We start from the raw sequence: 288358 nt of genomic DNA, 5'->3' as shown, positions 1-288358 counted from the left end.
GTAGAGGTGTGTACAGGTGGCACACACCTGTAATCTCAGCTACTCGGAAGGTTGAGGCACAAGAATCGCTTGAACCCAGGAGGCGGAGGTTGCAGTGAGCCAAGATCTCACCACTACACTCCAACCTGAGAAACACAGCGAGACTCTGTCTCGAAAAGAGCAAAAAATGATTCTGTGCATCAGTAGGAATTAACAAGCTAGATGTACACACAGCAACATGGAGGGATCATGAAAACAGAGTGCAGAGTAAAGAAACGGAATGAGATTTCCAACATGCTACCATTTATATAAATTTAAAACATACCCCAAACTGTGCTATGTATTTTACAAGGATATATCTATAGATAGATACACACACACAACACACACACACACGCACACCCCTCACATATATAAACACACACATATCTAAGAACAGATATCAAATACATTGTGGTGGGTGCCTGCTGAGGAGAGGAGACTAGGGATAAAGGGGAAGAATAGAATAATACCTGACATGGAAGGGCTTTGCATGTGAACGGAGGCATGTGGTCAGCTTCCTCTTCTGCTCCTGCAGTCTAGCACAGAAGAAGACAATGCAAACCCAGCCCACCAACCTGTACAAACCCTGACTGCATGAGCATGGTGATTTCATTCCATTCTTTTCAGGGAACTTAGAAATTACTCCTACCCAATTTCTCACTTTTGGGTTAAGAAACTCAAGGCCCAGAGAGGGCAGGTGAGTTGTCCCAGTCACACGGCTCCTTGGTGGCAGGAGGAGAATGTTCTAGCCCCCAGTTGGCACTCTCTGTGTCCTGTCCTCTGCCCGATTCCATTTTCTGACTGCTTGGCCTAACATTTCCATAATGTTTGTTTAAAGGGCTTGGCTGTGTTTATCTTAGCACACGAGTGCCCAGTCTGAAGTCACGCACTGGCATTAGCTGGCCTTTTCCTATGTGAAGTTCAAGGTGAAGGCCTCCTAGGGAGCGGGAGGTTCAGGTACTACTTTATGTTTGTTGTTTAGTGTTTTTTCTCTTTCCAGGACAACCGCCTCAAACCTCAGATGAGCTCATTGACTCACCTGGGCAGGTAAGCACAGAACCTGGACGGGGCTCTAATGGGAGTGCACGCTGGCTGGAGGAAATGACGTCACTGTGGGCCTTTCCCACAGCCTTTTCAGCATTGGCTCTGAGCACAACACATCCAGAAGCCTCTGCAGAGTGTGGGTATGATGTGTTGATGTGCTGATGTCAACAGTTTTGCTGGAACCCATGGACCCATGAAGTTGCTGGCAAGGAAATTGAGCAGGGTATTAATGTGGGCAGTTGGTCAAGGGTTTATGACAGGACTTTTCTTGAAGCGAGGGTCTGAACAGTAAGTGTCAGAGTGCCTCTCAAAGAAGCAGCCTTCGAAATGGGTTTCCATCATGAATGCCCCCAAATCCTGCATGGTCCTGTTGTGTGTGTGTGTTTTTTATTAAAACACTGTATATATACATAGAAAAAATTATACATATTGTAAGGATGAAGTTTCACGAATTGCACCTGCCCAAGTAATCAGCACCCAGATCATGACACAGAACATTCCAGACCACAGAACCCCTCCCCCGACATCCCTCTTTCCCTGCCCTGTGTCTTCTTCAGGTCACCACCTGCCCTCCTGACTTCTAACAGCACAGATGAGTTTTGCATCCCTAGTTTCAGCTCCCTGGGGACCAGGGTCAGCAGACTTCAGCAGACAAGAAAACCTGTGCTACTTGATTTAGCTCCAAATGTTTGGGGTTCCAACTGACTTGGAGTCTGAAGCTCCTAGAAATTCCATCCTGACAGGGATGGGTCATGCCACCAGTTCTATTGGTTACTAGACTGAATTGGAATTGAGGGCTTGGAAAATGTCTCAGGGAGGCCAATTTATCAACCAGCAGAATGAAGAAAGAAACAACTAGGTGAACCTTTTTTCCTGATGGCTATGTTTGTACTCAGGTTTATAAATATCTGAGCATATGTTTATAAATATATGCTATAAACATATAAATATCTAAGCAATGTTATTTTGAATCTACAGCAAAATAACATTCAGAGTTAGCTCCTGGTAAGAATATTATGTGGTTAAAACCACTATTCAGTTACAATATGCCACCTGTCACTCAAGATTAAAGCCCTTTTAGAACGAGCTCCCTTGACCATACTACATTCCAGTGAGATAGGCAGGTGGCAAGTCGTCTTCCCATTCTGGGCTGCAGAGGCACAAAGAGAACAAGTGGCTTGCTTAGTCACTAAGTCCCATAATGGGTTAGCAGAAACCTGGACAATCAGCCAGGAACCCAGGCTGGCTCCCAGCTCGCCCTGCACCAGCTGATATCCATGAACAGCATCCAGCAGGTCGAAGCTCTGTGCACAGCTGCCCGAGCCACGCTGGGAGGGCCACAGGTTGGAAATGTGATAGAGGCCCCTGGGAGATGCCTGGCCCCTTCCTCCAAGAGGGCTTCATGGTGACAAGCCTTAGAGATGTGTTTCATTGTTAGAAACAGCCAAATAGTGTACCCCATGTGAGAAGCAATAGTCTGGTATGCTCAAAGTGCTCGGAGAACTTCTCTTTTTGGAAATTTCTTTGGTGCTGGCTGATAAGCCATCGTTATTTTATCTTACGGTTGCATCTCATTTGTGATGGAACAGGGGTGTAAGCCTGTTTGACTACCCACCATTTTTCTGACACGTGTTCCCATCAGGAAACAAAGCTCCAGCCATTGTCATGAAGCATACAGGACATAGTCACAGAACGGACTTCCCTAATAATTCAACTGACCATTTATTTAGCACCTCCTATGCACCACTTAAATAAGCACCCCAAAAGGTAGGCATGGTTTTTACTATTTTACAGATGAGAACCTGTGACTCCCCAAGGTAACCCAATCCATAGGTGCAAAGCTGGGATTTGAACCAGGTGTGTCTGGTTCCAAAGCTCATGCCACCACCCATCAGTATTCACAGGTTCTCAAAGAGGCCCCAGGGTTCTGGAAGGGACCACAAAGAGCAGCGAGGGGAGGGCTCTTTGAGCCCCTTCTAGGAGATGGGTGGAGGCTACGGGCGTAAGATGCGAGTACTGGAGCAGAGGGGTGGGCTGCAGTGGGGGTCAACATCCTAACACTCTTACCAAGAACTGTGCCATGAGAGTCAAAGAACTTCAACCCTGATGGGAACTTGGACACTGAGCCCACCTCCCTTGGAAGAATGAGGAAACAGACATTTAGAAAAGATGTGTGACTGCCCAGGTTCGCCCAGGACAAGGCCAGGAGGTTTCATGCCCTCCAGGCCTCTACTCTTTCCCTAACATCTTGAGGACTCCTCTTTGCTAGTGTTCCACAGTCACTGGGGCACTACATGTCTCCTCCCCTCCTGTCTTGCCTACTTCACAGCTGGGGTGACAGCGTCGATGTGGGCGGAGGACACACCAGTGCAGGTGGTGCCTGGGAAGCAGGTGATCCCAAGGTGGAGTCAGGGAAGAGAGTCCTGGGCCCCAGAGACAGAGCCTCCCTGTTCTTCCTGCTTCTGCTGGGCTTTGTTGACCTTAAGGGAGAGCTCTGGGCACAGTGTGTTCCCTCGACCTTTCCCTGAAGGGACACAGTGCCTGCTGCTATGTAGACAGCACCTTCCATTCTTATAAGTGTTGGGCAAACATTCTCCAAGAGGGAGGGATGCCAGGAGTCCTGGATGGGAGGGATTCCCCAGAAGACTTTGGCCTTGAGGATGAGATCATGGGCTTTGGAAGCAAACGCATTTTATAGATCCAATAAATTAGACACAATCTGGCTATTAATGTGCTGTCAGGTGTCATGGAACCATGCCTTGCTTTCTCCAGTGGAGGAGGAAGCAGAAATAGAGGCATAGCTGGGTTCAACGACCTACCCAAGGTCACCAAGCAGATGGGGGTGACGTCAAGGCATCATAGGTCACTGCCCTGAGTCATCAGGCTGCTGTGACTCCCCACCTGAGGCACACAGGTCTCTACAGCCATCTCTCTGGCAGGCAGAACTCCAGGAGTGCATTTCCAAATGAGAAGTTGCCATGTCTGTGCTCTGACCTAGAAGAATGATAATGGCAAACATTTGCACTGTTTCAACACATTTAGTCATTTAACTCTCTCGATTGCTCTGCGATTAGATACAGCTATTGTTCCCAAGCAGAGATGTTCAGCAATTTGCCCAAGGCCAAATAGCTAATAAAAGGCCAAGCTGGCCCCACCTAGCTGCTGGTAGAGCGCAAGCACCCAGCTTGTCCATTTCCCAATATCCCCTGGAATATGTTGAGCCCTCTGCAAACTAGGGATGTAGGACATGCCTTGAAATGCACATTGGCTGCTCCTTGCTGCTCAGTGCCTGAGGGTGTGGTGTAGAAGCGTTCAGAACAGGGGGAGGCAACTGCCTGCAGGGAGGCTATGACCACTCCAGCTCCCTCCTGACAAGCCTGAGGGTTTCTGGGATGCCATGAGTTTGCCATTCTTCTCAATGTAAAGCCTAGGTTAGGTGCCTCGGGCACTTGGTACTGTCTTTATCTTTGCTCTTGTCCCTTTTCTGGCCTCTAAGCACCCTCGTCTACCAGAAGCCCTTTCTTTGCTCCCTCTATGGGAGCTTTCAACAGAAGTCCTGGGTGCTGTCACCTTTTCCCGCCGAGGCCAACCCCAGGCAGAGGCAGAGATCTGATCTGGAGCAGGTCCCTGGGCAGTGGGTCTTGATCATGTGTTCCCCTAGGACCAGGGAGATCCCAGCATCTTCCCTTCGTGTATTCAATTCCATCAGCCTGCACATGGCGAGCACCCACTTAATGTTGGCCCTCACTGGGTCCTGGAGAGCTCTACAGATGAAAAAATATACCACCTCAACACACACACACCCTGAGAAGGTCACTGCCCAGTTCAGTGGCCAAACAGGAACAACTGTCGAGTCAGGCAGGTGGGGATCAGTGTGATGACCCCAGGTGCTCCAAGAGCCCGAGAGAGGGAAAGATCTATTCCAAGGCCATGGGTCAGAAGAAAGATGATGGACGGAAGCATTTGAGCTGGTGGATGCTTTTCATGTTGCTTCTCTGAGCTTCCATTTGTAAAATGTCATTATAAGATTCCATATTTTCTTATAATCTAATTCGTTGTGTTTGTAATCGCTAGTTTTAAGTTAGCTTTTAAAAACTGCACCATCAGTCTAGTTTGTGAACACGTGGCTCCCTTGGGGCCTCGCTACCAATGGGCTGCCTTTTGTTAATGCCGTTTTAACTTTATTTTTATTTTCTGATTTTTAAAAATTTAACTGTAATCCTCATAAGAGCCTGTGATAGGTAGAAAAAGTTCTGTGTTTTTGTTGCTTTCGTTATTGTTGTCCAGATTCTTTTCAGAATATTTTCTTTGGTTTTTGCATCTACTGATTATGAAACTAATTAGTTACTTTGCTTCTATTTTTGGTTGTTGCTATTATAATACAATATGATAATATTAGAGCAGAAATTGTTTTCATATGTATAATATACTTTTTTTTTTTTTTTTTAGATGCAGTCTCGCTCTGTCGCCCAGGCTGGAGTGCAGTAGTGCAATCTGGCTCACTGCAAGCTCTGCCTCCCAAGCTCAAGTGGTTCTCCTGCCTCAGCCTTCCGAGTGTCTGGGACTACAGGAGCACACAACCACACCCAGCTAATTCTTTTTGTATTTTTAGTAGAGACGGGGTTTCGCCGTGTTAGTCAGGCTGGTCTCAAACTCCTGATCTCAACAGATCTGCCCGCCTCGGCCTCCCAAAGTGCTGGGATTATAGGCATGAGCCATCGCTCTTGGCCTTCATTTTTATCAGGCATGGGAATGTAATGTTGCTTTATTTTTATATGCTCTAAGATTTTTTTTAAATTAAGGTTTGTATTTTTAGAAAATAGTAGACCTGGCCGGGTGCGGTGGCTCATGCTTGTAATCCTAGCACTTTGGGGCTGAGGCAGGCTGATCACCTGAGGTCGGGACTTCCAGACCAGCCTGACCAACATGGAGAAACCCCATCTCTACTAAAAATACAAAATTAGCCAGGCATGATGGCACATGCCTGTAATTCCAGCTACTTCAGAGGCTGAGGCAGGAGAATCGCTTGAACCCGGGAGGCAGAGGTTGCAGCGAGCCAAAATCACGCCATTGCACTCCAGCCTGGGCAACAAGAGCAAAACTCCATCCAAAAAAAAAAACAGAAAGAAAAGAAAAGAAAAGAAAGAAAGAGGAAGAAAGAAAGAAAGAGAAAGAAAGAAAGAAAGAAAGAAAGAAAGAAAGAAAGAAAGAAAGAAAGAAAGAAAGAAGGAAAGAAAGAAGGAAAGAAAGAAGGAAAGAAAGAAGGAAAGAAAGAAGGAAGGAAGGAAGGAAGGAAGGAAAGAAAGAAAGAAAGAAAGAAAGAAAGAAAGAAAGAAAGAAAGAAAGAAAGAAAGAAAGAAAGAAAGAGAAAAGAAAGACTATTGTAGACTTACATGCATGAAGTTGCGAGAAATACTACAGAGAGATTTTGTGTACCCTTCACCTAGTTTCCCCCAGTGGCAACATATTGCAAAACCAGAGTACAATCTTACAGTCGATATACTGGCATTGATGCGGTCAAAACATTTCCATCAATACAAGGATCCCTTGTGTTGCCCTTTTATAGCCACTACTTTGTTCTCCATTTCTATAAATTTGTCATTCTAAGAATGGCGTACAAATGGAATTACACAGTATGTAACCTCTTGCGACTGGCTTTTCTTCACTCAGCATAATTCTGTGGAAATTAACCCAGGTGTTTGCATGTATCCATAGTTCATTTCTTGCTATTGCTGAGTAGTATTCCATTATATGCATATACCACAGTTTATTTACCCATTCACTTGTTACAGGACTTCTGGATTGTTTCTTGTTATTAACTGTTATGGATAAATTTGCTGATTTGCTGTAAAAGTGTACATGTTTTTTGTTTTGTTTTGTTTTGTTTGTTTTTTTGAGACGGAGTCTCGCTCTGTCCCCCAGGCTGGAGTGCAGTGGCCGGATCTCAGCTCACTGCAAGCTCCGCCTCCCGGGTTTTACGCCATTCTCCTGCCTCAGCCTCCCAAGTAGCTGGGACTACAGGCACCCGCCACCTCGCCGGGCTAATTTTTTTGTATTCTTTAGTAGAGACGGGGTTTCACCATGTTAGCCAGGATGGTCTTGATCTCCTGACCTCGTGATCCGCCCGTCTCGGCTTCCCAAAGTGCTGGGATTACAAGCTTGAGCCCCCGTGCCCGGCCAAAAGTGTACATGCTTTTGCATGAACTTAGGTCTTCCTTTCTCTGGCATATGCCAAGTAAAATAATTGCTGGATTTTATGGTTGCATGTCAGAAATTGTCAAACTGCTGTTCAGAGGGGCTCTACCATTTTAAATTCCCACCAGTCAATGTATGAGTGATCCTGTTTTTCTGCACCTTCTCCAACATTTGATGTTGTCCCTGCTTTTTTGTTTTGGTTTCATTTGTTTTCTTTTTGAGATGCAGTCTCGCTCCGTTGCCCAGGCTGGAGTGCAGTAGCGTGATCTGGGCTCACTGCAACCTCCACTTCCCAGGTTCAAGTGCCCCTCCCACCGCAGCCTCCTGAGTAGCTGGGACTACAGTTGTGCACCACCATGCTCGGCTAATTGTTGTATTTTTGGGTAGAGATGGGTTTCACCATATTGGCCAAACTGGTCTCAAATCCCTGGACTCAAGTGATCTGCTCACCTCGGTGTCCCAAAGCATTGGGATTACAGGTATGAGCCACCTTGACCGGCCTCTCACTGTTTTTTTGTTTTAGCCATTCTGATAGATGTATGGTGCTATTGATTGTGATTTGAATCTGCATTTTCCTAATGGCTAATGATAATCAGGAGTGTCTTTTCATGTGCTTATTTGCTGTCCATATCTCCTCTTTGGTGAAATGGTGCTTCTTTACTTTTGTGTATCTTCAAATTTCTCCTCGATAAAATGTTTAAAAATGGAAAAAAAAATAAGTATTCGAGCTGGGGTGGAGGATGACTGGGATTCTGAGGAGCCATTAGACAACACAGACCTGAGCACCCCATTTCCAGAATCCCTGCAAGACTCAGTGCTTCCCGGAGTTACACACTTTTCCTAACTCCCACTGCGAATCTGTTATAAGGTGACGGTCCTCGTACTCCAGAGCTCTGCCATGTGGGTGAATCCAAGAGGAATATACAAATGCTGTTCCTCCTGAAAGGTTCCTCCTGAAAGGGAGGTTCCAGGGCTGAGGACAATGTCCAGTGACCAGGTGGACCTCATTCTGGTGCTATTGTTCCAGGAACATTGCCAATGGTAGCCACATGGAACCACTGGTTCACAACCTCCCCCTTCACAACTCCGGGAAGGAATTCCTCCACTGACAAGTGGGAATGATGTTTGACAAATGGGAATTATGTTTCACCTCCTGCTTGGTCACTAGGACAGTGGGAATGTGGTGAGTACTGTGTGCAAAGCCACGAGTTTCTTGGAAGACAAGCTCCAGCCAGAGTTCAACTCATTGTGAACTGGTTGAGAAAAGTAGAGGCTTGAGAAAGAGCTGAGAACAATTAGGCACTTTACCCCACTGCTTATCTAGTGATTCGCAGTTCTATTGTATTGGAGTCGATCTTGAACTTGGGAGTAGGAGGCCCTGTGGGGGTAGGGAAGCTGTTCTGCTGCCTCAGTCTCTCAGCAGTGGTGAAGAAGCCTGCCCTGCAGGGGAGCCCACCTCTTCCCTCCCCTCCCTAGGGATGAATCAGCTGGTGGGAACCTCTTGTGCCTTGGGAAAGAAGGAAATACAGCCAATAGGGAAGTTGACGGCTCCACTCAGCCATAGCTGAATGGAGGCACTGTTCTTTCTGCTGAGGCAGCTTCCAAAGCTGAATCATCATTTTCTTTTTTTTCTTTTCTTTTACATGGGGTCTCACTAAGTTTCCCAGGCTCGTCTTAAACTCCTGGGCTCCCAGTAGTTATGATTACAGGCATGCGCCACTGAGCCTGACTGAACCATTGTTTTCATTCAAATATAGCTCAAACCCTTCTTCAGCACTTGCCTAGACTGGCAAGATCATCCCTGAATGTAGCAAGACTGTCCAGATTCTTCCAACAAACTTCTCAGACTGATGAGCAGCCATTGACAGCATGGGAGATGGGAAATGGTCAATTATTCTATGCTGGCCACTTTGGAAAGAACCAGGCTCGGTCCTCCTTCCAGGGAGGGTTTCCACATCCTAAAACAGGGTGGGAGGCTGTCTTCCCGCGTCCCTTCTTCTGCCTGCATTCTGAGTCAGCACCCTGGAGAGCTGCACCCCACCCCCTTCCTGACCAGTGAGGTCAGTGCAGATGCCGGCCTGCCTGGCCCCAGCACAGAGCAAGAGGGAAGGAACCGCAGCTGCTAGATGGGGCTCCCAAGGCCCAAGTTGAAGTGATCCTCGTGAAGGCTGTGGAAAGCTCCAAGACCCAAGAGGTCCAGGGAACAGGGTTCCAAAGAATAGTTTTGCTGACAAATTCTTACTGTGGGTACTCAGACATGGGTGTGGCCTTGTTCAGCACTTATTAGTAAAATGCTTCACATACACTATGGCAGCCATGGCAAGATGCTAGTGAAGTGTCACTTCCAATGTTCCCCCAGGAGCCATTGTTATGGAAGCTCTAAGGTTGTGTGACTGAGAGCTCCAGACTCTCAGTGGCCATGCGTATGACTGGAAGTCCTTATGTTTTAAGATCCTCAGGCTCCTTTGAGGCAGCTCTCCTCTTAATCGGATGCTGAGTGCCGAGTAAATGCCTCTGTCTTGCTTGATCAGAGCGAAACACAACTACATTGCCTGGTCAGTGGCTCTAAGAGGGTCCCAGCATGGAGAACAGCTCATGAGCCTGCATGGGAATCCTGGCATTCTTACTAGTCTGCCTTCTTGCCTCTCTCCAGCCCAGTGGGTCTCAACAGCAGGAGGGAAAATCAATCAGTGGAAAATTTCTTAAGTGCAAATCTGGAGGCCTATTGGAAAAATTCTGGCTTGTAAGTCTGGGGTGGGACTAGGAATCACCACCCCCAAGTAATTGGGCTGTGCACAGGAGCACTCCATGCTGTGGGTGCCGCTGGATCCTCCAACACTGTCGAGTCAGGGGCACCGAGGGAAGCTCACCACCTGCAGTGATCATCCCGGCTCTCACCAAGGTGGCTCACTTCCCCAGCTACCATCTGGCCTTGGCTCATGGGTCCGTGGCCCTGGCCCTGGCCACACATAGCTGTATGCAATCCACACAGCCTCTGCCATCTTCTCATTAGTTGTCTAGCAGGCTAGGGCTGAATCCAGCCTCCCTCCCAGAAAATGAAGGCAGAGGATGTGCACCCTTCTGTTGGCCCGGGGTGCTCTCTATTAGGGAGAACAGCCAAAAGGCAATTACGGTTAGAGAAATGACCCATGTTTCCTGGAGTTAACCTGGGAGACAGAAACCCCTGTGTCTGCTTCTGCATTCAGTCCTGCCTCAGGAGCAGAGAGGTCCTTTCTTCTCCAGCAGTGGAGAGTGGACATCACTCCTCCGGGCACCAGTGCCCTGGAGCTGCAGTGCCTTCACCTCCACTTGATGGCAGGAGGTAGAAGAGAAACGTTCCTGGTGCTCCTGGCCTTTTCCCTCAGGAACACTGCCGTAAGTGAGCTTCTCTTCTGTAGAAATTTCGGTGCCACAATCTACCCACACCTGGCGTCTCAGGCTGCCTGGGCTGCCATAACAGAATACCATAGACCTAAGGTCTTACAAACAACAGCAATGTATTTTTCACAGTTCTGGAGTCTGGGAAGTTTAAGATTAGAGCACTGACAAACCCAGTGTTTGCTGAGAACCTGTTCATGGATGGTCACTTCTTGCTGTGTCCTCACATGGTGGAAGGGATGCTTGCGTGTCCTTGGGCCTTCTTTATAAGGGCATTAATCCCATTCGTGAGGGCTCCAGGCTCATGACCTAATCACTCCCCAAAAGCCCCACCTCCTAATCCTACCTCCTTGGGGTTAGGATTTCAACACCGGAATTTGAGGGGGAACAACATTCAGACCACAGGGGACAGGTTAAATATCTTTCTAATGTGCTATCCTGAAAACATACCCGTAATGCATGACGTGGTTGCTCTGGGAAAGTGCATTCTGAAATCCTCAAATCTCATTGCAAGCAAACTTGGGGAACATCCTCTGCTTGTGAGCTGGGGACTGCCTGCATGACTCAGCCCTTTAGTGTGTTTCTGAGGCGCAGGGAAAAGCCCAGGACCTGACTCCGGGTGCCTGGCACGACTCCATCGGTGAGGACCTGGAATAGGCATCCTCCCTGAAACGCCCAGGTGCCTCCCTCCATGGCTCGTAGTCAGGGACGTCAGGCTCCTGGTGGGCCCTTGGTAAAGGGTCTGTGAATGAACGACTATGAATGCTGCTTGCGGCCAGTCCAATTGTCCTATCAATCAGGAAGCCAAAAGCCCCACTGCAGAGCTCTGGCCCAGCAGACAGAAAAGCCGTTTTCTTCAACTACAACATTACTCTCGTCTTCACTTAGGAGATCCGGTGAACTGTGGGACATCCAAACTGGGAGATATTAGTGGATGAAAAGCCCCGAGGAGCGGGTGTTCTGGGTTATACTTTCAACCCTGCCACAAATTTGATCTGAGCTATGCATTCTTTCCCCACAGAGGCTGCGCAGGGTGATTTTGCAGAGACCCCGGTGCCCCAGTTTGTTTGTGCTCACAGCCCAAATAATTTTAAACAGCACTTAATGAGTGATCAGATGCAACGTCCTTTATTCAAATTTGGTTTATATATTTGATGCTTATATGTGTTTGGGGACAAGCACCAAAAAAATTCTCGGTTTTTTCTGACAGGGTTGGAGCATATAGCAAAAATATAATGATGAATTAAGTTTAAGTTTCAATGGAAAATTCCGTAAAGTCATCACTGCCATATGTGGGGAGGTAGGGGAAGGATACTGCACCCTTAGAGGCAGAAATTCACAAATGTACACACCCCTGAAGGTGAATTAATAGTTCTACCAAAGTCTTCTGGGGTCCCTCACCCTAATGCATAAATATGCAGAGTCTTGAATGAACAATTAGGAGATGGTGTTTCCTTGAATTTAATGAATTTCTTTAGGAGGATGAAACCACAGGTTCTTTATGAAAGCCACAAAATAAAAGGGAAGGAGAAACGGAAGATTACTTGAGACCCATTAGAAAAATAAAAAGCTTTCTTGGTGGTGGGGTGGGGGCGGTACATGTCAGTAATCCCTTCAACAGCAGGATTGAAGGTTTTGGGAGGAGTCTGGTGTCCCAAACTGCTTACAACACAGACAAGACCAGCTTTTAAATGTTCAGGGAGCAAGCGGCAACTCCCAACAAGAATATCATTTACTGTCATCTGCTGATTCTGACCCAGGGATGTCCCTTTAGCCCACTTCAGATAAGGCAGGAAAGTAGCAAGGACTGAAACATGACATAATCCCCACTCCTTTTCACATATGCACAATGCTGGTCATATAAAGCCATCTCTCCCTCCTCTCTGCTCATTCCTGAGTCAGCCATGAGGTGAGCTGTGATTTCCTAATGGTGTCCTGAACCAAATGCAGGAGGACACCCAGGACACCATCTAGACTTGCCAGGCCCACGGAGATGACCTAAAACTTAGCTCAGCATGGAATAACGTGAGCTGCGCACTCCAGCCTGCGTGTCAGAGGCGGGGTTGCATCCCCACGGCCTGGGGCAAGGCCCACTCCCTAAGCCCTCAATTATGAGCAGGTTCTGTGCTAGCAAGAAGACACACAGCCAACAGCCTCATTTAGGCTCTCGAGGCTTTGGAGGGCAAGTCAGCCGCATTCCAACCCTCCCTCGCCTCCTGGATCTCTGCTTCTCTCTGGGCAGGAAATTGAATACTCTCCCAGCAAGATCACACAGACACATCCATGGAAGAAGCTGAGATGAAACACGACTCTCATAAACAGGAACTTTATTAAACTACATGTTACATAAAAGAACATATAAATGGACCATTAAATACATTCAGTTTATCTTAAACAAATTTACATGGAAACTTATTTACATTTCTCCATTTGTTTTCTTAAATTATTTTTCCAAGCTTACTACCAATAAAAGGTAATAGAATGATCATCTGCTCACACAGATGCATACAGAAGTTGTCCACAGGGCTAAGCACCACTTCCCAGGAAACACAGCTTATTAGATCTTCCAGCAACAACTCATGCTGAAGGTGCTTTCTTCTGAGCAGCCCTTGGGGTGAGGCTTTTGCTTTAGAGATGCTGGGGGTTGGTTCTGAGGAGCTGATCCAGGGCAGAGATGGGTCCTTGGTGATTGACCTGACTTGGACTCATAGAGTCAGAAGGACCCGTGGAGACCATCATCAAGGCCACGGCCCCACATCTGTGATATGGGAAACAGGCTTGGGAAGAGGTGGTGACTTGCCAAAGTCACTCAGCATCCATGATAGAGAAAGGGCCTGGGAGCTCGGTACCCAGGGTTCCTCCAAGTGGTCCCGACCCCTCTGCTTTCCACAAATTCACAAACTTAGAATCACTTCATTCATTTCCCACCACCATGGACCTTATGCTTTGAACTGTTTTGTCTACCTGATTAACTATATAACTTCTTAGGCTTCTTGAAATGGTGAAAAGCAGCTCAGGATTCCCATCAGCATCTTTGTGGAGCCCCGAAAATACCTACTCAGGCCATTTTTACAAGAGGTTTTGTGGTCAGGTGCTTTACTACTTCAGTCCTAACATTTGCCTTTAAAACTCAGCTGAGTGACGGAAGCTCAGCATTTCCAATTAACTTAGATGAGAGGCAACAGTCTGCAGAATGGAGGCTCTAACATCAACCATGTGGATTCCCCACAAACGCATCATATTTGCCTAAATCCATCTACCTACCAATGTCAGATTTAAAATGACGTTTCACTAATAAGTGACCTAAAATTAAAAAACAAAAAACAAAGTTTCTTAAAAAAAAAAGTTCCAATAATTTTCCCATTTCCCAATTAGTCTCAGAGGAGTCGTGAAATGGGCCTTGGGCAGAAAAAGTCCATGTTTTGAACTCTTTCTTTCGAAAAAAGCATGATTCCCCCCTCCCTGCCCCCAAACTTTTCCTGATGATATACATTCTTCTGAAAGCAATTTCATGCTTTTGGTCTGCTTTAAAAAACTTGATTTGGTTCTTCTCAGGATTTAAAAACCACTGTACCAAGGAAGGGATGTCAATGTTAAAAACTATTAAGAGACGGAGACAAGGAGAGAGAGGGACTCTCTCCAGGCCATGTTAGAAAAGAAGGAAGTGTTGGGGGCACACAAAGGAGAAGAAAGGCTGGGAGACAGAATGGTTTGCACCTCCCTGTAACCAGAGTGAACACAGGTCATAGCAGCCTTCACTCAGTTTTATAACAGACACACGAATGGAGGAACATGGGATTGGAAAGACGTACACTGTCAAACAGCCCTCATGCCTTTCCACTAAAATATGGCACTTCTAGATTCCAGAGAAATCCAGCATGCTACCAGGGGCTGCCACCCATCTGCAGGGAAGCCTGCCCTGCAGCCATGAGGCCCCCGAGGCTCATACCCTACTGCTCACAATGTGCGCCCTGAATGCATGGAAGCATCAGATTTCTGTCTGAGTCCAACTTTCCCTCCTGTTCCTAGACAGACTCACACCCAGAGTCATGCACGGAGAAGTAGGCAAGCCAGACAATCTTCAGGGAGACACAGCCCATCACAGGATACCCAAGGCTTGTGGGGAAGTCCAGTTGCCAGCAATGGACAGTGTGTGGGCAGGTGAAACTCTGAGGCCAGAGAACACAGGAAGATAAAAATATCTTCATATTGAGGATATACTGGCCAAGTGTGGTGGCTCATGCCTGTAATCCCAGCACTTTGGGAGGCTGAGGTGAGAGGATCAATTGAGCCCAAGAGTTCGAGATCAGCCTGAGCAACATAGTGAGATCACATCTCTACAAAAGATAAATTCAAAACAAAACAAAACAAAAAAACAATTAGCCAGGCAGTTGTGCTGGTGCCTGTAGTCCCAGCTCCTAGGGAGGCTGAGGTGGGAGGATCACTTGGGTCTGGGAGGTCAAGGCTGCAGTGGGCTATGATTGTGCCACTGCACTCCAGTCTGGGAGACAGAGCAAGACCCTGTCTCAAAAACAAACAAAAAAACCCACACATATACATATATATATATATGTATGTATGTATGTATGTATTTTTTCCTGGGAAGCATTTCACTCTGCAAAAGGAACCAAAACTAAAACATTTCATTTTTGTTTTGTTTTAGACAGGGTCTCACTCTGTCACCCAGGCTGGCGTGCAGTGGTGGGGTCCTTGGTTCAAGCGATCTTCCCATCTCAGCGTTCAGAGTGGCTTGGGCCACAGGCATGTGCCACCACACTCGGCTTAATTTTGTGTTTCTGACAGAGACGGGGTTTCTCCATGTTGCCTAGGTTGGTCTCGAACTCCTAGGCTCAAGCGATCTGCCCACCTTGGCCTCCCAAAGTTCTGGATTACAGGCATGAGCCACTGCACCTAGCTAATTTTTATATTAAAAAGAAAGTCTTTGATATATAAAAACTGGCCAGAAAAAAACTTTTTTGACTTGTTTCATAAGAATGTCACCTTACACTCCTATTAAGTCTTTCTCGGGATCTGGGGTTTGGGGGAGGCTGGGGTGCATGGGGGAGGTGTGGCCCTCACAGTAGTGAACCTTTGTCCATCTGGATGCTGGACTGCAGCAGGGCTCAGCACAGCAGGCTGCAGTCCACGGGCCTCCCGGACTGTGCCATCCCGACAGTGTCACTAGCAGTGGCACCAGTGGCTGCTTTATCTGTAACAAAGACATGCTGCCTCTTTCCCCATCCTCATCCCAGAAGTCAGTCTTCGCCGTCTGAATCCCAGGAGGCAGGAGAGGACAGGCACCCATCACTTCCATAACGGATTGAGGATTCTTCCCAGCGTGGTCCGACTGGAGTCCTTCCGACGGAGGGAGGCCCTTTCCCCAGCCCCTCTGGACTTCAGAGGGGCCTCTGTGTTGGCACTGGGACCCTCCGCAGACTCTGGGCGCTTCTTGGGGGCCCGGGCACTGCTGGCTCGCCTCAATGTGCCGCTGTCCTTGGGAGTGGTATCCTCGGGGTCCCCTTTCACCCTCAGCTGCCGCTGCGACACTGTCCGAGTGATGCCAGGGGCTTTGGCCGCGGGAGGAAGATCTGTTCTCATGCTTCGAGAGGAGGAGGCCACCGTGTTCCGGGCAAAGCTCGGGACACGGGGGAGTTCATGGGGGATGCTGGGCACCGGCGGGGTCTTGGGCTCTTTGGGACTCTCGGGGCCCTCGGAGTGGGAGCGGCAGGTCTTATTTTCCTCAGGCTTCTGTCTGGGGAGGTTCCTGAGTGGTTTGGCACTGGGCTTCTTGAAAGAAGCCCTGGGCTGCAGGGGGACGTCCCTCCCCGGACGGCTGCTGCTGGAGCTGCTGCTCCCCCGCGGCAACCTCTGCTCCTCGGCGCCTGTGGAGGTCCTCCTGGGCGACGTGTCCGAGGCCCTCCGCACGGAGTTCTGGCGTGACCACACAGTATCTGTGCTGCTGGGGGGATTCTGGGAGGGCCCCCGGGATGACAGCTCTGGTCGTCTCCAGCCGGCGTCTCTGCTGGACTTGGTGATGGGCATGACCTTGCGCATGCCCTCGCTCTCCGAGGCGGTCAGGGTCCGCACGGGCTTGGCCATTGCCCCCTGGCTCCGCCGGACACTCCCAGGCTTGGAGGCCCCCGGAGACGCCTCTTTGAGGGAGCCTCTCTTTGGTGCTACAACATCCTTCCTTTTGGTGGGTTTGTCCCTGGGCAGGCCACCCTTGCAGCTGGGCTCACTATCCACAGAGACCGGGGCAGGAGCCTCCCCAGGGGGGCTGGATGTAGGGTTGGAGGAGACTTGGCTGTCCCCCATTTCTCCAACCCCAGAGGACATGGAGCCATCCCCTTCCCCGCCTTCCTCCGGGTCCCCACCTCTGGGTCTGGAGTCGGTTCCCTCCGAGCAGTCCAGGGTCAGCGAGCAGTCGGTGTCCGAGATGCAGAACAGAGGCCTAGGATCTTTGTTCTCAGGGTCGCTGCTACCCACAGATCCCAAAGCCGCACTTCCAGGCTCATCGGGGGCATCTGTGCCGTCCTCCAGGGCTGGGCTGAGACTCCCCAGGGCATCTCTGCCCATGGGTGTCAGGCTGCTGCTGCTGGCACTGAGGGACTGCGGGACCCCATGCCCCACAGACCCTGGCTCCATTGGACTGAAGTCACTCAAAGTCAGCTGGGAGGTCTCCTCCATGCCCTGGGAACCCTGGAGGTTGAACTGGGCCAGCCCTGTCACCAGTTCATGCTCCTTAATTCCCAGAGCCAATGGCGAGAGAGGAGGGGACTGTGCTGAGCCCAGGCTCACCGGCTCACTGTACCTCTTTCGGAGGACACTGACGCCCTGGTGCCGAGCTCTGCGGAAGGCAGAGGCAGGGTCCTCAGGCTGGGCGGCTGGATGCTGGTGCCCTCGTGCTGAGGGTGGGTTGGGGGCCTCCTCCTGGCCCCCCGAGGCCTGAGGTTTGTATGCAAAGCTGGAGTCCCGGTGCCTCACCTCTTCAGGCTCCAGGCAGGCTACGGTGGTCCTGGCCTGCCGGGGGCTGCTCCGGGGCAGGCTGTGGAACTTGTTGGGCTCCTCAGGGTTGCCGGTGGAGCTCTCCAAGAAGGTCAGCAGCTCCTGGTCAGCAGAGGGACCCAGGGAGAGGCGGGAGCGGCGGGTGTTTGGGGGCCGGTAGGAGGGGCTGGCGGGGCTGATGGGCCTGGGGTGCAGGAAAGGGAGAAGACCCTCTGCACCCTTCTTGGTCAGCAGCTCCACATCATTCTCACTGCTGCTCCGGCCAAATGCCCCCAGCTCCCCAGTTGCCCAGGAGCGCTGCCTCTGCTCCTGCTCCTTCAGCCTCTGCAGCTGCCTCAGCTCCTGCACCTCCCGGTCGTGGTTGTCCTGAGGGATGGAGAGAAGCCCGAAGATGCATGAGACATGTGGGACCCATGTGCAGTTCCAGAGCCACCTACACTAAGAGCCAAAGAAAGATACAGGCATGGAGGGGAGCTCTGGGTCATGTCTTACACTGAGAAAGAGGCTGTGTGTGTGTGCGTGCACGTGTGTGTGTCTGTGTGTGTCTGTGGAGGGAGGGTGAGGCTCTGCAAAGCTACCAGGGATCTGGCCAGAGAGGGTGAATGCCGTAGACCTGGCCCAACAATCTGTCTACAGTTTTTATCCGGTCCTTGGGTCCAGCTTCCAGCTTTCCAGCCAAGGCACTGTCCAGTGGAGGCTGCCCTTCCACACATGCGCACGACCTCAACTCCCAGGAAAGCCAGCTCTGTTTCTGAGCAGTGTAAGACAGAGAGGACTTCCAGGAAAGCGCTATACACGCAATAGCTGAGAGAAAAATACTGTGGGTGTATAAAGAGTGAGCCTCAAATTGTACTTCTGTGCTGCATGGATCTGTCCTATACACATTCATGTGTAGCACATTCTCCTTAACAATGATTTGGATGTTTTAATGTATAGCCATGATATTAAGAGATGCTTTGTTCAGCTCTGTTCCCTGACTGCTCTTTGGTAAAGCAATACCATACATGGCATGGTGGCTCTGCCAGCTGCAGCCTGCAGCACACGGCTCTGTCTCTCATGCCCTAGCCTGTTCCACAATCAGAGAAGAGGAAGAGGTGCAGGTGTGCTTTACGAATCCTTCAGCCCTTCACCCTGCTCCAGAGTACCCAGCCCTTCCCATCGAAACCGCACCAGAGCACGCTCACATACCAAAGCACTCTGTACCACCTGGCCGTGCACTTTAAATAGATTTGTGTCATGGAAATATGTGGATCTCACAGCCCAAATGTGTTATCGTTAGCAGTTTTACTTGACAATCAATTTCCTCCAACGATGGCCTTTCCCTTCCAAGTTTCTGTTTCTGTGGGGCTCTAGCTGGGGACTCTTGGCTCCTCCTGCAGCTCTAGCCTCAGCCTCCCATCTCGTCCCCAAGTCTCTCGGGTCTTCTTTCAAGGTTGCCTGTGGTGGTGGTGGGGCCGGTGTCTGGCTCTTAGGACAGTGGGGCTGAGAGCATCACACAGGTGGCTTCACAGGCCTGTGGAATTCTTGGGAGTGAGGGCCTCATTAAGAGCCAACTTGGCCTTGACACCCACCACTGCCTCCCACAGCTGAGCTCACTTCTTGGCCAGAGGAGAACAAACGTGGCCACAGGCTGAGCCTCCTTCTCTTAACTGGATAGAGAAAGGAGGGGTTGGGAACACAAAGCAATTCTGGGCTTGAGAGAAATCTGACCAATCCCGCAAAGAAATTCAGCTATGGACAAAGCTGCATTCCAGCTGGAGGCGGAGAGATGACTCAGAAGCTTTGCTTCCTCGTCACCACCCGGAATGAAGGGATGTGAGTGGCCGGTGTGCTGCTTTCAATTGACGGATTAAAGTTTTACTTGAAAGCCAAGCAACCCAGAGAGTTTTCTGGCTTCTACATAAAACCCAGAGATGACTGGAATTGGTGGTTGAAGGGCAAGAAATGTAGCTGTTTTGCTCAGTACGGCAGCAGGCTGTGTGGTTATTTGGGAATCTGGAAGACCGCTCTGGGGAGGACAACATGGTTGCCCTGGTGCCAATCCCACAGTGACGGCAGCGGAGCTTGGAAGAGGGGAAAGGGAGGGCCGTCCCATCATCCCACCACCACAGAAGTCTCCCTGAAAGGGGACGTTCTCTTCTGGGAGCGGGTGAGGAAGACATTCAGGATCTTCAAGAGACTTTTAAATGGTATGACTGCCGTCATGGAGGAACTTTACTAACAAAATGCTCTCAAGGCGTTAATGTGAGCATCAGGCAGCCTGTGCACCAAAGCAGCAGAGGCAGTCAGATGCCGCCCCCGATGCTACGCAAGCCCTTGGGGCTGGGATGGCAGAGCCACTTTCCAGCAATCCCAGCCGAGAGCCTGGCAATGCCACGTGGGTCAGATGTTCCTGAAACCGTGGAGATGCAAAGTGCCTTTCTGTGGTGAGCAGAGGACTAGGTCGAGAAGAAGGAAAATAAAAATCCAAGCAACCCCGAGACACAGATGCCGCCAGCCATACCTTAACTGCTTTGTTGAACCTGGTACAGAAATCTCTAAATATCTGAAAGCATTCATCCAGTTTCATGGTTTTTTTGTCTTCACAGAAAAAATCTATAAGGGTGTGGGCCTCGTCCTGGAGCTCTTGTTTCCAGCATTCCAGTTCCCTCAGCTTTTCTACGGCAAACTGCAGAAAAACAAACGAACACACACTGAGGTAACCGTGGTCAGCTGATGCGGTGCCAGGCACTGCATCGGTGCCCAGAGAAGACATGCTCTGGGGTCTTGGAAAAGGAAGGTTTATTGCAAGGCCAATGCAATCAGAGCCAAAAGGAAAAGAATTCAACTCAGACCAAACCTCGGGGAAAGCAAGGTGAACTCCCGTGTGAGACCCAGACTAAGCAACAAGATAGATTGAAGAGCTTTAACCTGCAGAACGTCACTAACAAAATGTTCACTTTTAATATCACTGAAAAAAATTACACGGGTATACAGTTGGTTTCACCAAGGAAGATCCATTTTTCATCTGTTCCTCCTCCTCTTAAAATTGAGTCTTACACGGGTCAAGAGTTTAGGGTCCCTGAAGCTACTCGCTGTACTGATGCATTATCAACTTTGCCCCACCGAGAGGGTGTCTAAACTTAATCCCAACTGAGCTCTGTGAGGGTCAGGGTCACCCCCACAGGACCAAAGCCCTCGTGCCTAACTGGGGGTGCTGATCCAAGTCAGCTGGGAAGCTTGGTAACAGGCCATGCCTGCATCCCTCCCATTCAATTTCACCAGTTTAGGGTGGATCCAACACTAATATTTTCTGAAAGCACCACCCCAGGAGATTCTGAGGGGTCCCGAGGGCTAGGCATTACTGTCCTTTACAAATCCACCCTCTTCGCTTCTTCATTTTCTCCGAATTCTTCTAGGACAAATAAGTCTCTGAGGCCCCTATGCAATCTGGTACTGCCTCAACACAGTGATGGGAAGGAAGGAAGCTTGTTTTCCTCCAATGAGTTCCAAGGCCTTCAGCATGGAATCTGCCATGTCCAAGGGTCACACACACTTCCCTCATGGCAGTTCAGTGACAACATGGGGAGCTGCATGAGGAAGCAGTATGGTGCAGAGAAAAAGGGCTCCATAGCAGCCACAGCCCATGCAGAATGAACATCTGGAATCACACTGAAGTCTTATGTTGAGACAGGGTCTCACTCCACTACCCAGACTGGAGTACAATGGTGTGATCATGGCTCACTGCAGCCTCGACCTCCTGGGCTCAAGGAGGTCAATCCTCCCACCTCGGCCTCCTGAGTAGCTGGGACTATAGCTACGCACCACCACACCCAGCTAATACTTAAATATTTTGTAAAGACAGGGTTTCCCTGTTTCCCAGGAAGGCCTCAAGCCATCCTCCTGCCTCAGCCTCCCTAAGTGCTGGGATTGCAGGGGTAAGCCACTGTGCCTAGCCTATGTTGCTTCCTTGTTTACTGGGAAATAATGGTTAGATGAAGAAGGAATGTATGAAGTATGTTACTCTATGAAATCACATGTGTCACGTTTTTAAAAAAGCTTGTATTTGAAAACATTTTTTGAGTGAAGCAGGGATGGGCTGGGAAACGGTAAAGCTGAAGTTGCCCACTTTGGAGGGGTGGAACTGCTGTTTGAACCTGCATGGAGAGCTACGGAACCTACAGGGAAATTCTGTGAAGGTGCCACCTCCTACGCACTCCAACCTACTTTCCCCCTTAAAAGCCCTTCTCTTAAACCAAACACACTCAAGAGGTAGTAGGAAACCAAAACTATGTAGGAAACCAAATACCAGAGAAAGTAACCATCTGAGTCAGTAGCCCAAGGCAGTGTGTGCATTCGTGCTGTATTTCTCTTTATGGAGGAATGGTATTAATGAAAGGATAAATCTTTGCCTGTCATTCTTCCACAGGGGGAAAGATGGATTCCAGCCAAGAACAGCTCAACTACAGAAAAATAGGCCTCTTGACAAGAATCTACATGGGAGCTCAGCTCCACCTCGTATGTTTCATCTCCAGATCCTGTGGGGATTGACAGAGTACCAGGAAGGAAAAACTTAAACACACTGAAGTCACCCTTTGGACTTGGGAAAATGGAACATTCTGAATGTGGATCTGAACAGTAACCACACTTGAAGTTACCGGCCAGGAGTTCTACATGATTAGGGCCAGAAATGGAAAAGTTCAAAGCTACACTGGCAAAGCAAGAATGACAACAGGTTAGCAGCTGTAGTGTCCAATTCAACCTTACATCTCTAACTTGCCTGCTACAAACCAAAGTTTCAAACAAGTCTACTCAGTGTTTCTTACCCCAAGGGTGAAAATGCTGAAACAGATCTGCAAAAACGTGTTCTTGTTATTTTTCTGCTTGAATCCTTGAAGAGCTCCCCACCTCTTACGGCATAGGGTTGAGTCCAGCATTCAGACTGGTGTTCAGAGACCTGTGTGGCCTGGCCCTGACCTACCTTGAAGAATTTTATCTCACCTATTCAAAAGGAAGTTGAATTTAAGAAAGAAGAGTACATAGCTGTATGAAACGTTTTACTTATAGAGATAGAAATGAGAGACTGGCTGGGCGTGGTTGCTTATGCCTATAATCCCAGCACTTTGGAAGGCAGGCAGATCACGAGGTCAGGACATCAAGACCATCCTGGCTAACATGATGAAACCCCATCACTACTAAAAATACAAAAAATTAGCCTGGTGTGGTGACACGCGCCTGTAGTCCCAGCTACTCAGGAGGCTGAGGGAGGAGAATCACTTTGACCCGGGAGGCGGAGCTTGCAGTGAGCTGAGATCACACCACTGCACCCAGCCTGGGTGACAGGGCAAGACTCTGTCTCAAAAAAAGAAAAAAAGAAAAAAATGACTGCCAGAAAGAAGTGTAAAGGGTTAAAACAAGACTGACTATGAAAAGCAGTCCAGAGGTAAGGCTAAGTCAGAGCTGTTCTTCATCCTAAGCTTCTCTGTATGAATATTGACTATGAGATGGTAATAGTTAATATGAGAACTTGGAAGAATGAAACATCCAGAATTTTAATCTTGATGTGCGATGGTCCTTATTCTTGAATTTCTGGATTTGTTTAATGCATTTGTTTACTGTTCAGTATTTTTGTGGTGGTGGTGGTGGTGTTTGTAACAAGAAAATTAATTTGGTTTTACTTGAAGGAAAATACAGAGCACGTTTAATAATAAAAATAAACTCACAGCAGAGCCAAACAAAATCAAGCATCTGCCGAAGGTCATAATATTTTGAAGGAGCTGAATTAAGAAGCGAAGGCTTCAGCTGGCACAACCTCAGGAGCATACTGTTCCCCCCCAGTGCCCAGGCAGTCCTGCCACACGATTCCACCTCACAGGTCTCAAAACACTAACAACATTTCAGATCGCACAGCCTTTCGCTGAAGACTAAAAGCATGAGATGGTGCCTTTTCTTTTTTTTTTTAATAAGGAAGATAAAAGAAGTATGTCAGACTATGTGATTAGTGAGTCACAGTGAGCTGTCACAAACATGTCCACTCTGCTGTTTTTTGTTGATGTTATTTGGAGCAGCTCCTGACACACCCTGTGGGCCCTGTATACTCCTGGTGTTGATGGGCACAGCGCTCATGTGTTCTGCTGCTCTCATTATAAAACATGCCAAAACGCTGCTTGTTTCTTCAATGTAAACAAGTGAAGAAATGACAGCCCAAGTTCTAAGGCGTCTCGATTTCTGTGGCACTTCGTTCTGTTATCCAAAAGTTTAATTGGTTTAGAAACAAAACCTGAGTTGCTAGGTATAGCCCAAGTGCAACTCCATGGCTGATACCAGTTCACCACAGTAAACTGCAATCGTGCAAACTGAGCAGTGAACAACAGGAGCCTCGCAGAAGCACTGTCCCTAAACAAATACATCAGGCTCAGGCTGGGTGCGGTGGCTCATGCCTGTAATCCCAGCACTTTGGGAGTCCCAATGAGGGCAGATCACCTGAGGTCAGGAGTTTGAGAGCAGCTTGGCCAACATGGTGAAACCCCGTCTCTACTGAAAAAATACAAAAATTAGCCAGGTATGGTGGTGCATGACTGTAGTCCCAGCTACTGTGGAGCCTGAGGCAGAAGAATTGCTTGAACCAGGGAGGCGGAGGTTGCAGTGAGCCAAGATCGCACCATTATACTCCAGCCTGGGCGACAGAACAAGACTCCATCTCCAAACAAACAAACAAATAAACAAAACAGTCAAACAAACAGAAAAACAAAAAAATATATATATGAGGCTTAGATCACATTTAACATTCTCTGCAAAGAATGGGCATGGAAATACCAAGTTCCTTTTACTAACTTGGAGAAAAAAATATGAATGGGAACTGCTGCTTCCACAAATACACCCATGCAAATTTAACCAGCCCCGGGGTGCTGCTGGGAGATGAGATTAGAGGGACTGACTTGAGTCACCTACAAACCTGAAGAAAATCTTCCATCTGCTGACAAAGTTCACCATCCCGCTGGATGTTTTCTTTTAGTGATTTTGTCCTGACAAACAATAAGTGCAGTTCTGCCTCTGTGTTCTCCAGGGATAATCTAAAAGAAGAAAGGGGAGAGTGGGCAGCTGGAACAAGGAAGCCATGTGTCATGTAGGTATATGAAATGAGACTAACTGTTGTTCAACCTTGGAAACAGAAGGGGAGAGCTACTGTGATGATATTTATGATCTATGATATTATGATGATCTAAATACCTACCCCTGTAGTATATAGATCTTTTGCATTTCCTCCCGCTTTAAGAGGTGATTTGTTTCCAAAGACATATACTGGTTGAAAGAGAACAGGCTGTAACTGTGCTCTTGATGGTGAGATCATCAAAACCATGGGACCTGTATACCTTTTCATGAACTAGCTCTGAACACCTTTATGCAATAAGCATTACAAACTAAATGCCAGCAGGATTCTGGGATTCATATGCTTTCCATGGGCCACTAAACACAAATATGAAACTAACCCACAAGAAGCAAGGCAATATATGTTGATAATTCTAACACTAAAGGTAACAGTGAGAGAACAGCAGATTCCATGTTGTTCACCACAGGTGGCCACAGCAAGCTGTTTATATTTTACAGAGAACTAAAACATAGCTAACAAATGTGCAACTTTTTTTTTTTTTGAGACAGTCTTCCTTTGTCACTCAGGCTGGATTGCAGTGGCCTGATTTTGGCTTACTGCAACCTCTGCCTTCTGGGTTCAAGCAGTTCTCATGCCTCAGCCTCCAGAGTAGCTGGGATTATAGGTGTGTGCCATCATGCCCAGCTTAATTTTTATATTTTTAGTAGAGATGAGGTTTTACCATGTTGGCCAGGCTGTTCTAAAACACCTGAGCTCAAGTAATCTGCCGGCCTCGGCCTCCCAAAGTGCTAGGATTACAGGTGTGAGCCACCAGGCCCAGCTGATTTTTATTATTATTATTATTTTATTTTTTTTAAAAGAGACATCCTCACTCTGTTGCCCAAGCTGAAGTGCAGTGGCAAGATCATGGCTGCAGTGAACCCAGTGAGACCTGTGGGTTCAGGTGATCCTCTCACCACAGTCTTTCAAGTAATTGGGATCACAGGTGTGCACCACCACACCCAGCTAATTTTTAAATTTTTTGTAGAGACAGGGTCTTACTATGTAGCCCAGCCTGGTCTCAAACTACCAGTCTCAAGCAATCTTCCTGCCTTGGCCTCCCAAAGTGCTGAGATCACAGGCATGAGCCACCACAGCCAGCCCTAATTCTGCAAATTAACGGTTGGATTGATTGCAATGCTTTTGTTATATACATCAAATCAAGATAGGCAGAATGTGGGCCTGGCACGGTAGCTCAGGCCTGTAATCCCAGCACTTTGGAAAGGTGGGGTGGGCAGATCACCTAAGGTCAGGAGTTCAAGACTAGCCTGGCCAACATGGCGAAACCCTGTCTTTACTAAAAATACAAAAAAATTAGCTGGGCATGGTGGCAGGTGCCTGTAGTCCCAGCTACTTCGGAGGCTGAGGCAGGAGAATCACTTGAACCTGGGAGGCGGAGATTGCAGTGAGCCAAGATTGCGACACTGCACTCCAGCCTGGGTAACACAGCGAGGCTCTGTCTCAAAAAATCAAAAGATAGGCAGAATGTGAATGACGGTTCTGTTACCCAGAAAATTGAGTAGGCGAAACCTAAAACGCACGTGAAATTCATAAATTAGGATGCATTCATGCTTCCACTGGCAATTCAAATTTTTCTTTGTCCAACAAAGTTTTCCACCTTCACTGGTCACCGGCACGTATCTGAGACCTGTTTGTACTTCACAAGTGTATTTCACCTTCCATTTCAAATAAACAAGCTTGCTGAATAGGATTTTTCTAAGACAATATCTAGCTCCAATCCAGCTCTGACCAGAAATGCCATTTCAAAAATATAATGCTAATTTCTATCTATATATCTCTTAGGAACATTTTTATACTAATTAGGGTAAAAATGTTCCCACATAAATTTCTTTCGGTAATTCAAAACCAGAAAGGTTCTTATCTTATAAGATGTCCACTCTTTTTGGAGAATAATCTAGAGATCTATAAACATGAATTCTGAACTGTTTACACCTTTGAACTGATAATCCACTTTGGGAAAGATATGTAATCTGTGGTTAGATGGTCATAGACTCAGTAACTTTGAGGTACAGGCCAGTGGCAGGGCTGTGAACTATGGTTCATTTATTTATATGCATATGGTTCACAGATGTCATAGCTGGATACACTCACTCAAATAATAAGTATATGCTAGGAACTGGGTTGACATATGAAGCGGTGGCTGAACCCGCTCATGAGAACCAACTGCGGGTGTCTCTTCTTAATTTGTAATCAATAACATATGTCAGCAGCTTGACATCAGCCATGGTGACAGTATTTACAACACGGAAATCAGCAAATGCTACAAATCAGGACTTTTTTCTCCAACAGCTGGTTATTGAACATTTACCGTGGGATGCGTGGATATAATATAAATTTAAAAACACATATACAAAAGTCAAAATAGTATATACACACAGAGTCTAGCCACATTGAGTTACATATCTATATTAGGATCAGAAGCAAATTAGAGTGATGTAATTAGAGCCTTATGTTTGGCAGATACTTTGTATGTGCCTTTCTCTGTGAGTGACTAATTTAAAGTAAAATTGTTTCACAGCTCTTGGTACGGTTCCAAACTCTTTTAATGCAAAGGAAAATAAATGTACCATGTTAGATTCTACAAGGAAACAGTGAAATGTGGCCATGAAAGTTTGATTGATATATACCAACTCCCAGGGAAATAGGCGGTGTTGTTTAAGCTCTGTCTCTTGGGTGTGGAGGGATCTGAAATTCTTAATCCATAGTTTTAGTACTGATGATATTCATTAGAATAGACTGAAATAGTTTCTTTAGTTTACAAATAAAGATTTTTCAGAACCCCCAAATTCCAAAGGTGCACACACATCTGTGTTAAGCAAATGAAGGACAGTCTGAACGTTCAATGAAACAAAACCTTTTAGAGTTCAAACTGGAATCTAAAAGTTTTAACTATTTATCAGTTTTCATAAAAAGGTAAAGAATCTTGAATTCTCACAATTCACTTGCTCACCTAGCAGTCTTCTGAACGTGATCCAATTTTTCTGAAAAGTTGAGAAGAATGGTGTCTTTCTTTTGGGCTTCCTGGAACAAAAGCAGAATTTCCTCTCACTATATTGATAAAGCTGGAAGGAAATAATTTTCTTAGGGCTTAAAGGAATCTTAGAATCACTGCTGCTGTTTTTAAACTTGACACATTCAAAGCATTTCACTGAGACATGAACTCTGATACTCTTAGTAAGATTCGCTAGAACTCTCCTACTCTCAAGATACATTTAACTTGCCAAAGCAACTGATCTTGACACAAAATACAATTAATGAGCATTTGGCTGCAGCTTAGCAGGGCCCCTTGTTTCTGAAAGAATCCAACATATCCTGCTTAAATACCACCCAGACCTGTGAGCATGCCTTTCAATGAACGAGATACCTTCAGCTGTTAAACCAGTTTGCAAACAGAGTTTAATCAGAAGGTACAGGAGCCATGGCAATGTTTGGATTCTTCACCTGTTCAGAAGGTGAGAGGAAGGCAGGTGGGAAGGAAGCAATGACTGACCCAGGAGGTCTCCCCACACGGACAGAGACCAAATTACCCAGAGGGTCTGGACACTTGGATTCAAGAGAGCTTTGCCCGAATATTATCCATAACCCACGCTGGGCAAGGAACACATTTTCTTCTTTTGATGCCTGAAAATTAACCTTTCAATCAAGTCCCAAGTTAAACATGGCCCTTTTTCTTCTGAAGAATATAGTAATAATAGTGTGTATGGTTATTTATGGAGAGCTCACCATAGGCCAAACATTGAGATAAGCACTTTATGGAGTCAGCTCCTTCAGCACTCTCAATTACCTAGTTTTGGGGTAAGTTACCACTACTCTCACCATTAGATGAAGAAATTGAGGGTCTTCAGGTTTAAGTAACTTGCCTGAGGAAGTACAGCTAGCAAAGGACAGTCAAAATCTCCCAGTCTTGTCCTGTTCTGAAGCTCACATTCAAAACAAGACAGCACCATGGCTTCCTCCCCAGGTTAAAGCTACGACTATGGCACTGATGTCAAAATAACTGAGTGATTCAATGGAGGAAAAGAAAATCAGTTCGATTAGTTGAGATCATTTCAAAACAGAGACAACTGTCTTTGATTTTCCACTTTGTACCTCTCTGTTTTGGTGTTATAGAGACCCAGTCAAAAAAAAAAAAAAGCAATGGCGAGAGTCAGATCCCAAACCCCAAACAGAGAAACACAGAAGTGATCTTTCCACACATAACTGGTCACAAATCTAGTCAATTCCACATCAGGAATATTTCAATCCTCCATCCTCTCTATTCTCTGTCCCTATGACCAGTACCCTCCCTCAACGCTCACCAAACAATTACAGCCAACTTCTGCAGAGGTATATTCCTATTTCTAGTTCTTTCTCTACTCTAACCCAGCCTCCATAGTGCCTTATTTGCCTAAAAACAAAAACAAAAGAGCTCCAGTCAAGCTATTACACTGTGCACAAACTCCTGTTGGTTCGCCACTGCTAAAGCATGAAATCCAAATTCCCCACCTTTGACAATTAAATCCTTCATAGCTGGCTTCACCAGCCTCTCTGCTTCACTCTCCCACTTGCCTTCGTCCTATAGCCCTGGGTGCAGTACAACTCAGGAATCTGCTAATGGTGCTTCTGCAAACAGAACTGTCTTGGAACTTGCCATGTCCTTTCCTAACCCTGCTTGACACTATCGTATGCCTGGGAAAAATTTCACTGCTTCCAAGGGGTATTCATACGCATTCTCTAAGTCCTAATCATTTCCACATACCTGTGCAACAAAGTGCAGGAGATTCATCCCAGGTTTGTTTGCTTTTGTGTCTGCCAATTTGAGCAAAGAAGACAGTTTAAATCCTATTGCATTGCCGGCATACCCTCCCTAAAGAAGACAAATCAAAAAGAAAAAATTATGTATATATTTTATATATATATATATACACACACACACACACACAGACAAACACCTTTAGATAGACAAATAAGCTTGAAAACATAACATTACAATCGTTGGATTTTACTTACTGCATTCATGATATTCCCAGCCTGGAGCACCAAGTGTAATATAGAATGTAGCTCTTCACATGACATCAGTTCTATCAAAAAGAACACATCACAGCATCTTAGAGAAGCCTTCAGCTTCAAATGCACAAAAAAGAGCTACCACATCCAAATTCAAGTGTGTCTGAAGCAAGCTGTGACCTTAAACTGTATATAAAACTGAACAAACAAAGCAATACATTCTATGGGATACCTAACACATCATTTGCTACTGGCAATCCATGTCATAGTGTTTACTTGGAAATCAAATAGGTATGATAGTTAAATAGCACAAAATAGTTCAATAATAAAAATTTTCAATTAGTGAGAAATGCAAAAGCCTAATGCAAAGCAGTATCCCATGATATAGGAGTTAACTTCCCTCTCAGCAGTTATTTAATTTTTCCTTGTATATCCACTACTCTTTGAGTATGCAGTCTCTTTGAGACTGCATTTAGGGAATATGAAAACAGCAAGCAACGTTTTGCTTAGTCAATGAGTTATGAAGAGATAAAAAAATAAACAAGCTGGGGTAACATGTAAATAACTTGCAAAGCACAAACCGCGAGGGCCCAGGCATCCAGGGAATCTTTTCATTTTATTCAAAGCCACACATTTCATTTGGATTGGCTGAAAGCTTTAGAAAGAAACTTATCATTGTAATAGATTGGTAAACTAGTTCTTTATTAACACCAAATCCTTTGTACACCCATGCAAAGAAACAAAATTAAAAATTTTTAATACATTTAGAAAAGTAAAAAGAAAACTTGATTATTAAAATTACACTATCAATAAATAATAAAACATCACTGACATTTTAAGTTAATATTCTCCATTAAGTCTGATAATACTTTCAAAAAATTACAGTTGGATCACTGCCTATGTTGTGTTATCTAAGAAGGCCAGTTTCTGAAGGGTGACCAGATAAGAAATGCTTCTCCCATGCCCACAAGTTTGCATTGCTCAATATAAAAACATATTCTTCCAGAACAAACCTTCCAAAGTTGCTGCAATAGTGTTAGTATGGAAAAAAAATGTTAAAGGCCTCTACACTGAAATTTTAAAAAATCTTTTTCCTTCTTAGTCTCCTCTCTAAAATGAAGAAAATATGATGGACCAAAGAGAAAAATTTTATCTCAAAACAGGTCAGAGCAAGTAAACGAAAAACCAAATAGGAATAAACAATTCTACAACAGTAACTAGAAATACAGAAAATGACCAAAAGGAAATCAGGCTGGCGCTGACGCATGCTGAAAAGTGTGAGTGTCAGGAAGGGCCAGAGAATACAGCCGGGAGCTGAGAAGACACCAGCTGCAACTCCGCCGGGATTCTCAGTGCCAAGATGCCAGAAACCAAAGCTCCTACCCCTACGGAAGGAGATGGCAGGGCAGCTCTGAGAAGAGGCTGTCCAAGCTGGGCAGGCAAGAATGTAAAGAGTTGTCCAATAAATGAAAATGGCCTATCTGCTCCTCTCAAATTTAAATAGCTCAGCAGAAGTTGGAGTATGGAGGAGTGGGAGATGACACCACAGAACAGAAACGTCAGGAACCCTGGCAGAAGAGTCACACGGGTGACCCCAGGAAAGGAGGTCTGCTTCTGGAAAGGCTGGGTCCCAGCCACCAACGGAGGCCATGACAGGGAGGAGAGAGGCAGCTGGGCCAGGGGCCTGGGCTTTGTGTACGTGCGTAGCCCACACCACATACCAACATATACAGAGAAAGCTCATCCAGGAGAGGAACAAGAGCAAGTGGTAACCAGCAAGGTTGACTCTGAAGCCTGAGATGAAAGCAACTCCCTTCCGTGGGAGGGTAATATGCAAATTAACATTCATTACAGGGGAAAAATGTCAATGGAAATAAACCTTAAGTGCATCCCTAATAACATCTCATTTCCATTTTAAGGGTATACCAGAAATTCAGGACTTTCCATGTCCAATTTCATTTGGCTTTTTAAAAAAAATGTTATCAAAATTAATAAAAAGAAATTCTGTGAAGGATCACATGTTGACTCACCTTTTATAGCAGTTCTTAAAACTGTGATATCTGTATATAGAGAAGAGCAAGAAGGTAGAAATTCCTTCTTTAGCACCATGGCTTCAATCCGAAGTGAATAGCTGAAAAATAAAAAAGTAAAACTGTAGAATCTGACGTCATTAGTTTAAAAATCTTACTGTGCGAAGACTAACGACCAGCGGCTGTATCCTTACTTTGGCACCTGAATTAAGCCGTACAGAAAGGAATCTGCCAGAGACAGCTTGGACACGTCGCCACTAAACGCTTTTAACTTCTTTACCTAAAAGACAAATGGAAAGGGGGGGTAGATAAAATCACTTAAATTAAAGTTTAAGATTAATTTTTAAGATTAAAATTTAAGATTATTTAAATTTCATCTTTGAATTCTTCTTAAAAAAATAGGATTTTAGTGCTAAATTCAAATTAATTTAGAAAAGACAAAAAAGGAAATCCTCCTATCTGCTATTTGGTTTTTTTAAAAGAAAAATACAAACTCACAAATTTGAAAGCAAAGAGTTAGTGTCACTTATGTAGCTACAGATATATAGTCTTGCATAAACAGGAGAGCTGGAGCCAGCAGAATCCTCAGGAAGGTTACAAAAGGGAGGGACTAAAAAGGAATCAGTTCTAAGGATGAAAATTTTCTGTAAGCAATAATCTGGAAATGAGATCATTGGGAGAAGAAATAAAAGACTGTAGAGTCATTATAATATGGTTCTTTAAGTCATAAACGGAAGAAAAAATCTTATTTTGAGTATTTTGTATATAAAATACTTAGACTGAGTAAGATCTAACACAGATTTTCTTTCTGTGGCCAAATCCCACTTCACATATAATAGCTTTAAAGGAAGAGACTACTGTATCTTCAGGTGAGTACATATCTGCTCTTCAGCAGGAAGACAAAAAGGAAAATTGCCCAAAGAATGGGAAGATCACTCTTAAGACTGCCCCCAGGGACCCTGGCAGAAGAGTCGTACTGTGCATGCCTGGAAAGGAGGTCAGCTTCTGGAAAAGCAGGGTTCCAGCCTGAAAAGACCAGGCAATAAAATAGTATGTACAGGATGCCATTTCTATAAATTTTTTAAAGAGGTAGCTATTAACCTCCAACTCTCCCATACACACACCTACATACCCAGGAAAAAGATGAAAAAGCCCCACATCTCCAGGTAGTGACTCATGCCTGTAATCTCAGCTCTTTGGGAGGCCAAGGCAGAAGGATCACTTGAGGCCAGGAGTTCAAGACTAGTCTGGGCAACATAGGGAAACTCCTCCCCCCAAAAGCCCCACATACACTAGGTGATAGGATTACAGTTGTCTGCTATTTTCCTCTGTTGCTCATTTTTATTTTCTAAGATATCTACAATGAACATGATTACTCTTTAAAAAATAAACTAAACTAAGTTTTTAAACACACAAACAATTACTCCTTCAACCGTAATACAGGAAAAAGAGAAGAGTTCTGACAATAGGTATATAGCCAAATAGCAAGTAGGTGAGAGTGGAGACGAAAGGAAAGTTTTCAAACAACATTAGATCATAAATCATGCCTTCCCCACACAGAACACTGGGCCATTCCCATGGCAAAACTACTTCTAAGTCCACTGTTAATAGAGAGTCATCCAACAAAATTCTTTATGGTAAGTAGTACCTTAATACTGTACAGCCTATCTTTGCAGCTAACTGTTGCCAGTAAGTAGCTAATACTTCGTATTATTCTTTATAAAGCTTATTCTCTTCCACTCCCCTTGGTTATGATTAATAACATGATTTTAAGTTCCCTGCAAAATAGGAAACGACAGTTCAAAAATATAAAGAAAGGAGTATTTGCAAAGATCCACAAACTGAAACAGCTACCTCAATTATTTGAAAATATAAAATGTAACACTTCGAGTTCACACCCTAGTATTAATTCTGACTCTTAAGACTATTTTCTTTATTTAAGGACAGAAAATAGCCATTTGTATAATTGCATTTCCCTTACTGGTAGAGCCTCAAAGCGAATTGACCATTTGTAGCCTTATTAAATTTAAGGGCACATGGCACTTCTGGTTTAGCTAAGCCCAAATCGGTCCCTGGCTTCTGCGCTAAGAAACCTATACGGTGAATTCTAACCCCTTCAGAACTAGAGTTTAACAATTCACTATATATGGGCAGGGGCAGAGGGAGGTTGTATAAGACCATATATGTAGCATGTGTGAAGCCTCTGAAAATCACAGCATGGTTTTCAGTCTAAAGTGTAAGAACAGGTCATGCTAAGTAAACTTGGGAACTGTTTCTATTAAACATGTGCTAAACTGTAACTGAGCAATGATTACTCTCCTTCACTTACGTAAAAAGCTAAAAAAAATTTATGGACTTCAAGAGAAGGGTGATGGAAAGACCATATTTAATTTAAATGCCATGTATACAGTTCTTTGTTCAATTTCAAAATGAGATTTATGTTCTTTAAGAGGGATTATTGTATCTTCACAGTGGCAGGGAAGTAAAAAAGAAAGGTGAACAGACCCTATAATTATTATGCATTCTCATTACCAAAAAAACATTTATTAAACATGGTTAGGCATAATTTTGTGGGCTGAGCCAAGAGACACTCATTATGGCCCTGGTTGTGCCTGGTTGCTGTCGTAACAGTGAGAGCAGGCTCCTTGAGACTCTCACACTCCAAAGGGCACGCCTCCTTCATCCTATCTAATTCCAGTCACATGGCTTGAAATGGCAGGATTTCCCACAAACATACCCACCCAACAGAAGACCCACGAGCTTCCTGTCATTCCACTCCCAGCAGCTGAGTCAACGAAGAAGGTGGGAAAGAGATACTACAAATGTCCAGCAGAGGCAATTCAAGTTGCTTCAGGAGAACAGAAAGTTTCTACTATGTCTAGCACCAGCCCACAACAGAGGAAGGGCTGGTCAGGTGCAGTGGGGGGTTCTCTGGCTTGGGAACTCTGTGCTGGACAAGAACACCCTACCAGAGTTTCATTTCTGGGCCCACCTTCTTCCTCTGCAAGTGTGAACCGCACATTAGAGGAAAGATGAACAGACGTGCCAGATAAAAGATTTGTGGTAGAGGGCAGAGAAATTCTCAACAACAAATTAACCTTGGCTTTGGTTGGCTTGTCAGCTGAGAAGGCAGGAGAAAAGGGCTGTTTCCGTTTATATCTTTCAGCATGCTGATAAGATTACAGTATTATTCAAGTGACACTTATTCACACCAGTACTTTGTGATAGCCGAGGTGATGAAAAGGCTGGCAGGCCAGCAGTGCGAGGCGGGGTTTTGACAACCTTTGCCCTTCCTTCCTCCAAGGCAGGCAGTGGTGTGCGGCAGAAAGAACCACGCCGGGCTCAGCGGAATCAGGGCTCAAGTCCACCCCACTGCTGTATCACCCAGCAATCATGTGACACCAGACAAGGTATAACCAACCTGTGTGAGCCTCAGTTCCTCATTTGTAAAACAAGGAGTGTCTTATAAGATTGCCGCAAGGATTAAATGAAAAATACACAAAAGAATCATAGCTATGATTGATTTTTTATGTGCCAGGCACTAGGCTAAGCACTTTCAAAACATTATCTCATCTCACTTCATTCTGCCCTGTCCAGTCAGTGCCCGGTACACGGGGGCACTCAATAAAGGTTCAGTCCTTAATTGCGCTAAAAATGGGCACAGAATGTTACACGTAGGCTGAGAGCCACGTGGTTACGTGTCCACTTACGAATTTCTTAGCATATTTCTGCCACATTCCTAAACCTCTCTTACTTGGCCCTGCCTCCTCCTCGGCCTCTTCCACATCCTCCAACCTCCATCCAGAGACCCAAAGACTCCAGGGTTGGCCCTGGGTCTGAGTGGTGCCAGGGGACACAAAAACAGTTTGTCCTTACAGTGGGCAGCAGTCAGGGAGTGGCTTCAGCTTTCCCCAGACCCCCTCCCGCAGCACAGATACCCCGGAGTATTTAGGAAGGGGCCCCGGCCGGCTCTGGGGACCGTCAGGGTGTTCCTGCTGAAGGAAACTCCCAGTTGAGTTTGGAGGGTGTGGTGAGCTGAAGCCCAGAGTCAGTAATGTAAACAAGGAGGCGAAGTGTGACCAAGCGTGCCAGATATTCAGACTGAGGATGGCCCTGCAGCAGGAGGCTGTGGGGAGGAACAGCTGCTGCCTGGCTCAGTGGCTGGGAAGGCATTTCAGGGTTCCAGGCCAATACTTTCATTTCGGCAGGACCCCGTCTCCCGGGTTAGCTAACTGGGGGTGACAGAGTCTCGGTGATTCAAGGCAGCGCCTGGGTGGGTTTTCATCACCTTGCCCTCAACAGTCTTCCTTTTGAATTATATCCCCCACACAACCCAAAGATACAAAATTCTTTTAAATATGAGGTTTGACAGCTTACTTGCTTCTTTGAAAAATCACTTTGCATTTTCTAATCACCTTTGAATTTTAAATGAGAAATGAAGATATTAAGAAAATTATATTCAGTTTCCCACCTCACCGCTGCGTGAAGCTGAGCTGCCAGCCTCCGTGGTGCCTAACTTTGATTTAGTTAGCAGTTTAAAGCTTTTCAGAGCACTTTCACATGCGCTGTCAAATCTGATCCTCACTTAACAACACGATGAGGTCAGTTAGGAGTGGGCCCGCAGAGAGGTCCGAAAGGAGCCTTGAGAACAGCCCAAGCAGGAATAAGGTTTGAAGAGCAAGTACATCGTTTTAAAACTCAAATTAATTAAAAACTATCTATCCTAACAAAGATTTTGGAACTCCTATCCTTCACAGAAAAGATTAAGTACTGTTCAGTATGTGCAATCCAGGGTAAGTTATGATTTAATGTACCTTTCCTTTAAGACTTCAAGACTCTACTACTAACATGAATAACTGCCACTAATTAATCTTGGCTTGGGTTAATTACACTTAATGTGCAAAGAGAAAACTTGAGGGAGAGAGAGCACCCAGGTTAATAGGAATACCTAGATATAACTACATCTCTAGTTACTCACTAAGATCCTAAATTTGGCATTGTGAGTTTGACACTAATCAATGTAAAACAAAAAATACAATTATATCTCTCTTGTTATTAATGACACTAAAGTAAAGCTACATAAATTATGTCTGGGAAGAAGAGTGGGAAAGGGGAGGGAGAAGTCAGAAGTGCCTGTGAAAAGGATAACATATTAAAAAGTCACCCTTACTTTTTACTTATAAAAGTTGGCCAGGTGCAGTGGCTCACGCCTGTAATCCCAACACTTTGGGAGGCCAAGGTGGGTGAATCACTTGAGGTCAAGAGTTCAAGACCAGCCTGAACAACATGGTGAAATCCCATCTCTAACAAAAGTTAGGCGGGGTGTGGTGGCATGCACCTGTAATCCCAGCTACTTCAGAAGCTGAGGCAGGAGAATCGCTTGAATCCGGGAGGTGGAGGTTGCAGTGAGCCGAGATCACTGCACTCTAGCCTGGGCGACAGAGCAAGACTGTCTCAAAAAAAAAAGTCATCCATTACTTTTACTTATAAAGTAAAAAACTTTGTAAGAGTCTATATTATTTAGGTATTTATAAGCATAGGCATTTGTGTAATTTCTTACTGAAATTTTTCAAGGAATTTTTTCCTTAGACATAAAGGACAATATCAAAATTTTGGAAGGTTTTATACAACTGTTTTTCTGGGGTTTTTTTTTCTATCAAGCTCCTAACCATTCAACAATGCAGTTAATTCAGTCAGTCCAAACAAAATAAATAACTTTATATAATGGTAGTATGTATTACTATCACAACAATTTCTGCCTTTGAGTTAATTATATAGACAACATTTTATTAACAGTTTACCTACCTCTCCAAAATTTTAGAGCATCTTTATTCAAAAATGATTGTTTTCATCTTATTTTTTAAAAGTATATGGATTATAAAATAACCTGGGTTTATACTATGCAAAGGTCATCTTTAGATGATAGAAAAGGAATCCTTTTCTTTGGATGATGAAAATTTATTGTGTTCCCATGCGCCAAGTGCCATGTTAGATGCATAACCAGGATTTCATCATCTTGACAATCCAATGAGGTCAGCATCATTATCCTCCCTTTACACGTGAGGAAACTAAAGTTCACAGGAGTTAAGAACCTTGCTCCATTTTCTCAATTAAGGGAACAGCTCAAATCTGAATCTAGATTCTCTGGCTCCATAAGCCATGTTCTTTCTACCAGGTCACTTTTGACTTTTATGTGAGAAAGCTCTGGCTCTGAGTTTTTTTTGAGACAGATTCTCACTCTGTCGCCCAGGCTGGAGTGCAGTGACATGATCTTGGCTCACTGCAAACTCCACCTTCCTGGTTCAGAAAATTGTCATACCCCAGCCTACTGAGTAGCTGGGATTACAAGTGCCTGCCACCACACCGGGCTAATTTTTGTATTTTTGGTAGAGACAGAGTTTCATCATGTTGGCCAGACTGGTCTCAAACTCCTGACCTCAGGTGATTCACCTGCCTCTGCCTCCCAAAGTACTGGGATAACAGGCACGAGCCACCGCTCCTGGCCTTCCATGTGAGCTTTGACATGCTTACAAATACTAAGTTTTTATGATCACTCCTAACATCTACAACTCATGCGCTGAATTTCTTACCTCTTCTGACTCTGGCAAAAACTTGAGAAATTCTCGCAAGGTCTCCGATCCATAATGCTCACTTTTTCCTTGATGAATATCTTCTACAATGGACCGAGGAGACCTTGAAACGACAACGAATCACATTCCGTTTCCTGTTTGCTAGAGTGCCAACAGAGCTGCAAGCCAGTGGAAATCAAATATCCACCCTCCTTCCCACCCACCTCCTTCCCGGTCTGGCTGGCAGTTTTGTGTGAGTGCTCAGAACAGCCCCACTGCCTCAAAACAGGGAACCCCAACACTCCGCTCAAGGGCCCTTCACCCAGACCACCATCCTCGGGCATCCCAAAAAGGCTGAAAGCATCAACAACCACGGGGAGTCTCTTCTGTTGTGAGAAAAATAATCCCCTTTGGTCTCACTGAAACCCCTGCATAACCTTCTCCTTACACTTCAGAACACAAAACTCCAACCGCTATTTGACTCATCAGCCCAACCTCCACTGAAGGGGTGACACTAAAGGTGACTCTAAAGGTGTCCCTGATGGGACAGGCTTGAATGGATGCCCTGGGGCAATTCTCCATATACTTCAAGCTACCATGTTATGTTTCCCTGAAGGAAAACAGCAGAAAGTGACAGTCACTTCCAGACTCATCAAGCCATGCTTCTAAGAAGGATTTGAAGGTGTGAGGGATTTGAATTTCAGCTCAGTCACACCCACAGACTTTGATACTGACAGCAGGGATATGACTAAAGCGTGCAAAATCTTACTTCTTAAATTGCTTAAGAAATATCCCAATGTTCATGCTCCGTTTTGCGTCCAAAATAGTAATCTGGAAAAAAAAATAAGGACACATAAGATTACTAAATTCAAATAAAAAGAGATGGAGAAAGTCGATAATTAAAACCGATCAAAATGCAACACTAATTTATCAGAGAACAATTCCCAATGTATAAATCTGGTGATTAACAGATATTCTTAACATAGTTTTACAAATATTAAAAGATTATCATCTCCCCAAGCTTTCTACAGTGATATTATATTTCCTTAAATGTAATAATAAAACATACCTATTTTAATATTATATAACTTTTAATATACAGATGGTCCCGACCTATGATGGTTCAACTTATGATTTTTCAAGTTTACTGTGGGCTTAGTGGGATATCAAATGCATTTTCTGTCTTTTTTTTTTTTTGAGACAGAGTCTCACTCTGTTGCCCAGGCTAGAGTGCAGTGACATCATCACAGCTTACTGCAACCTCTGCCTACCAGGTCCAAGTGATTCTCCTGTCTCAGCTTCCCGAGGGCAGCTGGGATTACAGGCATGCACCACCATGCCTGGCTAAATTTTGTATGTTTTGTAGAGATAGAGTTTCACCATGTTGTCTAGGTTGGTCTTGAACTATTGATCTCCAGTGATCCACCTGCCTTGGCCTCTCAAAGTGCTGAGATTACTGCCGTGGGTCACCGTGCCCAGCCACATTTTCAACTTATAACATTTTTGACTTACAATGGGTTTTTAGGATGCAGCCCCATCATAAGCTGAGAAGTATTTGTAAAGTCAGTCATCCTTTAGTACCACAGGGGATGAGTTCCAGGACCCCTGAGGATACCAAAATCTGAGGATGCTCAAGTCTCATATAAAATTGCATGTAAGTCTCATATAAAATTTTGCATATAATCTATGTACAACCTCCTGCATATTTTAAACCATCTCTAGATTACTTGTCATACCTAATACAATGTAAATTATGTTATGTAAGTGGTTGTTATACTGTATTTGTAAGTTTGTATTATTTTTTATTGTTGTATTGTTATTTTCTATTTTTTTCTGAATATTTTTGATTTGTGGTTGGTTGAATTTGAGGATGCAGAATCTGCAGTCATGGAGGGAGGACTGCAAATACGTACTTTAAATGTTTTTAATTTAGTAATTTCCTCTTAGAATAATATTGCCCACATTTAAAAGCCCCAATTTGGAAATGGATGTCTTGGCCTAACAAGAATCACGAGAGATTTGAACTGAGAAAATAAAAAACAACTCTGAAGATATGGCAGATTGAGTCCCAACCCTGATTTATGGATGTAAAAGAACCAATAAAGTCGTATTTCAGAAACATCATTAAATATTTTTTCTAAAAGAAAAATTTCATTTCATTCAAAAAGTTTACATATGTCCAGTAGATCTTTTAGGAGGGAGTAAGGTAGTGTCCCACATTTTATTTACTCAAAATTTTCAAAAGAAAAATCTTGTGCTGTATACATTTCCCCAAGGCTAAGATACTTTTTTGTTTGTTTGTTTGTTTTTGCATTTTCCTGATCTCTGGAATCAGGATGTCTTACAATACAGGGAATCTTTTTATTTAATGAAATAGGGGATAGCTATTCTGTCAAAACCAGATTTGGGCTGCAGCAGGTTTTCACTGATCAAAATTTATAATTTTAGGTGGCTTTATCGGACTAGAAATTAGAAACTTTTTTTTTTGGCTGTTAAATACAGAAGCCATTTCTATCTCTGGATGCAAACATCCAGGCTGCGTGGAGGAAAGATAACCTGAAAACTGCTGCATTTTTTTCCCATTTGTTTTTTGGTAAAGAGAGACTAGCTAAAATAGGAATGTTGTTACAATGCTCTTCCTTTCCAAATGTATGTGATTCACTGTGAACAAAAGAGAATCAGGTTTCAGACTAAATTCCTGATCTCTGGGTCTGCTTCTGAGTTTATAACCAGCAGCAAGACTGTTAACCAACGTTAATGTCACTTCCTGGCTATAAGGTTAAATTTTTACAAGAGTATGGTTGCCTTCTTTTGAAGACCAATCTTTAACAATCACATTATTTACTAACCTCGGGGTTTATTTCATGTTAACACAATCACCTGCCAGCCATAAAATAAACTCCCAAGCTGAAAGGGTAGCCTCCTTATTGGAATCCTATCTAGGGACTGCAGTTCAAGTTCAGTGTAAAGGGAGGAGAGGGGAAGAGAAAAAAGAAAGGGTGAGAATAAAATCTGTCAAACTCAACACCCTTTAAAAGCTCATGCCAAAAAAGGAATCTCAATTTATTAAGACAGAAAACTGGGTTTCCTATAATTCATAAATTAAAAGGCCATGCATAAAAATCTGTATATTGATACAGTTACACAGCACGTTCAAAGAACTTCCTCTGCATTCACCTAGGATGGATAAATGAAATGACTTGTTTCGTATTCCTTTCATAGAAGTGCCACCTTCCGCTACATTCAACCCTTGACTGCAGTGCTCTCCCACGCCCCACATGAACCAAGCCCCACACTCATCCTGTTCACTCCTCAACCCTCTGGGACTCTCTTCACTCAGTCTAGATCCAGAGACATTGCTGCTGGAAAAGTGAAGGAGAAAATTACTCTTATGATCTCTACTGGACAGGTAAGGAAAATGAGCCTCATGGACATCATTTTATGACTTTCCTAGAGCAGTGTTGAACTGATAGGCTAGCCTGGTTCTCTTTGACTCCTTTTCACTCTAGTGTCTGTGGGTTTTCATATTACTGGGCTTCCTATAGAGACGTAGCAAATGTTCCCTACCAGCATGGTGCTTGCATTGTGAGTTTTCTCCAGGAATGGGGGCAGATATGTAAGAAGCTATGTGTGCCTGGCCAAGTCCCCTGGTGACCCCAAAGCTGTATCTGAGAGATGATGGATGGGAATCATGTTCTCACTAGGCAAGAGAGCCTCCAGGGGCCTGAGCCCTGGCCCTATAGGAGCAGCCCACGGTGCCCCAACCCAGGGGCAGCCCAGCTGTAGAAGCAGGCATCTCTACAGCTCAAGCTGTGTTTCAGAAACGAAGAGAATTCGGTGATATTCCTAAGGGAAAACCTGGGCTGGCTGTGACTGAGCACCTTACAGGAAAAACAGAGCCCAGTACTTCACCCAAACAACATTAAAATGAGACAACTGATACCATTCAGGGACAGTCCCACTGGCTCCCGGCATCCTCAGATTTGCCTAGTGCCTGAGGAGTCTCTTTCTCCACTTTATCGCATTTGATCCTTCCAAAGCAGTGTTATAAGAATGACTGCTGAAGTCCTTTAAAGAGGGTTATCACTACACATGTAAATTAGCTTATCTCACTTCCCAAATGCTTGCTGTCTCAAAGCTGGGCCATTCAGAAACAAAGCCGGGTCGGATTGGGTGGTGTTTTGGAATCATTCAGAGCAGCGGAATCTGCACATGGGATCCCAGTGGGACTCACTGGCTGCACACGCTGACAAATCAGAGGCAAGAAACTGCCCAAAGAATAGGGATAAACAAACCCAGCCAATGAGCAAACTGCATCATCCCCTCCTTCCCACCAGCTCCAATCAACAGGCCACACCAGGACATGCAGGCAGGACGGCCACAGAAGTCAGTGCCACCGGTACAGTCAGCATACTGCAGAGTCCGTTAGCTCTCCCCCCAAAAGTCCTACCAAAGAGTGGCAAACAAGGCAGCTAGAAATATAAGGTAATGCGGTAATTAATGCACTCAACTCATTTCAAGGATTTCCTACTAGGATGAGAAGGGAGCCTGGGCTCTACTCACAGTTTCCCCGCAACTGCCAGGGGGCCAGGGTTGTGCTGATACCCACTGAAACAGTCAGCAGCGCTATGCCACTCAGCGAGGCGTGTGAATGGCTACACCACCACTCCTGCTAAAACCTCCAAATCAGCTCTCCTAGTTTATTCTACCACAACTTTTGTAGTTTCAATTCACTTCATCAATCCACTACGAAATCTGCCTCCCATATCCTTTGAACGAAGAAGAATTTTTTTTTCAGTTGTGGTAAAATACAAATAACAATTACCATCATAACTTTTTTTTTTTTTTTTTTTTTTTTTAAGAGACAGGGTCTTGCTCTGTCACCTAGGCTGGAGTGTGGTGGTGTGATCATAGCTCACTGCAGCCTCAAACTCCTGGGCTCAAACAATCCTTCTGCATCAGCCTCCTGAGTAGCTGGGACTATGGGTGTATGCTATGATACCTGGATAATTTTTAAGACTTTTTTTTGTGGAGATGAGGTCTCACTATGTTGCCCAGGCTAGTGTTGAATTCCTGGCCTCAAGCTATCCTCCTGTCTTGGCCTCCAGAAGTGCTGAGATTACAGGTTTGAGCCACTGTGCCTGGTCCATAACCATTTTCTTCTTATTATTCCTATTACTGAGACAAGGTTTCGCTCTGCTGCCCAGGCTGGAGTGCAGTGGCACTATCTCGGCTCACTGCAACCTCCACTACCCGGGCTCCAGCACTCCTGCATCAGCCTCCCATGTAACCGGACTATAGGCACAAGCCACCATGTCTGGCTAATTTTTAAGTTTTTTGTAGAGATGGGAGTCTCACTAAATTGCCCAGGCTCCATAACAATTTTTAAGAATACAGTTCAGTGGCATTAAATACATCCACGTTGTTGTATAACCATCACCACCATCCATCCCCAGAGCACTTCATCTTGCAAAACTGAAACTTTGTACCCACTAAACAATTAACTCTCAGCCCAGTGCGGTGGCTCACACCTGTAATCCCAGCACATTGGGATGCTAAGGTGGGCAAATCACTTGAGGTCAGGAGTTCGAGACCAGCCTGGCCAACAAGATGAAACCCTCTCTCTACTAAAAAATACAAAAAAATTAGCTGGGCATGGTGGCATGTGCATGTAGCCCCAGCTACTTAGGAGGCTGAGGCAGAAGAATTGCCAGGAGGCAGCGGTTGCAGTGAGCTGAGATCATGCCACTGCACTCCAGCCTGGGTGACAGAGGGAGACTCCATCTCAAAACAACAACAACAAAAAAGACAATTAACTCTCCATTCCCCCTCTCATTTCCTGGCAACCACCATTCTACTTTCTGTCTCTATAAATCTGGCTACTTTAGGTACTTCCTATGATGGAATCATATAGTATTTGTCCTTTGTGATTGGCTTATTTAGCATAATGTCCTCAAGGTGAAGGTAGAAACTTTTAAGCCAGTTTTGCTTTTTATATCAAAGGGGGCTTCTTTACCTACTTAAGTAACACTACATAGTGGCTATTTCCATCCCACTTCAAGTCCTGAAAAACAAAAATGTAAAGATCTTCCTCTATCCTCCAATATGGACCTAGCTTTCGGGTTTTGATGCTTTTTCATTTTCTTTTTCATGTTTAGTTGGCTGTCAATTGGAAATTGTTATTTCCCCCAACTTTGGGGGAAAAAAATGAAAACCCAGTTGAAGCACATTTTTTTCCAAATGTATTTGAAATGCTCTCTCTAGTTCTACGGTTCTGGATTGTGAGCAATCCTGAAATTCTAGAACATACTGGCATCATAACAAAAGGTGAGAATGACTGACAGCTGAATTACAGCGTGGAATAAAATATTTAATATTACTTGTCATAAATTTAGAAAAACCAGTCTTCCTTCCATCCTTCCCTTCTCTCTCTCTCTCTCCTCTGTGGTCTTCTTTTTCTAATTAGCCATTTTATTTATTTCCTAGATGGTCAATGTTATATGGCTGCAGACATCATAGTGAATGACCTCAGGTGTTTCAATATCTATGTTTTCTTTGTGAGCCCCAATTTTGAGCTGTTGATGCCTCATAAGCTGATCCCTTTGTGCTTTTGGTTCAGTTCTGTCCAGTTCAGTAACCTTTTGTTTCCTTTGGAAGATACCAAACGGCTAAGATATAGCCTTCCCTTTAAGAGCTGGTCAAACTGTAGAGGGAGACACACACCCTCAGCTAACACTGGTGGAAGGCTCCCAGGAGGCCTGAGGAATGTCAGTAATAGAGGGTCAGGAGCTACAGGGCTTCTAAGGGGATGGGATCAGCAACTCTGAGAAGAAGATGAGTTTAAGCTGAATCTCTCTGTTCTTATCCCCAGCAATATGTCTTTATTTCTAATTGCTTTATTACGGTTTAATTATTATTATACTATCATATCTACAGTCTCTTAGAGTTAATTTTTAGTTAACAAAGATACAAGGATAGTAACATTTCATAACTTCCCATACTAAATGTCTTTTTTTCTTTTTTTTCCTTTTTTTTTTTTTTGAGACAGAGTCTCGCTCTGTTGCCCAAGCTAGAGCATAGTGGCTCGATCTCCGCTCACTGCAACCTCCCCCACCCACATTCAAGCGATTCTCATCCCTCAGCTTCCTGAGGGCCTGGGATTACAGGCATGTAACATCATGCCCGGCTAATGTTTGTATTTTTAGTAGAGACAGGGTTTCACCATGTTGGCCAGGCTGGTCTCGAACTCTTGGCCTCAAGTGATCTGCCTGCCTTGGCCTCCCACAGTGCTGGGACTACAGGTGTGAGCCACCGTGCCCATCCCCATACTAAATGTTCTAACTCACTATTTAAATGTTGTTCTTTCTAAGTTCAGCCATTCTCCCATCTTCCATATCTTGCAGCAAATTTCTTGCTTGCAAGTACAATGGAACTTATTAGTAATGATGTGTAAGGCTTTAAAGTATAAACCAATCACATAATGTCAGGCTGTTTCTGTAGGAGGTTATGATATTTCAAGGGTCATAGTCTGTGCCTGGGCAAGTTTGAACCTCCAGAACTGCAGCCTGTGTTGTAATGTGGTGATGCTGTGGCTCCGGGCTCAGGAGCAGTGCTTCTGCTGAACAGGCTGCGGAGGGAATTCTGCAGTCCACACAGACAGATGGCAGGACTATTACTTTTGACCCTGGACTCCGCTTACTGCAAAGTGAGTTGGAAGATTTATTACTGATCTTTGTTAGACAATAACCCTGCTGAGTTCTAACTTCTTCAGAAGAAAATTGAAGGAAGGAAGAAAAGAGCATGTACCATATTCTTTTACTGCAAAAGAAGTATATATAATACTTCTAGCCACGCTACAGATAACATGAAAATTGAAAATAATTCTGGATAATCTCAGTTATGTGACAACATTACCTAATGCACTTAAAGGGATCATTCTCAACTATTTATCATACCCAAATACTGAAGAGTTGCAGAGTTAGATTATCTTATGATACACAGTCACGGTGATTTACTTTTTCTTTCTAATATGCTGTCTCTCAGACCAGGACCTACAAGTGTTAAAAGCAAAGATTTCTGTACACCCATGTACACAGCAGCATAGTCACAAGAGCCAAAAGGTGGAAGCGACCCAGCTGTCCATCAACAGATGAGTGGATAAACCAATGTGGTCTATACATACAATGGAATAGTATTCAGCTTTAAAATTCTGACACATGCTACAACACGGATGAACCTTGAGGACATTATGCTAAGTGAAATAAACCAGTGACAAAAAAGACAAATATGACATGATTCCACCAAAGGAGGTACCTAAAGGAGTCCAACTTATAGAAACAGAAAGTAGAATGATGGCTGCCAGGGGCTAGGGAAAGAGGGGAACCGACAGTTCTGATTGAACAGGTATGGAGTTTCAGTTCCGCAGGATGAAAAGTGTTCTGGAGAAGGAAGGTGGTGATGGTTGCACAACAATGTGGATGTACTTAATGTCAACAAACTGTTTAAAAATGGTTAGGCCAGGCGCAGTGGTTCACGCCTGTCATCCCAGCACTTTGGGAGGCCGAGGTGGGCAGATCACTTGAGGTCAGGAGTTCAAGACCAGCTGGGTCAAAATGGTGAAACCCCATGTCTACTAAAAATACAAAAAATAGCTGGGTATTGTGGCACGCCCCTGTAATCCGAGCTACTCAGGAGGCTGAGGAACGAGACTCTCCTGAACCCAGAAGGCGGAGGTTGCAGTGAGCCAAGAGTGTACCACTGCACTCCAGATTGGGTGACAGAAAGAGACTCTGTCTCAAAAAAAAAAAAAAAAAAAAAAAAACTTTTTAAAAATGGTTAAGATGCTAAATTTTTATGTTATGTTATTTCACCACAATTAAAAATAATTTTAAGACCATTTAAAAAATAATTCTTAAAAAATAAGTTAATGACAAAAGTGTAAAAATCTGCGTAGGGTGCAGGGGTGGAGGAAGGCAATTGAGACAGAGTATTTTTTTCCCTGAATTTCAGATCTGCTTTAGAAATGGACATCTCTGCTTCCATCATAGCTGAGAAAAGATGCCACACCCCTGCCACTTTCCTCTCTCTCTCTCTCTCTCTCTCTCTCTGAGTGGTTCTTAACCTCTCTTTAATTTGGGAACATAAAGCAGCAAGTTCCCCTTAGCCTCTTGAAATTTTCCCAATTCACAAACGATGCCACCTACTCCAGCCTGACAGCTGCCTCCCCGGACACGGTGAGCTAGCCCTCTTCTGTTACAGGCGCTTTGGTGAGACACAGGCCTCGTTTCCATGTGGGCCCACCCAATAGTTACTTCAGTATTCTTGAATTTCAGTAAAGAGAGCTGGGAGACAATAGTGAGAAATGACCTACTGTACAATAAAGAACCTCTGTTGGGAGCTGGGGCAAAGGCCAGGGTACTAAGGAAATGACTTCTTGCTCCTTCCAATATTAAAAGGATACTCCAGCAAATAAAAGGACTTTGCATAAAAGGAAGAGACAGGCAAGCCTGTGTTCAGCACTGATGGCACTAAGGGTTCTCATGAAGATTTCCTTCTCAGATTTATGCCACAGTTTACATATAACCCCAGTGTGTCCTGCATTTCATAAAAAATAGACTCTTCGCTATTTCAACAGGAGATCACACAATCAGCTTTAAGAGCCCCCCAGTGAATTAGTGGAGAGAAGGAGTTAACATGTTCCTGAGCCAGAAAGAGAAAAGAGGTCAATACTGTTGGCTCAAGAATTCAATAATGCATAGAGCTCCTACTCCATCCCAGGGCCCTGCCCATTCTCTTATCTAATCAGCTCCATCTCTGACCTGTTTTCTCTGCTCCTTTACGACATATTTTTAAATGATGAATTTCTGTTGTCTTTCTCTGTTTTGTTGTTGTGCTTTGTGGGGGGGGGGGGGGCAGCATTCTTTCCTTTTATTTTTATTTATATTTATCTTTTCTAGCAGGTAGAGGTTTCTTCAAGTTTCTAAATTGACAGTGTTTACAAGTGTAATTTTTGATGCAGTTTCTGTAATATATGGTGATCTGCAGCTCTGGGGTCATGCTTTCAGTTAACTTCCTGAAACTTAATAGCTTTATTTTTTCTCAAAGTAACACATTTAGTGTTAACTAGAAACATCCTTCCTATACAATCTCTCTGAAAACAGCTTTATGCTTTGTCTCTTTGGAAGCCTCTGTTCCCCAACAGCCATAATCTAGTTCAGAGATCTGAGGAATGAAGGCCATCTTGAAACACTTGTTATATACAAACTAGAGGAGAAAATAAGGGTAAAATCCTAAGGATGGACGTCAGCTGATGGTGTTATTTAACAAAAGGTAGTCTGCCCCAGTCAGCTCCAGTTCATTCCAGATAACCAATTTTAGAAACTCAGTTTTTGTTTCAACAGAGACTAACGATCCTGGACTTCAGCAGAATTCTCCAATAGGGGAACCTTCAGCAGATGTGCTAGAGATAGGGGCAGTGATCCCAAATAGCATGTTTTCTGCATGAGGTCATAATCCACCAGGGCGTCTGGGAGGATACAGCACGCACACTTCTTACACTTTCTCAATACTCAGTTCAAGCTCATCGTAAAGACTCTGCCTATCATTTCCAAGGCACATTTGCTTCTATTATCTCATTTCTTAGGGATGTCTAGCAATTGTTTCAAATGTACACACATCCCAAAACACAAAACAATGCAGTATGTGGAGGATTAGCCCTCCACCTTGCATTCTTACCTCTTCTCGAGCTTCTCTGAAGGATGAATTTGAAGTTCTTCCTCTCCTAGGAAGGGAAGACTTGGTGGTGTCTTCCTGCTGCCCAAAGAGCTCCTCAATGGTCTTTGTATCAATTTGGTAGTGATGCTCCTGCCTGGCTGCCAAGGTCCAGATGTTGGTTTTGCCCCGAACTTGCTCCTCCGGAATAGTTTTCCAAAAAAAGCTTCTCATCCGCTTTTTCTTACCAAGGTGGCTGTAGCCGTTCATATGAGTAGTTGGGGGTGGGCCTGGTGGGGGAGGTGGGATGGGAGGCTCCCCAGGAAGTGGAGGTGGTGGGGGTGGAGGAGGGGAGGAAGGACACTCTTCCCTTGAACATGAACATGGTGGAGATGGAGGGGGTGGAGGAGGAGGTGGAGGAGGTACTGGAGGCGGTGTCTGCCCAATCATGAATCCAGGTGCTGTGGCAATATTCCCATTTTCTTTATCACTGGCCAAGGAGACACAATTCATAACATGCATAGTACTGTCGCCTCCTATGGAGATAATTTCTTGGCCTTGGAGAAGACGACACAAACATCAAACCTGTGTAGCACTTTTTCACCTGCTATCTGCCGCCAGAATAAAGGGCAACTGTCCTCTTCCAAACCTACCAAGATAAAACGAATATAAAATTAGTTACAGACAAACAGTTTCACATCAGCATCTCCCTTCAGAGGCTAGATCAATCCTCTCATATGAGTTACATATGAAAATCAATGAGGGGCAACACATCCCAAGTTGCATTACAAGGAACCGATGCTTTTCTAAATGTGAATCAAATTTTACTACCTGGAAATTCTGCCAAAAATATTGCAACAAATCCAATTGGAAACCTTACATTAATCAACAAAGCACATACATATTGAGAGCCTGCTATAGGCTCAGCAAGTATTGCTCACTTTATGAATAAACTACTTGTTTACTAACTAGTTTGTTCTCTTTGGACAATGGTTGCCCAACCCCTAGGGAAACTGCCCAAATTGCTGAAGCATTAGGCATTAGTGACCCTACCTTTTCCAGTCTGGACATGTCTCCTACCAATCATGGGTCAAAAAAGGCATCTTGCACCTTGGACGGATAAGGCAGGGCATTTGGAGATAATATAATAATGGCCTAGCTCATTTTCCTAGAATCAGGGCCACCATATTTCTGCTCTACCTGGTGATGTGGCTTTCTCCCAGATAGAGAAAAGAACAGCAGATATGAAAAACGAGATTCCAGCCCTAAATCAAGCTTTACTGCTTACAGTTTTAGCCAAGTCACTTCGCCTCACTAGACTTCCATTTTCTCATTTGTAAAATTAGGAGAACACATTAAATGACCTCTATCATCTTGGATTCTAGTTAAGCCACTCTTTGGAAACCATCACCTACCTCTTCTGCTTCTGACACTTTTAGCAAAGAAGAGATATGCCCAAGGACATGCTGCCCATGTCACATCTACCCCATGTCTCTTATACACAATCACCAACTTACTTTAGTGGGTTGCATTTTTATGGAATTTCAAATGTTTGTTTTTGATGCTGGGCTGTTACTGATCTGATGTGAGAGGTCAAAACAACTAAATTTCTTCAGATATGAGAACAGGTAAGTGGGAGTGCAGAAAAGGCCCCATGCAGGCTATTGAGTGAGCACCCCAACTAGGTGGGAGTGTGGAAAGGGGACTATTTCCTGCAGATCACAAAGGGCCATACACAATGGCTTTTTACACTGCACTTCGGGATGTAATTATCTTTTTACAGCACCACTGTCAAGCCCATACTTACAAACATAACTTAATCAAATAATTTTGGACTACACAGAAGTAAACAATCTGATCTCACAGATTCAAATATTACAAAATGATTTACATAGAACCATATCCAAAAGACAGGGCTGCCTTGGGAATAAGAGTGGAGATTCTAGGAATAGACTGCTTTTTCTCAGAAAGTTCTGCTGCTTTCGAGATGTGCAACGTGAGATGAGGTCAGTAACGTCACCTACATTTCAGCATCTCATCTACAATATGAGGAAATACTTGTTCCATTGGTTTGTATAAAAATAAAGAGCTAACACATGTATGGTCCTTACCAAGATGCCTGGTACACAGTTAGCTATTATTTATAACAATAACAAGCTGTTCTCATATGTGCATATTACTTCCCTTTATTTTCACAGGTATTACATTTGCTTTAACATATGTATTGGGTTTATAGATAAAATGCCAAGTTACCCCTGGCTGCTAGGAACAAACTTGTAATATTTCCATTCTTTGCTATCGAAGTTTGTGAGATCTGTCCTTTCTCAATTCTTGCTGATCATCTATTAAATTGTCTCCATATTTCAAAAGCAAATATTTTAATGAAACATTTGAATATTGGAGTTCTGAAAACTGCCTCTATATGGGAGGAAAATGGCATTTCCAGCTATTAATTGGATACTTTAAAAAATCATTTTAACCATTTTTAAGTGTGCAATTTAGTGGCATTAAGTACATTCACAGTGTTGCACAGCCATCACCACTGAATAGTTTTTAAATAAGTAAAATGGAAAATATTTTTTCAAGCTGACATACAGCTCACTTGAGATGCAACTGGCTTCTAGAAGGAGTTTTCATAATTATCATTAGGGGCATAACTAGGCTGTTTTCATAGTTGGCACCCTTAAAGCAAATGACTCATTGTCAATTACAGTTTATAGTTATATTTGAACTCTTCTTTTTCAAGACTGTGCAGGTAATTTTGGCAGTTTATCCTTACATATTTAAAAATACTTCGGTACATAAAACATCTCATGTATAGAAGAGTGGTTAATCCTCCAATTTACCTCCAATTCCAGATATGCTGACTTATTTATAGATTATCCCTCTTAAGAATGGTGATAAGCTCAAAAAGTCTCCAATCTAGAAAGCAATAACTCATTCAGTGCTGCCTATGTACAGATGTGCCACTAAACCTCACAATGCAAATACAGAGATATTGACAAAGACTAAGGAAGACTATATACTCCAAGGTTAAGCAACCTCACTGTTTCCTAACAACAAAGCCAGAAAGGTGCACGTTTTAGTACTGTGCTTTGCACAGAGGAAGTGTCAGATAAACAATTGTCAAAGTAAAAAGTGACACTTGTTAGCTCTGTAGTGGGATGATTCTAACCAATGCCCCATGTAAAAGAATGTTATTTTTAAGTTAAAGGAAACAAAAGAAAATGTACAACACTGTCCCTGGTATGCTGTCTGATTAATTTTTTCCCAGGGTAACACACAAGGATCCTAGCCCTGCAACAGCAACAGCTTCTAATGAATAGGTTCGCCAGCAATGATTAGCCAAGACACTAATGCTTTTACTACCCTTACTCCAATAGGGTTTCCCCCTGGGCCAGGATGTCCAATGTGAAAGAGGTGGCAGGAAAAGCAGAGTACAGACAGAATTCTAACCCTTTCCACAGCCACATGGAAATTAAAATAGAGAATATACAAAAGAATGCTGGATTTGCTGCAGTACTGCCCACAGTAGAGATGCAAACACACACTCTCCAGGTACACTAGGAGAACGCAGGTGATGCCGCAGCCCTAACAGACCACACTGACTGCCTGTTTCTCACAGCTGACAATTGCCAGTAGGGACAATGGGATTAGCCCCCACTCTGGAAAATGCTAAGTAGTCCCATCAATCTGCCCCTGGGGAAGACAGAGACAGGCCTGTATGTAAGATCTCAGCTACAGGTTGGAGACCTCAGCAACAGGATGAGGATAGCTGCTAAGGCTGACAAGTGCCCAGCTCTGAGTAAAATGCAGAGCTGTCATGGCTGGGTTCTGAAGATGGGAATGTCTCTCCAAGTCCCCTAAGTGCTACTCATGACCCATCAGAGTTGTGTTTGAGTGGGACTCTCCCAAAGAGGCTGTAGCTCAGTTGAGCATCTTTTAAGTATGTGAAATTTCAATAAAGCAATGCTGTGATCATGTACTTAACTTCTAGTTAATTGGCAGGCAAAAAATCTTAGAACGTTCATTAAGGGTCTTCAAAGCTGCCCCCGGCCCCCTCCTAAGCTCTCTTGCCTAAACAGCCCGCTGTACTTTTTTCTTGGTGTCAGAAACATCCCTAGAAGTTCTAGTCTCGGCCGGGCGTGGTGGTTCACGCCTGTAATCCCAGCACTTTGGGAGACCGAGGTGGGCAAATCAGGAGATGAGGAGATCAAGACCATCCTGTCCAACATGATGAAACCCGTCTCTACTAAAACACACACACACACACATACACACACAGTAGCTGGGCGTGGTGGCGCGCGCCTGTAGTCCCAGCTACTTGGGAGGCTGAGGCAGGACAATCGCTTGAATAAGGGAGTCGCAGGTTGCAGTGAGCCGAGATCGCGCCACAGCACTCCAGAGCCAGACTCCGTCTCAACAGCAAAACAACAATAACCAAAAAAAGAAGTTCACAGCACTCCAGAGCCAGACTCGTCTCAACAACAAAACAACAACAACCAAAAAAAGAAGTTCTAGTCTCTTGAAAGGAGTCAAGAAAAAAGAGTATGTAGGTTTCATCTCACAGTGTATTTAAGGGGACAGCATGTTCCCGGACGTCAGTTTGGAGCTCAGGACTTTCTTGGACGAGGACCAGTGGGGTCTTGGTGCTCAGCTGGTCACTCACTCCTTTGGTCAACAATAATCAAAAGGAACATCAAGGAAAACCTGCCAGAAACCTTTCCCCTTGACTCCTGGCATGTGCCATAGATGAGGCGGGGGCAGGAAAGGCTGGCCCACATGCTTCTGATGACAAACCGGGGCAGAGCAAGCCGAGTTTGAAGAGCAGAGGTAGAGAAACACACCGCCCTATTTTACTGCATTTGGGAGAGAAGAAAAGGATGGGGAAAGTATGGGCAATTCTAAACTGGAATTCTTACTCTCACTCCACTAATTCGGGAAAAGGCTCCTCCACCACCACTTGTCTTTCAAAACTTTTCTTGATTATTAAACACAGAATGTCAGTCGGTACGATACAGTAGGGCCAGAGCCGGACCGTCCAACTCTTCTGTGAGTTCCGTCGTCTGTGTTCCATCTGCCTGTACTCCAGGCAGCAGTGAAAGAACCCAGGAAAACGCGTTCCCAGTCAGCGCCTTCAATCTGCAGCACAATGTAAACATTCACAGACGTCCAAGACCAACACCGGAGAGCGGAGGAAGAATGCCTGTATTTGACTGTACATTTTCAGTTTCTCTTACTGTCCCAAAACCAAGAAAAAAAAAAAAAAAAAAGTACATGCGTGCCAAAGGATGCTCTAGAGAGAGGGAAGGAAGCGCTGGCTGCTCCTTCCAGGAAGACAACTGTGGGTCAGTAGAAGGGGGTCACAGACGGCCGAACCCCGGAGATCCTTTCTGTCCACACAAGAAGTTTGAAAACCGACCATTAAGTCTGGAGGAAATTCGGCCTGGGGGGTCCTGGGTCACCACTTCTTTCAAGTTTGAATACATAGTAGTTTACTAGGTCTCCGCATTAGCCAGCGGTCCGCAGCCTCCTTCCATCCCCAACCCAGAACCCCCGTCCCTGCCCGAGCCACTCACCAACAAGCCACCAGCTGGACCGCGAAACCCCGGGAAGCCGCACTGGGGGCAGCAAACTGAACCCGAGTGGGCGGCCCCGTGGGCCGCGCGGAGCCCCAGCCGGGTCCTTATCAGCGCCGGGCAGGAGCTCGTCGCTGCACGAGGGTGGGGCGCCGGTGCGCGCGGAGATCGACGCCCACACGCGCCGCGCCGGCTCTGCGGCGGGGAGAGAGGCCGCGGCCTGCAGGGCGGAGACTGCAGGGCGGGCGCCTAGCGCCGGCGGTGCACGACCCTCGGCCTTCCGCAGCGCCGACCGCTTTTCCGTCAGGCGGCTGGAGCAACTCGGTCGGCCGCCGGACCGGATCGCCCATTCCCGGCCCCCACAACGTCGCGAGGGGGTCTGGGCGCCGCCCCCACCCCCCGAGGGGCCCCAGCTGGAGAGCTCACGCCCCCCACGCCACGCCCCCCGGGGCGCCAGCCCCTCTGCGGGGGCTTAGCACGCTGCGCCCAGAAGTGGGGTGGGAGACGGCTAAGGGAGATGTCCATGTAATTGAAACGAAAGTGGGGTGTCTTGCGGCTCGCAGACACCCGGTCTGCGGCGGCCGCGCGCTCCCACCCCACCCCGAGCCTCCGCCGCGACATCTTCCCACGTCCCCCGTACGGGTCGCAGGCGCGGGGGAAAAGCCTCACGGTCGCACTGCGGCTCTGCCAAAAGGGAGCCGGGACGAGCCGGTGAGAGAAACACGCGAGAGACTCCTGGCGTTTGAAACCGGTCAGAACCCGCTCTCCAAGAGCTGGGGACACCCCTTGTCTGGAGGCTGATCCCCAGCCCACCCGCTTCCTCCTCCTCCCCACACTCCTGCAGGCGCGGGGCGCAACTTGTAACCCGAACTTCGCGCAGCCGGAGCGAGTGTGTCGGGGCGAGAAGCGCCTAGTCCTCGGTCCGCACCACCGCACTGGGTCCCCGCCACCGCCACACCACTATCTCAGGGGCCAGGCGTGGCCCCCGGCTGGCTAGGGAGCCGAGCGCGGCGCCGCGGCTGCGCATTCTGTGCGGGATGCCGCTGTCTCCCACGGGCGGGGATAAACTAGGGGGCGGTTGATCTGAAATTCTTAGCCACGGCTAATAGTCAACCACCCAAGTGCGACCCGAGGCAGCCCGGCAATGCAGCTCGTTCTCCAGACGCGGGTCCACACCGGCGCGTCCTCGCCTCCAGGGACCGATCGCAGTCCTCCAAGGCCGGGTAAGGGCGACCGCCTAAGTTACCCGGGTGGATGTGGAGGGAGCTGGAACCTCCTTTCCAGCTTTCCCGGTGAGGCTCGGAGGAAGCCGAGACCCGGCACCCAACGGCCGCGCTTCTCGGCGCCTCAGCCTCGGGTCCCGGCCAACACCCCGACCCCGACCCTCCCGAGCTGCGGGGCTCCAGCTCCCCGTGTCCCGCGCCGCGGTCGCCCCAGCCTCGGCTGCCCGACCCGCACTCACCCGCGGCCAGCGCCCCCCGCTCCCGGCGCGCAGACCGCTGCAGCCTCCCGCCGCTGTGTCGACGCAGCGGTCTCCTCCCGGTCACTGCAGGCCCAGCAGCCCCGGAGCGCGAGGGGGCAGGGCGGGGCGGGGCGCTGCGGCGGCCTCAGGTAACAAAGCTGCGGCCCCGCTGCTCCTGGCCCGTCGCGAAGGGCAGCGCGCCCTTTCCTGCTCCGCCCCTCCCTCGCCCCCCCTTCCACCCTCCGCGCGCCACCGTCACCGCCACGCGCTCACCTTCACCTGCGTGGGGCCCCGGGGGAGACGCTTCGGGGCACACTGCTCCCCGCACCCGAAGGTTGGCGCGGGGCTAGGCCCGGGGCCAACGAGAGATGTAGGGGCGGCAGGAGATGGAGATAGCTGGGCTGCCCAGAAGAGCCAGGTGTCCTCGGGAACGGGCAAGAGGAGGCGCCAAGCTGGCTTCTGAACCGGCAAGTGCCTTTTACAAAGGAGCCTTTGCGGCAGCCTCCCGGGAACCCTCTCTTGTGCACACGGGCGCGCACACACTCTTATATACACGCGCGCGCGCGCACACACACACACACACACACACCCGCACACGCCCCCCAACGCACGCGCCCGACCACCCTCTGCCCCAACACTTTCTTCTCCCTGGAAACCTAGTAGCACTTGGGCGAACTGTCCTGTCCCAGCTCCTGCAGCTGAAACCTGGCTGGGCCAGAGCTTCCCAAAGGTCAGCTCCTCCCTGGGGCCTGCCAATCTGTAAGTTTGTTACCGTTTTTATTTTGTTTTTGTTTTTAATTCTCTATAATGATAACAGGAACCTTTAGGTTGTATTAAAGCGTAAAAAGACCCCTCAAAAATTTTTGCCAGGCCCGATCGAATGAACGCACGCTGTCTGGGAAACGCACACTCCTCACAGAAAGAAACAGGGGAATCGATTTCATCACTTTTTTTTCTTTCTTTTTTTTCCTTCAAAGTGACTTGGGCCGCCAAGCAGTGAGAAGCAAGTAGTCAAAGAAAACATCCCGGGCAAACCGGCTGACCGAAAATCCACTGCTGGGGTAGGGAGGCGCCCCCTACGGGGATGAAGTCATCGCTACCTTTGACTCTTTGATTCTAGATAATCGACCAAGACTTTTCCAGCCTCATGCCTGACGCCTTCCGCTTCCTCCACCCTGGTCCTCAGTCCCTGAACTCTCAGGACAGAATTCCTGGCCTCCATATGCAAGCCTTGGATCGAGAAAGAGAAACTATTAGTGTAAACAAACCCATCAACAAAAACCAGAACTGTGCCTGCCAATAGCCCATTTCTTGGCCATTGATCCGAGCATGAAGAGAAATGGATCCAACTAAGAGAACCTTAAAATCTTAAGGAATAAGAAAATGTAATAAAGAGAAAGACAATGTCATGCTCAGGGAGCTAATATTAATCCCAAAGCAATATTGACTGTTCAGGCTCAAGTTAAATTACAGCAGATCGAAAGTGAGGAGTGGAGTGGCATCTTCTTTTCTTTTACTGTCGACTTTGTTAAATGGGGACTCCACACTCCCTGCCTACTCTTCCCTCCTCAACCCCATGACAGTGGCATCCCCGCAACTGTATTGAGCATGCGCTCTAAAAACAGTTACTTTTTGAGAAGTCAAGTCTGGTGACCCATCCTCAGCCCCTCGTCCCTTTGATCTCCTTGGCAGCATCCTACCCTAAGGCCTTCTCTATGCTTCTCTGGCCTTCTCTGCTGACCCTTCTCTTCCTTTGAGGACAGTAACAAGGTTCTTCCAACTCTTGATCTCCCATTATCCCATAAAAATACCTTCTGATTTCAAATTGAACCCATCCAGATGTCGTGGGGCCTGAAGCTTGTATAACTCCTCCGGGAGCTTCTTAAAGGAAAGCAACAAAAACTTACAAATGTAATACTAGACATGCATCCTTGGAAGGGCCCAGGGAAAATGAGGGGCTTGGAAACTTGAGCTTCAAGGTACATCTCCGGGTTTCTCTTCAATGTCAGGGACTCTTGAATCCATATGGTCGTTGTAAAATTTCAAGTCCAAATTCAAATATCCAAAAGTCAACTCATCTTTCCCTCAAAACTAGTACTCTTCCCGCACCCATCACCTCCCCCTCTTTACCTAAGACCTGGTTTTTCTGTTTGAAATCCTAGCTTTTCCTTTGCTTCATTTTCTCTCTTAAATTCTTTAAAATTCAAGTATTTGCTAAATTTGCTGCTCTTTCCCAAGTAACCTGTCTTATTTTTTACATGCACCATCACCGCAGTAACCCTAAGTAGTGGAAGAGGGAACCAGTATTTATCTGCTGTTGGCCACATATCAGGCACCACACTTGATTCTCACCATGATCCTATAAGCATTCGGATTTGCCGGCTTAGAGAGGTTAAATTGGATACCTACATCTACTGCCTTGGTGTTCTTTCTGCTTCTCTCTTCCTAAATCCATCCCAAAACTGCTGTCAGTTCACTGTTTTTAAAAGTCTGATTTCATCACATTACCTACCTCTTCAAAACCTTCTGCAGATTCCCATGTGTTCCTCCAGGAAGAAGGCAGCATTCTTCAGTCTGACAATCTGGCAGCATCCTACGTTTATCTTCCACAATTGGATGCGTCCCATTTCACTCAAGCAGTGGGGTGTACTGCCCCTGAATATGTCATGCTTATTTTGACTTTTTTTTTTTTGTTTTTGAGACGGAGTCTCACTCTGTTGCCAGGCTGGAGTGCAGTGGAACGATCTGAGCTCACTGCAATTTCCACCTCCCGGGTTCAAGCGATTCTCTTGCCTCAGCCTCCCAAGTAGCTGGAATTACAAGTGTGCACCACCACACCCGGCTAATTTTTGTATTTTTAGTAGAGATGGGGTTTCACCATGTTGGCCAGAATGATCTCGATCTCCTGACCTTGTGATCCACCCACTTCAGCCTCCCAAAGTGCTGGGATTAATATACGTAAGCCACCGTGCCTGGCCTATTTTGACTCTTATTTTTCAAATTGTACATAGGACATGGTCAAAAAGTGCTTCAGTGAAGCATGGCACAACTCTTAAATAGGGTTCTTATCTTGATGGATTGGATCTAAAGCTGCAAGTCTAGAAGACAATTTATTCTTCGTCTACTAATATACTGATTGTCCATCTGTATCCCCAAAATGTGCCAACCAGCCTTTGAGTAAGGCTGGAAAGGCTCCTGGAGCCCAGTGTGCCCAAAGTCTGCCCAGCCACTGGCATTCGTGGCTTGGAGGTGGCACTGCTGCAACTGCAGGGCTCTTGAGCAGTGGACAGTGTGACCAGCTCTCAGTTTTCCAATGAGGCCAGACCTCCCGGAAAGTGTGTTAGATAACTCAGTGTGGCCCAGAAAATGGGTCTGTACCAGGCACTGGTACCAGGCCCTGCAGAAGAACTGCTGTGTTTTCCTGATTCCATTTGCAGCTTGCTCTTCGCTCTCCCTGGGTTGCCCTTTCCAGAATGCTGTATTTCCTACACCCAGTTTATTTTGATTCTTATGGTTTCTGCCTCCTTGGCCCAGAGGCTTTTAGTTTCTCCTACATCACGTATTTTGTATTTCAATCTGTCATTAGGAACAACTAAACAAAGGCTTCAAAATGAATCAAATTTCAGAATCCATGTAAAACAGACTTTTAGTATTTGCTTAAGGAGTAAGCCTACATGAGCTGACTTCATGGGCCCTCTAGGATACAGACTGAGATCTTTACTTAATCTTTAATCATTATTTTTCTTAAAATATATATTTGATTAGATCAGTTCAGTATTAAGATTCTTGGCTGTTTGTGCCTTTTAAAATTGGAAACTGCAGAAACAAACAAACTCTGTCCACATTATAGTTAAATAGATTTGCAGACAAATGCAAAGGCTTGCCAACCCTCTGACCTTGCTTCCTTCAAAGGGTGGCGAGTGTAAAATAAAATCAGCAGAATTGTTACTGTTACCATAAAATGCAAATTTGTATCAAATACCTTATTGGCAATTTTCCAAATAACTTTTTTTTTTTGAGATAATAGTCTCACTCTGTTGCTCAGGCTAGAGTACAGTGACACAAACATCCTCCCACCTCATCTTCCAAAGTGTCATGGTTACAGGCATGAGCCACTGTGTCTGGCCCCAAACAACTTTTGAACTGAAAAAATAATACTTTATTTCTGATTTTTAAATTTATTTTTTATTTTTTTAATAGAGACAGGGTCTCACAATGTTGCCTAGGCTATTCTGTAACTTCTGGCCTCAAGCAATCCTCCTGCCTTGGCCTCCCAAAGTGCTGGGATTTTAGATGTGAGCCACCACTCAGCCAATACTTCATTTTTGAAGGCTAACAAATTTAAATGGAAAGTTGCCTTTAAATACTGTAAGTTATGACTAGGCTCTGATCATTAAGAAGGAGAAGAGGGAGAAAGGGAGAAATATTTTTCTGAATGCTAAGTAGTGATTTTTGAAGTTTTTTTTTTTTTTTTTTTTTTTTTGAGACAGGGTCTTGCTCCATCACCCAGGCTGGAGTACAGTGGCGTGGTTACTGCTCACTGCAGCCTCAACCTCCTGGGCTCAACTGATCCTCCCACTTCAGCCTCCCAAGTAGGTGGGACCATAGCCACGTGCCACCATGCCCAGCTAACTTTTGTATTTTTTGTAAAGACTGGGTTGAAAGTTTAAAATAGAAAATGCTTCCACATGTGATGTTAGTATCTAATGTAGCATCAATGACATTTGCCTTGCCAGAAGTAAATAAGGGTATTTTGTCAACAGTAGTGCCTGATTTGTTTGAAAGTAGGAGAGATTAAAGACAACCTTTACCCAACATACAGGAATGAGGTAGTAAGATAATGTGATGACTCTCATGCCTGCCTATCTATATTGTATTTCCTTAGAGCAAATTGTCCCTTTGTTTTTCGTGTGTGTGTATGTGTGTGTGTATGTGTATGTGTGTGTGTGTTTTGGAGGCTGGAGATGGAAGAGGAGACTAAGGAAAAAAAACTGTAGACATCACCGAGCTTTTACCCAGAAAACCTCCAGCTAGAGCTCTTTTTAGTTTATAGTTGATTCGGTGCTTAGAAAACTGCTTGCTGTTTGTGTAGGGTCTGGCTGTTATAACATTCAAACCTTGAGGAGAGAAATAGCTGTAAAATATAACATCAAAACCTTTCATTTCTTTCCATTATTTATCACCAGAAAAAAGTATGTGAGTCTTAATAAGAGGAATTAAGTTAAAGAATTTGTCAGATGCCAGTTTCTTTTGCTATGGGTTCAAACTATTTTCAAATTGTTTACCCTACTAAGAAGTTAGAAGAGCAAACAGTAATTTGAAACCATAACACACACAGTTTAAGCAGTCTCCAAACAAACCCAATGAATCAACAATATTGGAGAGTGTGAGTGTGTGTGTGTGTGTGTGTTTCCCTGGGGAAGTGCTATGTGCACATCCCACGTAAGTCTTTGTAGGACATAGAAAGATGGGCAAAGGGACATGTTGGTGACTTAGCAATTGGTAAAGCCCTTTCTGTTCCCCTTGGAAATCCAGTGTGTACTTAGTTTAGTGAACTAGCTCTGGACAGTTCTTTGCACTAAGCTTCTATAATAAGAAGGTAAATACTTTGGGTATGGTAGCAAATAATAAACCAGTCCACAACAATCAGAATCTTAATATTTCTCAAGCAGATTTATAGAAATAATTAAAATGGACCATTAAAAAGCAAAGGGGGCAAGCTTTTTGTTGGAAATACCATTATTCAAGTTTTGACTGGCCTTGGACACAAAGAGGATCCCTGTCAAACACTTAGCATCATAATCAGTTTACATCTACATCTCTTTGTGGGCCTGACCTGGCTAAAATTGAAGGGGGGTCTTTTGGGGTTAAATCTAGGACTCCTTTCATCTTAACAACTAACTTGCTGGCCTCCTACTGAAAAACAAGGATCTGGCAATTAACTCAGAAGGGTTGGTATTAAATATTCAACCTTTTTTCTAGTGTTTTTGTGCCTTTGATCAACTTTTGTATGTTAGATATTAAATTGTAAATTAGATAGTAAAAAAGAAGAAAAATTATCTGTACATTACAATGTGTCCAATTGGTGGTGATTTCTCAAAACTATGCCAGAATAAGTTTACACTTAATCTGTCTTGAAATGTTGCTGATTTTCCAAGTAATACCCTAGGCTTCCTACCCCACCACTGTGCGGAAGGCACAGGTGAACAAGTTTCTGCATTTTGGGGTTTTGAATTGTGCCCTGCTTCCTGTGGGGTGATTGATGGGCAGTGTCACTGCAGGCGTCTGTTTCACACGGTTGGGGGCAGGGAGGGAGTGCAGGGCAAGCACACAGCTAAGCACAGGACAGTTTACACTGTCAAATGGACTTGTTTTCATGCTGGAAATGGCTTCACAAAAACAAGATACAATTTTTCTTTTCTGGAGAATTGAAAATGTTAAAGGACCATGGAAAAGGGAGAGAAGAGAAAATACTAGATGTCCACACATCTTTATGTCTCCCTCCATGCTTCCCATGACAGATTCGAACATATTTTCTAGCTTCACATTCCCTTCTTTACGGCATGCCTTCTTCACAGTTTATCTTATTTGATAAGGAGATTAATATCCAAGGGTGGCTACTTGCCTGCAGAGCATAATCAGGTTAAACATTGTCTATGGCAAGGGAAGAAGGCAGAGAAATTAATCCTACCCCAGCAGCTCCATTGCACAGGAACTCATAAAAAGAGGGTCTCTGGTGATCCCCCTACTCATGTACAGAGTCTACAGAAGTCCCTTGATGGTACGAAAGGATAATAAATCTCAGGACCCCCATTTCACTAAGCCAAAGAGAAAAGCAAACCTGCCTCGCATTGTTTCTAAATGAGATAGCTACAAAGATTAAAAAGCGACATATCTCCCTCACAGTTTGCACACAAGGAAATTCCTTGTGGACAAAGGACAGACAGAACTCAAAGTCATCCCTCTGCTCATGTGAGACAAATGTGTATCTGTGCTTCCTTTGCCTTTTTGTTTCACTAAGCCAGACTAAGGTATAAGTGACTATTCTTGTACGCCCCCTCACATGTAAGTTGTGTATTCAGTAAAAAGTTAATCAGAGACTCAAAAGAATGCAACCATTTCTCTCTTATCTACCTATGACCTGGAAGCCCCTCCGTGCTTCTCGTTGTTCCAGTTTTCTGGACTGAGTCAATGTACATCTTACATATATATTGATTGATGTCTCATGTCTCCCTAAAATGTATAAAACCAAGCTGTGCCCTGACCACCCTAGGCACATGTCATGTCATCATGACCTCTTGAGGCTATGTCATGGGTGTGTCCTTAACCTTGGCAAAATAAACTTTTTTTTTCTTCTAAACTTTAGAATCTTAAACTAAATCCTTTATTTCAAAAACCAACATAAAATGATTTCCCAGGCAGAGAAAAGGTTTGAGATGGAAGCATTCTTGTTAGCACTCCCTTCCTGCATAAATGGGGTTGGATAGAGAGGGGAGAGGGAATGACCAAGGGTACGGGAAGCTTTCACAATGCATGCCGAGTGTGAAGTGACACCCCTGGCAGATGAGGTTTATCATCTTTACTTAGTCACACAACATCAAGGACTGGTTAGTTCCAGGGAAGGGCTCCATTTCATCACCTGGGTCAGTTCTCTTCCCCCGCATGCTCCACAATGCAGTAGAACCAAACAACACATTTATCTACAATAGAATGTTTAAATAACACCTGTCCAATAACTGCCCTTACTTTTTTGTGCTGTTGGGGAAAAGAAAAAACCAGAAAGCAATAAATCCCAAACCCTTTGGCAAGTCGGCCAGTGCCTATTCTCCTAGGGCACTTTTAGTGGAACTTTGGCTGGGCCTTGCCCTCCTCCCAGTATCATTGAGGAAAGTGGCAGCAGGACAGGTTTGGTCATCTACACTGGAGTAGAAAGAGAAACCAAACATGATTTGGGCCACAGGTGGATTCTGGCAAATTTTTGGATTGGTTAAAAATGTCGTGTTGTGCACAGGATGCAGGAAAAGGATTTTTTTTTTTTTTTTTTTTTTTTTTTTGAGGGATGTAATGTCTGTAGGCAGCATGAACGGTCTGATCTACCCTTGGGGAGGAGCTCCCTGTGTAAGGACAGAGAAACTAGGGGGCCTCGAGGAAGGTGTTGGTTCAGAAGACGGAGGAGACAATTGTTCCGGTGGCATTGATGGTGCCTTCGCTGTCCGAGCTGGACTCGGAGTCGCTGCTCCCAGAGTAAGCACCCAGGCCTGGGAGGATGCCGATACAGACTGCAGCAGAGGGGCAGTGGATGGAGGGGCCACTCAGGGAAGTGTTTCCAAGAGACTTGCAGGATGAGGACTCCTGATTCTCGTCATCTGGCTCAGGGTCCGGTTTCAATCTTTTCACACTGTTGCCACTCTCTGAGCTCTTATGCTTCACAGCTCCTGCCAAAAGCTTCGCCTGGGAGAACTTGTTCTTGGTTTCTATGGGCTTCACAGTCAGTTTCTTTTCCACTTCCTTCTTGTTCTCTTGAGAAATTCCAACCTTCTTGAGGTTATTTCTGTATTTCTTCAGTTCTTTCAGTTCTTCTTCTCTTCGTTGCTTTTCTATTAGTTGCTGCTATCGAGGAACCCCATCAAGGAAGTTGGTCTCATCTTCATCTAAGCCTCTTACCATGTTTTTTAATTTGAACTGTTCCTCATACTCCTGCTGCTTCCTGTCCTTCTGTTCCTGTAGCCTTTCATATAGAGATCAAGAGTCACAAACCTCCTCTGGACATTCTTCTGGATCTTCAGGTTTTCGAACTTTCTCCCATTCTTCTTGCCTCCTTTTGCGCCGTTCATCTCGTTCTGTCTCAGACACGAACCTCTTTTTGATAATAAGGTTACCATCATCCCCTCCATCCATAATGAAACAACCAATCGCCACTATAGAGTCCCGGCCAAATAAACTTTCTAAGTTGACTGAGACCTGTCTCAGATATTTTGGGTTCACAATTGACAACCACAAAGGGATTCTGAGTGGAGGTTCCCCTGACCTTTGACAAATTTCTTATTGGTGCTTGGTATCAGCTTGAGCTATCTTTATGACTCAAACCAATAAGATACTTGGCTGAGGCCTGGGAACCTCCCGTTTAGAGAATCCCTGATCTCCCCAAATTTGGTCAAGATCTAAAGTTTACTTGGCTGTACAACCCTTCTTCTGGAGTTTCACTTGCTTCCAACAAGGAGGGCAAGTTTTCCTACTTCCATGACAATGGAAGGCAGGTAACTCTTTTGTGGAGTCTGAGCTGACTTCAAAACAATTTGAGATTTTTCCTGCTTCTAGGATGGTAGAGAGCAGTCTTCAGACTGAGACCCATTCTTAGGTAAGTAGCTGAATCAGGGTTCTGTCTTAGCTAAAGTTAAGATTCACAACCAGCTGGTCTTAATTTCTCCTTACCATTAGAGTACTCAGTAATCATATAAATTGTGCAACTGTTTGATTTGCTTAGCTGGTTTTGTTCTTGTTGCTTGTTTGTTTTTATTTTTATTTTATTTTATTTTTTCCCATTGGGTTTGACCAACTCTATCGGCCTTGAGGAAATCCAAAGGAAAGTCCAAATTGTGGGGAACAAGGCCTCTGAATTGGCTAAATTCCCACAACTGAAAAAGAAAAAAAGAGAAAAAGAAAAAAACAGCCAGCAAAAGGAAAAAAAGGGAAAGATTTTTTGTTTAGATTACCTAAAGGGCTTTAGTTATATAACAAGGCCACTTTTTTTTTTTTTTTCTTTCACTAGCCAAGCCAAACTAAAAGAGCAATGGCTGTCACCTCATGCTGCAGTTTGGTAACTAAGGTTATGCCCTTTTTTTTTCATCACATCAGCCTGGGTTTGGTTCCTAAATCAAGCCCTTTCTGGTTTGGTATTCGTGTTACTTTTGAAATATCAGCAATGTGTCCTAGCTAAAATATGGTAATGAGATTTAAAAGAATTTTTTTTTAAGGGAGCTTAATGGTTAAAAGTCAGCTTAATTAAAAGCTAACATCTAAGATGTGTTTGTGTGTGTTGTGTCTGTATGTGTGTGTGTCTGTATTTTAAAGGCCATCATGTTTTGTTTTGTTTTTTTCTCTCCTAGGACCTTGGTTTGTTTGTTTTTAGCAAGTTTTTTTTCTTCTCAGTGGACTGAATCTGTGTTTTCATTTGTTTCTGCTGTCTCTCCTTTTTCTTGCCACCCTCTGCTGCATGAGGAACCTAAAATAGTTTCTAACAGCCTGTCAGTTTCTAACAGGCATTCCTTAAAGAAAACAGAGAAGGTGCCAGACTGTCTTTTGGGGAGAAACCTCTGTTTTTCCTTATGGAATCCCAAGAGTGTAAACAGACAAGTTCATCTCAGGTCTTAAACTCCTTGCTTTTGTATTATGTTACTTGGTTCTTCTTCTTCTCCTCCTTCTCCTCCTCCTTCTCCTTCTCTTCCTCCTTCTCCTCCTCCTTCTCCTCCTCCTTCTCCTTCTTCTTCTTTCTTCTTCCTCTTCCTCTTCCTCTCCTTCTTTTCCTTCTCCTCCTTCTCCTCCTTTCTTCTTCCTCTTCCTCTCCTTGTCCTTCTTTTCCTTCTCCTTCTTCTTCACCTCCCCCTCCTTCTCCTTCTCCTCTCCTTTTTCTTCTTCTCCTCTCCTTCTTCTCCTTCTCCCTCTTCTCCCTCTTCTTCTTTTTCACTAAAATAGTTACTATAACAGAGGTTATGCTTGGGCATTTAAAGTAAGTAAGAGTATGGTTTAGACACTTAGGGAAATGTCTTTGTTAAAAAAAAAAAAAAAAAAAAAAAAAAAGAGGATACACCGTAAACGCATCATGTGGTCTTAGCCTTATAATAATTCTATTTTTGGAGACCCAGGATTCAGTGTGGGCTCAGTCCAGAGCTCAGAGATCCAGTTTAGAACTACCTATCTAAATAAAATTGGTCTTCTTATATAATCCTATGATAGATTTCTATAATTTTATGTTTGATTTTTTCATTTGTTTTTAATCTCCCTCAACTTTCATCAGACTGTTTCTCTCTGTACCTTTAGATGTAAATTTAACTATCTGATTTTTCACCTAAGAGTTCCTTTAATGTACAAATTTAGAGCTATCTAGCTGACAACTGCCTAGGGTAATAAAACAGGCTACCAAGAAATTGGAAGTCTAAAATAGAAGTAAAAAAAGGTCTTATGAACCTATAAGATCTACTTCTGTCTGCGTGTCTAATACATCTATGCATTTATATATCATACATGTTTCATTGCTAAAAATATATAAAAGAGGTGTAATTAATTGGCTTAAAGAAAAAAAGTTGCTTTCAATCAAATACCTTATCAGAAAAAAATAGAGACTTTAAGTCAAATGCTATTTCAAGTTCATGTAATTTAAGTAAATCTTTAATAAATAAGCTGATTTTAAAGGCATTCATGAACTAGAAATTAGAAATGGCTCCAGAATTGTCAACATACATTATTGTTTAAATTTATTGGCAAAATGATTTCATATTTATCTCTGCTAGATGTCAAAATTTGGCATGAGGGTTATAAAGCTATGAATGCAGCATGAAGGAAAATTATCTTTGCTTGTGCAAAATTTGATAAATAAGGCATTTAATATTGTTCAGTTAATGGAAACAGCTAAATTCTGAGTTATTGGCAAAAAGGAAGGAAGAGAGGGAGGAAGGGAGGGAGGGAGGGAGGAAGGAAGGAAGGAAGGAAGGAAGGAAGGAAGGAAGGAAGAAAATATTTATCTAACTGTAAGGTTCTTACTTAGGAAAACCTGAAATTCACAGACTATAAAAATGATTAACTGGGAAATAACATTAAATGATAACTGTCACAGTTTTCATAAGTAATCTGGGTAAAAATTTAAAAATTAATTAGGTAAATGTAATGAATAAATCCTTGTAAATAAACTTGTCATATAAGTTAGAATCTAAAGTTATATTAAGTTAAATAATGGATACTCATTAAATGTCTGAGTCATTTCCAATTTTTAAAAGAAATATATTATAGGAAAATATTGTTTCTAAAAAAGAAGTGTGTTCTTATTTAAAGGAAAATAATTTTTGTCTAATTCAAAGGTTATTTAAAAGTTATTTATGAAATAAGGTAAAAGTAACCAGTAAATAAAAGCAAGGTAAAGGAAGTTATAAATATAACAGGTATTTTCAGCAAGAAAGGTTAAAAGGAAAATAATTTTATATGAGAAATAATTTTATATGGTAGATTTCTGCCTTAGAATAAAATGACTGTTTGTTTAAGAAAAAAGGATGTTCAGGACAAACCAGAAAGTCCAAGCATGTCATGAATGGTCTGTGTAAGTCATAACAAGAGGATTTATGGAAAAAACTTGTATATGATCAAGTTGTTTATAATTAAGGGAAATTATTTATAATGGTCTTTCTAGAGATTGGGTTTTGATTTTTTTAAAAAAAAGACATTTATATACTAAAGAATTGGGTAGAACAATGAAATTTTCTCAAGGTGTTGATTTACAATTAATAAAATTACAAGAGATTTTAATGTTTTTAATCCAAAGTTTAAACTTTTATTGCATCTCTCTGTTTTCAGCTTTCTCCCCCCATTTGAAAGGCCTAAAATGATAACTCTATCCTTCAACTAATTTTCAGCTCCCATAAGTTTTATTTCTTTGGGTTCCAACTGTTTTTTGTGGCCTGATGCTAAAAATGTTTTATCTTAAAGGAAATGCTTCCTTCCAACCTAATATTCTGTGCTCTTGGCTTTAAATTGTTTTACAAATCAGAAAATTTTCACTATGAATTAGGAAACACTTCCTATGTCTAACTAATTCAAGTACTCTTTTCATTAGTTTTGACTTGAAGGTTATCTAAATGGACTCCCCAGAGGAACCAACATTCGCACGCACTGTAGAGGGTCTTTTCTTTTACCTTTGGGTAACTGGCCTAACGAACAGATTTTATGTTTATCAAAATAATTTTGATATCATTAAGTTTTGCTTTTCTTAGAAAAATTGAAAAATATTTTTAATTAAGGCTATTACGTTTATATCTGTCTAGCTTTCTATATGTGCTTTAAAAGTCCTTATGCCATTAAGTTACAGGGTTTTGACTCCTTGGTCTAAAAAGGACACCAAGTCCTGCTAAATCTTAAACAATGACAGCAGTTAAAGCCTCATCTTCAGACCCAGTAGAAGATGCCAATCAAAATAAATTGCATTCATGAGACACAGGGCCAGAAATGAAAGCTATTCAACTCCTCAAGGCCAGAGACTATCACAGAAGAGGCAGGCATGTGAGTAAGGGCTGATTTTGAGAGATAAAGTCAGGTGAGTTTCTCTATAAATTAACCATTAATGTCAAAGGCACACTAATGCAAGACCAGCATATCGGCCTCTGTGTCAGATTGACAAGGTTTTCTTGGTGCATTAGCTTGCTCCTTAATAAAAGGTATAAAGGTTATAAAAGGCTTGTGGAAATTATTTCTTATGGTCAAGATGGTTAAAATTATATAGGTTGTTTACAAAATTTTGAAAAACAAATTTAATTGGCCTTATGCTGTCTTTATTCGGTCTTAATGTTTGGGAAATTAAGTTTCCTCTCTCAAAGAATAAAGGTTTTAACTTTTTTTTTGTAATCTTTATCACTTTGGCTAAATGAATGACTTATTTTACAATGACCTGTGATCCTATTTTGTGATATCAAGTGTTTTAAATTTTTTATATTTGACAAACTCCAAAATCAAATTCTAACTTTGATCCTCATTAAATTTTTTATGTTAGTCCCCTGAAGTCAAAAGAGATGCATTTGGCTTATTTGATATAATAAAATCATACAAGAAGTATTGTCAAATATGAAAGTATTTAACTTTGTTTGGTTTATATTTATATAAATGTGTTATTAGTATGTATTCCAGAATTGTGTGAAATTCCTGTGATTCTGTTATGTCTTAGCATATATTATTGGTAGTAATTATGGTTATTATGTAAAGTCACTGTGTGCCACAGAAGTAACCAAATTTCTTTGTCAGTTGTGTCTTTAACTATGATTGTTCTAAGACTTTTGTCATCCACAGTTGTTTTACTTTTATTCTTTTTTAAAGTTGGTTTTATAATCAGCTATAGGACTCTGACAGGTGCTTTTGAATGCAGGTTTCTGATAACTTTGGGTATTGCAACACTAGAATAGAGGAAAACCTCCCAAGACTCTCATGGAGAGCTGAAATGTTCATGAATATCAAGCCAAACAGGAGTTAACTGCAGGACTGAACTAATAGAAGACTGAAGTAATTCTTTTATGATTTTTTGCTTAAAACATTGCTGATTCTTTGTTTTTCAGAGCCAAGAAAACTATTGAGCTTTTTATAGCTTTTAACAATTAAGTATACTCCTATAAACAAAATTTGGAGCATACTTCTAATTTCTCCAAAATTTGGAAACTAGCTGAATTCTTAACATATGACAATAGACTTATTTGCATAAGTTCAATAACAATGTTTTCTTTTGTAACAGGACACAATTGGAATCACTGGTTTTGACTGGAATGGCATGCTTTCAGATATAAACAGTCTTCTTTAAGGAATCAAAGTTGACTTATAGGGCCAATAAAAGCCCCTTGGGAAAGCTGGCCTCATACCCTGTCTACACAGTCCCTGTGGTAAGTAAAGAATGTCACTTTCAGACAGGCCCAGGAGCCCCAGGTTTTCTTGGGACCTCAAGGTGAGGAATTCACCTAATTAATACAATTTTTGCAGGCACTTAAGGCATTAAAGTTGAATCTGAGATTCCTTATGGAATAAAGTTCCAGCAAAGCCAATTAAAAAAAAAAAAAGGAGCCTATATGGCAAACAATTATCCATGCTGACTTTATGCAAATACTCCAGCCAAGTATAATAAGACTAAAACTTATTTTGTAAATGAATTTGTCTTTGATGTATCTTTAGTGAAAATGGGACTGGAGAAAGAATTACATTTCAAAATAAACTGTAGTACATCTGTTATTAGATTCTAGTCTTGCCTAATGTTTTTCCCTTTTTATTATTTTCTACAGTTTGGACTGAATTCTAAAATTTTTAATGGCTACAAGTCTCCAAAATAATGTTTTCAATTTTTTCTTTCCTTTCCTTTTGTTCCTGTTTTTCCTGATTTGAAATCACTAAAAATTAAGCTGTACTTTCTTAAAGTCATGAAAACCGAAGCTATAACTTTAGAAGAAAATAACAGTGACCTATTTACATCCATAAACCACTTTTATACCTGCTGCCTACTAATGTACAGACTTCAGAATAATATGGCCTATACTGATTTCCCAAGATCCTCATTTGTTTTTTGTTATTTTCTCCCTTCCTTCCCCTATTTTCTTTTTGTAGGATGTGAGGCTTCACAACCTGCTAAAAATGAGCTTTCCTAATAACATGGGACCTACCCATGTAGGAATGAACCATCTTAGCCATGAGAGATTAGATAAAACCTGAGACCAGAGACTAATTTTCTTCTAAAATGCTTTATCTGAAAGATTTTAAAAAGAAAAAGGGGGAAATGTGAAAGGAAAATAAAATTTGAGACCCCCAAATCACTAAGCCAAAGGGAAAAGTTGAGCTGGAAAATGTGTTGTTGTGCAAATCTGCCTCTCGTGCTATTCCTAAATGAGATAGCTACACACATTAAAAAGCTACATACCTCCCACACATTTGCACACAAGGAAATCCCTTGTGGACAAAGGACAGACAGAACTCAAAGTCATCATCCCTCTGTTCATGTGAGACAAATGCATATCTGATGGCTTCCTTTGCCCTGTTGTTTCACTAAGCCAGACTAAGGCATGTGACTATTCCTATACCCACCCTCACACATAAATTGTATATAGAGTAAGAGGCTAATCAGAGACTCAAAAGTATGCAACCATTTGTCTCTTATCTACCTATGACTTGGAAGCCCCCACTGCTTCGACTTGTCTTGCTTTTCTGGACTGAACCAATGTACATCTTACATATATTGGTGTCTCATGTCTCCCTAAAATGTATAAAACCAAGCTGTGCCCTGATCGCCTTGGACAAATGTCATCAGGAACTCCTGAGGCTGTGTCATGGGTGTGTCCTTAACCTTGGCAAAATAAGCTTCCTAAATGGACTGAGACCTGTCTCACATTTCCTGTTCACAATGATTGACAGCCCTTTGTCCTGTGCAGCACGCTGGGTAGGGGCACCATGAAGAAATCAGAGGGCTAACTCAGAAGGCTGGAGCAGGGACAGAACATAAAGGGAGAAAGGGGCCCATGGAAATTATGACTTATCCTCAGTTTTTTATTGGCATCAAGGTTTTTAACAAAAGTCATATACTATTCTACCTTTAGCTAAAGTTCTTGAGATAACCAAGGAAGACACATTTTATGTGTATGCGTGTGTATTCTCTGTCATAATCAGTCAATTTCTTCTTCATTAGATTGCAAAAATAGATGCTATAATAAGGAACTTACCAGGCTGGGTACAGTGGCTCACGCTTGTAATCCCAGCACTGTGGGAGGCCAAGGCGGGTGGATCACCTGAGGTCAGGAGTTCAAAACTAGCCTGACCATATGGTGAAACCCTGTTTCTGCTAAAATATAAAAAATTGGCTGGGCATGGTGGCGGGCACCTTGTAATCCCAGCTACTCAGGATGCTGAGACAGGAGGATTGCTTGAACCCAGGAGGCGGAGGCTGCAGTGAGCCAAGATCGTGCCACTGCACTCCAACCTGGGCAACAGAGTCTCAAAAAAAAAGAACTTGCCTTCCAGTTCCAGAATTGCCTTCCAATTCCAGAAAGCTGTTTGTAGACTCTGTCTCCCCTGGGTAACCTTGAAACACCCATGCAACCCAGTCCTTGTGTGCCTGTAGTTAGAATCCACACACTTGAACAGGTAGGCTAACTAGCTATTAATTTATTTTCCTTCTAAAAAATGGCAGTAGTTAGGCTGACCTCTAAATCAAAACTACGGTCATATAAATTGCTAAATGTTCTAGCCAACAATGACTCTAATGACCTAGAAGCTTCAGACGAATTCTGCCACTTCAACTGTCCAAATATATTCTAGTGCCACTGGGTAAAAAGGAGTCAAGCATTCTATGTTAGAATGTCTGGTGCGAGGAAAAAAGGTATTAAGATTCAAAGGCTCCACAGAAATAATATTGTACTATATTTAAGATTTATGTGAGATTTAGTTTGGCAACATGGATAGGACCATCTTCACTGACCTAGCTGCCGTGGTAGAATGGTAAAATGCCCTCTTCTCCACCCAACAAACACAAGTGCTCAGAATTAAGACATTCCATTCTGGAGCTGAAGGCTGGCTGCTTCCATCCTCAACCACTAATCGTATGTTCTCCATACTGATCCCTCCCTTCTCCTGACCATTCATTCCTTATGATTTGTAAGAACTTTCTCCCCATTAAACCCAAAAGTTTAAGGGCAAGCCTGTCTTATTCAACTTCACATCTTTGTAGTATTTATCTTCAAGGCTCGACAGCAGTTAGTAGTCAACATATTTTCACATTGCTTGTGATTTTCATCACCAGCAAATGTTACCAGTGGGCCTCCAGTCATTGAAGGCTAAGTGCCCCAGCAATGCTAATTATCATTATTGAAAACACTGAGTGACCATTATGTGCAAAGCATGAGGAGGGCTACAAACATGTTCAAAACAGTTCTTGCCCTCAAGAGGCTTCTATGGGCCGGAAGCAAATCTTCTAGATCCAAGCTCTTTGAAGCCCGATCCTCTTCAAGGTGTTAATGGAATCACGTGGCAAAAGTCAACATGGGTAAGTTGACCGGTCATTCAGTAAATACTCATGACCATTTAAACTTACATTTAAAAAATAACCTACTTGATAGTACCAGTGAGTTAAGATGCAAGAGTGCATGAAGGGAACAGCCAGGTATCATAAGATTTTAGGTGAACCCAAGAAATGTAGACTTGTACAGATCAATTAAGTGAAACCTTTCAGAAGACATGCTGATATTCGACCCAGAGCAATGTGGCTCAGTGTTGGACTGAAAAACAACTCCAGCTTTGTCATGGTTTGGGAAGAAAAGGGATGGACTGAGTTCTTTCTTCAGAAATTTGATAAAGTAATCAGGCAAAGAGGACTGAGGATCGAAGCATGTAGCTTTGATCCTCCACTTCTTTTAGGGCTACACCAAAGAGATGGGGATGCGTGCTTTTAAACAAGACTAACTATAGCCTTGATAAGACAATTACCTGGCTCTGTCACTGCTTGGGCTAAAGCGTTTCCATAAGCTAGGTGTACAGGATTCCAAAGAGGCTACTGTAAGGAAAAACAAAATCATAATAATGAAAAGTCAGCAGACTAGAAATGAAATTAATCGTTGAAGTTAGTTCACTACTAGTGAATGGGAATTCACAAAAAAAAATGAGCTAAAAGAACTAAACAGGCAGAGTTCTTCCTAGAATAAATCAAGGTCAGTGTTGAGGTCACTGGCAAGGAAGTCTGGAGTGGCTTGGACTGAAGCTACTTGTGTTTGGGGAAAAAAGACTTGTTTTCATTGCTCTAGTCATAAGCATAAATAGTGACTCCAAAAGCTTGCAAACTCGAAGACAGCACAACAGCCTCTTAGTATGTCATTGTATTTTATTTAAAAGGACAAAGGGGCAAGTTAGGGCCACAGCCTACTATGAAGCTTTAATACTTGCCTTTCCATTGTGAGTTTAGGCAAGGTCTCTTATAGACACACACACAAAATTTTGTCATTAGACATAGCTGTTCATTTGCTATTTCTAACAAATTTTTTTTTTTTCTCATTTTATGGCTGGCTTCATTGGAGAAAAATGCTAACTAAGCTTCACAGAGAAAATATGGTGAGCCTTTTCAGAGAAACAAAATTTTGAGGAGAAAGAAATTGTTAGTGCCCACTTCAGGAATCATCTGACCCTCTTCAAGGTGTTAGTGGAATCAGGTGGTGAATGAAAGTCAACACAGGCAAGCTGAGCGGTCATTCAGCAAATACTCATGACTGTTTAAACTTACATTTTTAAAAAAAAACTCACTCGATAGTACTAGTGATTATATAGTAACCATTGCCATGGTTAAAACTCAATTCTCCAAACATTGCCTGGGCTTTTTGCTACTTCTGTTATTGATACAAACTAGTCAGAAAATTTTAATCCATAGGATTTTCTTTGTTCTTATCTGAGATGGGGTGGGGGAATAGGAAAAAGAGAATTTGAGAACAATATAAATAGATATTCATTACTTATTTGAGGAATGCTTTAAAGAGTTAAGCAATTTTATTAGTTTTAGAAGTGCGAATTAGGGAAAACATGGCCATCTCATAAAATATATTTTTGGATTGGAAATAACCATTATTAAAAATTACTAATGTATAAATACTTATTTTTAAGCAGTTTTGTTATAGTAAATAAAGCTCTTAGCAGCTTCATTTAAAAAAATCTATAGTACAGATTAGTAGTATATGCTTATTTACAAGAGGGCAAAAAAACTGAGACAGTAAAAAACTATCCTTATTAGGCTAAAAGAAAGCTAGTGTTTTGTTTTTGAATTTAACTTCCCTTTAACTTTCAAATAGCTATTTAGAAAGCATTAATTTGGGGCCGGGAACAGTGGCTCATACCTGTAATCCAGCACTTTGGGAGGCTGAGGTGAGAGGATCGCTTGAGCCTAGGAGTTTGAGCCCAGCCTGGGCAACATGGCGAAACCCATCTCTACAAAAAATACAAAAATTAGTTGGGCATGGTGGCACATGCCTGTAGTAAATATAGTAAGTTTTTTGAAAAGCTTCAATTTGGAAATGGGCTGAGGAGAAAAACAAGAGAAAAAGGTCTAGTTTAGTGAATGCATGTTTTCCTATATGGAACTTTTTTACATAGTCCTATCCTAAACTATTTCTGCCTCTTCACTTGTCCTGTACTCTTTACTGACAAACTGCTCAACTTTATGCTTACTTGAATTTCTGTTTCCAAATACAAATCATCTTCCATGCTAGAGGAGAAATTCTAGTATTTCTAGGAGTGGAGCAAGTGGTGTCACTGTCTATACCAAAAAAAGCCTCTGATTGCAACCCTGGTGCAAGAGGAAAGATTTAGTGGGTCCTACTGCCTTTCTGGACCAAATATCCTTTTTTTTTAAAAAAATGCTATTATGAAAAACATTTTTAAAAAGAAAATGTAAAAGACTATTACTATGGAACCCCACGTATCTACCCACTTATCTCAACAATTGCTAACATTTTGCCATATTTTCTTTGACATCTTTCTCTCTATATGTGTGAATACATATGAATGTATTTTTGCTGAGTCATTTAAAAGTAAACTGCAGACATCATGCCACTTTGGCTTTCAGCAGTTTAGGCATGCATTCCCAATAAAGCTGTTCCCCTACATTACCACAATATAATATCATACCTAAAAAAATAAGTTCCTAGCAGTGTCAAATACACACTCAAGTGACTCAGTTGTTCCTCCAAATGTCTCATATAGCTACTTTCTTTGAATTATGATCTCAAATCTTTTGTTTTCTAACGGTATTACTATTTTTTTTTCTTTTGTGATGGACTTTTTGAAGAGACCAAGACAATTATGTTGTAGAATGTCTCAGATTCTGGATTTGTCCAGTTGATTTTTCTTGGTATCATTTAACTTATTCCTTAACCCCCTGTATCTTCTGTACACTGGAATTTAAGGTAAAATACTTGATTCACTGCAGATTGAACAATTCCAGCAGAAATATGTGATACTGTGTAATTTATATCTCACTATAACTAAGGCACAATGATTACGATTATTCATGATTTTAAATTTGATCACAATTTAGGTTGTAAGCACAAATCTCTTATTATTAATGGTACTTTTTCCCCTTTCAAATTGAGCCATTTGTAGGGTAATACTTTGGTATTATGGAAATAGTCTGTTTTCCATTAATCTCTCACCTAATGATATTGGCATCCATTGGCCATCTGTGTGAATCAATTATTTTAGTCATGGTTGCAACATGGTGATTTGTCTAATTTTAAAAACTGTTCACTCTTCTGTAAACATCCTAATGTCTTAGGTAACATCCTGACATTAATTTAGAGTAAGTTATAAGTATACTGCCTCTTTTGTAACTCATTCAAATGAAATTGCAGTGCAAGCACTGAATATTTGTCTGCATTTGAATTTTGGATCAAAACCCAAAAAATTTTTATACATGACTCCTTTGAATTAAGAACTATGCAAGGAAGCCTGGCACAGTGGCTCACGCCTGTAATCCCAGCACTTTGGGAAGCCGATACGGGCAGAACTATGTATACTGAAGGAGTTTGAGACCAGCCTGATATACATGGTGAAATCCCATCTCTACTAAACGCACAAAACTTAGCTGGGCCTGAGCAACAGAGTGAGACTCTGTCTCAAGAAAGAAAACTATGCAAGGAGTTGGGGATACAGGGTGAAGAAGACAGCCTACCCTGTGCCTTTCTTAAGAGCTGAATGTCTAGTCATAATAAGTATATATTCCTCAAAGGAAAGAATAATTATCTGCCTAAAGCCTTAGGCAGTTTTTATAAAAAGCTTCCTAACGTAGAATCAGAAATCATTTAGGAAGAGAATAACAGTAAAGTAGCATATATAAATAATTTATCTTGAGTACTTTATTCATTATTCTAAGGCTTCATAATTTAAAAACTTTTCAGGAAGGACAGCAAGATTAAAGTAACCTTTCCTCTCACTACTCTGTAATGCTTTACACTCATTTGAAAAAAAAAAAGTTTTTACAGTTTGCTGTTAATAGAAAGTCAATAATCAAAGCTCCAAGATGTAGTGAGATGTATGTGGCTTACGTTCTTCTTCCTATGTGCCCTATACCAGCTAGGTGTACATTTCACCCGTAAGTTATTTATATGAACATATACACCTGTACCAAAGGGAAAGTGATATGGAAGTCGTAAGTCATAGAAAGTTACTTTTAAAATCAACAAAATGGTATCCTGTTCCTCTTACATCTTCCTTATGAATCAACAATTCATGCAATCTTTGACAGAGTTTATGGTAAAGCTTAGCTTGGACCCAAACAAAACTGTGGTTTTGGTTCTTGTGGAACAGTTTCACTTGTTTAAAAAACCCAGAATTCTTAGTTCTGATGGCATACTAACCAACTAACTGCACAAGAGTAGAGTTATGGTATTCAGACTGGACCTACTTTCCTCATATTTCTAGTCTGCTTTTTCCCTACCAGAGCTGATACCAGACTAACTAACAGTTCTCACTTAACATACATAAACTACTAAGAGTCAAACTTTATTTCATGAAAACAAAGCTGAACTTTGTAGTTTCCTGTACATTATGGTGACCACTTGACAATTTATTATAAAGGCCCATTTATGCTGGGAAACCTGTTGAACAGGAAACCTTCAAGTGGGAACATAGAACTGAATTTAATGAAAGTCCTCAAAAAAATTGTTTGCATTGTCCTATTTTAATAGGTCCTGCTATACTGTAAAAATAGTAAAGGAACTGTGACCTTGAGAAAGCTTTGAAATAACGCAAAATACAACTGGTCTCCTGATCAGAAAATAGCCTCCTCACAACTGGATAGTCTTAGCTGATGTAAAAATTTGTAGTCTTGGCCGGGTGCGGTGGCTCACGCCTGTAATCCTAGCGCTTTGGGAGGCCGAGGGGGGCAGATCACGAGGTCAGGAGATTGAGACCATCCTGGCTAATACGGTGAAACCCCGTCTCTACTAAAAAAAATATTAAAAAAATAGCCGGGTGTGGTGGTGGGCGCCTGTAGTCCCAGCTACTTGGGAGGCTGAGGCAGGAGAATGGTGTGAACCCGGGAGGCAGAGCTTGCAGTGAGCTGAGATCGCGCCACTGCACTCCAGCCTGGGCGACAGAGCAAGACTCCCTCTAAAAAAAGAAAAAAAAAAATTTGTAGTCTTAAAGGGGAATTCGATTTTTTGAAATGCCTAAATTTGGTTAAAATTGAGTGATCAAAGATTTCAGGTAGTTTCAACTCTCCCAGGCAAACTGAAAGGTTAAAAAAGAAAAAAACAGAAAGAGCTACTGGCAAAGGATATTTAGGGCAATTGCAAGTAGTTATTTAAGTAGTACTTCACAAAATTAGCATCAATTATACTTGAATGCTGCAAGGAACTAGCAACTCAGACAATTTACTTTTCTTTTTCTCAACTACAGTCATCTCCAGTGAAAGCTAAAGGCGAACAGGCACATTCTGAGGTAGCTACATTATTCTTTTAATTAACAGTTCCATGATTAGAAGAAATTTATCTTCAGTTTTTTTCAATATATATCATTTTACTTTATATAACACTTTCCAAGCTCACCTGATTCCTTTTGCAGAATACTGCAAGTTAAAGGCCAGTGGAGAGAAAGGCAGGCATCTTGCATACTTTGCAATGTACCTAGTATGAAGCCATTTGCAGGGAGATGGATTTTTTCCCCCCAATGGGGAAGATATTTAATACACATTAACTTTAGAAGAAACTTGACACTTTTGACACACTGATTTAATTATGCAGTTGAAATGGCAGGATTTAAAGGGGAATTCAAGTATATAGTTGCAAATACTCATGTGGCATTACATTTGGAGATGGGGGTTGGCTAAGTCAGTTTAACATATTTTGAAGCCTTGATAGTTTCATCTGTAAAAAAAGTGTGTTACATAATCTCTAAGGAACCTTCTAGTTTCACACGCTATTGGATAAGCGTCAGTAACATTATCAGTGTGTTTTGAATATGGGAAAGATGCTTCTTAAAGCCTAGATTTCAGCTAAATTGCTTTTGCAAACCCAGATAGTTCCTGGACCCTAAAATTTGGAAGCTTTGGGATAAAAAGTTTAATTTCACAGACCAGTTCCTCAGTGCATTATTTTTTTCTAGAATAACAACTTCTATTTTAATGAGAGAAAAGCCAGCCATTTCCATCCACTCCCTGCTCTCACACCCAGCATCCCCAAACTCTCCAGTTGGTGACTCTTCAGCCTTTATCTTCCTTTTTTTCTCTTTTATTATTTCATTTTATATATACAGTACTGGCTTAAAAAATATACTAAACATGTGTATGCTGTTACAGGTGTAAGTTGGCACAGTCTTTCTTGAAAGCAAACAGGCAATACATTACAAAGTTTTAAAAGTGTGTATATACTTTTAAGGGCCCATTTTCACTTCTAGGAATATAACCTAAGGGACTAAGTAGGTAAAAGTGCAAAGATGTAAATGTATGTTATATTGAAGGATATTCAAAATAGAGCTTATAATATTAAAATCCAAAACTAAAATATCCAACTTCAGAGGTGTTGGGTGGTTCCATGCAGTATTTATTCACTTGGGAAGGTAGTTATCTTCTATTACTTGAAATTTTCTTCTAATTCTTTTCTATGATGAACATAAATTACATTCCTAACAAAGTAAATGTGCCATTGGCTAAATATATTGATTTGCTTTTTTCTTTTGCTCATGTGCCCACTATCACAATCATGGGTATTTTAAATTTATTCTGAAAAGAATCAATCCATGAAACTATTTAGCTCCTTAGCTACAATAACTGTTATTGAAATGTGGTTAAGAATGGACATGTTGAGCTCTCAAAAGAGATTCACACTGAAAAAAAAAAAATAGCTTACTGAGATAAAACAATTATAAGTGACAGAAGCACCATTTTTTAAGGTTCAGAAAAGACAAATCATGTGTCTTTCCAAATAGTTACTTCTTAAACTATGAAGGTCCAGAGAAACAATTTACTGCAGCAAACACTTTTAATAAGAATACAAAATTCACACCAGAGGCACATTCTGGGGAATGTAAATGAACTATCACAAGTAGTAATTCTGCTGGAAGAATAAAATAAGGCTCTCTGAGTACAAATATACAGGAAGGAATGATTTAAAATAGGTTTATGATTTACAATCACATTACATTGTATTAAGCGCTCAACACAGGCATATTAATTAAAAAGCCACCTAAAAGGCATTTGAACATATATAACAAATCTTACAGTCCACAAAGTTCATGTGTAACGGTTATTTTAGGTACTTCATTTCAACACAGAAGAAATGAACCGGCGAGGGATGCCTCTAAAAATATTAATTTATGTCTATGACAAAAACTGAAAGAGCTTTACATTGAAAATGGATTACACTACTGACAGAACCATGTAGTGGACAGGGCAACCACATGAACACAAAACCAGTAGTGCCGAGCAACTAAAACAGTACTGGCCTTTCCAATCCTCTTTCTTCCTGGCACCACTGCACTGTCCCACATTACCTCTTCATTACCCAAATCAAAGAATCCTTCTGTTTTCCCATTCCTCAAAAGGAATGATGAAAAACCAAAGAGCAAACTCAAAAGATGATTTTTACCATAAACCTCAAATGTGGCTTAACAAGTACAAAGAAACCCAACATTTATACGTAGTGCTGCTTTCCATGGAAGGAATAGACACATCAAACATTATCCAACAGGGGTTTCTTTATGGATTTTGTACATTGGTTGAACAAGAATTACTGTATCTGAGAAGGCACATATCTGTGATTTAAGGCTTAAACGGTATTGTTACATATATGGAGGTCAATAAAAGCTGTCTATGTATTCGCTTCTATCAAAATGGAATTGACCCAAAAACTAGTTTTCTAAGAACAGATTTCTACTCTAGAAACCATCAAGAATTTCCATTCCCATGTCCACCTGTCAAAAAAAAAATTCTCTTAAGCAGGTTTTGTTATGAACCAAAAGAAATTGCAAACGTTAACTGTCCAATGACTTTGGGTGAGGCAAATTCATAAACTTAAAAGCCTCACAGAAATGACAATGTGATTTCTGTGTCTTTAAAAAAAAGTCTAAACAAAATTACAATGGTACAGATTCATTTTTAAAAAGGTATTTGCCACAACTCCACAAGCTAACCATTCATTAGAGCTGCTGCCTCTGTGTGGACGCTGCAGGAACACCATATAACTTTACTCTGCAAAATAGTTTCTTTTTTCTTTAATACGTGAAAAGGAATCTCTTAAAGATGTTTAATATATTCATATATAAAATATCTGATGTTGATACAAATCATGTAAACCTCCCTTTGGAAAAGTTAGTTGGCCCTCATTTCCAGGACCAAAAACCTTGAATTTTTATCTCGTCAGTGCAAATCTATAGTAGATGTTTTCAAACTACAGAAATAGCCATCAACCCTCACAATACAAAAGGATTTCTCAAAAAGGAAAATTATTGTGTTCAGATTATAGAAACTATGTTTACATTAAAACCACCCACCTTCCCATCAAATTTAACAGTTCAATTGTTAAAGTATGAAAAAGGGAAAAATTAAAGCTGTTTGTGCAAGAATCACTACAATGCTTGTCACCCCTTCCACTTTCCCCAACTCTGCTTAATTCTTGTTAGGTTTGTTTAGAAATATAACAACATGACTTTCTTTTTATTTTCTGCTTTGATTTCACTGTTCTTCAAGCCAAGATGGGGCATCCACTCCAGGGGTTTTCAATTTGATATGGAACTGTTTAAGTGTCTGTTCAAGCTGCTTCTGATTCCCAGCAAAGTAAGCGGCGATGGCATTGTGGAAAAGGACCAGCTGATTGTGCAATACTTTAACCTGTGGACAGGGCAGAGTTACAAGACCAAGCATTAACACCAATAACAATAAAATGGAAGGTGATTTATTACCTTCCTTAATTAAATAGTGTATCTCTCTTGAAGAAAAGCTGGCTTAATAATGACCAAGTATTTCACACATACCAAGTGTACACTGCCTTGCAGGGTCACTGAGCCTTTGATGACTTTTTAATTACCCTAAACAGAACAGGTCAGTTTTAAGATGCCAAAATATATACCCTGTTAAACATTTTCAAACATTAGTGAGAGGATTAATTAAAAATATCACTAAATCCTCCTCAAACTAAGTACATCCAAAATCATGTGAGATATCAAAAAAGGGTAATTATATATAAGTTACACAATGTATGAATAGTGAATATGGACATCATTAAATCTAAGCTTTATGTAAGCCAAGTAGGCTAGATACTTTTAAATATTGACTTTCTTTGTAAAGAATCAAGCAAGTAGCAAGTGTTGCCCAGAAAATCAATTTACTTAAAACTCATATGACTCTCAATTATTTTCAACTGCTTATTACTTGTGCTGATATCAAGAGTATATTTAACCAAGTCATACTACCTCTATAAGTCTTTCTTAAAGAAACAATGCATCAAAAAGATTTATAAATTGCCTCCTGAGGTTGTTTTTGTTTTGTTTTGTTTTTTGAGACAGAGTCTTGCTCTGTCACCCAGGCTGTTATGCAGTGGCACAATCTTGGCTCACTGTAACCTCTGCCTCCAGGGTTCAAGTGATTCTCATGTCTTGGCCTCCCAAGTACTGGGATTACCAACATGCCCACCTAATTTTGGTATTTTTGTTAGAGACAGGGTTTCATCATGTTGGCCAGGCTGGTCTCAAACTCCTGACCTCAGGTGATCTGCCTGCCTCAGCCTCCCAAAGTGCTGGGATTACAGGCATAAGCCACCAAGCCTGGCCATCTGAGGTCTTATTTACAACTGCAAAATGTTCAATAAGAATTCAGATTCCCATCCAATACGATATTCATTAAAATTGAACTTTAATAATTTTAATGATGTAAAAATATTTGAAACATGATGCTAAATGAAAAAACAGAATAGAAAATTTCTGTTTCACTATATTACACACACACACACACACACACACACACACATCACATTCTCTCTAGCCATTTCTGAAAATGATTTCCAAAACTGAGCTGGTCTCAGTTGCCTCTGCCATTGTGACTGAGTTTCAGATCTCTTCTGCAGAACAGGTTGTGAGGGACAGGTCTAAGGAGCACTTCAAGGGCAATCTGCATTGACAGAGGGTGGAAAAATCACTGTATGATGTTATATAGGAAATAATTTCTTAAGTTAGGCTTAAAAAACCCATAAATTACAAAGAAAAATACTGATAATTAAACTACATTAAAATTTAGAATTTCTTTCTTTTTTCTTTTTGAGATGGAGTCTCGCTTCTGTTGCCAGGCTGGAGTGCAGTGGCACCATCTCAGCTCACTGCAACCTCCGCCTCCGGGGTTCAAGTGATTCTCCTGCCTCCACCTCCCAAGTAGCTGGGATTACAGGCATGCACCACCACACGCAGCTAATTTTTTGTATTTTAGTAGAGACGGGGTTTCACCATGTTGGCCAAGACGGTCTCGATCTCGACCTTGTAATCTGCGTGCCTCGGCCTCCCAAAGTACTGGGATTACAGGCGTGAGCCACTGCGCCCGGCCTAAAATTTAGAATTTCTATTCATCAAAAGATAGTGAAAAGATAAGCTACATACTGGGAAAAGGTATCTGCTTTATATATAACTGGCAAAGAATATGTATCTGGAATATATGAAGAACTCCCAAAAACCAAAAACAGCCCAATTAAAAAAGAGCAAATAATACAGATAAAACATTTCACAGAGGAGGAAACAGGAATGGCCAATTACATCTGAGAAGATATCCAGCCTCATTAGGAAATAGGAAAATGCAAATTAAAACTAACATGGGACACCACTTTATACCCTCCACATTAGGAAAACTAAATATTATAACAACTATATACTATTGACAGGTGTAAAAATATGTACAAATGTTTTTGAAAACAATCTGGCATGAACTAGTAAAATGAAAGATACAAATGCCCTATGGAACAGTAATTTTACCCCTAAGAATCTGCCGTAGAAAAATTTTCATGTGTGTTTCATGAAACATGTACAATTATGTTCATGGCAGCACTGTTTTTAGCATTAAAAAAGCAAGAAAACCACCACAAAGTTGTATATACAGGAGAGCAGATAGAGTGGTTTCTTAGCGCGATGGGGATACTATATAGGAGTAAACATAAATGAACTGCAGCTGCATGCATCATTATGGATGAAACTCTGGAGTATCAGGTTAAGCAAAACAACTTGGAGAATGCCTGTGGTAGGATTCCACTTACAGAGAGTTCAAAAACATACATAACTGAATGATATATTCATATGTGGCAAAACTACAAGAAAATCAATAGGAACAATAAACAAATTCAGAATAGGTTTATAGAGGGAGGAGAGCAGAGAGGATGAAGTAAGAGTAAAGCACAAAGGATGCTTCAAAAGTATTAGTATTTGTTTCTTAACTTGGGTGGTGGGAACATGGCTGCTTTTTTTGTTATTTTTGTTACTCTTTTATATTTTGTCTGTATGTTAAACATTCTTTTGTTTATTAAAAAAGGGAAAAAGATTATGAGAGCTAAAGTCTGTCTATATCAACTTTGTGAAGACTTGCACTGTTCACAATGTTCTAATGAACTACAGACATCCCATTTTATATTCAGAGGGAAAAAACCACCTAAAATGTTACTCACCTCCATTCATATAACAGATATTACAATATTGTTATGTGTCAGGCACTACTCTAGGGGCTGGGAATGCAAGCAATCAACAAAAAAGGCAAACATCTCTTCTCAAAAGAAGTTTATGTTCTATTGAGGGAAGAAAGAGAACCATCTAACACATATAATATGTTAGATGGTGATACATGTTACAGAGAAAAATAAAGCAGCAATGTGGAATGTGAGATGTATGTATGGGTGAGAGTTGCAATTAAATAGGAAGGGCTCATTGAGGAAACAGTTGAATCCAGATTTAAGGAAGTGAGAGAATAAACTTTAAGTTATCTGGAAGAAAAACATTCCAGACAGAGGAAATGGCAAGCTCAAAGGGCCTGAGGTAGACAGTGTGCTTGGTATGTTTGAGAAGCACCAACAAGGCCTGTATGACTGCAGCAGAGTGAATAAGGGCCTGGTAGATGTGGTAAGATAGATAATGGGTGGCTAGATGATGCAGGCCCTTAGATATCATTATAAAGATCTGGCTCCTTGTCTGAATGAGATGAAAAGCTACTGGTAGGTTCTAAGCAGAAAAATGACAACATTTAATTTAATAAACATGCAAAAGTAGAAGCAGAGAGACCTATTAGAATATTACAGCAATAACCTGGCTGAGATAATGGTGGCTTGGACTACAGTGGTAAAAGAGGAGATCATGAGAAGAGGTGGGATTCTGAATATAATGTGAAGATGAAGCCAATGGAATCTGACAACAGATCAAGATGGGAGGTGACAGAGAAAGAGAACACTCAAAGATGTGCCAAAAGTTTTGCCCCAAGCAACTGAAAGAATGAAGTTGCATTTACCGAAATGGCAAAGACTGTGAGAGGGGCAGGCATGGAAGAGGAGAAAAGGTGGGTATTAACAGCTTAGTTTCTGGACACGTTTGAGATATCTCTTCAAATAGCAGTTTGGGCTAGAGTAGTAATTTGGGAATCATTAATATACAGATGATATTTAAAGTCACATGACTAGATAAGCTCATAAGAGAGTGGACAGAGAAGTGATTCGAGGATTAAGCCATGAAAAATGAACCTTGACCCTTGTATCTCAAAATACATACAAAATTTAACTTGAAATGGATCATGGGTTCAAGTGTCAGGGCTAAAGCTCCAAAAACTTACAGAAAAAAATAAGAGAAAATCTTAATGATCTTTGGTTTGGCAGAGAGTTTTAAACAATATACACGAAGCATTAATTATAAATGAAAAACACCAATAAATTGGACCTCAAAAATATTTCTCTCTTCAAAAGACACTTACAAAAATGAAAAAGTAAGCCATATATTTGGAGAAAATGTTTGCAAAACAGGTATCAAAGAACTTGATTCTAGAATACATAAAGAATTCTTGGCCGGGCACGGTGGCCCACGCCTGTAATCCCAGAACTTTGGGAGGCCGAGGTGGGCGGGTCACCTGAAGTCAGGAGTTCGAGACCAGCCTGGTCAACATGATCAAATCCTGTCTCTACTAAAAATATAAAAATTAGCCGGGCGTGGTAGCGGGCACCTGTAATCCCAGCTACTCGGGAGGCTGAGGCAGGGGAATCGTTTGAAACTGGGAGGCAGAGACTGTGGTGAGCCCATATCGCACCACTGCACTCCAGTCTGGGCAACACAGTGAAACTCCATCTCAAAAAAAAAAAAAAAAAAAAGAATTCTTACAATTCAATAAGAACAACCTAACCAAAAAGCAGGTAAAAAATTTGAACAGACATTTCATCAAGGAAAACACATATGGCAAATAAGCACATAAAAAGATGCTCAACATCTTTAATTAGGAAAATCCAAATGAAAACCACAATGAGATGCTACTATACATCCACTAGAATGGCTAAAATTTAAAAGCCTGGACCACAGTTCTTATTGACCAGGATGCCGAGCAACTGAAACTATCATACACAGTTGCTGGGAATGCAGAATGGTATAAGCATCTTAGAAAAGTTTGTCAGTTTCTTAAAAACTTACATGTACCTACTGTGTAACACAATTATTCCACTCCTAGGTATTTGCCTAAGAGGAATGAAAGCAAAGACTTCTACATGAAAGTTCATAATACCTGTACTTGTAATAGCTTAAAACTGAAACAACCCAAATGTCCATCAACCATTTCATGCCAGTCAGAATGGTGATTATTAAAAAGTCAAGAAACAACAGATGCTGGGAAGGCTGTGGAAAAACAGAAACACTTTTACACTGTTGGTGGGAATGTAAATTAGTTCAACCATTGTGGAAGACAGTGTGGTGATTCCTCAAGGATCTAGAACCAGAAATACCATTTGACCCAGCAATCTCATTACTGGGTATATACCCCCCAAAATATAAATCATTCTATTATAAAGATACATGCACACATATGTTTACTGCAGCACTATTCACAATGGCGAAGACATGGAATCAACCCAAATGCCCATCAATGATAGACCAGATAAAGAAAATGTACATATACAATATACAGTCATAAAAAGGAACAAGATCATGTCCTTTAGAGGGACATGGAGGTAGCTGGAAGTCATCATCCTCAGCAAACTAACACAGGAACAAAAAACCAAACACCGCATGTTCTCACTTATAAGTGGGAGCTGAACAATGAGAACACATGGACACAAGGAGGAGAACAACACACACTGGGGCCTGTCAGGGGGTTGCCGGAGGAGGGAGAGCATCAGGATAAACAGCTAATGCATTCGGGACTAAATATTTAGGTGATGGGGCCAGGCGCAGTGGCTCACACCTGTAATCCCAGCACTTTGGGAGGCTGAGGCAGGCAGATCATGAGGTCTAGAGTTCGAGACTATCGTGGCCAACATGGTGAAACCTCTCTACTAAAAATACAAAAAATGAGCTGGGCATGGTGGCATGCGCCTGTAGTCCCAGCTACTCGGGAGGCTGAGGCAGGAGAGTTGCTTGAACCACGGAGGCAAAGGTTGTTGCAGTGAGCCGAGATCCCGCCACTGCACTCCAGCTTGGCGACAGAGCGAGACTCCGTGTCAAAAAAAAAAAAAAATGTAGGTGCTGTGTTGATAGGTGCAGCAAACCATCAGGGCACACGTTTACCTATGTAACAGACCTGCACATCCTGCAAGTGTACCCATGAACTTAAAATAAAAATAAAAATAACTTAAAAAAAAAAAAGAATTTTAACTTCCAATCTTTTAGAATTAGAGGAGAGAATAAAAGCAGAGTATGCGATTTAACTCATGTACTGGCCTTGCAGGAAGCTGCTGCTAATGGTCTAGAAAGTTAAGACAGTCAGAAAGAAAGTGGGAAGGGCATCCAAAAATTTTTAACTAGCCCTGCAAATGTCAATATAAGTCAGTTTGTTTACCCACCCCCGAGTAGCTGACTAAACACAGAGAGACAGCTCTTTTTGTAGCTGAGGAAGACTCGGCAGCCCACGAACAAAGGCTCAGGCTCAGTATATTTGTTGTATTTAAAATGGCCCCCCACCCCACAATGCAACTTAATCCATGGGAAATCAAAGATGGTGCTTTGCAGGATTGAATTCTAGTTTTCACAACAAAATGATACAATATCCATATCTACAAGAAACATTCTCCCAGTAATTGTTAGAAGATTGATGTGTCAAGCCTTTTAAAGTATACATATGCATCAGATCAATTCCCTGGTATAGAGGGGACCTTCGAGGATTCACAGCTTTGTAATTATAATGTAAAAACAAAAGAAAAAAAAACTCCAAATGGAAATGAAGCATAAAATTTCATCCTCAAATATAAGAAGCTATTTTTTTTTTTTTCTAAAAAGCTAATTGTTCTCACTCTGGCTTATAACAAAACAGATAATTTACCTCATTTTTCTATTAGTATTGATTACTGTAATCTAGTACAAGCTTAATTTTGGTAGTGTATCTTCTAAATCAGATACAAATTTACCTAAGAATAGTGTGTTGACTCATCCAATCAAAACATAATGAACAATCCTCAAGATGAATATTCTTTTTCAAGTAAATGAATTAAAAACTTAGAATATTTTCTGCCTATTTTTTATTAACTAATTTGCACTATGATATGCATTTGTATAATATCCTCAATGCCATTCTGCCTGATATGCTACAGAGAATCCTCAGAACATTTTGGTTATTAAATACATTGAAATAATTACCAATTAAAAAGGGAATAATTAAGTAGTATTAGAAAAGCAATTACAATACAACTTTTAAAATAAGAAATTTTTGCAATTTTTAGAATCGTGCTGTTACTATACAAGCAGTTTCAGTAGAACATAAAATTATTATTTCAGTTTATTTCGTTTACTTGGTTTATCAGGTTCACTTTACCAGGCAATTTGACCTTGTAAAGGTCAACCTGGGAAAGATTCTGGTTTCTCAAATACAGCTGGCTTTCAGAGAGAGACAAAGAAAGTGAGGTGATAGGAAGTTCAAATCCCACTTTTAGGAGAAAGGACAAAAAGCCAAAATGTTCCAGGACATATTTCAGGGTCTTTACCTTTTTTCAATTTACTTCTATATTTAAGCTATCAGCCCACAGGAACTGAGGAGCACAGAATGAAAGAAAGAGCAGGTATTTTTGGTAGACTATGCTTTGTTATGGTGGGGGAGCACTAACTTTTGGAAACACCTTCTATATGACACATAATGCATTACCCTTACATCTATTCTGCTTAGCCTCCCCCCGCCCCCACGCCCACAGAGACGGGGTTTCACTCTGTTGCCCAAGCTAGAGTACAGCAATACAATGATAGCTCATTGTAGCCTTGATCCCCTTGGTTCAAGTGATCCTCCTACCTCAGCCTCCTGAATAACTAGGAATAATGGTGCGCATCACCGTGCCTGGCTAACTTTTTTGTTTTCTGTAGAGACAGGGTCTCGCTATGTTGCTTAGGCTGGTCTCAAACTCTTGGCTGCAGGTGATCCTCCCACCCTGGACTACCTAAGCACTAGGATTACAGGTGTGAGCCACTACATCTGGCCTTGTACAGTCTTCAGTCCTTGATACAGTTGAAAAACAAAAAATAAAGAAAACTCAGAAAGTTAAGTAATTTGCCTAAGGTTAGACAGGTGATAGATGGACTGAGATCTGGGGAACACAGGAATGTCTTATTCCAAGAGTGATCTACGTCCTTTCACCTATTTTAATCTGCTTCTATTCATGGGCAATAAACATTTTAAAAACCTTTTAAACAAAATTTGAAATAGACAAGAAAGGGCAGCAGAGCACTTAAAGGAAAAGTGGTAGTGTAGAAAAGATACACAGCACTTTCAACTTGTTCCCAATTTTGTCTCTGGCCCTGAAGTTGTATTAAAACATCCTTGGGACAAGGACCTAACACAGGATTGGAGCAGACGAAAGAAATAAAAGTTAATTCTTGCTAAAACTATGAAGATTAATAAAACATTAAACTTTTATATAATCTTCCCATATTTACAGAGTAGGAAAAAGTCTTTATTGAACTATTTATGTCCTAAGTTAGAAATGATTTAAAATGATTTAAAATATAAAATATTAATACAACAAAAAGGCAGAGATTTAAAACAGGAGCAAAAAAAAGTTAGAGGTAACAATTATAATGGAATGGCGGCAAATCTGACAAAACCTAACATCAGAAACAATTACAGCAATTTAGAAATATACTAAATCATTGCAAACTCACTTAGGAAGAACTTTCATAAAGATCTGCCAAACAAAGAGCAAAACCACTACGGCAACATCTGTTCAGTGACCTAAACATATCATACAATACTTTAATTGTTAAAGGGCAAAACAAACTCTAACACTGACTACTAAGGCAGAAAGACAAGCTGGAGTTTTAAACAGAAACTAGGTAACTGAAATTTAAGAGCAGAACTCACAGATGATGCCAAGTGGACTACACTGAAAACTTTCTCTTGCCTACCCAGCATGTATCAATAGAATATAAATAACATTTACAAACTTACTGACTGAAAAAACTAGTGATATCACTACCTTGTCAACATCAAAATCATATAAAAGGCAGTTTATTTCTACCAAATGAACTTTTTCCAAATAAAATTTAGATCATATGACCTTCTTATTCAGGGGCACTAAATTTGTTTAAAAAAGCAATTTCCTGTTAAAATAAGTTATTAGTCTTCATTTATTTAGGGTGGTGCAAAAGTAATTGCAGGTTTTGCCACTGAAAGTAACGGCAAAAACCGCAATTACTTTTGCACCAACCTAGTATTTATGATTGTTACGTTCTTCAAAGCAGTTACTGGCTTTCCCAATAATTCTATGAAATAGGGGTTTATATTAAATGTATGAAAATATTGGGATAGTAGCTGGCTGTAGGAAAAAGGTGTATGAGAAAAAGGTGAAACAAATCATTTTTTAGTAAGAGGTCCCCAACCGCTAATATGTAAGGTATCAACTCCTTTCTTTACTCTTATTAAAAAATATACCATTCTATGCTTTCCTGCCTATCACTGAACTTTTCCCAGAAAGAGATCAGAAGAATATCAGGCAAGAAAATATACCTGCCTTGGCCTTTTATTAGGTTTGTGGGGCATACTTTTATTAGTTTGCAATGGCTTTGGAAATGCCTGTCATGTTAAAGCAACTACTGGTTGAGAAAGAGACACACTATAAAAAATACGGTTATGGCCACTGGGAATGGAGTGAGAGAAGGAAAGACAAATATGAACTACAAGTGGGGTAGAAAAATAGATTTGTACATTTTTCTGATGCATTGGGATAGGTTTCAACAAATCACTGACAAGCAGAGGGTTTAAAAAAAAGTCCTTACAGAAGGAAAAACAAAGGCAGAGTTCTGAAGATAACTGATGAAACATGACCTACAGACTCCAGTAACAGCAGGTCACAGAACAGTGGTGATGTCTTATAATTCTTTATCCAAGAATTAGATACGTTAACATTCTAAGTGCGGAGATTTTCTCACCTTTAGCAAAAAAAGTCTATTGCCTTTTTTGTTCTATAATTTTACAGGGTTATTTCCCTCTCTTCAATCCCTCCCTCCCTTCTCCCTCTCTCCTTTTCTCCTTCCTTTCCTTCCTTCCACCCTTCCTTCCTTCCAAGAGCTCCAAGTTTAGACATGATCAATACAGCTTCTGTTTTCCAAGGTTATCTTTCCATCTTCTCTCTCTGCTATCTTAACAATCTCACCTTGGGCAGCATTACAGCATTGTATTATACTTAACTAAAAGCAGGGCTGTGGAGTCAGAGAGATCTAGATTTGAATCCTGGTCTGGCTGTGAGACTTTCAACAAACTACTTAACCTCTCTGAACCCCAGCATTATCATCTGTGCACTGGTATATAATCATCTAGATCACATATTATACAGATATAGGTATTATATAAAAATCCTTATATAATCTCCATTTACAGATTATAGTACTCAAAGATTAGTGTCCATCGACTAACTCAATACTCAAATGTAGGAAGGCCGTGCTCTATAGATGCATCCATGGAGCACCTCTAGGGGCAAAAACAGACTAGCAGGCAATCACAACATAGTACGATATGTGCTTTAACTGGAGAAAGGCCTAGGCACTATGCGGAGGAGGGAGGGATGAACACACTTTCAAGTTGGCAGAGAAAACATAAAGTATCATAAATTACCATCTGATCTCCAAGTCCAAAATCAATTTAGGTACAAAAGAGTAGGTAAGGAATTGGGTATTTCATTTCATCAACGAGGTGAGAGATATAAAGTTATTTCAAAAAAGTTGGGAGATTGTTACTAACCTAACAGAGAAGTGTGACAATCATGGGCTTGACAGCATTGAATCCTTTTTACAAAACCACACAGAAGTCCATAGTTACAGAATTAGGGGTAGTGAGATCCCAGGAATAGCATGGGAGGCCATAGGGAATAGAAAGAGGAGGGGATCCCACCAATGTTTTCTTTTTTTACCCATCCTATAACTTCTCTCAGAACTTTACCCCATTCCTGATCTCAAGTTCAGAATTAGTCCCTGTACCTTGAGGTATTCACAAACTCCCTATGAAATCCAGAAAAAAGCGATAAATATATAGGCAGGTGTTGGACGGGGTGGAGGGAATCACTGAATTCCATATTTAGATAATAAGAAACAGAAAGCTCAGGTATCTAGATCTGCTGGAGCTATCTGGTAAGTGACAAAATGGTGTCAAGTCACCGCAGGGATCAGCAGACCCTGTGCTCACCAGCCTTTGGATACTGGGCAATAGGAACCAGTCAAACCAATGGCCCATCCAAAGGAAAAGCCTTATCAAAATTTGTTATGATAAAGCATTACTCTTCTTTTTAAAAAGCCTGTAAGTAGTAATAGTATGCTGTGCTTCAAGAAGGGAACAGATGATTCAACAGAAGTTTACAAATCACTTAAACATATGATCCAGGGTTTCTCCAAGAATTTTTTTTCTGACCCCTTCCTACCTATGCACGTTACCCATTCTTGTGTGGTCCCGCTCAAGTCAAACTGCCTAGCTTACCAGGTACTTTGAGCCCACACTAATATTTTTCTTCATCAAATTCTGTATTTCTTTCTCATCTTTAAGTTAGTGTTTTATATATAATTGATTTTATTTAAATTTTTCCATTAGACTGTAAGTTGCCTCTCCACAGGAAGTTTGTGATAATACCTTATATGGTTCTTTAGGATCAGGCATAATTGCACAAAACAAGCACCTTAAAATACTTAAGGTCAATTTTTAAAAAAGTATCTTTGAAAATTTAAGGGAAGAAATAAGGATAGAAAATCAGGATGTTATTAAGTTTATGAGGAATGAGGAAAAAAGTTATGAATATTTTAACAAAGTATAGGTGAGTCATGGAAAGAAATTATGGTCAACATGAAAACGCTGAGTCATTACTGAGAGAATTTCAAGAAAAAGTTAAAAAGAACATTGCAAAGTCAAATTCTTAAACACTGCTAGTGTCTTCTGAGACTTTACTCAGAAATACTAATTAAAGATTTTACTTTTAAGCAAACTGAAGGAACCATAACTACGAAGAACTAAAAAAGTATAGCAATGTCACAGCCATAAAGACCCAGTACCATCATCAACAGCACAACCAATGCAGTTATTAGTGATCTGTTCAAGTACCACATTGATCACTTAAAAAGTCACCTTTATCACAAAACCTGGCAAATCAAGTTGAATAATACCCAAGGCTGGCAAAATAAGTGAAATGTGGATCTGAAGAGCACACATGTATATCAACCATTAGAACAGATACCTCACAGCAATAATGTTTAAAAAGTAAATTTTTAAAGTGAATTCTTTTCATTCAAAGTGAAAGGAACAATTCCCTCACCTCCAACATATACAGCAGAATAAGAAACTAATCCTACTCTATAGTAAGTTGATGGCTTCTCTGTAGTAAGTTGATGACCAAAAAGGGTTATGACCAAAAAGTAAGCTTGGTCTTATCAACTCTATGGTAAGTTGATGACCAAAAAGGGTTACTACTCTATAGTAAGTTGATGACCAAAAAGGGTTAGAGAATACGTAAGTACCTTATGATTACTGAAAAAGAACCAAGTCTATAAGAACAGTAATTCATGATTATAAAGCTATCCTTCCTGGAAAGCTTTTCAATACTGAATACAAAATATCCCTCCCTTACAAAAATTGTCATGCCAGAATCTTAGCACAACTGACAACAAAAACTATATGAATTGGTTAGCTAGGTGTGCTTCTCCCCAGCACCCACTCAGGCTTTCATCCCTACTCACTCTTCAACAATTACCATTACCTTGATTTATTCCAAACAGGTATGGGTTGGATGAGTCTAGTTTAAAAATCAATGTACAACTCACAATTCTTGTTGGTTGCATGGTTTATATAAAGATAGTTAATTTTGGCCTCATTTCCAAAGAGAGAAAAAGGAGGCAATGCAAACCACAAGCAAATTTTTCCTCCTCCACGTGGGTTTAGAAAGACAAACCACTAACAGCAGCAAATGTTGCACCATATGTTAAAATATTCAAAATATTTTCCTCTATAAATGAAAGGTACGATATCGCACTATTTCTACTCTGTCATCTAAGAATGATGTTGCAACAGAACTCACATTCTAAGTTAACTTTTTCTATTCTCTCCAACACAGAATTAATCATCTAATTTTGAGCTAAGAGGAAAATTAAAGACTATATTTGGGAAATACAAGTCTATTTTAAGTCTCAATTTGGAAAAAAGATAAGGATAGTATTTAAAAAACATTTTCTAGCTAACTTATTTTCCTATCTTTTTAAAAGTATTATTTTTTTGAATACGTTAAGACATACATGTGGTTCAAAATTAAAAGGATACAAAAAGTATACAATGAGAGGTTTCATTTTCATTCCTGTTTCCATTCACCCTGTTCCCTCTATAGGTAACTGATTTTATTAATCCTTCCAGTTTTTCTTTATGCAAATATAAGAAAATGTGATTATACATTCTTTCTTTTCTTACACAAAAGATACTGTACAATAAACACTACTTTGTACTTTGCTCTTTTCATTTAATTGTCTGTCCTGAGGAGCTATCATTAGCATTCTCATTTTTTTAAATAGCTGTAAAATATTTCACTGTATAAAAAAACCAGTTTATTCAATTAGTCCTTTACTGCTGAACCATTGAGTTCTTTCTCATCTTTATAAATAACAAGTGATGCTACAATGAATAACATTGTACCTATGTCATTTCATCTTTGTGTAGGCCCTAAACTACCTCTCCAGTTTCATCCAGTGCTATTTCTTCCCTGTCCCCATTATGCTCTGGCCTCACTGACTGTCAACATATGCTGTTTCTTCTATTTAAAATCTCACTCCATCACATACCTTTACCTTACCCCTCTCTCTTTGTATCTTGGCCCTAATATCACTGCCTCAGGGAAGTCTTCCATGATACCCCAGGCCCTCCCCCACAACACACACACCTGGCCAAATTCTCTGTATACCCACATGACATTTCTATTTTCCCTTCATCACACTTACCATAGCTTGTATTTACGTAATTGTTTGGTTAATGCCTATTTCTCTTACCTGACTATAAGCTCTATGAGTGTAAGACCATTATACCTCTATCACCTAACTCAGTGACTGGCATATAAAAAGCAATCCACAAGACCTGGCATGGCAGCTCATGCCTATAATCCTAGCTCTTTGGGAGGCTGAGGCAGAACGACTGCTTGAGGCCAGGAGTTTGAAAACAGCCTGGGCAATAGAGTGAAACTCTGTCTCCACAAAAAAATAAAAAAATTATCCAGGCCTTGTGGCACATGCCTGTCATCCCATCTACTCTAAAGCCTGAGGTGGGAGGACTGCTTGAGCCTGGGAGGTACAGGCTACAGTGAGCCATGATCACACCACTGTACTCTAGCCAAGTGCAGTGTCATGTACCAGTAGTCTCAGCTACTTGGAAGGCTGAGGTAGGAGGATCATTTATGGCCAGGAGTTCAAGACTACAATAAGCTATGATTGTATCACTGTACTCTAGCCTGGGCAACACAGTGAGACCCTGTCTCAAATAACTAAATAAATAAAAATAAAAAAAGAACTCCACCAATATTTGCTGAATAAAGGAATAAAATGTCAAAGGTGCCAATTATACATCAGTCTGTCTTACTGTTTTACATGTATTTGTTTTACCTTTAAATATCTCTGAAGCTTTCAGTTCACTCCATTTCCACTATCACTACTGTAATCCAACTACCTACCATCTCCTATCTAAGCTACTATACTTACTCTTAGGCCCTACTAAGATCTATCCTCCATATTTTAGATCTATCATTTGCTAAGAAGTATTTCAAGGGCTTCCACTGATACTAAACTTTTCACTAATATGGCCTATCAGGGCTAGTCTGGCCGTCACTTACCTCTCCAGCTGTTTCTCTATGCTCTGGTCACACTGGCTCCAGTTACATTCATTCTTTCACCATACCACACCCTTTCCTGCCATAAGGCAGTTACACATGCTGGTATTTCTTCCTGGAATACTCTCTGGTTCTGTTTCTCACTTTCTCAAGTGATAGTAATGTTCAGCATCACACCCTCATGGAGGCCTTCCCCAACCACTCTTAACTGACCATGTACCTTCCCTTGAGAGCACCAGTCACAGCCAAAATTCAGTCTGGAAGTAAAGTTGCATGAATAAGAGAATGACTCACAGGATCCAAATGTAGGTGATAGTATTTGGCACAGTGTTGAAAGGCAGGTTCTTCTGTGTCCAGCACTATGAACTCCCTGGTTGCTTGTTACGCTTACAGACATCAATCCATAAATGCTTATTTTAAAATTTAGAACCAGGTACTTCTTTCACCTATATAACTTAATCTCACTTTCCCTAGGAGCACACACCAAGAAGTACTACTGTTTTTGCTTTGGAAGTAAAGGTGACATTAAGTTACTGGCATGAATATTTTTAAAGTACTCAAGAAGAAATTGGGGTTCTTTTTCTTTTGACAATAGGAAAAGAGATTTCAAGAATGTATCTCCTTGTACACATTAGGTATTAACATGCTCCTTAAATTTTGGCAACAAGTATCTTTTTTAAATTCTGAGGTTTATATTTTTTCCTCTCAAAGAGAAGTTTTAGTAAGCAAAGAATACCTCTGCCCTCAAAGTTTTCCCAAACCTTTAGTGTATTTTTACAAAAAAGTACTAGGCTTCGAGCATTTTTTCTTTTTCTTTTCTTTTTTTTTTTTTGAGACAGAGTCTCGCTCTGTCACCCAGGCTGGAGTGTAGTGGTGCCATCTCGGCTCACTGCAACCTCTGCCTCCCGGGTTCAAATGATTCTCCTTCCTCAGCCTGGGGAGTAACTGGAATTACAGGCACGTCAGGCTAATTTTTGTATTTTTAATAGAGACGAGGTTTCACCATGTTGGCCAGGCTGGTTTCAAACTCCTAACCTCAAGGGATTCGTCCACCTCGGCCTCCCAAAGTGCTGGGACTACAGGCGTGTTAAATAATATATTAGAAAAGAAATCTTAATATACAGGAATGTTATTGTATTGTGATTATATATGAAACACTGTGAGTGAAAACAACAGTTTTCATATCAATCTAAGATTAGGAATGACTATAAATTTTAAGAAATATTATTTTTTAATTAAGTAACTATATAAATCAAATATGTGTCCAGGTTGATCCCAAGTCTGGTTCATCCTTTTCTGCCTTCTCTGTCATCCTTTAAGTCACTAAAATATAACATAATAATGAAACAAACCTGCATTTAATGGTTATAGCTAATTTAACTGACATTACCTTGGGGTAGGAGTATATTTTATACTTCTTAAGAATAAAATCCAGGCCGGGCGCGGTGGCTCAAGCCTGTAATCCCAGCACTTTGGGAGGCCGAGACGGGCGGATCACGAGGTCAGGAGATCGAGACCATCCTGGCTAACACGGTGAAACTCCGTCTCTACTAAAAAATACAAAAAACTAGCTGGGCGAGGTGGCGGGCGCCTGTAGTCCCAGCTACTCGGGAGGCTGAGGCAGGAGAATGGCGGGAACCCGGGAGGCGGAGCTTGCAGTGAGCTGAGATCCGGCCACAGCACTCCAGCCTGGGCGACAGAGCAAGACTCAGTCTCAAAAAAAAAAAAAAAAGAATAAAATCCTTACTATTTATATTTATACACCAAACTGCTTTGTTGAATCTTCTGATACATTCAGATCCCACTCCCAATATATTCATAGCCCTTAAGATTTATCATTCCCAAGTTAAATTACACATTAAAGAAAAAATAAACCTTCAATTATTTTTTCACATCTTTATAGTTCCAAGCCACATAAAAAGCTATCTAAAAAAAAAAAAAATGAGTCGCTTACATTGATCTGCATTTTTTTCTTTAACTTTTTGCCTCCTCTTTCCATGCAAACAGTAAACACTGCAGAAAACAGAAGCATTTCTGAGAGACTATGCTTGCCCTCACGAAAAAAAAAGAGTGAGGTAATCAGGATTCCGCCTTTTATCCTCTCCTAGTTGACTTTCATTCACTTCCATCTCCTTCCAATTCCTGTAGTGCACCTCTAATTCTGGGAAGAAAGCAAACATGCACTTGCTGAATGAGTACTATATACCTGCACCATTGCTAGGCTTTATGAGGGCTGTAAATGAAAGCATGGTATCTACTCTCACAAAGTCTACAAAGCACCAGAAACCTCTATTATTCTTTCTCTTTACTAAAGTAGCCTATGTTTTGTTTTGAACCCTGAATGAAAGAATTAACAGGTAAACAAACTGCCTTAAGTCACAAAATAGCTCAAGTTACATTATTTAAAGGTCTCAAAAAGGAGAAATACTGATGAAAGGAGAAACATTAGAAGACTAATGAGCTATGTCTTTACTGCTACACAACGCAGTGCGGTTTAGTAAACAAAGAAGAGAATATCAGAGATGAATAAGGACTGTTTAGGTTAAAGGCAAACACAACCAAATCACGGGGTGAAGAGATGGAAAGTATGAACTATAAATAGTAGAACAACACATTTTTTTATTAAGGGTAAATGACAAATACCCTTAGGTGCACTTATCACGCACATATGCAGAAATGTGAGTATCTGATACACCTTACTTCTTTGTTTTGCCATAGGGAAGAAAGGCTAGACTAAGTACATATAAACACATCAATTTTATACCTAAGAACCTAACTCCTGATCCACCTCAAAATTTAAAAAAAGTTCTAAGAGGGAACAAACAAAAACACTAGATGCTAAAGCTTATTACTATAGTACCATACTCAAGGACTACTTGCTTTTACTTTATGCCCTATTCTCGTTATTTGGTTTTCTGGCTTCTCATTTTAGAAGAGAAGCGTTACGAAAAGATATTCCAAAAGCCATGATGTGAGAACCAAAAAAATGCCAAAAACAGAGAGAGAGAGAAAAGCTGCAAAAACAGGTGTATATACTGCAGTAGTCTTTAGGACATTATCAAATTACAGAACAGCACATTCATTGATGTTTCATTTCTTCCTGTTAAGAAATAGGACCACTAGCAGGATGTGGTGGCGTGCGCCTGTAGTCCCAAATGCTTGGGAGGCTGAGGTGGGAAAATTGCTTGAGTCCAGAAGTTCAAATCTAACCTGGCCACATAGTGAGATCCAGTATCTTTAAAAAAAAAAATCAGGGGATGGGGAGTGGTTGGGGGGAAGAAATAGGAAGAGTATACTATATTTTCTTCAAATTAAAGTGTTGGGCCTGGTGCAGTGGCTCATGCCTGTAATCCCAGCACTTTGGGAAGCAAAGGCGGGTGGATCACTTGAGGTCAGGAGTTCGAGACCAGTCTGGTCAACATGGTGAAACTCGTCTCCACTTAAAAAAAAAAAAAAAATTAGCTGGGCATGATGGCACACACCTGTAATCCCAGTTACAGGGAGGCTGAGGAAAGAGAATTGCTTGAACCCAGGAGGTGGAGGTTGCAGTAAGCTGAGATTGCATCACTGTACTCCAGCCTGGGCAACATAGCGAGACTCCGTCTCAAACAAAAACAAAAAGAAATAAATGGACAAACAAATTAAAGTGCTAAGTAGATTACCTGGCAACCATACATAAAAGAGATGTTGAGGTACAAAATCACCTACAGTTTAACAAAAGAACAAAAAACCTAGACTTGAGGCAGTTCGAATTACCAAGGAAGCAAACAGGGATGATAGACAGTTCCTAGGCTAAAAACCTGCTTTTCCTTCCTTTTTAAGTTATTAAAAATAACAGAAAAGAGTAAATGTTGCTCAACAACAACAGAAAAAACAAAGAAAAGTTTTCTCATGGATCTCTGTTTTCTTCTAAATGACAATTACTACTTAAAATAACAGTCCAACAATACTTCTTTATCATTTTGAAGAGTTAAATAAAAAACATACAAAGACCAAAGCTTCTTTATAGATTTTACTTTAGACACAGCTGATTACTCAGTTCAAATTCAAACTTGCCTTGACGACAACTGTGGAAAGCCAAAACAAAGAATATCTATGCTATCTGCTGTAGTCTGAATGTTTGTGTCCCTGTCAAATTCAAATGCTGAAATCTTCACCCCCAATGTGACGGTATTAGAAGGTACTAATCACCTTTGGGAGGTGATTAGGCCATGGAGGTACAGTCCTCATAAATGGGATTAGTGCCCCCATAATACAGGAATGGGAGGGAGCCCTCCCTGTTCCACCATGTGAGGACATAGCAAGGAGCCATTTATGAGTCAGAAGGTGGGCCCTCACCAGACATTGGTACCTTCATTGTGAACTTCCCAGACACTAGAACTGAAAGAAATAATTCTCTCTTGTTTATAAGCTACTCAGTTTATGGTATTTTGTTACAGCAGCCCAAAAAGACGAAGACATCATCTAACAATATAAAATCCTTGAGAAAAGAAGCAATTTTCTATTATTATTTAATAGTAGTAATAACATTATTCTTAAAGCAATGACTTCCAAGCCTTTATATCTGAAGCCCTGACTGTTCATCCAAACTGTAAACATGCATCATCAAATTCCTACCAATTGTTTCCACTTGAGTATTCTGTCATCATTTCTCAAACTAAACACTGGATCAAATAGAAAAAATTCCCAATCCTTTTACCCTTACCGCCTTCAGGCCACACCAGCTTCCTATTTCAATTTTCCGACCCCTGTCATGCAGCCTTAAAATCACCATATTCCTTCCTTCCTGCTGCTATTGCAAAGACCCTAGTTCAGGCTCTTAATCATTTCATTTGGCTATAAAAGATTCCTCATTAGTATGTGTGCTTCTACTTTCTTTCTTCCTTTAAGAAAGAAAGAGTCTTTCTAAATGACTTTTTCCTGCTACTCTCAACTTTAAAAATTCTTCAATATTTACAAGATAAAATTAGAAGTAAGATCCTTCTGACTGACATTTAAAATTTATAGAGATGACCTGGCTGTCTATGAAGGTGTCTCCTTCTTCCCTCCCTACTCAGTGTAAGTCCCTTCCAAGGCCACAATTCAAAGTCTGTATGTAGTCAAGGCTTGGTATAATCTGGCTTCCAATTACCATTTGATTCTCTCTTCCTTTAAATCACATGAACCTTAGGTTTCACTATGTTAGTCTACTTTTCTATCAAACATGTATATTCTTTCAGCATACCTCTTTTAGTGTTACTGTGTAGTGATGATAGGGTGGAATGTCAAAAATATTTTTATATTTAAAATATACAATGTCTATTATCTAAATATTTATATATTCACATCCATTATATATATGACTAAATATATATGACTAAAATGAATATGTATATATGACTAAAATATATAGTGTATATATACTAAAATATATAGTATATATTAGTGTGTATATACTATATAAATATATAGTGCATATATAATATATATAGTATATATACACACAAATATATTTATATATATATACACACACACATGCACACACACTAAAATAGGTATATATATGACTAAAATGAATGCAATCTTTTGTGCTCAGCTAATGAATACCAGAAGGCTGCACTGGGCTCTGTCTGAATGATGCCAGGCAATTTTTCTGACAATTCTGCTGAAGTTTCCTTTATTGCCACTATAATGTCTTGTGGTGAGTAATTTTCACCCATAGCAGCTTAAAAAATCAGTGAAAGTGCTGGACTAGGTGGATCCCAAAGAAATATATTATTTTATAGGTTTTATAGTAGCCATGAGAGTTTCTAAGGAAACATTAAAGAAAACAGTAAGATACTGACAGTTATAGTTTACTAATTTTGCCCTTTGATGTTATGGAGGAGAATATAAACATGACTGTTTCCTGAGAGAACTGATAAACAATTTTAAGAGGGTACCTTGAAGAGAGTACAGCTGAAGACCTGTCATGACTTTACAGGATGTGAAACGCACAGAAAAAAGTACCAATGTGCAATGATGAGACCCATCTTTACAGGACTGCACTACACCTATTCTGTACCATGCTCACTCATTTCCCATTTCCAGAACTGCAATCCTGCATACAAAGCTGAGTACGCAAGTAATAAAGATACGTCAAACATGAGAAGTGGTCCTTTTACTTAAACCAAAACACAGGAGCCTATTAGTATATGAATCTACTTCCTGCTGAAACCTACAGCTGGTCCAGTTCAGCCCTCATTGCTCTAGTCCTTGGATGTGTTCATATATTAAAAAAATGTGGAAAATAGATCTCTTGGCTTCCTTCTTCTAGGTTATGCTAACTGCAGCCCTAAGCTGGACCTTTTAGTTATTTTTCATTTATCAGTTACTGAGAAGAAGATAGTAGTTCTTTTCCTGAAATCTGTACCTACCATTAATAGAAAAGCTTCAAAATACTCAGAGCATAATCTATCAATATTTCACTTTTTAAAGCACTTGTTACCAATGCCAATCCAAAGATCAATGGCTGTCCATCAAATACTTTTTGCCATGTGTTATATGTGAAAGACTGGGACAGTGGCATTGATAACTTTTATCAAAGAAAGGTAAATATATTTTGTAAACTTCTAAAAACTCGAACACTGATTACAAATGGAATTCCTTCTTGCAATTGTCATACAAGAGAGTTAAGAGAAACAGAAAAACTGACTCTCTCTCTTTAGGGTGACTTTAAAGTCCGCAGAAAGACCTTAAAAGGTACAGAATTTACCTTATTTTCTTCTAGAAATTTCAGTTTGACAGAAACATCATTGCGCATTTTATCATATTTTTCCTTATGTGCTTGGAAGAGATGCTGTGACTGCTCAATCTTTGGCAGAGTGTTTGCGTCACGTGGTCCAAGATTCAGTTCTTCCAAATCAGTGCGATATGCATCATATTCAATCCTGGAAAGAAGAGAATAAGTGAAACATACTACAAAGAGAGTAAAATATGTTCAAAAGATGGGATAGAAATATACAATATTCAGTCTCATACTATACAATAATATATAAAATTCTCACACATATTCTACTTGACACTTTTGAAATCATTATTTCTTTAAAAACAAAGAGCTATTCAAATAAGAACAGGGGAAAAGCTGCTGGTTAATCTCATTAACTATTTCTCCCAAAGCACAGTATTAACTGACAAGTAAAATTTCCAAAATCTAAAAACCAGTTAAAAAAAATAAATGCAAAACAAGATCAAGGGTAGAACAAATACCCCATGTGAACTGCTTAATACTGATGAGGCAAAGCAGGTAAGGACAGTAGACTCTAGAATGGCATATTAAAACTAATAGAAGTTTAAATGGTTCTGAAAAATGTCTGGGTTAGCAATGCACAACAAAAATGTAATGTGAGCAACACATGTAATTTAAAATTTTCTAGTAGTTACAATGAAATAATAATTAATTTCACCTGTTATCAATATATTTCATTTTACTCAATATATTTAAAATATTAATCATTGTGGCATGTAATCAATATAACAGAATTATTCAAGAGGTACTTTACATTTGGAGAGTGGGCAGTGAGTCTTTGAAATCCACTGTGTATTTACACTTCTATCCCATCTCAATTCAGACTAGCCACATTTCAAGTGCTCACCAGACATATGTAGCTACTATACTTGACAACACAACTCTAGATGAATTTCTGTAACATCACTATTCAGAATGTAACAACAGTATTTGTTGTAGAGCATTTACCATCCTGTGTTCTGTGAGATGCCTCACTCTGATATTCTCCCCCCATCAACTCAAATAGTTACCCCACCACTGTCATCACTCCATGATCCTATAACCCCTCATGATAGCTCTATCACAGTGCCTGTCTAAGTATAGCACTACCTTGCTTATTAAAGAGTGATTTATCCAGCAGCCTCAACTATTCGGTACTCAGCAAAGAAGCAGCAGAGTAGCCTCTAATTTAGTCAAGATTGGAATCACAAAGCTTATACCCTAAAACTAAAGCTCTTTATTTGGAGATAATAGGAGTATAATTCACATCTCCTATTCTGGGAATTAACAATACTTTAAATAACATAATCTATATTGTATATATGACTTGAGAAAGAATATATCAGTCCTTCACACTGATCCTAATTTATTCTTAACTCATACTGAATTTAACAGTATGAGTTAAGATTTAATTTAATTGACCTCTTTCAGGGTCAAAAGAGAACAAACCATTCATTCATTCACTGATACACTGATTCATTCAACAGTTCTCAAGTGAGCACTTTCTACGTTCCAGGCACTGTGTTAGAAAGTAGAGCTATAAAAATGAACAGATACGTTTATCCTCAAGAAGCCTGTATTCTAGAGGAAGAGAACCTTGTAAACAATTACAACAAAATGAGAGAATAAGAACTACCATAAAGGAGGGTAAGGTATAATGGAACTCAAGAGGAATAATTATTTAATTAGATATCTGAAAAGGTATTGAAACTAGGCCTCATAAAACTTAAAAAATTAACACCAGGTGGCCCTGGATAGGGTCCCACCCTGCCTCGATAGGGTCCCACCCTGCCTCGATAAGGTCCCACCCTGATAGGGTCCCACCCTGCCGATTCCGGGAAACAACCTCATGGGGTCCCACCCTGCCAATTCCGGGGGTCCCACCCTGCCTCGAAGTTCCCGGAATCAACAACTCCAGGAAAGAACCTCATAAGGTCCTGCTCTAACCAATTAGAACAAGACACCTTGCTCAGGCCCCAATCATTTTGCGCCTTAAGCTTTGTTTGAATTTCGCGCCATAAGCTGTGTTTGAACTTGTGTTTGCCTATATAAACAGCCTGTAACAAGCAGTCGGGGTCCCAGGGCCAACTTAGAGCTTGGGACCCTAGCGCGCTAGTAATAAATAACTCTCTGCTGTGAATCTCGTGTCGGTGATCCTTCGCGGCGACCCCTGCCCAGGAGGGAATCGACAGTTCGGTTCCAACAGTATCTCAGACAGAATTAAAATACTATAATTAAAATTTGAAGGATGGTAAAAGCTGGCTAGGTGAATTGGGATAGGGGGTAGAATATTCTGATTCTGAAGAGAATAGCATGGACAAAGGCATAGATTTGTAAGATACAATAGACACACTTGGGAATTCAGTATGTCAGAATCTGAAGCTGGAACATGACAATGGAAAAAATTAACTTCAGACAGGCAGGCAGGATTGAAGGTAAGCAGCACTACAGGCCATGTTAAAGGGTTTAAATTTAATTCAGTAGGACAGGTGATGAGAAGCCACTGAAGAATGTTGATCTGACATAAAAATGACATGACTGTATCAGGATAGAAAGATGACTCTGGTGGTAGTGTAAGAGATGGAGGATAGAATAAACAATTAAAAAATCAGGAGCAAGGAAACCTATTAGAAGACGATGGACATATAAGAAATGAGTCACTGAATGAGGACAAAGGCATTGGAGCTAAAGAGACAAATACAAAAGATTTAGGAGGCAAGACTGACTTGGCAATAGTAACAAGTTAGTTAAATCCATGGGTTCAGGAGCCAAGGCTGAATGACCTCTCTGCTTTTTGGCTCTATCTTGCGCTAGTTATTTCATCTCTTTGTGCTCCAGTTTTTCAATCTATAAACATGAATAAAAATCTCCACAAAAACTTCATATAGATAAAGCACACAAGACACCTGGTAATAACTGATACCTTTAAAATGCTTATATTATGGCCAAATTAGAAGAGGGGTATCTAGAAGCAAGCACACTAAAAACAATAAGAAATAAAACAGAAAAATGTAGAACTAAATAAATAGTAATACATGGTGATTTAATCTAAGGACAAATATCCTTCAATAGCCTTGGAGCACATTTCTAAACAACAGTAGTTAACTTAAACATAATCAAAGTTATAATACTGACCTTATATTTCTTAATTTTACATTCAGAGTTTATAGGTGGTACCAAAGTAAAACTTTCCATAACAGCTTCTCTAACAGTGCTCATTACCACCAAGAAGAGAAGCTCACTAAGTTTTCAAAAAGCAACTTCACTTCAAGGTTGCCCATCTGAACTGAGTCCGTATCAACAAAGTTAATAATGGTTACTTTATGGCTTATGTAAAACTTCTAGAGAACAGGTGTCCATATCTGAAAACAATTTGACCACATCTTGACCACAATTGACTCCCTTGTTGGTGCTGTTGTGGAGAAGTGCTGAATGGGCTGTTACAAGATTTTCTATACATGAAGCACCAGAGGGCTAGGAAATACTTGTATACAATGCATAATAGGAAGCATTAAAAGGCCACTCGGGCATTTGCCTAAATTACCACTTTTTGTACTGATCAAATAGATGACCCTTGCCCTAAAAGTCAGTAAATTCTGGCTTTGACAGAGAAGAAAATTCAGCTACTGAAAAACTTTTAACCTTGGATTCTTTTTGACTATTATCCATCAGTAGGCAATGTTTTAGTGTTAACAACTAGCCAATTCCACAGCTACTTCATAAACAACAGAAAAGTCAAACCCCAAGCTAAGCTTAATGAATAAGATCATACATTGTAATTTGAATAAAAAAGGATATATTATGGGATGACATAAAACAAAAACAACATTGCTGTTTTTGTTTTTTAAAGTATACACAGAAGCTGTGTAAGGGTTTCCTTTAAGAAACCAGCTACCAAGTACATGTAACTTGATTTATAATTTTGTTCAAAAGTTCCAAATGAACCTATATACTGTATTTTATAATCTGAGATCTTATACCGCATTATACTTAGGGCACTAATACTCAGGTGTAAGGCCTACTGATAAAATGTGAACCACAGGGAACCAACGGGTTCTCATTTTGGCTTTGAAATTGACTACAAGTGAGCAAATCATTTAATCTCTAGAGCATTTTCTCCTCTACAAATTAATCATAAACTGTTTAGAAATAAAAGTTGAAGGGAAAGAGATTATTATTAATGAAAATATATTTCAAGATAGGTAGACAATTGCAAAGTAGAGAAACAATCTAGATTCACAAAGTTCTTAACTAGGAGGTGATGGGAGTATTTTTGGAAGAAAACAACATTCATCTTTAAAACCCATAAATGTTAAAACAATCAGAAAGACTAGAAGATAAGAAATTTAAAATGATTAGAGATAAAAGAAAGAGTATCATTATGAACAAATTAGGACATTATGAATAAGGAACAGACAAATTTAGAAAAGAATCAAATAAAACTTAAATAAATGAATTTTTAAATTCATATACATAATGAACCCTTTGAAAAATGCAATTTCCATGGAAGGATTTAAATCGAGACTGAAAAACCAATCACTGAGATTGTTATTGAAGACATTTCCACGGAAGGCTATCTTACTAACAGCTATCCTCACCCTTACACCTCCACACAACCACAGCTGTTTGACCTTCATTTTCAAGTCAATAAGAATCTCATACGTTAATACTAAATGGAAAATGACAAAATAAACATGGTATGGGACAGAAGCATCTCTTCCCGTGAAAACATCAAAAATTAACTTTTCCAAATAATTTGTGCTTTTACTTAATTGAAGTGTCAGGAAATATATATTTAATAAGCACTCAATTGCAAAAAGACTAGATGAGTTTGGAGTTTTTACAGGCATTTCTCATACCATTAAACTAGGATAAGAGGCCAAAAAGTAAAGTTATCCTTCTAATAGGTAAAGTTTACCTTCAACTATGCATAAAAAGAAAATGGAAAATAAGAATTTTGAGCGTTCAAAAGAAAAAAATCTCAAAACGGACTAGAATGATACTTAAATAAAAGCGGCAGGACATATGCAGAAAAAATTGGGCCTGGAATCAAAAGGTGAAAAGGCTATTATAGATCTGCTACATTTTAGACTCTTCAAAATATTTATTAATGTATTTATTAATATGTATTTTGTTTACCTTTAACAGGATAGTTATGAGACAGGGAAACTGTATGTATATATATATGAATATGGATATATAAAAAGCCATTAAAATAGGATGTATAAAAACACTGTATTATAAACAGCTATCAAAATACAAGTCAAATATTTAATTTATATAAAAGGTAAAATCTGAAAGGGTTTGAAGGCTTGCTATAATCTGGATAAATGGAAGATGACTGATATCCTAACAAATAAAAATCACGGAGGTGAAACAAGCTTATTATTCAATAGAAACTGAAAGTATGGGTCTGGCTATTGTGGAAGCAGTGGTAATAAGGATGAAAGGTAAATTTAGGCCAGAGTATAGAGGACCATGTAATACCTGCCTGGTAGAACACAATGCCCTGTCGTCTTCTAAAGAAGCTGGAGCTGGGAGATCCTCCATTTCCCTACTCACTAGAAGGCGCGATTTGGGCACATGACCAAAGATCAATTAGATAATCTCAAGGCAATGAAAAAAGTACTTGTGGGTATTCAGGAAATTATTTATGGTAGCTGTGGCAGCATTAAGTACTAGAGGCACCCAGCATAGGGGTTCTAATTAGATTCTTCTGAGGCTTAACTTGGCTTTGGTTCTTGGTTGTTCCCAGAATCTTGTTCTCTCCCTTTCTGCCAGTTCTGTGGAGGTATCCTATAACTTTCCAGTACATTTTCTTCCTGTCGATATTGGCCAGAGTTGGTTTCTGTTGTTTGTAACCAAGAAATTAACTGAATTATATGCCATCTGTAAAACAGACAATGTAGTAAAAATGTATACCTTACCTGGCACTTTCATACTGTTTCACAGTCATTAATGTATCTTCAATTGTTTTATTCACCAAAGTGTTCACACTAGCAATGAAAAAATTAATGGCTCCAAGAAGAGTCTCTCCATTTTTAGCCAGCAGCTTCTGGGTATCGGCATTATAGCCAAATTCCTCCTAAAACAAAGAAGTCACCTTAATTTATCCGGTAATAAATCAGTAAAAGTGACTTAAAAATCTCAAGCACTTCACCAATGGGAAAATATGTGATTTAGAGATCTAGCTGTAGCAGTTTTACTTTTTCTTTCAGTCTTTAAGAATCGAAATCACAGCTAGCTATATAATTACTGAAAAAGTCTAATAAACCAAAATTGTCATCAGCTCAGATACATAGCTAAAAGCTAAATAATTTTTATAAGTTACTTTGTAGTAGAAAGAATATTTTCATTTCTACATTTTGTTTCTATTATACTATAAGCACAGCTGTTGGAAAGAAAAATACAGCAGATTATTAATCAGAGAAACTATAACTTTCACAGCCAAATTAGGTAATAATTGGTTAAAACTTTCAGATATAAAACAAAGTGCATTTTTTTGTGTTTTGACTGAATCTCCTCAAAGTATAAATATTAAGAATACATATTTCTTTGTAAACTTGGTGACTAGTTGACTCCCAAGCTCAGCTCTATCTAGGCACACAACTGCGGAAGGATCACTCAACACCAGATTTAGTTCATTCTTTTTGAATAAACTGCATCTCGGTGCAGTAAACATTACATATGACTCCTTCAGATATGGCAAGAACTAACTCTAGCTCTGTATATTCAGCAGTGAAAGCTTTCCAGTGTTGTTTTACTAATTAACAGATTAATCAGGAATGCAGCTAACCAAATAAAAAAAGATCACATAATATTTTAAGATGTATCATTTAATTTGATAATTCTCCAGTTTGTTATAAAGTATTTTTCAATTTCAGTTGAAACAAATAATATTAAATTAACTAGAATAGTAGAAGATACAAATTTAATGCTATTGCAATAGCTATAATTACATTTTGTAGGTGACAAAGTATTCAATAATTCAGAAGATAGCAGGAAAGTAAAATTATCTTTATTATGCTAAAACCATTTTCCATTTAAGAGATGTCCATGTAACTCCACTCTGTACTCGGTCTTTGAAATATTATAGACCTTGATTTTCAAATATTGGCAGATAAAGGACCACATAAAAAGATTACCAATCAATGTATGTGAAAACTAAAATGAAAGGCAGGACAGCTTAAGATTTTTGGCACCAAATTTCCACAAGCTAAGTTACACACTTCACTGAAGTCTACATAAATGTTACTGGAAACAGAATAATAAAGAGAAAAACATTTTTACAACTTTTAGAAAAAGTTAACAGAACACATTACAACAGTAACCCTTGATATTCAGTAAGAAGTAAAAGGCAAAATAAAATATTAACAAACAGGAAGAAAAATATGAAAGATTTATATACATGCGATAATTCATAAAAAGTAAAGTTAACAGAAGTCAGTTGGGCCTTCTTAAAGTGATATGAAATATCTTAAAAGAAAATCTCAGAATTCCATTTTCATTAAGAGTTCAGTAAATCACAAATATAACAAATTACCTCTTTGAATACTTCTATTATAATTTTCTCCCACCCCTAATAGTTATTTAGAATAATCTTACATGAAGTTCTAGTGACTTCAAACTCAGGTCAGCAAATGCATCTCCAAGTTGCCTTTGGGTATGTACCATCTGGAAAAGCTGGGTCGACAATGTTTGAGCCAGTTTTAAAATATTTTCATATTTTTTCTTGTTATCCCTTAATATATCAATTTGAGCTTCAAGTTCAAGGTCCACAGTTCTTGAGCCGCGGCCTAGCTTCTCAGAGATAATCTGTCGAGTACACTAAAAGTGGAAGATGCATTTTGTTTAGAAAGAAAAAACAAAACAAAATACAAATGCTAGAGCATATGGCATACACCATTTTTTGGATTCAAACAAGCTAGCGTAATAAACTGAAAATTGTCAGCTCCCTTAGTTGATCAGGACCCAGAAAGTAAATTCACCAGACGTGTCTAATGATTATTACTAATCAAAGGAAGTTTAAAGACATATCTAGCAAACTTATATACTGCCATAAGAACTCTCACATAATTATTTTGCAAGTTTAGTACATTTGGGTAGATTATCTAAAACAGAGATATTTGGCATTAAGACTAATATAGACTGTTAATATAGGAATAATAAGAACATCAAAATACTACTCTCTTATTGCTTTCAAATGTTCTTTTACTTCTATCTTCCCCCTTAAATGACTTCTATAGATATATATGTGTGTGTATGAATGAGGAATAAAGAAAGAGGAAGGGAGGAAGGAAAGAAAGGAGGGGGAAAAGAGGAAGAGAGAGAAACTACTGAGTTACTTTTACTCAGACAGTGTGGTATTATATTATGTTATTGTATTCTGCCCCAGAAATAATAATACAGAAACCTATATATATATATATATATATTTTTTTTTGTCTGAGATGGAGTCTCGCTCTGTTGCCCAGGCTGGATGAAGTGCAGTGGTCCGATTTTGGCTCATCGCAACCTCCACTTCCCAGGTTCAAGAGATTCTCATGTGTCGGCCTCCTAGGTAGCTGAGATTACAGGTGTGCACCACCAAGCCCAGCTAATTTTTTGTATTTTTAGTAGAGATGGGGTTTTGCCATGTTGGCTAGGCTGGTCTCAAACTCCTGGGCTCAACTGATCCACCTGCCTTGGCCTCCCAAAGTGGGATTACAGGTGTGAGCCATTGTGCCCAGCCTAGAAACCTGTAATTTTTAAAAAGTATCTAATTTCAGAACACATGGAAATAAGTTTTCTAGTATTAATGTTTTACTCTCAACTTCATTCAATAATACATTTTAAGAATAACTGGGGCATTAATATATACCTCATCATTAAATGTTATCAGAAATATTCTTAAAAAGTAGTAAATAAATACTACAATTTTGTTGTTGCTGTTGTTGTTGTTTTTTGAGATGGAGTTTCGCTCCTGTTGCCCAGGCTGCAGTGCAATGGTGCAATCTCAGCTCACCACAATCTCCACCTCCCCGGTTCAAGTGATTCTTCTGCATCAGCCTCCCGAGTAGCTGGAATTACAGGCATGCAACACCACACATGGCTAATTTTGCATTTTTAGTAGAGATGGGGCTTCTCCATGTTGGTCAGGCTGGTCTCAAATTCCTGACCTCAGATGATCTGTCCCCCTTGGCCTCCCAAAGTGTTGGGATTACAGGCATGAACCACCGCACCTGGCCAGTACTACAGTTTTTAAAACTTGCTCTTTATCATGTTCTTCAAAGTTCTGGTTACAGAATTAATGTCTGTGGTAAAAATTAAAATAATGTATGAAATAAGAGGTGAATTTCCTCTTCCTTTAATCACACTGAATAGCAGAAAACTACTATTAACAGTCTGATAGGTATACTAGACTTTCCTTTAAATGTATATAATCTCATATATATATTTTTAGAGTAAACATGAGATTATGCTATATATAATACCCTGAGTATTTCTTTTCTATGAACAAAATAATCTTGAGACTTTTTCTTGTCAATATACACAAATCTGCTTACATATTTTTCTACTTCCCAACACATTTTCTATTCTCATCAACTAAGGATCCTTATAACTTTTTTTTTCTTTTTACAAAAGAGTTTTATTTTTTAAAAGTAGAGAAATTCTTAACCACAAATAACAGGACAGGTGAGAGACCAAAACCATGGAAGGGGATAAAAGTATTACTGTGGAAAACATACAAACACTTCTAGGAAATGAAAATCACAAGAGAAAGGCTGAACTGAGTATGTGATTTTAACAAGAAAACCATCAGCAAAATATAATGCCTGAAATTTTAACAAGATAAAGGAGATAGATAGGTCACTTATTCCCATATTTTTCTTCCACACCAGGGTTTTCCCTATGCAATATTATCAGAGACATTTACTCTATCCACAAGCCAAAGCATGTGGTACTTTCACAGCAACCTAGATATAATAATCCATTAAGTCAGAATTAATTGAAGGAGCATTGTTTCTTAGCACAGTGAGAGAAATGTATTCACTGCTGTCTGAGTGGCCTTTTTTTTCCCACAGAAATAACAGTTATAAGCAGGCATAGAGGTGAAGAATTAATGAGGAAATGTTTTTTGTTTCCAGGAAGCCAAAGCAGTGGGAAGAGTAAGATGATACTGATTACAAGGCAAATTAAGGTAAACTGGACACTTGAAAGAAGTTGTAAAACTAGATTTACATATATTCCAATTTGATAATTCTACACTCTTCAGCAAAACCTAAAGAATCTGGAAATGAGAGTACTACAGATTCCCTAAAGGAAGCTTTGTAAAGAAAGTTATAGTGAGAAGATATAAAGTTGCTACCCATTTCCCAAATCATCAGGATCCTAGAGGAAGTATCTTAGATGATCTCTACAGTGGATTTTTATTTAAATTGCTTTCTAGTATATACTGAAATAAAAAGTAATATTGGAGATCAGTATATATTATAAAGCAAGTATAAAACAGAGGAGAATTAAGAATCTAAATTCTTTAACCTTCCTCAGAGTCCCTGAAAATGGAGATCACTTACAATGAGCTGGTGGTCCTATTCAGTTTTCCATATGAATGAAAAATTCATTTTGAAGAATAGGACAAATGATGCTAAACTGAAGAGGCAAAAGGAAGCTAAAGTAAATTACTGACCTACGTTGATTCTCTACTTGGGGGAGCATGGGTGAAATACAGTGATAGTGTACAAAATACCATATCAGCATTATACTGGTTTATGAATTTATGCAACAGTCAACTGTGTACTCTGAGTATTTAAGTAGTGTATTAGTCCATTTTCACACTGCTGATAAAGACATACCTAAGACTGGGACTAAAAAGAAGTTTAATTGGACTTAGAGTTTCACATGGCTGGGAGGCCTCAGAATCATAGCGAGAGGCAAAAGGCACTTCTTATATGGTGGCGGCAAGAGAAAATGAGAAAGAAGCAAAATTGGAAACCCCTAATAAACCTATCAGATCTCGTGAGACTTATTCACTATCACAAGAATAGCACAGGCAAGACTGGCCCCTATGATTCAATTACCTCTCCCTGGGTCCCTCCCACAACACATGGCAATTCTGGGAGATACAATTCAAGTTGAGATTTGGGTGGGGACACAGCCAAACCATATCATTTTGCCCTTGGTCCCTTCAAATCTCAAGTCCACACATTTCAAAACCAACCATGCCTTCCCAACAGTCCCCCAAAGTCTTAACTCATTTCAGCATTAACCCAAAAGTCCACAGTCCAAAGTCTCATCTGAGAGAAGGCAAGTCCCTTCCGCATATGAGTCTGTAAAAATCAAAAGCAAGCTAGTTACTTCCTAGATACAATGGGGGTACAGGTATTGGGTAAATACAGCCATTCTAAATGGGAGAAATTGGCCAAAACAAAGGGGTTATAGGGCCCATGTAGTCCAAAATCCACCAGGGCAGTCAAATTTTAAAGCTCCAAAATGATCTCCAGGTCTCACATCCAGGTCATGCTGATGCAGGAGGTAGGTGCCCATGGTCTTGGGCAGCTCCACCCCTGTGCCTTTTCAGGGTACAGCCTTCCTCCCAGCTGCTCTCATGGGCAGGCGTTGAATGTTCTGAGGCTTTTCCAGGTACATGGTGCAAGCTGTTGGTGGATCTACCATTCAGGGGTCTGCAGGAGGGTGGCCCTCTTCTCACAGCTTCACTAGGCACTGCCCCAGTAGGGACTCTGTGGGGGGACTCTGATCCCACAATTCCCTTCCATACTGCCCTAGCAGAGGTTCTCCATGAGGGCCCCACCCCTGTAGCAAACTTTTGCCTGGGCATCCAGCCATTTCCATATCTCTTCTGAAATCTAGGCAGAGGTTCCCAAACCTCAATTTCTGACTTCTGTGCACCCGCAGGCTCAACATCATGTGAAAGCTGCCAAGGCTTGGTGCTTCCACCCTCTGAAACCCAAGCTCTACAATGGCCCCTTTCAGCCATGGCTGGAGCGGCTGGAACACAGGGCTCTAAGTCCCTAGGCTGTATACAGCACAGGGACCCTGGGCCTGGCCCATGAAACCACTTTTTCCTCCTGGGCCTCTGGATCTGTGATGCAAGGGGGCTGCCGTGAAGGTCTCTGACATGGCGTGAAGACATGTTCCCCATCGTCTTGGCAATTAACATTAGGATCCTTGCTACTTATGCAAATTTCTGCAGCTGGCTTGAATTTCTCCCCCAAAATGGATTTTTCTTTTCTACTGCATAGTCAGGCTGCAAATTCTCCAAACTTTTATGCTCTGTTTCCCTTATAAAACTGAATGCCTTTAACAGTACCCAAGTCACCGCTTGAATGCTTTGCTGCTTAGAAATTTCTTCTGCCAGACATGAACCCAGGAGGCAGAGCCTGCAGTGAGCTGAGATTGTGCCACTGCACTCCAGCCTGGGCGACAGAGCAAGACTCTGTCTCAAAAAAAAAAAAAAGAAAAGAAAGAAATTTAGAAATTTCTTCTGCCAGATACCGTAAATCATCTCTCTGAAGTTCAAGGTTCCACAAATCTCTAGGGTAGGGGCAAAATGCCACCAGTCTCTTTGCTAAAATGTAACAGGAGTCACCTTTGCTCCAGTTCCCAATAAGTTCTTCAGCCTGGATTTTATTGTCCATATTGCGATTAACATTTTGGGCAAAGCCATTTAACAAGTCTCTAGGAAGTTTCAAACATTCCCACATTTTCCTATCTTCTTCTGAGCCTTTCAAACTGTTCCAATCTCTGCCTGTTACCCAGTTCCAAAGTCACTTCCACATTTCCGGGTATCTTTTCAGCAACATCCTACTCCTGGTACCAATTTACTGTATTAGTTGGTTTTCACACTGCTGATAAAGACAGACTTGAGACTGGGAATAAAAAGAGGTTTAATTGGACTTAACAGTTCCACATGGCTGGGGAGGCCTCAGAATCATGGCAGGAGGTGAAAAGTACTTCTTATATGGTGGCAGCAAGAGAAAATGAGAAAGAAGCAAAAGCAGAAACCCCTGATAAACCCATGAGATTTTGTGAGACTTATTCACTATCACGAGAATAGCATGGGAAAGACTTGCTCCCATGATTCCATTACCTCCCCCTAGGTCCCTCCCACAACTCATGGGAATTCTGGGAGATACAATTCGAGTTGAGATTTGGGTGGGGACACAGCCAAACCATATCAAGTAGCACCAAGAGCTCTTCTGCAGTGCCAAAAAAGAGAATAAAGATATTTAAGGACAAGCAAAAGAAGAAACTTATGGCAACAACTAACAAATACAACAAGGATTATTAAGGTAAGGGACAGAGAAGGTAGCATAAAAGGAAAATGAACAGGGGAAGGAGGTCAACCAATAAATGAATGAGGCAATATGACAGGAAAAACAGGCATGAAAGTTTAAAAGATACTGGTTTAAACACATCAAACGTTAACTTGATAAGTGTGTGAATGCTAATGGCAAATTCTTAAACATTAAGGAAAAAGTTTGGGAAAGATGCCAAAATAGCTCTGAATGCTGAAACTGAGATGATTCTTCCTTTTTTTTTTTTTTTTAAAGACAAACTTCAAAAAGCACTCTATTCTAGACTAGGAAAAATAAAAATAAAAAACATAAACCACAGTTTATTATTTCAACTATTTCTGTAGATGAAAATAAATAAGAAATAGATTTTGGATTCAAATTTTGTGAATAAAATCAGGCAGATTAAAATAATATTTAAGAAGATAGGTTCAATGTCTAAACCTAAAATTGCTCCTATTACATATTTGCTTTGAATCACCATGTTGGTCTTGGGACCAAAATTAACAACCAATAAATGAAGTGCTAAATATTCCCTTTGCAGAAAAGCATTAAAGCATTTGTTAAAGAATAGAAACAGAAGAAATTACAGGTAGAAAGCAGGAAGGAGAGGACCAAAGACACAGCCAGAATCAAGTTATTCGAGAGTAAAATGGGGCCGGGCGTGGTGGCTCAACACCTGCAAATCCCTGCACTTTGGGAGGCTGAGGTGCGAGGACTGCTTGAACCCAGGAGTTCGAGACCGGCCTGAGCAACACAGGGAGACTCCGTCTCTACAAAAAATAAGAAATTAGCCAGGCGTGGTGATGCCTGCCTATAGTCCGAGCTGCTCAGGAGGCTGAGGTGAGAGGATCACTTGGGTCCAGGTGGTTACAGCTGCAGTGAGCCATGATCATACAACTGCACTTGAGCCTGGGTGACAAAGTGAGACCCTATCTACACAAACAACAAACAGTAAAATGGACAACAAGCACAGTCTTAAGTCAACCAAATCAAAATCAGTATTTGAAGCATTATACAAATGACAGTGAATGCCCAACATTAGCTAAAATTTGAGCTGAGAAGCTCAAAAAAAAGTAAGAACACAGAGAGTCATGTAGACCCCATAAGGTCATTACACTATGAACTTTTTTTGGTTGAGTGGAATATGTCGGGCTGGACACACTGGACTATTAACTCCATAGAATCATGTAAGTCAGATACTTTTTCTTTTTTGACCTAGATTAAAATATTCAAGTTAAGTTCTACTGAAAAAAACTGTCATTTAAAATTAAATAAAATAAAAAGAATTTTGTACTAAATTCTTAAATTACATGCAAAGATCAATGATAAAACGAATACTTCATTTTCTAATTGTATTTCTACCATGTTTAGATGGCATTTTCTCTTCTCTATATGCATTTAATTGCAACATAATGACTTGAATAAACATATAAAGAAAATAATGCCTCCTTCACATAGTATTATACCATATGTATAACATTTTAAAGAGCTGTCATTTTCATTAGCACAAATTTTTAATAGGCTAAATGTGCCATATTAATACGAGATAAATATGGAATCTTAATAGTGATTCAACTCAGATTATTGTAGAGATAAGAGATGCAAGACAAGAAACAGATAATAATACATAAACACATAGGAATAAATAGATAACGAAGAAGGAAAACATCAAGTAAACAACATGAGAGGAAGGGTCAAATGAACAAAAAGCTTAAACTTGCTCAGTCTAGCTTCATGCTAGAAAGGGAATTCAAAGCAGTAGGCAAATATAGCCTTATGAACAAAGTTACAGAAGTATGAGAAAGCACAGATTGTTTAGGAAGTTTCTGGGTAATTTGGTATGAATAACTTGATCCATAGATAGAAAAGAGGCAGAGACAAAGTGGGAAAGGTAGATAGAGGTCAGATTTATGCCACTCTAAAAACAGTGGGGACTCACTGAAGGATTTTAAGCAAGAGGGAACCCACGTTAGGCAGGGTGGAACATGTAATCTTAGAGAATTGGTTAAGAAGTTGTTGCAGGAATGTGAGAGAGTAATAAATATGAACTATGGCTGTGAAGGCTGGGATTGACAGCAGGGGAAAAGGTGAAAGAATATTAAGAAGGCAGAATGCATAGGACTTAATGACTGACTGGCTATGTGGAATCAGCAAGAAGATGGAATAGAAATCTGTGAATATTTTAGAAGAAGAGTTTAGTTTAAGCAGGCATCACTTTTTGAAGACTACCATTGGGATTTCTCAGATTCTACACTGACATGAGCTAAATAATTATTGGACAGAGTCATGTAACATGTTTCAGGGAGGTTTTACCATCTTAAGAAAACCTATACTTTTGAAGAAGACTTCTAGATCATATTTTTAAGGCATTAACTGAAAGAATAAATTCACTTCTGTTTTACTATTGAGAAGATGTAAGAAAGGCCTGTTCTGTATAAAATATAGACAATTCCTAACTTACCAATCACTAGACCCACAATCAGTTCACGAATATAGGGAGAATTGTGGCTAATGCTCTAACCTGCGTGCTAGGGCTTTCATCCTAACTATTCCACAAATTCTACAGTCTTGTCCCTGTTAAAATTCAAAAGGTACTAAGTGGATTTGGGGGTTGAGCTGTTTGTAATACATCAAATACAATATGGGTTAAATAATTTGCTTATTTGTTTTATGGAGGGCGTAAGAAAAATAATCACCAATTACTCTGAAGCAATGCAAGTAAGAATGTTAACAAACTTTAGAAACACAACTCACTTGCAATCCAGTGTTGCCCATATAGTTAATGCTTAGTTATTATAGTAAAATCAGAGAATTTCAAACTTTGTGGAACTAATATACCTCTCTTGACCTTCAGCTCCTATAAAGTATCAAAAGGAGGGGAAGGAGCAAATATATCTATAGTAGCAGTACATGTCTTCAATTATGTACATTATCAGTTAATAAGCATTTTAATAGCTTTACTCTTTTGTACTAAATTCTTAAATTACATGCAAAGATCAATGATACAACGAATATTTCATTTTCTAATTGTATTTCTACCGTGTTTAGATGGCATTTTCTCTTCTCTATATGCATTTAATTGCAACATAACGACTTGAATAAACATATAAATAAAAATTTTTAGAGCCATTTAGGGTGGAAACATTAAATAATTACAAACCTTATAGGTGTTTAGACTCCATTTTCTAACAAGTTCTAACTTTTCCATTGCAGGATTTTTAATTTCATCTGCTAGAATAACTGGTCCACTTTTTGTCTGTGTTCTCTGGCCACCTGCAAGGTAACAAAAGATAAAAACACAATCCAGATGAAGACAAGCAGGGAAAGAAAACAAAACCCTGACATTGTTCAAATTAAAATACTTATGCATCTAAAAAAAAGAAAAAAGGTTCCCACAAAGTAAAGAACTAGAACTTCCTGGAATCGCTGAGGATAGTTTCCTAATTACTTAAACAACACTTCTGTCCATTAAACACAAATGCCATGTGACTTATCTGTCTTCTTTAAACAAACAAACAAAAAACAAACCTGCTGCAATCAGCCTTATTTTCTATATAAGCTGTGGTTTACTTTAAGAAAAATAAAATTTCCACAACTAATCTTATACACTAATGACACTAAAAAAGAAGTATCTTGGTCAATAAAAATCTAAACGGCCACACGTATTCCCCACAGTGATCTTTCATTGTAATGTGCAGACTACAACAACAATAGAATGTTGCTATAATTTTGGAGAATTTGAAAAAAATAATTCAAATTTCATATAGTTGTTCAATTCAAATAGTCATTAAAGATATGTTATCACTAGTATGAAAGGCTGGGTTGAAACAAGATCTACATTGTACTTCTTTTTTCTCAAAAGATCACACAAAAAAGGCAAGAAAACCAAAAAGAGCCATAATGAATAAAGAAGCAGTGTAAATTCCTGACAATGTACTCTTCCAACAATTCAGAATTTTTGATATGAAAGCAACTCTACAACTATACACTTCTTAATAGTAAAATACTTTTCATAGTCAAAATATTTTTCATTTCAGTTTCGGGATGGAAAGTTTCTAATAATTTAAAAAGAATAATGAAATAAAGAGAAAACTTAGGATCGGCAAAAATTTCTTCTCTTACCTATTCCTATAACCAGACCAATCTTTCCCATAGCTTTACCAGTCCAAGAACAAGAATGGTATATAAAATAGAACACATTTAAGAATTTACAAAATTCTCACAAAACAAAATATAAATGTTAACATTTCATATAAGAAGAAACGTGGAGTTCATTTTCTCTCCCATTTTTATAGTCCAGTAACAGTAAAGTGCAGAGCAAATTGAATGTGAAGATACTGATTTTCCCAAGTATTTTTCATTGGGTATAATTGGTAAATTAATAGTATTGTGTTGCAATCTGCAAACTATTTGTAAGTTAAAGCTAAAAGTAAGAAGACAAGACCTTTTTCACTTAACCCATTCTTAAAAACAACCAACCTAATTGTTGAAGGTTGTTTTTCCTTTAACTGAAAATAGAAGGCAGAGCTGCAAAGATGAGAGTTTAGGATCAAATGGTAAACCTACATATTCCAGAGCAAAGAAAGAATGTTTTAAAGCAAATCAAATTTTATAATGTTTTAATTTTAAAACGGATTAAGTTTCAGCTATGAGATACAGCCTAATTATTCTGAAAAGCCAGAAAGATAGGATACAGTTAGAAAAATTATTTCCTTTATTGTTAATAAGACAGCCACCAAAAAAGTCAGAATAACACACACCTAAGAATATAAAGCAAGTGATTATGAAACTGAGTAAATTAGTGTAGCTTCAGCAGTAGCAAGAAGGGCTTTATCCAATCAGTGCAGTGAATACCTGCAGGAACAATTAAATCACTTCCTTGTTGAGCCAGTCGACTAGCTGCAACCCTGCTAGGAGACATAACAGATGGCAGTGGCGGTGCTGGGGAACCTGAAAAGGTAGACATTTTAACTGTGAAAATCCTTTTCCTCCTCCACATACTGTACATTTTGAATATAGGGTTACTGATATTTCCTTTAAAATATTCAAACACTAGGATTAAAAATTGGAATTAATATATTTATTTTCTTTCAGGGAAGGACTAATAATAAATGTATGCTACCAGGCTCACTTTTTATATAAACTTTTCATCAAACTATCAAAACGAAACAAAATATGTAACTATATGATGAAATCTGGTAAGATGACATCTAACTAGGATTTTAACTGGACTCTACTATTTCCAAAATCAGTTAACAGAATGTGAATACAGTCCCATAGTTGCATGATAAAGCTTCGGTAAATATTTCATAACTTGCTACTCTCATATATGAAGGAAAAGCTCTTCAAGTAAAAATTCAAAGGCATGTAAGGGATATTAAAACATGCTTTCATATCTCTTACAAGAAATGTGAATGAATTATAGCCTTCACAGGAAGTGCAGCCAAAAATTTCAAATCATAAACCAAATGTCACATAGTGTGTCTCATTGTTATTCATAATGTGGACGTAGGGGACCTTCTGCAATTCGCCTGGATGCTTGTTAGAAATGCAAAATCTCAGTCCCTGCCCCAGTCCTACTAAACCCAAGCCTGCATTTTCATAAGATTTCCCCAGGTGATTTGTATGTACTTTGAAATTTGAGAAGTGCTGATATAGAGTATTTTTTGACATTATAAGAATCACTTTCGGAGCTTTTCAAACGTACCTGGGATACTCAACAAGATCTACTGATTTTCATTGAAACAGGCATCTTTTGCAAAAGCCACTCAAGATGATTCTCAAACACAATTAAGTTTGAGAACCAGAGGAAACAACACCATTTTTGAATGAAACACAACTAAGTTTTAAATTCTAACACTGAGTTTAAAATTCTGGCTCTATCTACCACATGATATCAGGAACACCCTGGCAAATTACTAAACACCTCTGAGCCTTAATTATCTACAAAGTAAGAAATATTGACTACTGGCTGAGAGCTGTGTCTCATGCTTGTAATCCCAGCACTTTGGGAGGCAGAGGCAGGTGGATTGCTTGAGCTCAGGAGTTGAAGACCAGCCTGGGCAACATGGCAAAACACCACCTTGCTGGGCATGGTGGCACAAGCCTGTAGTCCCAGCTACTCAGAGGTTGAGATAGAAGGACTGCTTGAGCCCAGGAGGAGGAGGCTGCAGTCAGCCGAGATCGCACCATTGCACTCCAACCTAAGTGACAGAGCCAGACCCTGTCTCAACTAAAAAAAAAAAAAGAAAAAAAGAAAGAAACACTGATTACCCAACATTGTTGCTAATGTCTAGCATTAAACAAACAAAAAAAAGGAGTAATAAATTTTTAAAACTGAAAAATTATTAAAGTCCTTCCATGTTTAGCTGAGAATATTTTAATGTCTATAATGTACTTTTATTTCAACTACACTCTTCCCCAGTTCTCTGGAAAAAATATAATGCATTATGTTCATAATTAAATTTCCTAATAAGAAAGACACGTCTACTTTCTTTACTTACTATTATTACTAATTGGTCATATCCCAGTTGCACTAAATTCTGATACAGAAACAGTCATGAGTTCTAATAGTATAAAATAAACCTTAACTTGAACTGGATCTCACATTAAAATTCAAACACACAATAGACCTAAACTAAATAGATTGTTGTTAACTTTCAAAGTGAGAGATATTTGTCTCTTTAAATTTGTTAAATTATAAAATTTGAAACCAGAAGGGATAATGGAAATCAACTAAACTCTCACATTAAACGGTAAGATTAATGAAGCTCAGAAAGGTTCAAATAGTTTCTTATTAGAGAATCAGATGTTCTGAACACCATAATATCTCCATTATTAAATTCAATACAGAAATCACTAATCTACAAGTTACTTGCTGAGTTGGAAGGCATTTTAATAGGTTATCCAGTCCGATCACCATTTTAAACAAAGACTGTATCTCTATTGTCAAAGGCATAAAGGCTTCTAAATAAGAAAGTGTAAAATAAAAGAAGACTACCGTACTTCCATGTCTTGACCCCAGGAATAGGAGCTCTATTGTTCTAGTTATTACAGTTTATTAATCTTGCATAAGAAATAAACCATGGCACTACATGAGATGTGTATAACATATATAACCAATGAAATGTAACTCTCCAAAGTAAAATAGCAAATAATGTAGTGTGGCTGTAACTGGGACTTCAGCTTTTTTGATTTACCTTCAAAGGTAATTATTGCTTCTCTGTATCTTTAATACTTTAAGCTTTTAAACAACTGTTACCAAAATCATTCACCAATACCAACTAAAAAATAAATAATAATATAGGATCTCTCAATAATACAGGATCTTACTAACTGGCTAAATTTGGGGAATTAAATCTATTTCATCTCAACAACAAAAATCTAGAAGATGAATACATATGTACAAAGATTTATACCCCCATTAAAACAAAACCCTGGTACAAAGTACACTTAACTCTTACGAGCTTTGATTTATTCATGATTTCCACTATTACTGATTCTGTAACATCTTTGGTGCTAGGCAGATTTCAATATTTGTTGTTTTTAAGTTGAAGTATAACTTTTAAATCTGCACTAGATAGATGAAAAAGTAGATGGTTAATACTCTCCTTGTTAACTGTTTAAGCAAATAGTCATAATTTATCATTTAGTCATCTTTCCAGAGAGCTAACACAGTCCTAATTCCTTTAAGATTTTTTCGTAAGACCTGTTTTCCAAATGGTAATCGTTGTATGTTATTCTTTCTCATGTTCATTCCAATGTATCTACATATATCTTAAAATAATCACAACTTTCCAACAAATGCTTAACTAATTTAAGTATAGCAGCAGAATGATTATTTTCCTAATACACTGATCAACAATACAGTTTGGATTTTTAAATGTTTTATACACTCAGTTCAGAGAGACATATATTACTGCCATTATCATGAAATATATTTTCTTATTCCAATTGGAAGAATTAGGACGTATCTATAAGCAAGTGAAACTGATGGGCATTTTAATGCTCATGTATACCAGTTCATAATGGCCAACTGATTTCAATTATTGTATAATACCATTATACAATAACATTAAGGGTAAAAATGGCAGCTAAATAATTTCATTAAAAATATTTAGGCCAGGCGTGGTGGCTCACGCCTGTAATCCCAGCACTCTGGGAGGCTGAGGCGGGCGGATCATGAGGTCAGGAAATCGAGACCATCCTGGCTAACACAGTGAAACCCCGTTTCTATTAAAAAATACAAAAAATTAGCCGGGCGTAGTGGCAGGTGCCTGTAGTCCCAGCTACTCGGGAGGCTGAGGCAGGAGAATGATGTCAACCCAGGAGGCGGAGCTTGCAGTGAGCCGAGATCGCGCCACTGCACTCAAGCCTGGGCAACAGAGTAAGACACCGTCTCAAAAAAAAAAAAAAAAAAAAAAAAATTTTTTAATCTTACTGATACATCAGAAAAATTATTTTAATGAGCAAAATTAAGATCATTCAATTGTCATGTCTAATACGTAAAAGCTGAGTGACGTCTAATATAATCACAATGAGCCTGGCTATTGCGTAGTATAAACAAATCATTCACTTGCCATGTTAATAGTGAAATTAGTTTTTTATTCAATGTCAACATTTAAATTTTAGAATTGGTGATTAGTCAAAAAATGGTACCAAATTATGCAAAGTAAGCTTTATATTTTTCAGCACTCATAGTTTTAGGTACTCAGTCAGTTCTTCCAAATTCAAAGTTATCCCTGATATAAGAATGCCACAATGCTTCAGAATGACTACTAAGACATTAACATGATTGATCCCTTTATTTTTCTAAACGTAAGAATGAAAAGAGAAAAAAAATGTCAGTAGACAGTCCATTCATTTCATAGCCTAAAGTAGAGGATATACTGGATTATCCTAAATGTCTATTTCCAGGACCCATATAGCAGAGAATATACTTCAAAATCTAAATTGTTATTTAAATAAAGTATTGGCCAACTGTACAATAAAAAAATACAGAATATGGCCGGGTGCGGTGGCTCACTTTGGGAGGCTGAGGCGGGTAGATCATGAGTTCAGGAGTTCAAGACCGGCCTGGCCAACATGGTGAAACCTCATCTCTACTAAAAATACAAAAATTAGCCTGGTGTGGTGGCAGGCACCTGTAATCCCAACTACTTGGGAGGCTGAGGCAGGAGGATTGCTTGAACTAGGGGGGTGGAGGTTGCAGTGAGCCGAGATCATGCCACTGTACTCCAGCCTGGGCAACAGAGTGAGACTCTTTTTTTAAAAAAATACAGAATACTAATATCTGCAAGAGGGCTATGGTTTACAAGGCATGGACATAACTGTTTCTTCATTTTGTAAAATTTAATGCAGCATTAAAATTAATATGCGCTTAATTGAACTGAACATAAACTATAGCTACACTTCACAGTTCTGTCTAGAACATCTATTTCCCACATCTAAATGTTTACATGGCTTTACTTTCGCTTGAGTTTTAAAAAAAAAAAGTTTAAAAAAGTTATCACAAGTAAAAGCATTAAGAAAGGAGGCAATATTAAAAACAGACATAGATATGAGATGTATGCAGAAAAGAGTTAACATAGCAGGTCTAACTGCCTATCCTTAAAAAGGCTGGCATGCGGGAACTTGAATTTTGGGAGGATTCCCTCCATTGCCAGAATGATTACGAGTGCCTCACTGTGCTTAAGCTGTTTACCTGCAATGTGGCCTATGCTGCTTACCTGCTTTCCTTCTGGAAGTCTAGAATCTTGTTATGTAACAGACAGAGAAACCTATGTGATCAGCTCCCCGTAAAAATCCCAAGCATGGAGTTTCTAAATGAGCTTCCCTAGTTAGCAAAATTTCACATATGTTGTCAGTCTCATTGCTGGAGGAATTAAGCAAGTCCTGTGCGATTAAGCTGGGAGAAGATTCTTGGAAGCTTATGCCTGGTTTTCCTCAGACTTAGCTTATGCACTTTTTGCCTTTACTGATTGTGCTTGCTACTCTCATTACAATAAATCATAGCCATGAGTGTCACTATGTAAGTCCTGTGAGTTCTCCTAGCAAATTACTGATTTGGTTAAAGGAATGTTTAAAGAATAATAATTTGGCAGACATGTAAGAACAGCTTGGAAAAGTCAGAAACTGAGGCAAGATCAATCATAAGATACCACTATATCTCAGGTATTCAATAGCTACACTTTAGGATAGAGAGGTGGTCAAAAGAATGGAGAGAAGGGGTGAAATTTGGGAATAATTAAGAGTAATTAAAATACAAACTTTTAATGAGTGTGGTCTTGGAGACCTTCTATATAAGTAAAAAGTTCATTTTTCTATTTGCTTTGAAATAAGAAATCTGTATTTACGAAAATCAACACTGATTTATAAATTTCATAGTTACAAGTTAAAATAATCTATGTCTACATTTCTGATATAATTTTTGTTTTTATTTCAGTATTTTACAACCAATTCTTAAATAATAACCAGTGATATCATGCACATTGATCTGTTTATATAAAGGAGACTACTGAAATAATTCCTATAATACTTAAATTGAAGAGCAGAAGGATGACATTTATAATCAATGTTTTATCACAGAATGAAAGGCCTTCATTCTTGTGCTTTATTAATAAAGGTAGCATTTGGTGAACTTCTCCCATCCTCCACCCTAGCCATCTTTACAAATATATGGGCTCTTACCTTGAAATGCTCCTGCTTCAATAACCCCCTCTTTGGTATTGTCAAAGCCATGAGATGTAATTTGAGTTTCTGAGAGACCAAGTCCAGATGGTAATGAATGCTTCAAATCCTTAGCAAGAGTTAAATAAAATAAAAAAAACTTTGTAAAAAATCCCACATGATGTAACAGTTCAGAATAATTGTATCCTTTTAATCAAATCATAGATTATTTTTCTCTCTGCTATGCAGTATTCCCTTATGCTGTCATGGCATTCTATAATGATGTATAATCAGCAGCAAATACAGCAAGATTTGTATTAAGTGGTATTGTGTACATCACATACAATACACTTTTATCATTCTGGAATTAAGCAGCAGGCAGATATTAAAATTCAATGTAAAAATTTTAATCTTACTGATACATCAGAAAAATTATTTTAACAAGCAAAATTAAGATCATTCAATTGCCATGTCTAATATGTAAAAGCTGACTGGTGTCTAATATAATCACAATGAGCCTGTCTAATGCATAGTATAAACAAATCACTCACTTGCCATGTTAATTTCTCTTCCATTTCAAGAGGGCTTCTCTGACTTCAATCAGGGTGAGGTAAACAAAACTGTATTTAGATTTACATTGCACAATGAAAATAGTTAACCTAACTGCAAATTAGCCTGTAACAGAACCTTATTATAATAAAAATAATATTCAACACTGAGTCTTAAGAGCTTAAAAAGTATAAAAAGTCAAGAAGCAAAACGTTCTTTAAAAGGCACAATCCTAGTTAAGTATATTCTAAGTTTTTTTTTTTTCCAGAACTTTGTAAATTAAATCTCAGGGCTTAAATAATAATTAGGCAAAAAGGCCAGGTAAAACTGTATAATCACCAGGAAGTAAAGCTGAGGCTACGGTCCACTGGCTTCAAGTGATGCAACAATTATTAATATTGTAGACTTAAATCTGGCCTATCCACATGACTAGAACTTCAGAGAAATCAAACTGAAATGAAGGCATTCAATCTAAAATAAAACCACTTTTCTATTTACCTTTATTAAATTTTCATGGGAATTTCAGGGCTATGACAAGTTAAAAGTAAACACAGCTAGTAAGCTAAATTTTTAGACTGATCATAGTTTGAGATAGCAGATTTTAGATCATAAATATATATAACTAGTGTTATATATTTTTTTCTAATCCATTACACCTTGAGTGAATGGGATAAAGGCACTTTTTTTTTTTAAAACCTAGGACAAAACATACACATCTTAATCAGTAGGTGAAGGCAATATGCAATCAAAAAGGAAAGTATATAACAATTTATAATGTAGTTAAGAATTCAGAAGAGAGAATGATCAGTGTGCATTCAACAGAAGAAAAGTCTTAATGGAAGAGATGGATTCTAAGCTGCATCAATGACCAACATGGACGATATGGAATGCTGGAGGGATGGAATAGGGTTAGGAAGGGTTCATCTTCAACCTAGTAGAAAAACTTTTGGAGGACAGGGTGGGTAGCACTGGGCAGTCATTATCATATTATTGGGATAGCATGGAGGCCAGCAACTAGGCTCCCATGGCCAACGTTGCTAAATGTCTATGTTGCGAGATAGGGGTAAATGAATCAGAAAATTTTGAGTAACGGGTTTACTTGATTTGGTTAAAGGATTGCTTAAAGAATATTAATTTGGTAGACATGTAAGAACAGCTTGGAAGAGTTAGAAACTGAGGCAAGATCAATCATAAGATACCACTATATCTCAGTATTCAAACAGCTAAAGTTTAGGATAGACAGGTGACCAAAAGAATGGCCAGAAGGGATGAAATTTAGGAATAATTAAGAGTAATTAAAATACAAACTTTTAATGAAAATTCAGGGTATAGAGATATGTCAAATATAATAATAAAGTGGTATAGCTAAGATAATATATACTACTGAAATAAGAAGCCCTTTCAGAAGTTAATTCCCATAATCATGAACCGAAATGCAAAGGGATTATTAAATCACTAGCCAAGAAGATTTGATCTTAAACAATCATATCTGCTCTGCTACTGAAGTAAAAATAGTATAGGACAAGTTAAGTGATATGGTTGTATAATTTAACTTGAAAACACCCTATTTTGGAATGTTTGCTGAAGAAGTTTCCATCTGGATTCTAATGTTCTCCTAAATGTACTCCTTAAATGTACTTGATGTTTTTCTTGACCAATGTATAAGCCATCCTCAATTACCCTTTCTTCCTGAAGTTTTTCACTATTTTCAATGTAGAACTAACTAACTTACATATCGTAGAAATACAGTAAGAATGACTTGGTTCATCATCCCTGTACTTCTGAGAAAAGGTATATGCTGTAAATGAAAATAGATAGCTATAAAGAATAGAAACAAAACAGTTCCTAAAGATTAATAGAATCTTCCAGGTGCTAGGCCATAGAGTCATGCTTTTCTCTACTTTGCATCATCTTTGGAGGACTCTCTGGGACTCTATTACGGTCAGGTACCCAGGTCCAGAGTATGCTGAATCTCTATCACTAAACTTCTTTAGTTAACCATGAACATTTATTAGAATACATGATTTCAAATTAAATACATCGAATATAATTTCCATTCTGAAAGGTCGAGTTTTACATTGCTTAAAACTATTCTTACATATTTTCACTAAAACATTTTAAAAACTGAAGTATAAAAAAGCCAATTTGGTTCAATTAAATTAAAAATAGTTTTTAAAATTCCCTCCAGATTCTAACACCTAAGAACGCAAAAACAAACACCCATATACTGACCTCCTACTGTCTGTTAATAACATTTGTAGGCTGTCTATGAAATCTAAAAATCTACCTCATCATAAGTATCTTTGTTTAATTTTAGCCATTTTAGTTTCATCCATTCAATCTTAAATCTCCAATTTTGCAGCTTGGTTTCCTTTTTCTAGCTAAACAAATACCTGTCCAGTTACTGACTAATTTATTATTGGAAATAAATTAAATGGAGGGGATTGTGTCTGGGAATGGCTCCTTTATCCTGTAGTTCTCAACACTGGGATTTCATCACACTGGCAGTGAGATGTGTGTAAAGTGATTTGTTACTAATAGTAGTTGAAAGCAAAACATTTATGAACTTCAGTGTGTAAAGTATTCATATTACCGTAGGTTCAAGGTAATCTCTGTGACTCTTTCATTGCATTTTAGTATGATTTTTGGACTCAGAGATACAGGGTGGAATTTCAGACGGCAAACAAAATTGTTTAGCACTTTGGACATCAGTGAAAATGTCTGAGAACTAGCTCTGATTTCAAATGCATCCATTATTTCAAAAAATAATAACTAGCCCTCATTTGATGAGGCAGTTTGATATAACGGATGCAATGTGGGCTCTGAAGTCATCTCAGATGTACCTGAGTTTGAATCCTGGCTCCAGTCACTTAATGGCTGCATCACCCCAGGCAAGTAATCTGAATTGCTGAGTTTCTTGACTGTAAAATGATAATGTTAAGGGATAATTATTCTTACCTCATAGACAACATACAAAAAGTACACTACAACATCTGGTACTTCAAGTATTAATGTCTTTCTCTTTCATCCCAATTTTTAAATAGAACTCTTCTGGAGACTAGAAGTTGGAATGATGAAAGATTATTTTCTTATATTTAAAACTGACCATTATATCTAAGAATGTATTTTCATATCACTTAGGATTAGTGATTTTTATTTTCTGAGTGACAAAGTCATGAAATCATAAGTATTTTCACCCTTAGTATTATGCTTACAACCCCATCTTAATTATATTAGAGCATGCCTAGATGTGAAACTAACCATATAATTAACTTCTGATATCCAGTGACTTTAAACAGAGCAACTAGATAGAAGTTACAAGTCCGAGAGATCTGTTTTAAAATGTATAAAACAATATCTTTAGTAGAAATAGAGTTTCTCAGTGAGAGACCAAAAATTGTGGGAAAAAAGATATGCTTTAAAGGGGAGGTGATGAGTTTGATACAAAAAGTGAGGAATGTACAGAGTACAAACCAAAAAACGCAAGAAAAGCCTAGCTGGAAGATCATTAAAAGTAAGTACCTTCAGTAGCAAAAGGAATGTTTTCAAACTAAGAGAATTTGAAAGATATTTTGAAAGAGAAATTGAAAGATTTCTCTAAAGAGAATTTGAAAGATAAACTGGTCTTTGAAACAGTCATTGGAACACTTGTGAAAATCCTCAAGACTACAAGCTTGGGAATTCTGAAGAACATCACTCTATATTCAATAAGTGAGGCATCTGAGGAATTCTAGACCCCAAGACACATGATTGGTTACCTACTGTACATAAAATCCAAATCAAACTCTTTCTTTCAAAGAGATAAACTGGTCAGGCATGGTGGTTCACACCTGTAATCCTAGCACTTTGGGAGGTCGAGACAAGAGGATTGCTTGAGCTCAGGAATTTGAGACTAGCCTAGGCAACATGGCAAAACCCCAACTCTAAAAAAATACAAAAATTCAGCTGGGCATGGTGGCATGCGCCTGCAGTCCCAGCTACTTGGGAGGCCGAGGTGGAAGGATGGCTTGAGCCCAGGCGACGGAGGTTGCCATGAGCCAGTTCCTGTGACTGTCCTATAGACTGGACAGCAGAGCCAGACTCTGCCTCAAAAAAAACAAAAACAAAAAACAAAAAAGAGAGATAAACTAGTAAGTCTCTTATATAGGAAAATAAAAATATTGGTCTTGGGTCTCAAATGGGTCTCTCAAAACATTAGATTTCCAACTAAAAGTCTTTTTATCATCTGGTTTGGATATGAGGTTTGGATCAGAGATTTACAGGGCTTGCTCCTTTGAAGATAATCTACAACATAGCAATCCCCTCCAACCCCCACAAAAGAACTCCCTATTCCCCTTACCTTGTTCTATTTTTCTCATAGCAGTGACCACTAAGTGATATATTATGTGTATATCTGTTTATTTTTGTGACCCCTCACTATACTATAGCCGTCATGAGAGCAGGGTTGTTGTCTATTTTGTTTACTGCTATACACCCAGCACCTGAAATAGTACCTGAGATATAGGAGGATCAAATAAATATTTGAATAGATAAATAATGAATTTGTTGAATGAACTAAAGGATTTATGATTCAATGTCATGAAGATTAAGAAGCTGCAATAATAACAGGTTTATTATGAAATATAATTTAATGCATATTTGCTTATTCTTACATTAGACTTTTTGGGCAGAGAAAGAGGTAAGGTACACTCCTTGCCATCTCATTGGAGACAAGATATACATTAACATAAAAGTTGAACATGGTGCCAAAGTAAAGACACTAAGTATCAGAGGAATTCAGAATAGACTAAGTACATAAAAAACAAATAGGAAAGAAGAAAGCACTGCCTGAGCTATGGAACATAAATTATTTATTTACTTATTTTATTTTACTTTTTTGAGATAAGGTCTGGCTCTATCGCCCAGGCTGGAGGGCAGTGGTGCGATCTGGGCCCACTGTAACCTCCGCCCCCTGGGCTCAAGCCATCCTCCCACCTCAGCCTCCCAACTAGCTGGGGATTACAGACATGCACCACCACACCCGGCTAATTTTTGTATTTTTAGTAGAGACTAAAAATACAAAGAGTTTCGCCATGTTGCCCCAGCTGGTCTCAAACTCATGAACTCAAGTGATCCACCCATTTCAGCCTCCCAAAGTGCTGGAATTACAGGTATGACCCAACAGGCACGGCTTATTTATTTACTTATGTATTGAATCAACATCTAATGACCATCAACTTCATGACAGCCACTGCTCTAGACACTACAGACATGGCAGTGAAGGAAAAACAGATAAAGTCCCTGCCCACATAGACTCATGTTCTGGGGGGTGGGGACATAGGGAGGAAGGAGATTGATAGTAAACAAACATAGGTGGTAACAAGTCCTGTAATTAATAAACAAGAAAATAAGTTTTTGTTTTTGTTTTTAAAGGCAGGATAAGAGGGATAGAGAGTGACAGACAAAGGTTGCCACTTTAGATGCAGGATTCTGGGAAGGTCTCTCTGAGGAGATAAATTGTGAAGAGAGTCCTGAACAAAGTGAGGGAGTAATAAGCTGGGTTATTGAGGCACTGGTGTTATTAAACTAAACTATCCTAACTGAAATTAATGTATATTGGAAATATACAAAGCAAGAACTGTCTATATATTACGTCATTTAATCTTGACAAACACTTGAAGTACTTACAGATGAGAAAACTGGGACACAGAAGTATGTCATTTTGATAGTAACTAGCAATATGGTTAGGACTAAGCTTCCAGAAACAATATTAACTGTAATGTATTATAAATGTAAATAGCCATAGGCAATTTATTGGATACTTAGAATTTATTTTAGCTAGTATGTTTTCTAAAAGATTTACTTAAAGAAATGGCTTTAAAAAAACACTATTTCAGAACCTGCCTAGGTTTAAGCACACTAATAGGAATATGTTCTAAAGCTGTAATTTCCTATTGGTACAAAACAAATGAACTGCCTTTATCCCATTCACTCATTTCCTAATATCACTTAAAACCTCTTGTCACAGGACAACACCCTTTTCCACTAAACATTGTTTTGAAGAACACTTAGAGTCAAAAAGAAAACATTTCTTACACTCAATTTTTACTTACTTCCTATTTTTAAACCAAGTCTCCAAGTCTGTTCATTTCACTGAATAAGTGACCTTTAACTTTCTGTTAGTTTTTAATATCTAAAATCAATGGTTTCTAGTTTTAAATATTAGTATTCCTTTTATTCATATTTATATTACTAGAATCTTCCCTTTCTGAAAGACAAATATATCACTTACAAAATAAAATGCTGTCAAATCACTGAAATAATTTGTAAACTTTGCAAGTTTGGTCATTAGGTCAACTATTTTTGGAATGGCTTTCTTGAATGTTGCCTTGCTTAAGTCTTGACAGCTTTTCAGTAGCTTATGTTTTAGTGAAGATAACAGCTTTCCTTAAGGAAAAAAGTACCAAAACACCCCTCAAAATACAAGAAATGTAAAAAACAAAACAAAACAAAAAAAACCCCTAACATCTGAACACAAACAACATACAAATGGCACAGAGTTGTCCTTTGGAAGATTGGTTCCAGGATCCCTTGGATACCAAAGTACATGGATGCTCAAGTCCCTTATACAAAATGCATAATATTTGCCTATACTGTATACACATCCTCTCTGTATACTTTTAAATAATCTCTAGATTACTTACAATACCAAATACAATGTAAATGTCATGTAAATAGCTGTTATACTGTATTGCTTTTAAATCTGTGTTATTTTTAATTGTATTGTTATTTTTTATTTTATTTCATTTTCCCCAAATATTTTCAATGCAGTTGGTTGAATCTGTGGATGTGGACCCTGGGATACAGAACCTGGGATAAAGACAGCTGACTGTATAGGTCCAGAATGGTTATGTTAGATGTATCCTTGGAACTTTATCAGAAAGAACAATACTCATCTGAATCATTCTCCTGTCATAGAATATCGTATAAATTTCTGGAAAAGAGATATAATAGTAGTACTATCTGGGAGCATGGAACTAAGTAATGTGTTACTAAATAGTACACATGATAGATAGTTCTGATTACCTAACTTTTCAAGCAGTTATAGAGATACCTTTCATCTTGTCACCTATGGCCTCTTAGAAGAGACAACGTAAGAGAGAGGCTTCAAGATGGCTGATTAGAGGCATTTCGCACTCCCCTCCTCCATTAAAAAGAACCAAAAGAGTAGATAATCACACTTCGAATACATTATCCAAGACAGACCACTGGAATTCAACAGAAAAGTGACAGGAAATATCTAAAGCAAGGAAGGAGAAGGAAGCAAGGCAACCTGCTCTGGCAGGATCAGCTGGGAGGCAAAAGGAGACTTCCCTATATGGGAAAGACGTAAATGACAGACCCTCAGAAGTCTACATTCCCACTGTGAACTCTTGCAATCCTAGCTACAAGAGAGTCCCTGGACCCTCATGGGCCCTGAAACAAACATAGGCAGCTGCCAGGAGACTGTGTGATGACACTGCCCCAGAAAGGAGGCTCACTCTGGGTCCCACATGCTCTCTGAGATCGAAGCAGATATAGCAAGGTACCATTTCAGAACTCTGCTCCCAACAGACCTCATACTGTCCTGAAAAACAAGAGAAGCACGGACTGCTGGCCCTAGGACTTAGGTGCAAGTGACAGCAGACTACTGCATCCAGGACTGAGGCACAAGCACTGCAGGGGCCGAGATCTGAGGAGCATAGATGTTCCCTATCCACCAGCCTAGGCTGCCGCCAGTCACTAAAGGCAGCACCACCCTCTCTAGTGGAAGTGCAGAATCAGAGCTGTTGCCACCTCCCACCCACACATTCTGCACTCCACCCCTCCCCACCACAGCTAGCACACCTGTATACACCATGGGGGGCCTGAGGACAAGCCTACCCAACCTGGCTTCCCCACCCCCTACAGCTGTGCCAGAACACATAGTCTGGGGACCACAGCACTGCCCAGCCCAGTCCACTACCATGGGCACCTGAACACTCCTCCAGAGGACCTGAGGTTGGACCTACCCCCCCAGCTGCTACCACCTCAGTTGGCACCTACTTGCATGCACTCCCTGAGGGCCTGGAGAGTAGTCCGCCCAGCCCATCATAGCCACTGCCAACACCTGTGCACACTACTCAGGACCCAAACGGTCATCTGCTACTGCCACTGCCATTGCCCACGCTATGCTGGCTGTCTAGAGGTCCAAGAACCTGCCCACCTGCCTGGCCCACTGCTGCCACTACTGGCATCCAAGTAAGCCATCTGGAGGCCCAAAAATCCACTCGCCTGGACCCATTAACACTGGTGCCAGCATATACCATGCTGGGGCCAAAGGACAGGCATGCTCAGCCCACCACTGCTACAACTGGGGCCTGAAGACTATCTGGGGCCTGACATCTAAAGCAAAACTTCACCACAGCTTCCACTAATAACTGTATACTTAATCCACTGAGGAAAATCAGATACCACTGATGCTGTATATAGCCAAAGAAATTACACAGAGTACACTACTGCATGCACAAGAATCAAAGTCAAAGTAGCCTACTCACCCAACACCATAGATACAACTTCAGGAAAAAGTCCTCCCCTACAATAGCAAATTCAAACTAATGGAGAAACGGTTAAACCAGGTATCAACGTAAAGACACAAAAAACATGAACAAGCAAGGAAATATAATACCTCCAAAGGATCACAATGATTCTCCAGCAACAGATCCCAACCAAAAAGAAATTCAGGAAATCTTGGAAAAAGAATTCAAACTACTGATTCCCAAGATGAAGATACAAGACAATTCTGAAAAACAATAGAGGGAAATCAGAAAAACAATTCAGGATATGAATGAGAAATTTGCCAAAGAGACAAAGATCATAAAAAAGGAAACAGAAATTCTGGAATTGAAGAATTCATGGCTTGAAATACAAAATACATTCAAAAACTTCAATAATAGACTAGTTCATGCAGAATAAAGAATCTCAGAACTTGGCTGGGTCTGGTGGCTCATGCCTGTAATACCAGCACCTTGAGAGGCTAAGGCAGGTGGATCACCAGAGGTCAGGAGTTTGAGACCAACCTGGCCAACATGGTGAAACCCCATCTCTACTAAAAATACAAAAATTAGCTGAGTGTGGTGGCACGTGCCTGTAATCCCAGATGCACAGGCGGTTGAGGCAGGAGAATCGCTTGAACTCGGGAGGTGGAGGTTTCAGTGAGCCAAGATCGTGCCCCACTGCACTTCAGCCTGAGTGATAGAGTGAGACTCAGTCTCAAAAAGAAAAAAAGAAAAAAAAAAAAAAAGAGTCTCAGAACTTGAAGACAGGTCTTTTGAAAGAACCCAATCAGAAAAAAATAAAGAATAAAAAAGAATGAGGAAAGTATTCATGACATGAGACAACATAAAGTGACCAAAAACGAATGAGGAAACTATTCATGACATGAGACAACATAAAGTGACCAAATATTCATATTATTGGGGTCTCAGAGGGTGAAGAGAGAACGAAAGTGTTAGAAAACCTATTTAATAAAACAATAAATGAAAACTGTCCAAGTCTAGCAAGAGATTTAGGCGTCCAGATACAGGAGGTTCTCAGATCACCAAACTGATACAATATAAAAAGATCTTCTCCATGGCACATTATAGTCAAAATGTCCAAAGTCAACAATAGAGAATTCTAAAAACAGTAAGAAAGTGTCTAATCACCTACAAAGGAACCCCCACAAAGGAACCACTACCAGTGGATTTCTCAGGAGATAGAGGCAGGAGAGAATGGGATGATATATTTGAAGTGCAGAAAGAAAAAAAACTGCCAGCCAAGGATACTATATCCAACGAAATTACCAGGAGGAGAAATAAAGTCTTTCCTAGACAAGCAAAAGCTGAGGTAATTCCTCACCACAGACAGGCACTACAATAAATGCTCAACGGAATGCTAAACCTGGAAGCAAAAGGACATTTTACCATCAAAACACATGAACATATAAAACTCACAGGTAAAGCAAACACATAAATGACAAACAGAAAAGACTCAAATGGGACCACTACAGAAAACCACCAAACCATAATGAGAAACAATCAGGCAAAAAGAAAGGAACAAAGATTATACAAAATAACCAAAAACCAATTAACAATATGAGAAAAAAAACCATACCAATAATAATCTTAAATGCAAATGGAGACAACTGTAGCTGAGGACATTACAGTCACTCAAATCACTCCCTATTGTCTGCTGGGGTTCTTTACTAAACAAACAAAAGTTCTTCTAGAAGACAACCCTACTGTCCTATAGGTAAAACAGGTGTAAAATCTGAAAAGCACTAAGGCCTTCCTATGCCTAAGCTGCTACTAACAGAAGGAGCCTAACTGAAAACGATAAAAATAGGTTCAATTCCAATTCTGAAGAGAACTATCATTCCAACACGGTTTCACAGTTAAATGCAAAACAAAACGATATGGGCTATGTGAGAGGAATTTATGACTTGTGAGATAATACTCGGGATTTTATGAGTTTGTTGACTGTTTTCAATAAAATACTTATTCTCTAAGTAACATAGTTCACCAAAATTTTATATATGCTTTCTTTATATAACTTTTAAATTTCTTTTCCTTTTTTTTTTTTTTTTTTTGAAATGGGAGTTTCGTTCTGTCACCCAGGCTGAAGTGCAATGGTACGATCTCGGTTCACTACAACCTCCACCTCCCGGGTTCAAGCAATTCTCCTTCCTGCACACACTGCCATATCCTTCTAATTTCTTTTGTATTTTAGTAGAGATGGGGTTTCACCGTGTTGCTCAGGCTGCTCTCAAACTCCTGAACTCAATCTGCCGGCCTCAGCCTCCCAAAACGCTGGGATTACGGGCATGAGCCACTGCACCTGGCCAACCCTCAAATTTTTTAAGTGTATCAGTTTTGTAAGTCTGTGCCTAGCTTGGCAACTTTTAAAGTATCTGCTACTGAATTTACTCCTATATTTTCCAGAATATATTTCAGAGACAATGAACCCATTTATAATTAACAACGTAAAATTCCTAATTTGCATTTTTATGTTGCTGACATTCAATTCAAAGTTTAACACTTCACAAGGCCAAGCTTAACAAGTGTACAATAAAATGGCGTAAACCTGAGTTAACCTTTTATTCAAGCTTTTAGGATAATGCTGGATTATTGAACAGTTTTTAAAAATATTTTTCAAACAATTAAGCTAAAACAAAATATGCTTTTGGCAAAAGCTCCAAACACGTTTTTGTACATTTTGAGTTCTTTTAAAAGAATACAAAGTAATATCTGTAGTAATAGCTTTCATAAAGCTGTGAAAAATAATGTCTCCATTTTGTATATTTTAATAGAGGTTATTATAATTATGACATTAAAAACATAAGTTTAGAACTTTTTAGCATGGTAATACTTTTGAACTGAAGTTAGTGTAAAACCAACACGTGAAGAACACAAAACGTTCAGCAAATTTGTTTTAAAATATGTATCCTTGGCCGGGTGCGGTGGCTCAAGCCTGTAATCCCAGCACTTCGGGAGGTCAAGAGATCGAGACCATCCTGGGTAACACGGTGAAACCCCGGTTCTACTAAAAAAAAAAAAGAATACAAAAACTAGCTGGGCGAGGAGGCGGGCGCCTGTAGTCCCAGCTACTGGGGAGGCTTAGGCAGACAAATGGCGTAAACCCGGAAGGCGGAGCTTGCAGTGAACTGAGATCCGGCCACTGCACTCCAGCCTGGGCGTCAGAGCAAGACTCCGTCTCAAAAAACAAACAAAAAAAGTATCCTTGAGAATGTCCTAAGTCTCACTCCTCTTCTGCCATTGATGACTGAACTTGTTTCCCATGCCCATGCCTCTATTACTGTCAGCCCCGCAATTAATTCTTTAAACTGTAGCCAGAGACAGCTTTCTAAAATGCGAACCCAACTGAGACACACCCATTTTTATAGCATTTAGTGGCTCTCCATTGCCTTTTAGGTAAACACTAAACTCTTCGATATGGTTTTAAGGTTTTGCAGGATCTACTATCTACTTCTCTCTCTAGCCTCATTTCTCACACACCTGCCCTCACATTCTCCATTCCAACATGAATTTCCAGTTCTATGGTCTCACACTTCCTTCGGGTTGTTACAGTTGCTTCTGATGAGAATATTTTTCACCCTTTATCTGGCTAGGTCATCCTTCAGACCTCAGTTTATATAGTAATCACTCAGGTAATCTTTCCATGCTCCTACCAGTACTCAGACTATGCTATACTTGGCTTAGCATAACATTTTTCACATGGTATTAAAATTAACTCGTCTGTATTCTCTCTCCCCACTCTGAAGACCGTATGCTAAGATCAGGGAGCTTATCTATCTTGTTCACCACTTGTATTCTTGACATCTAGCACAGTGTCTATTACTTTATTCAGCAAGAAATTTTCTCAATAACATCTCATCCTTCAAAATGGACAAAACCTTCCAAAGCATCTACATAATACATTTTTTTAAAGAAACAAACTGAAAAACTTATGTTAAATGTTTGATGAATTCTGTTAATTTAAAATCTCCTTTGTTAGTTTAACAGTTAGCTGTCTATAAAAAATATTTGCCAGAAGCAAAGCTACTATTAGAACAGCCTCCACATCCCCAGTTCTGTAACATTATTAACCCTCCTTATAGTGGCCTCTCTGCTTCTCCACAATTATCTTGAGTTTTATAAAACTGATTATCTTCCAACATTCTACTTATCAACATTCTATTGTTAGGAGGCAGGGTCAGCATTTTCTAAGCTCTCTATTGGTACTTCTAAACAACCAGTTCTCAAACTTTAATTTCAGTAGGAATCACTTGAGGATCCTGTTAAAAATGCAGATTGCTCTTAGCTGCCTGTTGTGATTCTCACTGAGTTGGAATGAGAAGCCCAGAAATCCAAATTTCACAACAAGGAAATCAGGTGATTCTGATGCAGGCGATCCTTAGTCTATTTTGAGGAACTGTTGTAGAGAACTGCTTTCCATTCTTGTGCAACTCTGCCCCTATCCTACCCCCGTTTCCTGTGTGTAACCTTCCTCACTGCCCTCGTCCCCACCTCAACACTGTCATCTACCTTCTGTCCAATCAATTTCAAATATTTATTGAGGGCTTTGGCACATCTAGGGCTTCTGCTTCATCCCTAACTCTCACCATTAAACTGGGTGTTTCTAACCTCTTGCATGTTGTTGGGCACATTTTCAGGAAATGTTTATAGATGTTCAGTTAGCAATTCCTTCCAAGCTGATATATTAGCTGTCTAGGCTGAAAGTTTTCCTAGATCATTAAAAATACAGTCCACTAACGTCATGGTATATAGTAGGTTGCTATATTTTAAAATATAAATTGTAAAACACTTAAAATCTGTTCCATGAGCTTGCCTACCTATGTTGATGCAGAATGACAGGGGATAGTAACAATGATATGTAAAGGTATGTGATTTTATTTTCCCTCAGAATACTTGCAGAAATGCCTAAAATTGGTAATCTGGATCAGGTTTGGGAATCTGTCGTTGGACAACATGCCAAAAAAGTGTCAGGGCAGATAAGACATTTTAGACTTAGTATAACCCAATCTATACCTTAGTCTCAGATTTCAGTAACATCTTCAACTCTAATGCCTTTCATCTTTCATACTGCATATTCCACTCAGGCAACCTAAACTCAAATTGCCACTCTTAGACCTTGTCCTCATTTGGGAAGCAACACTTCTAGACTCTCATTTTAATAAGTTTAATAAGTCACTTTATGATCACAATATCCTCCTATATCTTATTCCATCTAATCAAGACAGTAAATCTCCTAACATTTTTATTAATATTTTTTCCATTTTACCACCAGGCACATACACACCCACCACAGACACACAATTTCAATCTTCCTTTCTCCCTCTGTCTCATTCAATCATTCAACAATATTTAACAAGAACTTACAGTACCTTTTGGTGGTTCACTGCCCACCCTCTTGGCCTCACCTACTTAGTCTAGATTCTAAGTAGTTCAGAAGCCTGAATCATGTACCAACTTGCATCAAAGAAATACTGAATTCATTCACATACTATCACTGTGGAAATATTTATATGTATCTACGTTCAAAATAACTCCTCCAAGAAATTTACGAACAACATATTCCTAATAGCTTTTGTTTATAAATAAGGACACACTCTCAGATTATAATTTAAGACAGATAAGCCTTCAACCTTTCATTATGAACTGTATTTTCAACAGGACTCTCAATCCAGAATTAATTTAATGTATATGTATATTAAAAATATACTTAAAATATTAATTTGTAGTAATAGTATTAAGAGTATAGCCTATAGCTGAAAAGCAAGCAGTATTAAAATGAATCTAGATTTGCATGGGTTAAACAATCCTTGAAAATCATTTGCCATCATCTCTAAAAGGGACCAACATACATATTAGGTCAAAACTGGCTCTCTGAAAAAGTCCCCATCAAATCATTATTGCCATTGACAGCTACCACATTTTTTAGGTGTGAGTAACGTGGAAACATTATAACGTGGAAACATTATATTGCATTCCTACATAGAATGGAGACAAACTGTCATCACATGCTATGAGAACTCTAGGGTAGGATGGCTGAAGTAGAAAAGATGTCAACTTTTAAGTCTATTAACTAGAATTCATTCTTTTATTGAGCAACTATTATGAACCATAAATTGTGCTGTGTATACACACTATCTCTGACCTAACAGTGATTGCTTTTCCAATCTCTTGGGAAAAGCAGATAAATAAGTTACAACATGTGACTGGTAAGGGTAGGAGTTGGAGGAACAGTGTTCCAACAATTTCTTGTATTTCTTTCCCAAATCTTCTCCAGATTGTAGTGTATGATATTGCAGACTGCTAAGTACAAGGGAATGAAGAAATGACTTAGTTCAACAAAATCATTAAAAATTAAAACAATAACAACAAAGACTCCACACTCACAAACCCAAATACCACATGCAGCGAAATTAAGGACACAAGATGCATCAACTGTAAGATTACAATATCTCTTCCCTGGTTTTTCAGAGAAGTCTAAAAATCTGGTTTCTAGTCCTCGTACTCGCTTACATGAATAAACATTCATTTATTCACCAAACATTTATTAAAAGGCCCTCTTTGGTAGTACATGCCAAAAACTGTTACCAAACCCTGGAAGTAAGGTAATGAAAGAGAGTGCTCTTGCACTCACTGCACTTATAGTCAAATCACATAAGCTTTTGGTACACCTATTTAATTAATACTGGGTAATTCCGTAACAACTTCAAGGGCCTTTTTCCTCCATTGTAAAATAACATAGTGAGACTCAGAGATCTCTAAGATACTTCTACTGAACGAATACTCTGTGATTTAACTTAAAACTTAGAGGTGGGAGGTTCTCAAGACTCAGGGAACCTGAGAACCCTTATGCAGGGTTCAGGGGGTCCTAAGCTCACTAAATCTGAATGCAAAATTTGGTAGGTTTGTGTATGTACGTTTTCCTAGAGAAAGCGTTCATAGGTAAAAACACCCTAAATTTGTGGATTTTTGTTTTGGGCCTTCCACAGGAAAAATTCCATTTGAACTAGGTCTAATGAGGCAACGTCTTTAAATCTACCAACTATAAATTAATTCACAAGAAGTTTCAACCATGTGGAGTTAATATGATTTGCTTCCGCTCTTAAACTCATGGTATGAGTTGCAAATTTCTAATTAATTTTGACCAGCACTATAACAGCATCCATTACAAATACTACACACAGTTTACAAATCAGAGTAACTTGAATTATTTAGATTAAATTTTACTAATCTTTTTGAAAAGACTAATTTTTAAAAGAATAAAATTATTCTTTTAAGAATAATTTTAATTTTTATTTTCTAAATAAAATGCATTTATTTAGAAGCAGAAATATTTTTGCTGTAAAAAACTGAGATAATACTAAGATAAGTATCCTCTCCACGTCTAGCCATTGCTGCCCCATCTTAATAAAAAGAGGACACCGGGCACAGTGGCTCATGCCTGTAATCCTAGCACCTTGAGGGGCCAAGGCGGGAGGATCACCTGAGGTCAAGAGATTGAGACCAGCCTGGCCAACATGGCGAAACCCCGTCTCCACTAAAAATACAAAAATTAGCCGGGCAGCCTGTGGTCCCAGCTATTTGGGAGGCTGAGGCACAAGAATCACTTGCACCCAGGAGGCAGAGGTTGCAGTGAGCCGAGATCGCACCATTGCACTCTGGCCTGGGGGCGACACAGTGAGACCCTGTCTCAAAAAAAAAAAAAAAAGGAACAAATCTAAAAACATTAACATACGAGGCAATGACTAAACTGCTAGCAAAGGGATTTCTAGGACGAAATTATCTCTACACAAATGTGAATGTTGAGTGTGAAGCTAACCAGGGCCTCTCTCAGGACAGACTAAGAAAGAAAGTAAAATGGAAAATCCAAACATCTGCAATGAGAAACACAAACAAGAACAAAAAAAAATTGTAATTTCATTGCCTGTGCCACAGTGACACCAGCTGGTCAGTCAGGTTATGACAACGTAATATGACAACGTAACATGACAACCTACCACCTTGATTTCATGCAAGACTAAACTTTTAAAAGTGTATTATGCATTAAACAAAAGACATTATAAGATTTTAAACAAGTATAAAAGAAAGATGTATATAAGTAAAGTACCTCAGAAAACTTTGGTTATGATCCAGTTTTACATATGAGATTCTCTTCACTGGTCTATAAAATATATTAATATACTTATTTTCTCTATAAATTTTATCTCTATTAAAATAGAAAAATGAATTTGGAGTTAAATGCAATTTTCCTATTTATTCTTCAGAAAAATAAATGGGGAAAAGTAAGCCAAAATTTAGGTAAACAGATGCTTAAAAGATCTTGAGGGTAATTTATTCAAAATAGTCAAATGATGTTTCTGAAATACTGTTTTCACTCATGGGTTAAGAAAGCACATGGCTGAGTTTTATTTTAATTCAAAACTATTAAATATGTAAAGGACTCATATGCTCTTTGTGTGTGTGTGTGTGTGTGTTTAATGTCACCCAGGTACTGTGCATAGTATTCAATAGTTTTTCACCCTTTGTCCCATTCTCTCCCTCCCTACTCTAGTTGTCCCCAGTTTCTGTTCTTGCCATCTTTAGGTCCATGAGTATCCAATGTTTAGCTAGCACTTATGAGTGAGAATATAAGGTATTTGGTTTTCTGTTCCTGTGTTAATTCAGCAGGAACAAAAACAGGTGGATGGCCTCCAGCTGCATCCATGTTGCTGCAAAAGACGTAATTTTGTTCTTTTTTATGGCTGCATAGTATTTAATGATGTATATCTACCACATTTTCTTTACCCAATCCACCACTGATGGGTACCTAGATTGATTCTATGCCTTTGTGATTGTCAATAGCACTCCGATGAACATACGAGTGCATGTGTCTTTTTGGTAGAATGACTTATTTTCTCTTGGATATATACCCAGTCATGGGATTGCTGGGTCTGATGGTAGTTTTAAGTTCCTTAGGAAATCTCCAAACTGCTTTCCACAGTAGTTGAACTAATTTACATTGCCATCAACAGTGTATAAGTGTTCCCTTTTTCTCTGCAGCCTTGCCAGTATGTGTTATTTTTTGTCTTTTTAATAAGAGCCATTCTGACTGGTGTGAGATGGCATCTCATTGTGGTTTTGATATTCATTTCTCTGATGATTAGTGATGAGCATTTTTTCATATGTTTGTTGGCTGCTTGTATGTGTTCTTTTGAAAAGTGTCTATTCATGTCTTTTGCCCATTTGTTCAATGGGGTTTTTTGCTTGTTCAATTGTTTAAGTTCCTCATAAGTTCTGGATATTATACCTTTGTCAGATGCAGAGTTTGCAAATATTTTCTCCCATTCTGTAGGCTGTTTACTCTGTTGGTAGTTTCTTTTGCTGTGCAGAAACTCTTTAATTAGGTCCTACTTGTCAATTTTTGTTTTTGTTGCCACTTCTTTTGAGGATTTATTCATAAATTATTTCCCAAGGTCAATGTCCAAATGGTGTTTCCTAGGTTTTCTTCTAGGATTTTTCTAGTTTGAGGTCTTATCTTTAAATCTTTAATCCATCTGAAGTTACTTTTTATATATGGTGAAAAGTTGGGGTCCAGTGTTATTCTTCTGCATATGATTATCCATTTATTCCATCACCATTTATTGAATAGAAAGTCCTTTCCTCATTGCTTATTTTTGTTGACTTTGTCAACAATCAGATGGCTGCAGGTGTGATGCTTTATTTCTGGGTTCTCTTTTCTGTTTCATTGGTCAATGTGTCTGTTTTTGTACCAGTACCATGCTGTTTTGGTTACTATAGCCTTAGAGTATAGTTTGAAGTTGCAAAATGTAATGCCTCCAGATTTGTTCTTTTTGCTTAGGATCCTTTTGGCTATTTGGACTCTTTTTTTGGTTCTACATGAATTTTAGGATAGTTTTTTCTAGTTCTGTGAAAAAAATGATACTGGCACTTTGATAGAAAAGCACTGAATCTGTAGATTGCTTTAGGCAATATGGCTATTTTAATGATATTGATTCTTCCAAACCAGAACACAGAAGGTTTTTCCATTAGTTTGTGTCATCTGATGTGTGTATTTTTAACAAGACCAGATACAAACAGAAATAATTAACTTGTATGATGTTGAATTTCTTTAAGGAGGTGAAATAGGTTATTGTTTTTATGGAGGCTTGCCCATTGATAAGGTTCATATTCAATAAGGAGAGACCTCCAACACAACCTATGTTTTCCTTTTCTGCCTTCCAATAGGAAGTAAAATAATTGCAAGGGAATCTTTAAAAAGAGAATTTAATATAAGTCAATCAGTAAATTCACAAAGGAGGAAGTTATTGGCTTTGAATAAGCAAAGAACTCATACTGGTATGTTGCAGTTTAATTCACTTTATTCTAATAAAACTTTTTATTGTAAATTTAGCTCCAGATCGACTGCAAGAACAAACCAGCAATCCTGAGAGGACCCACAGACCCCCTGAAGGAAATGGACTGCTCCCAGAGAACCAGGAAGACATCCCAAATACTGTGATTGCCCCAACTACGGAAGTGGGAAAGGGAGAGCCTCCTCTCCCAAACACGTACTCCCACTGGAGAGGCTGAAGGTCTGTTTGTGGGAGAAGTTTCTGACTTTACCTAAAGCTGAGTCAGTTTAGAGAGCCAAGAGAAATACAGGGGTAGAGGAAGCAGCGGAAAGGCCCAGGGAACTCGCTGGGTCCCCTAGCAGGCCATTCCTGCCTGGCACCACAGGGATCCATCAGGAGGGTGACCAGAGGAGCAGGGGGTAAAACTCCACAGTGAGAGGGAAATCTCCAGCTCAACTTTGTAACAATTTGAACAGCGCTAGAAGCCTCCTGGCCAGAAGTTGGGGGATGGCACAAATCCAATGTGCAGACTCCACAGGCCATGGAAGAACCAAGCCCTCTTTCGCAGCTGGAAGCCAGGTAGCCTGGGTCAAGTTTACAAGCCCATCACGCTCTCTGTCTCGGAAAAGACTCAGGGCTGTTAGGGGGGTGGCACGGTGGGAGTGAGAACAGCCCTTCAGTTTGCGTGGGAGCTGCGTGAGGCCTGTGACTGCCGGCTTTCCCCCACTTCCCTGACAACCTGCATGACTCAGCAGAGGCAACCATAATCCTCCTAGGTACACAATTCCAGTGACCTGAGAATCTCATCCCCATCCCCCACAGCAGCTGCAGCAAGACCCACCCACTGCTAGTCTGAGCTCAAACACAACTAGCCCTGCCCCCACCTTCCTACCCACCCTGGTAGCTGAAGACAAATGCATATACTCTTGGGAGTTCTAAGGCAGTGCCCACCACCAGTCCCTCTCCACATTACTACAGCTGATGCTTTCTGGAAAGCACCACCTCCTGGCAGGAGGCCAACTAGTTAGTACAAAAATACAGCATTAAACCACCAAAGCTAACGACCCTCATAGAGTCCCCATTGCACCGTCTGCCACCTCCACTGGAATAGGTGCTGGTATCCATGGCTGAGAGACCCATAGATGGTTCACATCACAGGACTCTGTAGACAACCCCCAGTACCAGCCTGGAGCCAGGTACACTCTCTGGGTGGCTAGATCCAGAAGAGAGACAAAAATCACTGCAGTTTGGTTCACAGGAAGCCACATCCATAGGAAAAGGGGGAGAGTGCTACATCAAGGGAACACCCTGTGGGACAAAAACATCTGAACGACAGCTTCAACCCTAGACCTTCCCTCTGACAAAGCCTACCCAAATGAGAAGGAACCAGGAAACCAACCCTGGTAATATGACAAAACAAGGCTCTTCAACACCATCCCCCCAAAAATCATACAAGTTCACCAGCAACAGATCCAAACCAAGAATCCTTGATTTACCTGAAAAAGAATTCAGGAGGTTAGTTATTAAGCTAACCAGGGAGGGACCAGAGAAAGGCAAAGCCCAATGCAAGGAAATTCAAAAAATGATATAAGTGAAGAGAGAAATATTCGAGGAAATAGATAGTATAAAGGAAAAACAATAAAAAATTCAGGAAACTTTTATGGACACACTTTTAGAAATCCAAAATGCTCTGGAAATTCTTAGCAACAGAATTGAACAAGCAGAAGAAAGAAATTCAGAGCTCAAAGACAAGGTCTTCGAATTAACCCAATCCAACAAAGACAAAGAAAAAAAGAATAAGAAAATATGAACAAAGCCTCCAAGAAGTCTGGGATTATGTAAAACGACCAAACCTAAGAATAATCGGTGCTCCTGAGGAAGAGGAGAATTCTAAAAGTTTGGAAAACATATAGAGGAAGAGGAATAATCAAGGAAAACTTCCCCAGCCTTGCTAGAGCTCTAGACATCCAAATACAAGAAGCACAAACAACACCTGGAAAATTCATTGCAAAAAGATCCTAGGCACAATGTCATCGGGCTATCCAAAGTTAAGACGAAGAAAGAATCTTTTTTTTCTGTAGTTGAAAGATTTAATAGAGTGAAAACAGCTCCCATACAAAGGGAGGGGACTCAAAGGGGGTTGCCACTGCCAGCTCGAAGGCCTGGGTTTATATCCCAATCATTGTCCTTCCTGCTGTGCTCTTAGGCAATAGATGATTGGCTATTTCTTTACCTCCTGTTTTTGCCTAATTAGCATTTTAGTGAGCTACTCTCTGATTGGTCGGGTGTGAGCTAAGTTGCAAGCCCCGTGTTTAAAGGTGAATGCAGTCACCTTCCCAGCTAGGCTTAGGGACTCTTAGTTGGCCTAGGAAATCCAGCTAATCCTATCTCTCAGTCCCCCTTCTCAACAGGAAAACCCAAGTGCTGCTGGGGAGGCTGGCCGACGACTGCTCTGATTCCTGCTGAATTGGGGTGTGGTAAGGGTTGTGCAGTTGAGATTTCCTTGAGAGGGGTGCCTTCGATGTCATTAATATTGGAGCATGGGCTAGCAGGCCGGTCCAGGGGTAGAAAGAATCTTAAAGAGCTATGAGACAGAAGCACCAGGTAACCTATAAAGGAAAACCTATCAGATCAGCAACAGATTTCTCAGCAGAAACTCTACAAGCTAGAATGAACTGGGGCCCTATCTTTCACCTCCTCAAACAAAACAATTATCAGCCAAGAATTTTGTATCCCAGGGAAACTAAGTATCATATATAAGGAAAGATACAGTCGTTTTCTGACAAACAAATGCTGAGAGAATCTGCCATTACCAAGCCACCACCACAAAAACTGATGGAAGGGGCTCTAAATCTTGAAACAAATCCTGGAAACACATTAAAACAGAATCTCTTTAAAGCATAAATCATACAGGACCTATAAAACAAAAATACACATTAAAAAGCAAAAACAAAAAACAAAAGTACACAGGCAACAAAGAGCACAATGAATGCAACTGTACCTCACATTTCAATACTAACATTGCATATAAATGGTCTAAATGCTCCACTTAAAAGATACAGAACTGGCCAGGCACAGTGGCTCATGCCTGTAATCCCAGCATTTTGGGAGGCCGACGGGGGTGGATCACAAGGTCAGGAGATCCAGACCATCTTGGCCAAAACAGTGAAACCCCATCTCTACTAAAAATACAAAAAATAGCTGGGCGTGGTGGTGGGTGTCTTGTAATCCTAGCTACTCGGGAGGCTGAGGCAGGAGAATCACCTGAACCCAGGAAGTGGAGGCTGCAGTGAGCCAAGATTGTGCCATTGCACTCCAGCCTGGGCAACAAGAGTGAGACAGGGTCTCAAAAAAAAAAAAAAAAAAAAAAAAGGATACAAAGCCAAAGAATGGATAAGAACTTACCAACCAAGCATTTGCTGCCTTCATGAGACTCACCTAACACATAATGACTCAGCTAAACTTAAAGAAAAGGCATGGTAAAAGGCATTTCACGCAAATGGACACCAAAAGCAAGCAGGGGTAGCTATTCTTAAATCAGACAAAACAAATTTTAAAGCAACAGCAATTAAAAGAGACAAACAGGGACATTATATAATGGTAAAAGGCCTTGTCTAGCAGGAAAATATCACAATCCTACACAAATATGCACCTAACACTGGAGCTCCCAAATTTATAAAACAATTACTAACAGACCTAAGAAATGAGATAGACAGCGACACAATAATAGTGAGGGATTTCAATACTCCACTGACAGCACTAGACAGGTCATCAAGACAGAAGGTCAGCAAAGAAACAATGGATTTAAACTATACCTTGGAACAAATGGACTTAACAGATACATACAGAACATTTCATCCAACCACCACAGAATACACATCCTATTCAATGGCGCATGGAACTTTCTCCAAGATAGACCATATGATAGGCATAAAATGAACTTCAATAAACTTAAGAAAATTGAAATTATATCAAGCACCCTCTCAGATCACAGTGGAATAAAACTGGAAATCAACTCCAAAAGGAACCTTTGATACCAAATACATGGAAATTAATAACCTGCTCCTGAATGAGCATTGGGTCAAAAATGAAAAAACAAGGTGGAAATTAACCTATCAAAACCTCTGGGAAACAGCAAGGTGGTGCTAAGAAGTGCAAAGAGGTGCTAAACGCCTACCTCAAAAAAACTGAAAGAGCACAAACTGACATTCTAAGGTCACACCTCAAGGAACTAGAGAAACAAGAACAAACCAAACCCAAACCCAGCAAAAGAAAGGAAATTACCAAGATCAGAGCAGAACTAAATGAAATTGAAACAAACAAACAAAAATGCAAACGATAAATGAAACAAAAAGGTGGTTATTTGAAAGATAAATAAAATTGACAGACCATTAGCAAGAAAAGAAGAGAGAAAATCCAAATAACCTCACAAGGAAACAAAACAGGAGATATTACAACTGACACCACTGACATACTAAAGATCATTCAAGGCTACCATGAACATGTTTACACACATAAACTAGAAAATCTAGAAGAGGTGGATAAATTTCTGGAAAAATACAACCTTCCTAGCTTAAATCAGGAAATATTTGCTACTTCGAGCAGATCAATAACAAGCAGCGAGACTGAAATGGTAATTTTAAAATTACCAACAAAAAAAGTCCAGGACCAAGAGAGATTCACAGCAGAATTACAACCAGAAATTCAACAAAGAATTGGTACCAATCCTTTTGATACGATTCCACGAGAGAGAGAAAGAAGGAACCCTCCCTAATTCATTTTATGAAGCCAGCATCACCCTAATACCAAAACCAGGAAAGGACATAATCAAAAAAGAAAACTACAGACTGATGTCCTTGATGAACATTGATGCTAAAATCCTTAACAAAATATTAGCTAATCAAATCCAACAACATGTCAAAATGATAATCCACCATGATCAAGTGGGTTTCATACCAGGGATGCAGGGGTGGTTTAACATATGCAAGTCAATGAATGTGATAAACCACATAAACAGAATTAAAAACAAAAGTTAATCATCTCAATAGATGCCAAAAAAGCATTTGACAAAATCCAGCATCACTTTATGATGATATTAACTTTATCAGATATATGGTTTACAAATATTTTCTTCCATTCCATAGGATGCCCTTTCATTTTGTTGATTGTTTCCTATGCTGTGCAGAAAGTTTTTAGTTTAGCGTAGTCCCACTTGTTTATTTTTTTGTTGCCTGTGCTTTTGATGTCATATCAAAAAATCATTGCTAAGACCAATGTCATGGAGCTTTTCCCCTGTGTTTTCTTCTAGAAGTTTTATAATTTCAGGTCTTACAGTTAGGCCTTTAATCCATTTTGAGTTAGTTTTGTGTATGGTGTAAGTTAAGGATCCAATTTAATTTTTTTTTGCATATGGCTAGAAAGAACAGTCTTTTCAATAAACAGTGCTGATCAACTGAATATTTACATGAGGGGAAGAAAAATCTTGGTCCCTACTTCACATCATACACAAAAACTAATTCAAGATGAATCACAGACCATGCTGTGAAAAACACAACAACACAACTTTTAGAAGAAACAAAGTGTCTTCAAGATACTGAAGTAGGCAAAGATTTATTAAATGGGACATAAAAATTACTACAGAAGGAAACATTGAGAAATTGGACTTCATTAAAATTAACAACTTCTGTTCATCAAAAGATGCCATTAATAGAGTACAAAAACAAGACACAGACTGGAAGAAGACACTTGCATATATACATCCAAACAAATGACATATACCCAGAATATACAAAGAACTGCTACAAAGAGATTAGAAAAAAGACACACACCCAGTAGAGAAATGGGCAAAAGTCTTGGAAAAGTACTTTATAAAAGACAATCTCCAATAGTTAATAAGAATACGAAAATGTGCTCAACATCATAGTCATCAGGGAACTGCATTTTATAACCACAATGGGATACCATTATGCCTCCATAAGAATGACTAAAATTGAAATGTATGACAATATGAAGAGCTGGTAAGGATGTGGAACAACTAGAACTCTCATTCATTGCTGGTGTTGTTAACTGGTCCAACTATTTGCCAAACATTTATATACTTGTGACTTGGCAATTTCACTCTTGGGTACGTACCCAACAGAAACAAATAATCAAGTACACCAAAAAATCTGTACAAGAATGGTCACAGCAGTTTTATTCATAATAGCCATAAACTGGAAACAACCTAGATAACCATCAGCTGAAGAATGTGGTATATTAACACACTGGAAAACTATACTACAATTTAAAACACTGAAATACTCAGGGGGTGGGGGGCAAAGGGAGGGAGAGCATTAGGACAAATACCTAATGCATGCAGGGCTTAAAACCAAGATGATGGTTTGATAGGTGAAGCGAACCACTATGGCACATGTATACCTATGTAACAAACCTGCATGTTCTGCATATGTATCCCAGAACTTAGAGTAAAAATTTAAAAAAAATTCAAAAACTGCCGGCCGGGCGTGGTGGCTCAAGCCTATAATCCCAGTACTTTGGGAGGCTGAGACGGGCGGGTCACGAGGTCAGGAGATCGAGACCATCCTGGCTAACACAGTGAAACCCTGTCTCTACTAAAAACACAAAAAAACTAGCTGGGTGTAGTGGTGGGTGCCTGTAGTCCCAGCTACTCGGGAGGCTGAGGCAGGAGAATGGCGTGAACCAGGGAGGCAGAGCTTGCAGTGAGCCAAGATTGCACCACTGCACTCCTGCCTGGGTGACAGAGCGAGACTCCGTTTCCAAAAAAAAAAAAAAAAAAAAAATTGCAATAAGCAACAACATGACTGAATCTCACGGACATAATGTTGAGTGAAAGCCAGTTGAAAAAGAGTACACACTGTATGATTCCACTGATAGGTATGATTCCACTGACAGGTAGTTCAGGAATAGCTGAAAGCAATTTATGATTATAGAGTTAGGTTAATGTGTTTATCCCAGGATGGGGTGAATTGTATTGCCTACAGGGCATAAGGAAGCCTTCTGAGGTCCTGGAAATGTTCTACATCTTTATCTGAGCGGTAGTTCTCTTGAGTGGTACACTTAACATTTGTGCTTTTTGCTGTGTAGAAGCTATACCTCAATAAAGAAGAACAGGAAGAAGAAAAACAGGCTTACGATGGCAAGTGACTTCCCTAACCATGAATGCAACATTTTCTATGTATTATTGCATTATTCTTGGATAAAGGTCCTTAGCTTTCATCAGATTGTCTTTTAAAATATCAACTACCTGATGACAGATATTTTTGTTCACTGTATATTCCCAGTACCTGGTACAGAGCAGATAGTAAATATTTGCATAGTAAGTTTGCAAAAAGAGTTGTTACCAAAAATAAGATGAAGAAATCATTAACTTGAATCTTGGCATAATTAGTATTAAAATTAATACAAGTTTATAAAGTAATTGGTATAGTCTAATGATGCTAACTTAAGTTTCTTATTATGCAGGTATGTCTTGGAAAGACTAAAATCTGAAATGAAAATTTCTTTTGTGTGCTCAGAATTTAAAAGTCTCTTGGTTCTATGAGTCACACCATGCTGGACCACAGTGCTCAGAAACCAAGTTAAAGCACTTGCCATTAAAATAAACCTTAAGCTTGAAGACATACTAGGTCCTTTCAAAAGATTGTTAATGCAAAAATAAATGAAATTCAGTTTTCTACTATCATTTAAACTGATCTATTTATAACATTTTCTACTATCATTTAAACTGATCTATTTATAACAGTGATTCTCAACCAAGGAGGAATTTCTCCCCTCTCCTGGAGACATTTAGCAATATCTGGACATTTTTGTTTGTCGTAACTGCAGGGTACTACTGGCATCTATTAAATAGTAGGAAGAGGCCAGAGATGTGCTAACCATCCTACAATGCGTAGGCCAATAGACCCCCCAACAAAATATAATTTGGCCCAAAATGTCAACAGTGCTAAGACTGAGAAATCCTGATTTAAGTTATCACCTTCTGCTAAACTAAAATATTTTATTCTTAAACATATGGAGTAAAGAGTACTATCTAAACTACACAATAATTTAAGTACATTTCAACCACTACTTTTTCAAAAATATGAAAACTCTATTTTTAAAGTTGTACACTTATATCAAATGTCATAAAAAGGAATGTTTAATGCAAGTATCTCCAGAAATAACCATCACTATCATTTCTATGACTATATTAGACATATTACTTATCTCATTTAATATTAATATCTTCATGAAAGTAAATAAGATATTCATTACAGAGATTAGAAAACAAAAATCTGAAGAGATTAAATAACTGGCACAAGGTTATACTGCTAGAAATGTGGCATAGCTGAAATTTGAACCCAGATTATCTTCAAACCCATGGTGTTCCAATTAAAATGCACTAAAATTAAATTTCAACTGACAGACAGATCAAAATTAAATGAACCCCGAATACCATTTTCCACTGAGTCAAGCATGGCACTTTAGAAAATGAACAGCAAAATCAGAAGTGGCTATTTGGAAATTATGTACTAAATGACATACATATAGAAAAGATATTAGTGCCAATTTTAAAAGGATAATCTTTTTTTACAAACAGAATTAAGTAGTCTTATAAAGTTAGATACCAAAATCATCAGACATACTCTTGTGCTGATCAATTACTGAAGATAAACCAAAACCTAATAGTTTACTGGCCTGGAGCTTAATCTTGACAAACTATTAAAATGGCCTTCCTTGTCATCCCTATATAATAACATTAGATTCCTGACTGAAGCCAATCTAAGAAAACAATCCTATATTATATTTTGTCTATTACTTTCATCTCAACATTTAAAGGCTTATCAAGATTCTTTGCATTAAGAGAAAGAAAAGTGTTCTTACCCTATTAAAGCCGTGTTCACGAGAGTCATCAACTTCTCCATTACTAGTCACTGGAATTTCTGCTGCTGAATTTTTGGGAGATTCTTGAGCCATGGTAGACTCCTAAAACAAAAGAAGAAAAAAAGCGTATAACTAATACCAAATCATAAAGACTGTATTCATGTTTATAGTACAAGCCACCGTTTTAATATTTTTTATCATTGCAACCTACCAAATACTTGTATAATAAACAGAATACATATATAATTTTAAAATTCCATCTGGCTGCTTTAACTTCACTTAACCTAAACTTCTTAATTAAAAACGAGTTACATATTTGTTATAGGTACCACAGGCACTATCCTTGCCTCTTAAATAGTGTTATGGTAGAACACCACTTATAATTGGGAAAAAAAAAAATTACAGAAAGCCAAGCTTGGTTGTTAATTCAACTATGGCAGCTCTATTTTTCCAACTGGAGGACTGCAAAGACAAAGGAGAGCACAGGGCAGAGTAGAATTAGGTTGGTAACAGATCACTAGCTTAAAAATCCACAAACTTTAGTTGACAAGTGTTATCAAAATAATTCTGTGCCTATTACCAGACTTCAAGACTAGATGGAAAGCTACAGTAATCAAGACAATGTAGTATTGGTGAAAGAACAAATAGGTCAGTGGAATAGGGAGCCCAGAAACAGACCCACATTAATGTAGTCAACTATCACTGACAAAGTGGAAAGGCAATGCAATGGTGAAAAGACTATTTTCCACAATGGTGCTGGAATACTGGTGCTGGACCTCCACATGCAAAAATAAATGAAATTCAGTGGAATTTTCTACTATCATTTAAACTGATCTATTTATAACAGTAATTCCCAACCAAGGAGGAATTTCTCCCCTCTCCTGGAGACATTTAGCAGTATCTGGACATTTCTGCAAAAAATGAATCCAGACGAAGACCTTACACTTTTCATAAAAATTAACTCAAAATGGATCACAAACGTAAGCGTAAAATGCAAAACCATAAAGCTTGTAAAGATAGCACAGGAGAAAACCTAGATGACCATGGGTATGGTGATGACTTTAATCCATGAAAGAAAACACTGATGCCATAATCCATGAAAGAAAAAACTGATAAGCTGCACTTCATTAAAATTTAAGATTTCTGCTCCACAGAAAACAATATGAAGGAATGAGAAGACAAACCATAGACTGAGAGAATGTATTTGCAAAGAACACATCTGATAAAGGACTGTTATCTAAACTGTACAAAGAATTCTTAATACTTAACATTAAGAAAACAGCCCAACTAAAAATGGGCAAAAGATCCGATGTTTTATCAAACAGATGTTTCATCAAAGACAATGTAAAGATGGCTAGTAAGCATACGAAAAGACGTTCAACATCGTATGTCATAAGGGAATTGCAAATTAAAACAACGAGATACTATAAAAAACCTATTAGAATGGCCAAATTCCATAACTCTGACAACACCAAATGCTGACAAGGATGTGAAGCAACAGGAACTCTCACTCACTGCTAGGAGGAATGCAAAATGGTACAGCCACCATGGAACACAGTGTGGCGGTTTCTTGCAAAATTAAACATACTCTTACATATGATTCACCAATTGTGCTCTTTGGTATTTGCCCAAATGAACTGAAAACTTAACCACAGAAAAATTTACACACAGATGTTTACAGCAGCCTTATTTATTTATAACAATTTATAATTGCCAAAACTTGGAAGCAATCAAGAGACCCTTCAGTGAACAGATAAAATGTGGTACCTATATAAATGGAAGATTATTTAGCACTAAAAGTAAATAAGCTATTAAGTCACAAAAAGACACAGAGGAAATTTATGCAAATTACTAAATGAAAGAACCCAGGCCAAGTGCAGTGGTTCATGTCTGTAATCCCAACACTTTGGGAGGCTGAGGCAGCGGATCGCTTGAGCCCAGGAGTTTGAGATCAGCCTGGGGAACACAGTGAAACCCTGTCTCTACAAACAACACAAAAATTAGCTGGGTGTGCTGCTGCATCCCTGTAGTCTCAACTACTTGGGAGGCTGGGGTGGGAGGATCATTTGAGCCCAGGAGTAGAGGCTGCTATGAGCCAAGATCACAACACTGTACTCCAGCCTGGGCAACAGAGCAAAATGCTGTCTCAAACAAACAAAAAAAACCAATTTGAAAAGGCTACATACTGTATAATTCCAACTATATGACGTTCTGAAAAGGGTAAAACTATAGAGGCAATAAAAAGATGAGAGGGTGCTAGAAATTAGTGAGGAAGGAAGAACAGGCTGAACACAGGGTTTTTAGGGCAGAGAAACTTTTCTGTATACTACAGTGGCAGATACATGTCATTATACATTTGTCAAAATCCATAGTGTACAACACCAAGAGTGAACCCTAAGGTAAAGTATGAACTTGGGGTGATGATGTGTCAATGTAGGGTCATCAATTGTAACAAATGTACCACTCTAGCGAGGGATGTCGACAGTTGCGCATGCATGGGAACAGGCGCTACAGGCAAACTCCCTGTGCTTTCTCCTCAATTTTGCTGTGAAAACTGCTCTTGAAAATAAAGTTGATTCATTAAAAACAGTAATAATGCTGTCTAAATCTGCTACTGCTTCTAAATTATGACCTTATGAAAGAATTGTTCCTAGATTCTTTTTAAAAATTATTGTAAAAAACACGTAACATAAAAATTACCATCTTAACCTATGTGTATAGTTCAGTACTGTTAAGTATATTCACATTGTTACGCAATCAATCTCCAAAACTTTTTCATCTAGTAAAATTGAAACACTATAACCCATTAAATTGCCCTCCATTTTCCACCTCCCCACAGCATCTGGCAACCACTATCTACTTGTTTCTATGAATTTGACTACTCTAGGTAAGTGGAATTGTACAGTATCTTTTCGTGACTGGCTATTTCATGTAACATAACGTCTTCAAGGTTTATCCATGTGGTAGCATGTGTCAAAATTTTCTTCCATTTTAAGGTTGGGTAATATTTTCTTGTATGTATATACCACATATATGTATCCATTCATCCCATGATGGATAGTTGGGTTGCTTCAAACGTTTAGCTATTGTGAACAGTGCTGCTACAAACATGGGTGTGAATGATCCTGCAAGATCCTGCTTTCAACTCTTTTGGATATATGCCCAGAAGTAGTATTACTAGATCATACTGTAATTCTAGTTTTTTAAATAAAACTTTTTATTTCAATAGCTTTAGGGGTACAAGTGGTTTTTGGTTACATGGATAAAGTAGGCAGTAGGGAAGTCTAAGGTTTTAGTGCACCCATCACCGAGTACTGTACATTGTACCCTATAGTTTTTTATCCCTCACTCTCCACCACCTTCCCCCTCTTCTGAGTCTCCAATGTCCATTATGCCACTCTGTGTGCCTTTGTGTACCCACAGCTAAGTCCCCACTTGTAAGTGAGAACATGTGGTATCTGGTTTTTGATTCCTGAGTTACTTCACTTGGAATAATGGCCTACAGTTCTATCCAAGTCGTTGCAAGGTATTATTTCATTTTTTGTTAAGTACTATTCCATGGTATATATAAACCCCATTTTCTTTATCTACTCATTGGTTGTTGGGCACTGAGGTTGACTCCATAACTTTCCAACTGCGAACTGTGCTGCAATACACCTATGTGCAGTTTTGATATAATGACTTCTTTTCCTTTGGGTAGATACCCAGTAATGGGAATGCTGGGTTAAACAGTAGACCTACTTTTACTTCTTTGAGATCTCTAGATACTGTTTTATCACCAGCAACGTATAAGCATTCCTTTTTCATCACATCCATGTCAACATCTACTGTCTTTTGACTTTTTAATCATGGCCATTCTGGGTAGGGTAAGGCGGTATCTCACTGTGGTTTTAATTTGCATTTCCCTGAAGATTAGTGCTGCTGAACATTTTTTCATGTTTGTTGGCCATTTGTATATTTCTTTTGAGAAATGTCTGTTCATGTCATTTGCCCACTTTTTAATGGAATTACTTGTTCCCTGTAGATTCTGGATATTGGTTCCTTGTCTGATGCATAATTTGCAAATATTTTCTCCCATTCTGTAGGTTGTCTGTTTATTCTGATGATTATTTCTTTTGCTGTGCAGAAGCTTTGTTTAGTTAGGTCGCATTTATTTATCTTTGTTTTTGTTGCATTTGCTTTTGGGTCTTGGTCATTGCCTAGGCCAATGTCCAGAAGAGTTTTTGCTAGGTTTTCTTCTGGAATGTTTATGGTTTCAGATCTTAAGGTCTTTAATCCATCTTGAGTTAACTGAGTATGTGGTGACAGGCAAGGGTCCAGTCTCATTCTTCTACACGTGGTTATCCAATTTCCTCAGCACCATTTATTGAATAGTGTGTCCTTTCCCTACTCTGTTTTTGCATGCGTTGTCAAAGATCAGTTGGTTGTATTTGGCTTTATTTCTGGGTTCTCTATTCTGTTCTATTATTCTATGTACCTACTTTTATGCCAGTACCACACTGTTTTGGTTTACCATAGCCTTATAGTATAGTTTGAAGTGGGGTAATGTGATGCCTCTAGATTTATTCCTTTTGCTTAGGACTTTGGCTATTTGGGCTCTTTTTTGGTTCTGTATGAATTTTAGGATTTTTTTTTTCTAATTCTGTGAAAAATGATGCTGACATTTTGATAGGAATTTCATCAAATCTTTGGGCAGTATGGTCATTTTCAGAATACAGATTCTTATGGAATGTATTTTCATTTGTTTGTGTCATCTATTATTTCTTTCAGCAGTGTTTTGTAGTTCTCCTCGTGAAGATTTTTTGCCTCCCTGGTTAAGTGTGTGCATGTATATGTATATGTGGGTGTGTATATATATACCCACGTGTGTATATATACACACCCACATATATACACACCCACATATATACACACACATATGTACACACACACATATACATACACATATATATACACACACACACACATATATACACACACACCAATTGTAAAAGGAATTGAGTTACTGAGTTGATTCTCTGCTTGGTTGTTGTTGGTGTATAGCAGTGCTACTATTTTGTGTACATTGATTTTGTAACCTGAGACTACTCAATTCATTTATCTGATTGAAGAGTCTTCTGGAAGAATCCTCAGGGTTTTCTAGGTATCCAATCATTGGCAAACGGAGATCACTGGACTTCCTCTTTTCCAATTTGGATGCCCTTTGTTTCTTTGTTTTGCCTGATTGCTCTAGCTAGGACTTCTAGTACTATAATATGTTGAATAGAAGCAGTGAAAGCGGGCATCCTTCCCTGTTCCAGTTCTTAGGGGGATTACTTTCAACTTTTCCTTGTTCAGCATGATGCTGGCTGTTGAGTGTGTCACATATGGCTTTATTTTGAGGTATGCTCCTTCTATGCCTAGTTTGTTGAGGGTTTTTATCATAAAGGGATGCTGAATTTTATCAAATGCTTTTTCTGCATATATTGAGATGATCATATGTTTTTGTTTTTAATTCTGTTCATATGACGAATCACATTTATTGACTTGCATATGCTGAACCATCTCTGCATCCCTGGAAAGAAACTCACTTGATCATGGGGAATTACCTTTTTACTTTTTTTTTTAAATAGAGTCTTGCTCTGTCGCCCAGGCTGGAGTGCAGTGGCATGATCTCGGCTCCCTGCAACCTCCACCTCCTGGGTTCAAGCGATTCTCCTGCCTCAGCCTCCCGAGTAGCTGGGATTACAGGCCTGCACCAACACTTTCAGTTAATTTTTGTATTTTTAGTAGAGAGGGGGTTTCACCATGTTGGCCAGACTGGTCTGGAACTCCTGGCCTCAAGTGATCTACCCACGTTGGCCTCCCAAAGTGCAGGGATTACAGGTGGGAGACACTGCACCTAGTCTCATGGGGAATTATTTTTTTGATGTGCTATTGGATTCAGTTTGCTAATATTCTGTTGAGAATTTTTACACCTATGTTCATCAGGTATATTGGTCTGCAGTTTTCTTTTTTGTTATGTCCTTAGGGAGCAATCCATCCCTCTCAATATTTTGGAAAAATTTCAGTAGAATTGGTACCAATTCTTTTTCTTTTTTCTTTTTTTTTTTTTTTTTTTTTTGAGATGGAGCCTTGCTGTGTTGCCCAGGCTGGAGTGCAGTGGTGTGATCTCAGCTCACTGGAGCCTCCGCCTCCTGGGTTCAAGTGATTCTCCCGCCTCAGCCTCCCAAGTAGCTGGGACTACAGGCACACGCCACACACCCAGCTAATTTTTGTATTTTTAGTAAAGACAGGGTTTCACCATGTTGGCTGGGCTGGTCTGAAACTCCTGACCTCAAGTGATCTCTGCCTTGGCCTCCCAAAGGGCTGGGATTACAGGCATAAGTCACTGTGCCCAGCCAGAATTGGTATCAATTCTTTGAATATCTGGCAGAATTCAGCTGTGTCTCCATCTGGCTGTGGGCATTTTAAAATTGGCAGTTTTATTTTACTTTTTTTAAATTACTGAATCAATCTCACTGCTTGTTCTTGATGTGTTCAGAATTTCTATTTCTTCTTGATTCAAGCTTGAAGGGTTGTATGCTTCCAGGAAAGTATCTAATCCTTCTAGATTTTCTAGTTTGTATGCATAACAGGTTTCCAAAGTAGTCTCGAATGATGTTTTGTATTTGTGTGGTAGCAGCTGTAATGTCTCCATTTTTATTTCTAATTGAGATTATCTGAATCTTCTCTGTTCTTTTCTTGGTTCATCTAGCGAGTAGTTTATCAATTTTGCTTATGTTTTCAAAGAACCAGTTTTTTGTTTCATTGATATTTTGTATTTTTTTGTTTCAATTTCATTTAATTATGCTCTGATCTCTGTTATTTTTCTTCTGCTAGCTTTGGGTTTGATTTGTTCTTGTTTCTCTAGTTCCTTGAGGTGTGATATTCGGTTGTCAATTTATAATATTTCATATTTTTTGATGTAGGTGTTTAGCACTATACATTTCCTCTTAGCACTGCTTTTGCTGTATCCCAGGAGTTTTGAAAACTTGTTTCACTGTTATCATTCACTGCAAAAAATTTTTAAATTTCCATCTTTATTTCATTGTTAACCCAGACATCATTCAAGAGCAGATTGTTAATTTCTATGTCTATGTATAGTTTTGAGGATTCTTTCTAGAATTGAGTTCTAGTTTTATTCTGCTGTGATCTGAGAAGATACCTGATATAATTCCGATTTTTAAAAAAGTATTGAGGCCGATCATGTGATCTACCTTGGAGAATGTTGTGTGTGCTGCTGAGAATCATGTTTATTCTGCGGTTCCTGGGTGGAATGTTCTATAAATATGTTAGATCTATTTGTTCTACAGTGTAGTTTAACTCCACTGTTTCTTTGTTGACTTTCTGCCTCAATGATTTGTCTACTGTCACCAGTGGAGTGTTGAAGTCCCAAACTATTTTTGTGTTGCTGTCTGTCTCTTTTCTTAGGTCTAGCAGTAATCGCTTTACAAACATGGAAGCTCCAAAGTTAGGTGCATATATGCTTAGGACTGTAACATTTTCTTGTTGAATTATATAATGACCTTCTTTGTCTTTTTTTTTTTTTTTTTTTTTTACTGCTGTTGCTTTTATAGTTTGTTTTATCTGATATAATGGCTACTTCTGCTTGCTTTTGATTTCACCTTGTGTGAAATATCTTCTTCCATCCCTTTACCTTGAGTCTGTAAGAATCTTTGTGTTATGTGTGTCTTCTAAAGACAGCAGATACTTGGTTTGCAATTTTTTATCCATTCTGCCAATCTGTATCTTTTAAACAGATCATCATATTGTTACCTAGTGACTGTTTTCTTCACTGTATTATTGTTATATGAAATCCTTGTGAAATTTATGCCTTTAGAAATTTCTATTCTGATGTGCATCAACTTTTTGTTTCAAGATTTAGAATTCCTTTTAGCATTTCTTGTAGGGCTAGTCTAGTACGGACAAATTCCCTTGGCATTTGCTTGTCTGAGAAAGACTTTATTTCTCCGTCATTTATGAAACTTAGTTTTGCTGGATGTTATTCTGTTTAATGAGACTAAAGATAGGACCCCAATCCCTTCTGGCTTGTAAGGTTTCTGCTGAGAAGTCTGCTGTTAGTCTGTTTTCCTTTACAGGTTACCTGACACTTTTGTCTAACTGCTCTAGGAATTCTTTCCTTCATGCAGACTTTAGATAGCCTGATGACTATATGCCCTGGTGATGTCCTTTTTGCAATGAACTTCCCAGGAGTTATTTAAGCTTCTTGTATTTGGATGTCTAAATCTCTAACAAGGCCAGGGAGTTTTCCTTAATTATTCCCTTAAATAAGTTTTCTTTTCTTTTTTTTTTTTTTTGCTTTTTATTCTCTCAGTAATACCTATAATTGTTAAGTCTGGCCATTTTATATAATTCCCTATTTCTGGATGACTTTGCTCATTTCTTTTAATTATTTTGTCTTAAATTTTATCTGACTGGGCTAATTCAAAAGCCTTCTCTTTGAGCTCTGAAATTCTTTTTCCTATTTGGTCTAATCTATTGTTAAAGCTTGCCACTGCATGTTGTAGTTCCCTAAATATGTCTTTCACTTTCAGAAGTTCTGGTTGGTTTTTCTTTAAAATATCAATTTAGAAAATTTTCATTCATATCCTGAATTGTTTTTTAAATTTACGTTGGTTTTCACCTTTCTGTTCTTTTGTATCTCCTTGAGTAACTTAATAATCAATCTTTTGAATTCTTTATCTGGTACGGAGTAACTTAATAATCAACCTTTTGAATTCTTTATCTGGTATTTCAAAGATCTCATCTTAATTTGGATCCACTGCTGGAGAAGTGGTGTGATCTCCTGGAGGTGACTCTCCTTGTTTTTTCATATTGCCAGAATTAGTTTTCTGGTTCCTTCTCATGTGGGCAGACTATTTCTTCTAACTCTTTTTGAATTTATTTTTTATCGTACTGGGTTCTTTTAAAAATTTCCTTTTCTCCACCTTGAGGATGTGACTTAAGTGTTTGTAGCTTACTGTCACTTAGCTTCAGCTCTGGGTGCTTTCAGTGGTGAAGACTCTGTATGAGTTCCTGGTTAGGTAGAGTCTTTGTGTGATGGCTTTGCCAGACGCTGGTTGCAGGAGAAATGTGCTGGGTGTGTGATATGGTTTGGATTTGTGTCCCTGCCCAAATCTCATGTTGAACTGTAATCCCCAATGTTGGAAGAGGAGCCTGGCGGGAGGTGATTGGATCATGGGGGCAGATTTCCCCCTTGCTGTTCTTGTGATAGTGAGTTCTCATGAAAGTTGGTTGTTTCAAAGTGTGTAGCACTTCCCCTTCATTCTCTTCCTCCTGCTCCAGCCATATAGGATATGCCTGCTTCTCCTTCACCTTCCACTACAACTGTAAGTTTCCTCAGGCCTCCCATGCCATGCTTCCTGAACAGGCTGTGGAACCATGAGCCAATTAAGCCTCTTTTCTTTATAAATTACCCAGTCTCGGGTAGTATTTTTATAGCAATGCAAGAACAAACTAATACAGTGTGTGAGAAGGTTCACTGTCCCCTGTGGGGCTGGAATGGCAGAGGTCTCATGAAGCTTATCTTGTTCCCCAGTGGTGTGCACTTTTAAAATTTTTTTTCCCCAGTATTTTATTCACTGGGTTAAACAGTTCAGGCTTCATGCCAGTAGGAGGCACCCATGGGTAAAAACTGGCTGCAGCAAAGGCAGGTGGGTAAATGCAATACTGCAATGTGGTGGGCAGAGGTCCCAGCCTTGACAGAAGTGGCTGGGGAAGCTCTCAGTGAAATGCACTGAGGTCTTCTTTGGGGGTGAGGGGGCCACCACAACTCTTCCAAGTCAGCAGGAAAGCAATCTGCCTCTCAATCACACTCTTGCCCCAGTGTTCCAGCTATTGAGATCACAAACAGGCGCATCTTTTCATCTGCAGGAATGCTGATTTTCCACATACAAAGGAGTTGTCACTCTACCTCTCATGCAAGCCTGAATCTGGAAGGCACTCCTCCTATGTGGATGTAGTCACCCTGAAATGTTCCAGAAATGTTGTCTAAACAGGCACCCGCAATGAGCTCCCTATGAGAAGCTGTAGCTATGTTTGCAGTGGTGGGCAAGAGGGAGAAGTAATCTCCTTCTCCAACACCCTTCAGGAGCACCAGGACTGCCTGACTGTTAAGGTAGAGCTGCACTTTCTCTACCAAGCCAAGAAGCCAAGAAGTGCACTTGTGCCTCTGCTGAAAGAAACTTCCCACAAGTAGAAAATTCATGGATTCAAGTCCTGCAGTCTAGTTTCCTTTGTCCCAAGGGGTACTCCCTTAATGTGGCTCACTCACTCACTCCCTTCCCCTAGGAGCAGCAGTCCCTGAGGGCCATACTGTGAATCCTGCTGCTCCGCTGGGTCTAGTTGCCCAATGAAGCTGCCATGCTCCAGGCTGGTGCTGGGGAATGTCTGCAATAGATTCAGTGATATAACCTGTCCTCTAGTCTCCCAGTAGCAGGTACCAGCAGCAGCACCGATGGGGGTGGGAGGGAAGTGACGTAGATTGAGACTTCCTCGGTTATAAAGAGCCTTAGTGTGTTGCCTTTCTCAAATGCCAGCAGTAGTAGTAATGTACTGGGTACATGAAAAGACTCAAGGCCTTCTAGTTAGCCAGGGTGATGCAGGCGATGGCAGTAGTTGAGGTCATGCCACGGTTTTCTCTTTCCTGAGTGTTGTGTTGTTGTGCTGCAGATGTTGTAATGGGCTGTGCCAGTTGTCCATCAGTCAGGAGGCAGCACTTGCAACCGCACCAGCTACAGTTCTTTGCCCATTTTAAAATTGGGTTGTTAGGGGGGTTTTTGTTGTTGTTGAGTTATACAAATCCTTTATATATTCTGGATATTTACTTCTTATCAAATATATAACTTGCGAATATTTTCTCCCATTCTATAGGCTGCCTTTTCACTCTGTTGTGTCCTTTGATGCACAGAAGTTTTTCATTTTGTAGTCCAATTTGTCTATTTTTACTTTTATTGCTTGTGCTTTGGTTTCATAACTAGGAAATCCTTGCCAAATCAGATGTCAGAAAATGTTTCCTCTGTTTTCTCCTAAGACTTTTATAGATTTAGGTCTACATTTAGGTCTTTAATTCATTCTGAGTTAATTTTTGTATATGGTGTGAGGTAAGAGTCCAACATCATTCTTTTGCATGTGGATATCCAGTTTTTCCAGCACGATTTGTTGAAGAGATTATCCTTTCTCCATTTAATGGTCTTGGCATTTTTGAAATTCCTATTTTCCCTCCTGCCACTGCATTCTCACGCTATATCTAGATTACCTGTGGCTACTGAAGTTAAGTTTCTGTTATTTACAAATAAAAGATATACACACACTAGTATTTGGACTCTAACCAGGAAGACTAAGATCCAGCTATCTAAATAATCACTACCTTTTCAAATTATGCTATTATGTTCTCACTTCATTCCTCCTAAAAACAGCTGGTGATTCAACATGTATTTACTATACGCCTACTATTATGGGCAATGTGCATGAGATAAAACAGAAATATAAATCAGTTTTTAGCCTTCTAGAAACTTAAAGTGTTTTTGGCAATAAAAAATTATAATCAGTGTTGTGAGCACAAAAAGGGAAACAATGTTGTGAGCACTAAGATGAAAAACTTAACAGAGGTAACATTTAAGCTAAATCTTGTACGATAAGATTAGGAATATAGTAAAGGAGAGTTCCTCAATAGAAGGAATAAGAAGCAGAGTGGAAAAAGAGTCATATATTCTAGAAACTGCAAGTAAAGCAACTTGGCTAGAATGGTGATTGCTCACTCACACATTCATCAATTCAACTAATTTATCAAACTCTATAATGTGCTAGGTACAATTTCAGACGTATAGTATATTTTGTGATGTTCTGTGAAGAACAAAACAGACAAAGCTCCCTGCTCTCATAGAGCTTACATTCTAGTTGGGAAAAACAAACGAATATATATGTCATATAGTCATAAATGTTCATGGTCATATATGTGTATATGTGTTCACACTTGTGCTGTTTTAGATATAGTGGTCAGGGAAAACCTCAGAAAAGGTATATTTTTGTGAGACCTGAATAAAGTGAGGGAGTAAGTCGTAAAGACAGTTACAACACTGCAGGCAGAGAGAATAGTAAGTACAAATACCAGGAGATGGTATCATGCTCAGCTTTTCAAGGAATGGCAAGAAGGTCATGTGGCTTGAGGGAAGATAGCAAGGGGGAGAAAGGTAGGAAATGGCAGAGAGGCAACCAGTGGCAAGAACATGTGTGACTTCAAAGATTATCACGAGCACTCTGGATTTTATTCTGAGTAAGATGAAAATCTACCTGAAAGTTTTGAACAGTGGGGTAAAACAATCTGACTCAGGTTTTTAAAGTACTGTTCTTTTGCTGCTGTGCTGAATTAAACAATAATCATGCACAGCCAGAAGGAGAACAATTAGGAGTCTACTGGAATAGTCTAGGCAAGAGATGATAGTAGCTTGGAGTAGGGGAACAGTAGCTGAGGATGTAGAGAAGTGGTCAGATTACAGGTATATTCTGAAGGTAAAGACAACACGAATTCCTTACAGACAGATGTGAGATAAGGAAAAATGAGAAGTCAGGGATAACTCTCAAGAGTTTCGGCCTGAATAGCTGGAAAGATGGAATTGCCATTGGACAAGATTGGGGGAGGAGCACAATGTAGGGGAAATATCAAGAGTTTAGTTTAGGACATATCAAAGTTTACAAGCCTATTATATGCAAGTGAAGAAGGTAAGTAGGTTATTGGATTTATGAGCCTGAAGTCCACACAAAAGCTTGAAGCTGGGAATAAGAAATTTAGAAGACATCAGTGTGTAAATGCACTTAAATCTCTGACTGGATGAGATCACCTAGAACAGGACTTGACAACTTTTTTCTACGAAGGGTCATATAGTAAATATCTAAAGCTCTGTGGGCCATAAGGTCTCTGTTGCAACTACTCAGTTTTGCTGTTGCAGTCCCAAAGCAACCACTGACAGTATGCAAATGAATGAGCACGGATTTGGCCTGACTCGTGCCCCAGAAAATCTGTAGAGATTTAAAAAAAAAGAATAAAGACTGCACTCTGGGATATCCCCAAATCTGAGATACAGGGAAATGAAGAGGCACTAGCAGAAAAAACTCATAAAAAATGGCTTGTAAGGTAGAACGAGAATCATAACAGATGGCTTCTGAGGACAGGTAAAAAGAACAAAGGTTCCTGCTTCTAAGACTGATGACAAAGACCCTACTGAACCTCCCCACACCTGCAAGAATGCAACTACAAAAGTGAACACAATTTAAAAAGAAATCACCTGAAAGTATTAGAAAGTAAACAGAAACTCTGGTGGGGAGGTCATGCTTACTTGCAGGACGGAAACAGGGAGCTATGCAAGTAACTTTCCGTCTCCTAGGCTTTTAGCTTTGAGCTAAGTTCTATCTATGCTGTGCATCCAGCAGTGGCCAGGGCACCCGGGGGAAAGTTGTAGTCCTTTTAAGCTGGGAAAAAGTTAAGTTGAGGAAAAATGACAGGAATAGGAAACCTTCAAAAGGAAAGATCCGGAAAGGAGATCCCAGAATGTGCCTACCCACATCTCTGACTAACCCTTAATACACTTGAGCAAAAGGAGCTCACTTATAGACAAAATATCTCAATTGAGAACAGAGCTGCCATCAAGAAACAGCTTGAAATGCAAGCCCAGCCAAGAAAATTACTTTCTAAAACAAAGGAAACAATACTTATTGGAGAAAATCAACAGAATCTGGACAGTATCTAGACAGAATCTCCACATCCCAATGTGCACAATGTTCAAAATACAATCCAAAAGTACTAAGACATACAATGAAGCAAGAAAACAAAACATTCCAAGGGGGAAAAAATCCATCTAAAAGACTCTGAGACGAACCAATGTTGCAACTAGCAGACAAGGATTTTAAAGAAGCTATTATAACTAGTCTCAAGTAAAATATTTTCAATGAATAAAAATCTTGGCCAAAAAATGGAAAATCTCAGAACAGGAATATAACCATTAAAAATGAGCCAAATGAAAATTATAGAAAAAGCATAATTTTTAAAAAATCACTGCTTAGAATTAGCATCCAGATGGAGATGACAGAGGAAAGAGTAAATGAACCTAAACTAAATCAAAACAAATTAGCCAAGCTGAAGAACAGAGAGAAAAGAAGACTGAGGAAAAAAGAGCTTTAGTGGCCTGTGAGATATTATGTGATCCAACATAAGTGTAGATGAAATACAAGAAAGGAGAAATGGAACAGAGAAAATGTTTGAAGATCTAATGGCCAAAAAGTTCCCAAATTTGATGAAAGACAAAAATTTGCAGACACAAGATGCTCAATGAACACAATGCAGAATAAACACAAAGAATTCCATGCTAAGGCACATCAAAATAAAACTATTTAAAGCCAAAGATAAAGAGCTAACCTTGAAAACAGAAAGGGAAAAACAAGTATTACTATCCTGGAACAACAATCCAATTAATAGCTGACTTCTTATTGTATTTACAAAAGCCAGAAGAGACTGCAACCTTTTTATCTTACTTTTACCTACTCTGTTACCTTTACCTTACCTTATCTTACTCTATTGTTTGAGACAGGGTATCAGTCTGTTGCCCTTGGCTAGCAGTGTGATAGGGTGATTATGAATCACTGCAGCCTTGACCGTGCAAGCTCAGGCAATCCTCCCACCTCAGTGCACCACCATGCCTGGCTAACTTTTGTTTTTTAATTTTTTGTAGAGACAAGGGTGTCATTATATTGCCCAGGCTGGTCTCAAACTCCTAGATTCAAATGATCCTCCCACCTCAGCTTTCCGAAGTGCTGAGATTATAGGCATGAACCACTGCACCTGAGCTGAAACATTTTTAAAGTGACAAAAGACGGAAACTGGCTAGGAGTGGTGGCTCACATCTATAATCCCAGCACTTTGAGGCCTGAGATCGGTGGATCGCTTGAGCCCAGAAGTTCAAGACCAGCCTGGGCAATATGACAAAACCCCGTCTCTACAAAAAATACAAAAAACATTAGCTAGGCATGGTGGTGCACACCTGTGGTCTCAGCTATTTGGGATGCTAAGGTGGGAGGAACACCTGAGCCCAGGGAGGTCGAGGCTGCAGTGAGCCACGATCATGTCCCTGCACTTCAGCCTGGGTGACAGAGTGAAATGCTGTCTCAAACAAAACAAAACAAAACAAAAGAAAGAAGAAGAAAGAAGAAGAAGAAGAAAAGAAAACTGCCCACCCAGAATTCTATATCGAATAAAGGAGAAATAGATATTTTTGGACAAAACCAAAAGAATTCATCACTTGACTTACATTACAAGAAATACTAACGAAGTTCTTCAGGCTGAAGGGAAATGAAATCAGAGAGAAAGATGGATTTTCAGAGAAGAAGGAGGAAGAAGTGAAATGGTAAATAACTTAGTAAATACAAAAAATAACTCTATTTTTTTCCTTTTGCCCTTTCCTTTCAATTTATTTATAATCCACATAAATGCTTGAAGAAAATGTTTTAAGATTATCTTCTGTGGCTTAATATGTATCAAGATATAATACATAAAATAATAATTATTATCAAAGAACAGGGGAAAGGTAAGGAAAATATGGACCTAAAAGGTTGTAGGATTTCTATATTTCAAGTGAGGCAGTGCATTATTACTTGTAAGTGGACTACAAAATTTCAGGATATATAATGTAATCCTTATGGCAACCACTAAAAGTATAATGCAAAGAAGTACAGCTAAAAAGTAATCAGAAAAATAAAAATGGAATTCGAATAAAAATATTCAAATAATCAACATTAAAAATATTCAGATTATCAAATAATAAATGAAAAGGAAGAGGAGAGGAAAAATGCAGAGGAGAGAAGTATAAAAACAAACAAAAAACTGAAAGGAATAAGAAAGCAAGAGGAGTCTGATCAATTTACAGTCATCCCTTGGTATCCGTGGGGGACTAGTTCCAGGACTCCCCAGCCCCACTCCCCATCCCATGGATACAAAATTCTACAGATGCTCAGGGCCCTTATATAAAACGATGTAGTGTTTGGATATAACCTATGCATATCCTCCTGTACACTTTAAATCATCACTAGATTATTTGTAATGCCCAATTCAATGTAAATGCTATATAAATAATTGTTGCACTGTATTCCTTTTTATTGTTTTTCCTCCTCAAATATTTTCAATCCAAGGTTGGTTGAATCCATGGATTAGAACTCATGGATAGGGAGGGCTGACAGTATTTTAAACAGCCTGGTAGGAGGCTAGACTAAAGGAAAACATCACAGACTGAAGACAAAAAAGCTATCTGAAAGACTATTTTACAATATAGTTAATAGATCATAACAACTGGAATCAAAGTTATGGGAATGAAAAAAGGTGGATTCAACAGATATTAAGGAAGCAGAAATAAGAGACTTACAGAGTAACTGGACTGTGGAAATGAAAAAGGAGGAGGAATCTAGAATGACCTACCTCTTCTCACCATCCTCCAATTTATGGCTTGGGCAACTGGAAAGATATACATGTCACTCACCAAAATAAGGAAAGCAAGAGGTGTATTTGGCTTGGAAAGGCCAGAGATTGAGTCTAGTTGTAGACATTCTGAATTTGAGAATGTTTGTGAGGTATCCAAGTCCACCGGTTCATTGGGAATTTCAAAATGCAAGTCCAGAGTTCCAGGTTGAAGACATAAACCTGGAAATTATCACTGTAGGGATGTGGACGGCATTAACTGTTAAGAATGACAAAAGAACTCAAGAGAAGAATCCTGTGGAACACTAGAAGGCAGAGAAGGCCAGGTGGGGCGGCTCACACCTACAATCCCAGCACTTTGGGAGGCCAGGTGGGAGAAAGGCCTGAGCCCAGGAGTTTGAGACCAGCCTGGGCAACACAGGGAGACCCTGTCTGTACATTTTTTGTTTGTTTGTTTTAATTAGCCTGGCTTGGTGGCATGTGCCTGTGGTCCCACCTACTCAGGAGGCTGAGGTGGAAGGATTGCTTAACCCAGGGAGGTCAAGGTTGCTGCGAGCTGTGATCGTGCCACTGCACTCCCGCCTGGCTGATGGAGCAAGACCTCATCTCAAAACAACAACAACAAAAGGCAGAAGATACTGCAAAAAAGATTCTGGGGGTAAGGGGAGTAAATGGTTCATGATGCCAATATAGCAGCGAAAATTACAGCAATGGAACTATGTACTGTTCCGGGTCTGTGACTTTAAATAAAAAAAACAGATATTCTGAAAATGAGAAATACAATGATAAACCAATACTACTTTATGCCATAAAGTAGGTAATAAGAATACTCATTTGCCAAAAGATATGCAAACATTACAACTATTATCTATTCATTTTCTTCCCTACAAAGAATGACCCATTTTGGGGAACACCATTTACTAACCATTAATTATAGTACTGAAAATTAACAGCCAAAATACAAATCAGTAGAATAAGACCCCAAACCAAAAGCTCCATGTTATCTCCCTGGACAAAAAATATCCATGATACCTCACTCATGCTTAAAATTGAAATAGAATTTAAATTCAAATCAGACAACCAAAATAATTATACAGAAGGCTTTGGGAAATAATTATGTCCTTTAGGAATAAAAACAGAATCTCTCTTGTTCTAAGGTTCATGCTATTTAAGGTCTTTCACAATAGATTCCAATCAACCTTGCGGGCTTTACTTCTTTTAACTTTACTCTTCTAGATATCCTCTATTACTGAATCTACTACTTATCATTTCTGGAACATGAAATGTACTTTGACATCTATAAACATTTGCTGAAATTGTTCACAATGTCTGAAATATTCTTCCAACTTCAATATCTAGTAAGATCCTGCCCATAACTTAGGGCTCAACTCAAATGCTCTTTCTCCTATAAAACTTATTCCAAAGCCTCAGAGAGACCACACACTATAAAGAGAAGGATAAGGACTTTGGAATACAAGAGACTTGGGTTAAAATCCCAGCTGTACAATATAACAGCTGCTTTCTGATCCTCATTACTTAATCTTATTTTTCTCATCTATAATATTAAGAAACATATTGGATACTTGAGGAAATTAAGTAAAGGTTTTTTCAAAGCACTAATGAAAGGTAGCCAGCACACAGTAGGCATTCACTGAATAAAGAACGATGTCTCCAGTGGTGTGCTAGTAAATGTTTAACAACCAGTTTTCCAAACTAAAAAAAAAAAGAAAAAAAGGCTTAACCTTAGTGTGTGGCTGTTGTCCATTTCCATGGTGCCAATACTCCTACAGTGGCCAATTTCAAACTTCAAACATGACCTCACTGAATCCAGAGGCAGGAAAAAGAGATATGCAATAGCACACCATCATACAGTAGAAAGAGATATGCAGCAGCACACTATCATATAGCAGAGATATGCACAGCACACCATCATACAGTAGGAAGAGATATGCAGCAGCACAATGTCATATAGCAGAGATATGCACAGCACACCATCATACAGTAGGAAGAGATATGCAGCAGCACAATGTCATATAGCAGAGATATGCACAGCACACCATCATACAGTAGGAAGAGATATGCAGCAGCACAATGTCATATAGCAGAGATATGCACAGCACACCATCATACAGTAGGAAGAGATATGCAGCAGCACAATGTCATATAGCAGAGATATGCACAGCACACCATCATACAGTAGGAAGAGATATGCAGCAGCACAATGTCATATAGCAGAGATATGCACAGCACACCATCATACAGTAGGAAGAGATATGCAGCAGCACAATGTCATATAGCAGAGATATGCACAGCACACCATCATACAGTAGGAAGAGATATGCAGCAGCACAATGTCATATAGCAGAGATATGCACAGCACACTACCATACAGTAGGAAGAGATATGCAGCAGCACACTATCATATAGTAGGAAGAGATATGGAATAGTATCTTTTTTTTTTTTTGAGACAGAGTCTCACTTTGCAGCCCAGGCTGGAGTGCAGTGGCGCAATCTCGGCTCACTGCAAGCTCTGCCTCCCGGGTTCACGCCATTCTCCTGCCTCAGCCTCCCAAGTAGCTGGGACTACAGGTGCCCGCCACCAAGCCCGGCTAATTTTTTTTTTTTTTTTTTTGTATTTTTAGTAGAGATGGGGTTTCACCGTGTTAGCTAGGATGGTCTCGATCTGACCTCGTGATCCACCCACCTTGGCCTCCCAAAGTGCTGGGATTACAGGTGTGAGCCAACGCACCCGGCCAGCACACCATCTTACAGTAGAAAGAGATATACAGCAGCACAACATCATATTGTATTTCTACCATGGAAACACCACAGGCATAACTTTAAGAGCACAGATAATAGTAAAAGACAGTAATATATTTAGGAACTAGTAAGTTTGATGTATTACTTTTATTTTTAATGTATGTATTTAATAATAACTTTACATAATTTTTAAAATAATGGCTGTGTTTAACAGTTGGCTTACAAATTCTTGAAAATTTACTATCAGTTTTTGCAGGCAGTACAAGCCAGCTTTAGCCACCACTGAATTATTTCCAAGTTAGAAAAGTATTAGGCACACACTTTGTACAGCTGAATCTTTGGAAACAATCTTTAAAAATCCAATATATATGGATGTCACATTCCAGTTATGATGTTACTTTTTTGGAGATGATCTAAAAGCATCGTCATATACCAAACCTGTATACTAACAGAAGGTTAGATTCATTCACTATTATATTCATAAACAAAAAGCTGAACACATTTTATTCATTGTTTATTTTATAAAGCCTCAATCAAATCACGTGCCTTTTTTGGTGTTGTTCCTTGTTACGTTCAAGTACATTCTAAATCCACAATCATGTTAGAGAAGATCAAAGCTGAGCAAACACTCTTACGTGACCATGACTACTGCTCTAGTGCTAACAGAAAGAGTGCATTTATAATAGGTGATTTTCTGGAGTTGTACATAGAATATACTTTAAAAGCAGAATTAGCCTTGTAACATGAAGAGTAATGCAAAGTAAAAAATATGAGCATAGAACTTACCTAGAGAGCTAGTATACTGTACAACCAAAAAAGGGAAGGCTGGGAACTAGCTTCTTGAAATGGTCAAAGTTGGGGATAAATTAACACGACACATATCTAATAAAGATTTTATAGTTGGTGCTTCATTCCTAAAGGGTACAGCAAGCCCTCTTGAGAAGCAACTGAATATTTCATTTGTATATGCCAATGATTATCAACCCTCTGCATCTTAGAACTACCAGGGGAGCTTTCTGCCTCTCCACAGATATCATAATTTTAATCTTTTGAATTAATCAAGAGTTGTTGCATGCATCAGTAGTTCATTCCTTTTGTATTGCTGAGGAATATTTCATTGTATGTATATACCACAATTTCTTTATTCATTAACCTAATGATGGACTTTTTTAGTTTTGGGTTCTTATAAGTAAAGCTGCTATGAATACAAATCTACAAGTCAGGACCCATATAGATGGCCAGTATGCTTTTAAAATAGTTTTAAAAGCTCACCAGGTGATTCTAATGTGCAACCAGGTAGAACCAGTGCTATAAGCATGCCCTATACAAGAGAGGAAGGTTAATACAGCAAAATTAGCTATACAAATATCTGCTGTATTTATACAAAAACCCAAGAACACCTACTATTACTTAAGGACCTGTGTTTACATGCTACAACCCTTGCCCCCCACTTTTTTTTTTTTTTTTTTTTGAGACAGGGTCTTCCTCTGTCACCCAGGCTGGAGTGCAGTGGTACATTCTCTGCTCACTAAAATCTCCACCTCCCAGGTTCAAGCAATTCTCCTGCCTCAGCCTCCTGAGAAGCTGGGATTACAGGCACACACCACCACAGCCCGGCTAATTTTTGTATTTTTAGTAGAGACCAGGTTTCACCATATTGGTCAGGTTGGTCTTGAACTCCCAACCTCAGGTGATTCTGCCTGCCTCGGCCTCCCAAAGTGCTGGGATTACAGGCATGAGCCCACCATGCCCAGCCCCACTTTGTAAAACACACAGAAAACCTTAGTATTGGGAAGGAGCTACAAAGTCATTCAGCTCAACTTGTCCTGCAGATTAAAACCACAAGATACCATTATATACCCATTAGAATGGCCAAAACTAGAAAGACTGACAAAACCAAGTAGTAGTCAGTATGTAGAGCAACTAGACTCTTATACGTTGCTGGTACAAGTAAAAGTTGGTAAAAATCACTTTGGAAAACTATTTGGCAGTACTATTTGAGCTAACCATACAACTATCCTATAACCCAGCAATTCCACTCCTGGGAAATATACCCAAGAAATATAAATGCACATGTTCATTAAAAGGCAAGTACAAGAATATTCATAGCAGTTTTACTTATAACGGCCAAAACCTGGAAACAATCCAAATGTCTATCAAATAAACTGTGGTAGAGTCATACAATGAACTACCACACAGCAATAAAACATAACAAACCACCACTACAAAAAAAAAAAAAGGAAAAAACTTCAGACATAATGTTCAGCAAATAAAACCAGAACCAAAGAGTACATACTGTATGATCCAAATCAGAAAGAAAACTAGTAATGTTGATGATATAGGCAGAACAGTGGTTATCTTGGGGAGGAATAGTACTGAGTCATGACTGTGGGTAAGCAAAATTTCTTAGACACAAAAAGCAAAAACAAGGAAAGAAAAATGCTGATAATCTGGACCTCATTAAAATTAAAAACCTCTTTTCAAAAGACACCATCAAAAAAACCGAAAAGGTGAACCACAGACTAGGAGAAAATCAGTTACAGTATCTATATGTGACAAATGACTGATAGTAAAGATATATAAATAACTCTTGCAATTCAATAGTAAGAAAACACAAATGAAAAAAAGGCCAAAGCTTAACAGAACACTTCACAAATGAAAGTATAAGAATGGTGAATAAGTACATTAAAAGATGCTCAACATCATTAGTCATCAAGGAAATGAAAATTAAAACCACAATAAGATACCACTACATAACCACTATAACGGCTCAAGTAAAGATGACTATAATACCAAATGTTAGTGAAGGGCAACTGGAACTTGCATACATGAATGTAGGAAATGTAAAAAAGTACTTCACTTTGGACAACTGTTTAGCAATTTCTTGTAAAGGTAAATATATACTTGACTATAAGACTTAGCCATTCTATACAAAAACACTCACCAAAGAGAAATTAAAATAAATGTCCTGACTTGTAGATATGTACTCCTAACAGCTTTACTTATAAGAACCGAAAACTAGAAAAAAAAAAAAAAAAAAAGGTCCATCACTAGGTTAATGAATAAACAAATTGTGGTATATCCATACAATGAAATATTCCTCAGCAATACAAAAGGAATGAACTACTGACGCATGCAACAACTCTTGATTAACTTCAAAACATGAGTTTGACATAAAACTAGGCAACACAGCGAGATGCTCTCTAAAAAAAAATTTTTGTATTAGCCTGGTGTGGCGGTACATGCCTGTTAGTCCTAGCTACTCAGCAGGTTGAGATGGGAGGACTACTTGAGCCTGAGAGTTCAAGGTTACAGTGAGCTATGATTCTGCCACTGCATTCTAGCATGGGTGTCAGAGTGAGACCCTGCCTGCCAAAAAAAAAAAAGCCAGGCACAAAAAGAATACATACTGCTATGATTCCAGGTATATAGAATTTTAGAACATACAGAACTAATTTGTTATGAGAGATCAGTGGTTGCCTGTGAGACGAGTAATGAAGGGGAGAACTGACTGAAAAGGGACACAAGAAACTAACTCTACGGTGATGGAAACATTCTGTATTTTGATTGTGACTGTGGGGTTTTCCAAGTTTACGTATGTGTCAACATTCATGAGACCACACATTTTAAACGAATACACTTATAGGTAAATTTTACCTCAATAAACTGTTGATTTTGAAAAAAAGGTAAAAATTACATTTTATCATCTCTAATGGCAGAGGACCTATTTTTCCTGCAGGCCCCCAATCCACCCAGAGAGCAACCATACCATAGCAGTCTGGTGGGGGGAGGTGTGTGTGACCCTGACCATAGTGCCCACCTACAAAGAGGAACTAATCAGTTCCACAACCCAGCAGCAAAAGAAGTTTGTCCTTTTCCAAAATGTGTCCTGCCCACAAAAAATAAAGTACACCAATACTCTCTCACTAGAAAAATGACTGCATGGTTCTAAGTGTCATTTACAAACCTATTTTCCCGGTTTGATCCAGAGTCTGAAAATTAGAAGTACTGCCTCAAGGAGAATATCTAAAGAAAGGCAAGTATCTGAAGAGTGGCAGAACATAAAATGCAATCATGAAGAAAAAAAATCCCTCTGTTCCTCATTTTAGATCATTTAAAATAGCAATAAAGGCATAACTGGTTTGCCAAGTCAGACTTTAGCCAAGTAGACGTATATTTCCTTATTTTTGGCTGCCCAGCCCCAGGCCCCAACCAAAGTTGGGGAAAGCCTCCACATTGTGAGGCTTGGGAAAGGGCAGAGCCTGCCTTGGATTACATAAAAGCTCAAAATACCAGACATTCAAGCAAATATCTGAAGCCAGATTGTTTGTGTTCAATTCATGGTTCCTCCACTAGCTGTGAACGGTAGGCAAGTTCCTAAGGCACTCTTTCTTATTCTGTAAGATGGTAATAGTACCTACCTCACTGCATTGTTGTGGCATAAAATAAAAACATACAGTATTTAGAAGAATGCTTGACATGAGTGCTATATTCAGTTACATTAATACTATTCTTTCCCAAGCTCTAGGGCACTGCCATCAGGACCTAGGCTCTGCCAAATCAAAGCCCACTTGCCCCAGACTTAGAATCAGAAACTAGGGTTAAGAAGAAAGATATCAAAGAACTCATTAGGGGGCAACAATAACCAGCAAGATCAAATTTCTAGGTCAGAAGTGACCATAGTGGCAGCATTCAGTCACCAGAGCTAGAGGTACTGGCAGTGCCAAATCCAGTGTTAAGCAATGGTGTCGACACTGGACCACCATTATTTAGATCAATATTCCTAGATATGTGGGCCTGGATTCTGGTTTTCCAATGCTCCAAACAATTCTTTACACTACCTCATAGCCTCTTGGCAAATCCCTTTTCTGAGTAAATGAGCTGGAACTGGTTTCATGTGCTTACAACGTAAGACCTTGACATCAGATTTACAATCAGGAAGTGGATAAATGGAAAATGGTCTTCCAATATCTTTATGAATGCTCTTGAGTATGAGGTGGTAACTCTGAAATGGTCTAGCAAGTTTTTAGAATGTCAGAATGCTATAAAATTTGTTTGATACCTTCATAGTTCCCTACTCTAATCCTAACGCTAATCACTAAAAATCTGGCCTTTATTGAGAGTTTCCTACATGCTAGGCACTGTGCTAAGCACATTACATAAATCATTTCATTTAGCCTTCACAACTATCCTGGTGAGGTAAATATGATGTTCCCAATTTTACAGATGAGGAGACTGCAGCCTAAAAAGGTTAAGGAAATTAACTAATTTAAATAATGTATCCACTTGCAAATGAAGCTCTACAACAGTAAGAGCTAGCGTTTAATGGGTACTCACCATATATCAGGAACTATTCTATGTTTTTCACATTAATTTCACATATTAACTGATTTAATTCTACTCACTTTATGTGCATTATCTCATTTAATCTCACAACAAATCTCTGACCTAGGTACCATAATTATTCCTATTTCACACCAATACTCTTCACATGTAAGAAAACAGAAAGATTAGGAAATTTGCTTAATGACACACAGCAAGCAAGTGATGATCTGGGGATTCAAACCCGGCAACGTGGTTTGAGTTTTTAATCTGTATATCACACTGCCTCTCCTAGAGTGACTGAAATACACGAACGGGCCTTCCCAACCTATATATATACACACACACATTCAGACCTTTATAGGAATCTTACACACTGCTTTCTTGATATTGACAACTTGTACTGTTGTTTCTTTTATCTCCATATTATCATGAGCAGTTAAGAGTAGCACCCATCTTAATTTACTCTGACCCTTTACTTGCAACAACTGCAGAATGATGCATTAACCTCCATTTATATCATTAGGGCTGTCTTCTGCTAATACCAGAGCCTTAGAGACAGCTGCATCCAGGAACCTCCTACTCCTACCAGTTGGCAGTTGCAGAATTAAACTAGGACACCTGGAAATCAGGAGTTCCAGGATAACAAGTGTGTTGTTGAAAATGGCATCAACTGCCTCAAAATATGCACATGTTATCATTGATCCTGACAACTCAGTGGTTTTCAAATTGGGGAGGTGGGGGGTAGATTTTGATACCACCTCCCCACCACCCAAAAATTAGCAATGTCTGGTTGTTATAGCTGGGAATGGTGCCCTGCTGGCATTTTGAAGGCAGAGGCCAAAGATGCTGGAAAACACTGTACAATGCTGTTTAAGACAATTCCCCAAAATAAAAAAATTACCCAAATATGTCAATTGTGTCAAGGGTGAGAAATTCTGTAAATTGCCTGATGCTATAAATTGCCTCTTAGATTGGCAGGCCAGGGTCTTTTATTATTCATTCACCTCAGTGTCATAAATGTAACCTATTTCAACTGCACTGGGGGAGAATAGCTTTCCCCCTGCATTCCTTTGGTGGAACAAATAGCACTCCAGCAAACTTTCTCAGTACTGCAATCGTGGTAACATGGCTCATAAAACTGCTTACAGTCTGACCTCTACCTACTTCTCTAGCTGCTTCTCATACCATACTGTCCCCCTCCTTTCTTCATACTGGCCAATTTGGACAGTGGACAAATCTCCACTAACTTCATCTTTACCCTGAGGATACACAGTAAGTCTCCTCCCTGACAATTCAACCCCTAGTCTAGAGCCCTTTCTGTAGCTGCCCAAGACTTAGGGCTAAAATTTGAAAGTTAATGTACTTTTTTTTCTCATGCTACTTACGTTTTTCAAATCCTGAAAATACACTTTGACACTAACATAAACAGCTTTACATTTGACAATTTGGCATTTATAGGCTAATACCAAAAGGAAAATAAGAGTCATCCAAAGACTAAAACACTATCTTGATAATGCAAAAGAAAGGCACACTAGAAATAAGTTTCATGCTATTCAATTCATTATATTATTCATAGTAAAACATAATTTCTAAAATGCTTAGAAACAACATAGAAACTTTCTAGAAAGGATCTAAAATAATTTGCCTTAGCCTTAGTTAAATTTGTGGAACTACATAAGACATTATATTTTCTAAAACACATTTACATTGGTCTTTAATCCAGTTTACCACTGAGCAAACAAAAACAAAGTAGTATAATAATTAAAGTTTTTCTAGCTATTTCTTAAATCTACTATTTCTTAAAGTTATTTGAAAATGCAATAACAAGTACTGTTAAATATTTCCAATGTTCAGATTATTAATTACATATATCAAGTAACTATTTTGTTCTGTTATCAAGTAGTTATATTTTCTTCCTATTTAAAGGATCAAATTCTTAAGTTCAGTCAATTCTAGGCAAAGCAATGAAGAAAGTAAAGAAAGTGAAAGAAGAAAAGACGGACACAAAGCTAATTCAATTCTAACTGCTTTAGTTATGGCTTCAGACAATGAAGGCTGCAGTGCTTAGTGGACTAATTATGCATCTCGAGAGAGACCATATTTTGTTCTAATACCAAAAAGCACAAATGCCTTCTGTGTCAGATGAAATTATTCAGATTTTTGCCTGTGAAAAAGAAAGTAATTATATTAAATTCATAATTCAAATAGTTTTTGGAATTTCCTTCTGTATTAGTAAAAATATAGCCTTTGAAAAGTGGTTAATGTATTTATTACAAAGTGGTAATTCAACATGGTTCAAAACTGTTAGGTGAATAAGCCTACTTCATGAAATTGCAGAACCAACCAACTTATTAAGAGACATGGACTTAAAGTCCAGCTCTGTCTCTTTTTATCCTTTGCATCTCACTTTACTTCTGTAACTTTGTTTCCTCGTTTATAAAATGAGATTTTTAACCTCATCTGTATATAACACAGCTGTTGTGAAAATCAAACGTAAAATTATAGTACACTGATTTCACCTCAAGACTAACAGAACAAATGTTGAAGTAGTTCCAATAACACTAGTATTTACCAGCACAGTTACTCTTTGTAACTTTGTCACTATGGGTACCCTAAGTGTACTTTTCTACAACAGACCACAATCAAGACAGATTTGAAATATGATTACAAAGGTTACTATCTGCAGCCTTGGTGTTTTTTTCTTTCTTCTATCTATCTTGGCAATTTCACGGCCTCAGTAGGAAGGTGATTCTCAAACCTATTATTATAAATGAATGAATAAGGCAAATACGGTGAAATCCGGATAATTACTGAACATAGATGAGTATACAGAAATTCATTTACTCTAGGGAAAACCAACCTAGCTGCTAGCTACTTCTTGAACCACATTCCTTTTCATCTTTCCTGACAGGCAGTTCTACCCACAGAGCCCTCTCCACTGTTCCTCAAACACACCAATCTTACCAGTATTTTTGCTCTTGCTCTTTGCTCTGTCTGGAAAGGTCTTACTCCTGGATTTTCACATGATTCTCTTCCTCACCTCATTTAGGTTTCTGCTCAAACATCAACTCCACAGAAGGGCTATCATTGACCAATCTATGTCAATTAGCACTCTTCATCGCTCTAGCCCCTTATGCTTTACAGCAGTAAACACTAGTTTACATTACATTATAAAATAAGTTACGTATATCTTTAATATGGTGTGTCTCCCTCCCCGACGTGTCTACAATATAAAAGCCGACTCCTCAGCTTGACACTCAGAATCCTTCCTATGGTCTGACCTGTTTTCTTTCTGCCAATCATGCTTCTTCAGATACCCTATGAAATCAAACTTACTCTTCTCCATACATATTTCTCAATGTTCTTTGTGCTTTTGCTCAAGTAGTTCAAATTCTACCCATGCGATAAGACTTCAGAATAAACGGCACCTTCACTGATATTCCTGGCTGCTACTCCTCTGAACTGCCACAATGCTTGACTTGTACCACTCTAAAGGAATTATTATTCTGCACTTTATTTCATTTAAATGTCCTCTACTAAACAATACGACCTTGGATGCAGGATCTGTACTCAATTCACTTTTCAGATGTCTGAGTTACACAAAAGAAAAGTGCAAATATCTGTATATTTTCCTCAAATATTCGAAATAGGTATATGTTTTAGTGTTACTATATTGAAGGGCAGAGAGAAAAGAAGAATGAAGACTACAATCTCAGGATAAACTAATAAATACCTAATGCAATTTCTTTGCTTCTTTAGTCACTGTTATAAAAATATACCTAATTTGCTTGTTTCCCCAATTTCTTGCTTCCATTTTTAAATAGTTTTTTTCTATACAGTTTCCTAAATTTACTCATCTTTTCTTTCATTTAGGCTCAAATCATAGCTCTGCTCCTTAAGAGCTATGTTGACCTTTCCAAGTCTTAGTTGTCTAATCTATAAAATGGGAGAAAACATCAACAGGGTTATTATAGCATTAAATGAGATGACATATGTAAAACCTAGTACAATGCCTGACACTTAATAGGCCCTCAATGAATGTTGCCTATTAGGCTACTGTTCTTCTTGTAAACAAATCTGACCCGTAAGTTTTAAAGACACAGGTTTAAATTAGCAGAATACTAATGAGTCGGGAATTTTAAAGTCATAAAATATTCCTAAACTGTATTTTTGTTAACTGTAAACTCAATGCTTTTAAATTGGAGGATAAATTCAGCTTATACTCACGTACCTGTTCTGTTTTTAAATTTAATAAGAATATTCCCTATGAAAGCTGCACATGTGGATATGGCTAAAAACACAAGGAATGCATAACATGGATTTTAATGTTAATTTCCAGACAAATTTGAACAATGAATTGCTTGGCAGTAGTTTCCTTCAGATCACTGTCATCCAGACTAACTTCCTATTGAGCAGGAAATTTCTAGTTTAGCATCTAACAGAGTAACAATTACAAAGACAAAACTCACAATGGTAAACCACAAACAGAATACTTTCATTTATTTTTATGAATCCCATCATTGGCTAGGCTGTTAATCTTTCCTAGAACACACATGCACAGTCTTCCCCGGATCATCTCTCAGCAGGATAGATTCAGAGATCTGATCCTAAAAAATCAAATCCATGAACTAAGATATGTACAGTATACACAATTCTCTAGCTTCTCACGATTACCTGTAACTACAACACTGCTTTGCCAAATGTTAAACACTCAAGCTATTTTAAATCATAAGGAATCCTGAATCCCCCGCAAGGAATACTTATTGTGCAAAGAATTCGTCTTTGATTTTTGGACTAAACATAAATAATCCAGCTCTAAATCCCACATTAAAACTTATCACACTGAATCACAGTAGCTTGGCTTAGTTGAAGAAACACTGTGCCTAGTACTGTGTCACATAAACAGATGGCAGATTGGCACAGAAACACTGCAACTGGAGTCATAAAACCCCATGTTGTGCTCCAGTCTTACTAATTCCTCTAAATCAGTCACCATCTCTCTGAAGGTTAAATTTGTCCAACTAAAAAAACGGGGAAAATAATAACTAATTTATTTGTATTCATAATTTGCTTTTCAATACTATCTACAATCATATGTATATCTATTCATTACAACAGGCAAACCATTCTAAAGACAAATAAAAATTCAGAAAAATTATCTGGCAAAATGTAAAAATGCACACTGCAAAAAGCAAAAATCAATTTCATAAGATCATTCAGATATGAAACAGATTTTTAAAGATCAGACCATCAACTTGATTTGACAGATGAAAAAACTGTGATGTCTGATGCCAAAATGTTAGTTTTTGTGACCTAAGTAAAACAAAGTTCCAGACCGGAACTCAGATCTCCCCACCTTCATGTGGTGGTAGTGCTCTTCAGGACTGATGTGACTGTTCGCTATCTAAGTGAAACATGATATTCAAATTTCATTCAAGAAAAGTTTAATGTGCTATTTCTGCTTCTATTTTTATTCAGTAAAATTTAGATAATACTAACTACATATGACGAATTCTGCTAGGCACTAAGGGTAATAAAAAGTAAACTCTAGTTCCAGTTCTAAAAGCACTCTGAATCCAATCACAGAGACAAATACACACACAAATAAGTACCAAGACACCATTTTAGCTACAACAATGCAAAGAAACAAATTTTTACTCTAGAAATACAATGGAGGGAACGATTTTACTGTTTGCTAACAGAATGTAATAATTAAGAAAATAATACAACATGACCAAATGGGATTTATCCTAGAGGTAAAGGATTGGTTCAATTAGGAAATCTATTAGTACATACCGTATTCATAAATCTAAGGCAGGTAGCAAACATACAATTTTCTCCATACCACTGAGATGGAGTGTATGTGACAAAATTCAACACCCATTTGAAACCCAACACTCAAGGAAACAAGAATTAAGAGGTAATTTCTCAAAATGATAAAATATATACATTTTAGTCCTACCACCATTAAATTATTTAATAAAGAAATAACAAAAGCATTTCCACTAAGATTAGGAAAAAGGCAAAGATGCCCACCATTTCTACTACTATTATTGTTTTCTGAGACGGTGTCTCACTCTGTCGCCCAGGCTGGAGTGCAGTGGCGCGATCTTGGCTCACTGCAACCTCCACCTCCCAGGTTCAAGCGATTCTCCTGCCTCAGCACCCGCCCCCAACCACCCAGAGTAGCTGGAATTACAGGTGCCTGCCACCACGCCCAGCTAATTTTTTGTAGAGACAGGGTTTCACCATGTTGGCCAGGCTGGTCTTAAACTCCTGACTTCAGGTGATCCACTTGCCTCAGCCTCCCAAAGTGCTAGGATTACAGGCGTGAGCCACCACACCCAGCCATTTCTACTACTATTCAACATCATACTAGAGGTATTAGCCAAATCAACTAGTTAAGAAAAATCAATCAGATAAATAATAGGTAAGGAGAAAGTAAAACTATCTTTATTTGCAGATGATATAATAGTAGCCTAAAAACCCTTGAAGAATCAATAATAAAATTAACTCAAAAATAAGATTCAATGAAGTAGCAAGATAATAAATTAACATACAAAAAATAGTTCTCCTATACAAAAACAATAATCAGGGAAAATAATGGCAGAGAAAATCCCATTTATAGTAGCAACAAAAAGATTAAATACTTAGGAATAAACTAAACAACGTGTAAAAACCACACAAGGAAAATTTCAGCACCACTGAAAGACACTGAAGAACACCTGAGCAAACAGAAAGACATCCCCATTCTTAGACAGGATGACAACATTATAAAGATGACATTTCTCCCTTACTTTATAAATTCGAGAAAATACAATGAAAATACTAACAAGCTATTCTGTAAAGTTTGGAAAGTTGATGTTCAAGTTGATATGGAAAATCAAACATGCAAGAATAGGTAGGAAAACATTGAAAAAGGAAAACCACAAGTAGACCACCTTTACAAACACTACAACACCAAAAATCATCTATAATTAAAGCAGTGTGGGACTAGACATAAATAGACCAGTGGAATTTAAAAAGTCTAGAATTAGACCCAAACATACCCAGAAATTTAGTAAATAACAAAGGTGGCATCTCAAATCACTAAAGTACAGATGGACTTTTCTATAAATGGTGCCAGGAAAACTAGGTATCCATTTGGAAAATATAAAACTTGATCTCTATCTCATATCATACTCCAGAATAAACTCCAAATAGATTAGGAATCTAGATATAAAACATGAAACCAGAGAAAGTACTAAAAAAAAAAAAAGGATGAATTCTGCTTAAAGTTGGTATAGGGAAAGGAGAATCCAGAAACAATAAAAGAAAATATTGACTACATAAAATTTTTTAATTGGACAACACACACAGTACATGGAAAGCAAACTAAGATGAAATATTCACAATATACACCATAAAAGGCTAATATATAAAGAACTCTTAAAAACAAAGGGAAAGGAGAGCATTTTTGCACCCCAGGGGCCACTTCTGGTCACTCTGCAGCCGTCACCATGCCACAGAATGAATATACTGAATTACACTGTAAACACTGCAGATAACATTTGGATTACCATGAGACAAAGAGAAAGAAGGAAAGTCGAGAGGCTCATGAATGTTCAAAGAAGGCAAAGAAAATGATTGGTCTGAAGGCTAAGCTTAATTATAAACAGCGCCATGCTGAGAAAATACAAATAAAAAAGACTATCAAGATGCATGAAAAGAGAAACACCAAACAAAAGAATGATGAAAAGACTCCACAGGGAGCAGAACCTGCCTATCGGCTAGACAGAGAGACAATCTCGAGCTAAAGTACTTTCCAATATGATTAAAAAGAAACAAAAAGAAAATGAGGGAAAATGGGAAGTCCCTCTGCCTAAAGTATGTGCCCAGAGAGAAACAGAAGTATTAAGTTATTCAAACAGGAAAGAGAAAGAAGAAGGCATGGAAGAGGATGGTTACTGAAGTCTGCTTTGCTGGAGATGGCTTTACAAAAAAACCACCTAAATATGAAAGATTCATCAGGCCAATGGGCTTGCGTTTCAAGAAAGCCCATGTAACACATCCTGAACTGAAAGCCACCTTTTGCCTACCAATACCTGGCATAAAGAAGAATCCCTCATCCCCACTGTATACAACTTTGGGTGTTATTACAAAGACTGTCATTGAGGTAAATGTGAGCAAATTGGGCCTTGTGACGCAAGGAGGCAAAGTTATTTGGGGAAATATGCCCAGGTTATCAACAATCCTGAAAATGATGGATGCATAAATGCAGTCTTACTGGTTTGACAGCAATTTCATATATAATTGTTGAGCGCTACACACCAATTGAAAAAACTATCATTACTATAATGTTTCTGAATACTATCAAACAGCCATACCTGTCTGCAATCATCAAGAGATTATTACGTTGTAAACATTAAAATGGGAAACAAACAAACGAACAAAAAACAAAGGAAAAAGGACCAAAAATCAGATACAGGATAAAAGACACAGTCAATTCACCAAAAAAAAAAAAAAAAAAAAAAAGGAACCCAGAAAAAAAAAAAATTCAATAAACCAAAAAAAAAAAAAAAAAAAAAAATTAAAAGGGACCTCAGATATATAACAATTGCTCAAATTCACTCGAAATTAGAGAAATGCCAATTAAAACAACACTGAGATACAATTTCTCATCTATTACACTCGCAGAAATTTTAAAATATGACAAAACATTCCATTAGTGAGGATGTAAGGAAAACAGGCACTTACATACATTGCTGACGGGAATACAAATTGGTACAACCATTCTGAAGGGAGTGTTGGTAATGTGTAACAAAATCGCGTATACACTTACCTTTGGTCCCAACAATTCCACTTCAAGGAATCTACCCTGGGAATATACCTCCAAATATACAAAGACAAATACACACTGCAGCATTCTTTGTAATTGTAAAATATTGGAAACTTGGATGTGCCATATTCAATTACCTTCCTATGGTAGGAATATGGCACATAGGAAAGTGACTGAACAAACCATGGTACATCCAAGTTATGCAACTGTGGGGAGAAATAAAGAATGAGGAAAATCTCTATAATATGAAATGATTTCCAGGACACAGTGTTAGCTAAAAAAGCAAAGTCTGAAAAAAGCAAAAAAATACCTATAGTATGTTATGTTCATGTAAGAATGAAGGGGGATATAAGAAAATACACGTTTCTACTGAAAAAGCAAAAGGAACCCAAAACACCAGAAGGATAAACCAGAAACTGAAGAGACAGGATACCTACCCCAGGCAGGTGAGAAAGGAAAAAGGCATGGGAACAGTGTAGCAAGGCTAAGGATGGCGTGATACTTCTCTGGATACACGATATATTTTGTAATAATTCTGACTCTAAGAACCATAGTAATTTCCACATGCTGACATGGTGTTGGAAAATAAAGAAAACTTCAAAAACAGATGGGGGTTTGTTGAAAGAACACAGGAGCCAACCTGAAGGAGCCCATAATGGCCAATGCTGGAACAAATATAGCAACAAAATAAATGATAGTACTAGATTAAAAACAAGGAGTAAAATATTAATGAGTCCATACTGATATAAACAATCTGATAAGTAAATGGAGGAAAAGAGACAACTCTTCTTCCCAATAGACTACAATAAGTAAATTAACACAGGAAGCAAAGTGGGAAACAATCAATATCAGGCAAATATCACAAACACTGCAGACAATATCCTCTTGATAGATGCTAAAGTTAGAGAGCAATAGTTTGAGGAGAAACAGGATTTACACAGTCTCCATGTAGCTCCAACAAGATACTTAGCAACTAAAAAGGGAAAGATAGTAACTTCATAGTGTAAAAACAGCACACTCAACCAAGTGATCAAGTAATCATAAGTAGTAAGACATATATCATAAACTCCTCAATACAATGCACTAGGAAAGACACAACATCACTTTTGTGGTATTCTTGCCAAAAATGCATAGGCTCATTCCAGTCATGAGAAAATATCAGACAAACCCAAACTGCGAGATATTCTAAAAATAACTGATCAGTACTCTTCAAAAGTGTCACAGTCATAAAAGAAAAGCAAAATATCAGAAACTTTAAAAGGGACTACGGAGAAATGGCTAAATTCAATGTGGGCTCCTATATAGGACCCTGGGACTGAAAACGGACAGTAGTTGAAAATTTGGTTTCACTCTAATAAGAGCTATAGTTTAATTAGTAATACTATACCAATGTTAATTTCCTACTTGTAATAATTATATTACAGTTATGTAAGATGTTAGCATTAGGGGAAATGGGGTGAGGAATGTAAAGGAACTCTGTACTATATTTGCAGCTCTTACACAAGTCTAAAATTAGATTAAAAGTTTTTTTAAAAACAATAAGAAATTCTGAACAAAGGTAGAGGAATTACCCTTTAAATAAAAGGAGAAAATCTCTTCCAGTGAGGCCAGAATAAAGGAAGAAGGAACCTGTAGAGACAGTGAAGAGTAACATGGAAAAATGGAAGGTTAAGGCAGTTCATTTTTGCTATCTTTTACTTTCTTGCGAAATAGGAGTTATCATTTGACCCCTTGTATAAAACAGCACCAATGAGGAAAATATAGTAGGTCCTCCCTTTATCCATGTTTTAGCTTTCCACAGTTTGTTATCAACTGTCAACCATGGTCTGAAAATAAACCTCTCTTCTTTATAAATTACTCAGCCTCAGGTACTCCTTTATAGCAACTCAAACAGACTAAGAAAATATGTTATAATTGCTCTATTTTATTATTACTGTTGTTAATCTCTTATTGTGCCTAATTTACAAATTAAACTTTATCGTAGGTATGTATGTATAGGAGAAAACTTAGTATATATAGAGTTTGGGACTATCCACAGTTTCAGGTATGTGGGCTTTGGAACACCTCCCCCAAGACTATGGGAAGACTACTGTACATCATTATCATTCAGCTCTGGAAAAGACCAAATAACTCAAGGCAGACAGAGAAACATAAATCAAATGTCTGTGAATTACAGAGATAGGTACTAAATATGATATAAATATATATATATATATATATATATATATTTTTTTTTTTTTTTTTGAGATGCAGTTTTGTTCTTGTTGCCCAGGTTGGAGTACAATGGCGCTATCTCAGCTCATTCTTTAAGTGCTCTGATCCACTTCATATTTATTTCTTAAAGGTCTTCTTGTTTATAACTTTGATAACAAAATACATGGGAGTAACAAGACTTAAGAAGTTAATGACCTACAATTTGTGCTGTTTAGCTTATACATTTTCTAATTTTTGTATGAATTCACTTATCTTTGCAAGCTGTCTTTAAAACAGAGTGATAAATTACTACTACAAAACCACCACTGATGTTCAGCCCTCACAGGCCAGTTATATTGGAGGCCAAAATGTCATAAGTCATCTCTGGGGGTTCTACTATAAATGAGCCAGAGGTATTTGCTAACAAAAGAGTGTAAGAACCAAAGACCTACAAAGTGAATTATTAATTAGAATTTGTCACCTCAAGTTTAAAATCCATCCAACTCTTTGTAGTTGCTTTGATTTTACTATAAAAATCATATTTTTATATGTACATACTGAATAGACCAAATCTATACAGAGGGAAACCTTATAAGATCCTTTCCCAAATTTTAGTGAGGGAGAGTTTTATATTCTACCACTCTTAAATGCATTTAAGGTCTTCTTAGCCCCCAGGAAAGAGAGGGCAGGAGGTATTAGATTTGCCAGGATCCCTAAAACCCCTTCAGAGTCTCCATGACAACACTGAGTTTAAAGATTCAGAAGTCTAATGATAAAGGATTTATGGCAGGAGTGTTGTTGAACACAAATCATAATGTGAGCTTTTCAAATTCAGTTACTCATATAACAGGTGGTCTGAAGGGGTATGCCCAAGACACAGGAGGGCAGATATAACCACAGCAGACAAGATAAACATGGCACATTACACTGGAATATGAATTTACATTCTTTTTCACTAAAATACATATGATGGAATCCAAAGCAAAATTCACTTGAATAAAACAACACACATAAGTCTTCAAAGAAATTTACTGAATTTTTATGATAAAATACGAGTCTTCAAAGAAATGTCTGAAGAGTTATTACTCTTTCTAAAGGTACTTTAGTAAAAAAAAAAAAAATTTGAAAAGTACTATGAATAATGATATACAGCATCAAGAACTTCTGACTGGTGAGTCAAGGACAATAAAAGAGGTAAATAGAAAACTGAGAGCAAAAACTAGCAAAACTTGGGCTTGCTTTGAAGTGATTTTGCTTAGTTTCTTTAGACTTGATATTCCAGAGATCAGTTATTATTCTAAAGATTTTTTTAAGTGGCTCTATTTCTTTCACTTTTGATGAAATCTACTGGAATATGCCCATCTTTTCTCATTCACAGATAAATAGGAAGAGAATGGTAAGATCAGTTTTTTCTTTACCATGAGAATATATTTTGCAAGTTATTTTTAATTCTTTAGCCACAATTTCCACACATTTTTATATTACCACAACTTTTAAAAATACTTTCTACACATCAGATACAGAACTTGTTCGAGGTTAAAAAGGAAAAACATATTCTTTCTGTTGAATAATATCACATTATATTTAACCTAAAGACTATCAACCTTTTGAATAGCAAGAATGGAAGCATCTGGAGGTCATACTTAGTTGTAGGTCCCAAAACAGGCCTGAGGTCCTAGAGGAAAATATCTTTTATAAACCACAACAAAATTCTCACCTCAAAATAAAGTACTACGAAATTTGCACAATTATATCTATATTCACATCTTTACAATATCCAGAAACCTACTGGATTTTTAGAAATTACAATGAAAACAGGTTTATATTCAGAAAACAGAGTTTATACCAAGATGACACTGCTTGAAACCTGGAAAAGACTTGTTTTGATTTCATAACTGAATATTAATTTTCAAGTTGAACTGACTTGTTTACAATAAAATTGAGTTACAATACATGACTCCATTTTAAAACTATATGTTCAGAGTTGAAAATATCCAGTGGACAAAACTGATGAACATTATCTCAAGCCAAGTAGTCAAGGTTAATATCAATGGTACTGTCACATTAATAGTTTGTATTCTTGGCTGGGTACAGTGGCTCACACCTGTAATCCCAACACTTTGGGAGGCTGAAGTGCGTGGATCACCTGAGGTCGGGAGGTTCAAGACCAGCCTGGCTAACACGGTGAAACCTCTCTCTACTAAAAATACAAAAATTAGCCTGGCATGGTGGCATGTGCCTGTGGCACTCCCAGCGACTCAGGAGGCTGAGACAGGAGAATCACTTGAACCCGGGAGGCAGAGGTTGCAGTGAGCCAAGATTGCGTTACTGCACTCCAGCCTGGGCAACAGAGTGAGACTCTACCTCAAACAAACAAACAAACAAACAAAAAGGCTGTATTATTGATATGATGCGATGGGAATGGCACTTTATTTCCGTGATCTTCCTCCTAGAAACATATCACCCAGTCAAATTATGAGAAAAACAGCAGACAAGTCCCAACTGAGGGACAGTCTACAAAATACCTGACCAGGCAGTAATCTTCAAAACTATCAACTTGTCATGAAAAACAAGGAAATCTGAGAAACTGTCAAAACGAGAGGATATGTGACCACTAAAGGTAATATGCTATCCTGGATGGGATCCTTGAACAGAAAAAAAAAAAAAAAAAAAAAAAAAAGACACTGGGGAAAAGTGAGGCAATCTGAATAAAACATGGACTTTAATAATTATGTGTCAATATTGGTTCATTGTGACAAATGTACTATGCTAATGTAGTATGTTTTTGTTTTTGAGATAGAGTCTCACTCTGTCATCCAGGATGGAGTACCATGGCATGATCTCTGCTCACTGCAACCTCCGCCTCCTGGGCTCAAGTGATCCTCTCACCTCAGCCTCCCAAGTAGTTGAGACCACAGATGAGCACCACCATGCCTGGCTAATTTTTTGTATTTTTGGTAGAGACAGGGTTTCACCATGTTGCCCAGGCTGGTCTTCAACTCCTGAGCTCAAGCAATCCACCCACCTTGACCTTCCAAAGTGCTAGGATTACCAGCATGAGCCACCACACACAGCCTAATATCTTATAATAGGTGAAAGTGGGTATGGGAAGCTCTATTCTATCTTCACAGTAATTCTGTAAAACTAAAACCATCCAAAAATAAAAGGGTCTATTACAAAATAATCTAAGAATACTGTGCTATATTTTATATAACTACTAATAACACTTTTTTTTTTGGATACGGAGTCTTGCTGTGTCACCCAGGCTGGAGTGCAGAGGCATGATCTCGGCTCACTGCAACCTCTGCCTCCCGGGTTCAAACGATCTTCCACCTCAAACTCCCAAGTAGCTGGGATTACAGGAGCAGGCCACCACACCCAGCTAATCTGTATATGTATATTTTTTAGTAGAGACAGGGTTTCACCATGTTGGTCAGGCTGGTCTTGAACTCCCAACCTCAAGTGATTCACTCACCTCAGCCACCCAAAGTGCTGGGATTACAGGCGTGAGCCACTGTGCCCGGCCTAATAATTTATTTCCATACACTTGAAAGAAATAGTCTAAATGAAAAATTAATTACAGGTTGATTATCCCTTTTCCAAAGTAGAAGTGTTTTGGATTTCAGATTTTTTTGGCATTTGGAATATTTGCATATGCATAATGAGGTATCTCCAGGAAGGGACCCGAGTGTAAACACAAAATTCATTTATGTTTCATATACACCTTATACACATAGCCTGTGTATTTTATGTAATACTTTTAATAACTTTTTGCATGAAACAAAGTTTGTATACACTGTACCATCCAAAAGCAAAGGTGTCACTATCTCAGTCACTCATGTGGACAGTCTGTGGTTGTTTGACATCACCATCATTCCTGTCTCTGAATTTATATGCTACTAATAACCAATCATTTCTTATACATACACATGGCATTGTATTGCCCTTTGTGGGCATGCTTGCGTAGGTGTATCTGGGTGTATGAGGAAAAGATATATGGAGCTGAAGGGGGCAGGCAGGTCTTTTTTCTCTTGGGGAAACTGTTGTACACCTGCATTCTGACTTCGATTCATCACATAAAGTTGGGTGTGGAATTATGTACTTGTAGCATCATGTTGGGCTCAAAAAAAGTTTTGAATTTTGTAGCATTTTGGATTTCAAGATTTTGGATTAGGAATGCTCAAACTGTATTACTATTTTAACACTATTTTGATAAAAATTCACATTCAAATTCTTGTATTACAAAACTCGATGAACTGAAATCCTTAATACCATTAACTTGGAAATTTAATGAGTCAAATTTACGTGTCAGGCACTGAGCTAGGTCCTACGGATTCAACAATGAGCCAAAAAAGAAAATAAGAAATAGACCTTACCTTCATGAAGTTTATAGGCCACTGAACAGAAAGACAATCTTACAGTCACATGAATAAATGTAAATTGCAAAGTGTGGGAAATGTATGATGCTATTACCTTAATGTGGGAGGTTAGCATATTCTCTAAGGATGCAAAACTTCGGCTGAGGTATGAGGGATGACTAGGCACTACCAAGTGAAATGAAATGAAAGTAAAGAAAGAATGGTCCAGACAGAGAGAAAAGCATGTACAACAGCCTTGCAAAAAAGGCAGGGAGCAAGGTACATACAAAGGACTAAAGAAGGCCAGCATGGTTGAACTGGAAACTTATGCATAACATGGTACAAGATGAGTTTGGAGAGCTAAACGTTGTTAAGCAGTTTTATTTTGATACTAGAAGCAATGGAAAGCCATAAAAGCACTGGGGGAGGAAGAAGGAGAGTGACAATCAAATGCGTGTTTCAAAATAAATCACTGTGCCTTCAGGATGGGTAATGAATTAGAGAGGGGCCAAAGCAGAAGTGGATAGATAAGAATGGGGGCTACTGTAAAAGTTTCAGGCAAGATGAAATGGCAGTAGTGGAAACAGGAAGAAATAGAAAAATTCAAGAGTCATGTAGAAAGTAAGATTTTAAAAACTTGTTGATCATTGGATCTATCAGGGAGAGGGAATTAAGGATCACTTCTAGTTTTCTGGATTTTACAATGAAAAGATAATTGTGTCACTCACTGAAAAAACGAACAAAGAACCAACGTTGTACAGTTCTGTAGGGAGGGAAGGAGAAATCAGTTTTATTTTAGACATACTGGATTTGAGATACCTTTAAGATATTCAAGAGAGGATGTCAACAAGATAACAAGACATACAGATCTACAGCTCAAAGAAGACAGAAAACACTCATGCCCTTAATGAAGCTGACATCTTTATCCTAGAAAAGCAGCTAACTATAATCCCCAAACATCCAAGAAAAACATTAAACTTAGACTTTGACCATCTGGATTTAGTTAAAACAAAAAGCTGAGAGAGAACATGGCAATAACATTTCATCAGCTGAAACAAAAACTGCTAGGCACCATGGGTAACAGATTTTTAAACTCATGGCTCAACAACATGGGAATTATGTATCATATCATACCATGTCGCATTTTAAAGTTTTATCAGGGCTGGCCAATGTTGTTGGAAATGTTCTGAATTTGCACTGTCCAATAAAGTAGCCACTAGCCACATACGATACTGACACTGAAATATGGCTGGTACAACTGAGGAACTGAATCTTTTATTTGTATTTAATTTTAACTAACTTAAATAGCCACATGTGGCTAGTGTCCCTGGCATTAGACAGTGCAGGTTTATAGCTTCCTCATATATTTCATCTGATTCCCCAATACCTACTTTTCAAATTAACTGGGAGAGAGGTGCGGTGGGTCGAGAGATTAGAGGAATAGAAAAAACATCCTTTCCATTTTCTGCTTATTACTTGAATCTTTATTCAAAGAATTCATAATACTTAGGCTAGATGCATTGGCTCACACCTGTTATCCCAGCACTTTGGGAGGCCAAGGCGGAAAGATCGCTTGAGCCCAGGAGTTCAAGACCAGCCTGGGCAATATTTAGCACTGAAATAAAACAGATAAGGTCCTGGCCATTTTAGAGATTACAGATCACAGGTTTATATCCAGGGTCTCTTTCCACTGGGGGTGTAAATTCTTGATCCATCCCTTTGTAGGTGTGTGTGTAACCCTGGACAAAGCACTTTACCTAAATCTCAATTTTTTAATTTCTAACATGGTGATGTTATCTGCTCTACCTATTTGGAATGGCCGGAGTAAAAATAAAATGAGGATATATGTGAAAGTGCTTTGTAAATTATTACATGCTAAACAAACAGAAGGTATTAAACAAAGTAACATATTCCTTTTCTCTAGGGCAAAGATTTCCAACCAGTGTGCCAAGAATGGATTACAGATGTGCTGAAATTGTGACCCATTCCCTCGCGCCACAGCTTCTAGGGAACCAGGGAGGGCCTGGCTCTAGTCTGCCGTACAATTATAATCATTTTTTATGTGTGCCATGATGACTATCTCAGGCTAGTAGAAACTGGAGTTGGTGAACTGACTCCCTCCTCTGGATGATTTAGGGCTTACCACTAACTCTGCTGCTTTTATGATCCTGTTCCAAAGGCAGTATGCCACTGTTCCCCAGGGACCAATGAGACTAAAGGTTGAAAATCAATGAGCTGCTAGTCCAATGCTATCACAGATATACAAAAATAAAATATAAATTCTTATCTTAGGTGAGAACATGGCAAAGACACTGCCATATTTTCATAAAAGATTTGAGCAATTGCCTGTTCTGCAACTACCTTCAGATCCCCAAATCTCTGTCTTTCAAGACAGGATGTGATTTTTTTCCAAATACCCAAAGTTATTCAGATTCTAGTGACTGAGGTCATGAAGTGATGATGCCAGGCAAGAACTTTTCATTTTTGTATGTCTCAGTCTGAACTGACAGTAATACTAGAAGATTTCAAAGCAGATTGCCTACTCTGAAGAACAGCATTCACTTAAGTATGTTCATTAAGGGGAAAAAGTGTATTTCATAACGAGACTTTATATTCCTTTTTCAGGAACAACTAAAGGTTTAAGCAACACCTGCCTATGCTCATCCTAAGACACAGGCTTAGAAGGAATGGAGGAGAATGGAATGAGAGGTGGGAGAAAGGAGAACAGGAATAAAGGAAAGAGAAAAAGAAAATAAATACTTTTGTCTCATAAAGAATATCTGTTAATGTGCAAGAGCCATTCGGTGGCCTCCATGACTGCCAAAAGCTAGTCGAGATCAAGGAAAACAAAATTATTTTCAGACCAATAGTCTTTTTCATACATCCAGAAGTAGTGCCACATATCTGACTTTTAGTTTGTCATGGTCCTAAGTCACCAACTTCCATATTAAGTGGAACAACTCACTTTCCATTCTGTACAAATATTTTAGTTTTTCATCCATAGCCATATTAAAGTTTCCTGTTTAATTTACTCCTTCTTCCATTCTGAATTGATTCTTTCCTCCATCATAAATTTATTATTCTAAAATTTATACTTCCAGACTCTTACAATGCCCAGTTTATTACTTATAATCTTCGTTTTCACATTTTCCACTCCTCATATACACACACACCATCTGTTTATTATTTGAATCTTCATTTCAAGAATTTATACTTACAATTCTTTATTTCAAGTAGGTGTAGGTGTTCTGACATCCACACAGAGACTTATATCCATCCCCATAGGAAACCCCCACCAACTGCCTCCTCCAAATTCACTTATTTTTGTCAAACTTCTCAGTATGATATTCAACCAGATGTTCATCCACTGAAGATTAAGAAAGGAAACAACCTTTTCTTAACACCTGATAGAAGATCTGGTGATATATCTCCAACTCATTTCAAAAAGGACATAATGGACACATGGTAGAAGTTGTCTACAGTAGTAGTCTGGAGTCAGACAACCTAGGTTCAAATCCTGGCTCCACCAGTGCAATTCTGAGCAGACTACTTTAGCTTCAGTTAATCATTCAGCTTTATTTTCTTCACCTATAGAAAGAGGACTTTAGCCACTTTATAAAGTTATCAGATGAGATAATAATGTAAAGCACTTAGCTTAATGCACATAAGCAAATAAATGTAATTGTTACAGTATTAGATATAAACTATCTGCCGAATCTGTCATTACCTTAAAAGGAAACTAATTTAGCATAAGCTAGTCTGTTGTTGTTGTTGTTGTTTTTGAGGCGGAGTCTCACTCTGTTGCCTAGGCTGGCGTGAAGTGGTGGGATTTTGGCTCACTGCAGCCTTCGCCTCCTGGGTTCAAGTGATTCTCCTGCCTCGGCCTCCCAAGTAGCTGGGACTACAGGCATGCACCACCATACCCGGCTAATTTTTGTATTTTTAGTACAGATGGGGTTTTACCATGTTGGCCAGGCTGGTCTTGAACTCCTGCCATCAAGGGATCCACCGGCCACAGCCTCCCAAAGTGTTGGGATTACAAGCGTGAGGCACTGTGCCCAGCCTAGCATAAACTATTGTCTAAAAACTTATGTTGACTGCTCCCCCAAATGAGGTTGCTAGACAGAGGAAAGCTTATTTCATTTTGTGAGCAGAAGAAACTGGTTACTCAAGGTAGGCTATGATGAGCTGTATAGGTCTCTTCAAGTTAACATTCTTAAAAAAAAAAAAAAGTATCAGACTTTTAGCATTGCAACCCTCAATCAACAAATAATTCACAACCAAATTGGTAAGTTCAAACATGTACTCTAAAACTTACATTAAGCTTGGAAGCATACTAACTTATTCACAAGAGAGAAACAATCATTTAAATATCTCATACACAACAGAGGGAAAGGGGATGTCAAGATAAGCAACAACATTCCAAAGGACCACACCACTGAAACATCTTGTTTGTTCTTCCTAGCAAAGCCAAATCAAATCCTAAGGTACATGCCTCAAGCAAAAACAATTAAGAAAATGAAAGCAAAATGCAACTAGAATTTAAATTTTTTACTCTGAACTGTGCCCAGTAGCTTGGTGATATTTAATACATATTAAAGATAAGCACATCAGTTTGTAAATCCACTGGATCTCCAGAGCACTGACCACAAACAGCTATCCCTAAAAAGAAACCTCGAAACCACAAATCAGGAAATGAAGTGGGCAGCCTCATTTCCTTCTGTAAGCCTAGGAAGGAATTTAGAAACACTAACGTTTTAAAGTAGAGATTTCAATATCAAACTAGAAGAATCCCTGCATTCTCGTTTCCTTGGTCCCAAAGCAAACAATTTACAGTTTGGGAAAACACACAAAACACACACACACACACACACACACACACACCTGTTTTCACTAACTTCAACAAGACACTGCCTAAGTAGTGGTTTTAATCTATCAAAAGGCTATATATCTCCTTTGAACAGTTTCGGAAAACACACACACACACACAACACACACACACACGTTTTCACTAACTTCAACAAGACACTGCCTAAGTGGAAAACAAACGCGCGCGTGCGCGCACACACACACCTGTTTTCACTAACTTCAACTAGACACTGCCTAAGTGATGGTTTTAATCTATGAAGAGGCTGTATATCTCCTTTGAGAATTTGATAAAAAGAATGGACACTTTCCCCAGGGGCGAAAAAATTCACTCAAACAAAACTGCATATAATTTCAGGGGTGGGAATGAGGAAGACCCCTGAAAGTTGTCGACCCTTAGGCCATGAACCCCAAGTCATCATCCAGGATTAAGGCAAATCATAATCCAGGGTAAACCAATTTATCAATTTGAATAGAAACTAAAGTAACTTAGGTAGGGATTTAATCCAGAAAATACATTAGAAATCTTTTCTGTTTTCTCAGATAAAAGTGTGTTAGACTTGGTAGTTGGGAGAAGACGTGGGTCATGCTAAGCAAGGAAAACAAAACAAAAAACACCACAGGACAAACGAAAGAAAAGTAGAATCAGAACAGTAGTAAAATATAGTCATCTGTAGCCGCTCTGAGAGAACAGCAATGAAATGGCCAATTAGGCCGGGCGCGGAGGCTCACTTCTGTAATCCCAACACTTTGGGAGGCCGAGGCGGGCAGATCATTTGAGGTCAGGAGTTCGAGATCAGGCTGGCCAACACGGTGAAAGCCCGTCTCTACTAAAAATACAAACATTAGCCAGGCGGTAGTGGCGCCTACCCGTAATCCCAGCTACTCGGAAGGCTGAGAAGAATCGCTTGAGCCTGGGAGATGGAGGTTGCGGTGAGCCGAGTTCACGCCAAAGCACTCCAGCCTGGGCGACAGAGTGAGACCCTGTCTCAAAAAAAAAAAAAAAGAAAAGAAAAGAAAAGAAAAAAGGCCAATTCCCGAAGCCTTAACAGACAGCTGACTTAAGGTAACCATTTCTAGTGCACATTTCTATGCCAATTAAGTTAATTAAATGGCAAACGTGAACACACCCTTACAGGTGAAAGTATGAAAGCAAAAGTTTATGAGAAGTTCTGGATCTCTTCCGGCTTTTCCTTATCAAATAAGAACGGAGTTAGATGAATTTTATACTTTAGGAGAAAACAGGGTAGGGGCGGGGGACAGAAATCCTAAGAGTGGCTAAAGGATCTGCAGGATGTGTAAAGTGTAAACTTTTTGAAATCAAAGGGCTCAAGAGGAAGGTAAGAACAAAACGAAGTAATAACAAAATAAAGTAAAAGGGAAAAACGTCTAGCGTCTAAAAACTTTTTTAAAAATTCTCTCCTTTTCCTAGACACGTAAACAGTAGTAACTTGGCAAACAGTAACGGAGCAGAAGACAACCGCACAACTCCCTTTCCAAAACTCCAGCATTTCTTGAACGTCCTCAGACGCACAGTCAGGCTCGGACATTTCACAGGCAAGACTCCTCCCTGCACCACTGCCAGAAGAACCTCTCAGAGGGACTATCACTCCCTCCCTTCCTCCTACTGCCGGAGAGAGGAAGTTGGGGATGCAGGGAGAGGAGGGGAGAAATGAGGGTTGGAAACTAAGCCTGAAGGAGGCCCACTCCGACACTTTGTCAAGAAACGTCCGGATTCCGGATCCTGCAACCCCTTTTCCCACCCAATGTATGCAAAGCCAAGAGAGTGCCTCCCTGCAAGGGCCGGTCCTACACCTTCACTCGACTGTTTCGGGGGCACACTCAGAGGGGCAGAAGGAATGAAGGAACAGAAACCAAAGGCATAACACTTGGGCAGATAAGGCACAGACTAAGGAGAGGTGTGCCCTGTAAAAGTCCGGAATGGCGAACCCGGAGGCAACGTGTCCGCCCCACCAACCACCTCAAACCATCTTTCCCCCGCCTTTTCCCAGGCGAGCCAGCTCCGCCCTCACCTGTCTTAGGGTAACTCGGTAGCTTCTAAGTCGACGCTTATCCCTCCCGCCGCTGTCTGGAATCGCCTCAACCCCGGCAAGAAGTGAGCGGAAACGAGACCCGGAGCTTTTCCTTCTTCCTCTTCCCCTACGCACCTCGGCTGCTCGGGGGCGGGGAGCAAGTGCAGCTGTCACAAATTCACACTGACCAACCGCCGAGGACAGTCGGACCGGCAACCTCTCAACCCGGCCTCCAGAACCAGCACCAAGATCAGCGAAGCCGGAAGTGAGGAGACCGGAAATAGCGTTGTCCCTGGCCCTGGACGGCCTCTCTCTCCCTCAATCTGGCCTTGCCCGGCCACGTCTCGGTGGTGCCAGCGCACCTCCCACGAGGCTCCCTCCGCCCTTCTCCGGGAGGCGGGCTGCGCCCCTCCCGCTGCTGCCCTAGCAACCACATCCGGGACTCCGGCGGTGTCGTTGCCCGGGCAATTTTCTGGCAGCGACCTAATAGTAGAAGGATGTGCGCGCGGGGCCAGAGGCACTGGCTAGAGCTGGGAGCTTGCGGAAAGGCGCCCCTGCCTGGTCTTGAGAAGTCAAAGGTCTCCAGGAGCCCTCCGCCTCCCTGTTTTTTATTCACACACCCTAGCCTCACACGTTAGGAGTCTCCCCAACAGACCGTGAGCCGGTGTCGGGAGGGTGGAGGTGGATGTAGCTCACCGCCACGCTACCACAGAAGAGCGAAAGCTGCTTTCTCAGCCACCGGAGAGCACGAAGGTTATTCCAGTCCCGCGGTGAAGGTGGGGGTGGTGGGGAGAATGCGAAGATAAGGGAGCAGACGGAATGTGGGCGCTTCCTTGCGCTGTCCCCGTGCCTGGGGAGCCCCCTCCCTTCAGAAAGGCTAGACCCCCGGGCCCGGCATCCCTGAGCTCTTAGTTGCTCTGGATCTGTGATCGCTTTTTGCTTTGCTCGCTCTCTCACAGTAGATTCCCTGATATTTTTCTTTCCGGCTCCTCTTTATTTTTCCGGATGACCGAGCTCTGCTTTCTTTGCTTGCCCCATTACTTCTTAAATAGATCATTGTCCTGTCACGGAAACTGCTGAACAATTCGCTCTCTCAGAGCCCTTCGTACTTTCCTAAACGGGGCCCCAACCTGCTCTACTCTCCCCATCCCCAGCGCTGAATGGTGGGAAAGCGTGGCTCCGCCGTGGCGCTAGATTGACCTGAAGTTCATTTACACACAGTACCATACAGTTGGTCCATCACAGAATATCCCTTGGAACTGCTGGACTGCTTTTTCTTTGACAACTTTGAATGCTCATTTTTATTCTCATTTCGCTTGTAGAAATGCGAAGGGTAACTGTGCATATGGTGAGATTTACCCTTCTTTAGACCGTACTTTTCAGCTGCCTTTAGTTGTCACCGTAGCTGACAAGATAATTTTAATGACTAATGCCCAAAGGCAGAGCTCTACCTCTACAGATTTCCAGGGAGTTTCAGTGTAGTGAAATATCCCTGGCAGGAATCTTCCCCGGATCTGTGAATAGTAAATACCTGTGTCACCATAAATGTTTCCAATGTATAACAAGATTGAGCTCTCCCAGGATACCACCTCTTACAAAAATAGTACTGAAATTCCAGAACAAAAATCTCTCATCTTAAGTGGTTCTGTCTTAAAACAAAGGAGCAAATATATATGTCAACCCACTCAAACTATAACTTCAGTTCTTACAGCTTACTGTAGATTTTTCTGTACAAAGCCATCTTGTTGGTTTGGAGACCGTTAGTCTTCTCAATTATAATTAAAGAATCCCAATCTAAATTACTGCTGTAATTGTGTAGGAATAGAGCGACTACAGAACTTGCAGCTAAGTACAAGTGTTGTTCCTAGGGTTTCAGAAGGATGACTTGGAGGAAGTGTACGGTAGGGCTCAGCGGTGCTTGAATGATTGTGGACAGTGAGTACTGAATTGTTTTTGCTGGCTGTTGTGTTAAGGATTCCTGCTAGCTGTCTCTTGAGTTTGGAGATGCTAAGCTTCATTAGATGCGTAGCTTCTAATAGTTAATCTAACTATTAGACTGTTAGACCCAGAGGTGTTTCTTATTTTGGAAAGGTGGAGACTTGCTTTAGTTTGTTCATAGCTGGATAGTTCCCTTGGCACCTGCTGATGGTTTTGACAGAGATTCAGATGGACTTGGAACTAATTCTAACTTCTGCTAGGCGAAGATGCTAACCAAGTTAGATACTCTTCAGTGAGATTCTGGTACTGTGTATGATTAATCCTCACCCACAGTATTACGCTGTGCAAGGCTATATATACACATGATTAATCTTTCTATGATTTCCACGGACCTGAAGGAAATTAGAATAGTCTGGCTCCAAGAAAACACTAGACACTACTTCAGCTGGTGATGGAAAATAGTGGAATTCTATACATCCTTTGGGACAAAGGAAGCAGCAACCAGTGTTCTTTGGATTGGGGAATATTTTTGGTACTAACTGAAAAACATTATTTTAAGCCTGTCCCTGTTTAGAGGAGACTTGTTTTCTCTTCCCTCTCTCCCTCTCTTCCTTTTTTCCCTCCTTCCTCTTTTTCTTTCTTCCTTTCCTTCTTGTCTCCCTCCCTTCTCCTTCGTTCCTTCTTTCCTCTTTTTTTTTCCTCCTTCCCTCCCTCCCTCCCTTCCTTTTTTGGTTCATTCGTTCCTTCTTTCCTTCCTTCCTCCCTCTCTCCCTTCCTCCTTCCCTCCTTTGCCCTAAAACTTGGGGGACGCTGCCTGTTCATTTTGTTTAGAATAGAAGATTACTACTTTTCTCTGAATTGTCATTTGTTTTTGGAGACTAAAGGGAATAGCTGCCTTCCATATATATTTATGACATGGAGATTATCTACTCATTTAACTTGGCACTGCTATTGGCTGTTTATTTGGCTTTTTGAAAAATCAGGTGCTATTTATTCACTGGGCTTATGGGGAACTCTAGTAGCCCTGAATGGCATTTGTGGCATACTCCATGAAGTCTAATTCTTTATCCTGGCATTAAAGGCTTACCAAGATCTGGCCTCAATCTTGCAAATGAGCACTCTCTTTTATATGCCTGAAGGAAAAGTGCTAATTTAACCAACTAATACAGATAAGTATAAATGCCAATATAGACATAGATGTGAAACTTCAGTTGCAAAGAAATGTTTAATATGCTTCAAACTGCTTATTTCCCTCTTCCATGCTTTATTCTCTAGTCTTATCAGCAGAAATGTTTTCCTATTTTTCCTTACTTGTGATGTCCCTATCCATCCTTTACAGTTGAGTTCAGATGCTACTTCTATCATGAACCCATTATTTATCCTCCCTTTGAGAATTCATTTTTCCCTCTCTTTGGATCTTGCAAGCCTTTGATTTGAGCCCCCATTTCAGTCAGCTTTGTACGACTGTTTTGCATGTTTTCCCATGATAAATAAGATGCTTTTTGGGAAACTGAACTTTGGACTTATTTGATTCTCTTATAGCACCAGGAAATTGACTAACTCTAGTCGAGTTATGGAAATATGTTGTCTGCTGCATACCAGGCAAGTTCCAGAATACCAGCAACTCCTGCTACTTAGGGTAATGGCACAAGCAGGATTAAGTGGATATAGTTGCTATCTATTTGTAGAAGACAGTGAGTGAGTGCTTTCTTAAGTTTGGAAAGTAGTTGATTCTCTGCAGAGGGGTATAAACTACTGATAAAAGGAGAGTGACGCATTACCCGTAGAGATTCTGAATGGGAAGAATGCCAGCTTTATGTTTTCTGATACTGATTTTTTTTAATAACTTGGTGCAAAAATAGAACATTATTCTAAGATGACTGTTGTAGAGGGAAAAAAAAGGTAGAACATTAGAGTTGTAAAAATGTGTTTAACTATAAAGAGGAAAAAGCTGAACTTATTTATAATTCATTTACCTAGAGAGAACATTCAACATTTTGGTCAATGTATTTTTTTTCTTTATATCTATGTAGATATATATTTCTTCATTTATTTAACAAATTGTTATTGACAACCTATGGTTTACTGGAAGTGAGCTGTGTAGGAATAACCATGAGCCTCTGCTCTGATGTAATTTTTAGTGTATGTTGTATTTGTTGACATATAATTTTATATTTTGCTTTTTTTCACTTAACATATCATGGAATTTTTTTCATATCATTAAATATTCTTTGTGTGGCACAAAAGTATTTCAGCATGTAGATATTTCTTAATTTATTGAATGAATCCTTTTTGTTGCATATTTTCAATTTTGTCTGTAATTATGTAGCAATGCAGGGAATAGTCCTGTATAGTAGGTAGAATTCTAAGATGAACTCCAATGACCCTTACCTTGTATAATTCCCTCTCCCTGTGAACATGATGGGATACTACTTCCATGAATATGTTATGTTACTTACTAGGGAATTTTGGAGATGTAATTAAGGTTGCTAATCATTGATCCTGAATTAATCAAAAGGGCGGTAGTCTAGGTAGACCTAACCTAATCAAGTGAGCCCTATAAGAACAGAGAGTTTTCTCCTGCTTGTGGCAATAGAGGAAGTCAGAGAGATTCAAAGTGTGAAAGAGATTCTACAGGAGGAATATTCTCCATTGCTGAAATGAAGAGGGCCACAGACAAGGACCTGAGGGAAGCCTCTAGAAGCTGAGAGTAGTCCCTGCCAACAGCCAACAAAAAAAAAAACTAGGGACCATAGTCCTACAACAGCAAGGAACTGAATTCTGCAAACAATCTGATTGCGCTTGGAAGCAAATTCTTCCCCAGAGCCTCCAGATAAGAGCCCAACTTCTAACCAACATCTTGATTTCTGCATTGTGAGACTCTAAACAGAGGACCCAGTTGAGCCCACCTGTACTTAAGATCTACAGAACTGTGAGATAATAAATGAGTGTTGTTTTAAGGCATTGAGTATATGGCAATTTGTTGCATTAGCAATAGAAAACTAATACATTTGTAAGAAATTATTTTTATATCTATAATTATTCTTTTGGGATAAAATCCTTGATATAGGCCGGGCACAGTGGCTCACGCCTGTAATCTCAGCACTTTGGGAAGCGGAGGTGAATGGATCACAAAGTGAGAAGATCAAGACCATCCTGGCTAACACAGTGAATCCCCGTCTCTACTGAAAATACAAAAAATTAGCCGGGCGTGGTGGCACATGCCTGTAGTCGCAGCTACTCGGGAGGTTGAGGCAAGAGAATCGCTTGAACCCAGGAGGCAGAGGTTGCAGTTAGCCAAGATTGCACCACTGCACTCCAGCTGAGATTGCACCACTGGGTGACAAAACGAGACTCTGTCTTAAAAAAAAAAAAAAAAATCCTTGATATAGACTTGCTAGATAAAACGTTATACACAGTTTTTAAGGTTTGTATATCAGGTATATCATATTGCAAATTTGCCCTCCATAAGCATGTTGTAACAATTTATGTGCCTCCTAACAACCTGTTACCTCACCCTAGCAAACACTAAATACTGACATTTTGATAGGCAAAAACAAAAATGTATCTCTTTTTTTAAAAGAAGATTTATGTTTTTCTTATTAATAGTAGGATTGACTGTTGTATTTTCTTTATTTGAAATTAATTTGGTGAGTCTTTTTTGATGAATTGATTATTATTATTTTCTGATTAGCTTAACCGTTGACATAGAGAAAATATTCCCTAACATGTAGAATAGTGTTTCTCTGCTGTAATGTTTTCAAGAGGGAAAATGATTAATGAGCTTGAGAGGATGCCTGTTCTGAGAAATATTAGCTGCTGCCATTACTCCTTGCAAAAGAATATCCCAGATGTTATACTGTTGGAGTTTGGAGAATGTCAGCTTCATTGATCAGGTAGTATTGATGCCTTATTCTTTTCTAGGGAAAAAGTCTAATTTGTCTGTTTGGCATTAGAAATGTGATTGCTTTTAGGAATAAAGATATATTGTATCTTATCATGGAAAATTGTAGCTTTGACTAATGTTAACTCAGGGGAAAAACCTAATCTTTCTAAATAAAGTTATCACATTTTCAATTTTCTCAAGATAATGAGTAATCTCTGATAGTATATATTATATCACTTTAACCAGGATGGGAAAAGAAGAAATTCAAGTTACTTTTTCTACAATTGTTGTTATTTGACATGGTAGATTTTATTTCTGATAAATGAGATAAGGCAGGAGGGAGACAGGAAGGAAGGGAGGGAGAAAGAGAGGGAGGGATGGGGGAGGGAGGAAGGAAAGGAAGGAAGAGAAGGAAGGGAAGGGCAGAAGGGAGGGAGGAAGGAAGGAGGGGAGGGGAGGGGTTGGGAGATTCTCTTAGTAAATTTGGTTGGTTTTGTCTTTTTTGAAAAATTGGTTCTTGCTACATCAATTTCTGAAGGTTGGTATCTTCCTAATAAGAGCAAGAATTTTATTTTTATTTTGAAATAATTGTATATTTACAGGAAATTGAATAAAAATGTAAGAAGAGATCCCATATACAAGCAAGATTTTTAATGTTAGTTTTATGGTCAAATCTTATTACTTAGGTCAACCCTCCCTAACAGATAGAGTTGCTATTTGTGTTCACAGAATTCATAATGGCCTATTCTTTCATGGAGGCCTAATGTTGCTTTTTATTGTTTTAAGACATTGGAAATGCTGGCTTAGGTTGGTGCTGGGAGCATAGAATCTGTAACTATGGTCACAGGAGGCCCCACCAGTGTGACTGTAATATAGTGAAAAGAATGCTGACTTGACATTTAAAAGCCTGGACTCTAAACTGCTCTTAACCACATGGTAACTGTGGGACCAGTGAAATCCAGTTTTACCTTCCTCCTTGGTTATTTGGAATATAGGTAGTAAAACCATTTAAAAACTAAAACCCAGGGCTATCATTATTTTTAAGACTTTTTTTGAAATGACACTTTTTTTTAAAAAAAGAATTCCTTTACTGGTTGTAATTCCTATGATAAAAATTCCTCCTTTGAGTTGGACAACAAGGGCAGAAGAATTTTGGCAAAAAGTTTTGTCAAAAGATTTTGTGCAAAAGGTGCGCATCACCTGGGAAACCTGGAAGCCCAGCAAGAAGAATGGAGTGCCCACACACATACAGAAGTAACACCGCTCATCAAATTAGCTTGTTATTATCTTGGCTGCTCCATAGATTCTGATAAGGGAGGTGCTGACTTGGGAAAGTAGAGATGAGCCCATCTGGGGCCATGTGACTGTTCTCATGGCTTAAGAAAAGCCCTGCTTTAGGCCGGGCACAGTGGCTCATGCCTGTAATAGTATAATAGTAGCACTTTGGGAGGCTGAGGCAGCCAAGGCGGGCAGTTCACAAGGTCAAGAGATTCAGACCATCCTGGCCAACATTTTGAAATCCCGTCTCTACTAAAAATACAAAAATTATCTGGACGTGGTGGTGTGCGCCTGTAGTCCCAGCTACTCAGGAGGCTGAGGCAGAAGAATCGCTTGAACCCAGGAGGCAGAGGTTGCAATGAGCCAAGATCGCACCACTGTATTCCAGCCTGGCGACAGAGTGAGACTCCGTCTCAAAAAAAAAAAGAAAAAAAAGAAAAAAAGAAAAGCCCTACTTTGAGTATAGATTTAAGGTGGGATTCTTGCTTCTGTTTGCAAGTAGGATTTTATAAAGTTTTCCAAATTGTAGATTCACACAGCCAAAAGACATGAGAAAGATAATGATGATGAGATCATCACCATCCATTTGTTGAGCACTTTCTTAAAGTGCTAAATACTGTGCTAAGTGCTTTACATTCTTTCACTGAATCCTTTTGAATGCACAATAATGAGGTAGGTGCTGTAGTTACTCCCATTTTACAGATAAGGAAGCTGAAGCTTCAAATGGTTAAGTAAATGACCTGGGATCACATGAGTACTAAATAGCGGAGTCACTTCTCAATTCAGAACTGCCTGGCACTTTCTTTTTTACAGATAGAAAGTAGAGGACCTGAGATATTAAGACTCGTGGTCACTATCCTTCCTATTCTTAGTCTACATCTTTTTCTGCATGATACTCTCCTAAATGTTTGTTACTATGCCTTTTGTCCAGTATTTCTGGCCTCTGTACATTCAGCTAATGTGTCAAATTAATACAAAAGTTACTGAGTTCTTAGCCCACTAACAGGATAAGGGTTAAAAAAAAAAAAGAGAGAGAGAAGAGAAAAAATTTAAAGAATAAAAATAAAAAGGTACTGGGTTTTTAAGCTTTTAGGTCAAATGGGATTTAGATTTTTTAAAAATAGAATTGTACTTGATTTTTTAGTGAAGCATTTTCTGTTAGACTCCTATAAAAGAGACACTGTCTCCCATGTGCTATTAAAAGTTGAACCTTGTGACTACTGTCTGACTATGTTTTCTTTTGGAGAAGTTAGAGGGTGCAGTCTGTGACCTCATGTGAAAAATAGCCACCAAGCATCTATCCAGCATCATTTTTAGTTCTTTAATTTTGGTAAGCTCACATTTTCAAACTAAATTAAATTTATCTGATTTATTTCAGAACTATATATTATAAAGCATTCAAAGGCAAGTGAGAATTCAAATCTGTAGAACAGAGCTAGAGAGCTTTTACAGAGAGGCCTTTTGAGAGGTAAGCATTTCTCTTGGAAACTTTATTGTATTTTCAGAAACATGTTTCTATTATTTTCATTATTAAGAGCAAAACAATTGGGTATAAGCATTATTTTTAATATTCAATTGACATATTGCTAAAATTGCTTTTTTCTTTTTTACATTTTCAAAAAACAGAAGAAGATATACTGGCAACTTCTAGAAGGATTCTACCATTTTCTTCTTTACCATGAACAAACTTGAAAATTAATGGGTAATAGTTGCATGGAAACTTTTGAACGTTTTTTCTTCTTGTCTCTGAGGCCTTCTATGGAGAATTAATAAGAGGTTCAATGTGTGCTTGGATAAAATGGATCATCTTAAAGGATTGAAGTTCCAAAAATACATCAGCAGGACTGGACAGGTTTGATATAATGAGATTTCTATTTTAGCTTGACTTCTACAACTCTGAATAAGCTATAAACTGAGCTATACAAGGTTCTAGGAAGGAAGTTTGTCTTCTAAAACATTCTAGTTGCATATAACATTTTTCTTCTTCAGATCTTTGAAAAAGCATATTTTGTCATCAAGTTCCTAGGAAATAAGACTATCAGACACTTACCAACTTTTAGTATATGAAGTAGGATAGAAAGCAGCAATCTATATCATACTGGAAAACAATTAAAGAAACAGTCACCAGGAAGTAAGAAGAGTAATCTCTACATAAGCACTGGCTGAGATGGCAGAAGCTTCTGCAGATGCCTCAACTCTGCCCGTAACAGTGAAGAAAAAGAAAAGCCTATCCATTGAGGAAAAGATCGACATCATAAATGCAGTGGAAAGTGGCAAGAAAAAAGCAGAGATTGCTGCTGAATATGGAATAAAGAAAAATTCATTGTCTTCTATTATGAAGAATAAAGACAAAGTTCTAGAAGCCTTTGAATCTCTAAGATTTGATCCAAAGAGAAAAAGACTGAGAACTGCTTTTTATACAGATCTGGAAGAGGCATTAATGAGATGGTATCGAATTGCTCAGTGTCTAAATGTACCAGTTAATGGTCCGATGTTACGTCTAAAAGCAAATGATTTTGCCCAGAAACTGGGCCATAATGATTTTAAGTGCAGTAATGGTTGGCTGGATCGTTTTAAATCCAGGTATGGTTTAGTATTCAGAGCTCAACCTGTAGAAGCTACAGGTGTATCAGTAGACCCTTCGACTGTCTGGTACCAAAATGTACTTCCTTATTATTTAAATGATTATCATCCTAAAAATGTTTTTAATATAAAAGAGACTGGGCTGCTTTATCGAATGTTACCTACCAATACATTTGCATTTAAAGGTGAAACATGTTCAGTTGGAAAGTTATGCAAAGACAGAATAACTCTGGTGGTTGGCACAAACATGGATGGCTCAGAGAAACTTCCCTTGCTTGTAATTGGAAAAAAGAGAAATCCACATTGTTTCAAAGGTTTAAAATCATTACCTGTGTGTTATGAAGCTAACAGAATGGCATGGATGACCTCAGATGTATTTGAACAATGGATGCGAAAGCTTGATGAGAAATTTCAAGCCCAGCAACGAAGAGTGGTGATTTTTGTTGAGTCTTTTCCAGCACATCCAGAAGTAAAGAACCTGAAGTCCATTGAGTTAGCATTCTTTCCATCATGTTTATCTTCCAAATGTATAGCTATGAAACAAGGCATTATTAAAAGCCTTAAAATCAAATATCGACACTGTCTTATCAAGAAATTTTTAAGCTCTGTTGAAGGTAGCAAAGAATTTACATTTTCACTGCTAGATGCAGTTGATACATTGCATCTTTGCTGGAGGGCTGTAACCCCAGAGACTATTGTTAAAAGCTATGAAGAGGCAGGATTCAAATCTCAAAAAGGAGAAAGTGACGTGACAAGTGCAGAGACGGATACTGGTCTGGATTTGGTTGCTGATGCTGTGGGGGCAGGAGTAGAATTTCCTGAAGGTTTATCTATAGAAGAGTATGCTGCCCTGGATGACGATTTGGAGACGTGTGAAGCAGCACCAAATGGTGATTCCGTATGTACCAAAGAAAGTAAATCAGATGAAACTGGATTTTACACTTCTGATGAAGAGGATGATGATGGATCTCCAGGAACTGAACTCCCTTTACCATCAAAATCTGAGGCAATAACTGCTTTAGATACTCTGAAAAAATTTCTTAGAAGTCAAGATATGAATGACGGACTTCAGAATTCTTTAGCAGACCTTGAAAATTTTATTAACTCTTTATCAACTAAGTAACTATGTATTGTGTATCTGAAGAGTAATAGCTTTTCCTGATACATTTTATTATATACGGTTTGTAAAGGAGTTACACCACATCGCCTAAACATAAAAAATGAAAAACTAGTAATCCTTGGTTTAATTGCAAAAACCTTTGGTTTGAGTAGCAAAACTCCCTAGTAAATAATGATTGAATAAAAAATACAGATTTCTATTTAACAAGGTTTTAGGGAGTAAAAAATGTATGTCAAAGGGCTATATTAGACAGATATGGTCAATATGTCAAACATAAAAGGAACTCTTCTGCTATATTTACACATTGAATTGGTGATTTCTATTTTGTTTTTTAAATTTCAGGTTATGTTCTGGAATATTTTAATTTACCTAATCTAAGAAAAAAAAATCTAGCAATAGTTTACTTTTTTATAAAGATATATATATGCCATGTGTATTCTAACTAGACTTTTAAATATTAAATATAAAGTAATTTTAAATTATTTTTCACATAACTAGCTGACCTTTCTAATAAGAAATTGTGGAAAACTGCTGAAAATAAAATCTGACCTTAACTATATACCAAAATGATTAAAAATATGAGTCTTACTACTTTCAAGTTATTTGTATATCAGGGCAAATGAAAAGCTGTGACCCTATCAGGTTTGTCATCTATAACCAGAAGCTATGGATTCTTCCTAAATATTTATATGTATATTTATGTTTAATATAAAAATAGATTATTAAAACATTTATTAAACTCTTATGATATTTATAGTTTAATAGCTATGCCTAGATATTTTTCTAATTTTAACAGCTCAAGCTTTTATTCTATAATATTTAATTATTTTTTGGATTTTACTGAATTTTATTTTCAGGTAAAACTAAATGTCTTTTTAGCATATTTTGATGCATGTAATCCTTTTTTCCCCCAAATTTGATGGGTAACACTTTGGATTAAAATTCTGTTTGAGGAAGTTTTATCTATAGAATATTTTAAAATATTGTATGAAATTAATTGATTTCCATCTATAAAGTAGTCTTTGGATAGTAGAAAATTGTAACAATAATTTGTGAGACTTTTCCATTGTTAAATTTTAAGTAGTTTGCTTATTTAACTTATTACACTCGATTTAGTGTCCCCTTTGAAAAATATTTTATAAAAATGTAAAACATACAGATTATTTTTACTATGAATTATTAGTCTGCCAACAGATGACACATTTGGAAGGAAATATCTATAGAAAGCATTTTTATTTTTCAACTGTTGATTTATTCTGCTTTTGAGAGTTGGTAATAGTAAGCCTTAAAATGTTTAAAATTAAAGTTTCTTTTAGAGTGAAATAAGGATTACTTAAAAGCATTTTATTAATGATTTGATTTAAAGTTGTAATTTGGTACAATCATGGGTCTAATGGAGCTCTTAAGAGTTCCACCTTTAACTGTAGTACTTGGCATATATTGGCTCCTCAATATTTTTTTTCTTTTTTTGTGATCTGTTTTATGTAATCATTCCAGATATTCAATGATAAAAGAACCGTTATCTCCATTTTTATAGATGAGGAAATTAAAACCTAGAAAGATGAAATGATTTGGTTAAAAATATCTCAGAGCCAAAACTCAAATGCAGCTCTTCCCTGTCACCTAGTCCTGTATTCCTCTATGTACCATGATGCTTCTTATCTATACTCTATGAAGGAAAATTGTATTATTTTCTTCCCTTGAGTTTAGGGGACTGAGGGCGAAGAAAATATGCTGGATCCATGCTAGTAGCACTATTCATAAGATCTCTTCTGAGAACACTATTACTAGTGAAATACTGGGACGCCATCAGCTTTGGTAACTCTGTACCAGTCAATCACAGAGTTCCAGTGTAGTTCTTTAAAAATATTTAAAATAAGTTCAGTATTTCCAAAGTACTGAAAGCACCCTCTTTTTTTTCTCCTATATGACATGATCCATTCCATAAATGGATCATCATCCATTCCATGATCCACAAATATTTCTGAGGCATAATGTATCTAAAGATAATATAAGACAAGGCTGGGCATGGTGGTTCACATCTGTAATTCCAGCACTTTGGGAGGCCAAGGCAAGAGAATCACTTGAGCCCAAGAGTTCGAGACCAGCCTGGGCAACATAGAGAGACCCCATGTCTACAGAAAATAAGAAAATTAGCCGGATGCAGTGGCGCATGCCTATTGTCCCAGCTACTTGGGAGACTGAGGTGGGAGGATTGCTTGAGCCCAGGAAGTTGAGGCTGCAGTGAGCAGTGATTGTGCTACTGCATTCCAGCCTTGGTGACTGAGTGAGACCCTGTCTCAAAAAAAGTAAAATTAATTTAAAAAAATAAAACAAAGCTATTATAACTAAGAATTTAAAATGCCCACAGATTTAAATTCAAAGATAAATTGTTACTGCGTACTCTTTTGTAGTTTAGAAGACATATAAGCAATTTTTTGATCAAAAATTTTAGAAATTTTCCTCAGATAATGACAATCACTGCTGCATATCTTGCTCCTGATTTATCTTCTACATACACAATCATTACAGAGTTAGAACTAAATATTGCTTGTCTTTTCAAAACACAACTTGATTTAGTTTGCCTGTTTTTCAATTTAATGTGGCATTATTTTCATTATTCTTGCCTTGCAAATCCCTACTGTTTCAACAATGTTTTTGCTTCCTTCTACTTCATCAAGAGCAAGTCTTATGTTGAATTGGGGACATCATTTCACTACCAATAGCCACTTAACTACTAGTGAAAGGTTTGGTTCAGGATAAATAGGACAATGAGTAAATTAAGGCCTATGAGTTTCATGTTGCCTACCTAGCTTCTCATTTGGACCTGAGATCAAATCTCAAACCTTCCTTTCACTGTATACAAAGCAGATTAACTGGAACGGGGAAAAGAAGAAAGGTTGAAGGAGAGCTTTCCAAGCAAATACCTCACCTGTTAAGAGGCACTCTTTTCAATTTCTGGTCCAGTAGGGGCTCCAGTTTGGTAGGGACTGGCAGAGAGAGGTTTGCACCTTAGGAGAGGCAGTACCACACATCTGGCTGTGGGTTCAGAGTCCAGTGGTAGGCTAGATCCTTAGGGCACCAGAAGCTACCTGAGCTAAGTAAGTACAGTATGGCTTAAGGCTATCAGGAAGCTAAGAGAAAATCCTACCACCACAGCAAAGAAAGAGGGTGGGGACCATAGTGTGCATACAATAAATTCTCAGAAAAAGTTGCATTCAGTGGAATAAATCAAATCAAACTCTAGTTATGTGCTACCTTGTGATAGACATATATTTCTCTGAATCTGAGTTTATTCATAGAATGAGACTGAAAGAAAATTTTGCATATAAAAATATAAATGTATTTAATAAAGTGTTCCACAGCTATAAGGAATGACTACATTGTACTTCCATGTTACCACTTCCAAATATGCCCAAATGTTAACATGTGGTCAGTAAACATCAGTAACAGTTTTCTCATTGGCATTCTTCTATGCAATAAAATAGGGAAACCAACATTTCTAGAAATATGGAGCCCAGAAACTATTTTCAGGCCAAGGCAGGAGGATTCCTTGATACTTAGGAGTCCAAGACCAGCTTGGCCAACAGAGAAAGACTCCATCTCTACACAAAATTTAAAAATAAAAATTAGCTGGGCATGGTGGCAGAAGCTGGTAGTCCCAGCTACTTAAGAGGCTACTGTGGGAGAATCGCTTGAGACCAGGAGCTCAAGGCTGCAGTGAGCTAAAATCATGCCACTGTACTCCAGCCTGGGTGATAGACACCTTGTCTCAAAAAATAAATAAATAAAAATAAAGAGGTTTTCATTTTGAATGAGGGAAAACGGTGACTTAGAATCCTTTATCCTGAATCAATCCTTATGCAAAGCAATACAATAAAATGCACTTTACAAACAAAGTAGCTCTTTCTATTGCCATATTTGCTGTTTCAGTTGTCCTATTTCCTTGGGTTATAATTAACTTGTGAGCCTGGAGTAACCCAGAGTCTGGGGACACACTAAGTAACAAATATATTACTGTATTTGTCTGCTTGGGCTGCCATATTGCAGTATCATAGGTGGCTTAAACAACAGAAATGCATTTCTCACAGTTCTGGAGGCTAGAAGTCCAAGATCTGGGCATTGACATGGTTGATTTCTGATGAAGGCTCTCTTCTTGTGTTGCAGACTGCCACGTTCTTACCCTGTGCTCACATGACCTCTTCTTTGTGTGAGCATGGAGAAAGAGCAAACTCTCTGGTGTCTCTTATAAAGGCACTAACTCCCAACATGAAGATCCCAACTAACACTAATTACCTCACCCTCATCTCCAAGTATCACATTGTGGGTGGGGGCTTGAACATATGAATTTTGCCGTGGGCGGTGGGGGCGGACACAAACATTCAGTTCCTCACAACTACCTAGTACAAATGAAGGTATTCACATGTTAATTTAGTTTTCCATTTGCTAAAAATTAAAAGGGCATGCTTATTTCAGAACTTGTTAATCAGCTGTAGCTATTAAAAAGGACTTTAAAGTTTATGAAACATACATAAATTTTATGAAGAAATGAGGACATTTTATGTTCTTGAATAAATGAGAAGACTCAATATGGAATATGCTAGTTTTCCTCAAGCTAATTCCAATCAAAATCCCAAGGCAGTTTTGTTGGAAACTTTGCAAAAGCATTCTGATTTTCATTTGGGAGAGTAAATATGTATCAATACCTAAGAACATTTTGAAAAATCAAAATAACAGAGTATTTGCCCTACCAGAAGTCAAAACAATATGGCGTGGGCAAGAGAAATAATATTAATAGATCAGGCTGTGTGCAGTGGCTCATGCCTGTAATCCCAGGACTTGGGGAGGCTGAGGCAGGTGGATCACTTGAGGTCAGGAGTTCGAGACCACCCTGGCCAAATGGGGCTCTACTACAAATACAAAAATTACAAAATACAAAATTTAAAAGTACAAAAATTAGCCGGGTGTAGTGGTGCGTGCCTGTAATACCAGCTACTTAGTGTCTGAGGCATGAGATTCACTTGAATCCAGGAGGCAGAGGTTGCAGTGAGCTGAGATCACACTAATTCTTTCTAGCCTGGGTGACACAGTGAAACTTGGTCTCAAAAAAAGAAAAAAGAAAAGAAATAATAGATCAATCAAAGGATTAATATATAATACCTAGAAGAAGACCAATAATTTAGTATGTGATAAAAATTGAGTTTTTAATCAGTAGTGAAAAGATGAATTATTCAGTAACTGGTATTTAACTGGTACTGGGGCAACTGGCGAACTCTATAGGAGTTTTTTAAAGTCGTATACCAAAATTAATCCTAAAAGGATTCAACTCTGAAAAGGAAGAAAGGAAGGAAGGAAAGAAAGTAACAGGCTTGCACATACTAAGAAAAAATACAGGTAAATGCAAATATTGTAATAAGGAATTGTAATAGGAAATTAAGTATTATAATAGGGAAGATCTTTATAAAATTGTGACTCAAGAAAAAGAGTATAAAAATACTAATGGTTCATGAAAGGAAAATATTTTCAACATTGCTGGAAATCAAAGAAATGTAAGCAAAACAATGGGGTATATATCTCTCTCTGTGTTTGTGTTTTGGCCTATCACATTAGACAAAAATGATAATCCCAAATGTAGATAAAAGCATAGGGAAATGGATGCACTGTTGTTAGAAGGATACCTTGGTTACAAATTGGTACACTCTTCTGTTATAATTATAGCTGACATGCATTAAATGTTTACTAATTGCCAGACATTTCAAGTGTTTTGCATTTAATCCCTAGAATAACCTCATTTAATCCCTAGAATAATTCAAAATCTTATCCCCATTTTGCTGATGAGAAAATTTAAGTATAGCTACAGCTAATAAATGACAGAACAAGGATTCCAACCCAGAAAATTTGACTTAATATGTATACACTATATACATTTATTCTGACAAAACAAAAATGTTAAGGATATTTGTTGCAATGCATGCAGTTCCAAAGTCCCATATTCAAAACCCTGGGGCATATGTGTTTCACAATTCAGAACTTCTCATATTTAAAAAATATAATATTGCATATGCTCTATATTGTATAACACCCCCAGTGGGTACTGGAACAACACCCTACAATGAAATAATTCTGCAGTGAAACATATATTCACGTGAAGTCAGATAGGTGAAGATCATAAATAGCTTAATAACTTTGTAGGTTTTATTGCTAAATAAGTTCATGTCCATTCAGCGTTTATCACAAAATGCGTTACAAAAAAGTTTTCAGAGCTTTTTGTATTGCAGAACCACAGAAAAAAGATTGCAGTACTATAATCTCATAAAACAAAAATAAAAGATTGAAACTAAATGTTTCTAATAGAGAATTGACTCAATATACATGTTTATATATTGAATGAAATGTCTAGGCTCAAACTTTTTTTAACTTCTTTTATTATACTTGAGTGTATATGCTATGATGTTGGCCTAAACTGAAGAGTATATTTTCTAAATTTGACTTGCAAATTCTTCTTGTTGAACATTTTACCATCACCACAGGGCTAGACAATTCCTTGCCAAGTAAAATAGAAACTATAGCATGGTATTGAATTGGTGAAAAAGTAGACTTGCTGGTTTAACGTAATAAATTATATGTTCATCTTATTTTTAGCAGAGATTTTCAGTAGTAGAGATGGGGTATTTTTAGTAGAGATGGGGTTTCTCCATATTGGTCAGGCTGGTCTCGAACTCCCAACCTCAGGTGATCACCTGCCACGGCCTCCCAAACACCTTATTTTCTATATTACAAAATAGACTTATCATAGAGATAGGAGCCATTTTCATGTCACTGCCTGCTCAAATGAGGAACCATTCCCCCAAAAAGATCCAGAATTGCATCTCTCAATTCTTGGAGTGCTTTGAAGAAAGATATTCACCCCACACCATACAGTGACTAGTTTACTGTTTTGGTATGCCTTTTCTATGTATAACAAGTCCCGCACCTGCAGCCAAAGGTTATGCTATGGAACAGTTTAAATGTTACAATGTCTAAATAACATACGTGTGTGTGTGTGTGTATGTGTGTGTGTGTACTTATTTATTTATTTATTTATTTTGAGACGAAGTCTCACTCTGTTGCCCAGGCTGGAGTGCAGTGGTGTGATCGTGGCTCACTGCAACCTCCACCTCCTGGGTTCAAGCAATTCTCCTGCCTCAGCCTCCCAACTAGCTGAGACTACAGGTGCCCACCACACCCGCCTAATTTTTGTATTTTTGGTAGAGACGGGGTTTCACCATGTTGGCCAGGCTGGTCTTGAACTCCTGACCTCAGATGATCTGCCCACCTCGGCCTCCCAAAGTGCTGGGATTACAGGCGTAAGCCACTGCACCCAGCCCAAGACACTTAGTTATACTTAAGTGGAAAAATTAAATTTATTTTTCTGCTACCAGACAGAAATGGGGGCTTAAGAGCAAGTAAAGTTTAACCTGTTTGAAAAAGAATTTTTCTTCATTCCTGAATTGTAGTATGTGCAATTTAAATCTACCAAGAAGCTAATACTACGAAGCTAATTCTTCTCCTTCACCTCCTACATTTTTTTCCTATAAATAAGATAGCTACTACTTTCCCAGCCCTAACTACAGGCCAGTCCCTGCAAGGCCTGCCCTCTACCCCACCACACTTTTCCTTACTCTAGAGGCTTTTACTTCCTGAACTGATACAGCCTCTTTCTCCCGCTTTTACAACATCTACTTGTACTTAGGCTACAAGTACAAGCAGAATTAGGAATGTAATTAGGCCTTAAGTACAAGTGGAATTTCAACTTTCAGCCATTTTCTTCTAAATTTGATCATTGTCCTCCAGATTTCATTATTCTGTTAGAGAAATTATACTAAATCCTTTGGAAGTCCAGATTGGTCCTACCTAGTTTATTTAGTTACTGAGGGGGTTTTCACAAATAGAACTGATGCAATTCTAGTGACACTAAAAATTGTAGTGGGGGGAAAAAATGACTTTATTGAGCAAGGGCCTATCACGCTCCTGATGTTAGGCACTGAGGATTTAATGATGAACGTGATTAAAAAATCCCTGCCCTCATGGAACTGGCGGTATAGTGTGGGAAGCAGACACTACCCAATAATGACACTAGCAAATATAACATTGCAGTTGCTATAAATGCTCTCAAGGAGTGGTACCTACTTTTATAAAATTGTATAATTTGGGAATTTGACCTAGACTCAAGGTCAGGAAAAGATTCACTGAAGTATTAGGAGCTGAGACCTGAGATTTGAATGATAAATAAGAGTTAACTAGGCATGAGCAACTAGAGGAAGAAGAAGACCATTCTGGACAAAGGCTTTGCAGGAGAAAGAGGATGTGGAACATAGCCAAGTGTTGGTAAGAAAGTAGAATTTGAGGAAAGCGGAGTTGCCTCTCAACATTAAAAAAGATTCCCTCCAGGCATGGAAAGAAAGTGATTGGAGGGACTGAGAGCAGAAAGATCAATGGAGCCTCCCAATAATGAGGAAGATTAGAGCCAAGGTCACTGGGAGGGACGTTATTTGAAGGTCAAGGAGCTGTGGGAGCTGAGTTGGCTCTGCAGATGGCCCAGCCCCCACTGGAATGAGCAATGTCCATTGCCTGGACCTGTGGGCTTGCATTAATGCCTTTTCCTCCTCTCAGCATCCCCAGAGAGGACTTCCTTCGACAGCAGCCAGTACTTTTCCTGGTGACCACCTTGCAGAAATGATTCCAGTCTCAGCCTTAAACCTTGGCATATTTTGTCCACTTCTCTATGTGGGCCACCTCTCTGAACTCCCCAGAGAAGGGCAGTAGGGCCTGGAGACCTCATGAGATGGTGAGGGTGAGGAAGGGAAATCTTCCCATACCTACCCTTGAAACAGAACCTGAACGGAGCCCATTTGAGATCCCTGTAACTGCCCCACACCAAACATCCATAAAGTATAAGCTGGTAAGAATGAGCATATGTGGAACAAATACATGGGTCATGCTATGAAAGACATCTTTACAAAAACAATAAAGGGATTTTAATATTATTATTAATATTCCCGATTCCCTTTCTGCCACTGCTTTACCACAAATATGTATAAATATAGTATGTAATAATAAAGCACAGGCTGAACAGTAACCAGGGTTCTCCTAATTCTGTGTTGAGGTATAGTTTTTCATGGGGCAGCTTGAATTATGTTAGGTCAGTGATCTCAAATGGCCTCATTGGTAATTAACATCCTACTTGGAGAGTAATTGGAAAAGAAGTAAATAATCCACCTGAAAACTGTATTTTAAGGTTTGAGCCTCAGAAGGAAGATATGAAAACACTTGAGGAAGAAAAAAAATGACAAAAGGCAAAACAAATTTTTATTTATTTAGAGACTAACTAACTAATAATATCCCATTCTTTTTTATTCTCATTTAGTATAGTAACAAGATGTGTTCTGTAGGACAGGTTGGGGCTCAGGTGTCAAGAAGGAAGAGTAAAAAGTTTAATTTTAGGATACGTGAAGCACAAAAGATAAGTTTCTTTCTCAAATTTTTAATTTGGGATATTTTCTTTGGTACTTTATATTCCGCAGCTATCCTTAGCATAAAAGATTTTAAAAATATTTTTAGAACTGTTCACCATCCTTTCCAAATTCTGTTATCACTGGAGTGACCGATGTTCTCAGCTGGAGTGTCATTCACTGCATTATGATGAGCACATGAAACAGGGACAAGTGTCTTTAAAATGACTTTCACTGAAAGCTGGTGTTTCTTCTCACCCTGCTCCATTCCCACTCTGTTTAATAAATCAGAAGCCAGACTTCTTAAAAACTGACTTTATTCCACATAATTCCCCTGGTTACAGGATAGTTTTGATTTTTATTTTCTGCAGGAGTTTTTACCAGAAGCACAGACAACCTTTCTTCTTTTAATAATGTGTGTAATAGACACACTATGCTGAGCAGTTTGAAAACTTCTTGGAGTCTGGAAAAGGCATAGTTCCTAATTAACTGCCCAGAGAATGGCTTCACTATGTGGGAATCAGTTAAGTGCTTCTAGTGGGTTTTGTGGGACCAAAGGGAGATGATACTACATTTTTAATCAGGCAAACCAAAAAGCTAACACTCTTTAATGACTTGGCAGCCCCACTCCTATGAGGACTCCAGATGTTCAAAGCTCTCAAGAGCAACTCTAGAAATCCTTGTCAAGTTCCCTAGGTCCAAGGGATCATTATATAAGTTAAGCCTTTGAATGCTACCTGTGTTTTGTTTTTCTTTTTAACTTTGAGACCGATAAAGGTAGAGGGTTTTTGTTTACTTCAAAGTAAGTAAAAAATGCACTGAAACTTGAGACATACTTGGAATAAAGGTAATTTGGAAGTATCTTCATCTGTCCTATTAAACTCAGAGTAAGGCCAGGCGCAGTGGCTCACACCTGTAATCCCAGCACTTTGTGAGGCCGAGTTGGGCGGATCACCTGAGGCCAGGAGCTCGAGACCAGCCTGGCCAACATGGTGAGACCCTGTCTCTATTAAAAATGCAAAAATTAGCAGTCCAAGCTACAGGGTGAGGCAGTAGAATCACTTGAACCTGGGAGGCAGAGGTTGCAGTGAGCTGAGATCGTGCCACTGCACTCCAGCCTGGGCAATAAAGCAAGACTCTTTCCCAAAATAAACAAACAAACAAACACAGAGTAGTAAGTAGGAAGAACGCTGTGTTTTTAAAATCTCTTTTGATTACAAGCCCCTCTTTGGGAATACATATAAAGCTTTGGATTTTCTCCAGAAAAGGGACATGTGCAGTCATCTCTTGGTATCCGTGGGGAATGAGCCAGGAACCCCTTAGTTACCAAAATCTATGAGTGCTCGAGCCTTTTATATCAAATGGTGTAGTATTTCCATATAAGCTACACACATCCTTCTATGTATTTCAAATCATCTCAAGTTACTTCTATTACCTAGTACAATATAAATGCTATGTGAATAGTTGTTATTCTATATTGTCAAGGGAATAATGACAAGGAAAAAAGTCTGTATGTGTTCAGTAAAGATGCAACCATCCTTTTTTTTGTTTTTGCCCAGAATATTTTCGATCCAAGGTTGGTTAAATTCACAGATCTGGAACTCATGAATATGAAGGGCCAACTGTATATAAAATTTATTTAACATTTCAGAAGATTCACCATTAAGAAACCTTGCTTCATCTTTTCACCACTTATAAAGTCTTCATTATTAAAAGCTGAACAAAATCTTAAAAAAGAAATGAAAAAAAAAACAGTTGCTAAGGAGATTGAGCTAACATTCCACATCTGGCCTCTTTTTTAAACACTTCAATGTTATCACTAAATACTTAAATACATTGTAATAGAATTCTTTTTCTACACTTGTACTTGAATTAAGCAATTTAGCTTTTTTTGTACATTATTTTTAACCTTCTCCTTTGAATGTTATTTTTAATAGTTTGCTTGTGTATTTTTGCAAGGAATTAACTCTCCTTGCCAAATCCAATTAATAAATAGAACTATCTGTGGACTTGTGCTCTCTAGAAGCCGAACATAGAGTCTGGAATTAGTACCAGGCAGAATCTCCACAATGACTTGCTCATTGCAACACTCTCTGATATTATCATGTAGTGAAGTATCAGAAATACAACATTTAAAAACTGAACATTACAGATCCCAGGCTGACCTTCCAAGAATGACATGTTTACTGTTTTCAGAGCAAAGAAAATTACTCAATCATGTAATCATTATTAGTGAAGCTATTTCGGAACTGAGAAGAAGACTGTCACATAAACATAAAAATATTATTTTGAGGGCCTTCTCTGCCAATGCATTGTGTTAGGTAGTGAGCTGGGATACACAGGAGCTAAAGACTTGTTCTCTACCTTGGATTTTACCCTTTAATTTGGGAAGACAGAATAAATGCACTGAATGATAAAGCTAAGCTTCATATGAGTGAGACAAAAGAATTCCAAAAGTGCAGAGAAGAGCTTGGTATGAACTGCTGTAGTCGGGAAGGTTTCATGCAGAGGGTCTCAAGTCTGAACAGGTAAAGTGCAGGGAAATAAATCCAGGTAAGGAAAACTGGGCAAAGGACCTGAGGCAGAAATGAACAAGGCACTTGGGAAAAATTTGTAAAGGTCTTTTATTTGATCTTTCATGTCATATATAAAGAAGAAAGTGTACATTTACAATATTTCCAAATATAGATTGTAGAAGATGAGTCTATTAATTCACCTAGAGCTTATATGTGTTGTAGATACATCTGCAAAACTCCACCCTTGATTGCATGAAGTTCCAATGAGAAAATGCCATTTCATTCCAAGTGTGCGTGTAATCTTCATAAAGAAACTTTTTAAAATGATTAAAATAATAACCGCAATAGATATGAAAGGAAAAGTCAGGCCTGAGCTCATGCTCCTTTAAGATATCGGGGTTGGGGTTGGAGTTGGATAAAAGGATAAAGTAGGAAATACCAGTCTAAAAGAACACTGAGGTCAAGAAAGATAGTTGGGGAGCTAGAAGTTTATATTAAGCATTTTAAGGAGTGGCTGGAAAGTCATGTGGCTCATGTTACTTCTTGTTCCTTGCCCTCACAGCAGCAAGTTAAAAGGAGCAAACCTCTGTCTGCATGAAAGAGTTTGAAGAAAAAGCAAATCACCTCTCCACTAAATTTATTATTTGGTATACTTTTCAGTAATTCAGTTTCAAAGTAACTTTAACCAACTTAAATATAAGTACAAAAGTATAAAAATTATTCTAAGTAGTATACTTAAAACCAGTTCCCACTCCATACCCCCAAATCCAAACCATCAAAACTTAAGACTCCACTTCAACCAGATATATGTTATATATATATATATATGTTTCACTTATATAAGTGAAAAAATAACCAAGTTAATGATACTTTCTGGGGAACCAGGACTAGCTCAGTTCTTGAATGGAACTGACTAGTTTTTGCATTGTCTCACAAACTTCTATGACCACCCCCTCCCTCCCTCCTTCCCTCCCTCCCTCTCTCCTCTCTCTCTCTCTTTCTTTCTTTCTTTCTTTCTTTTTTGAGACAAGGTCTAGCTCTGCAACCTCCACCTCCTGGGTTCAAGCCATCCTCCCACCTCAGCTTCTTGAGTAACTGGAACTACAGGTGCATGCCACCATGCCCAGCTAATTTTTGACGGGGTCTCGTCATGTTGTCCATGCTGGTCTCAAACTCCTGGGCTCAAGCAATCCATCTGCTTTGGCCGCCCAAAGTGCCAGGATTACAGATGTGAACCACTGCACCTGGCCCATGTCTGCCCTTAATGGTAAACAGTAGTACAAACTACCTATATGCTTACAATGTGCCCAGCACTGTACTAAGCATTTTATGTTCATTAGTTCATATAACATCCTAATAAAAGTAACCCATAGGCAGATATTTTCTTGATTTTACAGATGGGAAAACTATCAAAGAGCAAACCAGAAGTCAAGCACTTTAGAGGATGACTCTAATGCTATCCCTAGCCACATATATTTCTCCTCCTAGAATGTCCTTCCCACTCCTCTCTGCCCACCCACATTTTGTGAAGGCCCAGCTTAAATCCTAGTAACTTCTCTGGTAAGTGCTCCTACTGCCTACATTAATCTCTCTCATCTCAGAATTCTTAAAGCATTTACTTATTGAACTCAGAAGAACATCATTAGTAAAACACGGAGTAATAGAGATTTCACAACCTAATCAGAGTTAAAAATGTATTGAGTGCTTAGTCCATATGAGGAATTGTTCTAAGAATTATATATGGATTAACCAATTTCATTCTCATAACAAATCTATGAGGTCAGTAGTCAGTACTGTTATTATTTCCATTTTTAAATGTGCAAAACGAAGCAGAGATAGGTTAACTAACTTCCCTAAGGGCAAAGTTTAGGAAACTTTCTCAGGTTGGTGAAGACTCTAGGAATTGAGGATTAAAGAAGTTAATATGTGGAAAGCCTGTAGAACAGTATCTAGTACATAGAGTGTTAGGTATTATTACTATTTCACTCTACTTCCTCCCTGAAAACATCTCTGACTCCATCCAATTTGAGTCATATACCCAGGAAGAAAATGAAGCATCTTCGATGAGCCAGATGCTGGGTTTGACAGTTTCATGATTGTCATTTCATTTATTAATTCAACAAATATTTATTGAGCACCTACCACTGCCTGGTACTATTCTAGGCATTGAGAATCCAGCTGTAAAACAAAAAACAAAGTGGTTCTTCACAATAATCCCATAAAGGAGGTTCATGAGTTCCATTATTACAAATGACAAAACTGAGGTTCACACAGCTCACCAGTTGGAGGGTTGGGATTTAAATATAAATCAATCTTAAAAGTTTCAGACCTTTCTCTCACAGGATATAATGTTACTTCTGCCTGATACACCTGATAGAACCATTCTCCCCAATGAAACATAATGCATTCAGAAATTAGGAAGCTGTTGCTTCCCTTTCTCATATTTAGGTTAGAATTCCCAATAATATCACCATCATTCCCCAGATAGTATTTATAGAGTACATGCATGCATTATTATTGTTGAGACTGCTTTCCCCATCCCTCCCAGTGCCTTCCAGCAAATGAACTACTCAGGGAAAAAAAGAGCTGCTCTAGCTGAGAGTGGGGTTGGGGTGGGAGTGGATGGGCCTTGAGCCCTGGTTGCTCTGCCTTCTTCTAGAGTCTCTAAGGTGCCCAGATTCCACTGCAGGCACCTGCCTCTGGACAAGGGGAACGCGGTGGCACCCAGAAGCTTGAAGACACCAGGAACTGCAGAACCCCAAAGAGGGTGTCACAGCCCTGGCTCAGGGAGTCCCTGGGTCTGGGCTTCACAAGGGACCAGCTCCTCCCTCCTTCTCATCCCCTACAATATGGCAAGCAGGGGATGCATGTTTCAGCCCTGTTTGTGTTAACATTTCTTTTAGACCAGCCATTCGGCAGGTCCTGAGTTCTTGTCCCACATCCAAGAAGAATGAGGTAGGCAGACACCTGGAGGGTGAGCAAAGTGGAGAGGAGCTTCATTGAGTGGCAGAACAGTTCTCAGGAGACTCAAAGTGGGTAGCTCCTTTCCACAGAAAGGTTGTCCCAATGAGTGTCCAGCTCTCAGTGGAGAGGAGACCTGGAGTGGGTGGCTCCTATCCACAGGCAGGTCACTCCAACATCTTTGCAGCCCTCAGCGGACATGAGACCCAGAGTGGGTGGCTCTTATCCACAGGCAGGTCATCCCAACATCTGTGCAGCCCTCAGCAGAGAGGAGACCCTGAGTGGGTGGCTCTTACCCACAGGCGGGTCATCCCAACATCTGTGCAGCCCTCAGGGTAGAGGAGACCCAAGTGGCTCCTATCCACAGACAGGTCATCCCAGTGTTTCTGCCACTCTCAGCAGAGAGGAGACCTGGAGGGGGTGGCTCTTACCCACAGACAGGTCATCCCATCCTCTCTGCAGCCCTCAGCGAAGAGGAGACGCAGAGTGAGTGGCCCCAGAGTGAGTAGCTCCTATCTGCAAGCAGGTTATCTCCTTGCCTCTGCAGCCGCCAGTGAAGAGAAGTCCCAGAGTGGATGGCTCCACCGCAGGCAGGTTGTCCCTTAGTCCGCCAGAGTCTGGCTTGGACGGGTGGGGCGGAGGGTGCTTCAGAGGGGAGGAAGTGTGTGCTGATTGGTCCATGGGCAGCCATGGGCAGACCTGGAAAAAGCACCATAAGTTCTCCGTCGGCGGAACTGGCAGCCCAGCCCCCAGGCTTCAGGACATTTCTGGCTTAAGTGGGGTTTCACCCGGGACCCACCCCTTTCTGCCCAGGAACCTGTCTGCCTCCTGCCGCCATTAACCTGCTGTCCACGAGCCCACAGTGCCCAGGCTGCTCATGCCGAGGTGGGCCTGCAGGCCTGTGCCGAGCTGCCCTCACCACCCCTCGGCCTTCCTCCCATGCGTCTCGGTACCCAAAGTCCGGAGGGGGCTGAGGTGGCAGGGGCTGGTGAGTCAGCACTGCCTAAGCGCGTGCTCACCCAGCTGGGTCGCAACAGTGCCTAGGTTCAGCCTCAACCTTGCTCCGAAATTGGAGCGGCACTGGGAGCAGGGAAAGGCCTGGCAGTTGGAGCAGACACTTCCGATCCTGCGAGGGGAGGTGGTCTCTGAGAGCTTCCGGGTCTCTGAGAGCGAAGGGATGCCCGGGTCTGCAGCTGTGGCTGGGCTGCTCAGTGCGCCTGGGAGGTTGGGTCTCCTGCCCCTCTAACTTGGAAGGGGGTGAAGCTCCTACCTGTTCCCAGCTCCCGCTGGCTCCGTGGAGTGCGTAGCCTAGGCTGTGTCTCCCCAGCCGCTGCCATAATGTCACTACTGTCATTAAGGTGACCTTGAAACTAGCATCCAAGGTCACACTACAAGTGCTCGGAAAATATCTGTTGATTTCTGATTCCTAGATGGCTTTTGCCTGGTAGCCCATTAAGGACCTTCATGTCCATAATGTCAAACATTATAGACATAGTGTGTGTCTACAATGTTTAAGTTCAGTTTTGGGATTCAAATGCAGGTGAGACAAATGGTCTCTTTTATGAACTCAGCTTCTCTAGTGTAAACTGTAAAGGAAGCCAGGCAGCGTTGTATTATTGAACTAGTTTGGGGCACACAAATATCCTTGTCAGTTTCAGAAGGGTCAGTGGAGTATTCTGTTCACTGAAAATTTTCATACATTGCAAGGAGATGAAATGCATTGAGAATAAAATGAAATGTCATCCACAGTGAAATGAAATGTCTGGGAAAGGGAAAAGGAGACAGACAAGGATGATAGAGTTGGCAGTCATGGGCAGACAGTCGTTTAGCATAAGTTAATTTACCAGCCAGCTCAGTCCAAAAGGAGGCTTGTATCTGGCTTACGCTATGATATATTAGACTGACATGATGGTAGGAGGGGAGGAGACATAAAGGGCCGTTTCCAAGGACATAATATATTTTGTGTATGAAGTGCAAAACCACATGAAGGTCCAAGAAGTATTTTTCATCTTTTTCTGACTCATGCCACCTTTGTGTCAATGCCATCTCCTTTTCTGGAAGACAAGACCCAACTAGTTTTGATGTACCAAATTAAACTATGTATCATGCAGGTAGATAAGAGATTTCATTTGGCATCAGCCAGAGATATGCATATATCTGCACTCATATATGTAAGTATATGGCTAACTTTTTCATGAGAGTCAGCTAGAAAGCAAGTCAGTCATATTATGTACGTATCTCTTAAAGTATGACTTTTACTGGATATTGGTAAATAAGGTCTCTGGTTATAATTCAAACAACATTTAAAATGCAAAAATGAATAAGACCTTGGTTTCTAGAAGCTTGAAATATTCAGAAAGACTAAAAAACAACTTGATTCAGCTTTTCTAATTATGAGCAGCTGACAAAACAGTTCCTATTAAGGTGCCAGAAACTTGCCTTTTCTCCCTAAGTACACAGAAAGGGATACCCGGAAACAGTTGCACAAAAGAATCATAAAGGAAATGAAGACAAAACACAATTAGATTGCAAGCCATTCTTGGAGCACCTTGGACACAGTAGTTATTCAACTGGTTTTTTTTGTTTGTTTTGTTTTGTCTTGAGACAGGGTCTCACTGTTTGACCCAGGCTAGAGTGCAGTGGCACGATCACGGCTCACTGCAGCCTCGACCTCCCAGGCCCAAGCTACCGCCCTGCCTCAGCCTCCCGAGTGGCTAGGACCACAGATGCGCACCACCAAGCCAGGCCAATGTTTGTATTTTGTGTAGAGACAGGATTTCGCCATGTTGTCCAGGCTGGTCTCAAACTCTAGACTCAAGTGATCTGCCCACCTCAACCTTCCAAAGTGCTGGGATTACAGGTGTGAGCCACTGCATCCAGCCTCAATTGCTTTAAATGAGAGGGTAGAGAGTTTCCATATGAAGGAAGACCAAGGTCTTTTGACAGTTAAGGAGATTGTAATTATCCGGTGACGCTGCTCTCACTATCATTTTTGTCAAATGGTATTCAGTCAGAGTAAAGGCCTATGAAAGAGAAAAACCAATGTTCTGGGCAGAGCGACTATGTCCAGCCTGGGTTCAGCTTTCCCTCTGCAGTCATTTTTTACCCCAGACACAGTCTTTTCTCGAAATGCCTGGTGGAAAGACAGGTGGATAGGAAAGGTGAGTGCTACAGTGGGAATATCTTGCCTGTTGACAGCTGTCTGCAGGAAAAATAGAAGGAAGTGTAACTTAATTTGAAAAGACTGTGCTCTTGAAATTTTGGATTTAAATATAAAATGGAATCATATTATACATGTACTTTAGGAATTTATTGTGCAAAGGAAATCTAGGGTATACCTTCTCTTAAGTGCAAATCCTGTTACTTTAAATTGAAAAAATATAATTATATTTTAACCAATATGTCCTATAAGCTTGACTTTAAATGGCAGGTTTTCTTATGGAGAAATACCTTTATACTCTTAAATTTATTTCTGTCATAATTCTGTACTCCAAAGCAATAAAAAAGAAATCACTGAAATATAAAATATATTCAGTGAAAATGTTTAAAAAGCATGGAACCAACAAGAGTTGCCCTCTATATTTTGTAAGGTAAGAATCTGTATTTACTATTTCATAAAAGAAATCATACTTTACTTGTAAAAAGTAAAAAGGACATAGCATAAAGGATAGTTGGTAATCTGACAACAGAGAGACACAGATGAAATATATTTTTATAAATATATACATAATTTTTGAGTTTAGAAGATTTACTATATGAAATCCTATTGCATTGTACATAATTGTTAGTTTGATACAAATTCATCAGCTTGTGGTTATATATTCAATGGGACACCACAAAGTAGAGCATCAATGTTCAATGTATTCTCATATCTTTATCATTCACTATGAAACTCAGTTTCTCATAGGTTACCAAAGATGGAAGTAACACTCTTAACGGCATTTCCCTTAATTTGGAATATTCTATGTAAATGAAAGCAAGTTTCCTGATTGCTCGATGCTGTCCTTATTCCTTACTGGGCCATGAAGAACTTGCAGGGCAGATGGTAGAGCCTAGGTGCCTAGAGCAAGTTCTTACTCAGTAGCTCCTCTTAGCTGAGGCTGAGCAGCTGAGGCCCTGGGGCTCCAACCAAGAGCCCGCAGGGATTGTGGAAAAGATGCTGTGGCCTATGAAAGCTTTCCCTCAGACCAGTGCTGTTCCATTGTTTAGCATTTGGGAACCACTGTCCTACAGCATGTAGCTAAAGGTCAAGTTTGCTTTTGATTATCACCAATCATTGGATAGTTGGCTGTAGTAAAGAATAACAAGGTAATCACAAAGAGTAAATCCGTTTCCTATGTTATAAATGCATAATCTCCCTTTTTTCTCTATTTTCTGCATGTGTCACATGTTATAGTGAGTTGAATAATGTCCCCTACCCAAATTTATGGCCACCCAAAACCTCAGAATTTGACCTTGTGTGGAAATAGGGATGTAATTTTCTTAGCATATGTAATTAATTGTAACTGGTTAAGGAGCTCAAGATGAAATCATCATAGATTAAGAGTGGGCCCTGGCCGGGGGCGGTGGCTCACGCCTGTAATCCCAGCACTTTGGGAGGCTGAGGTGGGTGGATCACGAGGTCAGGAGATTGAGACCATCCTGGCTAACACGGTGAAACCCCGTCTCTACTAAAAATACAAAAAAACTAGCCGGGCGTGGTGGCGGGCACCTGTAGTCCCAGCTGCTGGGGAGGCTGAGGCAGGAGAATGGCGTGAACCCGGGAGGCGGAGCTTGCAGTGAGCCGAGATCGGGCCACCGCACTCCAGCCTGGGCGACAAAGCGAGACTCCGTCTCAAAAAAGAAAAAAAAAAGAGTGGGCCCTAAATCTAATGACTAGTGTCCTTACAAAATAGAGGACACAAAATCACACAGGGAAGACCATGTGAGGGCCAAGGCAGAGACTGGAGTTATGCTGCCCCAAACCAAGGAATGCCAGGAGCCACCAGAAACTGGAAGAGACAAGAAAGGGTTCTGCCCCAGAACCTTCCGTGAGAGCACGGCCTTGCCAACACCTTGATTTTGGACTTTGGCCTCCAGAACTCTATGAGAATAAGCTTTTGTTGTTTTAAGTCACCAAGTTATGACTAGGAAAATTGAGAAATATCTTTTGCTTTTTATGACTCAATTCTTTTTCTGCTATATCCTTTGCAAGAATGAGGTCATAAAACCACACAAGAGATTCTTTGTGGAATCTCTCTGTTGACTAAGTAACACTTCTCACTTCACAAACTCCTTTGTGTTGGTGGTCTTTCATTGTCTTGACTCTCAACTGTTTTTGTTTGTGTTTGTCCCCTTCCTGTGCCCTTAGAAGCACTAGCAGAAGTGTTTTGCAGATGGAGGGGTGCCTTGTCTGCTGTCATCTTTTCATGTAACACTGAGTAGTCTCAGAACTAATTCAGTGGATTTAGATTTGGAAGAGTTCATCATGCTCAGGTCTTTTCCAAGACGGTCAGGTTTCTAGCATTAATCCTCCCACATCAGTGCTCAGGCATTTGCCATTGATATTTATAACTACTGGCCCATTTCAGAGACTCTCTTTTTTACCAAGACAATGTCCTCTTATTTGGCAGCTCCTCCCTGGCCCCTGCATATCTGCTCTGGTGCCTTAGTAATCCCCTACTAAATTCAAGGCTGAAAACAGCCCCCCGGCCTTTTTCTAAACAGTTCACATCATAATCTAATCAGTCCGGAAAGTTCAGAAACATTTATTGTGAACCGGGTGAGGGCCTGACACTGTATCGGGGTTCTCGTGTGTGTGTATCATCATGTATACACCAAATAGGAAAGAGAGAAACTCCTTAGTCTTCATTTCCAGCCCTCTGGTTATCCCCAAATACTGCTCTTCTTTCTCCTAAGTCCCCCCAGGGTACCACTGCACCATAGACAGAGTTGTTGCTTTGCTCTAACACCTAGAGTTTCTCCTGCTAATGTGTAAACGAAGGGAAAGATACTTTCTCTGCTGTTCCTGTACCCTATTTTTGCCTTTTGGGTAATAATGCAGAGGGGAAGGGTGAAACCAACTGTGCAGCATTTACCTCTTAAATGCTCCTGTCCTGGGCTATGCTCTGTCCCCTGAGCACCTGACCTACTGCAGAGCATCTCCTCCTCTCTGTCCCCCATGCCAGTTTCCAAAGGGAGCTGCCAAAGGGCTGAGTGCAATCGACACTGAGCAGGGACCCCACAAGTTGCTGGGCTATAGGGGGATCTGAAGGGCTCACAGGGGAGAGGCCCATGGAGGACTTGGGGCAGCAACTAATACCAATTTGTACAGAAATACTGAACATTTTAAGAACAGTATGGCCATGCTAGTGGGTGCTAACTTGTATCAACCCTGCCTCACTGTGGTCAACACAGAATGACTTAACCTCACTAGGACTCAATTTCCATGTGCGTTCAAGGGATCGTATTTGTCTTACCTACCTTACAGCCATCATACCGGATCATTGTCTGTGATGAATACTTGCTGCTTAATAATTTAAATGCAGAATTTACATGGCTTTTACTTAAACTTTACCTTTATATTTACCAAGACTCTCTGTATGACCTTGGATCAATTATTTAACCTAACTGTGTTTGTTTCCAAATCTGTAAAGTGAGAGGTAACAATAACACCCAACTCAGAGAGTTGTAAAGATTCCGCAAGTTAATACAGTGGGGTGGTGGGAACAGTGCCTGGCTTCATAATAATTAGGTGGCACTGAGTTGGCAGCTCCCTAAGTCCTGTAAGTGGAAGGAGGGGCTCTGGGCTCCAGTTATGAAAATGAAAGCCCTGTGGGTGACTGGAAAAGGAGGCTGTACTTTTGTTTGCTGAAAATTTATATTTCCAGATGCTGACAGTTGCCAAACACAAACAGAAAGGCAAAAAGGATTATTTTTCAGTATTAAGTGTCTTCTAAAAATTTCCCTTTGACTTTCTCAGTCATCATATACCTTGCTTCCTCTTTTTAACAATCTTGTTATGTTTTTTTCCCCACAATTTCCTTATATGACCTTGGACAAATCACTTAATTTCTCTGAGCCTCACTTTCTCTTCTGTAAAACAGGGACAAATATGTGAGAATCAAGCAAGATAAGGAATATGGAAGTCCTTTGAAAATTAGAGGCATTGCATCGCTTTTACGAATGAAAACATGTTTATGGTTTATTAATTACATCAGCACAAACTTCTCTTTAGGATTGGAAATGCTTCCCTAAGGGTCATTAAAATCGCAAGATAAATAACAAAACCTGTGGAGATATTCAAATGGAAGGAGGACTATGTATCTTGAAGGTGGATATACCAGAAACCTGGAGAGACTTAATGGTGTTCACATATAGAAAAGGTTGGAGAGGATTATGTCCAGCTGTTTTCCATCTTCCTTGATGACAGGATAAAAGAAAATGGGCATCAACAGGAGGGATTTAGCTAGACATGAAGAATTTCTCTGCTGTTGCAGATTTTAAAAAAATTGAAATGTGCTGCTTGGTCTGTCTGAAAGTCCATAGATTTGATGTGTAGTAAGGACATGAGAATTAGCACACCAGGTCAGATCAGGGGATTTGCCTGAAAACATCACAGATGTTCCCAAACTGCCATGTTCACATCCACACTTTTCTAGAACAAATTTATATTTTTAGCCTTTGCCAGTTTAATGACTTATATGCTTTCTGCATATAAATTAGCATCCCCATTTATTAGTTAAGGGCTGTTGCATTGAGGTTAGAAGCACACACTTAGGAGTCAAAAAGCCTGAGTTCCAATCCTGATTTTGCCCCTTGGAGCTGTCTCAGCTTAGCTATTTTTATTTTTTTCAGCCTCTGTTGCCCAGGCTGAAGTGCAGTGGTATGAGCTCACTGCAACCTCAACCTCCTGGACTCAAGTGATCCTCCAAACTCAGCCTCTCAAGTAGCTGGTACTACAGGTGTGCACCATTGCATGCAGCTTATTTTGTTTATTTTCTGTAGAGATGAGGTCTCTCTATGTTGCCCAGGCTGGTGTCAAATGCCTTGACTCAAGCAATCCCCCCACCTCAGCCTTCCAAAATGCTGGGGTTACAGGCGTAAGCCATAGCACCTGGCACCTCAGCTGATTAATTGAGTGCTATACCTTGTTTCCTTATCTGTAAAATGGAGATCATAATGGTTCTTACCTTATGGGGGTTGTAAGCATGCCTGCCATGGAGCAAATGCTCAAAAATGGTCGCCAGGATTACGCTAATGCAGCCCCTTCATAGTTTCAAACAGGTGCCTCTTAGAGCTAGTATGTAAAGATTTGTTCTATTACTTCACTGTTTTGTATGTGTCCATTTTCTAGTCTGCAGTTTCTTCTTGTCCCTCCTCCTTCTTGTCCTCTTCTTTCTCCTTTTCTTCAATCCATTCTCACAGGAAAGTACATCTCTCTCCTTGTTTATGTTACTTGCCATTCTCTGAACTCTTTTCAGGTCCATTACATCTTTCTTGAAGGGAAGTGACCTGGAATTGTTCAAGTGTGATCCTCCCTAAAGGCAGAGAGATGGACTGAATAATTTATGAAGGTACCTTCTGGCAATATCAATCTATGCAATGACTTTCAGGTTAAGGGAATTTTCGTTTCCAAACTACCTCATCAGTTAGCAGATATCTCCTTATAACACTAGGGGTCACTATTAAAGCAATGTTTCAAAAGCATTAGCCTTTAACCAGCAGTAAAATTGAGAAAATCCTTCAGAACACTGCAAGAAAAAAGATATTATACAGGTAGTCTGAGGGCAACAGCTGGGATTTTATCAGGTTCCTAAATTGAAATTCACTTCTTTTATTTTTATTTTATTTTTTGAGAGGGAGTCTTACTCTGTTGCCCAGGCTGGAATGCAGTGGCGAGATCTCAGCTCACTGCAACCTCTGCCTCCTGGGTTTAAGCAATTCTCCTGCCTCAGCCTCCCAGGTAACTGAAATTACAGGTGCCCACAACCACATCCGGCTAATTTTTGTATTTTAGTAGAGATGGGGTTTCACCATGATGGTGAGGCTGGTCTCCAATTCCTGACCTCAAATGATCCGCCTGCCTTGGCCTACCAAAGTGCTGGGATTACAGGCATGAGCCACTGCACCCGGCCTTGAAGTTTATTTCTAATCTCTTCTTGTTTCTCACCCCTAGAAAACAATTCCATTTTCCCTGAGGTGGTAAGACCTCTACCTGGGAAGATCTGGGGGTGAAAAATCTGCTCTGGCTTGGACTGCTGACTAAATCCACTTCTCCAGCTCCAACACCGATGCTGAGCCAACTTCCATAGTTCCGAGCACCTTCAACTCATTTCCACGTGGCAGTCCCCCCTGCCTGCACCTTCCACTCCAGACATGTTAAACCAGAATCCACCTCCCAGTCCTTTATTCCCCTCCACTTTCACACCCAAATAGATTCCCCTTCTCAACTTCCTCATTGGTGATTAAGATTCAACCTGCAATTTAAAGGCCCTCATTCACCAAGTCCTTGCTTTTTAAATATATCTGCTTCTGTAAAATTGGAATAACAATAGTGTGCACTTTATAGAGTTGTGGGGATCAAGTAAGACCACCATTAGGCAGCCACCAAGAAAGGGCATGGCTCAGTGTAAGACACCCCTTTAGCCAGACTCCACGTCTCTCCCAGCAACCATCGAGGGGGATCCCCAACCCCTCCAGCTCCTGTCAAGTCACCCTGCCCCACCCCCAACCCTTCACTGTGTACCTTGCGACCATTAGGACTAATCTCATCATGTCCCTTATCCCCACTGATGTCTGATCCCCACAAGAAACCCAAGGCTCCCAGGTTACCTCTCATCACTGGGCATCTAATCCCCATCTGACTCTTCCCATCCCCTTTTCTAACCTTACTTGCCATCCTCCTCATCTCCCAAAACCTTTTCACTTGCAATCATCTGCAGAATCCTTTCCTTTGTGCTCTCCTCTGAGTGTGTCCTTCCCCTCCCCCTGGAGGAGTAACTGAAACTTGGCTCTGTTCCCTGGTGACACTGGTTCCCTGCAGCCCTCTGCAGTGGTAGCTGACTTCCCTTTCACAGGACCTGGAGGTTGAGGTAGGGTTCCTCTTGCTTCTCATCGCTGCTTCTACACCATACCCTCTGCCTCCTCCATAATTATCTTATCATCAGACCATATCACTTAGTCTCCAGTCATTTATTAATCACTTTTTTATAATGTTAATAACTGACCCACTTTCACTCACCTCAATATTACCTCTGTCTTGGGTCTTAGCGATTTCAAGTTATACACAGATGATCTTTCTAACACCTGGCCTCTCCTCTAGTGATCTTGTCCTCCATCCAACCTCAGCCACTTATACCCATGGTCACAGCCTAGGCCAGCACTGTCCAAAAGAACTTTCTGCAATGATGGATATATTTTACAGCCACTCTGTCCAATAAAATAGCCTTAGTCACATGTTACATAGGGCTACTGGGTGCTTGAAATGTGACTTGTACAAGTGAGGAACTGAATTTCAAATTTTATTTAATATTTAACTAATGTAAATGTGAAGCATCTATCTTTCCTTGTATTCTTTGTTCACTCCTGTTCCTGTAGATGAATTTAGCTCCTGGCTTAGGTCAACTCATCGCTAGTACCTTAGAGGTCATTCCCTCCTAAAAACATTCTCCTTCCTTTCTTCATCAGTTTTCCTGTCTCTACCAGGTTATTCCCAGCAACCTCTAACTCTGGTGCTGTGTCTCCCATCTTGAAAAAATCTTTCTTGGTCCCAGCTTCCCATCTGGCTACTGCTGTATTCCCCCAATTCCTTCTAGAGCAAAACTCCTTAAAAGAATTGTAGCGCTCAGGCGCAGTGCTGGCACCTGTAATCCCAGCACTTTGGGAGGCCAAGATGGGAGGATTACCTGAGCTCAGAAGTTCAGGAACAGCCTGGGCAACACATTGATACCCTCGTATCTACAAAAATAAAAAATAAAAATAAAAATTAGCTAGGCATGGTGGCACATGCCTGTAATCCCAGCTACTCAGGAGGCTGAGGCAGGAAGATCATTTGAACCCAGGATTTTGGGCTGCCCTGAGCTATGATTGCACCACTGCACTCCAGCCCGGGCAACAGCATGAGACCCTACCTCTAAAAAATAATAACAAACACACACAAAGAATTGTCTATACTCACTGTACATTCATTCTCACATTGCTACAAAGAAATACCGGAGACTGGGTAATTTATAAAGAAAAGAGGTTTGCCCGGGCATGGTGGCTCACGCCTGTAATCCCAGCAATTTGGGAGGCCAAGGCAGGTGAATCACTTGAGGTCAGGAGTTCGAGACCAGCCTGGCCAATATGGCAAAACCCTGTCTCTACTAAAAATACAAACATTAGCTGGGCATGGTGGTTCATGCCTGTAATCCTGGCTACTCAGGAGGGTGAGGCAGGAGAATTGCTTGAACCCAGGAGGCGGAGGTTGCAGTGAGCTGAGATAGCACCACTGCACCCCAGACTGGCTTCAGAGGTGACAGAGCAAAACTCTGTCTCAAAAAAAAAAAAAGAAAAGAAAAGAAAAGAGGTTTAATTGGCTCACAGTTCTCCAGGCTGTACAGGAAGCATGATCCTGACATCTGCTCAGCTTCTGGAAGGCCTCAGGAAACTTACAATTAAGGTGGGGGGCGAGGCATCTCAAATGGTGGGAACAGGAGCAAGAGAGAGCAAGGGAGGATATGCTGCAAACTTTTAGACAACCAGATCTCTCGAGAACTGACTGTCAAAAGAAAAGCACCAAGGGTCTGGTGCCAAACCATTCATGAGAAATCCACCCCTAGGATCCAACCACTTCTCACCAGGCCCCACCTCTAATACTGGGGACATGTATGTGGAAATCTCATGTTCAACATGAGATTTGGTGGGATGCAGATCCAAACCATATGATTCACAGACATCAATGTCTCTTCTCCCATTATTTCTTGAATCTCCACTCTGAAACTGCTCTGAACAGGGTACCAGTGACCTCCATATTGCTAAATCCTGTGATTCTTTCCCAATCCTCATCTGAGTTGACCTGTTGCAGCATTTTACACAATTGTTTGATCATGTTCTCCTCCTTGAAATGCTTTTTTCACTTGGCTTCCGGAACAGCACACTTGCCTAGTTTTCCTCCAATTTCTCAGATGGCTCCATTTTCTCTCCCTCTCTTCCCACCCCTTTTTTGTTTTGTTTTGTTTTGTTTTTTGACACACGGTCTTGCTCTGTTGTCCAGGCTGTAGCACAATGGTGCAGTCTCAGCTCACTGCAGCCTCCATCTCCAAGGTTCAATCAATCCTCCCACATCCTCAACTTCTGAATGTTGGAATGTCCAGGGGCCTAGTTCTCAGATCCCTTCTTTTTTTCTATTTGCTCACTCCCTATTTGATCTCATCTAGTCTTATAACTTTAAATATCACGTATATGCAGATCAATCTCACGTTGTTATCTCTAACACAGACCACTCCCCTGAAGTCCAGGCCAATGTATCCAATTGGCATCTGGACATCTAAAATCTGATAGGTCCTAAAATGAGCTCCTGGTATCGCCCTCCCCACACATATAACTTGCTCTCTGCAGTTTTCCCTACCTCAGTTAAAGGCAACTCCATTTTTCCAGCTTCTCAGCCTAAACCCTTTGACTTATCCCTGTTTCCTCTCTCTCTCTCTGATCCATCAGAGATCCCTCGAGTTTTATTGACTCTATATTCAAGTCATAATCAGAAACTGATTGTCTATTTGTCACTCGCTCCATTGCAGCCACCTTGTTCTGAGATACCATCATTTTTCTCCAGGAATATAGTACTAGTGGTTTCTCCAATTCTGCCCTTGTCCCTTGCAATCTATTCTCAAAAATCTGCCAGAGTGATCTTGTTAACATGTAAGTTCCATCGTGTTGCTCTTCTGCTGAAGATGCTCCAGTGGCTCAGCTCACTTGGAGTAAAAGGGTCAAACCCTCATTAGGGCCTCCAAGGTTCAACAAGATTGAGACTCTACTATGTCTTTACCTAATCTCCAACTCCTCCTCCTCTCATTCACTGAAGTCTAGCCAAACTGGCCTTCCCACTGTTACTGGAACTTAGCAGGTATGTTCATGCCTCTAGGCCTTTGCATATGTTCTTCCCTCTGCATGGACTGCCCTTTGCCCAGATATTTTTGTGGCTAGTTCCCTCATTCCTTCAGGTTTATTCAAATAATCGCCTTTTATTGAGGTCTTGCCTGGTTCTGCTGTCTAAAAATTTTACACTCCTCCCTAACACTTTATTTTCCCTTTCCTGTATTGTTTTTCCTCCTTAGCACTCAGCATTATCTAACATGCTACTAAATTTTATTTATTTATCTTGTTTATGGTCTGTTTCCTCAGTGGAATGTAAGCGCCATCATAGTAAGGATTTTTGTTAGTGGTATTTGCTGCTGTATCTTATTGCCTGGATCAGTGTTTGATTTATTCACCTATTTGTTTTTGGTTTGTTTGTTTTGTTTTGTCTTTTAGAGACAGAGTCCCACTCTGTCGCCCAGGCTGGAATGCAGTGGTACGATCTCAGCTCATTGCAACCTCGATCTCCTGAGCTCAAGTGATCCTCCCATCTCATTCAGTCTTCTGAGTAACTGGGACCACAGGTGCATGCCACCACATCCAGCTAATTTTTCTATTTTGTGTAGAGATGGGGTTTCGCCATGTTGCCCAGGCTGGTCTCAAACTCCTGGGCTCAAGTGATCCTTCCACCTAGGCCTCCCAAAGTGCTGGGATTACAGGCATGAGCCACCACACCTGACCCACCTATTTGTTGAATAAATTAATAAAGGAAAATAATTCATTTAATGTCCTTAGAACAGTGCCTAGCAAGAATAGTAATGGTTTTATTAATCTTACCTGATTTTTAAAAATTGTTATAATTACCATCATCTTCCTCATTGCTACTGGGTTCTCCACTCTTCCTGTCCGTACAGTAGTTTCCTCACTTGAGGGTCTCATGGTCTCTTGATAGACTATCTCAGTAGTCTCAGAAGTTGTCTTCTAGCCACCGATTTTGCCTCCTTTAGACACACCCACTGCTTCCTGACTTACATTTCTTGAAAACAAATTTGATCCTTTGACATCTCTGTCAAAAAGCCTTTCAGTGACTCCCCCCTGCTTTTAGGTGAAAGTCCCAGCACTCACATGGCAGGCAGACAAAGCCTTCCATGAACCAGCCCCTGCTCATCTCTCCATTCTTCTCTTCATTCCTTCCTTACACTTAAGACATCCCGACACTCCATGCCCTTTCACAACACTGCGTCTTTCTCTGCCAAGAATGCCCTGCCCTTCTTGTCTGCCTCATCAGCTCCTAGTCATCTCTTAAAACCTTCTTTCAGCAAGCACGTCCTCCTCTGCAGAACTCATTCCTGCCTCCTTTGTGCTGTCCCTTATGCCTGTGTCTGTTAGGTGTCACATCACAAAATTGTATGTTGTGTATTTTTTGCCCACTTTCTGAGTCTGATATTTTTCCTTTTCCTATCTGCCTCTCGTACTTGGTGTAAAGTCTCTTTTCAAGATCTATTATTTCTTTTTCTCTTTTCTTTTTCTTTTCTCTGTCTCTCTTTTTTCTTTTTTGAGACAGAGTCTGGCTCTTTTGCCGAGGCTGGAGTGCAGTGGCGCAACCTTGGCTCACTACAACCTCCACCTCCCAGGTTCAAGCAATTTCAGCGATTCTCCTGCCTCAGCCTCCCGAATAGTATCTGTGATCACAGGTGCCCACCACGCCTGGCTAATTTTTGTATTTTTAGTAGAGATGGGGTTTTGCCATGTTGACCAGGCTAGTCTCAAACTCCTAACCTCAAGTGATCCACCTGCCTTGGCCCCACAAAGTGCTGGAATTACAGGTGTGAGCCACTGCGCCCGGCCAAGACCTAGTATTTCTTGAACTGAGACTGACTCTATGATCTGCCCCAACCATATTTCTTCAATCACATTTGCTCACAGTTTTCTAGGATTTATGCTCCTTAGAGTACAGAATAGATCATGCCTCGGTGAGGGAAGGCACCACATTGATTAGGACTTGCTTCTGTATACCTAGCCTCTAGCTCACAGTAGGAGCTTTGTTGATGTTTATTGAATGGATGCTTGAAAGTTTGCATATGCCCCTGGAGAGTACAAGGCCAATTTGGGTGGAGATATGCGAAGTTACATGAATAAAGTATATTTTCCTGCAGCATCTGTTATACTTGAAGACTTGGGAGAAAAATAATGAAGAATTTAGTATGTAACCCCAATTACATTGTATATCAAAGCAAACATCTGTTATGAAGAAGCGTATCAAATTCATAAGTACTTTTAAGACTAGATAGGGCATTTCAAAGAAATTTTGAATTTGTGGCAGGTCTCTCTGGGCTGCTCCTTTGGTCCCTCAAGGGCATGAGTTCCTTCTCCTCAGGTCCCTCTGCACTGCTCCTTCCCGTCCCTCAGAGGCAAGAGTTCCTTCTCCTCAGGTCCCTCTGGGCTGCTCCTTCCTGTCCCTCAGAGGCAAGAGTTCCTTCTGAGGTCCCTCTGGGCTGCTCCTTCCGTCCCTCAGAGGCATGAGTTCCCTCTTCTCAGGTCCCTCTGGGCTGCTCCTTCCGGTCCCTCAAGGGCATAAGTTCCTTCTCCACCTGTGATTAAGCTGCCTCAGTGGGAAGATTAGAAGTGCTGCCTTCCACTTCAGGCACTTTTCCTTTTCCTTGCTCTCCTTGGAACTGTCAGGGCTCCATCTGCACCCCCAGGCCCTATGCCCCCTCATTGTTTCCTCCTCCTATTCCTCACCATCAAACCCTAGAATCTACTCTTACTCCCCCAAACATAACATCTACCTTAGTAGCTATTTGCTAATCTAGGAGCTACCCAATATCTTAATCCTCTCCTACTTCAGGGAATTCCCCATTGTGTGGTCTCCATGGGAGATGGGACCCTGCTTGTCACTACATAATGTGGCTGCAGTTTCTTCTACCCAGTTGCCCTTGGTTTCTCCCTGGTGTCTTGATCTAGGTTATCCTGCCTTCTGTCAATTCTGTGAGCTCCCTTGTAGCCTTCTAATAATTTTCCCCTTAAGCTAACGTAATTTTTGTTGCTTTCAAATAAGAAAAATAAGAACTTTCTCACACACACACACACACACACACACACACACACCCTCCTGTCTTTTTAAGCTGACATTCAATGAGCATTTACTATAGGGCAAACACCACCATGCTAAGGCTTTACATGCATTATCTTATTTAATTCTCATAGCAACCCAGTGTGAAATGTACTAATATCTGCATTCTGCAATTGAAGAAACAAATGCAAAAGGGTTCATTGCTTTGCCGAGTCACATGGCTTGCTAAGTGCCAGAAATAGGATTTAAACCTAGGGAAAACAGGCACAGCGGCTCACAACTGTAATCTCAGCCCTTTGGGAGGTGAAGGTGGGAGGATCGCTTGTGCCCAGGATTTTGAGATTAGCTAGGGAAACATAGGGAGACCCTGTCTCTATAAAACAAATTTAAAAACCAGCCAGACATGGTGTCATATGCCTGTAGTCCAAGCTACTTAGGAGACCGAGGTAGGAGGATCACTTGAGCCCGGGAAAGTTGAGGCTGCAGTGAGCTGTGATCACACCACTACACTTTAGCTTGGGTAACACAGTAAGACACTGTTTGGAAAAAGAAAAAAGATTTAAACCTAGGGAATCTGATTCAGGAGATCACAATGATATACTCATACTCATCACAATAATATATGGCTTTAGACGGGGCACAGTGGCTCACACCTGCAATCCTAGCACTTTGGGAGGCTGAGGCCAGTGGATCACCTGAAATCAGGAGTTCAAGATCAGCCTGACTAACATGGAGATACACCATCTCTATTGAAAATATGAAAAATGTAGCCGGGTGTGGTGGTGCATCCCAGCTACTAAGGAGGCTGAGTCAGGAGAATCGCTTGGACACAGGAGGCAGAGGTTGTAGTGAGCCGAGATTGCACCACTGCACTCCAGCCTGGGCAATAGGAGTGAAACTCCATCTCAAAAAAAAAAAAAAAAAAAATATATATATATATATATATATATATATGTAGGGGTGTGTGTGTGTGTATATATATATATACATATATATAGCTTTAGCCTCCTGAACTCAACTCTGCCTTCAAATGCTATGCTCACTGAGAGCTCAATTCTTATCCCTCCATGGAACTGTCCAGTCTACTCCAGTGCACACTGAAGGTTTCCCTCCTCAACTTGCATAGCGCTCACTGTCCATGCCACGTAATTCAACACTTACCAATATATTGTGCTATTATTCCAATACCAACATACTGTGCCACAATATACTGTGCTATTTTTAATAGTTTCATACAGTTCCATTTTTTCTCAATACATTTCTTCTCCCTCAGAGCAATCTAGTACTTCTTTTGTATGCCACTTGGCAACAAAGAATTAGGCTAGATGGGGTGTTGTGTAAGACCCTGGGTCTCTGTCCATGGCATGGGAGGACTTAGTGAAGACTGGGACTCCTATTTGGGAGAGTCCATTCTATGACACCCTACTTGAATTTTTACTACTTACAGCACAGATTATGGACAGGGCATAGGCTTTAGGGTCAAACTGACCCATGCTTAATATGCTTCCATTACTCTGTGACCCAGACAAGTGATTTAAGTTCAGGGAGCCTGTTTCTTTACTTGTGCAAATGGAGAAAATACCTAAAACACATGGTGGTGGTGAGTATTACAGGCATTAATAAGTAAAGCCTAAAGTACTCCATCTGATTTTATGTATTTTAAGTTCCTCTTTCCTCACCCAAGACGGCTCTCATGAGGCATCTGAGAATCATTTTCTTTTTAACAAAATCAGATAAAGCAGGGTTTCTCAATCTCTATATTATTGACACTTTGGGATGGATAACTTCTTGTCGTGGGGGCTGTCCCATGCATGGTTGGAGGTTTAGCAGCACCTTTGGCCCTGGCCTTTATCTGCTAGAGGCCAGTAGCACCACCCCCAATACTTCTCCACCTCCCATCTAGTCATGGTTATCAAAAAATGTCTCCAGATATTGCCAAGTGTACCCTGGGGGACAAAATCACCCTGGTTCAGAACCACTGCAGTAGGGGATATGAAAGCATTCTCAGCCGGACATGGTGGCTCACGCCTGTAAGCCCAGTACTTTGGGAGCCGAGGTGGGTGGATCACCTGAAGTCGGGAGTTCAAGACCAGCCTGGCTAACGTGGTGAAACCCTGTTTCTACTAAAAGTACAAAAAATAAGCCAGGTGTGGTGGCGTGTGCCTGTAATCCCAGCTATTCTGGAGGCTGAAGCAGGAGAATTGCTTGAACCCAGGAGACAGAGGTTGCAATGAGCCGAGATTGCGCCATTGCACTCCAGCTTGGGCAACAAGAGCGAAATTCTGTCTCAAAAAAAAAAAAAAAAGAAGAAGAGGAAGAAGAAGAAGGCATTCTGTTAGACATACAGCCTATAACAATGACATACTATTTAGCAGTTTATATAAAAGTTATTTACAACTTGATGTAGGTGGATATTTGTCCTCTCCAAATCTCATGGTGAAATGTAACCCTCAATGTTGGAGGTGGGGTTTGGTGGGAGGTATTTGGATCATGGCGGTGGATCCCTCATCAATGGAATGGTTTAGTGCCATCCCCTTAGTGATAAGTGAGTTCTTTCTCTGAGTTCACAATAGATCTGGCTGTTTAAAAGAGCCTGACATCTCCCCTACCCTTGCTCCCACTTTCACCATATGACACGCTGGTTCCCCCTTTGCCTACCACCATGATGAAAGCTTCCTGAGGCCTCACCAGAAGCCAAGCAGATGCCAGCACCATGTTTGTACAGCCTGCGGAACCGTGAGCCAATTAAACCTCTTTTCTTTATAAATTAACCAGACTCGGAAATTCTTTTACAGCAACCCAAGAATGGACTAACACGCAACTGAAAACGACCTATTTACAGCTTAAGTAATTAGATAAAACTTTTGAGATTATTTAAGGGAAACAGAATTGATCAAGAAGACTTTACTTCTCCCTGAGAAAGGAATTTGTTTTTACTTTTGCTTAAACTGCCCCGGGCCTCCAATGGCAGGGCCAACTGGGGCAGGCAGTGGGAGGCTCAGTTCCTATCCAGTAGCATCACAGCAGAGAAACTGCCTTAAAAGTCTAAGATATTTTCCTCTTCCCATTTGAATTTAAGTAAAAACATTTTTTAAAAAGTGGAGGGAGGTATTTCTACTTTCTTTCCTACTGCAAAACAGTGTCAAAGTCCTTGTTCTTAACCTGCTAGAATATTTTGGTAAATGTTGAAAAAATTGGATTTAATTAGTTATAATCAACAATTGAAATCATCCATAGAGTCCTTGACCAGACTCCCATGGTAAACATTTTGAAGAAAAGGACAGCAGAGAACTGATAAAACTATTGTTGTTTTCTTAGGATTTAAAGAACATTTTCAGCCTGGGCAACATGGTGAAATCCCATGTCTACAAAAAATATAAAAATTAGCTAGGTATGGTGCCATGTGCCTACAGTACCAGCTACTCAGGAGCCTGAGGTGGGAGGATCACTTGATCCTGAGAGGTCGAGGCTACAGTTAGCTGTGATCACGACTCCACTCCACTTCACTCCAGCCTGGGTGGCAGAGCAAGCCCCTGTCTCAAAAAAAAAAGAAAAGAAAAGAAAAGAAAAAAGAACATTTTTCATATATCTGAATTCAGTTTAAAATTGTTAAAAGGAAAAAAGGATTTGAATGTATTATTGAAGATTTAAATATGCCTACATATAGGAATGCATTCATCCATTTTATAAAAAATCTATTTTTCTCTTGCTTCCTTTTCCATTTCAGAGAATTATAGAATTTCAGAACTGAAAACACCTGTGAGTTTTGGGGGTCTTTTGGTTTATTTTGAGATGGGGTCTCACTCTGTTGCCCACTGGAGTGTAGTGATATGATCACAGCTCACTGCAGCCTCAACCTCCTGGACTCAAGCAATTCTCCCACCTCAGCCTCCTGAGTAGCTGGTACCACAGGTGCCCACCACTGCGCTGGCTAATTTTTAAATTTTTTTGTAGAGATAGGGTCTCATCATGTTGCCCATGCTGGTCACAAACTCCTGAGCTTAAGCAGTCCTCCTGCCTCAGCCTCCCAAAGTGTTGGAATTATGGAGTGAGCCACCATGCCCAGTGACTTTTGAGATTATTAAGGGATTTCTTTTTGTGTCATAGACCCCGTTGGCATTCTGTTAAAGCCTACTGACCCCCTCCAGAATAATTTTTCAATACATAAAATAAAATGCATAAAATCCTAAAAATGTAAATGATGCTGAAATAGTCATCAATGTATATTTTTGATTATTATTTTTAATTGTGGCAAAATACACATAGTATAAAATTGACCTACTTAACCATTTTAAGTGTACTGTTCAGTGGCATTAAGTACATTCCCATTGTTGTGCAAACATCATCACTGTCTATCTCCAGATCTCTTCCTGTATTGCAAAACTGAAACCCATTCCCATTAAAGAATAACTCTCCATTCTTCTCTCCCTGCTAGCCTTTGGCAACCACCTTTCTACTTTCTGTCTCTATGAATTTGACTACTCTAATTACCTCATATAAGCGAAATCATAAAGTCCTTGTCCCTTTGTGACTGGCTTATTTCACTTAGCATAATGTCCTCAAGGCTCATCCTTGTTGCAATGTGCCAGGATTTCCTTCTCTTTTTAAGGCTGAATAATATTCCAATGTATATATCTACAATGCATTGTTTACCCATTCCTCTGTCAATGGACAGCTGGGTTATTTCCATTTTTTGGCTATTGTGAATAATGTTGCTGTGAACATTAGCAGACAAATACCTGTTCAAATCCCTGTTTACAATGCTTTTGGGTATATATACAGGAATGGAATTGGTGGGTCATACGTTAATTCTAACTTTAATTTTTTGAAGAACTATCATCTGTTTTCCATAGTGGCTGGACCATTTTACATTCCCACCTACAGTGTACAAGCTTTCCAATTTTTCCACATCCTCGTCAATACCTGTTATTTTCTGTTTTTTGGTAGTAGCTATCCTAATTGATATGAGGTGGAGTTTTCAATATATTTTTATAAACCAATTTGTTATATAGTAATTTATAAGCTTTTATTAACATACTAGTTAAAAAACTCTAGCAGCTGGTCTAATAGCTACCATAACATCAAAGTAATGATAAGTCTTAACAATATTTTGAGATATCTCCAACAACTGCCATATAATATGAATGTATCTGTGATTTCTGTTTGCCAAAACACAGCTAACACATTGCTAATTCTACTCTGGTTTGTTACCTACAACACAACTGAAGAAAGTGCCTATTTGCAATTAGAAATTAGTGGAAAAAAAAAAAAAACAAACAATTTTCTCAGCACTTTGGGAGGCTGAGGCAGGAGGATTGCTTGAGGTCGGGAGTTAGAGATCAGCCAGGGCAACATGGCGAGACCTTATCTCTACAAAAAATTTAAAAAATTAGCTGGGCGTGATGGCATGTGCCTGTAGTCCCAGCTACTTGGGAGGCTGAGGTGGGAGGATTGCTTGAGCCCTAGGAGGTCGAGGCCACAGTGAACTGTGACTGTGCCATTGCACTCCAGCCTGGGTGACAGAGGAAGACCTTGTCTCAAGAAAAAAAATAACCAACACAACTTTTTCTCCATGCAAGTTTATGGACCCCACATACTATCCTTGAACGTCTTGTGGGTCATGAACCCCAGGTTAAGAAATACTAATCTAGTTTCTCCCTTGTCTTACAGGTGAGGGAAGCAAAGCCTCCAGGGGTTAAGTGATCTGCCAAGAGCCACCTAGTTGGTGGCAGAGCCAGGACTAGAACTCAACCACCCAATTCCTAATCCTGTGTGCTCCTTGTCCTAGACATCCCATGTAAAATGATCCATATCTGAGCCATCTCTATATGCACCAAAGCCCTTAGCTCATTTTCCTGAACATTGTAGCTCTCAGTAAGTATAGAGGATGAATGGTATAGATTATGGACAGGAGAGACAAAAGCCGTGCACATAATCATCCTCCCTTCCTGAGAATCTTCGTGTGGGGGCATATTTTTCTATCCAGCAGCAAGATGGAAATTATTATTTTGCTTGTATGAATGAAGAAAAGGGGATTAAAAATTAAAGATGTTTTGGTTCCAACATGCATAATGAACATTTTTTCAAATAAATTCATGAAAGCCTGGTATTTTATTTATTTATTTTTCTCTCTAGTCCAATCTTGGGAAAAGTCTGGTGTTTTAAAAAGTTGTCTGACATTAATATTTAGACATAAGTCTTAGAAAATAGTCTCAGGCCAGGTGCGGTGGTTCATGCCTGTAATCCCAGCACTTTGGGAGGCTGAGGAGGGCAGATCACCTGAGGTCAGGAGTTCAAGACCAGTCTGGCCAAAATGGTGAAATGCCATCTCTACTAAAAATACAAAAATTAGCCGGGTGTGGTGGTGCACACCTATAATCCCAGCTACTTGGGAGGCTGAGGCAGGAGAATTGCTTGAACCGAGGAGGTGAAGGTTGCAGTGAGCTGAGATCACACCACCACTGCACTCCAGCCTGGGCAACAGAGTGAGACTCCATCTCAAAGAAAGAAAGAAAGAAAGAAAGAAAGAAAGAAAGAAAGAAAGAAAGAAAGAAAGAAAGAAAGAAAGAAAGAGAAAAGGAAAGAAAAGAGCCTCAGATTTCAAACTATTTTTTAAAATATTCTTTATCATTTAAGTCATGTGTTTTAGAAGATATCTCAACATTTTTTGTATGTCCCTATATCTGCTCTTACCCATTCTTCAGTTTCTAAGACATTAAGAAAGGACTTGCTACAGCCTGGAAGCAAAATAAACAGAAGTAAAGGCGCAAAGAAAAATAAGACAATGGACTCAGCATTTCTTTACACTTCCTTATGTCATCTTTAGACCCCTGTTTACCAACTGAAGTAATTCGATTTATCTTGTTAGTAGTTTTAAGTTTGTTCTTAAAACCTATGATGACATGATAAAACTTAAAAGATGACATTTCTTCTAAAGCAGATATCTACTGATTGGTATATGTATTTAGATTAGTTAGATCTGTCATTCATCTGGTACAAGTTCTGCTGCAGTTGAATATTTGTTACCAGTTTTTCTAGTCCATATTGGGCTGAATGATATAACCAACTTTCTGTGTCTTTGATTGTGAGAGAAGCTACAGAAACTTCTAAGCTGTCTGTTTGCTTCAGTTTTTATCTGTCTGCCAACAGGGTGCTTACCTGTTCATTTGCCAAATGGCTAGACTGATGTTTGTTTTTGGAAAGAATCGCCTCCATATTTGACATATCTGTAGGCTTGGTGTGCCTAGTCTGAGGCAAAGGGCCACATCTCTTAAGATTGCTTACCTGTGTCATGGCCAAGGGACTGGTGTTCTTTTGTCTAAACAAGTGGACTTTTCCCTAGAAAGATTTTAAACTCTCTGGCAGAAAGAATAATTTGGCATCATTTTATTTTGCTTCCTTGGCTTTGGAGAGTAATATAAAATCCCTCCCGGCACCCCGTGCCCGCTTTGTTTCCAAGACACAGTATCGCTCTCTCGCCCAGGCTGGAGTGCAGTGGCACGATCTCGGCTCACTGCAACTCCCACCTTCCGGCTTCAAGCGATTCTCCTGCCTCAGCCTCCTGAATAGCTGGGATTACAGGCAAACGCCACCACACCAGCTAATTTTTTGTATTTTTAGGAGAGACAGGGTTTTGCCATGTTGGCCAGGCTGATCTTGAGCTCCTGGCCTCTGCCCACCTCAGCCTCCCAAAGTGCAAGGATTACAGATGTGACCCACCGCGCCAGACCTAAAAAACCCTTTAGATTTTTAAGCTTCCAGCTTCTTAGATGCTTCCAGTGTTTGCTCTCTGGCAGGCAAGTCCTATCTGGTTCATGAATCCTACTGATATGACAGAACAAGTCATATTTTTACGTTTTAATATTTGACAATCTCGAGGTATTTAAAGATGAATAAATGCACACATTTTCACAAGGCAGGGAAGCGACCTCACAAGCTTGCCAATACCACATGTGGTGATGTACTTAAGAAGCCTGCTGTTCTTGAAACATGTTTGACAAGAGTGCTGAGCCCTGTGGCATGTATTCAACTCTGATTTTTAAGGTCCAGAATTACCATTTTATTTGATCTATGGCCCAGCTGTTTTCTTTTTCTTTTGTTCTTGGCACCTGAATAGGCTTGTCTGCTAAAAATTATGAAAAAAAATATGGCCCTGGATTCCACTGTGTTCTGGCAGATCATCAGCATTTTAAGCAGGTCAATGTAAGTCTCCCTTTAAATCAGGCCTGCTAGTGTGTATTTCCAGATTGAAAAATAATAATCACAAAATCAGTAGGTGGGTTATATCCCAACATTAAGAGGTTAATTCTAACGGGCTGTGAAGTCCACGCTGGAACCTGTGAGGGGTCTTAACCTGTGAGGGCATTTTAACCTTTGAACCTTTGAATTCCTGTTTCTGATAAAAGAGGGCTGCTGACCAAAGATCAAATACCCAGCAGCAATCCCCCTAACCTCCACACATGAGGATTTAGAAGCAGAAAGGAAAGATGGGGCCTAAACTCTGTTTATGCAAAATGATTCCAAAGACAGGCAAGTTCACTTTTTTCTCCTCCTCTTCTGCCCACCCCAATCATCTCTTCCACAGATATTTGCCTTTCCAGCAATAGCACTGTCCTCTCCCTTTGTTTTACTTGAGATGTCTCACACTCCTGAGAAGCTGCAGCGGGAGATGGGACCAGCCAGTGTGATTGACATCATCGGCCCCTTTCCTTTCCCTGGCTCAGCAGTGTGCACAAGAGCAAGGGCAATGGAGCCCTGGAGATGGTCTTGGGTTAAGCTATCATTCATGCATTGTCAGTCAGTCATTCAACACATATTTATTGAGCACCTACTACTGTAGCACTGCTCTAGATGCTGGAGTACAGTGGTACGGAGTGAATAAGAAAAAAAAGGTTCGTTCTCTAATGGAGCTCACATTCTAGTGGAGAGAAAAACAAATTCCAGAACAAGGTGAGTTCTTATAGTGAGAAACACTGTGATGAAGTAACATGGAATCTTTAAGGGATACCTGTCTGGTTTTGAAACGCAAAATACAGGTTTAGGCTCTGCCACACTGGCTGCCTGGCTCTAGCTCAGGGCTTTGCTCCTGTGGTTCCCTGTTGTGGAACACTCTCCCCCCAGATTTCCAATGTGGCTCATTCTTAGACAGGGCTTCCCTGACCCCCCTATTTAAGAATGCAACCCCTGACCCACTACCTTGCTGTATATCTCTCCTCAGCATTTATCACCTTCTAAGACACTGCTATGGTCTAAATGCTTATGTCCCCTCCCAAATTAATATGCTGAAACTGAACTCGGAAGGCGATGGAATTAAGAGGTGAGCACTTTGGGGAGTGATTAGATCATGACATAGGAGGCTTCATGGAGTGGATTTGTGCCCTGATAAAAGAGGCCCGAGGAGACTTTTTTTTTTTTTTTTTGAGATGGAATCTCATTCTGTCACCCAGGCTGGAGTGCAGTGGTGTGATCTTGCCTCACTGCAACCTCCACCTCCCGGGTTCAAGCCATTCGCCTGCCTCAGCCTCCCAAATAGCTGGTACTACAGTCGTGTGCCACCATACCCAGCTAAATTTTATATTTTTAGTAGAAATGGAGTTTTGCCATGTTGGCCAGGCTGGTCTCGAACTCCTGACCTCAAGTAATCTGCCCACCTCAGCCTCCTAAAGTGCTGGGATTACAAGCGTGAGCCACCTGCCTGACCAGCCCGAGGAATCTTGATTGCCCCTTCCACCAAGTGAGGATGCAGCCGGAAGCCGGCAGCCTGCAACCCAGAGAGAGCCCTTGCCAGAACCTGACCATGCCGGCGCCCTGAGGTCAGACTTCCCAGCCTGCAGAAATGTGAGAAATAGTTTTCTATTGTTTATAAGCCATCCAGTCTATGGTATTTTGTTATAGCAGCCCAAAGGATGAAGATACATACTATGTAATTTATTTTCATCAATTTATTTAACATATTTGATTTATGGGAATGGAAGTTTCATCATGATGTGAATTTATGTCTGTTTTGTTTATTGCTATATCCCTAGCATCTAGAACTCAATACTTGATAAGAAATTATTTAATGAATGAATAAAATAAAATTTCTGAGAAGTTGCGATTTTTAAACATAAATTTAATTATGTAAGCATTTTAAACAAACAAGAAGATCTTTTTAAAGTAAATTACCTTCATTAAATATTCAAACAGAGTGGTATGACCGTTGTCAGAAGTGTTATAGAGGAATTCCTGCACTGGGCAGTTTAAAATTTGAATATTCAAATCACATGTTAATGTATCTGTTTCTCATACTGGCAAGTTCTTACATGTACAGACCACCAAGGGTGGGGGAAGCCGTGTGCATAGCCCAGATCCCAAACCCCTTTGGAGTTTCCCTTCTTGCTCTTTTATTTTCTCATTGTAATTGCTGTCATTTTGGGTTCCTAAAACCATGCTTCTTCCAACAAGGGGCCCCATTGTTTAAAATGAACTAATTTTTAGAAAAGAACAATTTGAAATGTGACCATTAACTGAATATTTGCTCTTAAAGATCCACTGTTAGTTGTGTAAGCTGTGGTCATTGTATTATGGTTTTTGGAAAAAATCATTGTCTTTCAGAGATACATACAGAGATATTTAGGGATGAAATGGTATGATGTTTGGAAAGCAGAACTGCCCATGGCTTAATGGTTATTGGGGCTAGGTGATTGGTACATAAAGCTCATTACACTGTCTACTTTTGTATCTGTTAAAAATTCTTCATAATAATTTTTTTAAACGACTGGCTAAAGTAGTATTGGATTATAGCCTAAATTGAAAAATAAATATCCATGAGTCAATAGTGATATAAATAAATGTGGGAGAAGCAACACATCTCCCATTCAGAGCTCCAGATAACCAGTGTAGATACCTCATCATTAAGGAGGTAAAGTCTTCACTTCCTAGTGTAGGCTGCACATAGTGACTTCCTTCCAAAGAGCATAATGGAAAGGGGGAGAAAAAAAGAGCATCTTTACAGTGGAGAAACCTGACAAATACTATCTCAAGTCAGTGATCAAGGTCAACATCAACAGTGGTGAAGTTATATTGATAATATGTTCCCTTGATATGATGTGATGAAAATGACACTTTACCTCTTTGATCTTCCTCCTAAAAACATATTAACCCAGTATAATCTTGAGAAAGATGTCAGACACACTCAAATTGAAGAATGTTCTACAAAATGCCTGACTCTTTGAAATTGTCAAGATCATCACAAATGAGTAAAGTCTGAGAAACTGTCATAGCCAAAGGATTCTAAGATGTTAACAAACAAATGTGATGTATCCTGGATGGAATCCTGGAACTGAAAAAGGACATTAGGTAAAAACTAAGAAAATGTGAATAATGTGTGGAGTTCAGTTAATAATAATGTATCAATATTTGCTATTTATTTATTTATTTATTTTTACTTTTTGGAGACAGAGTCTCGCTCTGTTACCCAGGCTGGAGTGCAGTGATGCAATCTCAGCTCACTGCAACCTCCGCCTTCTAGGTTCAAGTGATTCTCCTGCCTCAGCCTCTCAAGTAGCTGGGATTACAGGCACCTGCTACCACGCCTGGATAATTTTTGTATGTTTAGTAGAGATGGGGTTTCACCATATCTGCCAGCCTGGTCTCAAACTCCTGACCTTAGGTGATCCACCCACCTTGGCCTCCCAAAGTGCTGAGATTACAAGTGTGAGCCACCACACCTGTCCAATATTTGTTAATCGTGCAAAATTCACCACATTAATGAAATATATTAATAATAGGAGAAACTAGGTACATGGAAATTCTCTGTACTATCTTCATAATAATTTTCTTAGTCTAAAAGGGTCCTAAAATAGAAAGTGTATATTTTTAAAAAACTTACTGGTTACAGTATGATGTATTGAAGTTCTTAGAATTTGTCATTTCTACTTTGAGTATTTTTCCCCCCAGCAATTCCTCAATTCTTATCTAAAACTGTTTTAAGTATGTTTCTGTGAGAAAGATCAAAAAGGGGGTGGTGTATTGATCCGTTCTCAGACTGATATAAAGAACTACCTGAGACTGGGTAATTTATGAAGAAAAGAGGTTTAATTGACTCACAGTTCTTTAGGCTTAAAAGGAAGCATAACTGGGAGGCCTCAGGAAACTTACAATCATGGCGGAAGGTGAAGGGGAAGCAAGCACCTTCCTCACATGGCGGCAGGAGAGAGAGAGAATGAAGGAGAAAGCGCTACACACTTTTAAACCATCAGATCTGGTGAGAACTCACCCACTATCATGAGAACAGCAAGGGGGAAATCTGCCCCCATGATCTGGTCACCTCCCACCAGGCCCCTCCTCCAATTCGACATGAGAATTGGACGGGGACACAAATGCAAACCATATCAGGGGGAGAAATGGAAAGTGACTGGAAGTTGACATTTTATAGTCATTCTGTCTTTGTAAGTTTGAGTCCTATTTGCTTCAGGAGAAGGAACCGGTAGGTGGCTGCTAACCTAAGATTCACTGCTGGCTCTTGCCTCAGGGTTGCAGCCTCTTTGGCAGGCCTGCATCTTCCTGATGGTGGGAGTTAGAGGGGGGGATTATAGGGAGAAAATTGTGCTGTCAATACAGTAATGTTGTTTTCTAGTAATTCAAGTAGATTGAGCCTAATCCCTTTCCCCCATCTCTTGCAACAGCTCCTTTCACTTATAGCTTTGTCATGGTAAACAGCAAACACCTCTTAAAGAACTCTCTTGAAAAACCTTGGCAGCAATTTTGCTAGAGGAATAAAAAAGATGGTGAAGTTAGGGGATAAAGATAAATTCTGCAAAGAAAGCATTTTTTTTTTTTAACTTTTCCTCAAAATGAGGAGGGAGAGATATTAAAAGAATAGTGAATTCAGAGGCCGGGCGCGGTGGCTCAAGCCTGTAATCCCAGCACTTTGGGAGGCCGAGACGGGCGGATCACGAGGTCAGGAGATCGAGTCCATCCTGGCTAACACGGTGAAACCCCGTCTCTACTAAAAAAAATACAAAAAACTAGCCGGGCGCGGTGGCGGCGCCTGTAGTCCCAACTACTGGGGAGGCTGAGGCAGGAGAATGGCGTGAACCCGGGAGGCGGAGCTTGCAGTGAGCTGAGATCCGGCCACTGCACTCCAGCCTGGGCGGCAGAGCGAGACTCCGTCTCAAAAAAAAAAAAAAAAAAAAAAAAGAATAGTGAATTCATAGGCTTTTCAGTCACAAGTGGCTCCATTTGCCTGAATGCTAGCTTCTTGCTCAGGCATTTATGCTGTATCTCCTTCATCCCCACCTGGTAAAGTCTGTTTAGAGAGAAACCCTAGTCTAGCAGTGAATGATGCTCATGCACTTAGATGATCTTTCTTGTATTTCTTGGCTGCAGAGAGAATTCAGCTTAATATTCTGAGTCTTCCTGTCACTCAGCAAGGTCCCGAGGGGGCTTGGAAAGCAACCTAACTGCATTAGGATCACGGCCTGAGAGAGAGGGTGGTCCCCTGGGTGGGGTTGTTCCTGCATGGACAAGGTTGAACAAACTTACATAAAGATGATTATCTTTTTTTTTAAGAAAGGAAATGGGTGAGTCCTTGAACCAATTTTTCGATGTCTTTGGAAGCTCTAGGTATTTGTTTTTTCTAAACATATTCTTTGGAGAAGCCTGGAGAGAAAAGGAAAGTGGTCCAAGTGCACACAGATTGTAAATCCACAGCTCCCATCAACAGCAGCAAAGAAATCATCTTGACTCAAGCAGGCCACCTCTGAGATAGGAAATGAAGCCTCAGGGGAACATAGGGAATGCAAGTCCCTGAGTCAGAATGACACGCTGCTTCCAGGAGACACACAAAATGGCACTGAGTCCTGTCTTCCCCCAAGGGGGACGTTTTCTAAATGGCAGCAAAGTAGATATTGCGCTGGGCAATCAATCAAGTCACTGGGTAAGTTCTGATTTTCTGTAGTTTTCTTCATTTGATCAGAAAGTCACTAAACGATGTTGCCTAAAGAGAACGCTAGGACAAGTGAATTTCTCTTGAAATAGAGAAAGACTTTCCAAGCATGGCATTAAAAACAGAATATAAGGGAAAAGATCAATGAATTTGTCCAAGTAAAAACTAAAACTGTATTTTTTTTTAAGAAAACATTATAAACAATACTAAAGGAGAGGCAAATGACAACCTCTTTAATTCTAATTTTTCATTGACACATAATAATTGTACATATTTATGGGATATAGTGCATTTTGATGCATATATACAGTGTGTAATGATTAAATTAGGGCAGTTTGCATACCCATCACCTCAGACGTTGATCATTTCTCATTTTAATTCTCAAAATTAAAATTTTGGTGAGCACATCCAAAATTTTCTCTTCTAGCTCTTTTGAAATATACAATACATTATTGTTAACCGTAGTAACCCTACTGTGCAATGAATACTAGAATTTATTCCTCCTATCTGTACTTTGAATCCATTGACCAACTCATCTTCATCCTCTTTCCCCTCTTCCCTTCCCAGCCTCTGCTAATCACTATTCTACTCTCTACTTCTATGAGATCAACTTTACTAGATTTCACATATGAGTGAGGTCATGCAGTATTTGCCCTTCTGCACCTGGCTTATTTCACTTAACATAATATCCTCCAGGCTTATCTATGTTGCTGCAAATGACAGGATTTCATTCTTTTTTTAAGTCTGAATAGTATTCCTTTGTATAAATATAGCACATTTTCTTTATCCATTCATCTGTTGGTGGACACATAGGTTGATTCCATGTCTTGGCTATTGTGAATAGTGCTACAATAAACATGGGAGTACAGATACCTCTTTGACATATTGATTTCATTTTCTTGGGATGTATACCCAGCAGTGGGATTGCTAGATCATGTTGTAGTTCTATTTTTAACTTTCTGAGGAATCTCTCTACTGTTTTTTATAGTGGTTGTACAAATTTGCCTTCCCACCAACAGTGTATAGGAGTTTCTTTCTCCACATCCTCACCAGTATTTATTTTTTGTCTTTTTAATAATAGCCATTCTAACTGGGGTGAAATGATATTTTTTGTGGTTTCAATTTGCATTTCCCTGATGATTATGATGTTGAAGCATTTTTTCATATACCTCGGGTATTTTTATGTCTTCTTTTGAGAAACATCTATTCAGATCTTTTGCCCAATTGTAAAAACTGGATTTTTTTTTTTTTTTGCTATTGAGTTGTTTGAATTCCTTATGTATTCTGAATATTAACTCCTTGTCATATATACAGTTTGCAAATATTTTCTCCCATTCTGTAGGTTATTTCTTAATTCTGTTGATTGTTTCCTTTGCTGTGCAGAAGCCTTTTAGTTTTATGTAATTCCATTTGTCTATCAAATGACAACTTTGAGTAATGTTTCCCACATACATAGACAAAAGATTAAAAATCTTAATACAAGGAACTCTTACAAATAAAAGAGAATAATAGAAAAATATGTAAGCATGGGCCGGGTGCGGTGGTTCATGCCTGTAATCCCAGCACTTTGGGAGGCCGAGGCGGGTGGCTCACTAGAGGTCAGGAGTTTGAGGCCATCCTGGTCAACATGATGAAACCCTGTCTCTACTGAAAATAAAAAAATTAGCAGAATGTGGTGGCACATGCCTGTAAGCCCAGCTACTTGGGAAATTGAGGCAGGGGAATCACTTGAACCTGGGAGGCAGAGGTTGCAGTGAGCCAAGATTGTACCACTGCACTCCATCCTGGGTGACAGAGTGAGACTTTGTCTCAAAAATAAATAAATAAATAAAAAGAAAAAGAAAAATATGTAAGCAAACGAATTATTATTATTATTATTATTATTATTGAGACGGAGTCTTGCTCTCTGTCGCCCGGGTTGGAGTGCAGTGGCCGGATCTCAGCTCACTGCAAGCTCCGCCTCCCGGGTTTATGCCATTCTCCTGCCTCAGCCTCCCGAGTAGCTGGGACTACAGGTGCCCGCTGCCTCGCTCGGCTAGTTTTTTTGTATTTTTTAGTAGAGACGGGGTTTCACCGTGTTAGCCAGGACGGTCTCGATCTCCTGACCTCGTGATCCACCCGTCTCCGCCTCCCAAAGTGCTGGGATTACAGGCTTGAGCCACCGCGCCGGGCCAAATGAATTATTCTTAAAACAAAAGTGCTCACACTTTGGGAGGCGGAGGTGGGTGTATCACTTGAGCTCAGGAGTTCGAGACCAGCCTGGGAAACATGGTGAAACCCTGTCCCTACCAAAAATACACACAGACATACACACACACAAACACACACACACACACACTAGCCAGGTTTGGTGGCAGCCAGGTGGGGGTCCCAGCTACTCAGGAGGCTGAGGTGGGATGATAGCTTGAGCCCGGGAGGCAGAGGTTGCAGTGAGCCGAGATCGCACCACTGCACTCCAGCCTAGGTGACAAGAGTGACACCCTGTCTCTAAATAAATAAATAAATAAAACAAAAATGCAAATTACCAATAATTTTATTTAAAAATTCTATAAAACTAGTAAGCAAGGAAATCCATATTAAAACAATCATAAGGAAACATTTTTACCAAATAAATTACAAAGAAAAATATAACCAACATTAGTAAAATTTCATTAAGAAGTAGTACTTCTATATATGCAGAACATAATTTGGTATGTTTCTAAAGTTTGGCAATATGTATCAAAAGCCTTAAAAGTAAGTTTTCCATTTGGCCTAGGAAGTATCATAAGGAAATAATTTAACATGTGTACAAAAGTGTGTATTTAAGAATTTTCAGGCCAGGCGCAGTGGCTCACGCCTGTAATCCCAGCACTTTGGGAGGCCAAGGCGGGTGGATCCCTTGAATCAAGGAGTTTGAGACCAGCCTGGGCAACATGGCAAAACTCTGTCTCTACAAAAAATACAAAAATTAGCCAGGCATGGTGGCGGGTACCTGTAGTTCCAGTTACCTGGGTGGCTGAGGTGGGAGAATCACCAGAACCCTGGAGGTCGAGGCTGCAGTGAGCCATGATCGTACCACTACACTCCAGCCCGGGCAACAGCTTGAGACCCTGTCAAAAAAAACAAAGAATGTTCAAGTCAGCATTGTTTATGATGGCAAAAAAGAGGCCCCAAGTCAGAGTAACACCCAACAATCAGGAATAGGTGAGGTAAATTGCATTGCAATGTGGATTAGTGGTTCAGCGCCTGGACCCTGAGACTGCCTGGGTTCAAATTCTGGCTCTCTGCCTAATAGCTATGTAGAATCTCTGTGCTTCAGTTTACTCTTTTGTAAAATGAGGATAATTTTATAGTATCTGATTCAATAAGTTATTGTGAGAATGAGTTACTCCATGTAAAGTGCCTGTCACCTTCTAAGGGTTAGCTACTATTATTTTTTCTGTGCATACAACACGGCCATTAAATATGCTGTAAAAGAACATCTGAAAACATGGGGAAATGGACACAACATATTAAGTGAAATAAAAAGCGGATCACAAAAGAGTATTAATAATACAGATAACATTTTTATAAATACATTTTATATGTATATAGGCAAAGAAAAAAGACTGGCAACAGACTAAATGTTAGCAGTGTTTATTTCTGAGTGATAAGGGTTTGGGATGATTTTATTTCTTCTCAGTTCTTTTCCGCATTTTACAAATTTTCACTATAACAGTATTTTTGCTTTTTTTCTTAATTTTTAAATGTCTTTCTATATATTTTTTGCCTATTGTTTTTTCTGCTTCAGATGATCTACAGGAATATTTTGGCTTTTAATTGGAAATTTAAAAAATAAGAATCCAGTTTTAAATGAGTGTGACTTAGATGTGGGTCTGTTTCACGTTCAGTGTCTGACAGTGGTAGAATGAGGTGGAACATTCTTCCTGCTTTTCACTGATACCCCTGCCTCTTCCTTTCCCTGACCCAAGGCTGGGCTCCAGTCTAGTCCTGGAGGAACAGATGAAGCTGGTGGGAATCTGGGTCTTGTGATAATCCCAGGCAAGGAAGTGGAGCCAGGGGCAGGTGTCTCCAGGGTGAAACTGTGATGAGTGGGGGCCCCTGCTGGGTCGCTAACTGCTAAGCAGTGGGAGGTTGCAAAGCCTCTGGTAACTAAAGGAGCTCCTGCTGGGGCAGGGCCTGGTGTTAAACTTGTTATAAAATGCTCATTTTCCTATTGCTGTAATGAATAGCAAGAAATATTATGCGAGTAGCATTCCTCCCCACCTCTAGATTTGGCAAGGTCTTTAAGTGACTTGATACCCCATACTTGCCTTATTGCCCAGAATTGCTAAATGATAGCTTTACTCATGCCTCCTTGGGGGAGAACTGGAGAGGAGAGAGAAGGCTGAGATCCTAATTGGTCGAAGCCCCAGCATCAACGTGTGTGATTAAAACAGGTTTTTCCCTTTCTCTTTAGCTGAAAGCAAGAGATAATTTAGGCGTGTCTAGCCCTCTGAGTCACTGATGGGCTAGTTTCAGTCTTTCCTGTGGCTTTCTCAGTGTTTTTGTTTTGTATTTCTGGAGGCTGGCATATTGTGAGGGATCCACAAATTTTGTTGACTGAATGAACAGATAAATGAAAAATTAAGAGGATGAGTAAATGCATAGATAGATGGGTGGATGACTGGCTGGGGAATGAGGATCTCGAGGTTGACATGCTTCTTGAATTCCCTAATTTTTCTTCTTTTTTTTTTTTTTTTGAGACGGAATCTTGCTGTTCCCCAGGCTGGAGTGCAGTGGTGCGATCTCGGCTCACTGCAACCTCTGCCTTCCAGGTTCAAGCCATTTTCCTGCCTCAGCCTCCTGAGTAGCTGGGACTACAGGTGTGTGTCACCACACCCGGCTAATTTTTGTATTTTTAGTAGAGATGGGGTTTCACTGTGTTGGCCAGGCTGGTTTCAAACTCCTGACCTCAGGTGATCTGCCCATCTCAGCCTCCCAAAGTGCTGGGATAACAGGCGTGAGCCATCATACCTGGCCTTTTTTTTTTTTTTTTAATTTTAGACAGGGTCTTGCCTCTGTCACCCAGGCTGGAGTGCAGGGGCACAATCACAGCTCACTGCAGCCTCGACCTTCTGGCCTCAAGCAATCCTCCCACTTCAGCCTCTTGAGTAGCTGGGACCACAGGTGTACACCACCATGCCTGGCTAATTTATTACAGTTTTACGTAGAGACAGGGTCTCACCATGTTGCCCATGCTGGTCTCAAATTCCTGGGCTCCAGCAATCCTCATGCCTCTGCCGCTCAAACTATTGGGATTACAGGCGTTAGCTATTATTCCCCGCCCTTTCCTCTCCTTTCAACTTCCCAGAAGGAAGGGCTGCATCCCACCTACCTCTGCTCTTTATCACAGTCTCCCCTGCTCTCAACACTAGAAGCCAAGGCACTGCATACTAAGCTAACCCAGAGAGATCCTAAAGCTAGCTATTTAGTGCAAATAAAATAGACGTTTGCTAGCTATGGGTTAAAAGGTGATTTCCATTTAAAGTCTCTTGAAATTAGGATAATCAGCAAAATTTTCAAACCAAATGCCAAATCTACAGAAGCAAAGCTGGGGTTCAGTAGAAATCTGGGTTGACAAATGCTCAGTACTTGGAGGAGCTGTCATTGGATATCAGAGCATTCTAGTGTTCAGGACTAGGAAAACCAGTTTCCTGAAATCTCTAGATCTAGTCAACAGTTTGTTTACAAGCCAGAACACAGACATTCACCACGAGAAAACTGGGCTTTAGACCACTAGTTCACTCCCAGGAAAATGCAGCACAAAGGAGAAACCACTGATTAGGGCCTGGCGGCTCCAGGAGGACTAGGGTCCAACAGGGTGCTCTGAAGGCTATAGTGCCCACCTCTCAAGGGCAGCGACCACAAGTGAGGGTTAAGTGGTGCTGTATGAAGAGCAGGTGGGCAGCCAAGAAGAGTTGACACACTCTCCATGGAAGCTATTCCTTTCATTTTCTCCTCAATCCGTGAACACTTCCACCCCAATGTTTCCTTCTTCCTCTGAATACTAACATGTCCCAGGCTCTCTTATCCCCCATCCCCCAAAATTCCTAAATTTCTCTCACCTTGAACTGCTGGCACTCATTTTTCCTTTTACTACCAAATTTCTCAAAAAAAAGAGGTATTTACACTCCATGTTTCTCCACTTCCTCATAAGTCTCTCATTCCGTGACTTCTCTGATGCTTCTTAACTGAAATTGCTGCCAAAGATGACCACGACTTCACCAAGTTCCCAAATCAACCATCTCCAGTTCATTCTTATCCTTCCTGACATTCTGTTAGTGTTTGACACTGATGACCACTGCTATCACTTCCTTTTTGACCTCAGGGACTTCTCAGTATCTTGATTTCCTATCCCTGGGGCCTTTCTCTATTTCCTTCTCCGACTAATTTCTCTGTCTCCCACGGCTTGCCCACCTCACTGAGTGGGACAGTACACTCCAGTGGTCACAAGTCTGCACTTGGCAGTGCTCAAGCCAGTGCCTGTGAGCATTGTGAGCATTAGAGAGATGTAAGCTTACAAGGAAAGAATCTGCCTTCTCTGGGCCCTCCCTCCTCAGTGCTCTCATCCACCGAAGGGTTTCCCACCCCACTCTGCAACCCCTTCCGCTGCAGTGCTGGAATCTGTTAATGCGGGAGGGGCACGTTTCCTCCATGGATCTGACAACTCCACGGGGAGGAACCCCATCTTTCTCACTTTTGTAGCCCTAGTGAGTAGCACAGTGTAGACTACCAGAGAGTCTCATGTTTTTGTTTGTTTGTTTGTAGGAAAAATGAAATAACTCAGTGTGGGTAACCTAAATGTCTGTCTCCAGGAGGCTTTTGCTTTGCTTTTTTTTTTTTTCTTTTTTTTTTGGAGACAGAGCTTTGCTCTTGTTGCCCAGACTGGAGTGCAATGGTGCGATCTCAGCTCACTGCAACCTCTGCCCCCTAGGTTCAAGTGATTCTCCTGCCTCAGCCTCCCAAGTAGCTGGGATTACGGGCACCCACCATTACACCCGGCCAACTTTTGTATTTTTAGTAGAGATGGGGTTCTACCATGTTGCCAAGGCTGGTCTCGAACTCCTGACCTCATGTGATCCACCCACCTTGGCATCCCAAAGTGCTGGTATTACAGGTGTGAGCCACCATGCCCGGCTGAGCCCTTTGGTTTTAAAGCTGCAGATTAATGTTTCTGCCGGCCTGTTGGACATTTTCATGTAAGTGTTTCAGTTTAAAACCAAACACATGGTTCAGAACTGCCATTCTCTCAGAAAGACTCAAAATTGCAGCATGATCATTGTCCTCTCTCCATCACCCCTGACATACAGATACCCGGTCCTGGTGTGTCTTCTTTCCCTGTTCCTTCATCTAACCTACGTTTTCTATCCCTGGAACTCCAACCTGGCTGAGGTTTGCCCACCTCAATCGATACAGTGGCCTCCTACCAATTCTCTTTACCTCCTGACTCACTCCACTGTTCCATCAAAGCACATTGCCACCAAATCAACCATAAAGCACCATCTTGGTTCTGATGTCTGTATCCCTAATTAGCTACCAAATATAATTCAGGTGGTAATGAGTCAAGACAGGCCTCTGGCCTCCCTTCACATCCTCCTGTTCCATTCCTCCTGACATGAAGACTGAGACTTCCTTTCTCCAAAGACACACTGGACATTCCCACCCTGTGGCTTCGCTCCAGTCATTCCTTCTTTTTGGAATATCTCCCTTGCTTTTGCCCTAGCCAGCTCCCAGCTGTCATTCAGGTAACCACCACCTGCCTTCCTATATACCATAGCTAGTGGTCACCCTTCTCTGATTGCCTGAGACACTGAGTTTGTACTTCTGAGCATAAATGAGTGCTATATCAGTTTGTGTCTTGCTCACCCTTGAGGGAAGGGACTGTATTCACAGTGCCTTGCACGGTTCAGGACATAAACATTCATTTGCATGATTGAATGAATCACTTCATCACAACTTTGCATCCAGAGATCTGCGGTTTCCACAGCTACCAGTACCGGCTCATTTCCACGCTAGATGGGTCTGTGATAATTGGGCCCCACAGAAAGAAGATCCTATTCGAGTTAGGCTCCGAGAGGATAGCATACACAGCTTAAAGCATGAGGCAAGTAAATGCAGCCATTCAACCATGGGAGCTACTGGGGATCAATGAAAAGAAGGGTACAGACATTTGATGGAAACTGCGCACCAGGTGAAGCCTATTTGGAACGTTTTCATGGGGCCTAGGTTTTCAACTTAGAGCACATCTCAGATTGACCATTCAATCCTTGGGCCCCGGGCAAGATCAACCTCGGTAACATAATTAGTTCCTCCTCCCTTTCTTATCAATACCCTTGTTTCCCTTCCCTTTTATTCTGTCTCCCAGACTATCCCATAATCCATTTTTTTTTTCTTTTTACTTGCATCCCTGTAGTCCACCTGTTTTCACCACAACCCATTTTTGCAGTCTAAGTTCCAAACTTCCCAGGAACCAATATACAGCATAAGGCAGCAAACAAGAGAAACACTAGATATTTTGCCAGCAGGAGGTGCTGTTCTTGACAGGCTAAAATCTGACACCATCTAGCTCTAACACCAGTCCTAGTTTCAAGGGAGCACTTGGGGTATTCAGGAGGAGGCCCTGGTTAATTCAGAATCGCTGCAGGGGATCTCCAGGAGAGAAGACAACTTGCATTAGCCTGTACTTAATAGAGTTTTATAGATAGTGATTAAACACTTGTTAAAAAGCAATTATTAAACAACTAAACACCTGTGAATGACCCCTTGACGTGTGCAGCCTGAAGACAGCAGCATCAAATCATCTGCGAGCTTGCTGGAAACACAGTCTCAAGTCACATTCCCCAGCCTACTGAATCAGAATCTGCATTTTTTTTTTTTTTTTTTTTTTTTGAGACGGAGTCTCGCTCTGCTGCCCAGGCTGGAGTGCAGTGGCCGGATCTTGGCTCACTGCAAGTTCCGCCTCCAGGGTTTACGCCATTCTCCTGCCTCAGCCTCCCGAATAGCTGGGACTACAGGCGCCCGCCACCTCACCTGGCTAGTTTTTTTGTGTGTATTTTTTTAGTACAGACGGGGTTTCACCATATTAGCCAGGATGGTCTCGATCTCCTGACCTTGTGATCTGCCCATCTTGGCCTCCCAAAGTGCTGGGATCACAGGCTTGAGCCACCGCGCCCGGCCCAGAATCTGCATTTTACATGACCCTCTAATGATTTGTGTCCACATCAAAGGTTAAGAAGCACTGCCATAAACATTCTTTATTAATCTCTTTAAAACCATATTGTAAGAGTCAGCGTTATAAAAGTTGTCAGCAACCTACTGCTCTACAGGGACTTGCTTTGTCCTCAAAGGGCAAACAGTGGGAAATACTCATGAAATGAAAGGTGTCACTATTGACCTGTCCCATTCCTCCCAGTTGCTATCTGGTCCCGTCCCTTCCCTTCCTTGCTCAAGTCAAGGGGCAGTTGTGATATGAGAGGCTGTTGAAACAGAGGTGGTGGGGAGGAGCGGGGAGAAGTGGAGGGGTTGTATGGAGATGCGACCACCTTTCCCCATAAGTCTTCCCGCACTCTGTGGAGTGACTTCTGCTCCCACTGCAGCAAGTCAGAAGCGGCCAGAGCAAGAAGCCTCGGCAGCAAGGAGTGCTGGGTGTTTTCTGAAGGACCGCTAGCCCAGTTGGTTGAAGAGAAATGCTTCCCCAAACCTGGAAACAATGTAAACATCCACCAACAGATGAACAGATAAAGAAATTATGGTATAGCCATATGATGGACTACTACTCAGCAAGAAAACAGAATAAATTGTTGATACATGCAGCAATATAGATAAATCTCAAGATAATTTTTCTAAGTGAAAGCAGACAGACCAGAGAGAGAGAGAGAGAGAGAGAGAGAGAGAGAGAGTGAGCACATACTGTATGATTGCATTTATGTAAAACTCTGGAAAATGCAGACTAATCCCTAGTGACAGGCAACAGATTGGTGCTCCTTGGGAATGGGGGGCAGGCAAGGGCAGGAGGGAGGGATGACTGAGGGGGCACAAGGAGAATTTTGGGGGTGAGGGATGTGTTCTCTATCTTGATTTGGTGGTGATAGTTACCTGGGTGTATATGAATGTCAAAATTTATCAAATTGTACAGTTAAATGCTCAGTTTATTTTATGTCAATTATACCTTAATAATGCCCTTTAATAAAGAAAGAGAGAGAGAGAGTGAGCTGCTGGTCAGAGTAAAGATCTAGGAACAAACGACAAGAGAAGAATAATGGAGAGAAGCCTGGAAGCCCAGAGCTGGGGCAAGGTAGAAGCAGGAAGTCAGGTGCACATCCCGGCCCCCACTGGACTCCATGCTGTAGGGAGGTGGCCTGCCTCGGTAGCGCTCCACCCTGGGCATGGCCGACTGGACATGAACTCATCTGGCAGAGCAATCCAGGCCCCACTTCATCTCTGGTCCAAAGGATTATTTCCAGAACCAGTGGCAGGCTGGCTTCCAGAAACATATGCTTCCTGTGATGGAGAGAAGCCACCTTCCCAAACTGGCTTTGAAATGGACCTTGCTCATCACAGAAACAAGGGGCATTTGGGGCCTATCCATTCAGAGCCATGCCTGGCTCTTTCTTTTCTAAGTCAAAGTCAGATGGCTGTTTGGCTGAAGAGTGCAGCATTGCTTACGAAGACAGTGGCCCCATGGCATGCAGTGCTTTTTGGGAGGAAGGAAGACTGGAGTTAGCTGGATTTGGGGACCTGCTTAAGCTTGTCAGGTGCTGACCACCTGGTAGGCAGGGATTCCTCCAATCCCTTTCACCCTGGAGCCTAGGTGAGAAACGGCTTATGGTGGCCATGCTCGACCTCAGTGACTTCCACTTTCTGTGTGATCACTGACGATACAACACCATGTATAAAGGGCAGCCCTGACAGAGCCCCTTCCCTTCCCTTAGCCAGCATCCCAAGCTGGCTTTCTTTACTAGTGTCACTTCTGTTAACTAAATAGTCATAGCAATTTCCTGCAGGGCTGGAAGCCTGTGGGAAACCTGCATTTGTCTTCAGTGGCTCTGAGAGGGGAGAGAGAAGCATGGACAAGCTGCACCGAAGAGGACTGAACATAGATATGACATCACAGGAATTTACATGGTCTGTTGAAGACAAACGCCAATGCTGGTTTCATATTTTGAAGATTAAAATGTAATTTCCGTATGGTAAAATTCATCCTCAGTGAATAGGTCAGTGAGTTTTGATGAATGTGTACCGTAGTGTAACCGTCACTAAAATTAAGATGTAGATCTACTCCATTACTCCTAGGATTTTCTCAGATTCTTCTAGTCAACCCCTCTCCCCTACCCCCATTCTCTGGCAACCACTGGTCTGTTTTCTGTCCCTAAACATTTGCTTTTGCACAAATAAAACTCCAGAAAATGCAGACTAAACCATAAATCTGTAAGCAAATAGTATGCAGACTTTTGAGTCTGACTTCTTTCATTTAGCATAATGCTTTTGAGGTTTATCCATGTTGCAGCATGAATCATTAATTCATTCCTTCGTATTACTAAATAATATTTCATTGTACAGATGTACCATAGTTTGTTCATCCATTTCAGTTGAAGGACATTTGGGTTTCCAGATCTGGACAATTTTGAATAAAGCCACTATTAATATTCATGCAAAGGTTGTTAATGTGAACAAAGGATTTTATTTCAGTTAGGAATGAGATTGTTGGGTCACATGGTAAGTGCATGTTTAACTGTAAAAAGAAACTGTCAAACTGTTTTCCAAAGTGGTTGTACCATTTTACATTCCAATTAGCAGTAGAAGAGAGTTCCAATTGCTTCACAACATCCTGACCAGCACTTAGCATTTATTGTTAGTTAGTTTTTACTTATTCATTCATTTATTTAAATATTTTTTTGAGACAGGGTCTTGCTCTGTCACCCAGGCTGGAGTGCAGTGGCAGAATCATGGCTCACTGCAGTCTCCATCTCCTGGGTTCAAGCAATCCCCCTGCCTCAGCCTCCTGAGAGGCTGGAACTACAGGCCTGTGCCATTCACCATGTGTGGCTAATTTTAAAATATTTTGTAGAGTCAGTGGTCTCACTATGTTACCCAGGCTGGTCTTGAACTTCTGAGCTCAAGGGACCTCACTGGTATGAGCCATTGTGCCCAGCCAGTTTTTTTTTTAAAAAAAAAAGTCATTTGGATGGTCATGATGGCTCATGCCTATAATCCCAGCACTTTGGAAAGCCAAGGAGGGCAGATCACTTGAGTCCAGGAGTTTGAGACCAGCCTGGGCAATGTGTTGAAACCCCATCTCTAAAAAAAAATACAAAAAAATGGGTGTGGTGGTTGATGCACGCCTATAGTCCCAGCTATTTGGGAGGCTGAGGTGGGAGAATCACCTGAGCCTGAGCCCAGGGGGCAGAGGCTGCAGCGAGCCAAGATTGCACCACTGCACTCCAGCCTGGGTGACAGAGTGAGACCCTGTCTCAAAAAACAACAAAAAAAGCCATCCTAGTAGCTATGTGGTGGTATCCTGTTGTGTTTTTTGTTTGTTTGTTTGTTTGTTTGAGACGGAGTCTTGTTCTGTGACCCAGGCTGGAGTGTAGTAGCTCAATCTCAGCTCACTGCAACCTCTGCCTTCTGGGGATAAGTGATCCTCTTTCCTCAGCCTCTTAAGTAGCTGGGACAAAAGGTGCACACCACCATGCTGGGCTAATTTTTTTGTACTTTTTGGCAGAAACAGGGCTTCACCATGTTGGTCAGGCTGGTCTCGAACTCCTGACCTCAGATGATCTGCCTGCCTCAGCATCCCAAAGTGCTGGGATTACAGGCATTAGCCACCACGCCTGGACTTTTTGTGGTTTTAATTTGCATTTTGCTAATGGCAAATGATGTTGAATATCTTTTCATGTGCTAGTTTGCCATCCATTAAGCATTTACACATTAGGCCAGGGGCTTGATTGGGGTTTCTGAGGGAATGGCAAGGCAGGGCAGGGTGAACAGTGTGGTACTGGCTGGTTTGGATATAATTTTGGTGGGTTCTGAGCTGTAGTGGTTGTCCTAGGTTCCTGATACCAGGCCTGGGGATGATTAAACAGTGGAATATTGCCTCCTGAGGGCCAGGTAGAGGAGATGTGGCTCTGGATTGGTTAGTCTGCTTAACAAAGGCATGTTCCCCGCTGGGTCCTTTGCTACCTCTAAGAATTGGCTAGCTCCTGGAGCTCCTGGATGGGCAGTCTTTCTCCAGCCAGAAAGGTTAAGATGTCAAAACATCACAATATACAGAAAATCTTAAAAATATTTACAAAACACCATGGAAAACCTGCTACAGTGTTGAATTACAGTAGGAAGGATGACCAAAAGGTCATCTCAGAGAGGACGTGAGTCTGGGATGGAGTCGGTACAACATTAGGGCCAAGATATTATTCAGGAGAAATATCTTCAACAAGCATGCAGTGGAAATGTAGCAATGTGGTGCCTCGCTCTCAGCCATCAGATGCTCAGCTACCAATAGATGTCGTGCTCCCTAACCTGCGGGGGAGGGGCTGTGAAGTCATTTTTAATCTGCATGCCCCACTCCCACAAGACAGTCTTACAGTGATGGATACGGCCCAAGAGAAGTGCTGAGAATGCCACAGGCTGACTCTCCCAGATAAAGAACATGAAATGATTTCATTACTTTTGCTCTCCCTGAGAGCTCTCTAGAAAACAATCATTGGTTTAAGCAACCAGCCTCCAGGCCAGAACCAGCAGGCCTAGGGAAGGAGTGACTTTTTTTGTTTTTCTCAGGAGGATTGTCTGGGTGAAGTGCTTAGGGCATGAGACCTGGGCCAGAAATTGCTTTTACTCTCATGGTCCTATTCTGAAGATTTATAGGTGGTTTTTTTGTTTTTTGTTTTTTGTTTTTGTTTTTTTTTTTGTATTTGCAGGCTTCGGGATGTTCTAGTTGCAAATAATTCTCTTTGCTCAGTGAATGTTTCCCCATCCCCACCCCTTACATGAACTCACATGAAAGAAGGCATATTTCTTCCCTTTCTAGCTCCAATGGCATTAGAGGCCATAGATGGTTTTATTCTTGGGGATACAGGAATGCCACCCACTCCCTTTGAGTGCATGGTTTGGCCCAGGGCATGGGGTGTGACCGGATGAATTTACCCCAACACAGGCCATTCACCTGATGGCTCATGTTCTGCTGGAGAAAGATCTCCACTGGAAAAGGCCTGGACCTGAGGCTCATTCCACAGGGCCCTGGCTTAACATTGCAGAATCCTTCAAACCTGCACAGCTTTGAGCCTTCGCTGTACCAGGGTCTCTAGCAGACTTACATGGATAGAGCATTTACTACTCTATCCAGGGCTTCGAACTCTAGCTATTAATTTTTTTTTTTTTTTTTTTTGAGACGGAGTCTTGCTCTGTTGCCCAGGCTGGAGTGCAGTGGCCGGATCTCAGCTCACTGCAAGCTCCGCCTCCCGGGTTCACGCCATTCTCCTGCCTCAGCCTCCCGAGTAGCTGGGACTACAGGCGCCCGCCACCTCGCCCGGCTAGATTTTTGTAGTTTTTAGTAGAGACGGGGTTTCACCTTGTTAGCCAGGATGGTCTCGATCTCCTGACCTCGTGATCCGCCCGTCTCGGCCTCCCAAAGTGCTGGGATTACAGGCTTGAGCCACCGCGCCCGGCCGCTATTAATTTTTTGAATGTTTTTAAGGCACTACTGCAACATGTAAGTTTTGTTCATTGATTTCTATAAGTACTTATTGCGGTACCTATGCTGTTGTTATAAATCATTTAGATTTATGCGTTGGTGTATTCCATTCTTATGCATGCCCTGCAGGGCCTAAGAACCCTAAAGAGATAATTATTATATATGCTCTGTTCTTAGATGTCCTTGAATAGTGTTCTCACCATGCATAGAAAACACGAGCCCCAGGGGAGTTTTGGTAGCCAGATTGGTTTCTCCTTGAATTGTAATAGGTGGGAGGCTGTTTTTCTCTTTCCTGCTTCCAAAGAACTCTTCTTTTCTTGCATAGAGAAGTATACAGAACTAAATATTTAATTAGGAGAATAAACACCAGGAGCCTGTAAAGAACTCAGTGTGAAGAGAGAAGGATAAGAAGTTTAAAGGCAGGTGAAGACGTTTTTTACGCATATCCATCAAGAAAAATCATAAAATTTTGTCCAGTCCTGGTGGCTCACGCCTGTAATCCCAGCACTGTGGAAGTTTGAGGTGGGTGGATGGCCTGAGCTCAGGAGTTTGAGACCAGCCTGGGCAACATGGTGAAACCCCATCTCTAATAAAGAGACAGAAAAAAAGAAAAAAAAAAAGAAAGAAAAATCATAACATTTAGAAAAGCAAAATAAAGAAAATTTAAAAGTCACCCATAATTTCACCACTCCGAGTTCCTCATTGTTCACATTTTGGTGTATACTCTTCTAGACTGCAGAGGTTGCAAGGTGTGAATGTGCATTTTTGCATGCATGTGGTTTTTTTTTTTTTAACAAAAAGTAGTATACTGTGCATGACTGTAACTTGCCTTTTTTATTTATTTTTATTTATTTTTATTTTTTTTTTTGAGACAGAGTCCTGCACTGTTGCCCAGGCTGGAGTGTAGTGGCGCAATCTCGGCTCACTGCAAGCTCTGCCTCCTGGGTTCACACCATTCTCCTGCCTCAGCCTCCTGAGTAGCTGGGACTACAGGCACGAGCCACCACGCCCGGCTAATTTTTTGTACTTTTAGTAGAGACGGGGTTTCACCATGTTAGTCAGGATGGTCTCGATCTCCTGACCTCGTGATTCACTCACCTTGGCCTCCCAAAGTACTGGGATTACAGGCGTGAGCCACCACACCCCGCCTGTAAATTGCTTTTTAAAATTCAAATATATTGCCTGACAAAGACAAGTAAAAATAAAATAAAATTCAAATATATCACAACCATTTTTTAAATCCATGTACAATAGCATATGGATGTGCCACAATTTACTCAATTAATTCCCTCTAGGTTAGGTCTTTGGATCAAACTAAATAGACAACTAATAAGTCCTAAATGATTCTGGCACCAAAGTTCAGAAAAGTGCTTTATGAATTAGAAAGAAATTAAGTGCAATGTCATAGGCTGGAGACAGGAGGCTCATTAACCCTGAAGAACGGGCGAAAGAAATGTGCTGAGGGAGTAGGGTGGATATCATACAAGTTAGGGAATGGATTTAAAATAATTGAATCTGTGATGTCAAAAATATATATATAGTTTGGAAGCTGAATATTCTAGTTGTTTTCCTAGGCAAGTTGTGTAACCCTTTTGAGCCTCAGTTTCTTCCTCTGTAAAATGGGAATACTTGTTTCTCTATCAGAGTGACTGTAAACATAGAATAAGGAATTATACAAGACTCTGAACACTGCCTGTCATAGAATAGGTGCTCAATATTTCTTAGTTCCCCTGCTCCACTTCTACCTCTTCGGATTGTATGGCTCTGGGAAAGCGTTTGGAAGCGAGGCTTGGACTCTGCACCGTGAGTGGACTTGTGTGCCAATGTGTTCTGGTAACACAGGGGCCGGTTGCTTGGAAGGTGGTCAGAAATTAGTGAGTTTCATGCAAATGATTTTTCAAGTTAAATAAAACTTCTCTGAGTCTGAGGTCGGAATGAAAATTCTCTGGGTTTGAGGTCTTAATGAAGTGTTTTCCTTTCACAGCTCTCGCTGGCTGGCAGGTGTGGTGTAACACAGTCATTCTCAGTGTGGTTCCCAGACAGCAGCAGCATTACCTGGAACTTGTTGGAAATGCAAATTCTCAGGCCCCACCCAAGACCTACAGATTCAGAAACTCTGGGGCTGGATCCAGCAATCCATGTTTCAACAAGCCCTGCAGGTGATTCTGATATCAGAGACTGACTAGTGTGGCAACAGTCCTGGAAACTCAGAATCACTAGGTCTGGAATATACTCTAGCTCACCATTCACTGTGGGGCCTTGGGCAGGTCACTTCCTTCCTCTAAACCTTCATTTTCTCACCTGGACAATGGGAAGATAGTACCTTCCTTGTGACCTCAAGTGATTGTTTCACAGGCCAGATGAGTTTAGAAAGGAGAAAGACATTCAGTTAATGTGTTCTAGAAATGGAAGGTATACTTATTATTCTCAGTTCTTAGGCAGGGCAATGTAGAAAACATCCCTATTAGATGAAGAACGGTTCTATTTTGATCATTAAAAGAAGAATCTGTGCCCTCCTTGGAAAATCTCATTGGATACTTTAACAGCCACCGCGGCATTTTCTCCTGTGTAAACCTAAATCCCTGTGGAAGGATAGTCAGTATCTCAAAATGTAAGGATGATATCAGTCACTGGGAAGACAAAAATTCTGGCAAAGTAAAAATCCCTTATACATGCAGACTAACATTTATGATTTGTTCTCCTTCTTCAGTCCGTAGTGAAAACAGAGGACAGCAAGTCACCCCTTAGAGGTGCACACCCCTCGTCTACATGAACGGTATTACGTTGTCTCAGCCCTTCTTTCTTTCCGGCCACACAGTTGTGCTTTCTTTCACCTCTGCTCAAAGGCCTCATTGTGCTCCCCTGTATTAGTCATCTTGGTTCCTCTTCTCTGAACCCTTTCCAGCTTCTTTAGCCACAGCCTCCTATGATGTTCAGTACTCTTCAGTTCTGGAGCCCAGCATATACTTATTAGGCTGGTGCAAAAGTAATTGTTGTTTTTGCAATTAAAAGTAATAGAACCACCAGAGAGGATGACCACCAACAGAGGGGATGACCTGATAGTTCTACCACACTCCACGGACAAAGCGCTGCCCTGATGCCTCAGATCAAGGCTACGGCTCTCGGAGAAGCACTGGTGTGGATCAGTTTTACCCTAACTTCTCCTGTCATTCATGTTTTACTTTCATTTCCCTTTGTGTACCATCTTTTATTTGTGTCTAATGATCTTTTCTATTCTCCCAACTTCTTTGATTTCCTAAATAGAAAGTAAATTTAACATATTTGTATTTGCACAGATATTTAGAATGAATGCGCATAAAAAGATTGGAAGGAGAAACACCAGAATCTTAAAAGTAATTTTCCTTGGAAAGTGAGATTACAAGTGATTTCATTTGTTTTCTTCTTGCTTCTCTGAATATTTAAGTTTTTTGATGGTTGACACATCTATTGGTTAACATTTTATTAAAAAAGAAAAAAGAGGCCAGGCGCGGTGGCTCAAGCCTGTAATCCCAGCACTTTGGGAGGCCGAGAAGGGCGGATCACGAGGTCAGGAGATCGAGACCATCCTGGCTAACACGGTGAAACCCCGTCTCTACTAAAAAATACAAAAAACTAGCCGGGCGAGGTGGCGGGCGCCTGTAGTCCCAGCTACTCGGGAGGCTGAGGCAGGAGAATGGCGTAAACCCGGGAGGCGGAGCTTGCAGTGAGCTGAGATCCGGCCACTGCACTCCAGCCTGGAGGACAGAGCGAGACTCCGTCTCAAAAAAAAAAAAAAAAAAAAAAAAAAAAAGAAAATTGGAAAATTAACTCTCTGCATGCTCACAAAACAAAGAAAATATAAAATGCTTGTGTTAAGTAAGGTCTCATAGACCCATATGAGAGGGTCTTCTCCTGCAAGACACAAAGCTGTGCTTGATCATGGGACTGTTCAGGACTGTCTCAGTTTTAGCCCTTGGAACTAGGCAAACCAGGACAGGTGGCTGCTCTCTCTCCCAGTCCCCGCCATCCCCTTTTTGTCTGTTGAACCGCCATGGCTGCCCACTGGTCTGTTAGGGCCCATCTCTCTTGTATCTTGCTTTGTCATTTCTAGGGAAGTTCAGCTCAATTGAGCCTTGAGGTAAGAAGACACCTCAGGAGCATGATTTGTGTCTGCTGGTTCAGGTGAGGCTTAGCGGTGGTCAGAAGGCAAATACGAAGAAGCAATTGAACCAAGCTGCCTACCAGCGAGAGAGGGAGAGCAAAGCCTTTGGACCACCGTGAAAAGATGAAGGTCCAGTGGAAGAATCAATGTTGCTACCGGAGCTATTGAGAGTGCTTTGTGGACACATCTCTTGAGAGCGTGAAGAGAGAGTAAGCAAAGCCCAGGCTTTCTTCCCACTGATATTGTTTGGAAACTTTTGTTAGCTGTATTTCTCTCCTCCATTTTAAATATGTTATATTTTCTTATCCAGAGATCTGAGTTGATGAATATTTCACTCTAAATCAGTGGTTCTCATTGCTGGCTGCCCAGGAAAATCACCTGAGAAGCTTCTAAAATGCTCAGGCCCCATTCTAGACCACTAAAATATATATTATTTTCATCTTTCATATGTGTATATATGTATATACACATATATCTAATAATTACATATAACATATAATTATGTGTAAAAGAATTTACGTATAATATTATAATTACATAGTATATAAAGATGCTACTTGACTTATGATGGGTATATGTCCCAATAAGCCCATCGTAAGTTGAAAATATCATAAGCCAAAAATCCATCTAATATCTCAATCAACCCAGCGTAAAGTCAAAAAAATCATACGTTGAACCATTATAAGTTGGGGACCATCTGTATAATATTTTATGCATATGTAAAATTACGGTTGCTCCCTACAAGGTGGACTGGCAAAGGCTGGAAGTGAGGACATTATGTTCCCATCAGTGTTTATTTATTTATTTATTTTTAAGAGACAGAGTCTCACTGTTGCCCAGGATAGAGTGCAGTGGCGCGATCATGGCTCACTGCAGTCTCAACCTCCTGTGCTCCAGGGATCCCCCTACCTCAGGCTCCCAAAGTGTTGGGATTGTAATCGTAAGCCACCACGCCCAGTCCCATCAGTGTTTAGAAAGCACAAGAGATGTCAGTCAAGAATTTCAACATTGGCCTCTGCTCTTCCATACTGAGATCCCACAATCTGGGAACCAGATGGAGTAATTCAGGGTCAGATGCTCGTACATCAGGCAAGTATACGTAGACCTGCTGGAGAAAAGATGTAAGCTGCGTGCATGCTTGTTTTATGTTTTCTCCAAGGCTTATAGCCAGGCCGTTGAGGAACATGGGCAGCAAGTGTGAGGTCAAGGAAGCTATCAAGAGCAAGAGGCCTCTCCAACCCTCAGCTCTCAGTCCGGAAGCTCTGAGCCAATGGTTCAAAACCATGACTGTACAACAGGAGCACCTAAGAGATTTCTTAAAAATACAGAGGCCAGGTCCTCACCCTCAGAGTTCTGACTTGCTTGGTTTGAGGTAGAGGCTGGTTTATCCACATTATTTAAATATTCTCCATGTGATGTTAAAGTGTAGCCAGAATGAGAACCACTCATTTTAAGTTTCGTAGGGCAACCATCTAGGTGGTCAGTCAGATGTGGGGCAGGGGAGTGGGGAGGGGTAAAGTGGCTCGGAGAACCATGTTTGCTCAGCAAAAAGATGTTAACCCTGGCATCGGTCTAGGTGCTGATTTTTATTTGGCCCTTTTGCCTACTGATTTTTTTTTCATTTTGCAATTTTTTTGGTTTGTTCATTATGACACAGAGTCTTAATCTGTTGCTCAGGCTAGAGTGCAGTGGCACAATCTCGGCTCACTGCAACCTCTGCCTCCTGGGTTCAAGGGATTCTCCTGCCTCAGCCAGCCAAGTAGCTGGGATTACAGGCATGTACCACCAACCTGGCTAATTTTTGTATTTTTAATAGAGACAGGGTTTCACCATTTTGGCCAGGCTGGTCTCAAACTCCTGACCTCAGGTGATCTGCCTGCCTGGGCCTCTCAAAGTGCTGGGATTACAGGTATGAGCCACCACGCTGGCCTTATTTTACAATTTGGAATGTTTTAAAGTGTCTGTTTTTCTTTTGGATTCTCAGGTGTTAGCTACATCAGCCCCTGGGGATTCGTTGGTTCTGGAGGACTTGTTAAAACAGATTGCTGGGCCCCACCCCCAAGCTTTCTGATTCAGTAGCCCTGGGGTGGGGCCCAGTATTTGCATTTCTAGCAAGTTCCCAGTTTATACTGGTGCTTCTGGCCAAAGAACCATCCTTTGAGAACTGCTGGGCTTAATTTATTTTATCATTTCATCTTTTTGGTATCTTAGTTTCCTGGATTTAATGATTCAGTTAGATCTCAACTTTCCTCAGCCTTTGTTTTCCTCTTCTCATTAAACTATGCTGTATTTAAATTTTTTCCAATCTGTATTTTAATCTAGATTTTATACTAATTTTAACTCTAATTTTGTACTCCATTTTTGTTTTACCAGTTATTTCCCCCACTTTTTAAAGTAGTTTTTGAGAATTCAATACATTGTTATTGACTATCCTCACCCTGTTGTAAAGTAAGTTCAAGATAGCTCTCTTGAAGTTATTGCCTATCTAACTGAAATTTGGTATCCTTTGACCAACATCTCCCCAACCCCCATCAGTAGTTTTTAAATTTGCCTTCTTTTTTTTTTTTTTTTGAAACGGAGTCTCGCTCTGTCACTCAGGCTGGAGTGCAATGGCTCAATCTCGGCTCACTGCAAGCTCCGCCTCCCGGGTTCACGCCATTCTCCTGCCTCAGCTTCCCGAGTAACTGGGACTACAGGCGCCCGCCACCATGCCCGGCTAATTTTTTGTATTTTTACTGGAGACGGGGTTTCACCGTATTAGCCAGGATGGTCTCGATCTCCTGACCTCGTGATCCTCCCGCTTTGACCTCCCAAAGTGCTGGGATTACAGGCGTGAGCCACCGCGCCCGGCCCGCCCTATTAAACCATATGACAGACACCCTTAGTTGCCCACTCAAGAATCATTTTGCGCCCCCCTCTTTCTGTTAACCAAACCCCTATTTTGTTGAGGTATTGGGTAACAATGTGTTTCATGAGCCCCTCTCCAGTCTCAGGGGTGACTCTTGATTAGGCTAAACCAATTATGTAATTCCATTTCCCTTGCCAGTGACAGTGGTGATGGAGTGTGAAGGGAAGCCAGCTAGTGGTCTCTGAGAGAGGTTTTCTTGTACCTCAGGGACATTATCTTTTCCAAACTTCAGACACTGTGTGTAAGGGTTTGATCCTTGGAGGAGAAATAGCCATCTGGCATCTATGAGGAAACAAATCTTAGGACCAAAAGTCAATAAAAATTTTGAAGATGGCAGAGCAGAAAGACAGAAGGAACCCAGGTCCTTGATGATTCCTTGATGATGTTGTTTAGACATTCATTAGACCAGTAAGCCCTGGAACTGCCTTAGGTCTAGACCTTTTTTTTTTTTTTTTTTTTAAAGAGATGGGATCTCGTTATGTTGCCCAGGCTGGACCTGAACTACTGGGCTCAAGCGATCCTCCTGCCTCAGACTCCCTAGTAGCTGGGACTACAGGTGTGCCACCATGGCTGACTGGGACTTTTTTTTTTATGTGAGATTCTCTTTGTTTTTTAAGCATTTTAAGTGAGGTCTTCTGTTGCTTGAAGCCAAAAGCATCCTCAATGAAATATGTCATTTTAACGTTCTTAAAATAACTGTATTTTTATTTGTCTGTAGATATTTATAGTTATATCTCAGTAAGTTCCTTGAGGTTGGGAATCATGACATTTTACCTGGAGTTTCCCAAGATCTTGAATACAGTACAATGTTGTTTGAGAGAACAGGTGAATTATTTCATTTGCATAAACATTAAGATTTACTTCATGTCCATTTCCTGCTAATGATTGGGAACACTAAAATAAAATTGAGAATAAAGCACTGTTTTTCTTTTTCTTTTTCTTTCTTTCTTTCTTTCTTTTTTTTTTTTTTTTTTTTTTTGAGACAGGTTCTGTCTGTTGCCCAGACTGGAATGCAGTGATGCTATCTTGGCTGACCGCAACCTCTGCCTCTCAGGCTCAAGAGATCCTCCCACCTCAGCCTCCGCAGTAGCTGGGACCACAGGTGTGTGCCTCCAAGCCTGGCTAATTTTTGTATTTTTTTGTAGAGCAGGGTTTCACCACATTGCCCAGGCTGGTCTTGAACGCCTGGGCTCAAGTGATCTTTCGACCTCAGCCTCCCAAAATGCTGGGATTACAGGTGTGAGCCACTGTGCCTGGCCCATGTAGCACTTTTGATTATATAAAACAAAAACAAAGTGTCTAACCGCCTTAAGGGGAAAGGAAAGAGGGACTTTCTTAAAAGGCCGTCTGTGGATGGACCTAGTGCACTCTCAGCCCGACCACTGATTCTCTCTGTGTCGCCCTCTCTTCTGACCCAGGTGTTCTCTCTCGTTGCCCTCTCCTTCTAGCTCCATGTTTGTGAGTTCCACCCTTTTCACTGCCAGTTGGCCAATGGGCCAGAAATCCTTTAGTCCAGATTTCAGAAAGACAAGTTAGATTTGCTCATTATCACTCCTCTAGGGCAGAAGGCCTCAGGCCCACTACCTTGTCGATCACTGGACAGCTTTGGGTCAAGTGCCACCTTTGATCTAAGCAGTGTTTACTTTAGAACAATAAAATATCCTGATGCGTCTTCTCTGAAACTGTAAGAGGAAGTTAGGAATAAAAGGCACCATGATTAGTGTGTTTAGAAGGGCAATTTAGATAATAACTCTGGAAAGAAATGCATTGCTATGGATAGTGGGTGAGTCTTTTATTTTCTGCCTTTTAGTTATCTGCATTTTCCAGTTTTTCTACAGTGAGCATGTAGTACCTGAAAAAATATTAAAATGTTTATTAAAATGTGAATTGTAAGTAATTCAAAGGTAAAGACAGTCACTATTGGGTTTGGTGCACAGCATGATACCATGAGTAATTAAGTGCTTTCCTTTCTTACACTTTTTAGGGTGATGATCTCCATTTCAGAGACAGCAAATGTAAATGACACTAGATCCCCTGTGTACACACTGTAGGCTATTTTGGTTCATTTGAATGTAGCATTGTAGTGATAAAGCTATTTGGGTTAGTGTCAGATGATGGCTGCTCGTAAGAATGTTTGTGCTATGACTTCACTTACTATGTACTTAAATAGGCACCCAAAAGGACAGCCTGTGCAGGATGCTATTTTCATCTGCTTCCAATTTCTCAGTAAGTTCTGTCATCCAAATTGTAGCAGAGTACTCAGCCCTCAGTGAAAACCCACCAACATCAAATGCAATGCTTTTAAAAGCAATCAGTTTTATAATATGGGCAAGACGAATAAATGTGATTTAAAAGAAAATGTCCTTCATGGAGTGGAGACTTTCTAAAACACTGGTCAGGTCATGTCACTACTGCCCTTCAAAATGTCCAGGGCTCGTGGTTGCTGACTCTGATCTGAGATACCAAAATAGATGCTCCTTTACCAGTTATGATGGACCCCAAGGTTAAGGAAACAAAAGTTACCTACAGGTTGAGGGTTCAGGACCTGGCCGACGTGTAGAAATTTCTAAATTTCTACAGCTACAAAAACAACAACAACAACAAAAAACAAAACAAAAAAAAAAAAAAGAAAGAAAAGAAGAAAAAAATCACACTCTTGTTAAACACACTAACAATACCCCTCCTAACTCTGATTTACAACCCAGGCCACTGTAACTCTGATTGGACAGAGGACAGGCCTTACAAACATTCTTTTCTGATAAGCAATTGCAGACCTTAAGCCAGTTTCAGGCAGCTTATAAAGGCTGCATACAAACTGTTTTTGTGTCCGATGGTTCACTTTTTGATGTAAACAGCCAAATTCCACCTCATTTTAATGCTGAAACCCCACCCCAAAGTGAACACAGGATGTATATTACATATGTTTACCCACTGCTCATGCACTTTGTTCCCCTTATAAATACATACAACTTTTGCCCTCACACCTGCTGAATATGTGTGATGCAGGCTGTGCAAGGCATAAAACCCAACCTGTCCTTCCCCTCTTCAAAGAGACAGCACCTTCAATCCACACTTTATCTTCTCAGCTTGCAAACCAGTTATCTCCAGTAAAGCTCTCCTTTCTATGGTTTGGCCAATTAGGTGGTGTTTTGGGCGACACGACCTAGTCTAGTTCTGTTTCTCACTTGATCTCCAGGATCGTGTTTCTGCTTTGCAACCTTTCTGTCCACCACATCTCTTTCAACACCTCCACTGTCTAACTGCATGTAATTGTCCTTCCTTGAGCAAGCCAAGCGCTTTCAGGTCTCTGTATATCAAAAACTCCTGTGGGTGTATGACAAAATGTGACCAAGAGCTACCACCAAATGGAACCCATTGTAGCTGTTTCACTGGCACTTGAGTAATTTTCCATCAGTCTCCTTCAGAAATGTCACCCCTGGCACTGTGACTTTTCTACTTTTGCTTCAGTGGCAGCCCCTCTCCCTGTCACCTTCTGGGGCATGGCACATATTCACCCAAGCACCTAGTTCAAAGATGACTTTGGCATGCCACGTGGGACAGGAGAGTCAGCAGAGTGTGCAGACAGGGCCAAAGACCTGGACTCCAGGCCGTGTGCCCTTGGGTCAGTCTCTGAACTTCTACTTCCTCAGCAGCCACAGGGAAACAGGGACGTCTGCCCTGCCAACCCACCAGGTTTGTGATGAGAAGCAAATGGATGTGGAAACACCTAGTAAACTGTAAAGCACACATGATGTGAGGCATTAACAGCTCAGCAACCTCATTATTCACTTTCATTTCGTACAGGGTTTCTCACACTCCACACTTGTGACATTTGGGGTGAAATAATTCTTTGTGGTTGGGGGCTGGCCTCTGTGTTACAGGATATCTACCCACTAGATGCCAGTAGCACCACCAAGTTGTGACAACTGAAAATGTCTCCAGACATTAACAAATGCCCCAGTTGAGAACCACTGGGGTTTGGAATGAGCTTTTAGAGTTGCATTCTGGTCACCCTTCTATCTCTTCCCTCCAACTGTGCCTGTAGCCTCACCTACAGTCCTTTCTGGTCATCAAATAAGGCTTTACAAAAATTCCATATTGGGATGCCTTCCCCTATCCCACACCGATATTTCATAAAGATATGCTTCCAGTTATCTATGTACAGACTCAGTAGCTTCTCTGGATTCTATCCACAGAATCTTCTGCAACAAAACTTCATGGCCAGGTACGGTGGCTCATGCCTGTAATCCAAACACTTTGGGAAGCTGAGGCGGGTGGATCACCTGAGGTCAGGAGTTCAAGACCAGCCTGGCCAACATGGTGAAACCCCATCTCTACTAAAAATACACACACACACACACACACACACACACACACACACAAAATTAGCCGGGCATAGTGATGGGTTCCTGTAATCCAGCTACTCGGGAGCCTAAGACAGGAGAATCGCTTGAACCTGGGAAGCAGAGGTTGCAGTGAGCCGAGATCATGCCATTGCACTGCAGCCTGGGTGACAGAGCAAGACTCCATCTCAAAACAAAACAAAACAAGAAAACTTCACTTCCTGACTTAAAAATGCTTTCTCTTTTCTTTCTCATCCCTTTGATTTTTGTTTACTAGGCAATCCTACTTTTGACATATAATTTCTGACTTTGATACACAGCTTCTCTTAAAAATCCAAGTTAGTTAGTTAGTTTGTTTGTTTGTTTATTTATTTATTTATTTATTTTGAGACGGAGTCTCCCTCCGTCGCCCAGGCTGTAGTGCAGTGGCCAGATCTCAGCTCACTACAAGCTCTGCCTCCCGGGTTCACGCCGTTCTCCTGCCTCAGTCTCCTGAGTAGCTGGGACTACAGGCGCCCGCCACCACGCCCGGCTAGTTTTTTGTATTTTTTTTAGTAGAGACGGGGTTTCACCGTGTTAGCCAGGATGGTCTCGATCTCCTGACCTTGTGATCTGCCCGTCTCGGCCTCCCAAAGTGCTGGGATTACAGGCTTGAGCCACCGCGCCCGGCCAAAATCCAAGTTTTTTTAAATGAGTCATCTGTCTTCTTTTCCACTAGCATCACCAATCTACCTATGGGGCTAAAAGTCATTCCATAATTGTACGTCTCTTTTTTTCTCCTCACACATCTTTTCTTGTTTGTTTTTTAATATTAAGAAGGTAATACACAGTATTAACCTTTTCTCAAATAGTACAGAAGTGTATTAAGGGAAACGTGTCTCCTTTATTTTCCCTACTCCCCCTCCCTGCCCCGTCTCACCTCAGCTTTCAATCTCCTTCTGCAGAGGTGCACTCTTAATTCCTGGAGGATCCCATCCTTCCAGTTTTCTACGCATATGCAAGCATATTTTTTCTCCTTGCTTTTTCAACATGCTAATGTGTTTATGTGAAGACAATGCTTTTTCTCTTATTGTGTCCCCAGCCAGAAAAATCCTCAATCCCTAAAGATGAGCAAAGAAGGAGGTTTTTTGAGTGCTCTGCAAGCATCTAAAATAAGCTTCCTTTCCTGCCAAAGCCCCACAGGAGCATGGCATGCACTGTAATTGATGACAGCCTGAACAACCTCCAGCCATCACCAAGCAAACACCTTTAGGTATTCACACACAAAAGCCAGGCATTCAAACCTCCATCCTACTGCGTCTGATTTTTTTTTTTTTTTTTTTTTTTTTAAGGAGGCAGTGTATTTTGCAAAGGACCCTGAGGAGAAAGGACAGACAGGTTTATGCAATGGAGAAAAACAACTCAACACCAGAGGAGGAGAATTTAGGCAGGCTGTGTGTACTGGGCTCATTCCAGTGAATGGCCTCCCTTGCAAAGGTTCAGGAGTTAATCTCCTGGCAGGGAGACAGTAAGAATTATTTTATTTGTTCCTGATTCAGTAACTTGTGACCATCTACAAACATAGGTGGCCATGTGCAAGAAGAGATTTTTTTTTAATCTCATTTGAATAAGGGCCATTTTAAGATTCTTTAATTCTTGTATTCATTCAACATGTATTACTTGGCTCTAGGCTCTCCTGGAGGGCACAGCTTTGAGTAGAAGGAAGTCATAAAGCTAACTCAGGTATGGATCCTGCTTTCCAGGAGCATTTTCAGAAGCGTGTTATCAATTAGTGCAGAAAAAGGTCATCTACATTATATCATCTGAATATAATGTGGTAAAGATCATGAGTACAGCTTAAATGCTGCAAGTGCTACTAATATCCTTTCAGTCCAATAAACACTTCTGTGAACACGCATTCTAACACAACTGTCCAGTGACTCAGGAATCCAGGAGTGCCATGGGTGAAAACATAGCATGACTCAGCTGAATGTAACTGCTGGCTCTAGACTGAGCAGTGGTTCCTGCAGGAGAAGGGAAAAAGATGACCGTGGCAAGTTAAGTGTGAACAGTCCTATCTTCCAAGGGCTTTACAGTATAACCTGATAGCCAATTTCTCAGTTTTTCCCTGCTTACCAAAAGCAGTTCTTTTTTTCTTCTCCGACTTTCTTCACTCAGGTTTGCAACTCCTGAATGAAGAATCCTAAGAGAGACATCAATTTGCTATTGCTGCACTAATGCTACGGAACAATCTTATATCCCTCCATAGCTCATAATCATAACCATTTAGTTTCATGCTCATGGGTCTGCAGCTGAGGTTTGACTGATTTGGGCTATACTAGGCTGGAGTCTGGGTTTCTGATCTTGTGTTCTGCTTCACATTATGGGGCTCATCTTCGAAGATCATAGAAATGCAAGATCACAGAAAGACAAGAAGGCAAATCAAAGTCTGTGATGGTTCTTAGAGACCTTTGCCCACGCCCAGCCCACTGTCTCTCCCATCCATATATCTTTGATAAGAGCAAGTCATACATGGCCTGGCCCAGCATCAAAAAGGCAGGGACATAAACTTTGCCAACTCTAGCGGAAGGAACTTCCAAGTTGCAAGGACATAGATGAACAACTGTAATTCAGAAAGGGCATGAAGAACTGGGAACAATGATCTAGTCTACTCCAAGGGATTGCCATTTTTCACGAAGAGAGAATGTAATAACGAGATATGTAAGCAAGTGACCTCTTGCTGCACAGTAAAGTTGTTGTGGACCTCCGGGTGCTAAAGCATGGTTACCAACACCAGTGCTTGTTGTTATGTGGTCGTAGCTGAGATGATCATCACTGCAGACATGAAGACTTTTGTTCCTGGCCTCAGATAAGCTTTGCACTTGCTGCTTCGCGATAGCGAAGAAACCATGTCACAGTTCTTTTCGGTGTATTTGCCTATCTATTTCCTTCCTCCTGCCCTGATTTCACAACTGCCATGCTTCTCCAACCCACCCTGTTTACAGCTGCTCTATTTCAATTCAGTGATACTCAGCTGTTTGGCAGTTCTGGAAGGCACCATCCTCTCTTCTTATCCTGCCAGGGCTGTGATGTTGCTGTAAATACAGGCCTTCGTTTCTGGGTCTCAGTGATGATGGAAAGGCTGGAGGACCTGGCTGGGTTGTTTGTAGCAGGTACATGTCCTTAGAAGCTGAGGTCTACCTTTGCCTCTGAAAATCTTTGTATGTGTCTCCTC

At 40.2% G+C, this 288358-nt stretch overlaps 3 protein-coding genes, 1 long non-coding RNA gene and 2 pseudogenes across 11 annotated transcripts; 3 read left to right on the top strand and 3 right to left on the bottom strand.

Annotated features, from left to right (window-relative positions):
- Nucleotides 1-15667: 15667 nt before the first annotated feature.
- Nucleotides 15668-55194, bottom strand: FHDC1 (FH2 domain containing 1). The gene is made up of 12 exons (XM_025385986.1): nucleotides 54668-55194; nucleotides 49113-49737; nucleotides 39148-39209; nucleotides 38400-38502; nucleotides 32004-32089; nucleotides 31810-31910; nucleotides 29783-29853; nucleotides 29532-29639; nucleotides 27744-27814; nucleotides 24578-24695; nucleotides 20147-20311; nucleotides 15668-18009 (listed from the first exon to the last, which is right to left on the bottom strand). The coding sequence occupies exons 2-12, from the start codon at nucleotides 49608-49610 to the stop codon at nucleotides 15943-15945; spliced, it is 3450 nt and encodes a 1149-aa protein (XP_025241771.1). The 5' UTR covers nucleotides 49611-49737; nucleotides 54668-55194; the 3' UTR covers nucleotides 15668-15942.
- Nucleotides 55195-55489: 295 nt separating this feature from the next.
- LOC112625329 lies at nucleotides 55490-58039 on the top strand. Its single transcript, XR_003119563.1, has 2 exons — nucleotides 55490-55890; nucleotides 57107-58039. It is a non-coding gene; the product is annotated as an uncharacterized LOC112625329 (long non-coding RNA).
- A 5444-nt stretch (nucleotides 58040-63483) lies between these two features.
- Nucleotides 63484-65036, bottom strand: LOC112625020 (annotated as a pseudogene). Its single transcript, XR_003119509.1, has one exon. The product of XR_003119509.1 is annotated as a protein FAM192A pseudogene (transcript).
- A 15805-nt stretch (nucleotides 65037-80841) lies between these two features.
- On the bottom strand, nucleotides 80842-204558 carry ARFIP1 (ADP ribosylation factor interacting protein 1). Of its 7 annotated transcripts, XM_025386047.1 has the most exons (11): nucleotides 203238-203527; nucleotides 194229-194340; nucleotides 167683-167688; nucleotides 156384-156485; nucleotides 128072-128180; nucleotides 122237-122332; nucleotides 120543-120655; nucleotides 111690-111911; nucleotides 110012-110169; nucleotides 104073-104247; nucleotides 80842-82707 (listed from the first exon to the last, which is right to left on the bottom strand). In XM_025386047.1, exons 4-11 carry the CDS (start codon nucleotides 156474-156476, stop codon nucleotides 82552-82554), a joined length of 1122 nt encoding a protein of 373 aa, XP_025241832.1. In that variant the 5' UTR covers nucleotides 156477-156485; nucleotides 167683-167688; nucleotides 194229-194340; nucleotides 203238-203527; the 3' UTR covers nucleotides 80842-82551. The 7 variants fall into 7 exon arrangements, with proteins under 7 accessions (XP_025241832.1, XP_025241836.1, XP_025241833.1 ...); XM_025386051.1 differs by lacking the exon at nucleotides 122237-122332 and having other exon boundaries at nucleotides 203373-203527; XM_025386048.1 differs by lacking the exons at nucleotides 167683-167688; nucleotides 194229-194340 and adding an exon at nucleotides 178618-178662 and having other exon boundaries at nucleotides 203373-203489.
- On the top strand, nucleotides 188469-189264 carry LOC112624937 (annotated as a pseudogene).
- Nucleotides 204559-212242: 7684 nt separating the features above from the next.
- Nucleotides 212243-214146, top strand: TIGD4 (tigger transposable element derived 4). The gene has a single exon (XM_025386603.1). It carries the CDS (start codon nucleotides 212507-212509, stop codon nucleotides 214043-214045), a length of 1539 nt encoding a protein of 512 aa, XP_025242388.1. The 5' UTR covers nucleotides 212243-212506; the 3' UTR covers nucleotides 214046-214146.
- Nucleotides 214147-288358: the final 74212 nt, after the last annotated feature.

Source organism: Theropithecus gelada, chromosome 5 (genome assembly GCF_003255815.1).
Source record: "Theropithecus gelada isolate Dixy chromosome 5, Tgel_1.0, whole genome shotgun sequence".
NCBI classification, from domain to species: Eukaryota; Metazoa; Chordata; class Mammalia; order Primates; family Cercopithecidae; genus Theropithecus; species Theropithecus gelada.
Note: the sequence above shows the minus strand (reverse complement) of the source record. Positions and strands in the feature narration are given on the sequence as shown.

Excerpts from the sequence above, each read along its gene's own strand:
- FHDC1 (XM_025385986.1), bottom strand. The coding sequence starts at position 49,610 with ATGCATGTTATGAATTGTGTCTCCTTGGCCAGTGATAAAGAAAATGGG. Across the intron at positions 32,090-38,399 it reads TTTTGCCAGAGTCAGAAGAG|GTAAAGAAGTTAAAAGCGTT; the intron begins GTAAGAAATTCA and ends TTTGTCTTTTAG. Across the intron at positions 27,815-29,531 it reads TCCTGCACTTTGTTGCACAG|GAAGCCCAAAAGAAAGACAC; the intron begins GTATGTGGAAAT and ends CTTTTGTTCCAG.
- ARFIP1 (XM_025386045.1), bottom strand. The coding sequence starts at position 156,476 with ATGGCTCAAGAATCTCCCAAAAATTCAGCAGCAGAAATTCCAGTGACT. Across the intron at positions 111,912-120,542 it reads GGAGTCTAAACACCTATAAG|TGTACTCGACAGATTATCTC; the intron begins GTTTGTAATTAT and ends TTCCACTTTTAG. Across the intron at positions 104,248-110,011 it reads AAACAGTATGAAAGTGCCAG|GATTGAATATGATGCATATC; the intron begins GTAAGGTATACA and ends TCTTCTTTCCAG.
- TIGD4 (XM_025386603.1), top strand. The coding sequence starts at position 212,507 with ATGGCAGAAGCTTCTGCAGATGCCTCAACTCTGCCCGTAACAGTGAAG.